The following is a 255,452-nucleotide window of genomic DNA, read 5'->3' as shown; positions in this document are numbered from 1 at the left end:
TAAACTACTATATGTCATATATGCATATGTTTATGGGTAACTAATCATGCTGCCTGTGATTACCTCTCTAGATTGGTTTATAATTAAAAAGGGCCCAGAAGACAGAGGGAGGGGGGGAGGTTGATGGCAGTGGCTGCTGCACTAACACTGATTCATAAGAAATGAAAGTGGAGATGGCTTAAGAAAGGCTCTGCACGGGAATTTACCCAGTGGAACAAAGCATTAGTTGTGAATGTTAATGAAGCTGCTATAGAGGCAAAATTAAAACAACAGTGTAGAGATCTCTGCTAATCTGATGTGTGTGTGTGTTTGTGTGTGTGTGTTTGTGTGCTGGAGATACACTAAGGAGGAAGCAGGAAGAAAGACACTAACAATGGATTTGTGCACCTATCCCCGCAGCATTGTCTATTGTGTCACATATAAGATTGCTGTAATTCCCCTGGAGGACCCTAAGGAGGACCTACCCCTATATTAGTGAGTAATGGAGGGTTAACCAATATAAGATACAATGACCAGTGACATTTTGGGGCCCCCTTAAACAGTGGCTGATTCAAAACAAAGCAAAAGATCACAGATTGGCCTCTGTGGTGTTTGATATCAGTCATGGCGTCAGCGCCGAAGACAAAGTGATGCTTGTTGTCCGCCCAGATCTCGTGCCAGCCACTGCAGCCTGTGGCCCACTAGCCTGAGGTGAAACAAGCAGAGATGAATGTGTATCGATGTCAGTCAGACATGGATCACGGCAGTCGATGGGTCAGTGGTTCTTCGCGAGGCCTGGCCTGTCATGCGCAATTGTGGCTGAGCCCTTCAATTGGAATCCAAAGGAATGGTTGATTCTCCCACTCTTTCATTTTTTTTTGTGTGTGTGTGTGTGTGTGTGTAAGGGGTGGGGGGGTGATGTGTCACCACATTTTTCTTTACTTATTTTTGTGCTGTCGCAGGACATTAGCGCTTGAGCTGTGGTAATAGAAGTGGACTGTTGTGAGATGACAATTTGCAACACCCAATTATTGGCCTCACTCTATTATTGAGCTGAAATTCGAGTTTAAACACAAACAAAGCACAACTCAAGAACAAGAAAAAATCAACAACATAACAATAGCCAGACAAAGACACCTAAGTTTGGGATTTCTAGTGTCAAATTTCAGCCTTTGTCTGAAAAGAAAACAAAACTCGTTTTTGACTGGCGTGCTTTCAGTCACAACCTATGATGCAACAGAGTGATTGAGAAACACCATCCACTATCACATGCCATGTGGGAACACTATCAAAAGCACCTAGACCTTGCACAGACAAGATCAGGAGAAGTAGAGGGGCTGGGTATCCTAACAGATAGCTGACTACAGCAAAGGTCGTAAATACATAAGATTTATGTCCTCTACACTTCACAGTGTCTCTCAGCGAGATCGCTCAGAAGATACTGAGATAGCGTGAGCCGCGCTCCTATCTGGACTATCGCAGTGAAGAGTGAGCTTCGCTACTGTACAAAGTCTACCAAATCAATTCAGGGGCGAGGGGATTCAAGTCGAAATGATGTTTTCATTTTCTTAGCAGCTCTACCGTTTTATCGATTTCATGTAAAGAACAAAATTAATAAATAAAATAAAACAAAGATCTATATCAAAACAAGCCTTTTATCTTTGTTGTTAGGTTTTATTGCATTGTAAATAACAGAGACGCTCAAAGAATGCTGAATAGCAAAACAACAGCCAATCAGCTGCCACCAGAGGAAAATTATGAGCATGTCGTGTTGTTGTGCTAACACCTGCATGTTTATGAGGTTTCATATATCTATTCGTCATCTTACTAAAGATGTTGGTAAGTGTATTTTGGGTCTTTTTTTACCTTTTAATGGCCTGCTGTGACCTTAACACAAATAAGCACGGCATTTTGATCTAGATTGAGCACATTTGCACATTTGAAGTAGCGCTTATGGGTTTGGCACACTTTTTAAGTAGTTTTAAGTGGTATAAGATGGTGTTATGTCTGCTAATATAAAAGTTATGTTTCTTTCCATTCATTTAAGTACAGATTTGGCCTTGATAACCTGAAATAACTGCCCACAGGCGTTGCCATGATGTCTTCCAGGTGCAAGACTTACTTCTAGACAGATTTTGTTCATGGCACACTAGATTAAACGAAAGTATTTTAAAACACTTTTGAAAAGAAGATATGATCCGTGCTGGATTATGTCTCACACTCTTACAGAAAAGGGTGTATCAAATGAATGGAGCCATTATAGGCTGGGAACTTTTTTTATTAATTATTTTTATTTTTCTAGATTTCTATACCTGTTAAATCCAGAATCAAATTTAAAATCCTTCTCTTCTTATACAAGGTCTTAAATAATCAGGCCATCATAGTACCTTATCATCATCAGCTCTCAGGCAGTGGGCTTACTTGTGGTTCCCGGGCTATTTAGAAGTAGAATGGGAAGCAGAGCCTTCAGCTTTCAGGCCGCTCTTCTGTGAAATCAGCTCTCTATTTGGATTCGGGAGACAGACACCCTCTCTACTTTAAATATTAGGCTTAAAACTTCCCTTTTTGATAAAGCATATAGTTAGGGATGGATCACGTGATCCTGAATCCTCCCTTAGTTAGGCTGCAAAAGGCCTAGGCTGCTTGAAGCATCCCATGAATCACTGTATATTTTTTCTTCACTCTCTATGTGTTTATGCACCACTTTAAATTGAATCATTAGTTGTTATTAACCTCCGGTTCTCTTCCACAGCCTGTCTTTGTCCTTTCTTACTCCACTCACTTCCAGTTGCTCACAGCAGGGCTGCCTCTCCCTGAGGGTTTCTTCCTGTTAAAAGGGGGTTTTTCCTTCCCACTTTTGCCTTCCCCAGTGCTCACTCATATGAAGTCGTTTTCTCTGGGTCTTTACCTTATGACATAAAGTGCTTTGAGATGACTATTGTAATATGTTAATGCACAAAAATTGTACAAAAAAACATGAAAATATCAACATGCACTATGTAAGATTTGTTATCATTTGTTATTGTTGGCTTTAGTTTGTTGTAGTCATTGTGTGATTTTCTCATGCCAGGAGCAGCCAAAACGTGAAAGTCACCCTGAAGCTGCACGGAAATGAAATGCTGACAGTTTTTTTAGTTTTATGTGGACAGAAGTGAGATCAGGTTGAATCACAAACTGACAGGCGGATCTCTCAAATCCCACCACTCTTTCAGCCATTCGCACGACCCTCTGTATCGTCAGCGTTGCATATGTATTGTTTGCATAAATTCATTTGTCTGATGCGCCCTTGGTGTGACCAGGGCTGAGTGGGGAACAAGACTAATTTCCATCTCTGAGAAGCGCCGCACTCGCTGCATCTGATACGGCACATGTGAATGGATATTATAGATAACAATGCCCTCTGTTGGCCCCAATAAGCCTCACGCCATCTTCGCTGCTCCTCTCGCTCCTCAACCCTCCTCCTCGTCTTCTTCCCCTCCTCTCAGCCCCCACCCTCCTCGCCTTCCATTAACAGTTGCCCAGCCTGGGAGTCAGATCTGTAAACACAAACACTTTTAAACTACTACAATAATATCTTAGGTTAGAAAAAAATCCCAAGAGAGCTGGTGAAATTTTTAAAATAATCAGATAGCTTCTGAATGGCTCACACCCAACGCAGCGCTCTCCTTTCAGTTTCAATACACTTCTGTTCTCGGTGCGGGTTGTATTCTTTTGTTATCCCTTTTCATCTATTTCCCTATAATATTTGAATGAATGATGAGCTTTTTGTTTACACAATTATCACTTGTGGGTGTCAGCACAAAGCAAGCTTGACATTTTGCTTGATTGCATATTAAGGGTGTATGCGAGATATGTGTGTTCTCTTTGTGATCATCACTTTGTTCTTAGTTACAGAGGGATGGAAGTTGTTGATAAAAAAAATAATTGGCATCTCATTTGTAAGAAATGTAATATTCATAGAGAATTCATTGTTCCTCAAGATGATGCCTGGGGGCTTTTAAAAAAGCACATCTTGGCAGCCCTTTACAGATCAGTACCTCTACACAAGCATTAGCGTATTTACAAAATATGCAGTGTATTCCTCCATGAATAATTATGACAAGATGGTAAACTAAAGTGGGCTGTTTTTTTTTCTCATACTTAGCACTATCACAGTCACTGACCTGACAGCTAAAACTACCTGTTGTCCTCCTGTTCCATATACAAAAAGCACCATAAATTAAACTAATAAATGAAGGGCTGTGTTTGTGTGTGGTGTGTGTTCATCCATCCACTTCACACGTGTCATGCGTCTTGCCGGAGACACGACGAAGTCCAGTACTGGGTTTGAGCTCCTTGTTTAGAGGTGTTCAGTCATGCTTCAATAACAGTCAGATGTGAAGACATTAAGTGACCCTCGAGGGCTGAGAGACTTTACAGCTGACCCCAGCCATCTCCAGCTGGTGGAGTTTTTTTTCCAAAGACGCTGCGGATCACCCTGCACGCTGGCCTGCTCTTGTATGAGACCTTTACCTGTGGCTGCCAAGCCATCCATGCAACAAACACCATAAAATTTTTGCAGAGGGCATTGTTAAGCCCTCAATACCAGAAGGAACAAGTGGATCACAGTGGCAGAAGAAAAGAACTGATCTGAGTCTCCAGCTTTAGATTGCTGGTAGCGAACACCACTGGAGTGCACACAGCTAACAACAAAACCTTTACTTATGGAGAATCAAACTTTCATAAGATCTCCACCTTAATTTCTTCCAATGCACAGCGGAGAGCGTGCCGACTCAGGACATCACTGCACTGGTATACGGCAGCTGCACTAAGCAGGACCACAGGGATTTGCAGTGTGGTACACAGCTGCCTACAGTTGAGGAAATCTACTTGTCTGGATGTCAGAGGAGGGGAGTCTAAGATTACTGGAGACCCCACTCATCCCCACTCATCCCCACTCACCACCCGCTTTGAACTGATCCCCTCTGGCAGATGTTACAGGACTTTGCACTCACACACCACAAGCACGCTGAGCAGCTTTTTCTCCCCCCAAGCTGTTAGGCTCCCGAATCAGTGACCACCCCCCGTGTATTTATGTATTTATAGTTTACAACTGTTCAAATTTTTATTGCTACTTTTAAATCGCTCTTTTTTTGCCATTTAACTTATGTCTCTTTTTATTTTGTCTGCTTTTCTTTTTTTTAAACGGAGAACCACGGGATGCCTAATTTTGTTGTCTCTGCACTGCAGTACAACGGCACTAAAGCCTTTTTGAATCTTCAATCTAGAGATAGTGACAGCATGTTCAGTGAGCTGCAGCCAACCTCCTGTTGGTGTGTGTGTGTTCACAGACTGCAGTAAAACTTATTATTGCCCAATGTGAAGTTGTTTTGTACGCTGTCTTGCCTAAATACTGTTTTTTTTAATGTATTTTTATAACTGCAGTTGTAGTGGCAAAAAAAGCAACTAATAAAAGTTGAGCTTTTCCTTAGTGTTTTTAACAATTCCTCATTCAGACAGCATTAGTTCTGCTTTACAGGCTCATGTTTGTTCATTAGCCATCACACACACACACACACACACACACACACACACACACACACACACACACACACACACACACACACACACACACTGTTATTTCCTAGAAGAGGACCTATAATAACCCATCACAGAACAGGGCAGGCATCAATAATAACAGACATGAGACAGCATGAAGGGAGGAGCTGGGGTGGGTTGCAAAGCACCTTGCAGAAGCACAGTGAATGTGAATGAATCAGCCTGTCAGCTGATGTGGATTGGCTCAGCTTGATTTGTTGTTATTAATCTCTGTCTCTCTTCCACAGCATGTCTTTCATCCTGTCTTCCTTCTCTCACCCCAACCGGTCGCAGCAGATGGCCCCGCCCCTCCCTGAGCCTGGTTCTGCAGGAGGTTTCTTCCTGTTAAAAGGGAGTTTTTCCTTCCCACTGTCACCAAAGTGCTTGCTCATAGGGGGTCATATGATTGCTGGGTTTTTCTCTGTATCTACTGTACAATATAAAGCGCCTTGAGGCGACTGCTGTTGTGATTTGGCGCTATATAAATAAAATTGAATTGAATTGAATTGATTTAACTAACACTCTCTCTTTTTTGCACTGGAAACTAGACTAGAGCCATGCCAGCAGGTCTGTGAAGCTAAGAATGGACATTGTTTAGATGTTAGCATCTTAGTATTTGCTAATTAAGAGCTCTGGGTTCTTATGTGCGCAAACTTTAATAATTTATTTAACATTAGTGAAACCTAACTGAAATTTAGACTGAAGATGATGCAGTGAAAAGCTCACCAAAGCTGCCATAGTTGATTCTGAACATCCATACCATGCCAAATGTCACAGTCAAATGTCACCATAAACATCTATAGGAATCAACCATTTAAACTGAATCTTGTCATTACATTAAAACATACATTATCTTACAGTGAGATTAGCAACCAACATCCTAACACTCCATCACTGTCGTGTTTGTATAAAAGCTTAGAACCCATGAAAGTTTAAAGTCTGTAAACTGTTTAGTGTGAATAATCATGGAGCCTGCAGCTCATTTACTTATCTGACCCCTAAGGGATGAGTCAAAAATGAGAGGAAGAAGAAATAAAAGAAGCTGCCTAAAAAAATCTGGAAAGTAGTAAAGAGAGGATGCTTCTTTCCCCTTTAAGATTGGTAAATGGTGATACCTCTACTCTGGGGGCATCACTTAAAACATCTTAAAAGCCCAGACTGTCTGTGGCTATAATAAGATGTTATTGAAAAGAGATCTCCTGACCCAGTCTACTACGCTCTGCTATCACACTTTGGTACTGACTCTCCTTGCTTGCTCTACCTTTGGGGTTATTTTTAAGTCTGTTTAGGAGTCACACAGTCAGCACTATACTTACCAGGTGTATGTCTTGTTTGGTTTGGGTGACTTCAGACTCCCGAGTCCTGTGGAGAGGAGGACAAAAATGGGTAGTGTATAAATGAGTGTTTTGAGGTTAGAGCAGGAGTGTGTGTATATGTGTGTGTGCTTGTGGGTGGATACCTGGGTCACTAGGTACAGTGATCTGGCGGCATCCAACCAGAGGCCCTCGCTGTGTCCTGCTGGCTGCTCTGTAATCCTATAATTAGAACTTGGGTGGACCAGTTTAATGAAGGCTGGCTTGGATGGATTGCTGTTGCTGTTTGGATCATTTTGGTACGAGCGTGTGTTTATTTTAGAGTGTGTGGCTCTGTTGACTGCCAGACCTCCCCAATATAGAGTTCACTGCTCGGGTCCAGATATAGTAGCGACCCTCGGCGCCCTTCCTGCTCCTTGTTAAAAACAGTCATCTGTGGGAAATTTGTTTGTTAGCTTTCGCTCTGATTGTCCGAGGTACTCCTTGACCTTAAGCTTAACCAGTGAAGTTATGCTGCATTACAAAAGAGACCAGTGTATTTTGCAGGATATGATCTCTCAGTCTGGGCAATCATGTTTCACTGCTAATGTGGCGAGTGTTAGATGAGAAGATTGTCATTGCTTTCATAAGACGCTAATTAGCTTAGCTTAGCTTAAAGACCAGGCTGCCTCCGAAGATAATGAAATTCATTTACTTCTTGTGGTTTTATGGCGATTAGAGATGAACTCTCAAGAGTCAACAAGGAGCCACTGCATCACTTTGCAGGGTTGAATTAAACACCTCTGCTTAGCATTTTCTTCATATTTATGAGAAAACAACATGCTGATAACATTTCAGCATCCAGAACTGTGATATTGATAGATGCATTGATATTATTGAAACAGACAATATCTTATTGCACCTCCTCATATATGATAAGCATTCCCTCTTTATTGGTGGTTCAGCCTCTATTCTTCCATGTTTTGCTCTCATAAATCTGGGACTTTAATCCCATTTATTTCTACTAAAGTATTACTTTATACAGTCCTGTGCAAATGTTTTAAGCATCTCCAATTTCTTTATATTTTATAACAAATTGGAAATAAGTGCAGCAATTTATTGAAACGTGCAAAGATTCACAGAATACTGTAAATATAATGAGTTTGAAATTCAATCTTTGGTATGACCACCTTTATTTTTCATCGCAGTCTGAGCTCTCTTCAGCAGCTTTCTTGCAATTTCTTAAAGTAGTCTTCAGGAATAGTTCTCCAGGCTTCTTGAAAGACATTTCAAAGCTCTTCTTTGGATTTTGGCTGCCCTTTTTTCCCCATTTTCTGTCAAGATGATAACACGCTGCTTCAATAATGATGAGGTCCGGGCTCAAGGGAGGCCAGTACATGACTGATAGTGCTCCACTGAGTGTTTTTCTATCCAGGTATGCTTTTACCGCACTAGCAGTGTGTTTGCGATCATTGTTATGCTGAAAAACGAAGCAGTCGCCAATCAAATGGGTTCCACCAGTTTCAACAAGATCAACAACAGCACAAACCATGACTGTTGCACCTCTCTCTTATCCTCCTCTGTCATTCTGACAGTTTGAACCAAACCAAAAAAAATCTAATTAGGTTCATCACTCCATAAAATCTGTTTTCATTACAGTTCTTCGTAATTTTCTCCCTGTTTCTCCTACTTTAAACTGGCTTCTTGACAGCCACCCTTCCGCAGACACCATTTCTCATTAGACTTCAGGACTGCACGGGCTAACTTCTTGTGTTAGGGCTTTCATGATTTTTTCCCTATGTGTTAAGGACATGACTTTTAGATCTGCTGTAGATACTTTTATAGGCTTGCCACGTCTTCTTTTGTCCTCCACTTGTCCAGTTTTTGTGACAGGCTAAAGATACAATCTAAAACACACTTTCTATGAGTCTGTGTGTGTTTGTACAGATATTAGTCAGATATTAGTTTTTCATATTGTTTCAAAATTTAAATAAGAATTTTCTTATTTTTACCTATTTAGAGTTTTGGACAACTTCTAACTTTAATCTAAAATTTAATTTAAAGTTTTAAACATTGCTCAGTATGACTACATTTCCTCTCTGGTACATGGCACTTTTTCCATCTGTGTTAAACTGCTTACCCTCACTCAAATGTCTGTACCTTTCATTCCGAATCTTATTTTTCCACATGCCCACATATTCAATTTCATGCAAATATTTGAATTAATCACCGTAACTACCACGAGAGTGAAAAACATTCTTATCTTATGACATGCTCTTTTTGATAAACACATTTCTTTTACACTGTGTGCTTTTACATGACCTCTTTCACAGATACCATCTCCTAAAATCAACATTTATATTAGAACATTTTCTGAGTTTAGTGCCGACCGCCTTCACAAGGAGGTGGGTGTGCTCCAAGAGCAAAATTCTCATGCTAGGACATCAAAATAATGTAAACATCCAGATGGCTTGAAAACACTGAACTCTCGCTATTAATCCAGCCGTCAGAGACATGTTTGGGTTTCTAATTGCAGCGGGAGTGAAAAAATGGTTCTGCAGTAAATCTCAACAGTTATGACAGCTGAGCGAAAATAGTGCTAAATGGAGACAGATCCTGGAGTCATTAAGTCAAAATGAGAGAGAAAGAGATATTTCAAAGATTTGACTCGCAGCCAATACCATTAGGAGGATGATATATGAACCTATTCGATCTGGGATTTTCACTCATAGTGGATGGTGTACAATATACCCACAAGCACGTGCGCATACACACTCAACTCGCTGCCGATTTCACCAGCTCCCTGCAGCCCTACCAAGAAGCTTCCACACAATCACCTATCTCCTGACTGCTGACTTTGCAACTCATCCCACCCTCTTCTTAGTTTTTCTCTAACTCTTTATTTTGTTCTTCTCGTTTTGGCACACTCCTATAGACCTGTCATACAACTCCTCTCCTCTCCTCTTTGCTCCTCTCCTCTCCTATCCTCTGACTTCTCCTCTTTGTGCTCATCTCTTCACTGCTGTCGTGGCGTATCAACAAAGTCCCATCACTGTCAGCCAGCGAAACACAAAGTGTCTGCATAAATACTCGGTTTGCAATAAGCAGCGGGCTCTACTTGGCAACCCTGCCTCTGCTTTTCAGTGTGTTGCTTGTGTGTGGGTGGGTGTGTGTGCACATGTGTACTGCTGAGACACTTGTCTTTGTTTCTCTACAGGAGGTACAATCCTGGCTTTAGACTCACACAGTCTAAAGTTTGTAGGGTTATTGAAATTGGGCTAACTGCCGTATAATGTGCTACCTAGTGGCTAGCTATAGAGCTATGGCTAGGCTAGCTATGGCTAGGATAATATAAACACATTAGCAGATCAAAGATGGAGGACAATGCTAACTTTTTTCCTCTCAATAAAAGTCAAACGTCAATCAAAAGACGGAAACGATACATCCACAACACGAGGTTAGTCATTAATATGTTGCTCGCTATTAAAAGTTCCTCATCCTAAGCTAGTAGCCACAGATATTTCATTTAGCCTAGGAGGGATTCTCTGTTCTCTGATTTTGTTTCTTGTCTTTTCTGAAACGTTCAGATATTTTGGTGTCTGGCAAACTGAGCCCATGGTCTGATGTTACATTGGAAGTTTTAAAAACTGAGCTTAAAGACAAGCTGCACATAAATAGTGCTAATAAAAAGCCAGAGAGGCTGATCACTGATTATTTTTAGGGGCTTGATTCTAATAAATAAAATAAGATGCAAAGCCTTACAACATGGTAAACAGACAACAACCTTAATGAATGCAAAGCTTGGACCCAAAAGCAGGGCTGATACGTCATCACTTAACAAGCAAAAGGAACCTTCTGCTGGCTGCCCCAAGCATCAGCACCCAGGGTAAAAAAAAGAAGTATATTCGGGAAGCACAGTGTAGAGTTAGGGCCCTCAGTGATGATGATTTAGACCTCCCAGGGTTAAGAGAAAAATATAAATGAACCAATCAAATGATCTTTGAGTGAGTTCAATTATTCCTTACTAATTACAACGTTTACACCAATCTATGTGATGGGATTTCCTATTAGTAATGAAGAGGGCTTTCATTACACTCTCATTTACCTAAGAGGCCAATTTCATGGAAGCAAGCAAAGTCCTCTCTAGATCGTATCTTGTTTGTTTGTTTGTTTTTTCATCATATATTGTCAAGCAAACATTTGGCTGACATAGTTTGGCATGGAGCAGTAATACCTTGGATGCCAGGACTTCAAGGTATTACTCTGATGTCTGTATACAGACCGAGGCATCATGTCTGTTCACCACATTATCAGGACCATAACAATGGATTTGAGACATTTTTAATTTACAGGAGAAACCATCAGCATTTGTGGGTTTTTGGGGTCTGTATACACTATGGTGTGAAAAAGTATTTGTTCCTCTCCTGATTTCTTGATATATTTTTTTTGTCACACTTACGCGTATCAGATCATCAAACTAATGTTAATATCAGACAAAGATAACCAGAGTAAATACAAAATGCAATTTTATAAACAGTATTTGTTCTTCTCATTTATTAAGGAAAAACAGTTATCCAAATTATTAAATGAATTAAATGTGATTAAACACATTTATCGGAAAGCCGAGTTAAATTTCACGAGCCACACTCGGGTTGGATTACTGTCAGAGTTGCTGAGTCAAGAAAGCACTTAAATAGGACCTGGTTGACAAAGTGAAGCAGGCTAAACGATCTCAACAAGCAACACATTGTCACAATCTAAAGAAGAAGCTGAGAAACAACGTTACTGGCAACGGGAGAGTTCCAACATGAAAACCACTGCTGTCCCAAAAGAACACAAAGGCTCATTTGCCAAAACACATGCTGATGATCTCCAAGACTTTTGGTTACATTTTTTGTGGGCTGAAGAGAGAAAAGTTGACCTTTTGAAGGTTTGAGTCCCGTTACATCTGGCGTAAAACTAACATAGCATTTCATAAAAAGATCATCATACCAAACCTCAAACATGGGGGTGGTAGTGTGACGGTCTGGGGCTGCTTTGGTGCTTCAGGATAACTTGCTGTAAATGATGGAACCATGAAATCTGGTATCTGTCAGAAAATCTTGAGGAAGATTTTCAGTTTGTGTGCTGAAGCTCAAGAGCACTCAGTTTACAGTGATCCGAAATATAGCAGCAAGTTCCCCTCTGAATGACTGAGAGAAAACAGAATGAAGTTATCATGAATGGCTGTATGCAGTTCTTGCTGCCAAAGGTGGCACAACCGGTTATTAGGTTTAGGAAACAATTACTTCTCCACACAGGGCTGTAGGTTGGATAGCTTTGCTCCCTTAATAAATGAAATGATGTTTGATGATAGGAAACACACACACACACAGATATACATATATACATAGAGAGAGAAAGAGAAAGAGAGATACTTAAATGTTAAAATTGAATATGTTACAGAGAGACACGCATACAGCAATGACACAGTGAAAGGGCACTGTAAATGTGAACGACACAGGTTATATTCCTGACATCAACAGAGTGTTAGATGCCCATCTGTATTCACAGCGATTAAAAGGTCAGAGCGTTGTCCTGACATTCTCCGCACCTCTGGAGCTCATATCCTCCCCCCGCCAGGTCGTGGAAATGTTATTGTAACTGAGATGCTAGCTGGACGGGGCCCAGTACGACACAGGAAGTGTGTATCCTAAATGGAGTTTCCATGAGATTCGGAGCGGCTTGACCTTTCAGTGATGGCCTCAATGTGAAGTACCTTCCCCTCAGGGTAAAAAGAAAAGGTGCGTCTGCTGTTTTCCTTTCCTCAATGGGAGCTTTATTGAATGGAGGAGTGGGAGAAAGAAGGGCAGCTGTTTCTCCTCCACTTTCCTTATCGAATGTCGGACTAAATTGTGATAAAGTCCCCCCGCATTTCTCAACCCTGGAAATCAAAAAGTTGTTTGTTTTGTCTTCTTTTACAAAAACAGTTCTCTCTGTGCAAATTCAATAGGAACAGAATAGGTATGAAGCCAGAGAGTAGGGGATGTATTGCAACACACTCCTTAATATTGGGATTACTGGCCATGAACCATGCCTGGCTTTATGTCTGCTCTGTCTGCATTTATTATTACATAGCTTTTTGTGATTTGCAGGATTTTGTTTTATGATATCTGTTGCAGTAAAGGCACTATAGGATATTATCAGTTGGTGTAAAATATCACAGACCTTGAAATATTACAACCTCATAAAATATGCTATACATCAAACTCTATTACTGCGAACACTGTCCAATAGATAGCACATGCAAGACCTCTGTCGCCTGTGGTTTTGTCATTTAAAGGATATATTGATTTGGCCTTACGCCAAACCATTTCTGTGTTATTTCCCTTGAGGCTGCAGTGGCTAAAGCACCCGGATTAATTTTGTAGATATTGATACTCTTAATAGAGCAACACACACAGGCACTCACCTTTCGGCGTTCTCTACGTAACAACCCATCTATGAGATGTTTTAAGTTATTGTAGGGTTCTCATATTATTCTTATATTAAACCAAAGGAAAAAGAGAGAAAAAGCCCAGATCATTTAAATGTGTGTGTGTTTGCATTGGAATGAGTTTTTTTCCTTCAGTATAAATTCAGTTGTCCATCTGAGTCCTTCTAAAAACAGAGTCTTTGTGCATCAAGACAAAAGCTTTCCCGTAAAAGGTGTTGGTTGGCAGGTGGCTGGCCTTGATTGCATTAGACTGATGACGTGCTTGAAGCGGCAAAGGAGAGGAAAAAAAGGAGAAGGTCTGTTTTCTTGCCAGAGGTATAACAAAAAAAGGCAAAAACTCTTAAGTATGTGTGATACAGCAATCTGTGAGGGAGAGGACAGAGGCAGGATTAAGGGTGCAGACTGAGTAGAGAGCGAGATATGGCCGTGATAGAAATGATGATGTGAGAGAACACGAGTGGAAGGGGAAAAAAGCACCTTCACAAAATATGAAATCAGTATCAGCATCTCCCGATCTCTTATTCCAACATCAAATAGCGGCTTTCCGACACTAATTTTCTGAACACAAAACAAACATTAAAGCCCTGGTTTTCTGTTTCCCTCAGATTATAGTGCCTTGGTGTGTCTCAATGAATTCCCCTCTATCTGATTCCCTGTTGTTTGCGCTCCCACCTGCCTGCCTGGGCTTTTTGCCTGAGCTTTGTTGGGCCCTGAGAGCAGCTTAATACCTGTGGCTGATCTTAAACCAGCAAAAGGCTTTCTCTCAGGCCTCCTGCTGCATCTCATTTCCTTCTACCGGAGGTCGTTTGCAGGCGCAGAACACTAAAAGACAGAGGATGAAAACAAGGGATTGCTGTGTGTATAGGTCAGATGGGTTTTTGTGAGCCAACAAAGGCTGTATTGTTGAAAGACTGATTTGAATCCTAAGTGATCACGCGGGGATGACTGTCGCGTCGATGTCTAAATATCACTCGTCTGACAACTGGTATAGAGCTCCTTGTTCTCAGTCAGCACAGATATGGACAGCAAGGTTCATATTTGTGTCCGCTTTTGTTTGCGTATCGCAAATTTTCAAAGAGGCTTGAATTCCGAGGAAGTGCCTACAGCGTCCAGTTGGATTCTTGGCCAGTGGATTTTGTGCCAAGACAAATATAGTAAAAAGCCAGCTGATTTGTAAGAGCATTGGCCAAAATGGATACCACTCCAAAGTCTTTGTGATAAATTCAAAGCAAGTACAGATATACTCTGTGGCCTAAAGATACAAACACAGCCTCTCTCTATCCGTCACTTAGCCCACTTTAAATTAGGGAAAGCAAAGGAAAACAGTTCCTGGTCTTTCGGTAGATCTTAGTCAAATGTAGGGGGGTATCAATGGGATTAGTGGTCTTCAATCATTCAAGCTTATTGATCCCCAGTCGGAGGAAATATCTGGAGGGCTAGTGCAGTATAGCCAAAGTGGGATTGATTGGGAAAATGGGACGGGTGATTTAGTTGATGCTTTCAATCTCTTTGAAGTTCAACAAACACACAACAGCCTCCATCACAAACACACATGGACACATGCACTACATTTAAAAGTATAGTAGCCATGCTAACAGCTCTCTCTAACAGCAGCAACCACCAGAGCTGAAAAATGAAGATACTGCACTGTGTGAAAAAATGGCAGTTCCTCTAATGGCCAGCATAGACTTGTTCCAGACACCCATGAAACAATGGCCAACTATAGTGATTAGAATTAAAACCGTTTAAGAATCCCAATCACAAAACAGCTTTTCTTTATTTCCCACTTGAACTGTATAACGGGTGAATTTCTTTTACACTGTATTTTGCTAAGACGCTAAGTTAGTGTGAGCCGACACAGGCAGCTCACACTAACAGAAACATCTAAGTGTGACAAAATCTGCAAAAATAAATAAATAAATAGAAAGAAAAATCAGAAAGGCTGCATTTAGTTTTTCACAGCACTGTAGTGCCACTCAATCCTGCCTTCAGCATGAATTACAATGCAAAGATCAATAAAACACCTGCATGCTGAACAGTACGTCGATTTGTTTGTATCACGCCGAACCTGTCTCCAGATTACAGCTCTGACAGCCTCCAAATCAGAAGGATGTCAAGATGCAAGCGAACACACCATCTGTGTGCTTGTTTTTAGCAACTGTGTAGCAGCAAGGGAGTGAAGGGATGGGGGTAAACACAGGCCTAGTGTGTTTACCACCTTAAAGGTGTTAGCACCTTAAAAACCCACCTAAAATTTGATTATAATGCATTATGAATGGTACCATTTTTCTCCCTTCACATAATTGTCAGCAGAACACAAAATAATAGTATTTAAACACCTACTATAATTATCTCATCTCACTTTAACTCAAAGGTGAGTTTTTAAGAAACGTACATTAACTCCAAATGTATCCATTCTCAATGACTTGCAACATACAACACAGAGTACATACAGTGCACAATGTGATTAAAAATATGAATAAAAAATTTGCAATATTGTTCATGCTCATTTAATTTTTAACTGGCATTAGATAATTACAGAACACAGTTTAAACACAGTGATTTTCTGTTCTGTTTACAAGTTTGTGATGGAGAAAAATACTGCTTTTCATAATACATTATAATCATCTTTTCATAGTAATTATAGAATCAGTGCCAATAATAAATATAGTGAATCCTTTTAAGATTTATTGTGGTTTGACCTCCTTCACTTCACTAACCACCCACAGAACGTATATATAGATTCGTTAGGTCGTGAAATATCAACATGCACAATATGGGCTTCATAACTCTGCCCCACTTTGCTTTTTGGCTGGAGAAGAAAAGCTTCTTAGACTTTGTGGTTGAGCAGTCACTGAGTCACTAGTATTGATCAACAGCCTCTATCGACCTCAGTTCATTTTGTTCTATGGAGCAATAAAAGTCTAACTTGTTAATCCTTTTAAGTGGAACTAAATGATTTCAGGGAGGCATCTCGCAGCAGGACAGATCTGCTTGATTTGTGTCCAAGCATTGCAACTTTAGGTGGTGGGATGAGCTGCGGCCACTGCAGCCGTCCTTCAGTCTGCCATATTACGTGTAATGAAGCCCAGATTTTCATTCTTATTTGTCTTAGTCGGACTGCAGCCAGCGAGCAAGTCAAATGTACATCACGTGTCGGTTGGTTAAGGTGAATAAAGTCTTTAGTATTCCTGGCATGAGTGGTCTCTGCCTGCACAATTATGAAAGCCTGATCCAGCGTTGAAAAGAGAAAAGGCTCAGTAACTTGTCTGATTTGACTGTCAGCATGTTTGTCCAGCAGCTGGAGGGACACAGTGAACAGAGCAACAGAACTTCAAAACGCGAATCAGGTTTTATATCATTGGTTAGTCCCTGTTTTATAATTGAATTCAATTTTAAGGCCTCTGTAGCTACCGTGTTGTTTACATCGGCTCCTCCGTCTTCTGTTCGGTTTGTTTAGGCTGGACCTTGGTGAACTCTCTCTTCATCATATAACTGAAGCGAGCCATTTAGCACACAATTGTAAGGTTAGTCAATGTTCACTTTTCTTTATTATTTAGAGGGAGAGATTATAACATTTATCTTCTAAACTTAAGAAAATAGCTTCCAAATCATTATGCTTACTTTCAGGAAAATGGAAAGTAGACACATTAAACCTGTGGCATCTGTTATTTGATAACATACATGAAATATCACCATCATTATTGGCCACCCAGCACATCTGACAGATGGCACCCATCTCAAAATGGCTGTTGTTGTCTTATCTGGGCAGTGGCAGACTGAAATGTTAATGAGGCCTTTTGATCAACAGCAGCCCCGTCTGTCAAGCTAGCCTTTAAACTGATCGGTTTGTTTGTCCAGAAGATTAAGAGAGAAAAAATAAAAATCAAACCTTCAGTCCATTGACCTCTTTGCTGAATTAAGAGATACAAATAGTTTTGTCTTTGCTGCCAGTGATTGGTTTCATGCCCCCTGCTGTATCCAGGTATTGACTTGGTCTTAAAAAGAAAGACAGAAGAACAAGAAGTACTTTGATGGGAAAAGGGATTTGTACAAGAAATCCCAAATGGAGATGAGTACTGGAGAAAACGCCAACATCAGCAAGCAGAGAGTGACGGAGATTTAAGCCTGAAAGAAAAGCAGAAAGGAGAGAGGAACTGCCAAGAAAGAAAAGGAGGAAATTGAGAAGGGAATGAATATATTCATCTGAAGTTGCGAAAGAACAAAGAACACATCTTTGATGTTTCTCATTCTCCACTGTGAAGATTATAACTTCATTATGAATCACAATAGAGATAGGGATGAACGGCTTTAGCTACGTGTCTATCATCATAACTGAAACCCCCAGAGAGAGCATCCGCTGGTCAGTGTTAATATCAGAGATGATAGCAAATCGGTCCCGTGGGACATTTTTAGAAATCCTGTTTAAGCTATTAAGTTTGTAGTCAGGTGAAAAAGAAAGCTTTCACAGGACTCTATGCAGTGCAGGGACTGAAGTCTGGATTTTGACAGCAACTTAATTTATTTTTCAGCCATTCTGTTGATTTGCTGCTGTGTTTGGGATCATTGTCCTGTTTCATGACCAAATTCGGGTCAACCTATGGTTGTTTGACTGATGGCCTCACATTTGACTCTACAATACAGAGGAGTTAATCGTTCACTTGAAGTCTTCAAGGTGTCCAGGACATGTGGCTGCAAAACAAGCCCAAATCGTCACCCCTCCACCACCGTGCTTGGCAGTTGGTATGAGGCATTTGTGCTTAAACGCTGAATTAATTTTTCTCCATGTGTTGTTGCGCATTACTGCTTTTCATCTCATCCAATGTCCAAAGCACATTGTTCCAAAAGTCACACCAAGGAAAACTAGTCACATGGATATAACAGATAACATCTCTGTGCAGCCACAAGGGTAATGGACAATATTTTGGGGTTTCCTGTCTGGTTCAAGACGTTCTGTTCAGTCCTCCAGCTATCATTTAAGAAAAGTTAATAAACTGATAATAGCAGACAATAGCTAGTGGTTGTGAGACAGCATTTTGGCAAATGCAACTCTTCTAATTCTCTCTGCATGGACTGTTTACCGGCATGCAAACAAACCCTGATCAAATGTGATGGATCTATAAAACTGGGTCTACAAGTAGGCCACGTTATAAACAAGAAAGCTTCCATACCCAAATCTTGTCCCTCACCTGTATATTCCACATACTCATATGAAAATATCTAATTATGGAAATGAGAAAAACCAAGCAAGATTAAAAGCCAATGCCAAGAAACTAGTGAAGAATTTTCAGACATCTGCATGATCTCCAGGAATCTTTAAAGACGCATTTCCAGTAAGAGAATTATAAACTTCTGTGACCAGCTTCCAATTACAACACCCAAGATGTCCTCGTAAACTGAAAACCAAGTCTGGAAATTAAATTAAGAAGAGTATTTGACAAACTTCTAATTAAATACAAAAACATAGTGGTGGATTGCCTCCAGTGGAGCCAGAAGAACAAAGCATTTTCAAAGCTTTAACAGGACCTAAACCTCAGAGAGAAAAGCAGATTTTACTGTGGGCAGAATACATTTCCAAAACAAGATTTGACATGTATCCAAGCATCCACCATGATATGCAACAACAGAACGTCACAGGGAGAAAAAGATGGTGCTACTGACTAAACCACAGGATCGACTTAACATCTTCTCTCCAGAAAAACACAAGTATGAACTCGCACTGGAGACACCGTGGAATTGGCATCGCCTTGCCATGCTATCAGAGAGCTCAGCCGGCCAAGTCGTCATTTGACAACATGCTGAAAAAGAAATTCAGTAAAACCTCTCACTTTGGGTTTAAGGTGAGTTACACGCATTTCATTTACAGCTGAAGTCACAATAAATACTCAATGCAATCTTATTTTAACCACTAGACTAGCTGTGGGTTCCTATCATCCATCCATATTATTTTATTTTACAGGCACAGGTTTGCTTCATAGAATCTGATTTGCTTCTTGCAACAGAAATATTACAACATCTTATAAAATAAAATTTAACTTGTGCTAATTTAGCATTTTTCATGGACGTTGATCCAGTGGCTGAATGAATTTGAACCTTAGGTCATATCTCTGTGAACCTCTGTGCTATCTAAATATCTCAGCTTCATCAAGCAGAGTGCATTTTTCTAATTTCATTTACAGTCCCCCTTGTATATGCATAATGCATGAGCTCATATCCTTCACTTGCATAGACCGTATACAAAGTCCATGTTCATGTTGCAGGCTTTGAGAGCCCTAGAGTAGTGATTCACATATGAAAAGATACACCTGCCTCCTTTGGAAAAAGATCTCACAATTATTCTTATACTAAATAAATATAAAAAAGGTTTTCTATCTACATAATACATACAAGGGAAGTATATTTCTAAATTCTGTATCCTTCTTTAACTATATCCTTAAGCTAATGCCTCAGTCAACAATAAAATACGAGGTTTTCTCAGGTAATTTTACTTATGTCCACGGCAAATTTTTCAACTTCATTTCAGACAAATCCTGTTTTGTCCCTGAACGTAGCTGGCTTTATAGATAAAGCCCGTCAGAGGCACGAGGCTGAGCAGCACAGATTAAAAACACTTCGCTGTTGAGTTTGTGAATAAAACACAGTGTCACGGTCGCTGGATTTCACACACAAAAAAAGCAGAATCCAGAATTTACTGAAAATACAGGTTGTCATCACTTTTTTCAGCATGGTTATGTTCAGCTTTAACCGCGCTCCCCATTCTATAATAATACTATTTTAAGCTTTCCGTGTTTACGTTTTTTGCCGGTCTGCAAAGTTCATGACAGTGAGTTTAACACATTTAAGCACATTACACATCCCTCTTAGGGTTTTATTCAGTTGTTAACATTTTGCACTAATGATTAAATCAAGAGAGCTTCGCTTTAATTAAACTGATACGAGTACTCAGATGACTGGGTAGCACTAGCTTGGCTTGCAAGGTGCATTTATAATTGCTGCAACTTTGGCAGCCGAAATTTAAAACACAATGTAATTACTGGAGATATTGATACACTGACTCTTTGGAGTACAACTGAACAGCTAAACAACACAATGTCAAGTAATATCATCTATGGAGAAATAAATGGGAATTTTATTTTATGATTAAAAGACCCCCTAAACACTTCCTTCCACTTTGCACTTGCATTGTAGCAAAGTGTAATGATGGTTCTCTTTATTACTTAGATAAGCACTTACACATGAGTATCTTTGATAGTATCTGAATAAAACCCATCGAAAGAGGTTTGTCATGTTTTATTGATTGATGTTTTCTGTACTTGATTCCTTGCTGGTAACCTGTCAGTTACTGTCACCAGTACTGGTGAAGCTCTGCCCTGGGGCTAGAAATATAGATTAGTACAGCAAGTTTGGTTAGGCTAATAGAAAATAATAGTTTTAATACAGTGTTTTAATATTTATATAGTAAATTACTATACTATACACTTTAAAGAATCTACAAAAGGGGCTAAGAGTCTCCAGACATCCTGAAAGGCTTTTACAGGTTCCAGTTATCACCAAGTGTAACTGAGGAGGGGATGGAACGGGCATATCAACCCTTATTTTACATTAAAGGTTGAGCCAAGGCCAAGTTAGGCAATTTTTATTCTTTTTCTGCAGTCATGATTTAATATTAATAAAGATTTTTTTTATGCAAGCTGTGTGTTAAGTATATCAGTTTAGTTCAGAAAGTAAGTTTTGTTATGATTTGGTGAATTAACACACGATGGTCTGCATCTCATCTCTGCCTCCTACTTCAACGAACCAGTCACATCAGGATGGGCAGTCGCTACTTTCTTTGTTAAAACAAAACAAACCACAAGTGACAGTAAATGCAAACATTAGTAAGAGCTCATTAGCCTGCCTTATTAACTAGTTACATTTTTCAAATGGAGTAACACAATACCTATACACAACACTAACACAATACTATACACAGTCATGTGAATAAGAAAGTTTTGACAAGACCTGCGAAAAACTAAGCCCAACAACTAAGTAACTAGCAGCCAGGTGTTGATCATCAAATGTACGAGATTAACTGATGATCAGCAAGTATGACACCCTCTATTAGCGTTTTGTCAGTTTGCTGGTGTGGAGCAGCAGACCAGGTATCTGCCACAGTTTTCACAGGAATCAACAGCTATTTTGCTGGTAATACCTTAAATGACCAAAGAAAATCAACAGCCTATTTATGTAAGATAATTCATTATTTTACTGGGGGGGATTATATTGGTTGGGTCTGATTATTGCGGGGGGTCATAACCCCCCTAACCCCCCTGGAAATTACACCCCTGCTCTCAGTACAAACACCTCATACTAACTATTAAGCACGGTAGTGCAGGGGTGATAATTTGGGTTCATTTTACAGTCTCAGGAGCTGGGCACCGTTCAATCACTGAACTCATCTGTACACCAAAGTAAATGGCCATAGTTAGACCCTTTAGCTAATAGCTAAAGCTTTGCCCAAACTGGGTCATGTAACAGGACAGCGATCCCACACATTGAAGCAAAACAGAGTGGCTGAAAAAGTCCAGACCAAAACCTGAGATCTGAAATAAAATTCTGTGGTGGGACCTTAAGAAAGCTGAGCATAAACAAAAGTCCACAAACATTAATGAACTAAATCGATTCTGTAAAGAATAGTGGGCCAAAATTCCTCCCTAACAGTGTGACAGACTGGTGAAGTCATATAGAAAGTGCTTAATCCGAGTTATTGCTGCTAAAGATGGTTTTACAAGCTACTGAATGATGGAGTGCAATAGAGTCCTGTGAAACCTCCCATTTCACATAACTGTATATGCTGTAAATGGACAGACATCTCAAATTTGCATTATATGAGTCAAAGTTTGAAGGCTTTACGAGGCTGTGTTAATACAGTTTCTTTTTATTTACACCAAAAAACCACTGAGAAGAGAGTCCAACAGTCCTCCAAAGTATTCCCGGCAATAAAATCAATGGTACACATGCTATTTGTGTGCTCCTGGGGTAGAAACTGGTACTGGGTGTTAGATTAAAGGGTGAGGTGGCAGTGTCACAAGGTTATCAAAACTGACACCATGATTCATTGAATTAGCCACTGATATCCCCCCCGAGGGTGCGACTGTACATTCTGCCAGCCCAGAGCTGCCACTGTCCCTGCTTATTAGACCTAGATTATACTCATCCACCACCACGGTGACACGCTGCACCTATACATAGCCTCACCATGTGTTTACGCAGTGAGCAACATGACTACCTCGTTGCTGTTGCCCATCACATTTCCTGCAAAGCTGGAGAATGCGCAGAGACATCCATAAATAGTAGCTTTTCATTACTGTGAAAAGCATCGGCCCATTTGACTGCTGTTACTAATGCTGTCGCCAGATGAGTACATTATGACTTAAAATTAAAGTGACATCCAATCTTTTTCACTGTCATTTGGTGATATTCCTGCTGCAGCTGGTGGGTGAAAAACCACGAGGCCATGAAGCTTGAGCTTTACAATTCCTTCAAACTCCACTATATAAATATCTTATGAGCAAGATAAAGAGAGAGTGGGAGAGTTATTTTTACGTCCCCGAATCGAACTTTTGAAGCCGAAAGATTTTCTTTTCTCTTGATGGTGACAATCTTTTATGTTTAATTGAAGGACTCTATATTCCCCCGAGGGTCCTGAACTTTGTTCAGCTCTTGGCTTTTGAAAACATTGATTCCCGGGATTGTTTGAAGCAGGAGCTGGTTTTCACGATAAACAGAGAAGCGAGAAGGCCACAGTACCTATCGCTCGGGTACAAAGACCTAATCAGCACTCGGGAAAGGGAAATGATAACCTCTATTATCCCCATTCAAAAAACACTTTTAGCGATACCTCTTCAGTGCTGTTGGGATGGGTGGAGAGGTCATGGGGAAAACAAATGCTTCAAGTGCCCCTCAACTGCACATCTAATGTCACTCTATCATTGTTCCAACATTAGATATACAATGTCTCATTTATCTCACTGTGCACTCCTCATTAACCATGCTAGATTCTGAGACGGTCTCTGGAGGCCTAATAGCTGCAATTAGCAAAAAGAGCTGCTCTGTAGCTTGAGTATCATGGCGCAGAACACCCAGGCCCTCCTCCACAGACACACACACACACTGAGACTGGAAACCTGTCACTGGGAATTGTAGCCCTGGTGTGTTGAGTGAGAGTAAGACGGAGCGAGAGACATATCCAGGAGGCTAAGGCAGAGTTTCTTGTGCATTTGCTAATAATGTTGGGCTGAAGGTGCCAAGCTCGATTTCATTGGCTGTCAGGATGAGGAACACCGGGCCTGGATTAGCAGTGGGTGTAGAGGGTAGAAAGAAAAAACTAATGATGAATTAAAGCCTTTTTTTTAATAAGGGCTTTTAAAATATTCACTTAAGTGGCCCCCATTAAACTGCTTTATCCGTTTATATATAATCTCAGCCCTGATGGATAAACAATTGACTTTGTGAAGGCTGCTGGCACAGATTTTCCACAATTTTAGTTTCATTAGTTAATCCTCATTTCATTAAGTGCTTCTAATTCACAATAAAGGGAAGTGACAGGTCCGGGTGAACAATATAATCCGATTATGGAAGCCATGACCTGACTTTTAAGTGATCAGCATAGTTCCAATGTTTTGGATCATTGACTTTTGATGCATTATTGGAGGTTTTTGGGGTTTTTTTAATTGTGAAGTTGTGTTTATTTGCAGATTGATCAACTGAAGAATCAACTACCAGGCATAGCTCATTTATTTTACCTTAAACTGTGCAGTGAGAAGCACACCCGTGTTAAACCCACAAACCAGTGTCTAATTAATGTGTTTCTAGCTATAGAAAATATTTACTTGTACAGCATTTGGACAGCATTAGAATTTTTCCTCTATACCACCACTGTAGTAGAATTTAAATCAGACAATGAAGATGGGATTGGAGTGCAATAAAATGCAATAGTGCAATAATTGCACTGCCTTATTGCATTTTGCTCTCTTTGAAGGGAAATATAGGGAAAGATGACATCCGCATGCTCACAATCATGATGTATCAGAAGTATACAAAGTGGCAATACAAAATGATCTTCCCATACCATCAGAGATGCAGGCTTTTGAACACTAGCGCTGATAAGAAGAGGGACCATTTCCTCCTTAGTGTGGAGGATGTGGCATCCATGCTTTCCAAAAAGAATTTGAAATTTCGATTAATCTGACAGCTCTTCTGCGGTCAGATGAATCATTTTGCCTCAGTCCATTTTAAATGAGCTTTGGCCCAGAGAAGACGGCAGCTTTTCATGTTCACATATGGCTTCTTTGCATGATCGAGCTTTAAACTGCATTTGTGGATGGCACGGTGAGCTGTGTTCACACACAGTGAGTGTTCCTGAACCCAGGACTATATAGAAAAAAGGGAAAAGCATAGTAGGTCCCCTTTAAATTTTTGATTGAAAAGTTGGGTTTTGAAAAAAAAAAAAACTTTATATGAATTCAGAACATCAGCATCCCAGAATAAATTTACGATATTCTAAGAAGCTTCTTGTGAAGTGCGATGCTAGGCCTCCTCAGTTTGAGGTCAAGTGACTGTGGAGGAAAGTTCGTAACAGTCAGCACACGTTGGTGTTCTTTAGGTCTGAAGAAATTCTTGTAAACCTTTGAGGTGGGTGAGAACTCATTATTCTGCACCACAAAGATACAAACCAAAGGGTGAAGCAAGTCTCTGAGGAATACAGTTCTGGATCTCCTTGATCTGAGTCGGGTCAATTCACCGTAGGTGTCCAACTCCAGAGTCACAAAATCTGAATATTTCCACCACTGCGGTTCACTGAGAGTTTGCTGTGATATCATTTTCTCTGGTCTTAATCCCCTTACATACACCTTTCTGTTGCTGCCATGAATTGCAAACATGGATCAGTTGATCAACCTTTTCTCTGGTAATCCACTGTAAAATCACATCATGTATAGTCTTATTTCCCCTCCTTGGAAAGTGTTTTATAAACCATGGCTCATGCTTTGAGACACTCTCATCTCTTGGTTCAAATCTTTGATTGGAATCTTGGGTTGTTGTTTTTTTTTTAATTCAGTAAAGTCTGTACCTGTGATGAAGTTGCTTTTCTAACTCTCAGAAAACAAAACCCATCTGCTGATGGTGCGCTCACGTTTGGTTTGCTTGATTGCGCTGTGGATAAAAGTGATCCAGTTTCCACAAAGTGTTTTAGAGGTCCATGCGCTGCCTCCTGAGAAGACCCTCACTTAGCCATGATTTGACACAGAGAAAGCTTTTCTTGGCTTAGAATAAAATGTTGACTTTTGATACTTTAACAGATGCAATGCCATGTTTCTCACTGTCACAATGCTACTTAGTGAGCATTGTTCTGCTGGGAACTTGAGGCACAGTCAGGTGAACAATGGTGGTTGATTTATTTGAACAAGCCTTTGATGAGTAGATCTGAACCCCATTAGTCTCAAAATGTGAACTTGTTAACAAAAAAGTTAACATTATCAGTGGCATACATATTTCTTCTTCATAATACATGTAACTTTCAGCGAATGTAAGTGTGAGTGTTTTTCTGTCTTCCAGATGATAGCTGAGCTAGGCTCCAGCTCCACAGTGTCCCTAAGCTGGATAATGATGGGTGGAAGTCCTCAACCTTTCTGATTATTCTCATCTTATACGACAGATCGTTGATGTGGTCTCAGACACCACTATATATGATACCTTGCTTAACTCTCGTAATCACTTTTGTGCTCACCGTAATATGTAAATGGACTCCACAAATTAGGGAGAATTACACAAGATTAAAATTAATCTCCTGTCTAAGTACCGTACGGGCTTAGATGCAGGCGCAAGTTAGCTTAGCATAATGCCTGGAAGCAAAGTAACGTGGCTCTTTTCAAGTGTCTTTTAGAGGTGTCTTTTTTTGGTGGTGGGTTTTTAAAAACAAGTGGCTGACTCCGGGGCTGAAAAGTGTAAGTCAGTGTATAAGTGCCAAAAACTGCAGTTCCTAGAGTGGCTCAAAGAGCAAGTCAGTGCCCAGAGACTCAGATATCAAACTGCCTGATTTAACAGCATTAAAAAAAGATGCTTACATGTTCTTAGTACATTAAATGGTTTTTGGTCTCTACAGATACTTTACCTCTGCCTGACTTCCTAACGTTATTATAACTTATCTGTTTGATTTTGCAAAGGCTTAATTTAAATTTATCATCGCTTTGATTGACAGCATTTTACTGGGCTCCATCTCTGCTAATTCCAGTCTCTGAATCTTTCAGTCAGGTTTGTGATATCAAGACGTGATATTGAGAATATCACTTAGCACAAAGTAGGTACACAGTACTGGGTCAACTACACATTACACCTGCACATGGTTTTTGCACTGATGTTAATGCTGGAGAAGGTTTGGAACGCTGCATTTATTGCGTCACCACTTACAGTTAATCGTAGAAGAAATTTCACAAACTCACTTATTACAATGGTGCCATCCTATTACAGTACATTCAAAGTGAGTGAGCTCTTTAGAACGACCTGTTCTTACAGAAATGTTTGTAAAGGCAGACAAGGCTAGGTGCTTGAGTTTATATGCCTGTGGCAATCAGACTAAAAACACTTTAATTAAAGGATTAATAGTTACTCAACACTCTTTTGTCTGTATAATCTATTTGTTTCTGCATGTTTCGCTAATCAAGATTGCTAACATTAGCACTACACCTTCTTGTTTTAAGATTATAACCACACTCCCCCAAAAAAGGTTGGAGTCTTACCAATGTGGAGTCCACAAACCCGTGGTGTTACAGCCATCTTTTTTATGCAGTCTAGGGTTAAAAGCCGACCACATATTTGCTGTTCAGTGTGTTCCACAAATACTTTTTTTTAAAAGTTATGCTTATTAAACTTTAATATATGACATAGCAGCAGTGGACATTACCAGACAAGCTAGTTCCCTCATTCTTTCTCTTCGACTATCTTCCTGCCTATGTGATATTTGACCCACGCAGCTGTGATCAGTCAGGTGATCTCAGAGTTCATCAGTATGAGTAATATCTTTCACATGTAATTAGTCATGTGACTAACTGAAAATGTAAAATTGTGCTTTTGCTTTAAGTCTTAGACACAAAGTGCATGATGGAAGTTGCCAGCATGTGTATTTGTCTCAGTCTAAGCTGCAGCTCTTTGTATGAGGACAGCAGTCAAGGTCTGGCATAAAGGAGAAGGATAGAGAGGGAGCGAAGGGAGAAAGGGATGATAAGAAAAGGCAGAAGAAAAGGAAAAAGATGAGAGACTGATGCCCAATTTCTCTCTATCGGAAACCTTTACAAGTCTGTGCACAGGTCCTGAAACTGGAAGAAGGAAAAAGGTGGAAGGGTGAGCAAAGGGAGAAATAAAAATAAAGGTGACAGAGGCAGTGGCAGGAAGGGGATTTAATTGCTTGGACAACCTTACCAGTCAGGTTTAAAGCAGGAGCTGGAAGGAGAGGAAAAACTAAAAGCTTGATGGGGACAGAACAAGGCCCAGTAATTTTCCATAGAAGCTCCTATTATCTGCCATGCTGTCTCAGAGCCAAGAGTCCAATCCCTGGGGTATAGCTTGTGCCTCCCTTTAGACACACATGTGCACACACCAGGAGAAAACTCGCAAGCGGACAGACAGATAATCAGAGAAACACATGTGCAGCCATACAGAGAGACAGGCAGGCAGGTAGAGGCGGGCAGGTGGACAGACAGACAGGAGGGCAGGCCGGCAACGCTCAGGCACCCAATGTCCCCAAGCAGCTAGAGATATTGCTGCTCCACTGAACAGCATAATGACAGTCTCTTCTACTTCACATGGGCTGGCCGATGCGAAAATCTACTCATAGTCGTTCTTTGCTTCAATTCCATCAGGAGAATAGACTGCTGCTGCTGGCCCCTGAAAGGAGCAAATATGGCAGCATATGACTGTATGGCTAAATAGAGGGGAGGGGGGTGCCTAAGTAAACTTATTTGACGGCAGGTTAGGTTGGATGGTATCTACATTGGGTTAAATGAATAGACAATTTTTGTTCCTGTGTTTGGGCAGTACTGCTGGCTGGGCAGCCAATAAAGGATGAGGGTTTGTGCGGTGCAAATGAGCTCAAGAAGCACACTGCTCTCCACGGGGAGCTCGGAAAGGAGAGAGCTGTCTGCTAGTGAGGCCCCGCCGCTACACGGCACGCACACACTCGCTAAAAAAACACAACTCATCCTCGATTAAGACTAATGGGTACTTTGTCAAAGCAGAGGTTTGAATCACAGCTCGTGATTCCTCCTGCGTTCCATCGTACGTGCACACACCCACTCACATTTATGTCAGTCACTTCCTCGTTTCGTTATCCAGATGATTCACAGGGAAATTATATCATCTGGCGCAATGATGCAGACTCCAGGGTGCGATAGCGCGTTTTATTTGGCCTGATAGGGTGGCAATTAGCCGCATAATTGATGGGCAGCCTATCATACAAGGCTAATTAAACAGGCATTCACAGTATAGAAACTGGGCTTTGAGTTCACAGAGGTACCCAAACTGGTTAGCGCTGGTGCAAGGTGGCAGCTTTCATCATTTTTTCAGTGTCGTTTTGCAGTGTTTTTACTTGTGGTGACTTACCTGAATGCAAACTAATCACAGCAGCCCTGTTTGATTTGCTCCTGCCTGCTACTGGCTCATGGTAATTTCTGTGTTTACTTGGACGTATATTTGCTTACAGTATGTTTCTCCGAAGCAAAGTGTGAACCCGCGAAATGACTGAAGAAGTGTGAAATGAATCAATTAGGCTGCGACCACAGATGGGTAAATGTTACTCTTTCTTTGCCTTGTTTGAAGAAAAAGAAATTTTATGCACACTGCCCGAAGGCCTTTATTTTTCATTTTCAAGATTGCATAGAGGCTATTGTGGTTTTTAAATTACAGGAGTTGCAGGATAGTGTGTGCGTGTTTTTTTTGTGTGTGTGTGTGTGCAGAACAGACTCAAACTTTTAATGCACTATTCATTAATGTGCTTCTTCAGCAGATAGTGCGCTGAAGATAACCTCAGTCACTCACAGCTATGCCTCCTGCTTTTGGGAGGGAACCGAAAAAGACAAGAAAGCAATTATATCTCTACCACCATACTCATTTTCAGGTACTCTCTCTCTCTCTCTCTCTCTCTTTGTTCTCCCAGGCTGATGACAAATGGAGGAAGAGGAGCAGAGCTGAAGGTGATGGTGTGTATGTGTGTGTGCTTATGTGTGTGATCGTGGGTGATGGTAAGCGGCGGTGGTGGGGATCATGCTTCATTTCAGCTCATGTTATGGTGGGGGGAGTAGTGCTGACCAAGAGCACTGACAGTTTTTAGGGCTTTTAGCTTCCTCTCTTCCCTCTTAAACTCAGACTTAATGGCTACATTTTAGAGTGATGTAATGATGTGGGGGCCATCTCTGTTTGGTGGTCAAGCTCTGCTTTCTAAGTGAGAACTTTTTCTGGTTATGCCGTGTACCTTTTGTGCCCTGCATCCCTGTAGCTGTGACTGCTTATCCCTGGAAATAAACCAATTAAAAGGAATGCTTGCCAAGAGATGTGCAGTGGATAAGAATTACACACCTACATGTGGTACTTAAGGTTACTCCACGGTTGCCAGTTCACAAGACGGCATTACTCAGGCATCGTATTGCACCTGCCAAACAAGACTGACCAGTATGAAAAAATCTGATGTGTAATCACATGATTGCACAGGGGACACAACCCTGACCTTATTATCACTCTGTTTCCTCTTTCGTTTTCAACTAGTATTAAGCACTTAAGTCAGGACAGGTCATTCAAAGACGTGAAGGCTATGCAGTCTTCACAGAGTAGTGTTAGTTATGTTGTGTACATTGTAGATCCCTCTGAGAGGATCTTGTGATCTGAGCTGCAAAACGCTGACAGGTGATACTGTGTGTGCAAAATGCTAGAAAATGTTCAATGTTGTTTTCAAGCCTGGAAAAAGTACTTCTTTTTTATTTCTACTATAAGCAGTTCCTGACACACTTTAAATAACTATTCAAATCTTTAAAGGTACAGTGTATAAAATCTCACCACTAGATGGCAGATTGCAATCAACTGATTTCTATTTTCTTTACCCCTCTCAATTCAAGAGCATAATCCTAGCTACAGTGACCGCCGTAGCACAATCAGTTGGTGTATTTTAAATAGCTTATGAAGGCTTAAAACAGCTTTTTGTTTTTTCTATAAGCCCACACAGGGTGACTCCTGTAGCTGCAAAAACTTCTCAGCTGATCTATAACCTATGAATTCTCTAGTTAAGCTTCCTGTCTCACTTAGTAAAACTTTTTGTGCATTATATAAACTATATATAGGTCAATAAATAGATAGATAGATAACATAGTTTCACTTTGTAGGGTAGGATTAACTGTGATCATCAGTGTCTAACACTTCTTCACCTGAAGCTATCAACACATTAACATGATTTTCGTTTTTTTCTGAATAAACCTGATTTACTGCAAATGTCTAAAAAAATAGTCCTGAGAATTAGTTTTCATTATTTCTTAATTTAACTGATCTAATTAGGTCATCACTGCAGGCATACACGGGCCAACTCTTGCACGAAGTAATGCAACCTTGCAAAATGGTCTAAAATTCACAAAAAGTTGATCCTGACTTCAAAGATTAATGTTACTTTTATCTGAATTTGGCCATGGATTTACACTTTTTTAATACAAAATTTACATTTTCGAAAATGTCAGCTTGAAACAAATTTTGCACCAAATCTGCGAGTTAGAAATGAAATAATAGAATTAGCACCTAGGTGCTAGCTGGTAATGTGTGCCGGTGACAGTTCTCATTTCATGCAACAAATTCCACCATTGTTCGCTAGAAATGAGAACCTTGCTGTCTTTTCAATAACATTCAATGAAAACAGAAAACACTGAAAACGCCCGTGATTGGAGCTTTTGTATACCTTTGCTTCAGAAGCTCTTAAAACCAGAGTCAACAATGTGCTTCTCCTCTTGAATAATTTTCTGGCGGCTTCGGAAACATGAAAGATGCTTGTTGAGCTGCTTTTGTACCCTGACTGAATGCGAGGCTCAGCAGAGAAGAATCAGCTTACTCCGTGCTTAAGATGCGGCACATTTATTTTCACAGATGTCGTACGCTAATGCAGCATTCACTCGACGACGATGCCGCATTGTTAGGAACATAAAGAAGATGCAAGATATCATATACTGGTACACGTAAGGGGAGCTGATGGTTTTTCATATCCGGTGTGACAGTGCAGTGATACTCTGCTCTTTGCTCAGAGAAGAGAGACTGAGAGAGAGAGAGAGAGAGATGGCTGGAAGAGAGCCTTTCATCTTGAAAAGATTTAGAGAAGCTTAGACAATGACTAAATTAAAATGATTTTTCTCTCTCTCTCTCTCTGTGTCTTCCACTCACTTCTTCTTTCTCATTTCTATCTTTCCTCCCAATCGTCTTTCAATCTATGTCTCTGTGTGTTTTCTGATTGATACACCCATTTCACAAAGATTTCATGCTTGAGGAATCCCAAATGGGTCTGGTCTCATGACAAACAGATCAATTTTTATAGACTTGAAAGTTGCTGGTCTTGAAAATTGTTTGACTATCTTCAAGACGGCCGCAGAATTTTGTCGCGCGCTCTCTCTCTGAGTCATGGGCTTCATTTATTGTTCTTGTTGTTGTGTCGTTGTCATAAACCATGTATGAAGGCGCTAATATCCGGGACTCTGCAATACCTTTTGTGCTAAAAAGAATTTGCCAAGTTGAACTACAAAATGTGTCAGAGGTTGGGGAAAAAAATTAAAGGTTTCATTTTGAGGAGTCTGAACCATTGTTAAAAATGCTGATACAAAGACCTGCATGATGTGCTTAATGGTCTGGAGGCTTGTAATGTAAACAGCAGGTGGCAGAGGCTGTGAGCATGGTGGCTGCTCGGGGGTGGAGGAAGATGTTTCGAAGCGATCCACCTGCCTCTTTGAGATACCATTGGCAGCCTGGAGTCACACTTTAACCCTGTAACTTATGCACACACACCCATGTGCACCTGCACAGTCAGTCACATACTGAATGCTTTTTAAATGTTTTTATATTTTTTTATAAAAGCACATTCATTTGCATGCATGTGTGTGCAAGCACCCGCAAACAATGTAATTAAAATGCCCCGTGTCTCCACCTGCAGTGATATTCTTCGGAGCAGATTTTCACAGTGAGCAGAGCAGTCATGTCTCTAAAAGTGCTTTGATCACAGCAGGGTTTGCAGTGGCAAGGTGAGCAGCACATTTACATCTCAGAGTACACAGCAAGGTGAGCCTCCAAGCCTCACTGCTCCTTTGTGTGTGTGTGTGTGTGTGTGTGTGTGTGTGTGTGTGTGTGTGTGTGTCCGTGGTGGCTTTTTATTCTCTTTATAATGTCTCCTTTCTTTTATTATTTGTATGTGTGTGTCAGGACCAACGATTATATTTTTATTAGGGGGATTTTTACAGTGGGATTTCAAGCATATCATCAAGTAGTTCCTGTAGAGTTGACACTCTTTTTTTCTGCTACAGTAGTCCCAAAATTTTCCAGTGCTTCAGACTGCACGCTTTTAGTTTTCCAGTCAAATAAAGGACTCGACCAGTGCAAAGAATTCTTGCATTCTTCACCCGGTGGGCACAGATCAATGAGTAACCAAAAAAACTACAAATTTTAACCTGGACTTCTCCCAAGTGCTTCAGCGACAACAATGTAACTCTTAAACAAAAGGAAACAAGAATGAATACACTGCTCAAAAACATAAAAGGAACACTTGATCATCACAGTACAGCACAAAGTGCAGCACACAAAGTCCTGAACTGTAACTTAAGTGATTCCATTGTGATTTACTGTGCAGTTTAACTGGCATTTACCCAAGAAGGTGAAGCAGGTTCACAGTGATGGTGCTGGATGACGCCTGGATATATACCTCCACACCATCCAGCATGATCAGTTTGGCATGCTGGATAGTGTGGAGGTATATTCTTGCTGAACGCAAGGATGTAAACCCATCAAGGCCACCCTCATAAAGTCTGTTTCCATAAGTAGCCTGCTGCAGGTCATTTTGTAGAGCTTTTGCATGGCTCGTCCTTCTTGCACAAAGGAGCAGATACCAGCCCTGCTGCTGGATTGATGCCCTTCTACAGCTCTGCACAGCTCTCCTTATGTAACAGCTGATCTCCTGGTATTTCCCCTACACTCTTGATACTGTGCTGGGGAGAGACAACAAACCTTCTTGAGATGGCACGTAATGGATGTGCCATCTGGGATAAGCAGGACTACCTGTGCAACCGGAATGGACTGCACATACTGCCTCATGCTTTCAGCAGTGACTAGGTCATTACCAAAAAGCTAAATTAACGAAAAATCAGGAGGAGGGATAAGGAGAGCGTTATGAACTGTAGTCACCACCCGAAAAAACATTCCAGTTTTGAGGGTTTGTTTGATGTCGCCTCTTCATTAACCAGCTGTTACTGTCTTTTATACCCAAGCAAGTGAAATGGATTCCTGACTGGAGAGACTGATTCCCCAGAGTCCTCTCTCAGCTTAATTTTTGAGCAGTATAGTTTTTTTTTTTTCAAAATATTAACAGCAATAAAACACTGAAAAAGAACTTTTTAACATGTTAATGTTTTAACTGTTTCTAATCTAAAGTCTAAAATTCGAAATCGAAACTATTGCAGTGATAAGATGAAGGAATAGAAGTTAGACAGTTAGTGGCATTTAGGAAAAAGTGTAACATCTGGACCGATCAATTCGTTTTGATTGTATTGATTCGTATTTCTGTACCTCACTGCATTTTCATTTATTCCTCGTGGGCCAAGTGGCAATTCAAATTTTACGTCAATTCCCGACAGTTCATGGAAGATTTTTGCGCCACCTACAAAGTCATGTGGACAATCGTTAAAACTTCCACGGCGACTTGCTCTGATGCTCACTGGCAAAGAGGAGCCTTTAAGGGGCATTTCTAGCACGACTAATTTCTGGTGTGCTTTTTCGTTCAGGCTCTGCTCGGAAGCGTGTTCCCAATCTTCAGCGCTGTAATTCTCCATCACTCTCACTAACAAGACTTTTCGACGCGACAAACAACAGAGGCCTTGAGTGTGTGTGCTTGTGTACCGTGGATGACAACATTTACCAGTCTACTAAATCCTGAGCGGGCAGCCACATAAGCAGCCAGAATGGTGGATTGTGCTCCTGAGAGCAATGACTCGTAACACTGATGGGGGGGCAGTAGGTGGAAGGACAAGTTGAGGTTGATTTACTACTCAGTGGAGTTGCTCTCCCTGCTGAAATGCTAGCATTCATTTACAGTGTATGCTTTCATCTTGCTTGCAATCAGGTAAGTTTTTTTTTCTTTCTTTGCTTTCATATAGTGCACCATTTGGACGCAGTGGTAAAATTTTAATGATTTTTGAAGGAAAAACAGGTTAAAGAGAGACAGAGGTACACAAATGAATCAGCTAACTTGCAAAAATAAAGGAGCAGAAAGTCCTAACGCTGGTTTATAGAGCAGAAGAAAACAGGTGCACGGTCCCATGGTGGGTATCTGCAGCCAACCAGCTCTAATCAGACCAGGTAATCATTCTCTACTTGGTTTGTCCAGTCCCAGTTGGGGCCAAAAACAGGTGAGTCTGATTAATCAGGAAGCGGCTACACATCTCTGACAAACAGCAAGCAGACACAATTCATCTATCACCGCATGATTGTTCTCAGCTGGACGGGATGGAGTTTATTCACCTACAATCACTTCCATCCCTTTTAGAGTTCGAGGATTTGTTGTGGTTGAGATTTTCTCCTTTGTTTGAAACGCTTCACCGTAGACACTCGAGGACATTTTAAATATTTTCACATCATCCAGGCGAAAATCTCATCAACTGCTTCACAAGCCACTGACATCCAATACTACCCTTCAAGGCCAGTGGCACCAGAAAATCACACAAATCTAACTTTTAAATACATTTCTTCCAAAAGAATAAGCAACGACATACGTACGTTATCAGGGAGAGGCTTTTTCATACTGAGCAGGTCTCCAAAGGCATATCAAAGGTGTAAAATATTGTAACATAATTCTCTGTATGTTCGCTTAATAGAGCCAAGGCAGTGCACAAATATGTATCTTGATATAGAGCAAACATCAATATGCTTAGTGGACATGCTTCCTGATTGATTTTCAGCTGCAGTGGATAGATGTGCACGCAGGCACGCAAGGTTATAGTCAGACAACTGAAGGAAACATCAGTCTGATGGCAACTACTTTTAATAGGAAACAAGAAGAAAAATTCTGCAGGTGCTGTTGAGGAGGAGGAGGTGTGGTTTATTTCCTGAATGTCACATGCCAAACAGAAGAAAATCCAGATGATAAAATACTGCTTTTAATTAGATGCACTTCATCATAGTAACAGCCCACGGACTAATTTTGCAATGCTCTGTCTCCTTATATAAACTACCTAAGCACATATGTCCTCCCTTATGAACCTCAATAGGAAAACAAGGTACAATTTATTTCCTTAAAGGTACCATGTGGAGTTCTTGGCCTTTACTTGTGCAGTGGATAAATCTCTTTGCAGTGGGTACCCTGCTTTGTTAATGTTATGCAAGCACATGAGGATATATGTGCAAAACACACTACCTGATGTTTTCTGTTGGCAGTGGTAATGCACAAAGAAAAGTAGCAAAGGAAAACTGAGGAGAGTCCAAGTTAACAAATACAAATATGATATCAAATTGAACTGAAGCACGGCAAAGTGTTACACAGCACATGTTATTTAACGGTAACATAATTTTCATCAGTTTCAATTAGCAAATTTTAAGAACGCATTCTGCTTGACCTTCTACGATTTCCATAAAAATTTGATGGTGCGAAGTTTGAACATATAACTGTCAGAGCTGTGAAATTTTTGCTTCATATATCAAAAAATGTTCAATTCATATTTTTAATTTACAGTTATTATTTTATGTGTCCAAACTTTACCACAAAAGTTTTATGTAAAGTGGAGCTGATTGAGCAGAATTCAATTCAATTTTATTTATATAGCGCCAAATCACAATAACAGTCACCTCAAGGTACTTTATATTGTAATCTAGACCCTACAATAATACAAAAAGAGAAAAACCCAACAATCATATGACCCCCTGAGCAAGCACTTTGGCGACAGTGGGAAGGAAAACTCCCTTTTAACAGGAAGAAACCTCCAGCAGAACCAGGCTCGGGGAGGGGCGGGGCCATCTGCTGCGACCGGTTGGGGTGAGAGAAGGAAGACAGGGCAAAAGACATGCTGTGGACGAGAGCCAGAGATTAATAACAAGTATGATTCGATGCAGAGAGGTCTATTAACACATAGTGAGTGAGAAAGGTGAGTGAAAAAGAAACACTCAATGCATCATGGGAATCCCCCAGCAGTCTACATCTATTGCAGCATAACTAAGAGAGGATTCAGGGTCACCTGGTCCAGCCCTAACTATATGCTTTAGCAAAAAGGAAAGTTTTAAGCCTAATCTTAAAAGATTAGTAGAAGGCACATGTTGATCTAAAATCAGCCTTTCTCTGGCCAACCCAGACTCTTTTCATCATTTTTTTTAAAAATGGTACGCTTTCATCAAAAAGTTTTATAAATTCAGAAAAATAAAATCTGTGCCATTTTTTGCTTCCTTTTTATATACTTTAATTTTAAGACTTCCTTTTCTGTCATTAGTCGGTCAATTTAAAGCAACAAACAGAAACCCCAAAAATAAATATAAAGAATTATTTTTCCCAAGTGGAACATGCTGGTTACCGTGGTTATACATCCCACCTTAATGATGAACCTGTTGATGGCCTGTTGGCTGCATTCACATCTACTTTACTACACGACACTACCGGAGTCCCCAGTGTGTTATAATGTGATGCCTAAGAGCACAATGAGCTACACTCGCTCCAAATTTGGAACCATGTCAGTGCCCGCTTTTCATCATCAGCAAAAGTTTCTGTTAAAGATTTGTCTCTGGCATTGAGCTGTAAATTACATACATGCACACAGCAACAATAACATAACCAGGTAGTGTCTCAAGTAGTAAATTGTCCAGATAGTATAGTATACTTCTTTGTCCCTTTAATTTCATGTGTGATATTGTCTTGTGGTGAATAGAGGATGATGAGCAGCCTGGTGTGACAAGTAACATCACCTGAACTCCCATTACTGCTGTCAATATGAAGAGCATATTCTCCTTAATGTATGTCAAGACATAGTAAACTAGAAAGACTAGATAACTTGGGGCTGTGCCACGGGTAACAACATATTTCATAGGTTGCATCATGTGTTTCAACTCTAAATATATCACAGCAGTGGTGAATTCACTGCATTGCTGCATATTATATATACATCGCTGCAAAAAAAAAGAAAAAAAAGAATTGTAGAATTGGAAATGGCTTTTTTTACATGGAATATTTTAGGTTCAAAACTTCCATTTAGTTAAGCATGAAAAAATACAGAAAGAGATGCCATGGTCAAAATCACATAAAGGTAGGATTTAAACACCAGTCATGACTAATACTGAGGCGCTCGCAGTCCTGCAGAATTTTAAGCTGTCCATAAAGGGATAGGATCATTGTGCGGATATGATCGCTCTCCATTTCCCAAAGATTTTCTGTCCAGGTTGGTGGATAACACAACTTCCATTATCTCCTGAAACTCAAGAGCACCACCATAAACGACAATTTCGCCAATCAATACAGTAATTCCATACAGGAATATACAAAGAGTTACAAAAGGGGTTGCAAAGGAGGGGGTGTGCAGGGAGCAATGTCACAATTTATTCCCAAGATGCATCGGATAAAAGCAGACATCAGTGCATCTGTCTGGCAGCGAGTATCAGTAGGAAAATGGACAGTTGGACATTTTTATCTCCTGGCTTTGATGCTGGTGAAGAGGCTGATGGAGGTTCAAGGACAACTGCTGCACCGAGGGAGGGGAGGGACTGAGAAGGGGTGGGACAGCGTTGGGGGGAGGTTAAAATATGGTTGTGTGTGAGAAGAAAAAGAGCAAGGAGTGGATGGGATAAAAGAGACACATAACAAAGAACGTGAGAAAGGAAGACACAGGTGCCTCAACACCTACTGGTCTACATTTACCTGTGCCTGCCTGTGCTGAGGGGGAGCAATGGCTGTTTGATTCCATTACACTTCTATTACAGCTGTAGTTAATGGCTGCGTCACAGTCTATTAACTGCATTCATCTTTGCCTCTGATATATAACAGGACATCAGCATTGAACAAAGACAGATGACTGTGGCTCCCTGCTACACCATTACCCTACATCCATGCACATGATGAGGTGGAGGACGTGTGCGCCCGCACACACACACACACACAGAAGATTTACTACAAACCAAGAGGAAATGCACATAGAACAAACACACATTGTAATATACTGTACACTGTTACAAATGCTGTAACACAGACATTCATCTTTCTGTCCTCTCCTCACTAATGTAGCAGTGACAGCCACGCAGTCTAGTGTGATAACAGGAAATGGAGCGAGGTACTTTGAATCTAAAAGAACTGGCACAGATACGTCTGTATCTGTGAAATCAGAAGACGCCAGTGTAAGCATATATTCAGTTTAGCAGATATGGCATAAATAAGAGAGGGGGGGAAAAAACCAGAAGGTATGCATGAGTGAGCGTGTTAGCGTGTGTGGATTTGAGTTTTCATTCACGGCTCAGTTCCAAACTGCTGCCTCTATCTGACTGATCTGAATTACGGAAATGAACGTATCTTTTCCAGGGTGTAACCTACTCCATATCACAGCATATTAAAAACATTACAATGCTGATAAGAGGTATGCAGTGAGAGAGTAAAAACACAAATTTAAGCTTTTACTGAACTGAATAACTGATATTTCCCTCTCAGTTTGCTGCTCTGTGAAATAAACTGAAAATAGATCGAGGACAGCCCAGCCTGAAAGAAATCCTGACAATAACACTGTATCTAACAGAGCTCTAACACCTCTGCGGTCTTAAAGAAGGCCCAACAGCGTCTCCACTTTCTGAGAATCCTCAGAAAAATGGACCTGAAGAAGGAGCTGCTGACCGTCTTCTACCGCTGCTCCATTGAAAGTGTGCTGACATATTGCATCGGTGTATGGTTCTCCAGCTGCACCACAGCACACAGAAAGGCACCCAGAGGGTCATCAATATGGCCCAAAAATCATTGGACATCCTCTTCCCTCCCTGAAGGACCTGTACAGCACTCGCTGTCTCAAGAGGGCACGCAGCATCCTACGAGAGACTGTACACACCCAGGACACCGGGTGTTTAAGCTGCTGCCGTCTGGCAGGAGGTTCAGGCTGCTGAGGTCCCGAACAAACAGACTCAAGGACAGCTTTTACAACAGGGCAATAGCCCTAATCAATGCAAATAGCTGACCTGATTGGCTACCTGCCTGGACTTTTTTTTTTAGGGGAGGTAACAATGTTTAAAACAATAACAATAATAATATTTATATTTATAACAAGGTGCAATAATAATTAATGTGCAATAATAACAGTGTGCAATACACATAACACTTATTCTTCTTTTTTATTTCTAAGTTAATATACTGTGTTGTGTTGTTTGTGTTGCGTTGTGATGTGTCATATCGTGTCGTGTTGTGTTATATGTAGTGCCGACGTAGGACAGTTTTTCCAATTTCATTGTACTACTGTACTATGTATGACTGTGCAATGACAATAAAGAATTATCTTATCTTATCTTATCTCTTATCTTATATGTAGGATAAAAATCAGATTTCTGATATGACATATATTACATTTTAGCTTTTGCGCTTTATTTTTCATGTACTGTGCCATGAAAAAAGTATTTGCCTCATTCCTGATTTTTTGTAGTTCATATTCGTAAAAGTTAAATGTTTCGGAATAGCAAAAAATTTTTAATATTAGACAAAAATAATCTTTTTTTTCTGCAAAACTCAGCTAAATTTCTGTAGCCACACCCAGGCCTGATTGTTGCTGAGGAAACTCAAGAACACCTGACAAACAAAATCATTAAGGGTTACAAAACCATTTCTAAGGTTTTGGGACTCCAGTGAACTACAAATGGAGAAAACTTGGAACAGTGGTGAACATTCCCAGGAGTGGCTGGCCTACCAAAATAACTCCAAGAACTTATTGATGACTCATGCAGGAAGTCACAAACAACCCAGAACAACAGCTAAAGAACTGCAGGACTCACTTCTCTAAGAAAAAGATCCGTGGGAGAGATCCAAGGAGAAAACCACTGCTGACCAAAAGGAACACAGAGGCTAATCTCAAGTTTGCCAAAACACATCTTGATGATCTCCAAGACTTATAAAATATTCTGTGTTGACGAGGCAAAAGCTGAACTCTTAAAGAGGTTTGTTACCTTTGATGTAAAACTAACACACAATTTCATTAAAAGAACATCATGCTGACGGTTAAACATGGCGGTAGATGGCTGCTTCCTGACCTGGACGACTTGCTGTAATTAATGGAACCATGAATTTTGCTCTCTATCAGAAAATACTGAAGGAGAATATCAATCAGTTCCTGAAGCTTAAGGCCATTTCAGACAGGACAATGATCTGAAACACGCCAGCAAGTCGACCTCTGAATGGCTTAAAAAACAAACAAAGTAAACATTTTAGAGTTAAAGTCTGGAGATGCTTTGGCATGACCTTAAACAGACAGAAAAAACAAAAAGCGGGCCAAAATTCCTCCACAGCGATGTGAAAGACTCATTGCCTGTTGTTGCAAATGCTTGATTGCAGGTTTTGCTGCCAGGGTGGCACAACCAGTCGTTAGGTTTAGAGGACAAACAGAGTCAGGTAGGTTTGGATGCCTTCATGAAAAGTGGGCAAACACTTGTACACGATGATGAATGAAATTATTATAGTTTAAAAACAAGTGGAGCAGTAATGAGTAGCTATCACTGTCAATGCACCTGTACAGCCTTTTGACCCAGCTTGCTAACCAAGCTAGCTTGCATTAGCTGATGACTTAGGCCTCTATTTTATCTGCTAAATTTGGAGCTTCAAAACCTAAGCCAACAAATCAATAGATTTAAAAAGCTACTGCCATCTTTTATATACAGTTTATGATTGCATGCACATTTAACTTTAATACACATTAAACTTTAATATCAACTATCTTTTTGCACTGGTGAAAATTTAAAAAAAAAAAATCCAATTAGGAGTCAAATTGAGGCTTTAATTCTTAGTTGACTTAGTAGCAGTGTTCACATTGTACATGTCTGCACTGGGGTGAGACAAAGGTAGATCAGGAGCTCCCTGCACGTTTAGTTAATTTCATAAAGGGATTATACATGGTCTCAGCAGTGCCTTAACCGAGCCACTCTGAGATGAGACTCTCATTGCTTCTCTCCTCCCTGCTGGTTCTCGCTCTCCAGCATTAACCTATTTAGGGGAGCTTTCAGACCTCTCCATCACCCCTATACTCTTTCACTATTTATGAGGCCTGATCAATACAGAGTGGAGCACCTACATGAAAAATGGTTCTGGAGAAACCGCAGAGGAGAGCACATCAAAGACAGGCCTCCCTTGTTTCCAAGAGATACCACTCTCCAAATTAATATAACCTAATACACAACGTGAAGAGCCCAGACCCCACAATAAGAAAACAGAGCCCGGAGGCTAACACCCTGATAAAGCAGTTTTATTTTACCCTTCTTCTTCCCTGTCTTCGTCTACACACCCCCTCATAAAGCTTTATCAAAAGCCAATTAAGCCAAAAACAATGAAATAACTCATAGGATGTCAGCCTCTACAGAGCTCATTGTATGAGCCTCTTGGCAATAGTACCCCACAAAAATTATATTGTCACTTACCTATTAATGAAGACAAGTTTGCATGCACTCTGTGGTCTATTTTAATTTATATTAATTCTCTGCCAGCCCTCATTATGAGCATTATTAAGCTGCACCCGGAAGCAAAACAAGGCTTTTGACCTGAGCAGGAGTTGGAATAAATCTCTCTTAATCATTTAGCAGCTCTGAGCAGGCAAAATACCTTAACAAACAACCTGACAGAAAGAGGTATGTGAGGAGAATTTAAAGGAAAGTGTTTCTATTTATTTATTTAAAAGTAGGTCCAAATGGCAGAGAATGAAGCAGAATCTAGAAGACAGCTATAGCAGGGATGATAAGTGAGCTGTGCTAATTTACCGAGAATTTCTGCACAAATTTGGCCGGAAAAAAAAGGACTCACTCAGTACATCAGTGAGTATGCCAGATCCTTTGGTTTAAAATAAAAAAATTAATTAAAAAAAAAATTGATTGCACCATCAGAAGTTATACTAGGTAGATAGGTAGCACTGCAACTTTGCAAGCTAGCAAAAGAGAGAATTTAACTGGCCACCTTTTTGTAAATGTAAGCATGACACACGTGTGGTTCAGAGTCTACAGTATTTATTAGGTCTCAAAGCAAAAAATCACAGCTTTGCTTCAGCAGTTATCACATGCTCACTGGCCTGAAATGCATTTTCCGTTATACACAATCACGGGAAGAGGAGCAGTGAAACAGCAAAGCACATTTTCTGAGACTGACAAAAACATTTTCAGTCTTTTGTTTTCATTGTCAGAACTGGGGCCATTCTGTCTGCTGGCATTTGAAATGCCACATGATTTAGGGTGTAATTCCTCTAGAATTAAATAAAATTTCTGCACATTTGATCTGAAATGATGAGGTACAGATAAGCGACTACACCCCTAAAAGTACAGCATATTTTATAAAGATGGGAGCAAGTTTGCTTGTTTTTCCACTAAATCATCTAAAAGTTAGACATTACTTAAAATTACTTCTGCTATATTTATTTCTTCTTTTCTGTAAAATTGTAATTTTAAAATACACTGAAACTCCAGGAGAATCACACCCCTAAGTTGCGGTCCGATTATTTTATTTATGTTGAAGCTCATTCATGTGTGTGTGAAGCCAAAAGGAGGTTCCTTATGTATCTCATAAGGAAGTTAAAGTGCTCTGTGAGGTGCAGAACATCACCACGCATCACTGAAAAAAACTTTTTATGCAATCCTGCAGAGTGATTTATGATTTTACAATATTGCAGTTTTACTCACCAGTCTAAACAGGACAGGCAAACTAACATTCATTTTGTCATGTTTCTAGTTAACTCAGCTCTGCTGCAGTTACATCTGGTGGTACAGCTGGCACAGCTGGGTGCAAAAACTGTAAAACATCTGTGCAAATATTGCAAATGTAACAACTTTTTGTACTAAAGACCTAGTTTTGGGGTGTTTGAATCCCCCACGAGCTAGTAGCCTTAGATCTGCTGCTTCTGTTTCTTTCTAATCTTGCTTCACTGAGGAAACCTAATATATTTTTATATGAAAGCCTGATCATTAATGTTGTTGACAGTAAGGTCACAGATAATGTCCACACCAGAAACCTTGCATCACAACACAGATTCTAAAAGAATTAATGGGCAACGATTGGCTAATGAGGCTGAAACTGCATCATTCCAGTCAATTTAACCAAACTGTTTTGCATTGTGATCACCCAAACTGCAAAATGCACCTCAAAGTGCACTCGTGATTTTCAACAGCCGATTCTTTTCCCAAAGCGAGACAAGCCTCACAGACGCTCTTTCCTCCATCTTTCACAGCAGTCAAATTAGTGAGCCTACCTCCATCCACTACAGGAAGAGGAACCTGTTGTTAAATGATCCATTCATTCTTTGTGGGTGTCTGCTGTTTCCGGTCAGTGAAGAGTGTCTATTCTGCCGTGCTTTCTGAGTCTGTAGGAATGTAACAGGGCTGACTGAATGCTGGTGCTACTCTCTGATCAGAGCGTCTGTATGTCTCTCTGACTGGCACAGATATCTGCACTGCCCACCTAACTGTTGAATTGGCTGACCACCTGTCCGGGCACCTGATTGTGTCTAGTCTGACTGCATCAATGTGGAATTTCCTAAATGTCCGTCTCTCTGTGCAAAAAATTGAATTTCTGCCTTAAGGCAGATGTCTGTGACCTGTCTGTCTGACAGCTTGACTGCTTGACTCCCAAAAATGCCTGAATATTTGACTACTCGCTTGCATGCGAACACCTGTCTCGCCTCTCGCCTGCCACTCTCAATAGCTGTTTGCCTGCGTGAGCCAGAAAGTCAATCACAACACAATCACATCAAGTGACAGGAAAATTGGGATGCAAGGAACAGCCATTATTGATGGTTTTATTTTTGCGAGTGATTAACACATTCCGCAATCACCCATCAAATGTCAGAAATAAAATATTACAAAGCGTCTGACAGCGCATATGCTATATGGCTCCGTTCAAATCGCTTCCAAACTTTTTGTCCTTCAAGCCAAAGTCATTAACTTTTTACATTACCTTTTACTGCAGATACCAGTGGACATTCAAGGTTAAAAGCTCAGTGCCACTATGATAATCAGAGCAAGGGTAACTGGCCACAGAGTGGGCTGAAATAGATCTCTTGCTGAGCAAAAAAAAAATGCATATAGTACAGTATTATTTTTTTCTATTAGGTCAAAAATGCTTTGTAAAGCATTTGCAATGAGAGACAATAGCAGGATGAATTTCTTACTGGGATAATGTGCAGCGGAGCTTCTTCCTCTGCGTGTCGTCTCTATAAATATTCAGAGCCACAGTCCCGGGGTCATGTTTGGTGCTAGGAAAGCAGTGGTTGTTCAAACAGGGTTTTGCTGGTGTGTTGCAAAAGGTTGACAGAGGTCATGTTGACTGAGTGGCCCTCTGGCCTGCCTCATTTCTTCTGTACATAATATTTAAAAGTTTTCCTGTTTCACTGTCTCTCACGCTTTACTTGGCTAAACCCTCTATCTCTTCATCTCTATGCTCATCTTACTGGCTACACTTTTTCTTTCATGTTTTCCCCTATTTAACACCCTCTCAGTGCTTATTCCTAGAATTCCACTTTGCCTTATGAGAGAATGCTTGGACAAACCAGAAGCATGTGAGTTTAGCATAAATAGTCACCTGAGATGTCCCTTTTTCCAGTTTGTTTCTCTCATTAATCTAATAATAATACGCTTCAGAGGTGCAAGTTGCCATTATTTTGCTGGACTGTACATAAAGCATGGATGTAGCCACTGTGATGTCACCCATGTGTTTGTGAAATCCTATTCTGAAGCCTCAAGCTGAGAATTTTGGTCATGGACATCCAGTTTGTTTGTTTTTTTTAAACTTGATGTGAAGAACAGGAGCATGAAGACACTGCACTCACAGAATTTCTCCGTCTCTCTAAAGCAGGGGTGGCGAACTTCAGGCCTCGAGGGCCGGTGTCCTGCAAGTTTTAGATATCACCCTGGGTCAACACACCTGAATCAAATGATAAGTTCATTAACAGGCCTCTGGAGAACTTCAAGACATGTTGAGGAGGTAATTTAGCCATTTGAATCAGCTGTGTTGGATCAAGGACACATCTAAAACCTGCAGGACACCAGCCCTCGAGGCCTGGAGTTTGACACCCCTGCTCTAAAGCATAACGTGTTCATTATCTATTTGACATGAGATCATAATTTACCAAACAAATATAAAGACGGCTTCAATAAGACTTGAAACTAGACTAAATAAGACTTTAGGACATGAACTCCTCAGAAAAAATATTTACTTATATCGTAAAGCAGCTGTAAAGTAGAGTAATTTCCCATATATTTCTATATATCCAGAGGAGTCACCCTCTGCTGGCCATTAGAAGAAGTGCAGATTTAACTCATTTTGACACTGGTCATCTACAGTGGCTTGCAAAAGTATTCGGCCCCCTTGAACTTTCCCACATTTTGTCACATTACAGCCACAAACATGAATCAATTTTATTGGAATTCCACGTGAAAGACCAATACAAAGTGGTGTACACGTGAGAAGTGGAACGAAAATCATACATGATTCCAAACATTTTTTACAAATAAATAACTGCAAAGTGGGGTGTGCGTAATTATTCAGCCCCCTGAGTCAACACTTTGTAGAACCACCTTTTGCTGCAATTACAGCTGCCAGTCTTTTAGGGTATGTCTCTACCAGCTTTGCACATCTACAGACTGAAATCCTTGCCCATTCTTCTTTGCAAAACAGCTCCAGCTCAGTCAGATTAGATGGACAGCGTTTGTGAACAGCAGTTTTCAGATCTTGCCACAGATTCTCGATTGGATTTAGATCTGGACTTTGACTGGGCCATTCTAACACATGGATATGTTTTGTTTTAAACCATTCCATTGTTGCCCTGGCTTTATGTTTAGGGTCGTTGTCCTGCTGGAAGGTGAACCTCTGCCCCAGTCTCAAGTCTTTTGCAGACTCCAAGAGGTTTTCTTCCAAGATTCCCTGTATTTGGCTCCATCCATCTTCCCATCAACTCTGACCAGCTTCCCTGTCCCTGCTGAAGAGAAGCACCCCCAGAGCATGATGCTGCCACCACCATATTTGACAGTGGGGATGGTGTGTTCAGAGTGATGTGCAGTGTTAGTTTTCCGCCACACAGAGCGCTTTTGCATTTTGGCCAAAAGTTCCATTTTGGTCTCATCTGACCAGAGCACCTTCTTCCACGTTTGCTGTGTCCCCCACATGGCTTGTGGCAAACTGCAAACAGGACTTCTTATGGTTTTCTGTTAACAATGGCTTTCTTCTTGCCACTCTTCCATAAAGGCCAACTTTGTGCAGTGCACGACTAATAGTTGTCCTATGGACAAATTCCCCCACCTGAGCTGTAGATCTCTGCAGCTCGTCCAGAGTCACCATGGGCCTCTTGGCTGCATTTCTGATCAGCGCTCTCCTTGTTCAGCCTGTGAGTTTAGGTGGACGGCCTTGTCTTGGTAGGTTTACAGTTGTGCCATACTCCTTCCATTTCTGAATGATGGCTTGAACAGTGCTCCGTGGGATGTTCAAGGCTTGGGAAATCTTTTTGTAGCCTAAGCCTGCTTTAAATTTCTCAATAACTTTATCCCTGACCTGTCTGGTGTCTAAATCCAATCGAGGATCTGTGGCAAGATCTGAAAACTGCTGTTCACAAACGGTGTCCATCTAATCTGACTGAGCTGGAGCTGTTTTGCAAAGAATAACGGGCAAGGATTTCAGTCTCTAGATGTGCAAAGCTGGTAGAGACATACCCTAAAAGACTGGCAGCTGTAATTGCAGCAAAAGGTGGTTCTACAAAGTATTGACTCAGGGGGCTGAATAATTACGCACACCCCACTTTGCAGTTATTTATTTGTAACAAATGTTTGGAATCATGTATGATTTTCGTTCCACTTCTCACGTGTACACCACTTTGTATTGGTCTTTCACCTGGAATTCCAATAAAATTGATTCATGTTTGTGGCTGTAATGTGACAAAATGTGGAAAAGTTCAAGGGAGCCGAATACTTATGCAAGCCACTGTATCTCACAAGGAAGCTTACGTTTTCTATAGGTTCAAAATGGTAGAAGGATCTAAAACATCACACATCTATGAAAAAACTTGGACTGTAAAACTGAATAAGGCAACATCTTGAAATTTATGATCAGTGCCTGTTTTAATGACCAGTGTAAACAGAACAGGCAAACTAACATTTTGTCATTTTTCTAGTTAAGTCAGCTCTTCAGCAGTTACAGCTGACAGTACAGCTGGAACAGCTGGGTGCAGATACTGTAAAAGTCTGTGCAAATGTTACAAATGTAACAACTTTCTGTAGCAATAAGCTAGTTTAAGCTAGGGTGTGGTGCAATCTTTATCTTTATTTGCTATCACAGCATCAAGTCGAGTTTTGACATCAGCCAAAACATCTGAATCCCCCACATCACAGCGGCCTCAGATCTGCTTCTATTTCCTTTTAATCTAACTTGACTAAAGAAATATCTCTGAAGTGCATATTTTCCCATGCTATTCACTATATCCAGGGAAGTCGCCCTCTGCTGGCCATTAGAAAAGGCACACTGACACACTGACTCAAATCTGGCATCTCATCAGGAAGCTAAAGTGCTCGATATGTTCAAAATTGCTCTTTAACATTGGCTTAATTTTCACTGACCAGAATTCTACGTCCATCTTTTATTTACAGCCTGTTATTAAGCTATGTGGTCCTTCTTAATATTGCTGCTGAGCTCCTGTAAAAACCTGCACTCTTTATTCCTTCATTAGTCCTCCCTCTGGCTATCCTTTGTCCCTCCGCTTCTCTTTTTTTCTTTTTTTGGTTTGTTTGTTTGGGTATTTTTTTCCAACCCTGCTATCTGCCTTCTGAAAGCCTTGGCCCATTCAATTAGCCATCTGGTAGCCTGGCTGACAGCAACAGCAGCAGTGAGACCGGCCGGTTTGATGATGCGACCTCTGGGTTCAGGACAGGTGAATGGTCCACAATCAGCCACTTTGATTACTCCCTTAACCACTGCAGAGCAACCAATTTACCACAGGGTTACCACTGAACCTATTAACCTGTTAGCCCACACAGCCACAGCGAGGAAATTGGATGCTGAAGGAGAGGATGTAATGTGGTGTTTTCTAATGGAAATCCTGTTTGATTTCCATTAGATTTGCCCTTCAGCTGTAGAAAAATAAGAACAGGAGCCGGTTTGTGTCCATGTGATACACGATTACCTGCGCTACAGTCACCAAATCTGCAGTCAGGAATCCAATAGGTTACAGTCATTCATTCAAACACCACTTTTGTCCTCACGTTAAATGATAAACACATTAAGTAACGTGGAATATCTTCAGCATGGATCAGGACACAGCCCAAGAGTTTATCTCTGTGTAAGTGTGTGTGATATTAAGGTCAGTAAGAACAGGAACCAGTTCAATTATGCTGCTATTTTTTTCCAGTGTGTTTTCACTTTTCAGTTACATGTTTGAAGGATTATTTTAGTGCTCCTAAGTACAAAATTGAAGATAACACCAATGCCCCCTAACAGCTTTACAATGATAGTTATTATTACTGCGAATGATAGACTGAGACTGGCACTAGGCTATAGCTTAAGCCTTTATAAGATGAAACATTATAGAGCAACCATTATAAAACATTCCTCAAAAGCTGCAGAGAGCCAGGAAGCACGCACATCAGGGAGCCAAACACACTGTAAAGGAGATGAAATGACCAAAAAAAGGAAAAATAAAGAAAAAGGAAATTAACTTCTGGGCTTTCGCCTGCCTGCAGTAATACTGGAAATTGTAGCTCTACTGTGAACAATTTCGGCTCTACTTTGCATTTGGAGTCAATTACACTAAGCTACACTCCAATAGGATAAATGAGCCCAGAGGGAAAAAAAGGAAAGCATGTCGGCGGAGATGTGCATGAAAGAAGGGACGGATCTGTTAGTTGTAGCAGGCGATCAGTGCTTTGTGAGGGATTTCACTGAATGCCAGATTAAGCTTTGAATGTTGGAAAACAAAATCCTGCTGTTACACCGTTCCAACGGGGTCTTTGAGTGATGCCGCAACTTCAGCGACACATTTTGGGAAATCTCGCACATAAAAGTTTCAAAGCGGCAGAAATATGATTGTTTGAAGCGACGACAGAGAGAACTTGAAAAAGTGGGTTTTTGTAATCACTGAGACAAAGAGTGGCAGCAGCACCTGCAGAAACTCTGAATTCAGGACAAATTTCAACACAAAGAAGCAATTATGTGGTATTATACTACTGGCTATTGTTTTAATGAGCGGTCATGTACCATGCATTTAAATGCCCTGTAACTTCCAAGAGCTCCACACAGAATATGATAAGGTGGAGACATGACACATGGATATCCCAATCCGTCAAAGAGTTGGTTGTCTGTTCAGTTCAGATTCAAATGTAAGCTGGTGCACATATCTACTCGTTACCATAATAAACACGCACGTACGTACCCTTACTAATTATCTGTATCCGTGATGTGATGTGGCATTTGTCACATCCTCCGGAGTGTGAGTCACAGAAACTGATATTTTTGGCACTCATAACATCAGCAAGTGGAGGTTTCTTCCTCTTAAAAGGGAGTTTTTCTTCCCCACTGTCGCCAAATGTTTGCTCATAAGGGGGTCATCTAATTGGGTTTTCGCTTTATTACTATAGGGTCCGTTCACCTTATAATATAAAATGCCTCGAGGAGACTGTTGTTGTGATTTGTTGCTATATAAATAAAGTTGAATTGAATTGAAGTTAATCTGTGGAGGTGGAAAAAGCATCTTAAATCTTCTTTTTGAGCCCAGGTTGTGAAACCTTGTTTTTTTTAACAGATGATGATCAGTGAGGATTCTTCGTGACCAGTTTAATATCCCAGTGGAAGGTAAAGTTACATTGCTGTCCCCATTCATTTAGGCTGGAGCTCAGTCTTCATAACCCCTAAAGTTTCTGCTCAGAGTCACGAGGGTGACTGCTGAACAGCCAGACGTGTTTCTAAAAGCCTTTTGATCCAGTCCTCTTTAAAAGTGTCAAATTATTGACTGGAATGCCCCCCACTAATATGTATGCAAGTGAACTTCAACACTTGCTAAATATAACTTCTATCTCCTGATCCTAACTATGTGTCTTTGATCTCTAATCAGAAATAGATATTTCAACGTCCTTAAAACACTCTCATACATATCCTATCTTGGCAAGTCGAACTTATTAACTCTAAGTGTCCTGTTTTTCATATTGGTATCAAATTTAGAACGACACTATCCACTCTGTGCATGTCATGAATCCATAAGTGTCTCTAATTTAGGACGGAGGAAAAGGAGGGCTGCAGGAAGGTGACCCCAGCTGTGTTCTTAATCATCAGCTGGTCCAGATGAGGTTAAGAATGGAAATTGGCTTGGCTCTGTAGTGAATCTATTATCATATCTCCTCACCCTCATCTACCCTTCCTTCTTTGTTTCTCATCTCTGTTAGTCGCTGTTTTACATCTTCACTCCCTCGCCCCGTCTATCTGCCTCCTCATTTTCATTCACTCGTTTTCTTTACTCTCATCATCTTTTTTTTCTCTTTGATGTTTAAAAAAATGCCTCAGCATATTGATAATGGGATTTATTTAAATAGTCTTTCCTAAAGCGAAGGACATTCTGTGACATCTGCAGTAATTACGTTGAATCATGTTGGTGATTGTCCCGCTGGCCTGTGTAATCCTAGAGACACTTACCGACCAACAGTCAGACTCTTGTGGTTTACTTTGGCTCCGAGCCGCCGCCAACTGTGGTCGGCATTATGTTGACCATGTGTTTGATACTTCTTTAGGGAATTTTGGCACCAGGAATGATAAAATCTTTAGAATCTGTAAGTTAGAAGGTCAAACTACAAGGACATTGTGAATTCATATGTTTTTAGTACATTTGCACAATACATTTGATCAATGGTCATGAAAATTTGCATGTTAATTATCAAGAGACTGACCTCACAGCCCATTGTTCGTTCAGGAGGCTAGTTTCAGTCATTGTGCAAATGTACTGTTTATAAGGTTGGAGAAACCTGCAGTCAGCTGCGACTGAAGAAGTCACTTCAGTATGAGTGATGAAATGTTTCTCCCACTGAAAACGCTACGTCCAGATGAACCGAATCAACCTTTTGGGGACTAACAAAATGATAGTGATATTTTTTATGGGTAACATATTTTTAGGGTGTAGTGCGCTCTAAGCCTAAATGCAAAACTTTTTCATTTTTCAAAAAGCCTTTTGATTCATTGTATTGTATCTCAGTTGGCCTAAAGAGTCGCTTGTTGTTGTTTTAAGGCAAAAAACAAAGAAAAGTATTTTTAAAAAATAGTAAAAGAAAAAGTTTTCTTAACCTCCTAAGACCCACACTCTGTCATGGCATGCAATTTTAATTTCTCTTTGCTATTTGGCTTTATAGTGTTCGATAGAACATTATAAAGTCACAATTGAGTAATGATACCCAGAACTATTTGGTGTCTGAACACAGCAGCATTTTACCTGAGTATAAAAACAAAATGAGAAACAACAATTGTGCTTCTTTGAGCAATATGGCTCATTTGAAAGCAATTTGAAAGAACAAAATTTTGTATTGTGGTCTAGACAACCCAAAATGTGATGTTCCCATATGTGGATACCAGATCCTAGGAGGTTAAATCACTGATGAGGTAGACGACTGAAAAACGCATGTATTAAATATAATAGTTTTGGTGTTACAGGTCTAACTATATGTGCCGCTGTAGTGAATCAATTCGAAGGCTAGATTTTAGGAACAGGGCTCTAAAGTGCAAGACCACAAGGTAGAAAATGTTCTTTTCTTCCTTTTTTTTAACAGCATAATCTTTGTCAATCTTGTTTTTCAGAAAATTCACCAAATTTTCCAGAAAGTCACGCCGCTCCCTTCCCCCGCTCAGAGGACTCAGAGGCTGTTCCCACACAGTATGAGATTTCCTTTCACTACAAACACTTGTTGGTTCATTAGGAACCTGTTGGAATGACTGACTGCAGCTTGTTAGGCTGATTAAAACATCACGTTTAATTAGCGGCTGTATCACGGCTCACTTCACGGCTGCTGTAGCATCAGAAAGATACAGGATACACTGGAAGTGTTAAAATCCCTGCGCTCTGTCTGCCATGTCGGCATGAAGCCTGACAGTCACGAGAGAAGTGAGTGACAACACAGTCTCCTCCTTGTTGTATGACTGTGCTAATAATCTATCCAGGGATTCCCAGAAGTCTGGACCTCCGGTTCTTCCTATTTAAGGCTGATTTTTCCCTAAAATGAGCAGTTACTAATCAATTACCAGTCAGATTTTCTGTAGGAACAGAACAGGTTCATGTATGAAAAGTTTGACGCTTACAAAGAGGATGAACAATCAGGCATACTCATTATGTTGTAGGTACAAATTTTATTTACTTGTTACTTTTTACAAATTCTTATTTTCCAAGAAAACGTGGCCCTGGTGGCCCTACAAGAATTACCATTGGTTACATTGTAATTAAAAAAAATATTGAAAATTGCCTTAATGCAGGAAACTGCATGTCTGAAAGTCAACTGTAAATCTCATTTAAACCCTATCTGTCTGCAGCAATGCTCCAGGATATATATTGATGATAGATTAATATTCAGCTCCTTCCCTGAAGTTCATAGCTGTAGGTCAATCCACTTTATGTAAACACTAAATGATTTTTTTTAATCAATAAAGCAATGTAATCAAGCAGTGCTACTAATTAGAGAGAGTTAGGGAAATGAGAAGCTTGCTGCAGGAAGTAAATAAAACATTTGATTTAAATAACATTTTAACCTGTGGGGCTGCGTTAATTTGTTCACACCGATTATCCCTATATGCAGCCGGCATAGATTAATGAAAACTGTGGCAGGAAGAATGTGTTGAACTGGAAGATTAGGCAGATAGCTTGTTATTGTATACTGAACACACTGAAGGTTTTCAGGAACACAAAACATATCCCTCCATTGCATTCAATATTATTAACTATGTGTTTGTATTTTCCAATACTGATAATAACACATGTTCTTGTTCTTGAGCAATAGTTCTCCAAACTTTCTGAAGGTCTTTCTTTGGACATTGGCTATTTATTCAGTCATTTTCAGTCTAGTCCTTGAACCAGACCATTTTCAGAGGAATGTGTTATCACTGACCTATGAATTATTCAAAAATGTATCTAAGTCAAGGAATGGCATTTTGTAACTAGCAGCCTGTAAGAAAAACAATTTGGTTTTTTCCCATTTTTTTCATTGAATCTATGAAAACTATTACAGATAACGCAGTTTAAGAAACATAAAATACTGTTTTTGCATTAACAAGGAAATTTACAAAGAGCAAATCTCAGTATGGTGCGCAGTGTGTCCTTAAAAATCTGAGGAAAGTGGACAAGTGAGGACAAAAGAAGACTTGACATGTGATTTTGAACAGGTGAACAGTATTTTAAAAATAGCAAGTAATATCATCTTGAAAGCCTCTGATTGACAGTGTCAATATAGTAAAAGCATCAATCAATAGAAAATCACACAATACGACACTATCAGTCATGGACTGGCCTCGTCAAAGCTCGGACCTCAACATTGTTGAAGCAGCATGAGATCATCTTGCCAGAGAACACAACAAAAAGCTGCAAACATCCAAAGAAGAGCTTTGAATATCCTTCAAGAAGCGTGAAATTACAAGAAACCTTCCTAAGAGAGTTCAGGCTGTGTTGAAGAACAAAGGTGGTCACGCCACAATATTGACTTTATGGTCATCCGAGGCACACAGCTCTGGATGAGAGCGCAGAAGCCCCACCCACTGTCACGTTCTAATGTGAGGGGCAGCCAATCAGAAGGAAGTTGAGTTAAATAGACAGGTGTTAAGCAGTGCATGAACTCTGCAATTAAACTAAAGTGTATTATAGGTTACTCTGGTATTCCAAAATGACTATAATCGATGCCATTTTCCCTTTGATTCCTAAACACATCCATTTCTTTAAAAGCTAAAGGTCAATTTAAATAAGTTTTGACAATGAGACACTGCAGCTCTGCTCATGTGAGAAAATAAAAAACACGAAAAACTTTGACATTTTTCCTTTAACATTGCTGAAACCACTAAAAGATCATTTAGAAATATTCATCTATCATTCTTCTAACTGCTAGTCCTGTGATAGCCTGTACCACCTCTTGCCCAGTGACAGGTGAACTGGATTTTAATGTGTTCCTAATTATTTATTTGAGGCAATCTTCAGCCCACAAGCAAAACCAACAATAGCAGATGTGCAGAGGATAAAAGATCCTGTTAGGACTAAAACTGCAGGTGATGAGCGAAGAATAGAAAACTGAGTTTTGTGCAGCACCAGTTTCATAGGAGAAACGGACAGCCCTGTCCAAACTAATGTTCTACTTTAAAACAGCAAAGACATTTTCTGATCTCACCTTCTTTAGAAGTGTGTTTTCCCCACAACATCACAGGAGTTTTCCCCCAACTTTGCACATGTGATACTCACCTAATCGGACATTTTGAAAGCTCTGTTTTAGTTCACATCTATTGCGCTTGAGCTGTGAGAGGTTTTGCGGTGGTTTCTGAGTAATCGTTCTGGAGTCATAGTGTCAAGTGGAGGTGAGATACAACACTGACCTTTCGTGGCCTTCGCAAACACAGTTCTGCAAGGTGAAAAGGTTGCAAAACATAACTCAAAGATTGTTGGTACGCACACGGCCAAGGTTGTTGTTTTTTTCATTTGGAGTCCTCGGGGGTTTTTGACTGTTAGTTCACCTTAAGCCTCGTTTCTGAAACCAACAGGAATCCAAAAACAGCTAAAATTGTTCACATTTCTAGTTCAGAGTACAGCTTTCGACCAGGCCCCCGCAGCATGATAGCTAGTTAATCAATATATGACCTGATGTTAATTGTTACATTATATCCATTGATTTGGTGAGAGTTTCTCAGCCTCGACCAGCATCTGATACAAGTGCAGAATTGATTCAAAAGTAAGTCAAAAGCAGCGAGTGAAACAACCTGAACAGCTTCACAGCAGAATGACACTATAAGTTCTGCACATACAAAACATCTTTGACTGTTCAGACATGTTATAATCCAGGGACGTCAAATTCATTTTACATAGTGAGCCACATACAGCTCACCTCGATCCTAAATGAGCCAGACCAGCGAACTCCCCTTTCTGTCTGCATAAAGATGTTTAATTACACATTTAGAAAAAGACAAAGAAGAGCAATTTCAGCAGTATTTCTTAGTTTTCTACATGATAAAGAAATCCTGCTGTAGTAAATGAAAGAAATGTGTCAGTGATTTAAAATGTAAGAAATAAATGTGCAAAATTACAGAAAAAGAGAACATTTCTGTTGTTTTTTAACTGTATCCACTGTAAAAAACTGAACTCAGTAGATCATAAAAACAGGAACCTTTCTGTCATTTAATTGTTTATCAATTACTTAATTACTTTGGTGTCGGTGGCCGAGGAGAAGCTACAAAAATACAATTTAAAATACAATTAAAAGTTCAAAATTTATGCCCTCCAACTTATTTTCCAAAGCTGTCCCGTGGAGTCTTTGTCTTTGTATAATGTCACTATCACTGTGAGATCTGTGTGAGTGCAAAACAGATACCCTTTTGAATGTGATTGTGCTGATGTCACATGTTTTGTTTATTACGTTGCCATATGTTTCCACTGTGAACAGCAGGATTAACCAGTGACTCAAGGTCCGTGCATTTCTTATGTGAAGATGGAAACTCATTACAGGGAACAGACTTACTGGTGAAAAATGGCGGAAGAAAAAACAAAACTTAAAAAAAAACAACTGATGAAATTTAAACTGAGCTGATAAATTTGATCTTAAAGCGGGAAGTGTTTTGATAAAGGCCTGAATGGTGGATTAAAAGACAAGTGATTTAGAAAAAGAAGATGCGATGTTTGATCAGAAGCAAATTAATCTGGAAAACATCCTTATCTGAAATCTTTTCGCCGTTCATGAGCTTTAAATGTTTTTGTTGGTATATTTATGATCATCTCAATGATCAGATACTATCACACAGAAAGCTCCTGTTAATATGAATGAGCTAGGGCCACTATAGTTAAAAGGACAAAAGAAATCTTTCCAGCCACAGTCATTTATTCTTCATGGTATGAGCTTGTAGTGGACTGCTCTGAGCTTACATGTGCAAATGTGGGAAGCTAGAGGTGTGGAGAGTGTTAGCAAACAAAACAGAGCAGGCATCAACGTACTAACCCGGCATCTTTTAGTACTGCCTTAATTCTTCATGGCACAGATTCAACAAGGTGCTGGAAGCAGTCCTCTGAGATTTTGGCCCATATTGACACGATAGCATCAATGTAAATCTCCTGTTCTATCACAACCTATAGGGGCTTTGGATTGAGATCTAGTGACTTTAGAGGCAATCGGACTAAAGTTACCTCACTGTCATGTTCCAGTCCAATTTTGAGATTGAGCTTTGTAGCATGGGGTGATATGGTTTGAAGCAGACATCAGCAGAATGGCCGATATCGAGACTCATCTGACACCCAGAACATTTTTCCAAGCGTCTGTTGTCCAATTTTGGTGAACCCGTGTAAACTGTGGGCCCTGTTTCCTGTTCTTGAGCTGCAATAATTCATATTCAGCGTTTTTTCTCAGCTCCACGGGGTGCTTTAGTGCCTTTGAGCATCTCACAGATCTCAGAAGTGTTGTTTTCCCTCACAGTGTGGCAGTTGCGTAGTACTGACGGCAGACAGGCAAAATTACCAATTAGGTGGTGAATATACTGCAGCACATTTTTTTCAGGAGCTGGTGATGGCTTAAAAATAACTTTAAAAAATTTTAACAAATGCACTGGTAACAGTTTACATTTTTCTTCTTCTTTAGCATTTAACACAACAGACCATCTGCCTCTGTCTCACCCTATCCCTAGCATCCTCCTCTGTCACACCAACCTTCTTTTTTTCACCTTCACTACATCCATGAAGCTCCTCTGAGATCTCCTCCTGGCTGACAGCTCCATATTCAGCATCCTTTGTTCAGTTTATCCACCATCCCTCCTCCACACATGTCCAAACCACCTCAGCCTTGCCGCTCTAATTTTGTCTCCAAACCGCTTAACCTGAGCTGTCCATGTATTTCTAATCCTCTCCATCCTGGTCCCTGTCAATTAAAATATTCTCACAAATTATAATTATAATAATTAATAAATGGTAAACTGATAGCTAACCGAACATTAGAGGAGAGATGAAATAAAACTGTATTAATATTGTTTGATTGTGGGATCATAACTATTTGCTGGGAATGCAAAAAAAAAGCCATTACTGGACAGTCAAAAAGAGGAGAGGGAAACATTGAGAGCAATAAAACACAAAAAATGGAGCATCACCAAAATTAAGGACCACATGTGGCAGTAATAGTGAGGCAGATCCCACTCATTTTTATCTTATAGGGAAGCCCGGCCTAATCTAACCAAGCAGAATGTGAAAGTAAACAAGTCAAAACAAAACAAAAAAAAACAGAACACAAACCAACAAACCACAGTATTTTGGTTGAACGTCTTTTAATTTCTAAAGTGGAGACTGATGCCTCCAAACCCATCTCCTTAAACAAACTCCTTCATTAGGTACACATCTTTAGCTGCTCGTTAACACAAGTATCTAATCAGCCAGTTACATGGCAGGAACTCAGTGCATTTAGGCATGTAAACATCGTCAAGATGACGCTTTGAACGTGGCATGCTTGTTGATGCCACAGGCTGGTCTTAGTATTTCAGAAACTGGTGATTTGCTGGGACTTTCACAACCAGCTCTAGAGTTTAAAAAGACTGGTCTGAGAAAAGTAAATGCCCATTGAGCGGTGGTTCTGTGGGTAGTTCTCTGCCTTGTTGATGCCAGACCGCTTCATGCTGTCAGGAAGGCAACAGCAGCTAAAGTAACCGCTCACTGCAGAAGAGCAGAACTGGATGGACAACACGTCAGGTGATGATGTGGCAGCAGAAGACCGCACTTAATAGCAGTTACATGTGCTTTCAAAACATCATTTATTACCTTAGAATTTACTACTTTACTGTTGCATCCAGATAATGTTCACAGACGCCTTACAAACCAAATACAAACAATTAAGGTACATTATTAATTATAATAATGGTGAAATAATTCATCTAAACTGGAGTTTAATCAGCTATGGCAACACTTATTATTAGAAACTGTCACTGATGCATTTACTCGATGACTTTATGTGGTCGCAATAATAGAATAGAAATGTAAACATTTTCACTTTATTATAACACACATTTTAGGTCCGTCACACACCATCCACACAAAAAAAGAGCCAATCAAATGACAGCAATCCCTCTTCTTTCTGCACTTCTTTCTTCCAAATACAATTTCCTTTTTAGGAGTGAATGAGAATGCAATTGCAGCCCATTCACAGCTTCTCATTTCACTTTAGATTCGAGCTCACAGCTAAAAAAAAGTTGAGCCAAAATTATCCTCGGAGAGCACATCACCTCCTCTGGATGATAAAAGGTAAAAATAAAAGAAGTTCTGAAAGAAATTTTTTGAAAAGCAGTCATGAATAGCATGTTTAAAAAAAAAAAATAAAATAAAAAATCTCTGGACCACATGGATGCAATCAGAGCCTCTCACACCTCCCATTACCGTGCATTACAGCAACACATTAGGGAAGAAGTGTGAATGCACAGTAAGAAATTATCACAATTAACGCATTCATGTCTAAGCCACAGTACAACAGCTTCATTAAAGTGTTTGATGCAAAGTGCTTCTTTTGCCTTTGAGGGGGATAATTTCCCATTATGCTATCTTGCTAGCATAGCAGCTAAGACACCCTGCCAAAATAGCCACGGTGAAAAAAAAAAAAAAGCATGCAGGCTGATAATACAAACAGATGCCACATGAAAGCGATCACATCCCAAACATCAGTTAGACACAATTTACTTGATTTCCTGCAACTGCCTGATTTTGTGAATAAGTCAGTGAGAATGTATCAATAGGAGGAAATAACATGATTCACTGCACTCTAATTAGAGATTCAGTGAGATGAAAAGGGAAGATTTGCTTTTTGACATGGGTCACCCACAGAGAAACACAAATACTATCTAAATGTCATCAGGCTCACTGTAGCCACAGAGCCTTCGCGTGATAATGTGCGCGGTGAATTCATTATTTTCATCTATTTTCATCTATGTGCCATTATAACTCCGTCAAAGGGAAGTGACTCACACGAGAAAGTGGAAAAGCAAAGTTAAAAGCCAGAGTCGAGGAACGTCTCTCAAACAAGATATGCTCTCCAGAATGAACGGGGTCTAATTTTAATGTCTCCTAAGACTTTTTTTTTTTTTCCAAGTGAGATCAAATGAGACAATCTCTTTACTGCATGTGACGATCTGGTAGCTTGAAAACTATCCGCTCCTAAGACTCGGTGGCTAAAGCTATCGGAGCGCAGATCAGTAATTACTGCAGGTTGTCACAGTGGCCCCATGGGGCCCCCGCACGGAGAGGCCTGGACGGTGCTGCACACGTGCACGCCGGCGTTAACGCTCGCTCGTGTAACGTGGCACAGCAGAGGCACACAAAGTCACCCGCATGCATGGAGCCTCAAAGACACACAGTTGTCAGCGTGACAGGACATTACCTTCTGTCCTTCATGATAACGCCGAGCGCCTTCAGCGTGGTTTTGTACGGCTCTTTCAAACGCTCACACTCACACACATAGCAGGAGCCATTCATTCACGCAACTGTTTATAGAGCAGGAGGGAAATTGTTTTCTATAAATATCCTTCTTTTTTTCTTCTATTAAGGTTTCATTCTGCAGGTAAACAAAGCTCTCACTTCTCTGCATTATCATAAAAACCAATTAAACAAATTGTCTTTTGTCCACTGATTTGTTTTCAACCTCGCGGGTTTATTAAGTGTAGCACGAGTTTGGCTTTTGTTCCTCAATGAGCAAATCGAGGCATTACTTAGCGTCTAGTGGCGCGTCAATTGTCAGAAACTTATCGCAAACTATATAACAATCCGTCATCAAACAGCTAAGGTCATGCTGTAAGTTTACCCCGCTCAGCATGCACACGAAAAACATGAAAATGCATGCTGACACCTGCACGCATAGCCTCCTTCACCAGACTGTTAAATGTGATTTATTAAAAGTGACAACAGCATCAGTGTTTTTAATTATTAATAGGGAAGAGTCCACGGGAGTCATCTCTCAATCCTCCCCACAAAGGTAATGGGGTTATTTGTTGTGGCGGAGGCCCGTATACTATGATTCATTTGACAACCGTCCCTTGTGTCAAGTGGAATAGCAACGGCACATAGATAAGGAGGCTATTCTCGGTGATCCAGTGACATTGACCTGCCTTACAGGAAGGCACACACACCTGCACACATCCACATTTACAAACACAAAGCCACACGCTCACACACACGCACATTTAAACTGATTTGATCTGCCAGCCAGTATTACGCGTCCTCTTACCGAGATAGAGACACTATTACACAAGCTGAAGGTTAACATGTGACCCCTTTTAAATTGCACCTCGGCCGGACGGAATAAAACCAAACACATTAAGAGGTTAAATGAAGGTTAAGTGATGTTAGTCTAACTGTAATATCCGTGTGTGAATCTGAATGCCGATGCCAACGAATTCATATTTATTCAGATTTTAAAATGTGTCCATAAATGCAATTTTGCATGGTTGCACACTGTGTTTATCATTCAAGGCATCTGTCATGCTGCACAGGGGTAGGCGCAGCGTTTCAATCTGTGCTAATTACAACCCTCCTGTGAAGGAACACTGTAGTCTGAAACCTTTTCACTGCTCTTTTTGCAGGACTGCAGGAGCCCAGAACAAATTAGTCTAATAGCCAGAAAGTGCCTCCGACGCAGCGGCAGAGGTCAACTAGTTGGGAAACGTAGCCAGCTCAGCTGGACAAGGACAAAGCAGAATGTTGCTCGTGTCACTTCATTTGGATCGGCCTCAAAGATGTTTCTGAACACCGGGCAAATGCAAATTAGAGGCGTAACATAAATATTTCATAAAATCTTTATTTAAAAGAGGAGCTAGTATGTTCATCTTCAGATCTGTATTTTAATTCTGCATTCTACTAAATAATTCAATTCAATTTTATTTATATAGCACCAAATCACAACAACAAGGTGCTTTATATTATAAGGTAAAGACCCTCCAATAAAAGGAAACTACACCCTGTGTCTATTCTAAATCTTTTACATATCAGCACATAATTTTAAAAAAAATCACCAGGCCTTAAAAATTGGTAAATACAATCTGAGATGAACTACGACACACATGCAGCGAAAGTTCATGGAAGAAATTCACAAATCGATGGGGCTGCCTTCCCTAATTACCCATGGAAAACTTTGATTTTGGCAATAGTTTGGAGAAGAGGTGTAGCTAAAAAGTCCAGTTAATAGATCCTTTTCATCTCCTACAGCTAACGTCAGTATACAAAATTAAATAAATAATTACATTACTTTCCATCAACTTCCCTCAACCATCAAAGTATAAAATTTCCCATATTTTAAGCTTTAAAATGTAATTGGGATGGTTTTACTGCATGCTACATTAACAAATCTAAAGTAACCAGGAAATCCATCAGTGCCTGTGTCTAAGATCACGCCCCTGTGTATTTGTTTATCCCTCCAAATCCATCAGCCAACCAAATTAAAACTGATATCTTGGTGTTGCAGGCTTCCCAATATTATATCCAATCAGGGACAAAATTATTCAGCAAAGGTTGTCTGTTATAGTTGGGATAGGTGAGGTTGCATTACTGGGTGGGTACAGTGAGGGCATAATCAACTATAAAATGTGTAGTTATGTAGTTATATATATATTATATTATGTATTGCACATTCATATTTATCTTAGCTGCATGCAGTCTGGACAGGAGTCGGTATTTATCTGTGGTAACCTGAAATCAACCCAAAGAATTATCAGCACTAAAATTATTCTGCAGCCAGTTTAAAGTTTAAAGTATTACAGTTATCTCTCATGGAAGCTACAATACATGCTTGGAAAGGCTCTATCTTTTAAGCAACTATACTGAAATACCAATAAAATTTTAAAAAATAGACTATGAATTAATGAAAAAAACACATGTATGTATAAATATACATATACATTTTAAAAGAGTTCAAAAATGCAGTCACAAATTTAACATAATTTCACAAACATGCAAAGACCCATTCACAGTCAGAGCAGTAGGCACAGTCGTAGACATTGCATCTGCAAGCCAAACACACCAACCTCAAGCTTAATCGCATTAGTTTGATAATTCACCACACTAACTCTACTCCAGCTTGGCACTAAATCTTTATGACCAGACATATTGCATATAGTTAACAGAAGCGACAGCTACTTACTAAACTGTCACCCCAGTCTTCCCTCTTATGATAGATGAGAATGAGCTTGGTAGCAAAGCTAATGATTGAGGCACGGTTACCTTTTTGCACAATAGTTAGCGTTCAGCACACGTGCTTCTTTGGATATGGGCAGATTTATTTATTCTGCTGTCAGATAGATTTGGGGTTATTGGGGTTATTGTTTTGTTTTTCTTCTCTGTAGAGTCATTAAATGATTCATTGGTGTCTGGGCTACACAAAAAGACGTGCATATTACCACTGTACATGTTGTATTGCATGCTGTAAGTCTTTCAAGTGTCATGTTTACCATCATCATCTACTGTGTCTCACTGTGAGACTTGGTAGCGAACCCTTTATATTTACTGTTATTATACGATTATTGTATAGTATTGGTCTTAACAGGGGTAGTTCATGTGCGGGTTAAGTTCTCCAAATGAGGTATCGGCATTCAAGTAATTACGTTTTATTTATCCAGCAGTCCACATTTAAAGCTGAGAAGACCATAAATGCATGTGGAAGTGCAAAAGGCTGTTTACCTAATAAAATGCACAGCTATTACATAGCTCACTCTTAAGTAAATATAATACAATTTAAAGCTACTTTAGAGCTACATAACCTCTTTAGACATGCACACTACTCTGGTACATCCAGACACCGCAAACGTGCTGTTTGCAAATCCCACTAATTTACTGCTTTTATTGTTAATATAGAAGATGTATGTCACAGAGCAGTCCACATTTAACTACTCATTACTGATTGTGTTTGTGTTTTGTATCCCAGATTCTTTTTCAAGGTAAAATCCAGCAAAGCATCAAAAGTGGAGAAGAAGACTTGCAGAAAGCATCTGGCCATCAGTCTTTACTGGATAACAAAAAATGTGTGAACCTGCTCTCATCTGTAAAGATAATGGGGTGCCAGTGGCAGACCAGCCACTTCCTGTATTCTCTGAGGAACGCCAATTGATCTGCATGGTGCTGGGCTGTGAGCAAAAGTCCTGCTAAAGGACACCGGACCCTCATGGAACCCTCAGGGAGTCTGTTTCTGGCAGGCCGGCCATAAATATACAGATGAGTAGCCCACTAGAGGTCATTTTGCAGTGGCAGTGGATGTTCTGTTCCTGTTTGCACAAAGGAGCTGTTACCGGTCCTGCAGCTGGGCTGCTGCCCTTCTACAGCCTCATCCTACTCTCCTCGTGTAACGACCTGTCTCCCAGTACCTCCACCACATTCTTGCTAGTTGCTAAATTTTTTCATTTCATTTTCTGCTCTCTTTATTTGGCCCCTAAAAAGCCACATTTGTATAACAAATTATACATAATTTAGAATTTTGTTACAACATCAAGAATGTTGAAAGAAGGGGAAACATTTTCTCTTGTGTTCTATTTGTTAACAGGATTAAGTGTTGAGAACAGTGATCGGTAGAGAGGTCAGTGTGTCCTATGATTGTTTGATTTTTCACTGAAAAACTAAATCTCATCATTCGGTGATTTATGTCATTGAACCACGCTGTTGGTGTCAAAGAAAATTATATGAAGTGGACTTGCACTTTTTTTTTAAAATTTTAAATTATAATATGTTTTCAGAAAAAAATACTGCTTATCAACATGCTGTAGAAATTCTAATATTATATACATTATTATTTTTTAAAGTCTTTAAATATCTATTGAATGCATGACTATGTGAAATCATATCTGAACAATCAGTTTATACTATATATGATCTGCAATTAACAGAACATTGAAAAGATAAAGATATAAAGGTTAAATTTATACTTTTTTAACATTAAAACTAGATTAAATATTCTAAATTGTTACATAAAGTAAAAAATGAAATAAACATGGCATATTGCAGTGGATACAATCAAAAATGAAAAGTACAAAAGTAGATAGAAATGTTAGATAATTTAATTGTTTTTACAAATAAATAAAAGGTATGTGGATAACTTTTATTGATTTGTAAAACTATAAAGGATCTTGTGTAAATTAAAGCTACAAAGCTATATTTTAATTACAGAAAGTTTCTGTATTTTTCAATCTTTTTATGGTATTTTTCTGGCATGCTGGCTACTGATATATTACCATTTGTTTGTTTGGTCGGTTGTTGGTTGATTGGTTGGTTTGCTGTTTTTTTTTTACGTTTACAGTTTACAGAGTTATGTGTTGTAATGTGGCTGTCATTATCTTTGAGCTTCAGAATTGCTTCTTTGAATTAAAAATTAATTGGAGTTGTGGAAAAATGTATTAATATATTCACATATTAAAGCTGTGTAGTTGGGTACATTTCCTCATTGAATTTAGAAGCCCAGCAGTATTTGATTCACACCTATGGGCAATTTAGAATCCCCAATCAGCCTGACACACATGTCTTTGGACTGTGGGACAACATGCAAATGCAAGGTGGGAGGAGGGTTTGAACCAGGAACCCTTTTGCTGTGATGTGACAGTGCTAACCACGGTACCACAGTGCCATGCAACCAAAAAAAAGCATTTTAAATATTTGAATAATCTTACACTTGACATCATGAGTTTTATGCTCTCAGCTGTAACAAGTCTCACTGTCACACTAAAACAAAGCTGCTTCACATTCATTTAGACATTTTCTAATCATTCCCTATATTTCCTCTCACACTCATCCCTCAGCATTTTCAAAGCTAAAATGTTTTTTTTCTTCTGCAAATGTCACGCTGAAGAATGTTGTCACCAGCTCCTCTTTCCTCCTACCCTGCCTCTGTCTCCATCTCCCACCGCGCTGCTTCGACAGGCAGCTGAGCCAGAATTACACAGGAGGTGAGGACTAATGAGCGGGTTTGGAGCATTTTCTCATATCTATCCAGATGAACCTGCAGGTCTCCTGCTTCTCCAAACCTTCTCTCTTATTCTGTTGTTGTCTCAGCCTTTAAAAGGGGTTTCTGGCTGTCCTTGCTCTCACTCAAACTACTTCAGATCCAAATGTCAGACTCTTAATAACATTAATAATAACATGACATATTTTGTGTGTAAAACTAAGAGGCATCCTGAATCCCGAGTCGAGCCGTGACCTTTTAATAATAGAAGCAACAGCAGCAATTGTCACAATAAGGTAAGGGGTTTGGAAGGACTGCTGCCTGATCATAGATTAATAAATAAATATCAATTTCAGGGTTCCAAGTCTGCTTCTGAACATTTTGATATTAACATTTTTTTATTCTGGCCCACTTAATAAAGACCCACAAACCCCTTTTTCCTCGTCAAATGAATCACGCTTTTCTCTTTTACCAGCACTCTTGTGGAAGAGACATCATTGACTTTCAATTACTGAATGCGGGATATAACTGGCCTAATATGGAAATCTTGTAAAACGTTTCACTGGGGATTGCAAAATAGGATTTGTGCTAGATGTGAACATTGGACTTGCAAGGTAATGGAGGATATATCCTTCCGAATATCAGGCAGACAAAGGGATTTGCTTTCACACAAAATCTTTCCGACCTTGTTCCAAACCCATTTGGAGGTGTAAATTCACCACGCTTCACTCTCACAAGTCAAATTTACCCCTACTCCCTTGATAATTTCTTCCGATCCATCACCCAGCATGCTGATGTGTTGTTAGTGTTTGTAGCTACCGTGCAGCTGTGTCTGCTGCAAAACATACAATCAACCGGAGGCAGACCTAACAGACACAGAAGAATTTATTTGGTAAACAGGGTTTTATTTGATTTCCCGTTGTGCTGCGGCATACAGTGCAGGGGAACGATATTGTGTTCATTACTTTGTGTGCATTAGCAAAGGCATCTAATGGTTTATGCATACAAGGCCAACAGCGGAGGGCTCGGATGATTTAAGATGATGCTCATTTTATGGAAATCAAAGCAAAAAATAAGAATAATTCTTGTAACGCACACACGCCTCCCCTCCTTCTAGTTTTGTGTCTTGCGGTTGTCTCTGTCAAGACAATTCTCTGCCTTCCTCACCCTCTTCCTCCCCTGATCCTTCCTCACCTTCCCTCCATCCCTTTTTCTTGTTGCTGTCAGAATGCATTAGGAGTTTGCTAACGAGTGACTTAAATTAGGATCCCCCACAGTCCTATCCAGGTGCGGGTAATGAGGTGGGAAGACAGGAGATTGGGGCTACCCCTAGTCCCCCAACCACCCTTCCACTCTTTCACTTGCTAAACAACAGAATAAGATTTTTCACTGTGTTCCAGCAACACATCAAAATATTCCCCCATGTCCCTTAACAAGGTTATATGCTGGTGATATGACAGACAAAATGAGCACGCCACAATTTTGGACATAAACTGATGAACAACACAAGCACTGACACTGGCGCATTTGTGACAGCCATTATTTGTTATGTATTGCTGTGGATTTATGGAAACTAGCACGGCAGACAGGCTTAATGATATGGAAATTGAAGTCGTAAGTTTGGGAAATGCAGTCATGAGTTCTCTTCTCAAGGCCATCAGTTAGATCTGAACTCCAGTGGCTGATTGGCCGTGATCTGTTATCGTCCCTGTGGCCTGGCCTCTCACAGACAGGCTAAATAGGTGGTCTCCCTCCACTGGAGGTGGAAATGAATCTGGCCTCAGATCCCCACTCCTTTCTGCTCCCTCTAACACCCTGCTTGTCTCCCTGTCTACCTATCTAGGCCATCTCACTTTGTTTGACGTGATGGGTCCAAACGGGGAATGTGCGTGTCTGTGTGTGTGTGTACCTGTGAGCCAAAGCTTCAACTTTCTAAAAGTACAGAATGATCGACTACAGCACAATTTTATTGAATCCAATTACCTTCAATTCTTTCTCAGGCTGATCTGATGCTCTGAAGCAGCAGTGTCAGCTAAACATTCAGGGACTCACATTTTTCCTGCTCTTCATCACTGTCCTTCAAGCCGCCGTGACTTATCAGAAGCAGCAGAGGCCTTGACAGAGTGACATAGTCGCAAATGATGGTCATGATCTGCCTTGCATGAAAGTTCTGAGAAAAACTAATCTTATTACCATCTCTCCTCGCTGCCTCAGCATGTTTCTGGTCTAGGAGCTTTTACTGTTTGAGTTACAGCAGGAGAAGAAGAGACGTGGAGCTGGACTTTCCATATACATATATATATATATATAATAAGGTTCACTTGTCTTTCTACCGGGTTGCCAAGCTGTCACTCCATATACATGGCTTTGCCTCTTAGCCTCTGCACTCCTTTATTAAACTTTTTGCAGGAGGTCTGCTGTGTGGGGATAATAATGTTAAGTCAACTTGGAAGGTATCACTCACAATAATGCAGATGTCAAAGCTGAGAGCCCTGGATCTGAAGGAAGCTGCAGAGAAGTGGCCAAAAAAAGGATTAGCCAGAGAATAGAGTACTTAGAAGCACACTTGTGCATTTACATTAAGCTAGTTCCTAGCTGTATTGTTACTGCAGGACCACTTTGTCAGTAATTAGAATTGCCATTGTTTTTGCTTTGTTAAATTAAACTAGTGGTTCAGTAACATTACTCAAGTGTTGTACCGATTGGAGGCATCAGTACTTGGATTTTTCCAATTTGTGAAACTTTATTCTTCTATTCATCAGGCGCCATGTTATCTTGGAGCTCTTTGCTCTCAGACTGCTGGCTTACTTGCGGTTCCTAGAGTATCTCAAATTAGAATGGGAGGCGGAGCTTTCAGCTTTCAGGCCCCACCCTCAGCCTAGTTCTGCCAGAGGTTTCTTCCTGTTAAAAGGGAGTTTTTCCTTCTCACTGTCGCCAAGTGCTTGCACATAGGGGATCATCTGATTGTTGGATTTTCTCCCGTTTATACCTTACAATATAATGTGGCTTTGAGATAAGTGCTGTTATTATTTGGTGCTATATTAATTGAATTTAATTCCCAATCACGCCCCTCAAGTTAGCACTGTTGTTGCCCACATGAGCGTTGAAGTCTCCCAGTAAGACAACAGTTCCCAGATGGAGCACCCTCAAACACCCCACCCAGGGACTACAATAAGGCTGGGTACTCTGAACTGTCATATGGCGCATAGGCACAGACGACAGTCAAGATGCATTCCCCAACCCGAAGGTGCAGGGAACAAACCCTCTTGTCCACCAGAAAAAACCCCAACCTCAGAAAGCTGAGGGGATACTAAGATACCCACCCAAGCCCACCGCCCCACCAGACTGAGATAGAGTCTAGCCCCTCTCCAGGAGACTTGCTCCAGAGCCCAAGCTGTGTGTTGAGGTAAGCCTGACTATATCTAGCTGGTACCTCTCAACCTCACGCCCTAGCTCAGGCTCCTTTCCCACCAGAGAGGTGATGTTCCATATCCCAAGAAAACCTGGCACACATTACACCTGACCTCTACAGAGCCTCCTGTGGGTGGTGGGCCTATATGAGAGTGGGCCCATGTCCCTTTTTTGGGCTGTATCCAGCCGGGCCCCATTGGCTAAGGCCTGGCCACCAGGTGCTCTCCTTTGGGCACCTTCTCTAGACCTGGCTCCAGGGCAGTGCCACAGTAACCCTATCCCGGGAAGGGTGAAATGTTACCTAGATTTTTCTCTCATAGGGGTCTTTTGAATCGCTCTTTGTGTGGTCCCTCACCCAGGACCAAACCGCAGGAACTATGCAGTAGTCGTCCCAGTTACAGAATACTGAGCCAACTCTTTACCTTCTTGAGGATACTCAACTCGGGAGTTTGCCCAACCAGTCAAATGCCGTAGATTTGGAGACGGCATTCGACCGTTTCCCTCTGTGTATTTTGTGGGAAGTGCTTTGGGAGTATGGGGTGTCTGGCCCATTTGAGGATTTGATCCTTATACAATCGAGGCAAGAGCTTGGTCCTCATAGCCGGCAATAAGTCAGACTCTTTCCCGGTAGGTGTTGGACTCCACCAGCCTCCTCATAAATTCAGCAGGAGAGTTTTTCCAGAGGTCATGTTAGAAAATCGTAGTTCAGTATACCTCTATGGAACCAAGGTCTTTTTGCAACCACAGGTATCACCCCTGGAGCCATTCAACAGAATGCAGGGTTAAGTCACATCTGTGTTGTCTCCACTTCTCAGAACAATGCCCATCTTTTATACTGTCTATGACCAGGACACAGCCATTTTTAAACATCCACAGGTTAGCTGCTCTGCTCTTCAGTTCCTAAATGAGGAATTTAAGCTGGGCAACATCTCCAGGTTCAGTTACATATTGAAATTAATATTACTGATATGATACGATAGCGGTAAAGAATTGCTACCATGCTTTTCCAGCTAGTTTTTATTGTTATTTTTTCTTTAATCTTTTCTGTCTTAACTATCCAGATCTGCTAGTAGGTGGCGGCTAATTACCACCTACCTCCTGCTGTATGTCATTTATCCCATATTTGGAATATTATTTAAGCTCACAGACACATGAGTGCTATTAATATCATCAATTTCCTTGTGAAGAAAAAGAAAATATGTTTCCAAACAGTGTTTTTTACTATAATCAGTCATTAGTGATATTTAAAAATCCTCATAATGGATCTGACTCAACCATGGATAAAAAAAAATCGATATCTGCCACCACAGAATGCGAAGCATTGTGGAAATCCTTAAATAAGCCCTCTTGTCCATATACTGTGATCTCTACAATGCAAAGATTTGGACCTGATCAAATAGATATGAGAAATCTGTCGCAGATAGAAGTAGATCTATCTATCTGTCAGGGTCTCATTGGAAGCTGACTGGACATACTGGACAAGCTCCAGCATGCTGTTGTGTAGAGAGTTGGTCCCCAGTAGCACCTGGTGCTTTGTCTTCACTTTGAACAGCTTCCGTCTTTGTAGCTGGCTCCCTTCCTTGACACAAATCTCCCCTGTGGAAAAGAGAGAAGTGAATTGGTGTCTGCCTTCCTCTCAGGTACATCCTTCTCCCACCTACACACTTCTCTTCTCTTCCCTCCTCCTCCACTCTCCTGCAATCCGCTGCCCACTCAAGCAGCTGTCAAGGTGAGGCTGTTTTACATGGTGAGGCTCCAATGCCCTTGTCCAATTTCACTTTAGAGTGAAGCTGGGCTGAACATGCCAATCCTGATATTACCAAACAAATTAAATCACGCGGTTGGGCGCAGAGGAGAGGGAGAGTGCTGAGGATGCTGGGATGAAAGAGGGGAGGGAAGGGAGGGAGGAGGGGGAGCAGTTGTCAACCGAGCTGAGCAGCTTTCTGCCTGCTCTGATCAGGACATCCTATGAGGAGAATCACTAATTGGCTTAGTGGAGGGAAGCACTGGAGGGAGACCATTCAGGTGCTGCTGGCCTTGTCCGTAACAAATCCATGATGGTCAGCAGTTAAAAAAGAGCAAACTATTTCAGCTTGAGGGCCATAATATGCTTTAAATACCCTTTTCTATCAAATCTTAAATGTTTACTACATCACAACCTACAAAGGTTGCACTCACATTGCATGTGCAGTGCACTCTGGGTTGATGACATGAACCGGCTGCACTCCAGAGCTATCATGACAAGTTCTCTAACAGTCGGGATTATAGAAAGTATGAAAAATGTCACCGTGCACTGCTCTTGGCTGAACTTCCAGGTTGAAGGAAACAAGTCCTCATAGCTTTCCTGTCAAGAAGACAGGAAAGAGCAGGGAAAAACTTGGGGAGGGAGATAACTTTCAGAAAAACTCTTGTCTTCAGACATCGACTAAAAAATGGCTGCAAGAACCATGAATTTGACTAGGATTATTTTTTTTTAAATGGAAGTATTAGTAGAGTCCATGCTTATTTTGGAATTAGGATGTTTTATCGAAAAAAGAGAAGTTAGATCTGTACAAAAACCTGCAACAGCTGCTGCCAGAAAGATGAGCTCTTTCTAAGAGACACCAAGGGTTTCGCGCAGCGATCAGCTCTTTGCACTAATGATGTTCTTCTTTTTCATGTGCTTTTTCCTAAGTAATGTAAAGCTTCCTCATCGGGTTAAAATTCAAAGGGCTGAACTAATGTTTTTCCTCTCTGTAGGGTCCAGAGATTCCGACCAGTGCTGATCCAACTGTGACAGATTTTATAAAATCTTGGATATACAGTTTTTGAATTAATAATTATTAAATGGGTGTACATTCATATTGAGAGCCTCGCCAGAGATAAACAGGAAGTGCAGGTAAATTAAGGATCAGGTTAGTTACACTCATTTAGGTGATGTCACTGTGCTAATGGAGGCAAAACCAGGCAATCCATCGACAGAGATGACCTGATGTTTCCATTTGGGTCATTTTAAGTCCCTACCATGGCTAAAAGGCCACTTTTAAACTTTTGCCATCAAAGCCTTTTAATCCATCCTGCAATCCATTAAGAAACAGAGTTGTCGATTTCCCCAACAGAGTCGCGTTCGACCGGTGCAGAGCTTCCTGACTTCAGTCCTGCTGCTTTTTTATTTGAAGTGTCTAAGAGGGAGTGAGTTAGAACAGGAACAGCAGGTGTGTTCTATCTCTTATTAAAGGGCTGATTCTGGGAAAACAACAGGATGCGAAGACAGGCCATCACCACGTCCGAGACTGTCTCTTGACTGGAAAACACGCTGCTTTGCCCTTACAACTTATCACCTATCATACAGAGTTTGCTGCCTCCTATAAGACACATACCAGGGTTGCTTATAGGAAAGTGGCAAATGTCTAATTTTAACTTGGAAGCAGATAAAACTGATGCACCAAAAAGTTTACTAAGACACAGAAGAACTCGTCTGATGACTCGATTGCAAGCTTGTGTATTTGGGGGTGAAATTTTCTTCAAGTAGATGTGGTCTACTTACTATTTATATATTTAAAGAGGTAAATGTATCTCATCACAGGACCATATCTCAAAGCTGATTATTATGTCTTCTATCCTTCTATTGTCTTTCTGCCATCCTCATTAACCTGCTTTCTCCTCTGATTTATCCCTAATTGGCTGATTGGCTTCAGTAAATGTATCATTGAGAGGGTCACCGGGTCACTGTATGAGGCCAGACAAGGTGATGAAAGTTTGATCCCTCTTGTTTCCTCTCACTTCTCCATCAGCTCTGGCATTATCTTTCTGCTTTTGCATTTTTTGTTTATTAGTTAAGAGTTTAATGTTCATTTCCAGCAGTGCTGCTTTCAGTTTTGGTCCTATCAGTTGAGTTAACTAACACCACAACCACTGTGTGGTTGGTTTTTCTTCTTGTTTTGTTTTCTTTCTATATGACCATATTTTCATTATTAAAGATTTGTTGAATCTTATATGATATTACATCTTATATGTTAAGTTCCTCTGAGCCATGGATTTAGGGACTGTAACACTGGAGAAAGTGTGAAGGACTTTATTGGAACATTTCTCATTGCTATAAAAATAATGGGAAGCCGCAGACTTTTCCATTAATTAAAATAATAACTGTGGTATGGAGCAAGGAAGGCGTTTGCAGAATCTGCAGCACTTGTTTGTGAGTATAAATGCGTTCATTCATAGCACTGTGGAATTTTTAAAAAATAATAATAATAACTATATAAAACAAGTCTTATGTTGCCATAAAGTGTACGTCCGCTTTTTTGCTACTGGAGCATTTCAGGGTTCACACAGTCACCAAATCCATCACCACAACTTGACTTACAGGTCTGAGAGCCTTTCTAGTGCCTTTCATGCCGCACTGCCAAGGGCAAGCACACTTCTAGCTTTGTACCTAATCAATGTGTCCAGCAGGAGCGGGACACCGATCGCTACTGCACACAAATTGATTTCGGGAGCAGTGTGATGTGCTAAATAGTGTTTGACACCAGGAATCATGTAAACGCCGGTCAGGCAGTCACTTGTGTGATTAAAACCGGCTTGGATTTAAGGAGAAAATGGGCTTTTCTATTAAATGAAACTGAAGGGACACAAGTAAAGACAAACTGAGAGTGAAACAGGATTGAGTTAGAAGAAGCATGTTTAAAGGGAAAAGGCTCAGTGAGACTCATTTTAGCACTACTACAAGTTCAGACAGTAAAAGAAATAGAAAAAGTATCAAACCAGATACAACAGATAAACCTCCACCAAGGCAGCTCTCTCTCTGGGCAGTATTTACTTTTAAGGGAACACTATTGTGTTTTGTATATATTCATTTTGGGGTTTTTTGTTCTTTTTAGACCTACTTTATGATATTTGTAGAGTATAGACTTTCGTTATTTGCACTGTTCCGACCCACTTTAACATATTTGATAGTTTTGAGTATAGTTAATTATTATTTATGTGGCTATAGCACATGTTATTTCATTATTTAGTAAAACTCATTTAAATGTTTAATAAATAAACTGTTTATGCAATGACAATAAAAAAGCCAGAAAATTAATCCACTTATAATTAATCAACTTATTATCATATTTAAAATAGCTCTACATAGAAATATACAGCGCTATTTAATGTCACCAGCAGCAGCCTGAACCATAGATGCAGTCTTCTCGGTGTGGTCTTCTGCTGCTGTGGTCCACGTGCTTCAAGGTTTGATGTGTAGCATGTTGAGAGATGCTTTTCTGCATACTGTCGTTGTAACTAGTGGCTATTTGAGTTACTGTCGCCTTCCACATCATATTCAGAGCCACTTAGGTCACCTTTCTTAATCATTTTGATGCTCAGTTTGACTTTTAGCAGGTTGCCTTTACCATGTCTACATGCATAAATGCATTGAGCTGTTGCCATGTGATAGGCATGTTAGATACGTATAGCTAACAAAGTGGCCAGGTACCCTGAATAGAATAGAATAGAATAGAATTATATACAACATATAAAAAACAACAGAAAGGCTCAGAAAGTGAGAACAAAGTGCTTGAAAGTAGTGCAAAGGAGTATAGAGTCTGTATGTGAGTGGGCAGAGGTGGGGTGTATGCTAACAGTCTGAATGTCTCAGGGGAAAAAGCTGTTTGTGAGTCTGGAGGTGTGGGACCTGATTGACCTGCAGCGCCGACCAGTCCAGTGGGTGAAACAGGTGGTGGGAGGGGTGCAAGGGGTGACCTGTGATGGTCCTGGTTTTCCTAGGACGGGAGGATTATGCGCTTCATGTCTGAAGTGTACCTTCCCTTCATGCGCACTTGTACTAACCACACTGAAGTGTGCTATTCAGGGCCAAGCATACTCCAAAATTAATCTTCTTCTACTTCACCACACCAGCCAAAAGGCTTGTCTGTACTCCCTTTTTACTTTCAACTGAATTTTAAAAGAAAGTTGATGCTGAGGATTCACAATACAGCACGCTGTAAATATAGAGCAAGATGAAACACAGCACATGAAAAATTACAGACATTTTAAATAAAAAAACAAGGAATCAAAGAAGGTTTTGGCCCTTAACCTACTTTAAAAAGCTTGAAATTCCACATACGTGCACCTAAGAGAACCTAGTTGATATTTTGTTTATTTATTTCTTTTTAATCAAAGATGATTTGAGCTTTAAAGCTAATATAAGGTTTTTTTTCTCTGAGATGAAGCCAAGTTTGTGCTGATGAAGCGAACTACCTACAGGCTCCCAGTTTCTATGCAATTTTATTGCCAAAAAAAGCAGAAAAAAATGTTGTTGTCACTTAACACGGTTCACTCCAAAGCCCTCCGCTGTCCCTCTCTGCAAAATATATCAGAGCAAGTTTCATTCACAGAAGTGAGTCGTGGACATGCCGCATCACTGTCACCCTGACAGAGAGAGTGACTTTGATTGCATACCATACTGCTGTGTGTACAGCTTGTGCAATTAAAATCATAATGGCAGATTTTCGAAACACAACTAATGAGCTCAACTCCTCTGAGTGGAAATGCCATTAGAGGTCCTAATGGGGCTCATTCTCCGAGCAACAAAACAAATCCTCAGCTGTTAGATATGAGCTGAGCTGCTTCCCTGGCTGGAGATCAGCACACAATCGTTTTTTGATTAATACTGTTTGTTTACATGAAGATACAAAGAATCGTCTCCCCCCACTGCGCTGCAAAGCCTGATACATTGTGATATATAATTGAATGCTGGCTGCGAATCCTGTTCTTGAACGATAAATTGTGCAGCGAGGCAAGGAGTGGATTAGGCTGTTTGGTGAAGTACTTTTTCACCTCTGTCTTTTTTTTCTTTTCTTTTTACGCTCAGTACAGCTTCTCCCCAGACTCAACATCTACTGTACGTTTTCATTACGCCGTATCCAAATGTGTCTCTTGTGAAATATTATAGCGGCTTAGTTGCGACTTTGCTGAAAAATTTCCCTTCTTCCACTTCTCTGTTAAGCTATTTCCCCTTCCCCTACCCTCCCTTCAGCCATCCTCCACGGGGCTGAGGATCATTGGAGAGGGGAAGATTTCATCATCTGGTCCTGCCAGGATCTATTCCTGCTTTGGCATGTCCTTTGAGAGATCTGTTCTGTTCCAGCACTGATGATGATCCAGGCTCTACACCTCCACTCCCAACGGAGCACATCAATCACCTCCACTCCTCACGGTTCTGGGGAAGGGAGGGAGGATTGTGTGGTGGCGGTGGTGCTGGTGAAGCCTTTGACTCCACTTCACTCATATGATGCACAGGAAAAAGGGAAATAAAGGTGGAGACGGAGGTGTGGGTGCCGCAGCCGTCACCTCTGCTCCTGTGATGTCTGCCTGCACTCGCAGGATGCCGAGAAAAGAGCCCCAGGAGGCATTTTATGACACATCGCAGGGGTGGTGGTGGGGGCGGAGGGTGGTGGGTTTCTGTATGTCTGTTGTGGATTTCATATGTCACGTAATCTCTTTAAAATCAGAACAGACACCTGAGGCGTGAAATAGATGCCTGTCCCTACAGAGGACACCCACAACTGCACACACACACAATTGTTCAAAGAGATTGGACCCACCCCACCCCCCGAAAAAAAAAAAAAAAAACGATTGAATGCCAGCCTGTCTCCACCTAAGTTAATCCTTTCATCATGTTTAGCATCTGAGACTTGACATAAATATCATTTTGTTTTTTGGAGAGTGGGATTTGTTTCAGGTCACTGAGTCCTGCCTGGATTCTGCCGAAACGTGAGTCTGCTGGGAAGTGACGCAGCAGCCAGTGAGATGATGCAGCCGATGTTATGAGCTCTTATATCTAGAGATATATATCTTATATTCTTATATAAAATCTTATATCTAGATATAAAATATATCTAGTTGCATATCAAATACAACTGTAATGAATATATATGCTGTGGTTTGTAGATGCACAAAAGCAAACATAGTCATTATTAGACCTGTTCAGCTCCTTTTTAATGCAAGTATCTGATCAGTCAATCACATGGCTGGAGGTCAAGCATGCACTTATGCATGTAGACATGGTCAAGATGACCTGCCAAAGTTTAAATTAAGCATCAGAATGGGAGGGAAAAGGGTGATTTAGGAGTATTTGAGTGTGGCATGGTTGTTTGTGCCAAACAAACTGGTGTGAGGATTTTCCCACACAGCCATCTCTAGGGTTTCCAGAGTCAGCAAAAATATCCAGTAATTGTCAGTTTTTTGAGTGAAAAGGTCAGAGGAGCATGACCAGACTGCTTCAAGCTGATAGAAAGGCAAACAGAAACTAAAATAACCACTTGTTACAATCAAGGTATGAAGAAGAACATCTCTGAATGCACAACATTGACAGCAGAAGAAGACCGCACCGGGTGCCCCTCCTGTCAGCTAACAACAGGAAAGTTAGGCCACATTTTTTATAGGCCAACCAAAATGGGACAATATAAGATTTGAAAAATGTTGCCTGTTCTAATAGGTCTCGATTTCTGTCGCAGTACCAACTGAGCCACGACCGATCAGAGTGTAGCCATCTTCTGATGGCTGTATATAGCAAGATAATGCACGATGTCACACAGCTCAGATCAGCTTACAGTTTTTTTTTGTTTACTCTGCTGTGCAAATAGCCTTTGTAGTCACCAGATCTCAATACAATAGGGTACCTTGTAAATGAAGATTCACATCATGGATGTTTCAAGCTGACAAATCTGGAACAACTGTGTATCATGTCAATATGAGCCGAAATCTCTGAGGAATGTTTCCTCCACTGTGTTGATTTTATGGCACAAAGAATGAAACCAGTTAATGGTAAAAGGGGGTCAAACACAGTTGTAGCAATGTTTAACTAATAAAGCGAGTCAGGCCCAAATGTCTTCTATTTGGGCCTGACTAAGATGTCCTATGGAATTACCTAAAATATTTCAGATTCATGATACCCAAAGGACAAATCCTGTGCACTTAGATGATTGTGGCATACCAGATCAGTTAGACATTCATGTTTCCATGTGATCTATACTGATACTGGCTCAGCAACTATTGAATAAAATGCTTATAAAACTTGGTACATATATCCATACTTACCAGATGATACGCCCCCATTCATCTAATCCAAATGAATTACACCAGTTTGCATTTTTCCCCTGCAAAACTAATTATGTAAGGATGCTAATTACAGCATGGCAAAGTCGGGTTTTGTAATGTCTGGGAATTTGTGCTGCTGCATCAGGAGCATCAAACATGTTACAGTTATTGTTTGAAAAGGAGAAATGAATTTTTCCTTAAACACGTCCTTTATCATGTTGTTAGCTTGACAAAAACTTAGCCATATTTGAGGGTTTGGGGGTTGAAGCATGGTTAGGATTAGGGTAGTTGCAGAGCTAGATGACTCCAAACATCTGACTCACAATGCGAGGAAACAAGACAATCTGAAATGAAGCTTCTTCAAATTTGAAAACATTTCCAAGAATGTGCTAAAGCCAAGGGAAATCCAAGAGGGGGAGGACAAAAAATCCAACATTTGTATAAACGATCACAGATGCTTTCTGTATGTACAAAAGCAAGCACCTCACAAAACACTACAGCCTCTTATCCACCGGTAAAGACGCTTACTGAAATGACAGGTACAAAGAAGGATGTTCACGGTGAATGTTGGAAACTAGCAGCTGCTGCGACTTGCACACCAAACGCTCTTTTCTTTTTCTTGTGTGGATCAGAAACCTTTGGAGGAAGTGTGTAAACACGTTGCGAGGCAGAGACTGTGTTTCTATAGAGGCAAACAGAGATATAACCTTTGTTTATGAGTGCAGGCGGGCCGGCTGACAGTGTGTATAAGTCAAGCGAGGCCAGCCCACTCGGAGATCTGCTGGCACGCATTAATCAAGCACCGGCGGTGGGACGCCTCGCCACACCTCTGCAGGACTTTCTAACCAAAGCGACCACAAGGTTATTGTACCTCCACGAGACAGAAGGCACGCTCTGATTCAACACTGCTGGGAAGAACTGCCTCCCCATAAACGTCTGCTAACTGTGAACGGCGAGGATGACGGCAATAGACTTTTTAAACATCGGAGAACGGTTCGTCTGGAGTCATTTCACAGCAAGAGTTATTACAGCAATAATATCCAAGAGTGCGTCCTTCAGGGTGATTATGGCTGTGACAGTGATGCAATAGATGTGAGGCACAGAGGCACATTACTGGCTCTTATTGCTGTTTTACAACTCGTTTAAAAAAATGGGGAGAAGACTAATTGTTAGTTCTGCTTTATGGTAATTGTGAACACAGTTAAAACTCATTTTTGAGATTCATTGGTTTCTTTACAGTGTAAAGAAAACTGCAGGAGATTACAGGCAAAAGGAGCAAACACAGCTTCTCTATTAAAAAAAGAGCATTTTATTACAATAAAATGCTTATTTACAAGGCAGAGAGAATTCTTCTGTTGGAAACGGTACAGTACCTCTAAAAAAATAAAAATAAAAATAAAGGGGTGGGGGGTGCGAATAGCATACACAGGCAGCTTGGGAATGACATATTTGCATTACAGTGGTCATATAGCTTATTACAGCGCCAGCTGAATCCAAAAAAATGTGGAGAACAGAAGCTTTTTAGACAGGAATCCTCTGACATCTTAAAACAGTTCAAGCAGTGGATGAAATAAAAATCAAAGAGCAACATCTGTTATTCACAGGACAACAATACTCCTCATTTAGAAGGTATAGCAAAGAAGCTAAAGGTTTGGGAGGACACATGACCATCTGAGAAGAAAATAAATCAGTGGAAACGTTGCAAGATCTTGATGTGTGTAAAACACATTGCAAACAACAAATAAAGTGTTTTAATTAGAAACTTCCACAAGTGTAAATGAGTGGGTACCTAAACAAATCCCTGTAATACCACTTTGTCACAGTAAAGAAAAGGGCCACTGACATTATGCAGGATCCCTGTCATTCTGATACAAAAATAAATATACAATGAAGGAGGCTTGTGTGTTTTTTATTCTTTTAAAATAAAAATAAAAACGTAACTGTTGAGAACACAGGCAAGCTCTGACAACCAGGGCTTTTGTCTCAACGTGAATTCACTTTCCAAAGAGCAACATAGATGTAACGACCCTTGTCTGTTTTAATCAAACTAAAAAAAAGTGTTTCCCCTTCATCCCGTGAACTCCACTGTGCCTTTTCTCCTCTCTCGCCTCCGATTTTTTAGAGCCAGGGGTGCCAGGCTGGATCCATGCGACACAGATTGTCGAGGCTGTTTGCTGCAGCCACCAGAGTGTTGACCTTACTCTCGCCTCCCTCGAACTGAGCCAGGTTATGGAGGCGAGTCATGATGGCCGTGACGGCCTTCTGGACCAGCGAGACCAACTGCTGGGAGTCCATGTTCTCTGGCTGCCCGGCTGGGGACAGGGGAATGGACGTGTCCTCCTGGGTCTTTTTGTGCCACGCGATGATCTCATCACGAAGGACGGCCTTCAAGATTCCGTCCACCTATGAGAGAAAGGAAATCAGGAGGTCACTTTCAGGAAACCGATTCATTTTTTAAGAAATATATGAGGCCTAGAATTTAAAACATCAACATCCTGATGATAAAACATTCGATTACTAAGGATTGACCACATCAGGATGCAAACAGACTTTCTCTTTATATATTGCAATGCAACAAATTATGTAAAACTGAAGTTTTTATACTGCAAACTACAGTCATAGAGTTTATATGAAGCTCTCAAATATATGATTATATGCCAGTCTCCTGGGCAGTGTGTTCAAACAGTCTGCCGTGGAAATGAGAGCAGTGAAACGTGACAAAAACCTCAGTTTATTTAAAGTCCCTGCTAATTTCAAACATACATATAAAACAAAGCTGTTAACTCCAATTTAGGGCATGCCAGTCATCTGCAGGGAAATCTCTGAGATGTTAACAGCTCATTACGGTGACACAGATCTGAAACGCATAACCATCAAAACCAAGACCTGGCAATCATCGGCTGACTATGTACATGCCGTTCCCTACCCTCACCTAAAGTGTTTATTCGGTTTCAGACGGCACTAGACTGTTTAAATAGTTTAAGGCTTCACTATATTTGAGTGGATGATTGTTAAGTGTTTGTGTTTTCCTGTGCTCTGTGGTAATGCCTCTCTGCTCTGGCCACAAGCAGCACTGGTTTCTGGCATTTGGTCTTAACTAGTTCACATTGTCAAGTGTTCTGTTTATTTGCATCTTAAGCGCTTCTGTGTCTGGAACATCAGTCAGACTTTAAGTATGAGCTTGACCCATACACAGACACTGCAGGCCTGTCATTACTGCCCTGCTTTACATATATTACACAACCCAATGACTGCTACTGTTTTTCACTGCTTTGTTTTTAGTTAAGCCTCAGACCTAAACCCAGAGGAAGTTCACCCAGTTTAAGTGCCAGGCAATATCCGGAGAGCGCTGCAGGAGCTTAAATTTGACAACAAACCGCAACGCTCGAGTCACCGCAACCAACAGCAATGGCAGTCGACTGACCCCGCTTCTTCTAAAAGCTTCCAAGACTCATGTGAATAAGTTACATAAATTAAACAAATGTAATTTTTCAAATATATCTGAGATTTAAACGTAAACTCAACATTTTTGACAAGCTCGTGTTACTGAATGTTTTAACAGTGATGTGCTCCTTAATCTAAACTAGCCTAAAACTAACACAATGAGAGAGGTTTACAGTTAAGTCTTTTGTGCGATGGTATGTAGAAGCCAATCATCTGTGTCGTCTTCTGTGTTATCTCATTAACAAACTGCAACTTCTAAGGCTGAAAAATGAGGCCAACATTGAAGCGACAAAAAGTGTAGTTCCTCAAACGACCACTTGAGGTTTGCTGCAGAAGTGAGTAAATCTCCTCAGGCTTGCATTTTAAAACAACTACCTTCAGGGATGAAGTTAACATGTTAGCCTCTGGAGGTCATTTTTCCCCTCATAAGAACTGATTAAGGCATAAAATTAGGGGCATGGCGGCACTAATAAACAGGCCGAGGTTGTAGCCAGAAGCAATGTGATAGACCTCACCTGTGCTGAATCACTGAACTGGATCTCACAAATATTATTCCAAGCTCTGAGGTACAGACCATCCAAAAAGCAAGTAGTCTTTTAGTAAGTGTGTCCTTGTACTGAACCCGTAGTGATTATGCGTACTGTACCGTTTTCAGCTCATAATTTAGCATTTTATTAGTTTGTCCAAGTACGGTCATCCAGTCAACCTGGTTTGGATATCCATCATAAAAAGTGAAAGTGATTCAAAAGTGTCCCTCCCACCCATCCACTAAAGTTAAACCTCCAATCATAGGCTGTAATCAATCCATTTATTACTTGTTAAAGTACAGGATTTCAAAATGCTGTAACTCCATGGCCAATCAAAACACACAGACTGTTAGAAAGAGCAGATTCATGAGTTTCATGTCGTTGGCAGGCAGTGTAACAGCAGCAGCGGCTGCAGTGACTCCAGACATGCTTGCAAAAGTATGATTATCGTATGGATGCATGCCGTGCGCCTGGAGGGGGACACAATGAGCACTAAAGTTTTTGTTTTCAAATTTACTGCAAGCTTCTATGTCTATTACCCATTACTTTAAGAAGCCTTTCCGATACACTATGTAGTGTATTTACAAAAAGAAATTTAAAAAAAGGAAGCAGACGTGGTACCTTAAAGTTTGGCTGTGCAAAGCACCGAGCCACAGCAATCATCGAGGCGGTGAGTGGGCCAGAGACGCCGATGGTGGTCAGGAACTCGGAGATGTTTGGCGTCAAGCGGAATGGAACGGGGCGATTAGCATCCAGGTCACCCGTGGCGTCATTGATGTCGAAGCGGAAGTAAGAAACGTTGAGCTTTCCTGTGTCCTGAAATCAGAGGAGGAAATAAACAACTTTTATACAATGGCAAAAAACAAAAAGTAATCAGGAAACATCATGTTCTGCAGTTTACTCCACATTCCTTTAACCACATTAGCACCAAGAAAACAACTCCTCGTCTTCAGTAAAGCTGGGAGAGCTACAAAACAAGCTCATGCCAACAAAATGGCTGCCATTATTGATCTTCATGTCCCGGAAACAGTAACATGTCAAACTATCCGCAGCACAGCATCTATAATCCTTAACTCACCTCCCCTGCCCCGTCCCCCTCCTCCTTTGCTCTCTGCTGACTTAAATATATACGGCCGAGTTTCATCTTTTAAGCCTGCATTTATGTGCGAGAAGGCCGCTACACAAGCGGCCATTCCAGGAAAGATAAGCTGCCTTATATGAAAAAGTGAGTAGCTCTGACAGCTTTATAGCAGAGCATTTCATTCTAGCTCGTGCTCGCTCTCCTCCTCCTCTGTCTCCCCCTCTCTCACCTACATTTCATTTGCTCCTCCAAGCCCCAGCAGAGGGCCTAGAGGCAGTGGGCTGAGACACCAGCAACTCCCAGAAGGCACAGATAAGCCTGCAGACTGTTGGCTGTGAAGGCAGCGCTCAGAATGCTAAAGCACCAGACTAGTGGTCAGCGATGGCTTCATTTAGAGGCCAGTGTGAAAGGAATGATGCAACATTAGTGTGCCACGTGAAGTGACTCCGGGCTGCGGGCTTGACGGTGAGAAATCTCAGATAGTGGACAAATTCCACAACAAATGCCAAAGAGTGAAGACACTTAACAATGTAAGGAAATTCAACTAATTCTCAAGACATGCTGGGATGCTTTTACTGAGCCGTTTTTTCACAGTGGTGTAAGAATAAATGTAAAGTATCATACTGGATGATTTGTGTTGCAAAATGAAGATGAATGTTAAGAAAAGGAGGAGGGTTATTGTTGATATTTTGATACAACATTTGCCTGCAAACTATAATGATGAAATAATGCCTCAAATGTCATTAAGACTGGCCCATTGTTCGGTGTTCTGCCGATTAAATGAAGATGTTGGATAAAAACGCTGCCACTGACGTCCATTTCTATCGTCACTGTATGAGCTCAATAATGGCACACGCCCACTGTGCTGCTCTGCACCATCCAGAAAATAATATAATTTCCTTGAGGAGCTCCTGTTCATTTATTGAGCTGTTGATGTCATGTGTCATTGTGACTGGTGGAGCTGTTCCAGGGTGATGATACAAGTGATCTGACTGACAAATAGCAAATTTATTAAGCACCACGCCCTCCAATTTATATTCAGTGTCAGTGAAGATGCCACACTGCCTGTGGTCTTTGTACTTGTTGTTGATGTGTAGTTAAACTTGGGCTTATAAATGAATTAAGGACCTATAAACATTGTGTAGCAGTATGCTTGGTGCTGATTCCTAATTGAGCTCTATATGAGTCAACCTTAAGTAAAATACGGTCTCTATTTAGTCAAGATGAGGCACTGCCGCGGGTTGTGATGTCCCGTCCTTGCACACACACTCTCAGTTTGTGTGTGTGTTTGTATGTGCATACACTCTTCGCACCAAAATCCTCCTGTGTCTAATGGGATCTGTGGAGTGGAACAGGCAGAAAGGGGGCTTAATACTAGTGCTTAGCTGCCCGGAGGAACGCCTGTCAGCAAAGGCCGATTAGGATCAGAGGGGAGGGGTGGCCGACTGACACAATCATCTTTAATAATGACTTTGAGAAAGCCGCCTGCAGACCCTGAGCAGCAGACAGATGTGTGGAAGCGCACACAAACATGGCCTCTTCAAATTGAAACGTCTTTGATAGCTGAGCAGTGGGACTGAATATAACGCTCTGTCAAAACATCCTTTGCATTGACAGCGGCTGGCTGACTGATAGGCCTAGCGTGAATGTCATGGGGGACAATGGTAATTCATACAGCCTGATATGGAGAGGGTAATAGAGATCTATTAATGCATCTAAGAGTCTGTATATCTATTGAATTTGCCCCTGTCAAACTGATTCCACTTTCTCCTTCACAGGAAGTCCAACACATGGCTGTTTGTGTGTGTTTGTATGCATTTCCCACCTGTGCTATCTGCAGCATCTCAGGGTTGAGTCTGTTGAGGTGGAGCATGAACTCTGCCAGACCAATGAGGGCCAGCTGGATGGTGAACATCTTTCGGAACGTCCAGTAATCAGTGGCGTTGGGGAACGTGTGGAGAGCCCACTCCTTCAGCATGCTGCGGGGAACCATGTTGCCCTGCACCTCTTTGAGAATGTCCCTCAGGACCTGGAAGTATACCATGAACAGGGATTGGAGGTTAGGTGGGCAGGTTCTTCTGTATTTGACACATCAATTGTCTTTTGCCATCATTATGAATTGCACCAGAGGTTTTGGTGGGTTCTCTTCAACAGCGTTATCTGACTATAGGAACATCTCCTGTGTGATCCCATCAGGAACCTCAGTGATACCCATGTTAGGAACCCCCCTCCCCCATATAACAGAGTGACATAGTGTGGGATGTCATTCGAAAACCACTTCTTAAATCTCAAGAACTCTGTTGGCAACTGGGCACTAAACTCAAGGTTTTGAGCCCAACACTAGGACACTAGTGCTTTGTTTCCAACATTTCAGTTCTACACTAGCTCACAGTACTGTTACTGTTAGTGCTAGTAATACTGCTAGTGCTAGTGTTAAGTGGCAATGCTTGCATCCTGAAGAGCAAAAGATTTCCCAAAGTGAAGCAGCAACACTTTGCTAATTCGGCTGCAGCTAACAACCCAAACGCAGGCTAGCTTGCCCGGCTAACCTGTCATCATTTCCCCCCTTAGCTGAGAGGGAATGGCCAGTGAGTGGTTCAACTTGTGCACAGCTCAATCAGGATCACAAACCATACTGTTGCAGTGGGTCTATGGCGATTACTTTATCATTTCTTCAGGTCCTGGCTTAAAACTCAAGGTGTATTTGGCAGCTATTTCATAAAGTTACAGTGGTTTTGAGGGGAAGACCATAGGCTAGCATTATGTGATATGGCATTTCAAGAATGCTGCATGCCTTAAATTACTCACAGAAACAACTGGCTCCATTGTGAGACCTTCCCATAGTATTAGCTGCCCTCTTCAGTTCCCCATTTGAACCCCTATAACAGGTTGATTAAAAATGCTTTCCTTGAAGACAGTCCTATTGATTACTTTAGCCTCAGCTAAGCGTGTTGGGGGGATCCATGCTCTCTCAGTGCATCAGACATGAATTCAGTTCTCCCTAGATAACACAAGGGTCAGCATGCAGCCTAACCCCACCTTTATCTTCAACGTTATAGGCGTGCTCCCCTATAGATCTGCCTGCCTTTTATCTGCCGGCAAAAGGTGGCAGATAAAAGTGCATTAAGCTCAGCAGGTGTAGGAGAGAGTGAAGTGAACCAAGAGCTAACAATCTAATATTTTTGCAATTAGATGACATAACAGCTTGCAAAATCAATTTGTTCTTTTCACTTTATTTCATCACTTTTTAGAGAAAATCCTCCCCATCCAGGGAAAACTGAAATCTCCACAATTGCAGATTTTCAAATTAACTTGGGGTTTGAGGGTTTCTTTTCAGGCTGAGAAATTAGTGCATTTGTTATGCTACATTAATCATTTAATATCAATTATTTAAAAATACCCACAGAGCTGAAAACAATTTTCCCCTTAGATGATTAAAAGTTAAGTTTAGCTCAAGTGTGATGTGAAATTTCAAATCAGACACTCTGGATGCATGTTAATGCAGAACAGTACCACAAAGCAGTTACCTGGTGGCTAGCTTGTGTGCCTCTAGCCTGCACAGTGGCCAGGCGATCGTAGTACCGGGAGATAGGGTTGTCATGTTCGATGCCCTTCTTGGCACAGCGCTGCTTGTAGATTTCTACCAGTGACAGAGATGAAGGATTGTCCTCAACCAGCCGCATCTGAGGCGACACTGCCACCACTCGGGGCACTGAAGAGATGGAAGAAGGGAGAAGGAAAAAAGGTGGAAAACAGGCAAAGGAGAGCAGAGGAAGGAAGTAAAACAGAAGGAAGCACAAGAGAGAAAAATAAGTAGGGAACACAGCCACATGAGTGACACAGAAACTGTAAATATTTGTCTCCGCTTGCTAGATAAACTCTGATTTACCATTGGAAACCACTACCTTAAACCTGCAACTAAAATACTCTGGAGTTTGGGAAAAACAACACTGAATGTGTGCCTTCAGTCAACACCAAGCAGGGTCAAAGAAGCTAAAAGGCTGTGCACAGGGCACAGTAGAAGCAGTCCAAACACTTACATACAGTGACACCTCAAATCAAATCAATACCAGCCATTCATGTTGGAAGGAACTGGGTTGGTATGGGCTGTTTAATGTTGTGTGCAGATTTCCCCTTAAAGAAACCAGCGAGCATATAAATGTATAAAACAAACATCTGCAGAGAGGCAAACCTCTTATGTAATCTCCTCACATAAAGATACACTAAGAAATTGGTTAAAAAGCAGTATTTTCCAATATTGGCCATGTTGACTGATAATGATATACCGACAAGACATAAGATTACATGTTTTTATGGCTCAGTGTTCAAAAGTATTTATATGAAGGTCATTTATTTTAAGATTGAAGATGTCTTTGTTTTCCTGGCATTAAGGAGGAAAAAAACAACTAACAGGAAAAATTACTGGGATTAGTTACCAGCCAAAATATTATTTTAAACATCAGTATCAAGCCACAATTTCACAATCAGGAAATCTCTAAAGAAAATCATCCCGATTCCCTTTCTATTCCTAAAATGCGCCCATGCCTCATTTTAGTCATACCAGTAAAGAAGAGGTGCCTCTTGGTGGTCTCCTTTCTCTTCTCAAGACAAGGGTTTAGGAGCCGGAGAAGCTGCAAGACTCTTTCCTCTCGACGTGACTCAGTCAAGCAGGCATCATTCATCACCAGGTAGGGGTAGATCTTTCCATTGTGGCCGCGGATGTAGAGACGGCGTGCCGCGGTATTGTGTTTCTGAACAATTTCCACTCTGGGCATGAATCTGTAGAGCGTTTCAGAGGAACAGAATCAGAGCATTAGAGTGTTACAGTGTGGGAGAGAGGAAGGGTAGGACAACTGTGATACAAGAATGGCACTGGAGTACATGTGGAAGCCAGAATTTAAAATGAAAGGCTTTAAGATCAGGATAAAATCCCCGGGGGGGAAGCTCCAGTAAAAGCAGGTCAATCTGACAATCGTTAGCCACTTAAATAATTTACTAAGTACTAACCATGACTACAGCAAATTCCACATGTGCTTATTAGCCCGGCTGCACTCGTGTAGAATAATGATGTACCTTGCAATCTTGATGTAGTAGTGTGTGGGTTTGGGCATTAGGAATTCGCCCGGAATCTCAACTTCAGCTGTCTGTGCAGAGAAATTGCTGAGGAAGCGACACTTCTCCTCAATGAGGAAGAACTTGGGCAGCTGTTTGGTTTTCGCCTCCAAAATCTTGATCCACTTCTTTAGCTTGGAGATGAGATTGTGAAGCTTCATGGAGCCTGGCACACTGAAGTCGAAGTCTGTAAGGATGGAGAATAGTTATTTCCTTTACCCATTCATAAAAAACAAAAACAAACAAAAAAACAGAAAAAAACTTGACTTGTAGTGAAAGCAGCTTTTAAACAACAGGTCCTTTGACAGTTTGATGTGAAGATAACTGTATAAAACCAGATGCAACCTTTGAAAGTTGTCAGATATAATCTGCATGTGTGCATGGGGAAAAAGGAGTATGTTATAGTTGTCCCTCCTAAATGAACTACCCTCAAATTGCCCTTCGGCAAGACATTAATCCCCTAAGTGTTCCAGTGGACCTGCTTTACATCACCAGCAGGACAAGACTGTAAAACTGAACAGTTTCCGTGTGTGTGACCTTTAACCACCAAGCTATATACACAAAATTTAAAATCATTTTTAAAACTAACTTCGCTAAAGCTTGAAACCTAGAGACCAATCTGCAATCGGAGGACATTCCTACTCAAAGCAAAGTAAAACATAACGAAGAATAAAAAAGGAAAATATATTTCAAAGCTTATAGATCAAATGACATTTCAGTGTGAAGTTTGCAAAGTCTCTTTGAAACCACATATTAAGATTAATTGCAGTAAGATCTGGGTGTTGTTCTAATCCAGTAACTAAAAACACCTTGTTTTTACTCTTATGGCCTACGGCATGGCAGCGGTAACACAAATTTACATCTGGGAAACGGCCTTTTTAAATATTATGTTGCACTGTTGCCCACTCCACTCCAGCAGTGCCTTGCTTAAGGGAACGTCACAGATAAGTTATTCAAGGCAGCACAAGGAGAACTGTTTGCTCTATTGACTTAAAACTCCCTGTCGGAGGCCAGGAGCTGATTAAATTAGTGCTATAAAAATGAGAGTCTTAAAGTATTAAATTCCTGTTTCAAGTCACAACTCATATTCCACATAACATATTGAGATGAGCTGCAGCAATAACAACGGAAGGAGGGGAAGTGAGCCAAGCAGGTTTTCCATTTTAGAGTAAAGCCCCTAGGACAATTCTGAAACACGAACACACACACACACACACACACACACACACACACACACACACACACACACACACACACACACAGATGTGCACTCGACTACCTCTCCTATTTCAGTACACCCTGTTGTGCCGCCTGTTATAATGAATCCATGAAACTGCAAGGCCTTGCCATTTCAAACCCGTTCAATCTCTCCCAGAGTGAGACCTCCTAATACTTTAAATAAGCCCTTTAAAACAGCCAATGTTCTTTTCGGAGTGGCCCTATTTCGCTATCCGTCTGCCTGCAATTCACCTGCCTTGATAGCAGAGGTAAAATTGAAACAGTCCTGTGAAAATTGCAGCCCGACAACAATTCAGCACCATAAAAGTGTATAATGCTTACAAATAGAAAAGGCGAGGCATGCGCCACTGTTTCAAAGCCATGAGGCAATACAGTAATATCATTCCATCTTCATCAAATATAAAACGTTCCCTCTGTTTAAAACTGGAGAACCGTCACAATTCATTTAAAAAAATAAATAAAAAAGCTTAGCGTTTAACATGTTATCATACATGAGCTATCTAATACTTTTCCTGATAGAATCAGAGATTAACAGCTCACCTTTCATCATAAAATTTAACTGCTTCAGTGTGGTAGTCATATGCATTATGTTTAGGACTCAATGTGTGAACAGAGACTATACAAACCTGGGCCACTCACAGTAACTGAAATCGACACATTGCTCATTTTGACTAAGATCCAAATTGGAAACATTTAGTGTCATTTGCAGGCCGTCATTAAAAGGCAAACAAGATACAAGTTGTACAAACTGTGGTTACGTCAATTTTAAGAGAGTGAACATATTCTCTCTTTTTCATGTATTTAAATCCTGCTCCTCAGATGTGTGCCAACAATGTAAGTAGAGTCTGTTGCTGAGAAAAAACTTCAGGATTGCTCTGTACCGGGTGCAATACTGAAAGTGAGTGGATAAGGGAATTATTTTCAGTCCCCCTGAACTTATATTTGACCCCTGCTTGGTGGGGAATAGGATGCTGAGAAAAAGAGTGCAGTGTGGAAAGTAGCCAGGCTGTTCTCTGACCTGTGTGTAGAAATCAGTGCTGCTATTCTGCCTTACCTGGCCGTGCCAGATGCTCTACACTGCTGAAGCCAGGTTATAGATTGTGGAGCTGGAGGTGGGCCACCTTTCTATACAGAACCATCATTTCTTCATGTACTGTCCTGGCCCTGGCTTGTGCCTGGTTGACTTTTCTGTACCCAGTAAACTCTGCTTTCTTATGGCAGACTGGTGAGCTAAAGTTTTAAAGGTTTCAGAGGTCGCCAACATGCAGCATGTTTACATTTAAGACTTCTGACTAAAGACTATATAAAGTTACACAGGTGCTAAGCCAAACTGTTCCATTTAATTATAACACTTCGATTTAACTCAGCAAGACAAAAGTCTAACCAAGAGGCAAAAAAATCAAAATCCAGGAAATGTGTCTGTTTTTGTTTTAAATATATTAAAAACAAAAAACCTTTTCTAACAAAGGTCTCTGGAAGAGATCCACTGCTAAAACAGTAACTCATGCAAATAGCATTCTTCGTAATTGGATTTGAATGCCTCCCTGCTGCCAAATGTTATATGTGCACACATAAACCCATATTTTCCGGCCCACAAACCCTGTGAAAGCGAGTGAGCCACTAACGTGGTGCAGGGAATGGGAGCTTGGCTGCTCTGCAGTTCCGTAAACCCTGTTTGTTCCACTCTGGAGGGCTTGTGTGGTTTCGGTCTCTGTCGGCCCTGCTCCCGCGTAGCCGTGGGGACAGCTGCCTAGTGACGGTCGGCAGGCACCCTGCGAGGCAGAAGCCCTGGTGACGCCTAGCTGCGTGAGCACAGCTGGCGCCGTAACATCTGGTAAGATTCATCATCAAAGTGCTCATTCTGAGTCTCGCTCTGTCTTGTTTGTGTTGTTCATTCAATCAGTCTGTATGCAGCTCCCCAGCTTTTACCCACCAAAGCCACCACACCTGTCTTCATGGTTTCTCACCGACTTCACATTAGCTTCCTCCTCTCTCTTCTTCCATCATGTATATTAATCTCGGTCATTTTCTATGTTCATCAGGTCTGGTTAACCTGCATTACTACTTCTTATTCTGTTTTAGTAAGGAGACATTTTCCCCCAGCTGCTTTTCATTCACTCGCTCTCCTTGTCCTCCGTCTCAGGGCCAAACACATTAGCCGCACTGGCCTGGCTCAGTACTAGTTAAACGGGAATAGCAGATGAGACTAAAGAGCAGGCAGGAGGAGTTGTTTGGAAATGCAACAAATAAAAGGAGGCGCGAGTTTACTGTGGATGCAATTCAGAAAGAAAGCAGAAGAAAACAAAAAGGTTTATGTGAACACTGAAACCTGGAGGGGACTTGCAGATGGTCCATGTTTAAACTGGGTCCAGTGAACTGTGGTTCAACTCCCTTATGTAACGCGGGAAAACAGACACGTGGCTTCTAAAAAAACAGGAGAATGATTGTTTTGAGGTAACGTCTCAGAGGGAGTCTTGGCTAAACTAAAACTGCACCTGTCTTGCTGCATTCCACAGCTTTCACATGAATCTGAACACGCAGGCCAAAAACTGACCACAGGTTTCATTTACTGCCTTATAAGCATACACAGTGCATGACAGGAATTCTTCTTTTTGTGTTAATCCAAAACTGGGAACAGATCAGAGACTTCCTCTTGTTGCAGAGTCTCATTCAAGCCATTAGTGTCCATGTCTAAGCACTGCAGAGAAAACATCAGGAAAGTAGAAAGAATTTTCCAAGGCTCCAGGATATAAAAAAGAGGGAAATTCAAAGAAATAAACTACACGCTGTCTAGAATTCAACTGTTAATGGGCCATCTCAATTATGGCATTCTATTTGACATTAATGTGCCTGACACTGGAGGTCTGCCATCAAGTAAAACAAAATACAGACAAAAAAAAACAAAAGATAAAAACAAAAAAAAGATGCAACTGGACAAATTCAGTAAATTCTTTTCATTGCCGCTGTATCTGAGGACTTCAGTGAATCCACACTGACACTAGTTGTTTATGTTAGTAATTCACAACCAAATCTATTCCTCGGTAAGTTTTCTATAATAAGAACAAAAATGCCAACCATTATAAATCAGGAAAAATATTTTATCATTATGCTACAGCAGCAGAAGAGAAAGCAGACTTTTTAATTCACCTACTTCTGCCAATACTGTATGAGCTAGATTTGGTTTTGGCACAGCAGACACCTGGTAAACAATGCTCAACAACAACAACAACAACAACAACAATACAACAACTTTCAACAACAAAGCACCTGACTACTTACGAAACATTCACATTTCAGTAAAATGCCTCGTTTAACCAACACAATTTTATGGAAAGAATTTTTACTCAACTTTTTGTGGTCTGTAAAACCTGAACTGAAAACCGGCTTCACCCTCATATAAAACCTCGCAAGAAATAAAGTTGTTCGTTACAGGGTATTTCAATAAGTTGATAGAGGGTTTTACAGACTTTTGAAAACCCCCAATGAAACCAGAGAGAGCTTGAAATGTTTTGCAGCTTCCAAAAGAGCAGGAGGAAAACAAGTCTTCTGCTTTACATCATCAAACTTTGACTAGTTGTTGATATCATCACCGCAATGCTGCACAAGCTTAGAATAGAAATGCTGCTGCCTTGTGTATAATCAAAACCGGCGTGGGCGTGTGTACACGCAGTGTAATAAAGGCACAGACAGACACACATGCAAACACCTCTTTCTGACCAGTCACCAGCCCCAATCCCTCCCTAAAATCCAATCATCTAGTTGGAAACTTTAATTACACTGTAGAGAGCCAGTGCTCCAGCTGCTCCAAGCGACAGCGGCAGCCTGCTCTAGCACAGATATGAGCTGCACGAGTGTCTGTGTAGATATAATGTGACCGGTTCAATATATTGTTACAAAGGCCAGCCGTACACCTGACTTATCATTTAAATGAGTATAGACGTACAGTCGCACAAGTGCTGCTTTTGTTTGCTGAAAGGCGGCTGGTGTCTGGTGAGGGGCTTCAGTGAGAAGAGCTAGGTGTTGTTGGTCTCACTACGTGGCCACTTGTCACACCTTGTCATACTCTCACAAAACAGCTCCCCCCCACATTTTATGTCTTTTCATATTCACTCAATGGCTCTGACGAAGCTTGAAAACTGAAACTGAATGTAAACATGGAGAAACAACCTCAAACAAAAACTTCTTCAGTGCTTTGCCTTTCTGTATAGCTCTATTTGACAGTATTTATAAAAGCCAACCAACCTGTTGTGAACTGTCCCTTCATCTTTTGGAAAACAGGATCCTGGGCTGTGGCCTGGGCCCGGCGGGCCAGAGACTCAGAGGCAGCGCTGGAGAACATGTTGGAAACATTGGAAACGTTCTCCAAGCCGACGCCAAAGGTGCTAACTAGCTTCTTGACAAAGTTGAGTGTGTGGGGTGTGATCTTGGCATCAGACACTGCACCACTCTTTTCAAAGGCCACTGAGTAACATTTCGCCAGGCCCTGCTGAAGCTGTCTTAAAACCTGTAGAGAGAAGAAGGAAGAAGAGAGAATAAAGAAATGCTGAAATGATATGGGAATTATTAGAGATATCCTTTCCTTCTTACAGACTTTGACATAAGTCATTTCCTCAGGAAAAAAAAAGATGTAGCAATGTGACCAAATTGAGGGAAAGAAGGAAGGCAATGACTATGTTTCCCCTGCTTGCCCAGTGGAATGATGCATAGAGCCTGCAGCTGCTGCCCAGTGCCCCTGATCATCACAGGTAATCACACAGATACACACACATAACATCAGACTTCCAACCCTAAATCCCTCGCCCCCATCCTACACGCTCACAGCACCCATCCATCACTTGTCTTCTCCCCTCTTACTGCATCACCGTCTGCCAGACTTCCCCCTACAGCACAGAATAGCTGCTGTGGTTGGAAGCTGCTTAGCAAGGCTAAAACTATTTAAAAGTGCATCAAGTTCAGTTTGGACAAACGCACCTCATTATATGATGCATACATGCTTAGCTTTAGAGTTTCACATGACCCTCATATACAGAAGATGTTCCAACTGTCATACATGAAAATGCTCAATGGCAGCTGTAATATTTTCTCACCTTCTGATCCTAGGCTGCACATGCTGCAGCAAAATCTGTTCTGCACCTTTTATTACTATTTTTCCTCACCTCTTCATGCCAGTTCTCTCTGAACCACACCATCTGGTCTACAATGCCCTCCAGGGAGGAAAGCAGTGTGGGGTGTAGCTCCCGCTGCATGTGCATTATACGGCTGCAGCGCCACATCGGGGCAGTGGCCCTGATTGGCCCTGGGTCTGAGGCCCCTGAGTGAGGCTGGGCCCCAACTGAACTGGGCTGCTGCTGTCCAGATGAATCTGGGAGAAAAGAGTGGAAAAGAGGAGAAAGCAGTTGAGAAATGATGGATTAGAAGAATGCAGAAAAGCAAAAAAGCGGGAAAAACACAAGATGAGGCCAATTCAACACTGTCCTGATAAATTATTAATAGATAAATGTGCAGGTAAAGTTACACCGCTAAGCATATTCCAAACATATTTTCTGCGCCTATACGTGCTTTCAAACTTCACATGTTAAAAAAAACAACCAACAAACCAGACAAACAAACAAACAAACAAAAAAAAAACACTTTTTATTGTTCAAAGTGTGCTAAATCAGGCAACACACCACACGGACTTATGTTTACTTACCACTTTTGTAGCGTTCCCTCTGCTCGATCTTGAGAGTCAGGTAAAGGGTGCGGATGGGGAAGTAGACAGCCTGGGGGTACACTCGTCCCACCTAGCAGATAAAAGAGGGTCACAGATTACATTTCAAAGACTCCCCCTAAGGACTGCAAAGGAGAGAGAGGGGTGGGGGTGTAGATAGAGGTAAAGAGGGAAGCGATAGAAAGAGAGACAGTGAGAGAGGGACAGAGAGATACTGTATATGTGTCAGGGTGAGAGAGTGAAAGAGAGAGATCATACAGATACTGCCAAAGACCTGTGCTCTTACAGAGGGGGTGTTTGAAGCTTTGAGTCAGTGGAGTTAGGGGAGTTAAAAACATGTCATGGCTGAGCTACAAAACTCAATGTGACTGATGATGAAACTGCCTTCAAGACTTCCAAGAAAAGTCACCGACACCACTGGAAGAGTTAATGGTCAAAGTTGGGACATAAGAGGTTATGAGTTTTAAATGCACAGCAAATTTACCTTTAAGTTACTGGAGTGCAAATCCTTTGATAAGTAATACACCAGGTGAATTCAATGGTCATCTTTTATGTATGATTTATGTATCTGTACTAAGCCACTGAGCCATCCATTCTACCATCAAAGTATTGTGTTTTTAAAAAACAAACAATCAGTGAACTCAAATTGTTGGTATGTGGGATAAATTCTTCTTGATGTTGTATTTTTCTTATATTCTTCCATTTATAATGAAATTATATGATTGGCTGTTTAAAGTAGCTTTACATTATTCAGAATTCAAATAACCCATTATAATCTTCTACTGGGCCTTAGGGCAGTCCTGCAGTTCATCTTCAGTCCGAAACAAGCTGTTTTAGTTCCCGTGCCTCTCCCCTTTAAGACAATTTTCTTTTAAATGGCTGCCCCTTGTAAACAGAACGTTTTAACAGCAGGTCAGTGGGACTATAATTTGGTCATCTAACATAACTGAGATGACCATATTATAGGTGCAGGCATCATAATTTGACACTGCCCATCTTTAATATGAACATCCACCATGTTATCAGGATACATTGGAGAGAGAGAATACGCATGACAGATGACAAATTATTGGGGAAAAAAAAAACAAGTCAGTGTTTGTGAAAGGTTACGATGTACCAATGTGACTGAGCTTCAGTTAGCTTTTAAAGTTGGTCACACTGATTCTCTTAAGACATTTCCCTCATTTGGTGTTTTAATAATAGTGGTAGGGAATGCTGTCCAAGAAATTTAAAAACCCCCTCCACCAAAGGTGTTAAATAGGGTGTAAGAAAACATTCAGTGACCCCTCATACCCTATGGATGGGTGACCGTACTCCCATCAGCATAGGAATATTTCATCTTAGGATAAAGGTGATCACTCAGAACAGCTCTGTATTGATTTACTTTGACAACAAGATCCAAACCATGCCAGCAAAATACAATAACAAAGCCACCAGGTGCCCTTACTGCAGGGGTAGAGTTCAGCCTTTCCTTCAGCCTTCAGTTTGCAAATACAGTTCGCATTAACTTGTGACAGAAGATTCAGGTGAGTCTTCAACTAAAGAATCTTATTTTGTCACAGTTGCCCTTTCTCAGGCAGGATGTAACACATATATTGTCCACTCGCTTGCAGTTAATGCACTGAACCTTTAACTGTACACAGGAGCCATCGGACATCGCACAGACTTTGTACTAACAAGCTGGCAGGTTGGACACTTGCGCTGTCACGTGCACCTCTGCTGGGCGATATGTGGAAAAGTTCAGGACTGCGGTGTGAATGTGCAAACAGCATCTGAAAGCTCAGATGGTGATATGAAAAGTGTTTGTTTAGATTCACACTGTTTAAACCCTAAAAGTCTTGAACATGCAGTAAAACCTCTGACCAAACATCCATCCACACATTTTCCCGTGGCGACAGTCTAAATTCAAGTCACATTTCACCAAATAACACCACAATGAATGACAACCCGTGCAAATTGCAATGTAAAGCAATCTCTCTTTGGATGAGCACCGTAAACTTGACACTGATATATGACATATATTCCCTGTCACTGCACAAAGTGAGTGCTTCAAGGCAGAACACGAGTTGTGACAAACCCCACTAAATTTTTTACAATATTAAAAACTGTAAGCCAAAGTAAAACAAGCCTGGCCACAGTTTTGCTGAACATTTCAAATATGGCCAAATTGGAGAATTGTTTTAAAAGTGCAGTGTAGCTGCCTGCAGGGCAGAAAAGGATAAATCCAAAAATCCAACAAAACTAAGCTCAATGTGGCTAACGGTGGGCCGAGGATCAGTGGTTAGAGAGAGAGGGCTACAGTAGTGAGACAGAAGACGACAGAAAAGACTGAGCATAAATGGATTTTGGAACCTCTACGCTTTCTTTAGCTTGACCCACATTCCTGTGACATCTAGCTGTCTTTAGAAAGATTCTCAGACTGTACCAAATCATGATTACATAAAACTGAGTTCAAGTTGAAAATGGATTAGCCTGTGGCTATGTAACACACACTTGTACATCTCCTTAGGTTACCAAAAGAACTGTTCCAGATCTCAGCTGGTCTGAAATTCTTCAAGAGACTCGGCTCCCAAAAGGAATATAACTCTACACTGGCCCGAAGGTGGGGAAGACAGAGAGACAGGAATAACAAGGTAGTGAAAGGCTGTGGCCGCTTTGGGTTGAAGCCTAGACATCTCAGAAGTCTCATAAAGTCAAACAAATGATTATTTAATTAGGAAAAACTCTCCACTTCCTCTACTTAATGCGATCCTTGCTTTTAAACAAACACATACATGGGAACTACATATACTATACATATCTAGCAACATTAGTGTACCCATTAATATTTACTAATTTTATATGTTGTACAAAGAGTGAATATGCTGTTTTCACATTCTTCTTTTTCAGTGTCCCTAAAACAGAGAAAAGGACTTGAAATGAAAAGTACAATATGGAGCTGACAAGTGAGATGTCAAGAGCAAGTGGAAGAGGGAGTGCTAAGTGTCAGCTAACAGCTGTATTAAAGATGAAAGAGGAAGGAAGGCAAAGAGGAAGAGGAGGAACCAGAGATCACCGCACTAATGGGAAGATAAGAAATGTCATAATTTGGCACGGCTGAGGTGAGCTAAGGGGAAGAGGGAGCACGCCAGACACGGTGCAGGCAACGAGGGAGGGAGCATGTGTGGGAAGGGGTGCTGAGATTCTCTGCTAACTTCTGATTCATCTTCCCGCCTGCCCCCAGGCGCTCTTCTCCTCACCTTCATCAATATTTCAACATACGTTTTTTTAAACATCCCGCCGCCACAGAGAAACTCTAAATAATTCAGTCAGGCGAGAGAGATAAAGAATGCCATGCATTAAAATGTGGTTTGTTCTTTACACAAAAAAGGCAGAGAAGAAACGGGTGTCAACCTTTTACACTTCAGTCATAATAGCATGAAAAGGCGGACCAAAAGGAAGAGTCTCTATGGAAGGAGAATTTGTATAGTCACAGACTGACATCCATTTTATATACGTACAGAAGTGATTCAGGTTAACTGAGAGATTAAAGCTAAGCTTTTTATCAGTCATGTGTCATGGTCTAATATATTTTAAAAAGATTTCCAAAAACCAAAACAGGAAAATGAGGGTTTAAGTACTTGGGATTTCCACCAGTTGTTCTAGAACTGAAGAAGCCAGTTGGGCCCATATTTAACTCTATAATGCCCCTTGTATCACAACTGATACATGAGTTTCTGAGACCTCTATCTCATCAACATGATCAATACTTGCCATAATTTCAAAATGTTATGGACAAAACCCTTTTTTTGTGTCTAAAATTAACATTGTTGTTAACAAGAAGTTGCCAAAAACACCCAATGTATCAAATGCGATAAAAAAAATTTAATAAATATATTATAAAAAATATATTATACACAACATGATATGGCAAAAACATTTTTGTGGATTTTGTCATAAGGGTTAATAAACATCTCAGTTCCCAAAAAAATCTGAATTTTCTGGCTATTTTTTGATGGGTTGGGTCTTACAGGGTTAACGGCTAACTTTCATAAATGCTATTTCTTAATGGGCTTAACAACCAGCCATCAGTGACATGTCTCCTTTTAATCTGCATACTAAAAAAGTAAGAAAGACTGCTAAAGTAAAGTAATCTTCGCTTCTTCACACTCACATACACACAGTACTTATGATGCTACTACACACGCGCCCAAGGGCTAGAGGGGGCCTGTCAATGTAGGCCCATTTAAATTCTAATAAAATGCTTGGATTTGGGTTTATATATATATTTTTATTATATTTTCCTTCTAACCTGTAAATATGTTTTTTTTATTCAGCTCTCCAATGTGTGACACTTTTTAACTTTATCCAAGTCACTTTAAAACCTCGCCTTTTCACTCTCGTCTTTTTATCCTCCTTCACAGTTTCCCTCATATCCTCCATACAACATTCCAGCTCTGTTGAGAGGATGGCTGTTTGTTATAGCAGACTACTCTTTGAAGATCACCCTCTTCAAATTGTGCGGAAATAATACTCCATTAAGCAAAGCAAATTAGTCCTTGGTTTAATTACTAGCTCTGTTCCTGCAGTGCGGATGCGTTCAATATTAACTTTATAATCATTTCTTGAACAAATAATTTAAAAACCAATTCACCAGGGACTAGTGGAAGCCAATAAATTGTTGTAAAAGGGGACACTAAAAGAATCTGGATGCTTAATTTGGTAAATAGAAAGCAGGAGAGAGACTACTTTGGCGTGAATGCAGTTAATTTATCTTGATTAGAAAGACGTGCATAAGGACTGACGCTTACACACTAAGCCAGATGTGCTGCCCCAAATGCATACAGAGAGCCAAGCAATACTAAGATTGATGGGTGCAGCAAACATCCAGACCCACTGAGAGCTGACCACAGAGATTTTTGACTTAAGCACAAATAGAGTTTTGCAAAAGCCTCACCTGACTTATTAGGTTAAGCAAAGGCTTTCCTTCTGATCCAACCAGGCAGGTCAGAAGCTGTGGTATCCATGCCAACCACTGGATGGGTGGGACTCCAATACAGTACTTGTCAACAGCATCGGCCAGAGTGTTCTTGTCGTCAAAGCTGAGGAGCCACAAGACCTATGGGTGGGGGAAAAAAAAACATGTTAGACGGTGGAATGGAAGTCAAAGATAGTTGGGGAGAAAGGACAGAAGCAGAAAGAAGAAACAACAAATGTGAAAAAGGTCACATAAAGGTCAATAATAACAGTCACAATTATTCACCTACTGCAAGACACCAAATCGTAAGGTGCAACATTGCTACCACTAACTAGGCGATTGCTGTGCAGAGCAATATACGAGTGCATCTTGGCAACCCTCAGTATGATCAAAGCTGAGCCATGTGGTGGTGATCTCTCCTCCCCTGGTAAGCTTGTGTGTGTGCATTATGATGAAGACATTATCCCCCCACCCCCCTTCCTGTTTCTGAGTACACAGATTGTGCATAATTACTGATAATGACTGGTCATCTCGCTTCATCCATCAGGAGTAAGCGCTGCCAACCCACTTTGGCAGTACAATACTTATGGGTGGGGTCACCAGAAAATAAACAAAACCAAACCAAAAAAAACCCCATTTAATATGAAGGTGAAGCTGGCATTAAATTATTTAAAAAGAAATCGATAGTAACATCCGATCTACACACACACCAAGGTGGCTCTGTGCTGTGGTAACTTTTCAAGAGGCTACACTGAATGAGTTAGTGTCCATTTAAGAAGGTAGGATGGTTGTTAGCAAGAGGTTCCATCTCTTTACCTCCTAGGCTCTGCCTGCAGAGTTGCTGTATGGGGGAAATCGGTCAGACTGTTAGAGAAAGGTCAATTCATGTAGAGGGTCATGAGATTGGAGTGTCAGGGGATGCCATTAGTCTGTTGACCCCAAGTGCCAGAGGATGGCCTTCACTCCACCATCGATCTACTGTGGGAACCCATCCCCGCTGCCTACCCTGCTGCTAGACTGTAATCGATCAAATTACTACTCTACTTGTAACCATGGCTAAGCCTGAGAGGTGGAAAAAAGAATGGCTTTCTTCTCATTGGCAGCAATAATGTATGGGTAGATGAGGTCAGGAAACTAGAGAATGAAAAGTGACCCCCTCTTGGAAAAATAAAAAAAAAAATCATGGCTTTAGGCAGGAAGATTGCTGGTTTCATTATCAAGCAAACAAAACATTGACAACTGAAATCAAGAGATAAACAAGCAACCACAGAAATGTTGCCATTATCAGCATTTTGCAAGGAGTTTTACCAACCATGATGATCATACAAATCCCTCCCCTGCATCCCACTTCTCTTATCACCTTTGCGAGGTACTTGCGGGACTTGCTCTCATTTTGGTGGCGGCAAGCATGGAGGTAACAGGTGATGGCAGAGACTCCCAAGTGGAGCTGACGATCTTTAACGAAAATGTTCTCCAGGTAGTCGCCCCACATGGCCCAGGCTTTCACCAGAACGTCATGCATCTGTACTGCTGCTGAAAAAGCCTTATTTGCCTCCTCTGACCTAGAACAAGAAAGAAGGGAAAGGAAAAGTGTTAGAGGGTGAAGGGTATATTACGGTTAATGAGTGTCAAGGGCAAGTGAGAAAAGGGAGGTAGCTGGGGGAAAGGAAATAAAATTGAGTGAAAGGTGAATCAGAAGGGAAAAAAGAAAAGGAAAATAGGTAGAGATGCTGAAGAGAGCAGCATGTAAGGGGAGAAATGGTGGGAGGCGATCGAACAAAAGAAAAGGAAAAAGAAGGAGTGTGCGAGAAATGTTGATCACATCTTGAATTATTAACTAAACATCAATAAACCACAGATTTTCAGCTGCTGTAATCTTCAGCGTTTTTCCTCATGGTACTGTAGAATAAAAATTCATCCCAGTATGAATTAACAGTTTTGTTTTACTATGTGGCTGCAGTATGCACAAACACACAATCGTAATATTCATCCACACTCCGCTTTCATATAAACCAGATACTGAACCAAGGTTTTACGCTCCCACATCGCTGCCACATTTAAGTTCTTTTTGCTGTCACTGAAGTTGTGAAGCAAACAATTAGTTTATTTATTTAATTTGGTATTTGGTGTTTACTCTGTATTCAAAATCATGACGCATTCAAATTTGGTTTATATTGACTTGAATTTCCCCGATGGCTCCTTAAGCAAAATAGGGCGCTAAGAGAGGTTTAAATGCAGACGCCGGCCAAATGGACAGAACCATCTGCTGTATTCACATGAGGAAGAATTGGTCTCTTCATTTATAAATAAGATAGTTTGGTGGAGTTGTTTGTCATTTGACTTGGTCAGGTTATTGGGTATGGTTTTGTTAACTGTTATTTTTCAGTATAGTTCTGTTTAGGTGACCTCTTTTATGGGGCCACTTCTTAAAATAGCTTATTTTCTTGATGATGGACTCTTGATATCATCTTCGGGGCTTTGTTTGTGTGGGTATAATAAAATCCACATTTTTTGATAATTATATCTGTGTCTGCACTTATATGAACTATTTGGTCTCATGGTATTATGTAATATATTTTAAACCTAACTGTACAGATATAACTTCAAATCTATCCATCCATCACTCCATCTTAATGAATTCTTGACAACTTCTATTGTGGTATTGCGGTCCAGCAATCACACACTTAAGATTCAATACACAAACTATTAAATAGCAGGCTATGAAACAGACAAGTAGACCCAAGTTTTGACTGCAACATTTATGCTGACAGGGAAATATATTCTGAATCATCAGCTATTTTCACCATGCCAAGAAGCTTCTAACCGTTGGCACGCAGTCTGAATAATTTTTACACACCTTTCAGCCTCTGATTAATAAATAAGATGCAAGCGGCACCCCGAGACGCACTACCCTGCAGTCAAAACAAGGAGACAGGCCTGTCAATGAAAAAGTCTTACTGAGCTGAAGTTGGTGAATGGACCTCCATTTTAGGAGTGCTTCCAAAACAGCTCTGCCACTTACTTGCAGTGAAATGTCTCCCAAGCCAATCAATTAAAATGTGTTATTATAAAAGGCATTTGGCATGTGATTAAAAAACGGGAGCTTGATTGCTATGGGAGTCAGAGCCGAAGACCCTCCAGTAATACTTAATGGGGTTTCCTCAGTCGCTTTGCGAGTGTTAAAGTACATTAACGCTTTCTGCTAGCCGGCTCAACAGGAGCACAGTCACCCAACAGACTGTCAAATATTTGACACCCGTTTAATTGACTGATCCCAAAATCCTTAGCACATGTGGTTGCACATGCACACGCACACACATAAGAATCTCTGAACCCCTCACCCCCACTCAGCTGTTAATTCTCCCCTGGTGCAGGGGAAACTTAATGATTGCAATAAACCCTGCTGAGGTGGAGGCAAGTTTTGCTGATCCCAGAGATTCCTGTAAATTGCCTAGAGTTAATTATTGAGCTGCATATACATTTAATAAGCCTTCCTCAATTTGTCTTTCACCCCTCAGGACGCCATGTCATGACAAAATGACGGGCAAAAAAAAGAAAAAGAAAAAAAAAAGCTGGTGCTGAAGAGGAAGGAATGTTAAAGAGTGTGGCTGTGGGTGTGCAAGGCCCAGCTACACATGGAGAGAGCAGTTGTACACTCCACAGGCAAACCCTGCGGCGAGAAACAAATTACTGACACCTGATGACAAAGATCTCATCTAAGCCATGTCACATGGGTTACCTGCTAACAGAGCTTTAGAGGTGGATTACTCTGAGGCAAGAATTGCCAAGTAAACATAACTGCTATGTACTGGCAGGATGAAACACCCACACAGTGTCAAGGGACCACTGACACAGTTTCAGGGCAATGTGATGATGAATAAAGGGAAGGCAGCGGCAGAAATATAAACTTGGATGTTGACAAAAAAAAAGCACAATGCATGAAAGGCCATCAAAGATGAAACATCTGGTTAACATACTTGTTGATTTGAGCCAAGAACATCCCCTTTAGAGCGTAGAACTCGGCCGTCATCTCCTTGGTGAAGTACTTCAGGTTGGTTGACTCTATCACTTCTAAACCCTGACAGACAGACGCCAGAACAACAAAAGTTTAACTTCAAACAAAACTGCAGCAGGTAAACTTTCATCTACGTTAGGCGGAAGATTTCTCAAGAAGTACCACAATGTTGTGTTTTAGACAGAGCCATAATCACAGGTGAAGAACAAACAAACTGCTCACTGTTCATTAAGAAGTAAGAGTAGAGGTGTTAAGGGAACTAAACTTCCATTACGGTGAGCCTCTGATTAGGTGTCCCCTATGTACTGCTGTGACAAACGATGTGTAGCAGGAGAAAGAGACAGAGAGAACCACAGATGAGATAGAAGAGAGAAAGGGAGAGAGGGAGAGAAGAGTGTCTACTGGCACTTTTAATGACTTGTGGTGTGTTGAACTACTTCTATTAATCAGAGCACTCCATGGGCTTAAGAGCAAGCTCCTGAGTTACACACTCTCTTATAAGTCTCACTGCTATAACTTGTCACCTAGAGCCACCCCAAACACTTATTGCTCTTTCTATAGCTCCCACTCAAAGTACCCCTAACTATGCCTCGAGCTACTGCTGACAGATATCAGCCCAAATACTTAAATTACTAACGCGTCAAATGCTTCCATGAAAGGTGAAAATGATATATGCAGAAGGTAGCAGTCGCTTCAATTTGATATAGAAGCAGAAAGCAGAACACATGGAGCTTTGTATCTCACCTGCATGCACTCATTCTTGCCCATAACACCTGCCAACTGCAGATAGCACTTGACCTGCTGCCTGATCTTCTGGAAACAGTCAACAATGGGCACTGTGGGGATGGTATGGATACGACTCAGAATGTCCAGAGCCACATTCACCAAACCCTGTGGGAAAAAAGTGCGATAGGTTACAATTTTTTTTTTTTTTTTTACAGATGGATGCTAAACGTGGCATTGGTCTGATCAGATTGCATTTATTCATTTTAATAGAAGTCAGTTTGTCGGCTTGAACCAGTACCTGTTTGCGAGCTATCTTGCCGTACTGAATGATAGCAGAAGCTGAGGCATGAACTCCCAACATGGCGTTGTTGTTGTTGGGATCGTGTTGTGTGTTTGTCTCATATGCTGTCACAATGGCTGTGGACGGACAAAAAGACAAAGAAGCATTTTTTTCCCTGCACAATTGATAAAGTTGATAAAGAAAGCTAAAAGAGGGGCGCTTAGGGCAGTCTGAAGGGTGGGGAACTTCTAGCACTCTAAAGGCTCTGCTGTCATAACGCAGGGGAGGGCACTGGGGACACTAAACGTATTGAACAGTAAATGAGCCATGGCGATGAATTTCATCAAGAAAATTCCATTTCACTTTAAGTTTGAAGGCTGTCATGTATAAATGAAGTGGATTTTATTGGCATGGTGCTGCAGAACCACCGCTATCATTATTTCAGTGCCTCTCAGTAAGAGTTGAAGCTCAAGTTGCTTGAGACATCACATTTTGCAGTGGCTGCCTTTCTGAATGGTTTCAAAGTCACTGCGGGAGAGAGCTGAGCACTGAGCAAGGTAAACATGTGTGTGTCTGAGTGTGTGTGTGTGTGTTGTGTCCTGCAGTGAAAGAGAGAGTGCTTTAGTGGGCTGACATTTGGCAAGGTACTGAGACCCTGAGGGGGTTCTGCACGTCATGGCCTTTTAAAGAAGAGCCCTTCCTGGAACTAGTGGACACCAAAGCAGCAATGTGAAAGTGTGTCTGCATGAGTGTGGCATCCTGTAACACATGTACAATGGCTACATTTATGTTTCAGTATATCATGGTCTTGCATTTAGATGCAGTTGTGTTAGAGCACGTGTCATACCTTGGTAGTGATGTTGGCGCCACATGAATATGCTGCTCCAGTGCGACAGGTCGTCAGAAACAATAGGCAGTCGGTTCCTCCATGTTTTCACCACAGTCTTCATGTCGTGGAGGCTGGTGTTGCGGCCGAGGTTAGCCGTTTGAAGCCCTGCATTAATTTGGGCGGCTTCTTGCAGCTCAATGATCTGCTGTGCAGCCTGGAGAGAAATGATAATTAAAACTCTTTTGTATTTTTTATTCAATATTCATGATAAACTTAAACATGCCATTCTGATTCTTCGACTATTTCTGCTGAAAGTTTTATAACTAAGAAGCTTTCAATAGGAACTCTTATCTTATGATAAAATAAATGCTGACTGCACGAGAAAGTAAAGTTAAAAGTAGTTGAAAGCAATACTTATTTATTTAGCAAGGACAATGACATCAGGGTAAGTAACCCTCGCTTATTGTTAAGACAAAAAAAAGCCAAAAATCACATATTCTGATACCATGGGGAGCTAGGGTTACCTCAGAGGGTTCAAATAGAATGAGAAGAGGTTTGAGTAAGGGAGGACTGATTGAGCTGTACATTGCCACTTTAAATTGAACATGTAGAATTTTATTTGAGAATCTGAAGTAGCAGAAACATATCAAATGGTTGTCTTGCTTGCAATAACTTTTTCTTTGATGTCGAGTTAAAATTTTGTGTTGCCAGGTCTGCTCCTACAGTCGGCGTTAGAGATTTGGTCCAGAACGTACACCAGCTGATCTTAATCTTGTTAATATTTTGTCTACACACCTAAACAAATGTAAACATCCATCCAGACTTCCTTGCTTAGTTTGCTCTGCGAGATATACACATTGTCCATCTGCCATCAATAACCGTCTTGTCAAGAGAATGTTTTTGGGGGTTTTTTTTCTCGTCTTTTCCTACTTTTTTAAAATTTCACTTATTAGCTGTTATAAATGTCATGGTGATGGATCATTAAGTTGGAAATATCAACCCACCGATATATTGACATTTAGAATTTTGTTAACAGAAAGATACGAGTAGAAGCCATAGCTCGAACAAGAAGGGTGATGGCAAGAAAGATGGTGTGACTGCTGTGTTAACAGAAAGGAGACGTTCATGTAAAAGCATGGAGATCATCCTATTATGAACTTTTACACTATTTATTCGTACATAATGCTTTCACGCCAATATGCCTCAATTATTATTGGTCAAAGAAACCTTGTGATGCTGCAGATTGTTAAAATGTCACAGGAACAAGAACAAAAACATACTTTGCAATGGAAATACAATGCAGCAGTAACTTTTTTTTGTGGCAACAAAATTATTTTGCATGCAAAATCATTATGCCTTCCTACATTATTCAATAGCTAATCTGCTTGGATGTGGCCAAAAAAAAAAAAGAAGACACGGAGATGGGGAAAATGTGAAAATGATAAGCGAGGGCTTCTATCTCATTCTGTGAAAAGAGGCCTCATTGATTGGCCCAAAGCAGCATTGTGAACATATAATCAATCATTCCATTATAACTACTCATCAATCAATATTAATGCCAGCCCTCGTAATCAATAGCGTGGATGATAATCCATTGATCGTCAGCCACTGCTGAGAGCTGGGATTTGATGATAACTTGATTCAAATAGTAGTTGAACCCTACTGTATTTGCAGAGTCTGGGCTTCTTGGTCTGTAAGGCTCATGGAGTCGTGAATTTGAGATATAGAGTTTGGAATGGAGATTTACAACAGGCCGCTTGGCTGGGCAGAGGAATAAATAGCTTGTTTTCCCTTGGCTAGGCTAAATAATTGGACTCCACATATCCGAGCACATGCACATGCACATGCACATGCACATGCACGTGCATGAACACACACACACACTAACGAGGAACATAGTTGCACAATTCAAATACCCATTTTGAAAAGATAAATGTAGTAAATCAGAGCAGCGCTGAAGACTTAACCCCCCATTCCGGAATGAAATCTCCCAAAACAAAATAAATTAGGCCGTACAATATTTTTCACAATTATCTGTTAATATCAGCTGATGGCCCATTTCTAACCTTCATTCAGACTATCCCATTCATCATGTAAATGTAATTCTGCTGCAGGTATTTAATCAAATAGTATCTGATGGCAGGGAAGTAATTACAGCCGTTCTAAACTAACTCTTTATTCTTCACTCTTTCTCCCCGTGTTCCTCCATTCTGTTCACTCTCCACCTTTTTCAATTTTCAGTGCCTCAGTCTGCCGTCTTTTTTTCGACTCTCCTTTTTCATCTTTGCCTTGTCTATTGTAATCTCTTGTGGTGGAATCAGAGAGGCTTAAAGGGTTTTTGATTTTTTTTTTTTAATCATCCGTCTCAATTTTACAAGAATGGAGTGAGAACTTGGGGAGGGGGCTTATCAGCATTTCTCAACAGCACAATGTCTTAGGGCCACAGACGATCGCTTGACATGCATCTATTCAAGTGCTTATCACAATAAACTTATTTTCCTCGGTACCATTCTTGGTCATTTGACTATGTTTTTGGTCTAAATCCAAACTCTTCATGTGTTGGGTATACTGACCTGAAGCAATGGCGTGTGCACATGGGAAACAATGTGAGGCAATCTCCTCCACTCACGAATGGCCAGACTGGAGGCCATCTCCACCAGCCGTTCTATGAAGTTGAGCTGCTGCTCCTCTGGGTTGCAGATTGCCAGGTAGCCACGGTGCATGTTCACCTTCCAAGCCATCTCCTTAGGGCAGCTCAGCTCCACCTGGAAATTCATACAGCAATAAAATGAAATAATTAAACAAAAGTTAACAATAGCAACTTAATAGACGCTTCACAATTTTGATTCAAATTAGCATACTTTTAACGATGACAGGTAAAAGATGAGATCAGTCTCGTACAGCAATGGACTTGTGTTTTACTATCATATACCTGCCACAATAATTTACAAGAACACTGCTGTTGTTGAAAATCTATACATTTCCTTTGTTCATCAGCATAAATGTGTGGTTTGAATCCATCTTATCGTCGTTCTATAATCTACTATCTCTGGAAAAAGACAATGAGAAACATCCTTCTCTTGCATTTTTTTAATGTTGAAAATAAATCTACTTTTCTTTCCCCCAAAAAAAAATCATGGAGGGAGAAACACTGGATAAAAAAAATCTTGTGAAAAGTGAGTGTCAATTTCATTTTAATGTCATTTTCTTACAAGAGGTAAAACACAGGCTATGTGAATAACAAGTGCACAACGTTGTGCTTCAAATATAAATATACATATACAATATAAATAGTTAAAAGAATTTCACACATGAACTTTTGACAATTTTGTGTGTTAGGTTGGGAGGTTTAGAAAACATTTACATTCTCACATGTACTGCTTTTAGGTAAATCCCAGAGGAGTTCATATTGAATTGCTTGTTTGTTTTCCTATGTGTATTTGTCGCCATAATGTCAAGTAAAACAGCGCACACTCTTCACAGTGCTGTAGCAGTTTTAATTACATGAAAACATCTAAGGGGAAAGGGCCTATGACATTTTCCTTGTGCAATTTAGTACTTAGACAAATGTACAACAATATTGGTTGCGATTTATTTTGTGAATGGGTTCAGCGGAACTTTTGTACTAATGACTAATAAATTTGACACGCCTGACACAGAGGCGAAGAAGCAGAAAGGGCCTTGCTATTGATTAATAAGCTCACCGCATTAGCATCAAACAAATAACACCCGCAGGGAGCCTCCTGCGTCACACCTGTGGTCTGCTGTTGTGCGTTTATAAGTGAGCAAGAGACACAGAATGACAGAAGGCCAAAAGAGTGAAAAGAGCAAGAGAGTGAGGAGGTATAGGTGCGCGCATTTGCGAAAGCTCTTCCGATGCTGGAGAAAATTACAGTGATCGGTCAAAGCGCACTTATCGGGGGTGACGCTTGATGAATATCCTGGAGACAGGGCCGCCCTTATCAAGAGCCAGCTTTAATTGAAAGCAGGGACATTTGGACTTCGCCTCTGAGCTGGTGAGGAGTGGGCATGCAGGCAACTGAAAGCCTTGCTCCTCTCCTCCACCATAAAACAAATCGCCCTGCAGCAGATGCTGGGGTAATTATTCACACACACAGCTGTCGTAAATATTAGCTGTTGTAGCCAGAGCTATGGAGCGAGGGATGAAGAGATGGGGGTGAAAGTAAAAGTAGGGTGGGCAGTAATAGTAGAAAGAAGACCAAGTAAAGAAGAGAGGTTGGGGAGGCATGAGACAAAAGAAAGAGGAATGAGTAAACAGAGGAGGCAAAAGAATGAAACAAGAAGGAGGGGATATAGTGAAGCTGGTGTTGGCATCCAGACAATTTAATTAGATGTCACCTTTGGACAGAGCTGCTCAATGGATTGGTTCCAAGTCTCCTTGAAAGAGCAAAGTAGGAGTATTTGTTATGTGTCAAGTACTATCACACGCCCGCCACCCATCTATACTTTGTTTTAGGAAAACATGAGGCCAATAAATTCATGGACTAAACAGCTTAACTGCATTTCCACAGCTTTATGGCCGCCACTCTTATTCTTCCAGGGTGTGTGAGGTTACAGAGAGGTCAGACAGCACCAATATCAAGTTTCTCTACCTCACGCTAACATGAGGCCTGGGTTTAATATCCAGGACTGCACTAGAAACAGGAGTAAAATGAAAAAAAGAAAAGTTTAGTGGAGCTGTCTGGTTCACCGGGTTCATGCCTACAGGCTCCACTGTGTCTGTGACTTTGTTAGTGACAACTTGCGGTTACTGTTTCTATTTCCCGTGAAACTGTTATTGGTACCTTTTGAGGACAGTGAGAGAAGAAATCTATGTGAATGTGTATAGAAAGAAATACACACATATATATAAATACTTATATATTGGAACTGTGCACCCCTCACCTGCACCAGAGCCTCCTTCATAGCAGTCCAGTTGGAAACCCTCCAAGCACACTCGAGCACCAGATAAGGGTTTGAATGGCCTTTAGACTGGCCGTATTCAGTCAGTGGTTCCCACTGGTTCAGTTCCTTAGAACAGCTAAAGACAAAGGAGATGAGAAGTTTAGCCAAGATTACATTTTCTATACTTGACGATAACATTTCGTCACATTTTTTATTTGCTCAATCTACATTGCTATGTCATTTTTAGGCCATGTTTTTAGCATCAACAGGCTGCTTTGCAACTCACATCCTCGACAGCTCCGCTTTTTCTTCCTGTCTCTCACTTAATCATCATGTCTGCTTTGTTTTCTACAAGTCTTTTAAAAAGTCACAATGTATCATTTAAAACCCTAAACATACTTTCTAAGCGTTATACATTTCTGTGTCCTTTTCATTTTAGGAATGATCTTCATTGTAAAATGCAGCAAACACCACGTAAATTCACTATATTCACAGCACATTTTTTAAACAAGCACACATAAAAACACAAGAGAAAGCTGGATTTGCAGGGAAGCATGAGGGTCATTTCTTGTCATGACTCTATCTTGTATGGACTTAAGAAACATAAATCTTACCGTATCCAGTGGTCCTCCCACAGCTGGTACTCGGGGAATACTGCCGGGGAAACATTGCTCCTCTCGTGCTCTTTTCTAGCCTTCTCCATTGCTTTCTCGTAGCTTTCCTGAGCCTGAATGGATGTGTTTTGGGTTAACAAAATATACATTACAGTATAACAGCACCACAAATTACTACCTCAGTGAGTCTACTTTAAGCTTCCTCTCACCTGTTCAAAGAAGCCATGCTGCTCATAGGCAATGGCTGTTGCCGTCTCAGGAAACTTGCACCTCTTTTGCCACAGGCCTGCCCACATATCCTCCTCTTGGAGTAGAGAGTAGAGCTCTGCCAGAGAGTCCAAAATCTCCTATATGGAAGAAGAACACAATGTGGATAGAAGCAGAACAAATTGGATCATCTGCAGTGATCAAACTGTAAATTTAATGAGAGCAGATTTGCTAATGAGTCTAGTTCAGACAGGATAAGAGGGAGATTTTCCAGCTTCAAAGACGAGGCTGCAGTGACGTTACAAATATATGTTTAAACCCTCCACTGTGGAAAAGAACCACTAATGAAAGGAACAGCAGCAATAAGCATGAAAGATTTTCTTTAGTTTGTTGGCCAAGGGAGCTAAGTTCATTTTATTTTGTTTAACGCCTGACTCATATCAGTCCACCGACTGTTAGCCTATGAGAGATATCTCTGCATATCTGTGATCCTATATAATTATAGACCATAATGGAAAAAAGATGCTTGGGTTAGAAATATACTTTATAGCACAATTTATCCAGCAGAGCAAATATCTTTAGCACATGTAGTAGAGCCTGCACAGCTGAGAAAATGGCAATGACTTCAGGGTTAAGTTGATCGTGTATCGCAATATCGGAGTTTATTTACTCAGTGGAATTCCTGATTTTATTGGACTTTTCTTTGTCTTACAGAGTCCTGATTTTTTTAAAAGCCTTAAAAAGTCAACACACAGTCTAAATGAAAACCCATTACCTGCTGAGGTGGCGTGATGCTCTCCTGTTCGTAGAACTCTGTGCTCTGCTTGGGTTTACTGTGCAGACTAAGACCTTTTTCAAAGGCCTGCTGCTCCAGCATGAGAGTGGAGCGTAGCCAGAGGTTGTGAGTCTTGCCCAAGTACTTCAGGACACAGGGACGAATGGGGATAGGAGGTACACACTGGGACATGGCTTCCACAAAGCAGTTTAGGGCACTCGGCTGGCAGTCCCTCTGGGCCTGGTGGCTGCCACTACAAAGGAAAGGACTCATTTCTCCGGACAAAGCCTGGAGAGGAGAAAAGGCGAGATCATCAACTACCCAGTATTACTTTAGCAGCAGTGCACTGATACGACATATTGACAAAGGCATTGAATTGCATGTACGGGATGCAACATGATGCCATTTTCCAGTAAGAGAGTGCTGTTCAGAAACAGGAAAAAAGAGGCAGACAATAACACATAGGAGGAATGGGAACTGTATGCTGCTTTTCTGTATCACACCACATCATGATCAACAAGTTAGTCAAGACCAATCAGTGAACCATGTTGCGCTTTTACATACATATCTACGGTATTTTCTGCAATACTGCAAAAACATGGTTACTGCATTAGTATTACAGCATTTAACCACTTTGTCCAGCTCTTTTTAGAAGCTGTCCTTTTTTTAAAGTAATACAACTTTGTAGGAGTTGTATATTTATTCAATACAACGTGAAAATCAGTGAAAAATGCATAATATGCTAGCTTGAATTGCACGCTGCCACTCTTTGCAATCAGAGACTCGCACATTTGGACAGAATAGACCTTGAGTATGATCATGGGGTTAGTGCTCTGAAAATCATGACTGACACACTCTGATGTATTGGTAATGAATGCAATTTTCACTGCCCGATGACAGCATGGAGTAATTTATGCCTTAATGGTCACTTTAATTAGACTGGTGGTGAACGCCAACGTGTCATCAAAATCCTTCCGATGGAAAATATACTTTTCTGTCATTCCCTTGTAAGAGTCAACCCAGGGATAGAAAGCCTCAATTGCAGTAATCTTTCCATTTTTACCATAAGTTGGCATAATCACTACATAAAATGCAGAGACAGGCATCAAAATAAATAACTTAAGTATTTGTGGCTTGAGGTCTGGCATAGGAATAAATTATTCAGAATCTGACCAGTGACTGCATCTCGTTTAAAAGTTCGATCATTTTAAATTATTTTGAGACAGAAATAAGACGCTGCCTGTTTGCACAAGTTATTGAAATGGTACAGAAAGGCACGTGTTTGTACATGATGACCACAAAAAGAAAATGTACACGTTAACTAGAAATAACATCTCTTGGTTTTAAGCCTCTACCTGCTAGTCGAGCTGCAGTTTAAATCTACTGACATTTAATAATAATGTGAACACTTCGAAGGAATTTCATAGCGGACACAACAAGCCTAAGGAAGCATTTAAATAATATTTCTTTATGTCTTTGGATGAACATATTGCTATTGCTGAAGCTAAAACGAAATCATCATGCAAATTACAATGCAGCATGCATGTCTTTCTCTTGAATATTCACAGAATATCGGATGGTTTGGTCATGCACGTCACACACTGTTTTTGTCCATTCTTGCTCTGGGAGCAAAAAAAAAGAAGGAAAAAAAAAAGAAAGATGCTAATAAATTATACTCACATGCTGCTGTCTGTCAGACAGGATCTTCCAGAGGCGAGGGAAAAGCTGGACCCAGGTCCTTTCAGCCAGCGGTGTGGAGATGTGACAGAGCTGAACCAAGGCGTTTAAAAGTGCCCCCGTCTAACACAGAAAAGAGACAAATGAAAGCTTCTGGCTGCTGATTCTGCAAGGCACTGACTCTTAATTCATGCTTTTAGGGCTCAAGAATATTGCTGACATATCATCCTTCTTGGGGGTTAATGAATAATGTCACTAGAACATGAAAATGTTTTGAAACTATAATTAATTTAATACATAAAACATTGTTTTTGAACTGCAAGTAGTCAACCTTGGATGATCTCTGTAATTTTGCCTGCACTCTATCAAAGTTCAATTCAGTTCATCAGCTGGTCAAAACTGAAGGAATGCCTTACCTTGACTTCCCGTAATGAGTCAAGAAACTTGTCATGGCGGTTGGTGAGCATGTGCAGCTGGTTGCCTGTGTCTCTCTCTGCTTGCTCCTTAGTCTTGGGAATGGCTGTCTGGTCACCTGGTGCTAATTCTATGTCAATTTCTACATCCTACCAGGGGGTAAATGAGGAGAGGAAAAACATGTATTGTTGTTCAAGCTTTGACATTTAGTCTTCGTGTTGGGCTGTTTTTGAAAGAACATTTTATCAACAGCTTCTTGATAATGGACGAATGACGACAACAGAGACAATTTTTAAGACGAGCAAAGAGGCACAGCATTAGTCTTTTCTTAGACCCACAGTATGTAAAAACTCCTAATGGGATAATGTGGCAATTTATGTGAGACACGTTGCGAGGCGTTGTGCGCCTGTCTGTGTATCTCACCTCCTCCTTGGTCTCGGTGTTTTCCCTTTCGCGAGGCTCCTGCTTGACGTGCGTTGCCATGGCAAAGGCGGCGCGGTCGTGGCTGTCAGCCAGGTTGATGACGTTTGTGATAGATGGCAGCATGGATCCCTGGCAGCTGGTGCCAATGATGGTGTTTCTTTCGCAAACTGCCAGTAACAACTATCAAACACACACACAGGTGCAAAATACATAAAAGAAGATTGGTGACGGTTGGTGGCAGATAACCAGCACGTAGATGCCCGCAGGATAAAAACCTTACAAAGCCGGCAGAAAGACCCGAGACCCACCGCTTACCTCTATGCACTGTTTGATCCAGAAGTGGCTGCCCATGGCCTCCCAGTTCTGAGAACAGCAGATGTACAGTAGTCTCTCATAGACGCGCCGCTTCATAGAGGCATCAAACACCTCAAAAAACTTGGCTCTGATCATTGGCTGAGTGCAGCGAAGCCCTGAAAGGAAGGCTGGCTCCAACTTTGATGTGATGTCGCTTCCTGAAAGGCTCTCATCCCTAAAGGGGCAAAAGATGCCTGTTATCAAAAATGTTATAAAAAAAATGGGGGATGTGGGGGTGGGGCGATTAGCGCCTGACTTAGAAAATGTCACCATTAACTTGTAATACAGAGAACAGCACACACAAATAACACTCGGTGGCCCGTGCAGCTGAGAGCTGTTGGCAAAACATGCATATGCCACTGAAACAATGCAGGAATTTGCAACTTGGAAAATACTCTTTGTTTTTACAACTTTTTGAACTATTTCTTACGTTTGGTGTGGTTAAAACTGAATATTGGGCAAAAGTCTGCGTCTTTGATAATAAGCCTGCTGTAACATTACCTACCTAACTACTGAAACAACAAATGCGATCGTTTCCACGTCATTCTACAGCACCGAATGTGCTCCGAAGCAATGATTCATAAAACAGAAGGAGTGAGAGAGTAGGTGGGATGAAAAGAATAACACGGTGCCACAGCTGCATGTTGCTCGTATTTACACCGTCCTCCTAATCACACTTTGTGCTGGCACAGCTGCTTTATCCTTCCATTATCATTACTTGCTGTCCATCATGGCTTTACTGCTCATTTTAAATCTTTTGGCATCAGGATGCGGATACACTGGGCTGATTAAATGTGTATGTGTAGAAGATGGAAAGGTGATGAGGGCCACAGTTTGATGAATAGCCGGCAGAGGCGGTCTCTCGCCTTTGACCACCACCTGCTGGGTGTCCTGTCATGAGCTAGCTGAATACTGATAGTACTGTAACCCTATTATCAATCTTCATCAGTCGATCTTTCATGGCCATCTTAAATTTTCCAGCTTTTAATTGTTTTGTTTTGTTTTTTTTACAGCTACAATAATTCTAAATTAGTTCATCCAGTTCCTGAGTTTAACAATCTTATTATAATTATTACCATCTTTAATAATTGATCTTTTAGTTATATAAAAAGGAAAGGTACACTTCTGGTACTTCAAGCTCTTCCTCTTCATCTTTATTTTCCTATTTTCCCCCTGACCCAACCTTCTGTGTCTTTTCCCCGCCTCAACCGCCCCCGACCTTCACTTCTCACGTTAAGATGGATGCAAGGGCGGTGTGGCGTCAGTGGCGTGGCCATTTAGCCATGTGATGAATGACGGTAATTACCTGTAGACGTAATTAACGAGGTCCAGGAACTGGGCGTTTAACTCAAGTTCATCAGGGAAACGCTTCTCTATGTAGGTCATCATCTTCACCAGCAAGATGGATTTCTCACGCAGGTTTGGCATCTGAAAGGGAAAGAAGAATTGGGTAGAAAGTAAGATAAAGGAAAAAAAATATTATGAACAATAAACAGACAAATAGAAAGAGGCGAGGAAATAAAAAAAGAAAAATAATCTATTCTCTATTCAGTTGTTTTTCGCAGCTGCACCTGTCTAGGTCAGCTGTGTACTGCTTGCTCTTCTTCAGCTTAAAAGAAAATGAAGACCAGAGACTCCTCTGTAGGTATTATGCTAATGCTAACCTTACTAGATTTAGAAAATGTGCTTCGCTTGTTGTTTGTCCAAAGGTTTCACACCTTTCAAAACTTTGCTGATTCAGTTCTTAATTTACACCTGTTTTTATGAGAGGAATTATGCCAGGATCTCTTGAATCCCGCATTTGTTTTTGTTTTTTTCCTGACTTAATACTGTTTTACTGCCTCACACCTGAACAGTCCTCCTCCTTACCTGGTTGGCAGCCATGGGAGAATTGTTTTTCACCCACTCTTCCACGATCTTGACAACAGCACGGAGGATTTTGGGGTCAGCAGACTTCTCAATCAGGGAAGTGAGGATGACCTGGATAAAGTTCTTCCTCATTTCCATGCTCATGACGGACAATCGTGTCTTCACCAGGTCAAGACTGAGCATTATCAGCTCGCTGGTCACTATCAGAACAAACACATGAAAATATTCAAAGGCAGGGCCAAGACAAACTACAGAACAGATGCATTTATCTGTGCATTTATCCATTTTCTTTCTATTGCAAAATTTCTGGCCTTCAATAAATTGAAATTACTTATCTATTTTTAAATGGTGGCAGCAGTCAGAACTTCACATTTTCAATACAATCAGGATGGAACTACTACAGTTAAGCTTATTAGATTACTGAAACGTGAATAATCTTTAGAGGAAAAAGCCTAATGGTCAGCAGGCCTTTGGTCTTAGTGACTAACTGTTCATGGTGGACAGTTAATGTCTGTGTTTCCCAATACAGTCATTAGGGACCCATTTAAAGCACTGATAGCATCTTACAGTCATTACCTCCTGACTGAAGAGTAGCAACAGGAATTATGCACTGCCAGACTTCCATAAACTTGAAGTTTAGAAAAGTAAATGAACAGGAAACCTAAACAAGTGCTTTTTTCCCTTTCACCCCCTCACGGATTAATATAAAGGGCAAGTTGTCAAGAGGTTCTGAGTCAAACTGTGACTACCCTTCCAAACCCCACAGCAAAAGAGCACAAGGTGACCATCTGTTGATACAAAAAGAGCAGAAGACAATACAGACTGGGAACCAGAGCTGAGGAACATTCCCCGAGAAAGCATACTATCTGCACAATGGATCTCTGCTGACCACAAGAACTATTGAGAACACAGCTGGGGCCATTGATATACAACTTTTGATACCGTCTTTCTACGGAAACAGGCACTGGTGGGACACCTGGGATATATGAGCTGTAACAATCTGAGAAAGGCTGTGATGTGAGCGTACATTCATGTCTGTGTTGTGTCCACCTCACACACAGTTAGCTCCTTGTTGGACGTGGGCTGGGGGAAAGTACGAGCAAAAACTTCCCCGATAATGTCAGCCAAATGTAACCGCAGCCAAGTAGAATAAGTTCAGCTGAAATAGTAGTGGTTATCTGGTGCCAAGTTTGGAGAATAATGGTGACTAATGGTGACTCAGATGTTGTGAACTCAAAATCTGAGTTAAATATTAAGCAACACTTAAGAGACTGTAGGCAAGGAATAAAAAGGGATAAAAAGCAAACCTTGCGAATTTGTGAAACCGCATGAATTTGCACAAGAGAGCATGTAACTGTTGCTCATATAAAATCTACTGAATATACATGGCATACTGCACATCTTTCCTATGTAATTACGTTTTAAATTACATTTGCCACTGGCTTCCTCACATCTTTCCACTGTATTTATGTACCTGTGTTGGTTTCAGTGACCCCTGGGTTAGCCTGCTGGGGGCTCAGGTGTTCCCGCACCATCTTCTGTAGTGAGCGCATGAACACCGAGATGAGGCGGTCAATGTAGCTGGCATTGTAACTGCAGGCTGACTTCAGGATCATCAGTGTCCCTGTAAGACAAATGAAGGCAGAGGGATAAGAAGTATGGGAAATGGAACAGTTTGACAAGAAGCTTCACTTCTCTGGGGAGAGGTAACAGACACAGACACCTGCAGTCATCTTGTGTTCATTCACGCAGCTTGATATATATATTTTTCCCCCCCTCAAGAGTGTAACAGAGGCAGAAATAAGAATGAGTAATGTTCTTCTTTGTTGCTGTTCCCTGGAGAGGAGACAAATGTTAAAATGTCACCCCCTGGCCAGACGGATGCATCACATCACTGTGACTTTACTGCAACAGCAGGATACAGAATGCTTTTTTTTTTATTATTTTATTGACCACCAGTGTAATTTTAGGAAACTGCATAAAGCAGCATTACCTTTGGACTGCTCTCAAATAGCCATTTATCACCTTGAATGGCCTATATTTTGAAACCTACTATACATTTCCTCTAAAAGAAAAAAAAGTCTCCTTGAAATAAGCTTTAATGAAAGCTTTTTCTATAAATACTCTGACATCTGGGTGGATAACAGTAATGTTTGTACAGGAAGAGGGGCTGAAAGCAGCAATCCTTCCCAAGACAATCTTTCCCAAACCGCTGGACTGTGGCCCCCATTTAAATAGACCAGATGTTAGCCCGAGCAGCAGAGCCCATCGGCTTGCATTTTAACGACCCACTCAATGGCTTAACTGGTAAAAGTAACCGAGGGGCCGCTTGGTGCTGTAGTGAGAGTAGGAGATTGACTTTTTTTCCCTTCTAAGTATATATACGCAACAACAGAAGAGTAACCGAAAGCAAAAAAGGAGGAAGAAAAAATAAACGCGAGAGCTGGTCTTACCAAAGAGCTGCGTGGGGTTAGTGTTGGTTGTTGCTTTTTCATAGTTGGTAAGCCCCTCGTAGATGACCTTGCCCACAGCAGCATATAGACACTCGAGTTCCTCATACTTAGATGCCACATTTGATGTGCCTAGAAAAATAAAGCAATGTTTGTTTGAAACAAAGAACAACTGAAAATCGAAATCACTGCCGTGCAAAGTGACGCAGTTATATTGCTGCAAGGAATCAGCATCATAATGTATTGATCACACTATGTTTCAAGCCCCTTTAGGCCTTTGTCGAAAGTGCTTTAAAACAATTCATACAATGATCTAAAACAGATGATGCTCTATTCATTTTGTATGGAAAGATGCGGGACAGTTATTCTCCCGTAAGCATCTCTACATATTTCAAAATGACACACAATTAATCACATTAAATTGCACATATATGTTAAAGAAAAAAACACAACCAATTATAACGCTACAACAAAACATTAATTTAAACAATTACTTACAGAAATGGCATGTCTAATGAATAAAAACACAGGACTTGCAGCTTTTATAAGTCATATTTTTTTTGTAATTATGCAAACAATTTTTGTTGGCTGTATCATAATTAGGTTTATAAAATCCCCAAATCCCATGCCAATGAGTCTCATCACTTAATCCTTTTGCAGAAGAAAGTTTGTAAATTATATCGCCAGTATAATTCACTTGTATTTATAATTTCATCAGAGTGTGGCATGACGATTTCTCAGAAAGGAATCAGATATATAGCGCTTTCCTGTGTGCAGCTGGTCTGGCTTCCAGTGAGAATTTAGAGATAAATCATTGCCAGCTTACTAGGCTCAGTTGGGAAGATGCTCATGAGACGAGAAAGGAGGGAGTGGACAGCACGCAGCACTTTGGTATTGCCGCAGGTCATGCACGCAGCGATGCCCCGCTGGAGCGGCTTGAAGTGAGCCAGGACGGCTGGGGGCTGCAGCACTGTCAACAGGAAGCAGAGAATCTCCAGTCCTGTGCAGATGTTGGAGATGTTCGCCTGGGCTGGCTGCTCCTGAGAGGTCAAAAAGGAGTAGACACTATAAGTGGAAGGTCAATGAAACACATTTTTTTTGTATTGCGCTTAAAACAGATAGAAATCTTAGGCACCTTTTAGACTTTTTAATAAAAGCCTCATATCTAAAAAAAATATATTGATATTTATCTTTTTAGCCAAGTGCCCAATGCTAAAACAAAGCAATATAGACAATAGTGCAATTTCATCTGCAGACAGATGAAACAACCGAGTCTTTTTATTCCACTCAACTCAGAAATCAATACTGCTCACAAACACACACAAAAACAAGGTATTGTGATGGCTGTTAAACCAAAGATCAATGGGCAGCATCGGGTCCTAATTTTGTCTAAATTGCAAACAAGGTTTACAATGGCAGGGCCAAGAGGGTAATCTGGGACAGATCCATGGCACTAATCTTGCCTAATGAACAAGGTGACTCTGGTGATAAGGCTCCTGCTAGATATTAGGCTAGTATTGACTTGACAGTGCATTAACAGAAAAGGAACTTGTCGCTGCAGGAACCATGCAGATGCAGGCGTGCCTGTGAGACTGTACATGTTTTGTGTGTGTCTCATGTTACACTCCAAATACGACCTCCTCATGCCACTCCCCCAGACTCTTAATCACTGCTGCGCCGAGACAATGAGATGATAAAAGGTAATCCGATTTACAGCATTGTTCATTAGTCTGAGTAAGGCGGCTAGGCAGGTAGAGCGAGGTCCAAGGGGGTGGGGCCTGAGTACATCTGCATAAAACCTACAGAAGGCCCTGTTTGTTAGACGATCCCCAAAGGGATATGGAGAGGCCGATTGAGTTTGTGTGAATGTGTGTGTGTAGGGAGAGAAAAGGGTGCGGCCGATGAAGTGATCCCCAAAAGAGAACAAGGGCAGTACGTGACAACTGGCAACGCGTAGTGATAACCTTGTCTGAACAGTGACGCCAAATCAGACCAGAGAGATGAGGAGGAAAGGAGACATGGATAAAAAGAAAGAAAGAGAATAAAGGCTGTGATAAGAGGCTGGATGGAAAAGAGATGAGAGGAGGAAGCGGTTAGACACAGAGGGAAAGGCGAGGACAGACGAACAGAGTCACAGTGGGGCAATACAGAAAGCAAGGATGAGGGCTTTAGGATGTAGAGGGGTTTTGGGGGGTTTGAATGAGAAGGCACAGGCCAACCCGGATAGAGTGCTGTTATCTCACCACTGTCATTATTTTGTCATTATGGTGGTTGGCGCCTCACTTCATGCATTACTGATAACAGACAAAGGACTCTGAGGTGTTAGAGCAAACACTAAGACGGAGCTTAAGCGGGGACAGGGAAAACTTCTCTGGGAAGCTATTAGTTATCCTCAGCTGTTTGCTGCTTATTGCTTGGAGCTTGAACAACAACACAAAGATTGAATATTTTGATTTTATTCAGACTAGTTTGACTGAAGTACTTTGAAAGATTCTTTTACTAGTAAGTCCAAATAACAAACTAACATGAATACTCTACACTCCCACCCCCTTTTTCTTTTTTAAACATACCCCAAACAGTAATATTCACCATGGTTAAATAGTAGAGACTTTCAGACCAATTATTACTTAGACGGGTCTGAACACAGTCAATGACAACTGATTACTCAGGAAATGCAGTGCAGAATAACAGCAGTACTGACAGGTTTCGCACCTAAAATATCACCTTGTATGGATCTGGCAATATGAACCATGCATGAAGTCTAATGTAACAATCATCCTCAAAGTATGTGCCATCTTACCACTGTCATTAGCAGCTTGTCAAACCATTGTAGCTTCAGCTCAGCACGAGGCCACATGTCAGGCCTCAAGGCTGTCTTCATCAGGCTGACACAACGGCGAGACAACAATTCCCCTGGAGATCCAGCCACATTGGTGCTATCGTTCACCTAGAAAGGAGAGGAACATATTTGTCTAGGCACTTAATTCATGCAGCTGGAGTTCAAAAGAGGCACAACCAGGATGGAGACCATCTTTCAATCAACATTCCTCGTGCAAACCTTTATAGTGATAAGCATCCACTTTAGAGAGGTATCCTTGAAAAACACATTGAATCCCTATCAGCGCTAGGTGTGGTGTCCTTTGGCTGATCACAATCCCTCGGCCCAGCGAGGACATAATTTTTCTACTGGGATCAATTCAGTATCACAATACGCTGTTATCAAGAGGAATACAAAGAAAAGATTATGTTGCTATAGAGTGTTCTGTGAGCACCGAGTGATCCCCAGCGGTTATAGGGAAGGTTATATTCAACAGAGATGCTTGGCTGAACAGTGAGAATGAAACTTGGCCCAAAAAATAAAGTAGGAAAAGTCAAGGTGAGTGAAATCTCAGCAGTCTATTTCAGGCCTAGTAACCAAGGTCGTCAATGACTCTAGAGTGACTCCATGTCTGTGTGTGTTTGTGTGTGCGTTATCCTCATCCAAACGAGTGGTGAGAATAATTGTGCCTACTTGGAAGGACTATTGGATGGCAGAACACATGTATTGGGTGCATGGGTGGGTGTGTGTACATCTGTCGTGGCTGAGGTCTTACCTGGCATGCAATCCTGATGAGGAAGTTGACCACAGTGTCTGTATGTTGTTTCTCAACAGGTTTGTTGTGCATGCTCTCTGTGCCTGGCATGGACTGGCTGCGGCCAAATACCTACAAACACCAACATTATAATCTGTCAAATATATATAAACGTTTTTCTTTTTTGACAAAAGAATGATTACAGAAAGTAGTCAAAAGGCAGAAATGCTGCACAAAGGGTTTTTAGGTCTACAAAAAGGAGGCTCCAGCCACAATAAGTCCGATAACTTTTCTGACAACTTTCTGGGCAATTAATGTTTCCTTAGCTTAAGCAGAAACAAATTCTGACAAGTTAAAAAGATGCATTTTTATCTTGACATCACAAGAAGAGGCACAAAAAACAGAAATTATAACAAGAGAACAAATATATATTAAAATAACCTTTAAGTATTTGTTTTATTTTTTTAAGTGTCATTCATCCTTCCATCCTCTTAAAAGTTTTTCCAGTTAAAGGATGTAGCTGGGCTGGAGCCTATTCTAGTTGTCACTGAGCGAGAGACAGGTTTTCACTCTGTTGCAGGGCTAATAAATCTGTAATCTGTAAATCGACATACTTTAAAGGATATTTACATTTTGGAATTCATTATGAACACTTTAATACATAAAACAAGCTTTATTCAAAACGTGTAGTTACTGCCCAATTATGCCCTCTAATCTACGACATGCAGACATTAAGCTGATTGTGGCAGAACTCCAGATGCAACATCATGAGGCAATTTCAGAGTCTTTAATCTAAGTATAAACTGCCTTTTGAAAGATTGGCATTAGCGCAAATTAACAAATTTGATTAAAATTTTGAACAGGCGCTTTTTACAACAAAGGTATCCCAAAAGACCTCAAAACAAAAGACCACAGAGGGATATGATGAAGTATATGTGGCGCTGCCATACTGCTGTAAGACAAGCTGGATAACAGCAACAACTCTGCTGTCAATCCTGTTAGCAATTTTTCCCCCTCAGACTCATTCAATAAATGACTGTGGAGACAAAAAAGTAAAACTGGCTGTCTTATTAGTACCTTTCAAGCTGCACAACAAACACCCTTAGAGAAGCAAGTAACACAGGGATATCAAGTGAGAACTCTGAAGGTAAGATATTCTGTCTGGGGCACGAGGGCCCATCAGTCACAGCCACATTCATCTGGCATCTGACTAATTACTAACTGAGCTCACCGTGGAAGCAGCTCCAGTTGCTGTACGGAATCTCTTGACGTCCTGTCCAGCCCCGGCGGATTCTAGAGACAGGCCTCTTTTCACAGCAGCCCCACTGGTCCCTTCACCACCAGGACCTACTTCAGCCTCAGATTCTGGCTGTTGTGCCAAAGAAAGGTACACACAAGAAAGGAGGAGACAAATCCAATTGTTAACACAATATAACCACAGTATGTCTCTTTCTGTACAATGCAATAATGCTGAAGTTTGTCACTAGCTCATATAGCAACATAAGTAATGAGCATTTATGGTACACGGTTCAGGAAACGCTTTAACTGCTATGATGAATAAGGTTTATTTTGTGACTTAATGAGCATCTTCAGTCTGCAGTAAAAAGATTTTTGTGAGAAGTGAGAAACATAATTTGGTGAGTCTATATGTCAACATCCTAGATGACCATCCGAGACTGGTACTCCTGACATCAACAGAAGTCAGTAAAAACAATGTGGTTTACCAGCTGGTCTTTGATCCTCTGCAACTCCCACTTGATGACCACCTCAGCCAGGTCCACAGCCAGCTTCCTTTGCTCTATAGTCACACTTGGAGTGAAGCCCAAACGCTGCATTGCACTGATCATGTGCTGCACCAGGTGGTGTCGGACAGGGTAATACACCTTGAGGGGGGAAAAGCACCAGGTATAACTTTGAAAAAGCATCAAAATGCTGAAGTACTATAAACAAGCAATATTTTCATATCCCTTGTTCTGCTAATAGTCTATTGACATCATCCACTTTGACATCAGAGGACTGCAGATTACTCAAAACACAGGTTCTTTTTCACTTTTATTGTGTTTGTATTGGTTTTGTTTTTTTGGTGTATGTGGGGTTTTTTTTGTTTTTTTTAATTCCAATTATTTTGTAACTGTTAGAAAACAATTACTGAAGTTCTCCTTAAGTCCAAAAGCCTCATAAGCCATTGTTTCACCACAATACATTTGAAATCCGGCAATTACCATGTGATTGAAGTGGTGACTTAATGCAGTGCATCTGTTAAATCCCTTCAACAGTTTAGAAATTGCAGACAATTTTATAAACAGTCACTCCAATTTTAGAGTTTTTAAAGAGCTAAACTTGTGCTACTGTTGAATAACCTATGGACCTAACTGTATGATTAATAGATAGAGTGTCACAAAAGCTTATGTTTAATATTCTATACAGAAGCTGTCAGGAGGGACTGGCACATTTTTTTTTCACAAAGCACTACAGACAGATAGCACCAATGGTAGAGTTTAAAAGAGGCAGAAAAAGTGACTACAATAGCCCCTAAGGCTAACCAGACGAATTTAAACGTCAGTATAAATAGCACTGTGGCTTGGGGCGTGCGTTCCTTTCATCTGTATATCTCACAACTTGAACCTTTACTCTGTAAAAACCAGATGCAGTCTGGAAGAGTGGAAAACTAGTGTGGATGACAAGATTACGGGTTTTTAAAAAAACAAGCTTGTTTTGCATGAAGTGGAACCACTTAAACTCTGTGAGGCCAAAAAAAACCCCATTACTCATACAAAAACAGTTCTCTGTTGTACCTGCAGCCCAAAAATGTGGATTCAAAGACACGTTCCTCAATAAATTCAGAAGATCTTGTCATATTGTGTTATGTTTGACACTTTGCTTAGATTTAATTAAAAATGGGAACAATCATCCCTTGAGTTAGGTGCCTTTTGTATGCTTGAATATTCATAGGTCAGTGTTAAGAGGCTTTAACTTAAAAACAAAAAAAGAAGAGAACAGAAAAAAGGCAGCCAATGTTGAAAGAAAAAAACCTTCAGAAAGCCTGGAGAACTAATGTTAAAACCCACTTAAAAAAGAAACAGGAAAATCCGGCTCCTTGGAAGCAAAAAAATAGAAGCAACGACAAATGCCTCAAGACTTCTGCACAGTATTGTACAAGACCTTCTTCCACTGCATTAGCAACAGAAGAAGCAACCAAATAATGGCCTACATATGTCATTTGCTGCAGCATCTTGTTCCTATGCTTCTACTAGAATAACACAACGATTCCCAGGTAGCTTATACTTGTGCCAGCTCCATCTGCTGCAACACATTTGTTGTATACCAGGGTGTCAAACTCCTTTTACATGCCGGGTCACATACAGCCCACTTTGATGTTAAAAACGGGCTGGACCAGTGAAGCTCCCTTTTCTGTCCGTGTAAAGAAGTTACATATTTAACTGTTTTTCTATATGATGAAGAAAAGCTGCTGCGACAAAGAAAGAAATCTGTCAGCACTACTCTTTGAAGTTAAATTGTAAGAAATAAAATGACAGAGAAAGTCCTGGTAGCTCGTTGCCCAGACTGTACAGATTTGTTTTTTGTTTTTTTCCCTTTCTTTTTTTTTGTTTTGCCGAATGTGGACAGCATACGTTTGACACCCCTGGTCTATGCACAATGCACTAATATATGGGAGGCGGACAAAAATAAAGGCAAGTCCACACATGTGCAGGAAAAGTTTGTTTTTGTGTACTCCAGACCCACCAGTTTAGATTTTAGGGTGATAACACATGCAAAGTTAAATGGGGTGCTCAATCACTTTGAGACTTTTAGTCAGAATAGGCAAACTCTGACATCAAATTCTTACTTAGTCTCAAGGACATGATGACACACACTCAGCCCCACTCAAGTGTCACGCTCAAGAGTCACTTAGCTTCCGAAAACTGAACTGGGACTCTCAAACACACATGCAGACAAAGGAGCTAGAGATGAGATGTCTATCTGAGGGCTTTTGTCAGTGTCAAAGAATATTAAAGCTTCTCACTTTGAGGGTAATTATAGTCGATAGAGCAGGACTTCACAGCCCCTTAATGACAGAGTGGCTAAGCCCTGTCCATCACGTGTGCACACAGACAAACACGCACACAATCTCTCCATTTCTTTATCAAACGCACACGCACAAAGTCTCTCATCTGTCTGTCATTATCTCCTCCCCAGTGTAATTATGCTGATGTGATTACATTAGATTAGTCATCTGGCCCAGTGAGAGGAGCCTGTCAGTGAGATAGAGAGGGAAGCTGAGGGAAATGTCAGTCTTCTGCTAAAAGACTGTCGCTCTCTGACTGGTGAGGCGGTGAACATCAGCTGAAGAAGCGAGAGGGCACAAGTGTCTTTCAAGTTTATGGAGGAAAGCGAAAAGCAAGCTCGATGATCATTTGCTTTTGTTGATGACGAGTCCACATGAAATGCTCTTTGACTCTACTGATCACTACTGTGAAGAGTGTGTTTAATGCTGTATCTGCATTAAGTCAACTGTGGACAGCAGGCGGTTGACATAATTAGACACGAGAGTCCAGCTTTTGACTTGATAACAGAGCAAAGTACAAATGATCTGGCTACAACCAATATAAAACTGAAATTAACAAAAAATCATAAACATTTTTAATTGGTCTGCATAAGATCATCTACATTTTAATGAGTATGCTCCTTTCCCATTAGGACTTATTAAGATGTGTCATGTAATTCAGGGCACTTAGATAATCAGTAAAATTAGCGCCTCAACAGTCTCCCCCCACGTGGTTCCCTGCAGTGAGCATGCTGAGAGGAGAGCCGGCAGAGACACTAAATGGATGTCTATGTGTGCACTTGAGTGGCACTTAACCTCTCAGTACGTGTGGTGGCAGCTTACCTCGAAACACGAGAAATCGTAAAACAGAAAACGCTGATATTTTACTGTCATCCTCAGAAGCATATTACTTTTGCTATTATTAAGTGGTCTAACAAATCTGTCATGGGTAATTTAAATGACAAAAGGCAGTGCTCCATCCATCCCAGGAGGATATCATGGGTCCTCAATACTTTTGGTAGTGGTGGTCTGACATATGGAAGTCTGCTGCTGCCTAAGTTGCATTTATGTGTGTGCTTTTTTTTTCTTTTCGTTTCTTAAAATCTACTCACCCTGAAGTGTTGCACAATGAGATGCAGTATGTGAACCAGCTGTGGTACAGTATGCCCCTCCTCCACAATGATTTTGCGAGTCCAGTGCGTCAACATCTGGTGGCCGTCCTCCATGCGTGCAGGCACTGCCGGAGTCAGGATGGCCATGGCCTGGCGGACTATGGCCCGGGCCTCCATTGTGTGGGCTTTCAACAAGCTGTGGAAGACCTGTACAGAGCAGAGATCGCATGTCTAATTTAGTAACATACCAAATACTTGGCTAAAATTTTACTGCCCCTTAAAAGCGCCGTTTTCCTGCCTACACATTCAGAGAACATAGAAAAAGCACACAAACCCCTTTCTCTCTCACACACACACACTTTCAACTTCCTTACAGAGTTGGAAAAGAAATGAAAGAAGCTGGTGACAGGCATAAATTCAAATGCTTCATCACTTGAGTTGTTAAGTTGGCTCCACAACTGCTGAACCCATCAACACCAGATACAAAATTTAAAAGTGGAGTAATCTAAGCAGTGATTTTTTTTCTTGCTGCAAAGGCAACTTAAGAGATGTAATTTCATTCTACCTTTGACTATTTCAAAAACTCAACATAAAACAAGACACACAACTTATGAATAATAATATGGACTTCTAATCAAATAGGGATTTATCCAGCATTCACGCTCATCTGTGAGATGCATGAGAGCAGGCAATACATTAAGTAACATAACGCTGGATATCTAACTCGAAAAACAAAGGAAGATCAGGCCATGCAGATGGCACTCACAGCACTCAAGAGTGCCATCTGCATGGCCTGTTCCCGCACTTCTTACTCCCTTGCCTCTTTGCTAACCCAGTCCTTTATATTCCCTCCACTTCTAGACGAAGACAGCCTTTGATTAAAATCTCTGTCCATGTCAGCCACAAGCCTGCACAGGATCTCAGAAGTCTGCCGATGAATGGATTTCTTTCTTAGTTCTTTCTTACATCAGTACATCATAATCTTCTGCAGGCTTGCTCTTTAATGTGACTGCATGCAGTTCAAGCTCCTGCAGCACTGAAAGTGATATGTAAATATTACTAAATCTGACGTAGTAAGACCGTCGTCTGAAACTTTTACAGAAAAAACATCGAGGTGCTCATTCGGCCATGAAGCTGACACACTCAGAGGCCGACAGATTAATGGAAGTGCATGGCTGAAAGGGGCTTTAGTGAACCAGGGGCACCCAAAATAGTTCCTCTGACTTCACAACTACACAGCATCATTTTCTTCATAAGTGTGACTCAGAAAGCAAGTGTACCTTTTATAAGTATACGCCGTTTTCTACTATGAATTCATCTCCTGTCTTCCATTTTCAAATCCATCTTTTGTCATTTTTCTGTCGTGTCCTTTCAGCATCGAAACATTTCCTAATCTAATTAACCATTTACATATTTGCTGTTCAAATTTCCCACATTTAATATTTGTTTTCTGTACTGTTTAAATTCCCGCCTCACCGAGTTCCTCTTTTCTCTTTTATTAGCTCTCACCTGCAGGACAATCTTCTTGTGAATGGCAAACTTTGCGATGATGTGGGCCAGCAGTAAGTGACCACTGTATTTACAGGCAGGATCAACGCAGGCTTTGGGCAGCAGGCACGGCCAGGCAAAAGTCATAAGACGACGCAGCTTGCTGTTGCGTGACTTGTTGTTGTCGTGAATATGGTGGGGAGCGTGCTCCACTAGCAGGGTGGAGAACTGCAGCAGGCAGATTCGCAGAGAGTCCAGCAGGTCAGCCTGCTTCTCCGGGTCCAGAACCTTGGAGAGGGATAGGAAAGAAGTGGCATTAAAAATTGCTGGGCAATACAGAAAAATTATACTGTGTTTGCAATCTATAGCAGAATTGGCACAGAACATTTTCAGGAACTTGACTTGGTGGGATGTTGTATTAACACTACTAAAAACTTTATCACAAAAAAATACTTTAGCCCTGTTATGCTAATTCTTAACAACTCCAGTTGGAGATCAATAAGTCTCCCCATATGTACATAAACAATAAGCCGAAACTCATTCTATTGAATAATCTGTACTTAAATTTCTAGAGTGTAACACAGTTCATTGATTCTGAATGACACTTTACAACAACACAATCTAATTTTACATATACTGAAAACCTTGCATCACTCAAATCACCCAAATACCAATTCCCCAAAGAGAATGTACAGAAGACAGCACGGTACATAGGGAGACAGAGAGGTGAGGTAGGAAATCAGTTTTATCCAGACTGTAGAGGAGCTATTAGCAGCCATTAGGATTGGTGTTAGTCAGTGATGAGATCTGCCACAGTACAAACAAACATGCCGACCTTTAGCATGGTCACAATGTGACATTTACACCAGAAATTATAGTCTGATGAATCAAACGTGATAACAAAATAGAGAGGAGCTTCTGGGAGGAAGAAAGAAAAATCAAAGACATGTAGGGGAAAAACGGAAGAAGAAAGAGATGAAATGACAGTAATTAAAGTGTAAGGCCATGAGAGAAGAAGATGACTAAATAGGATGTAGCTGATGATGACTCAGTAAGGAAAGATGTTGGGCTGATAGGACATTATGAGAGGAAATGCAGCAGGTAATGAAATCAGAAACAGGAACACAAAGAGACACGAAGTCATGGAATAAACAGGCAGCAAGGGTTGTCTGCTGACTGTGAGAAGAAAATGGTAAGAAGAAAATAAATCCAAATTTTTATCTATCTATCTATCTATCTAGAATGTGTACCTTGGTGATGAAGACACTGGTAATGCTTTCAGGGTTGTCTCCTTCAGGGTTGGGCGGTCCAAGCAGCTGCTCACCTTCTCCCTTCTCAAAGCTATACAGGAAGGCTGGATTCAAGATGTGCTGCAGCACCTATTAAAGAAGAAAAGTGGAGTTTACAGCTTTGACCCTTTCGAGAGAGATTACAATGGATGATTCCACTGATAGCACACTTTCAAGAAAAGAGAAACTAATCAGTGAAATCACCTAGTGTACCCTTTTCAAACCTACATTAAAGAAAACCCTGCACACAATCAGCCCTCAGTGGCAAATAAATAAGTGATGACACAGGGAAAGGGGTAGAAACAAGAAGAGAACACTTTTCAGACTGATAATAACAGCAATAAATAAATAAATAAATAAAAACAACTGGATTGTAGAGAGAAAAAAAAGACAAATTTGACCACAGCAATGTCAAATGTGGCACCAAATGATTGCAATAAATAATGTAAAGAGCAAAAAGAAAACAATTTCCTCTCTGAGGCAAAACTAAAGAAACAATGTATTTCCTTAATTAATCTACAAGCATTTAAAGCAAAAACAAAAGTCAATAAGATTTAGAGTATCTTAACAGGGAATGTGAATGAGGGCTTGATTAGTTTGTAAAATCCGACTAACCCAACCACTATGCAGCTAACGACTGCATTTATTAAAGAAGCTGCTATCTATTAATGAACACCCCTATTCAATCCATCACTGGGAGGACAGGGCATCGCTCAGTGGAGAATGAGCTGTGGTAGCATATGTTCCATCTCCTCCATTAGCACAATATTCACTCTCTTTCTCACACGCTGAACACACACTGAGCATTACTCTGTTTTTCAGTGTCATCTGTTCCTATTAATTCTAAGCTTCTCTGATATCAATCATTGTACGATAACAGCATCATTTTGTAATGCCACTGATGATGTGCTCCTGCAGGAATTCTGGGCGAGTAGCCTAGATCACATTTTGCAGGTGTCTTAATTATCTTAAATTTCATTTTCAATTCACATATAACAAGTGTGTGTGTGTGTGTGTGTGTGTGTGTGTGTGTGTGTGTGTGTGTGTGTGTGTGTGTGTGTGTGTGTGTGTGTGTGTGATAGATTTCCTCTCTGAGCTCAATTAAGGGGAGCTGTGATAACTGGGGTGGTGAGTGGTGGGTAGTTGAAGGGGGGGTCTTTTAATGCCTTTATATAAACCAGAAAAAAATGAATGGCTCGAAGCCACAATGAATGTGTAATGACAACAATCACTACTAGATGTAAACAGTACATTCATTTTACACATGACTAGATAAAGAGATGCAGTCTCCCTTTGAGTGCACATAACCAAGGAGAGTAGATGATTTTAAAAACTTGGCTTCAATAACGTGATTCTCTTAAAATGGTTTCATTATCTGTTTGAAGAGTAATTATGTTAACTAAAAGACAATATATGCTAGTAATAGAGTTGCTCAAGAACAATATTTTGAATATGAAACATCAAATTAATTTTAAACAATCGTCTTCCTTCATATAATTGATGTAACTGTCTAGATCCATAATCTTCCTCATCGCTGTTTAGATTACTGTGCCAGACAGGGTACAGGTATTAAAAACTTGCACACGTGCTTACTGTTTAATGTCTCTACTCGGGGAGGGGATTAGTCGTACATACTGTAGGAAAATGTTCTGGAAAATCCTACTACACTCTTTCTCATGTTGGAACAAAGAAGCAGCAGAATGCGAAACAGATGCACAGCACATCATAAATTTCATATATTTGTTTGTTTGCTCGTCGACTGGAGATGGATTCCGCAAATAATGAAACGCCTTTGAATAGAAGAGCATCGCAAAAATGGTTTTCTGTAAGAAGTGTTTGGATAAAACAAAAAGAAGGAACACAGCAGCAGTACCAGCAGCTCGGGGTCAGTCTGCACTACCGTAGATGATTCATTGCTGCTGTCCCATTCTGCTGTCTCTCTCCTTCTCTCTCTCTAGACACTCCTCTGTTTGAAATACTCTCCTAGACCTTTCTGATGTTCTATACGAACCTGAATTTCTAACTCCCAGATTTCCTGAGAAACTGCAAGCACACAGACTCACACACTTTCCTATGATAAATGGTACAGGCAATTATTTAAATGTCAATGGAGGCAACACCCACGCTCATTCTCATGCTCACTACTCGTACACCAATCAACACAAACATATTCGCACAGAAACACATCACGCCTGTCAGTCTGGGTCTCTGCCTCATCTGCACAGCCAGCATCTGCTGCACACCAGCGGAGGACAATTAAGGGGGAAAAACAACAATAGGAGCAAAATTTTGCTGAGGGGGTGGGCTGAGCGTGGTGGGGTGCTGCAGCTCTGCTAGCTAAGAGAGTAAACCTTGCTGAAAATTCTAATGCAGCATTTCCATCCAAAAAGAAAAATACAGAGAAATGAGTTGGCTGAACTCTCTCTCCTCTGCCTTTATTCTGCCTCTCATTTTCAGAGCCCGTATGCGGCTCAAGGAATGCAAACCGAATACAAGCAAAAGGGACAGGTGCAGTGAGCAGCATCAGAAACACAACTGTTTGTCCTTGGATTTTAGTGGTATGTGTGCACATGGCAGCCTCTGGTTTGTGTGCCTGTGAGTCTACAGTTGTGTGTGCCTACCACACAGCCATTTGGATATGTGCTATTGTGTGCCAGGACAGGCCTTCCCCACTGACCCGTTTGTACTTAACAGCAGTGCTGTTGCTTCTCTGTGCCAGGTTATGTGCCATTACAGCTGTTCGAAATATGTGTTTGTGGGTGTGTGTGTGTGTGCGTGTTTGTGCCGATGCCTGCATGCGGGAGAGGGAGCTTAATTAAAAAGCAGCCTGAATGACTTTAATGCTTGCAGCAGCAGGTCAGGTAGAGAGTACAGAAGCATTCATCTGTGAGCCTCTGAGGTCCTAGAACCAGACAAAATGACCTTCCCCACTCTATCAAAGAACTTCAGGTACAAAACACTAACCATAAAAGTCACACAGATCAGGTCCCTAAATGCTGCATGTCCAACAGTTGAGAAGGAAAGTAATCGAGCCGTGGAGATGGGGAGCTTATGATGAATCTGATATTATTAAATCTATCTTTCTACAATGAAAAAAAAGACCAGAACATAAATCTAGTGTTATTTTCAACGGGGTTTTTTAATTAGCATATTTATCAAATGTGTTTTGCTTTATTTTTTTAAAAGGCTGCTTTATAGTATTAAAATTGCTGCATCAATGACAACAAAATGTCCTTAGAGTCCCGTTTTAAACAGAAACGTCTTGTTTTTCACAAGCTTTTGTGGACATGCCAACCCAAAGAACTCCGCTACATAAAACAGAATAAAGTCCATGATTGCCTGTGCAGACACTGCATCATGAAGCAATAAAACCAAAACATGACACATAACATGCTGCAAAATATTTGCATTATGGCTCGATATCTTTTATTCTGTATGCGTGCCCACACATAATCAGTGTGTGCTATCCAGCCGTGGTCAGTATGGGCCACAGATGTTAAAGCATCTGACAGGAATGGTATTACATATCTACCATCATAATAATCCCTCCACAGACACCGCCAAAGCACCTTCTATCCATCATTCGAGTGCCTATTCTACACCAGGCCAAAGGGGAGCTGCAGCCTGTTTCACTTCAGCACGGGGTGGGTACATCTGGATGGGTCAGTCTTTCACAGGGTTAGCATGATGTTTGGTCAACAAATGTATTTAAAATGTGCAATAAAATCAAAATAGTATGAGATCTCTGGTCAGAGGTGGAGGGATGACTGTTTAAAATAGTCTTAATTGAATCAAACTACACCATTCAAAAAAATATCCAATGAATGAATACATAAAATTCCAAAATGAGCTTATATTTTTTTAAAAAACAAAGTACCAGTTTTAAAATCAGATATGCTGTCTTTGCATGATTTTCAGGTAAAATAGAGGAATGGACGTATTTGCAAAATATTTAACTTTTTGTTTTTTTTGTTTTCTTTAATGGGTTGTAAGCATTTATCCTCATGAGGCACAATATGTTGTCAGGAAGCGTAGGCAGAGGTTGGGATAGTGTGCATCGTGCTGATTATAGAGACAGAAGTGCTGACCTGAAAGGATATTTAAGTGCACCATCATCGCTAATGTGAGTTACTACATCTGGCCTTGTGGATGTTGCTCTTGTCGTCATAAAAGAGTAGACAACCAGTCAGATACTTTAACTACAAACCAGTATACCAACAGTATAGTGCTTGTTGTTTTGATGTTATTTTATACATTTATTGATCGCACTACATGATCATTTTAGGCTGCACTGCTTCTTCAGCATGTCATAAGCAAAACTGTATTCTACCTCCAGGCATTGCTTCAATGTCAATTTCAAAAGAGGGTAAGAAGAAAAGTACAAGTCAAAGGGAATTTCTAAATATCTGCAGCCTGTACTTATAAACTAACTTTTTTCCTCTGATTAGACGTGTACATACCTTTGCTTTAAGCTCATCATTGAAGTGGGGATCATTAAACTCAACGAAACGGAAGAACAGGGCACGTTTCTGAGGAATGGAGTAGTTCCTGGGAATTTCCTCCTCCATATACTCCTTCAGGAAGGTCATGTTGCACAGGAAGCGACCCGTAAAGGCCCTCAGCAGCTGGAACAGCAGCTCAATCTCCGAGTAGTTACGCCTATTGAGAAGAGAGAGAGTGGATAAGTTCAGTGCACAGACACAAAGAGATGTGGCTAATGTTAACAACGGGGACATTATAAAACACAACTTTCAAATAACCTTAGAAACCAACACACTGTTAATTAGCCAGTTTTATATTTTTTTTCTAAGCAGAACTTTGTTTGTCAAAGGAAGGTTGACTGAACTCACTACACTAAGCTAAAATTACTGGCTGAAGTGTTTGGGGGTTAATTGCAAGGTCTGAAATAAACATCTGCTAAATGCCTAGTGCACCGAGTGTGTTAGCACTTTCTCAGTGCTCACACCGAAAGGAAAGGGTCAGAAGGTCATTTGTGATTGGAATGTCACTTGAGTAAAGTTAGAAAATGCAGTAACTTTAAAAATGTGCATTATTAACCTGTAGTGCTCACACTACTGAATCTATCAACTAACACTCTAAAGGGTCACTAAGTCTTCAACAAAGCTCATTAGCACTGCCTGGTTGCTGTTTTGGGGGTTTCACATCAGTCCACCGACAACATTTCATATCAACAGCCAAATTCAGTGTGCAACATCTATGAAAACTGCAACATTTCGTTTTCATTACAATTTCAGCAAATCTACTTACTTGCAATAGCTTAGCAAGCAATAGGCCAGCAGCTTTGGCTCCTTCCAGTTAGTGGCTGCCATGTTGTCTTTGCGATGTCTTTCCTGGAAGGCCTCACTGACCCAGACTCGCCTCAGCTGGCTGACCAGGGAGTGCTGCCCTGCAAGCCAGCCCTCATCATTCTTCACTATGATGCTAATAATCTGAACAGATGTGAAGATGAACAGGGTTAAATTAGTTAAGGATAAATAACAGAAATACAAGTTAGGCTGTATATAGATTTGGATCAAAAACTGCCAAGACATCCCTGAGTATAACAACTGTGTGAATGTGTCCACCTTAAAGAACAGACTGAATTCTGCATACCTTAATAGCTTGAAACTGCAGGTCTAGTCTGGCTGTGGCAGTAGAGGGAGATCCAGGCCGAACAGTTGCTGCAGTGCCAGCAGAAACAAGCAGGGGGACGAAGCGGTTGGGATTAGAGGCCAATACGTCTCGTAACGGCTTGGCATCCTTGTGTTTCAGAAAACTCTGTATGTGAACAAAAACACATACTGTAACTATAACACAAAAGAAAATATATACTATAACAATAGGCTACAAGGTCCACCCCATTCAATCACCAACAGTGCATAGCAGATATACAGACTTGTGATACTGAACGATGAAGAAAATTAGGAAATTTTACTGGAGTGATCCATCTCAATTCTGTGTTAATAGGACCACTGAGGCTCGAAACACTCAATACAGTTCCGAATATAGCCCATTGCAAATGCAACAAAGAAGCAAAATACATTTTTAATGGCAAATGTGTCAATGAAAAGACTGAGGGGACAGCTACTAGAGCTCCTATTGTCTGACCATGAACATGCGGCTCCACTGGGGGTCATTGAGCGTAGCCTCCATCATGAAAAGCTCCACTGTCTGAGATGGGTGACGCGTCAGGAACTTGATCAAAGGCTCCCTGAACGGGCTGCCAGCCTGGTGAGAGACAAAATAATGAGGAAACTGAAGGAACATAAGCAAAGGAAACAGCCTGAAGAAGGGATGAGAATTACTTCACAGTAAATATGGACTCCATCACTTCCTTGTGAAAATTTAGATTATACAGAATAAGGAATCTTAGCCCTGGTGAAAAAAGGGAGTGTAATCAAGGGTTTCATTTAATACTGCATCCTTTACATCACATATAAAGCATTTCTTTCCCTCTTTTATTGTAATTATTAACTAAGACCCACCACTTATTTTCTGGCCCGATTCACCCTCCTACACATAACCGGAATAACTAGAAAAGCATGTATAATTTCTGACAAGTCTAAATCCTTAATGACAGATAATTTGTTAATGGAAGAAACAACTAAAGCCTCCTTCTTTTTGAACTGTTTGGGAAGTATCTAGTTGCAAATCATTCAACTGCTTTCACTGCCTGCCCGATGCAGTTTTCACTGTTAGACAATCCCTACAAGTCCATCTACATAATGCAGTTGGTTTCCTACCTCAATGAGCATGGCCCTCTCAGTTTTCATGACCACCTCTAGTAGAGGTTTGACTAGAGTCTGCGGTGCAGCTGGGATCAGGTGGAAAAGGTTAATGATGGCTGAACAGATCTTCATCTCCTACAGGAAGATTCAAAGACATACAACAAAGGGAACAAAGGAATGGATGAAATTCTTGGACGGATGAGCTGCACACAAACATCATTCCTGACAGACAGTCTTGATGAACAGCCACTGTGGAAAGACGAGGATGAACCTCAGTCAAACGACTGAAAGTGCAATTCGCAATTAATAGGGTGTTAACTTCCCACAGGAAAGGTGCAGAGTACCACACACACCAGCTTTTGGATTAGACTCTGGATTAGACAGAGTAAAAACAAATAAAAGGAGCAGCACGGTTATTTTTTTAAATCCTATGACTTTTGCGCTTCCAAGATGCCAGAGGGGAATAAAAGAGCAGAATTCAACATTTCTAGACATTCAAAATTAGAGTTAGAGTGAAGCTGAGATGATGGTAACAATTCTCGAGATGACAACAGACACATGGACACATGAATACAGGGCAACTCCACCACTACCATGACATTGGCTCAATTCACCAGCACGACACTGGATCAGACCAAATTTCAATCACTGACAAAGAGTTACCAACAGAGGGCGCAACACCGGGTCGCATCTCACCTCAACACCCTCCAACGCAGGCTGTGCCAGAATGGGAGACAATGATCAGAGTCAGCAGAACAGCATGTGAGCTTTTTTTGTGTGGCTATCTGTTGTCTGTCTTTGTTCCATATGGAAGGTGAGCTGATAAGATAGGGTGATAATGGAGGGGCAGATTATCGCAACCTTTACAAGTGACCGCAGGAACAACTTTTCTCAGCCTCCGGTGAATAAAAAGGCAAGGGCCACATTGGAAATAGCGGTCAGCTAACATACTGACTGACTGATTTTTTGGCTTATCGAAGACATACAGATATCATATATGTTGTCTGATATACATGGACAAGACCATCATTTTTCAATTCCAAGATAACTTTAATATACTGTGTGTATATATTTTTTTAATTTTAGTTGGGTAACACAGAATCAATGGAATATGAAGGAAAAATACTTAAGTGGAACAAAGTCAAGAGAGTGAGGGGGAGAAAAAGTTATTTCATGCATGCACTCTATTTTTTTTTTTTTTTTTTAAATCCGTCACAAAAACTCCTCCTCGTTACTACACCCTGTCAAAACCCTCTTATGCCCACACATCTTCACACCATCCTCTTCATCCCTGCTCCTCCTTCCACACTTTTCTTTTTCCTTTATCATAATTGACTCCCTGACCCTGGTTCTGCTTTCACTTCCAGGTCTGCTGTCAACGGGCACAAAGACCAATATTTGGAGGGCATGAAAGACAAAAGGCCAATTTGCATCTAATTAAAACAGAACATTTTCAGATGGGTTAGGATGAAGTCACATAGAGTAGGGGGCAAAGAAAAAAAAAGAAGGTGTTTTGCCCAATCTTTCTGTCACCTCTTCTCGCTGCCTTTTACAAGGTTATCTGCGGGGAGATAATGAGGAGACGGAGTACGAGGCCAACCACAGCCTGCCTGGTGCCTAATTAATCATTGATTGTAATATGGACACTCACAACTCATCTGGGAGGAGGCCACACAGAGAAAGTGCACTACATGTGACTACAGCTTTCTGAGAACAAGGGGCAATTTCTCATTCCCTTTTGGTAATGGTATTTGCTTTGGACATAACAGATGATTTGAACAAATATGGCGCCAGCAGACGACTGTATCGACATGGTCCTAGTGGCCATGAATGCATCTGTATTGCACTGAAGCAGGATTTTAAAATAAGACATACAAAAGAAAAGAAGACAAATACATGTCAAGACTGCAGAAAGATTCCCATCTGTGGTATCTTTGCAGTCTTACGCGTGGGCAGATCTGAAATGAGTTTACTTACGCTGCCATCGCTCCGCTGGCCTCCTTTGTGTGTTATTACAACTACCTCCATCCACTTCCGCAGGTGTTGCTGAGAAAGAAAAAGGAATAAGATTGAGCCTGTGTTTAAGTAAGGTTTTGATAGCTGACTAAAACTAAACTAAAAGCTAAGTGCCAAAATTTTTTAGTTAATTAAAATAAAATCAAAAACTAGTCTTTGACAATAAATAAAAGCTGATGCCTTAGTATTAACCTGCCAGTTTTAACGAAGATTTTGATTGAAAGAAAGGAAAAAAGAAGAAGAAAGCGACAACAGGCTGAAGAGGCTTAAGTTTCTCACCATCATCTGGTCACAGAATTTGTCATTGAAGGAGTTGGGGAAAAGTCGTGTGACAGAGGTCAGGCGGTTCACCACATTGAGAGTCAGGCTGCGGTAATCACCCAGCATCATCAGTAATGGGCGCATGTGAGTGTGGATCTGATCGACCTCAATCGTGGCACCTTCCAAGAACTACAAGAGGAGAATGTACAAAGTAGAAATGTTCAACAAGTGACAAGTAGTTTGTTTTCTTTGATTAATAACATAACACGTATACAACACTCAAATATTATTCAGATTTGTGTGGTGATGTTTACTAAAGTTTTGGACACAGTGATTTTAATTTCACCTCTTTATTTTCCCCCTAATCATGAGACTTTTCAGGTTTTTTAGCCCCGTGAACTGGTCACTACCCCTTGTGTCTCCATTAAAGAAATAAGGCCACTCAAATGACAGCATGGTGAGCTGTAAACGAGCACACGTGCCAGCCAAACACTGATGACGCACACCCACACACCCTCACACACACGGGAGGGAATGATGCATGGCAGCCACATTCATTTTCCTCTCAGCGCTGAGAACAAACACTCCATCCTGTATCGATCTGGCCATGGCAACGCTCATTAGTGCTAGCAGGGCAGAGATGAAAGAAGGGAGGGAACAGAAAATGGCAAGGAAAAAAAAAAAAATCACAGGATAGTGAAAAGGAGTGATGGTGGCAGAAAAAATAAAAAAATAAGGACACATAAATTGATAGGAGAGGGGACAAAGAGCTTGGAGTAAATAGATAGAGGCTAAGATGGTATGGATACTTTAATGAAGTATCCAGAGCTGGTTCAGGGAGAGTGTGATAAAGCTGAGGGAGGTCCACATGAAGATGGAAGTGGGTGGGGAAATGATATGAGGAGAGAATTAACAAAGACCTTACAAATAAAAGACTATGTATAAAGCAAGAATGGGAAGAATGGAAAACAAGATAATATACAAACAGAAAAATAAAATGGTGAAAGAGAAAAAGTGACACAGTAGAAGGCCATTTCAAAGGTGCAGAAAACCTGATTCTGAAATCAAATAAACGATTGTGACTACATTTAATTATCGGTTCGTGGGTAGATCACGTCATAGCTTAGCCACACAGATTAATGCATATTTTAAAAGGTTACGGCTTCAAGTCTAAGCTCTGTTGTGGCTCCAAGGGAGCTGCAGTTAAATTAGGTGCTGTAACACAGATACAAGCTTTCTAAGTAATCGATAAAGTCTTGAAATTAATTCCAAACAATTCAAAAACAAAGCAGTCGCCAGGATAAAAAGCTTTAAATAGAGGAAGTTAAATAAAGACGGTCTCACAAGCAGAAAAACACAACTACAAAGTAGGAGACATTATGCCTCGCTGAAAATTTCCACCACATTGTGATACTGTAAGTTAACAACAACAACATGAACCTGTATATTTATCTTTGAGGCATCATGATTTCTAACAGCAATATTGAGAAAATAAAAAGTTATTCATCTCTTAGAAAAGCATTTTTATAACTAAAACTACTACAAAAAAGGAAATTCAATTGAAGTGAAAAAATGAACATGACACAATGTAACACTGACCTTCCTCATGCATCCCTCACCCGCCTCCTGTAGCTCATTGTTGGTGGAGTTGAGGGCTTTGAACAAGGCAGCAATGATCTTCTCTCTGGACTGTGGCAGGTAGTTACAGGCTGCCAGGGCATCTAATGAGGATAAAGAATATTAATGACACTCTATACTTGCATGAATAGACTATAATAATAGTCTTAAGATGTGGTCTACAGTAATGATTCAGACAGGGATTTTAAGAAGGTTTAAATCTGACACGCACACTCACACATGCACACAAACTCAAACTCAAAAGAAGAGTAAGCATCTCTGGTACACTAACAAACAATGCAGAATGGGGCCTACTTACTGAGGGCTGCTATACGGAGGGGAACCAAAGAGGGAAGGCTCTTGTAACAGGGCAGCTTCATCAAAGCAGCATCCTCCGCCTCACATAGGTTCAACAGCTGGATAGTGGAAAAAGCATAAATATGACATAAAGAGCAGAGGTGAACAGGTCAGTGATCCATTAAATTAGATCAAGCTTATATGCACCATGTAACAGGATAAATACTTAAAACAGATGAGCCAAAGCCAAGCAGCAAGTTTGAACCCACAATATTGTTTCTTTCAAGGTCAAAGTCCTAACAGTTGCATTACTGTGCAGTTCACAATTAGGGAAGTCAAAGTGCTCTATGTTAATGACTCACCTCTGTGTAGAAGACCTTGTGTTCCATGACATTAAGGTCCATTGTAAAGAGGCGGGGCTGCAGAGTAGTGCAGAAAGTGTTACCCTCCATCAGCCCGATTTGGGCATTGGCAGGCTGGTGACGCAGCAGGTGTTTCTTGGGAGGAACCATATCTTGCAAAACCTAAAGAAAAGACAAACCCATGAAAAAGGCCCTTGTGTTGTCATTACATTTATATTTTAGCACTCGTCTTTAGATAGAGATAAAAATTGGCAATGGGTACACCTACTGCTGACAGAAAGTAATACTGTAGCTTTTTACTGGAGGTCCTGCAGTGCATTTAACAAGCAACAGCAGCAAAGTATTAATCCAAATTTAAGGTTTAGAGAAAACTGTTAAGACTTTTACCTCTTTGTGTGGTTCCATGATCACAGTAACACTCTTGCCAGTGACCTGGGCTAGCACCTGCAGGGAGTGCATTGCCTGCTTTCTAACAGTCGAGTTGGGGGAGGTGACCTCTCGGACCAGGTCATGGGTGACCATGTGAAAAGACTTGTCCTGTGCAGCTAGCAACTCCTCTGTCTTTTCTTCATCTTTCAATGGAGTGGCACAGCGCACCAGCAACTGCTCCAGGGTGGTCTTCGCCATGGCTACTGCTCCATTTGACACCTGTGGATAAAAACGAGGGGGAAAAAAGAAAAATCAATAACTTAATAAATACAAATGCCTGAACAGGAAGAAGAATGACATGACAAGTTATACAGCATATGCTGAAAGCAGGTGACAAAAAGCCAAACCAGGTAAATCTTTGCAACCACAGTTATTTAATAAATAAAAATGTGGCAAAACTTTAGTTATACTCCTTTTAAATGCATAACAAGTAGTAGATTACACAATCAATTGCTCTCACCTCTCCTGTAAGGTCCATCATGACAAACAGCAGTGCTTTGAGAAAGGTGAGCTGGTTTTGTAGCACCCAAATCAGAGGCAGTCTCTCCATAAGGAACTTGATTGACACAACACCACCAAGCTTGGCATACCAGGCTTGTTCATAGCAGCAGGCACACAGACGCTCAACTATGTAGGAGAAGAGGGGCAGCTGGCATGCCTGGGGATGTAGAAGCCAGGATAATTAAGGGTGATTCCCATTTAAAAACTATACACATAACACAGAGTCATTATTGCAAGATGCTGAAAAATGAATTGAATTTCATCAGAGGCCAGTTGGATATTGAGTTCAAATTTCAATATGAAAATGAGAGTAATCAATTTGAGTATTCATTTTTACGAGGATGACAGAATGAAGTCTTAGCTGGGTTAGTTTACCACAAATTTCAGAAAAACAATTCATGAACCATATAATGCCCTCCTCTTAGTAACGTACCCTCTCCTTAGACCCAAGGATGATGCTGGCCACGTCAAAGATTACGGCCAGGGCCACTTCCCCGATCTTACACAGCTCCTTCTCCTCGTAGGCCATGCAGATAGCTATGGCATCAATCAGAACAAGCGGATCCATGCCCTGTGAGCCATTCTCCTCGCTGTGGAACATTGCTGTGCTTGGCTGGCTGCCCAGCTGGTAGCACGGCAGCAGGAAAGGGCCTGGGTTGAAAGAGTAGGACAAGAGGAAAGGAATCATGTTTAATGTCAAACATAAGAATGCTACAACTTTACAATAAAGTATATGTAGATTTTAAACTTCAATTACAATCATATGTATTACAGGAAATTGGAAAGGAACTAATTTATTTGAACAGTTGAGAATAAAATACTGATCAAAGGGCAAAAGTGAACACTGTTAAATATTATATCTATATTATCTACTATTAGATCTATAGTACAAAGAATACCAGTCCCTTACCACACTGCTGAGCCACAGCAACCATAGTATAATGGCGAATCAGGCTGGCTACGAAGGGCAGCGCACTGGGCCTCAGGTCTTTTATCACAGCAGACATGAATGCTCCAGTCAGGGCCTGTTCAAAAGTTCGGCGGGCAGGTGTGTCTTGTGCCTTATAGCGGTGAGAAATGATGACACTGGGGATCCACTTCTCAGTAAAGCTAATGAGGGAGAAAACCACACGACGAATGAGATGTCTACATATTAAAAGGGATGACATATTGCGGCAGTGGCATGCAAAATTTCTCAAAAAGCCCAAAAGTAATGTAATATGCATTCACGCAACATTTAAATGTATATATCAATATCTATTGCCTGTCTGCAGTCAGTCTCTTTGTTCCTAAATTTAAGTCTCCTTTCTGTTCCTTCTGCATTCTTTTTGTCCCCTGTTGGTATTTTTGTTATTTAATGCAGCTGAAGGCAACTGGGCCATGATGTGATTGAGCAGCTGCTTTCTCCATGCTTGAGCTTGTGTTTTATAATGCCACACGCCAGGGGCAGACCTGATGGATCGTCTCATTTTATTATTGCCATTTTAAAAAAAATGCTCTTTGGAGAACGAGGGAGAAGGAGCGTATGATGCTGTGGGAGGGAGGAGGGGTGAGAAAATGGCGGGGGGCATGGTCTACAGAATGTCAGATCAATTGCCCTTCACTCATTCTGGGGCATGCCACAGTATCACTGCTTCGTTCTTCCAATTTGGCATTTCATGAATTGCAGTGGGGGGGTTTTCCCCCCCTTCTTCTAAATTTAGATTGAACAAACACTGAGGCAAAGAGAGATGTTTGAATGATGATGAAGGGAGGGGAAGAAAAAGAGAGACAAAATCTTTCAAGTGAGAGAAAAGACAATGCAAATCGAGACGACTGAAGAGGCGGCGGGCACAGCCCCCGTGATCGTAACTGACACACTTCATTACCCCCATGTGCGCAAAGACGTATTTGTGGGCATATGTGTGTTAGTGCATAATGACAGGAGAGTGTAAGGGGCATGGTGTAGAATAAACAGACAGGGGAAAGTCAATTAGCCCCTGCCCGGGGATCAATGATGGTAATGTGACTAACCCACCCGACAACAACCTTCTTTCCTGTTCGTCTGTTCATATATGGGTTTCCGCCTTGCAGCAGAGCCTGCCAGAGGGTGTGTCTGCAAATGTGTAATTAGCAATGCCTGCCCTTGAGAGGGAATTGATGAAGCAGTGTGGGGTGAAGACATCAAGGAGGAAAGAAAGCGGGACATGTCAGCAGGTAGCAAGACAGTTTGAGGTGGTGGAGGTAATGTACATAAAGACCTCATGTGAGTGGGAGAGAGGGCAGACAGGAAAGGTGAAGTAGATGGCAAGGTCAACTTGTGCCAAGTGAAGGCAGAAAAAGGTAGGTGATTAATCAGAGAGTCTGGCTGTGCATGTACTCGAAGGTGCAATTTTATCACTTAAGTGGAAAACCAGTGTAGCAGATACAGCACCGTTTGTCAACTCATTGCAGCGACATTTATCCTAGATAAAACTAAGTGAATGTAAACACTACCTAAGGTAGTGTCAATGATTTTTCCTTGGTATAAATTCTAACACATCTATAATAGATTAAATAATGTATCACATCAGGAATGGTACCCAGGTGTCATGGTAGCAACAATATTGAAGCGTATGCTCCAGTCAAATCAAAGCAAGAATGTTTACTCACTTGGGATGAGACAGAAGCTGGTAGAGCGAGTGCTTGTTGTCATCCAGACTTGTCATGGCCACCAGGAAACACTTAATGACCTCCCAAGCCTGTCGTCTGTAGTATGGCTCAGTGTTGGCACTCTTCAGGCAATCTAGGGCTGTCTCAATCGCCTTAGAGGAAATGCAGCAAATGTTACTTCAAAATCTTCACCATTTTCATTCAGAAACTGCATATTTCTCCGACCCACAATTCCAATATCCTTAAAATTATTAATATGGGAATTAAATTGCATATGCTACATATGTGATTAATTGGGAGAAGTAACACAGAGCACCATCTGGTTGAGCAAAGGTCATTATCATTTCTACATTATGGGCTGTCAAGCCACGGCAGCCAGGCACTTAAAGGGAGAAAATGAACTAATTAATGCCACTCAGAACAGGGAAGAGAACATGAGGAGGAATACAACAATTGAGAGAGCATGAGAGGAAATGAGGGCACAAGCAAAACTGAACTGTCGACCTGTCAGTGGATTACTATAACCGGATGTGTTAGTCAGGACTGGGCCTCTAACAAATCCTTTAGTGATTAGATATAACTTTTAACAGTATAATGTGTTAGAGAAGATTTCTCAGCTGATATGGTAAAAGACAGTTGGACAAGAGCTAAAGAAGACAAATAAAAGCTAGAAAATTAAAATATATTAAATTAAGTTCCACTGTGCCATTTCTACCTGTTGTACCACACCAAGTTATGCATATTTCTGTTTTTTTATCTCAGCCTATATAACAGCACCTTCAGTGCTGCATCTCAAGCCTGCCACAGATTCATGCCTTTAGCCATAACATGTGGCTGTGCAGCATGTGACAGTCTGTGTGGGTTTCTGTGGGCTGCCTGCGCCCATGATGATGATGGCAAACACGCAGACTGATAGCCAAAAAGAAGGAGCAGCCATTAGTGAGAGTAAATAATGCCGTCATGGTGGCCCACACTAGATTGATGATTACTGACTGGGGATGAGGAGGAGAAACAAGAGATGAATTTAATTACCTGGAGGACACACACATCTCCTCACTCACTTTCTCTTTCACACACACAAAACTGTGACAAAGACATATTGCTCCCAGTGGAGAACAATAATGAGGAATATCAAACTCTTTCACGTTTAATTCTTTCCTTCTAAAAGTAAAACAAAAAAGAAAAAAAGGGGAAGAAAGAGTCCAACTGGTATAAGAAAGTGCTATAAAGCGAAATACTCCCAAATCTTTTCTCTTTAGCAAAAAGCTAAACGACATTGAAGATAGCATAAGGCCTTTTCCTTGCTCAAAATCGACCTGTGTGGGGTAATTACGCACATAAAATGCATATGACATCTTTTAATTCAAAATCTTTGCATTTTCTTCACATTATAGTTATTGGGGTTGATGTTTTCTGCTGTTTTTTTCTGACTAAAGTCTCTTTAGAAATATCTACAAAGAAGAAAAGAAAAGGGCACAAAAAGACCTGATCATATTTTACCTTCTCCATGGGTAGCTGTATGGATGCTTTGCAGTCAGTGAATTCAGCTTTGATGCTGGGCCCCTGGACCTCAGTCACTACATAATGTAGTCTCTGAGACTCTTTGAGCATCTTCCTGTTGCTGCCTCCAAACTTTCCCAACACCCGATACGCTACGTGGGAGATGCTTTCTGCTGGATTACGGAGAGTACGCCACAAAGCCTGGAGCAAAGAGTAGGAAGGGAATAAACTATAAGTTTAAGAGAAAACACCAGGTACACTGAGGGGGAACGTGGCTATATGGAAGCTGCTGAGTTATCCTTGTGTATCATCAATAAAACATTTTCTTTCTCTTCTGTGAGGAGAGAAAAACTGTAGCTGCCTGCTTGTAAATGAATCGGTATCACAAAAACAACGCCCCACCTGCATGAGTTCAGCCCTGACAGGTTGGATGTGATCGTAAAGGAAGTCAGGTTGTAGGTTGTCCACACACAGCTCCAGGGTACGAAGGCCTTGGCTGACCAAAGTCTGAGAGCCGTTGAGTGCAGATACTAGTGGATCCATTAGCATGGGTAAGTATGGCAACAAGGAGCTCAGACGCACTGGCACTGTCAAACAGAGCTCCACAAACAGGTCCTTCATGTGCTGCTTGTGAAGGCCACTCTGCAGCATGTTCAGTCCTAATAGAAATGGAAATAGGTGCTTACAATATTTCATACATGAGTTGTCTGTAATTCAGAGTAATGCTGTGTGTGGTTTGCTACCTTGTAGCAGGTTAGGCAGAAGGGGTAGAAACTCTTGGTAGAGAAGGTCGTGGCTGCCTCCACCAATGGAACGGAAGAGAGCACGGAGAAGCAGGAAGTAGTTGTAGGGCTCCTTAGCTGATTGAGCCAGTTCCATGGAGCTGTTTACTATCTTGTGGAGGTGCGGCTGATGAAAAGGTAAAGTCTTATTAGTAAAACATGGCAATGGTACAGTGAAATAGTCTGCCACTACCCCCCCCCCAAAAAAACTAAGAAATATCTATTTACCTTGAGCATCTGCTCATTCTCAGCGGCAAACAGTGATACTGAGCCAAAAACAAGTTTAAAGAGCTTGAGGTAGAGGTTTGAGAGCTCAACATTGGAGCCCATCTCTGGCAGTCTTTCAAGAAGATACTCTACTAGGATCGTGGCAAACAGAGCAGACGTTGAGATGTTGGCCAGGAACGAATTTGCCACGATCTAGAAAACAACAGAGAACAAGAAATGGAATTTGAGCAAGTGATTAATCAAGATCGAAGACCTTATCCCATGTTATTTTCTCTTGATAGGTGAGACAACACATACCTGCAGTGCGTAGTTCTTCGAGATCCTCTCCACCATGTAGGGAACTGTGGTCTGAAAAATCTCTTTAAATGTAAGAGGGTTCATCATGGTGAAGACCCCAGCAAAGTGCTCCAAAACTTCCTTCTCCTCCTTCATGCGCACAGTCTGGCAGTTAGCCACCCTGATGTATGTCTGCTGATTATTTGCCACCTGCACCTGGTCATGATACACATGAATTATTATACTTCATATCATTCTTTTTTAGAGCCTTCAAAAACTACAGTTCATTAAAAAAAAATTAGAGGGATTTCTTTAATGCCACTATTTCATGATTTTCATTTATGAGACACCGTCACTCCTGCAGTACAGTCAGTTTTTATTAGGTTGTACCTGGTAGATGTCCAAGGCCTGCATGGCATATTTGACCAGCTTAATGTAGATCTGAGTCTCCTTAGGCTGGAGCTGCTTGTTAGGAATGAATTGAGCCTCTGTTAAGGGAAAAAAATTACACATTTTGAGATGATAAAATCTTGAATTTCCTTATGAAATTACTGTTACATGTCCATTTATACATTTTTCTAGATGCTTTTTAATCAGGCAAAAATAGTCGAGCATGTGGGATTTTATTAGATATAAATAGGTTTGCAATAAGTGCCACTTGTGCACAAAGTTACTTCTATTCCCCAATTTTGTTTTGTGTCCCCACTCACCTCCAGGTGCCTTGCAAGAGGTGATACCCCAAGTAATTGTCTTCACTCCACACACTAAGGTCTTGACCAAACTGCGGCAATCCGACACCTGAAAGGTCTGCTTGTCTTCCTTCTCACCACCTCGGTCAAAGGGCGTTGCAGGTGGTTGAGGTGTCACAGCAACAGGAGTTGGAGGAGCAGGTGGTGGAATGGCAGGGGTGGTGGATGGAGTGGGTGTGGCTGGCACCCCAGGTATCGCCCCCGGATCAACAACACCCATCTCTGACTGAGGTTTGCATTTCTTGAAGATGGACACAAGCTGGTAGCGTGCAATGGTGTGAAATTTAAGTACAAACACCTGTTGATAAAGATAAGGAAAGAGGGAACATTTTCAATATTTCTCTAGCCATATGTCTATTGAAATAAATAAGACTTTTCAATTGATCTTTGTGCAACCCACCTCCAGCATCCTCATCAGGATGTCTCGCCCATTTCCGTTCTCCTGCTCTGATTTTGAGCGGATACAATCCACCAGGTTGAGCAGCAGCTTGCAGGACATGGTCTGAATGTTACTGGGAAGTGACTCGTCATCAATGTTTTTAGCAAAGAGCTGCACAGCTAGAGATAAATCTGTCAAGGTCAAGTTCTGACGCACATGATGCACCAGGTCTGCTAGTGTGCTGTAGGCCAAGGGTCTAGAAAATAAGACAGACATGTAACTGTGACATTTGGAGGTGAGTCATAATCATATTTCATTACTAAATAGTGGCACAAACTGAACAGACTGGCCTAGTGAGGAAGCCGTATTTTCTAAAAGGCAGAGAAAAGCAATCAAAGAGGCTGAAAGAAGAAAAGGATATGGAAAGTAGCTTTGGGATGAAGAGAGAAAGGGAGGGAGAAGACAAGCTAATGACTGACAATGATAATCCTGCCAGATCTCATCCAGCTGCCGTGCTTCCTATGTATTACTAATGTGAAATGACAGGCATTTTGTTGATGAGGTGAGCTAGTTTGGCAACTGAGGCGGGTCAAGGAGGTTTTGCAATCGAACTAAAGGAGGATGTGCAGGCAGCCTGCACTCTGGAGATGAGGGTGTACATGACAACTTGACAGTGCCTTCTGTGCTGCAGTGTTTTCAGTCAGCTTCCTTGAGAATTTTGCAGTACTGAGAACTACCTGATTAATATGCTAGGACACTTAACATGCACCTGGCTGAGAAATCATCCATGAGAAAGAGGCTGTTCTGACACAGAGGAGTTCGAATGATCGTGACTACACATACAAAGAACTTACCTAAGCGTCTCCCGAGCGGTGTAGCCTGAACCGATGAGGATGGACTCATCAAAAAGTTTGTCCATACATGGGATAAACTCTGAAACACAATGAAGTAGATATTGTGAATTCAGAGCTGATAGATGCACCTAAAACAGCAGCTGGTGGGTGACAGAATGAAATAAAAGCAGTAAAAAAATATGAAAAGGGTGTTACTGGAAATGCTTTTATTTGTGATTAATACAAGAAAAAAAAAATCTACATGCCATTTGGTTTGTTTAATATTATAAATTATAAAAAAATCAGCAGGAGGTTAACAGCAAACACCTAACAGTGTTGGTAAATCTGTCACAGAAAATGAGCCAAAATCAGTAAAAATGGTTTGACCCGCAGCAGAAGAAGTAACTTGCAGTAAAATGCAGAAAATCATCCGAAATGTGTCGTGCTGTGTCAAGGCTTCACTGATGGATGGTTGTGCTTTCATTCCATTTCATCTACAGTCTCACTTTTAACCTCTCAGTCACCAATTTAAAATGAGATTTTACAGCTACATTTTGACAGCTAATAAAAATGTTATTTTGGAAAGGGTGAAATGTGTAAGCTCAAGTATGCCTTGGAAAGGATCCAGCCTGCTGGTGTTTTGACTAGAACAAACACATTAAGCTACACTTAGCATTAACGTTTTAGAACAAGGCAAAACATGTCTAGTGCCAAAAATGAAAAAAATGAAAAAAGAAGAAAAAAGACTTTAAGACTGTAAAAAATATTTTCAAGACTTCAAATCATTCTTTGTTAGGATGGATTATATGGACTGTGTTTGCGTCAATATACGTACGGCTACGCAGGTCAGTTGTGAGGATGTGCTTGGCTGCAATGAGCAGTTCTTTGCGGAGATGAGCAGTCTCAGAGGGGCAATTGGTCAGCAACTGCAGCATACCCTTTACCATCTGTTGAGAGTACTTCGCTACCAGGTCCTAATATGGTAGACAAACACATACAGTATGATTAATGATTAGGATTATTTTAAAATTGATTATTCTGAGGGCAGTCACACCCCCCCCCCAAAAAAACAACCATATAGAAGGCAGTAATAATACAAGGCAAATCTTTAGACTAGCACTCAAGGTCTATCGTTGCGATGTGGACAGCCACACACATGCGCACACACACAGTAAAAAGCTTACTAATATAATTCCTCTAGGTGAGTTCTAATTTCTGCCAGTATTTTTTAAATCAGTCCAAGTTGTCTCAGATTTTATTGTCTTTAACATCCCTTCTGGTAATGTTTACACACAGTGAATAAAGCTGGTGGTAAATTCAGAGAAGTTATTTGTACTATTATTATTATTAGTATTATTATTATTTTGGTTCAAGAAACTAAAGCAAGTGTAACTCAGTTTTAGCTTCGTTTTTCCATCGTCTTCCAATTACTGAACAGATTATAGTACACCTGCCAATCACAACAGCTATGTGCAGAAACAATATCCAAACACGTGCAAATGATTCACTACATCATGACACATACAAAGATGCATCTGAAATTACATTTATGTTACTTCACTCAGCAGGATCAAATGACACGGTTTTGCAGTGTCATTAACCATCAGTAAGAAGTACTACCTGGTAGATTCGAATGATGTAGGCAAGGAATGACAGTGTCTTGATCTGGGCAGCAATGAAGTCTGCATACAGCTCCTTGTTATAAAGCTTGTGTTGCCTAAAAAAAGAAACAAAAAAGTCATTTGGTCCCATCAAAACACTGATGACAGTGTTAATGATGATGTATGCCTGCAGTAATTACAGAGGTTAAAATCGTGGGAGTCAATTCTACAAGGGTGACTTATTTGCTTGCGTCACAGCTATTACTGAATGAAGCAGAAACTGTTTCTCTGCACCTGCTAGAGACTGCTGAGGTATTTTGTTTTAAATTAATTCTGCTCCATTTGCCTTCTATTCAGAATGCTAGACAAAACCTTCTTCCCACCAAAAAGGTCTCGCCTCTTACTAAAACAATTTTAACAATTTTAACTTCCCTAAATAGGTTTCAATTCTGGTTTTAGCAAGCAAAGAGCCAAGCAACACTGTCAGCTAACTTGGCATTAGCAAAAAAAAAAACCCCCCAAAAAACCCAAAAAACAAAAAAGGAGGAAAATGAAATCAGTTGCTCAAACCCATTTCAAAGGCTGTAAATTGGAAATAATTATTCAATTGGACATATTACTCAAACTGGTATCTGAGATACACTCCCACAGCTCACACAGATGCTTTTAGCCGGATATACTTTACCTGGCCTGGGGAGACACTTGAAGCATGATGGTGTTCATGATGAGAGGCACAAATTCTGACACTACATTGTGAATGTTTAGTTTGTACAGCTGAGGAGACAGAGCAAACATACAACCTGAGTTACTACACCAAAAACCCCAACATTTTGATATATACATTATAATAGGTGCAAGGTAATATTAATATTCGCTGTTGTTTTGTGTTTCCTTTGCATTTAGATTACAGGTTTTAAACATAGTATATTATAAAATGTTTTAAAAGCAAGGAAACATCCCATTTTGTAGCAACCTTCATTCTTTTTTTCCTCATTCTAGAACAACGTCACCATATGTTCCTGTGTGAACAGATGTGTATACTACAAAAGTTCAAGAGTATTACACTCACTTGATACATCAGCACCACTATGATAGGCAGCTCTGCTAGCACCTTGAGAGACAAGGACCCCCGCGGGATGATGGTGTGCTTGAGGCAGAAAGAAAAGGACAAATGTAAGTCCTGAGTGACACACAAGCTGGACATAAAAACTGTTTCCAGGAAATGCAATACTGCTGCATAAAGAGGAGGTAAATAGCTCAGTGGAGTAATAACAACTACCGGTGCTTTCACATTTTCTGGATTTTTCTTGCAAAGTTATGCTTCCACTATAGTTTTGTCCAGTGAAGACCAGAACTCATTTTAAGGAAAAGAGTTTATGAAATTTACATTTAATAATGGGCAAAGTTTCCCAGCGAGACAAAAATTATATGCAGCATCAGATTAAACTGACAAAACTGTATGGCTTATAAATGTTCAGTTTACCCTGAGCAGAGAATTCATTACTATAATAATGCTGAATCCTTGTGTGTCTAAAATGTAAAACAGGTCACAGCTTTAAAAATTAGAGCACAATGTATTATTTAATACATTTTATATTATGGTATTGTTGCAGTTGCTCTTATTGTATCAAAACAGTGCACTACTACCCTCCACTGGCTGCAGGCAGTACTGTAAAAAGTAGACAGTATTAAATAGAAACAACAGAGTGGAGATATAAATGGCTACAAAGGGGCGGTTATCTTACTGTTCGTGTTTCGCTATCTTCCCTCTCAGGTGCAGTCTTAACCAGCACTGATGTGATCATCCCCACCATTTCTGGTGAGGGAACTGTGTTCTCTGCTATCACCTGTGGATTCTCAAAATACCTCGCCTAGAAGAAAGTAGAAATAGAAGGAAATTACGACTTGATAAAGATACAGGTGGCAAGGAAGACGAGCAGTGAGAGAAAACAATGGTAACTTAAAAGTTCTTTCACTGAAAACGGAGTCAAATCGGAACCAACACTTTTACTATCACTATACCCAAAACCACCTGCTGAAAAGCCTGTACTTACAACAACTTTAGGAAGGTCTTTGTAAATCTGCTTCACAAAGTCCAAAAAGTGGTGAATCTGGGAAGAAAAGAATATGGTAAACATGTTGATCTAATACTCACAAACTGCTTAAATGTTCTATTTTTCATGAAAAGTTACACAAGTACTTCTGCCCCCTGCCGTCTCTCATTCAGCTTTTGTTGTCCTAAACACGTTTAGTTTGATAGTCATATTTGTATTGATCACTGTGTGTTTTAAGAGATAAAGTATTTACTGTATTTATTAATTATGACTTGGTGTTCATCACATCTAATGACCATTTATAAAAAAAGTGTCCTTTAAGAGATCATCATATTTCTTCATTAAGGACAGCATTTATGACCAGTGATCAGGGTTTTTTTAACTGGTTAATAGTTAACTAAGAATTCAGACTGAAGACACACATAATATCAGCATCATCACTTTCTCAAATGTCAGTACAATGGCCAACAAACTTTAAACACAGAACACAGAGATGCTCACCTCCTGAGAGATTGGAGGCCGGAACTGTTTGTGTAGCTCAATAATGATGCGAAGGCATATCAGCACATTTTCCTCACTTTCAATCTAGAAAAACAAAAAACAAACAAACAAAAAAAAAACAAAGGGGGAAATATAAACATAAAAAGCAGCCACCTGACTTCACATGTGCAATGCATAATTACATATATGATAAATTACTAATTCCTACTATTCACAGTGAGTGGTAAAAATCAAACATCAAGATGTAAAATATTTACAGTAAGAATATTGACAATATAATTTTAAAGCACTTGAAAGGTACAAAACCATAAAAACAAGATGTTGTTCAGATGTTGTTCATACCTCCAGGAAGCGGAACATCACAGAGAGGATGTTCTTGGTGTGTGGACGAAGGTGCTCATTTGTTGGAATGCGATGGATGATTTCCAGCACTAGCTTTCGCAATTGCTTAAAAAATTTAAATAAAATGAAATAAATAACAGGTAATCACGTTTAAGTTAACAATTCAAACTTGCATACACTCATATCATTTCAATTCAATTCAGTTAAATTTTATTTATATAGCGCCAAATCACAACAGTTGCCTCAAGGTGCTTTATATTGTAAGGTAAATACCCCACAATAATACAACTTTGATTAAATCAAACAGTCACTAAATTCATGAGATGTGTTATAATGAATTTCATTGACTAATATACCACAAACATTTAACAGCTCTGTAAGGGGGGGAAATCCATGCTTAAACAGTAACTTTGGGTAACTCAATCAATCAATTCATGCAGCTCTCTCTGGTTCTGCAGTCCTGTTCATCCATCTACACTGTTGTGCTGTCAGGTGATAAGCTTTGTTGATATTAGCTGTAGATTTTTCTGCACACTACTGAATATAATGGAAATAAGTTAAAGTAACTCAATCAATCAATTTATGCATTTTCCTCTGGCCTGCAGTTCATCCATGTAGATTGTTTTGGTGTGAGTTGATTAGCTTTGGAACCAATAAGTTGTAGAGATGTCTGCATTTAAAAAAACACTTTCCTTGTGGTGCTCTAAGCAAAACCTTATGACTCAATTACTGAAAAGAAAGGCACAAGTCATCATCTTCAGGGTCACTGAAGAAGCAACTTTTTCTAATGTTTACGTACAACAACCAAAAGATGCAGCAAGATAACAGTACAGCTCAGAGACCGCTATCTAATTGATGGGTCTAGTTCAGTTATTCATTAATTAACATTTCAGTAACCATGTCCTGTTGATTTAATCAAGTGGTGCTTTATGTAGCAAAAAGATGTTCTATTAGTTCTATTATAACAAAGAGAAATCAGACACCTTTACAACAGGTATGTTAAAAACTCACACCAATCTAGATAGATAACACATCTTTTTAAAGTTACCTGTGTTGGTTTTTCTTGAAGAAACTGCACCTCTCCATCCTGAAGAAATGTAAGGAAGCGAGGGATGATATGTTCTAAGAAGGTGGAGTACTGAGGTGAAGAGGTCACATTCTGAAATAGTCAAGTACAAAAAAAGGGCAACTTTGTTACAAGCATTTTCATGTTTCTGCATGCTTACATTAGAAGTTCTCATCTGATAACCTAACATCTCATGGTAATGACCAATAGTGCTTCTGGTGTAGCCTGTGCATACCAAGCAAATAGACAATATTACCTATACCAATACTTTACTTTATACTCCATCTGTGGGTCTTTGTTTACAGTACAAATATGAAGGCAAGTCAATTTTAAAGAGCAAAATTGTGCTAGGCTATAGCCAGTTATTTAGAGATTTCCTTTCTCAAGGTTTGTTTACCTACATGCATCCAAAACCCACTCAGATATAATTTCTCATGACTAATGGTGCCACAAATAGATTACAAGTAAAAATCCAAAAGTTTCCTGTATTAAAGCATTTTCATCTTTGCAAATATTCTCGACATTTATAATACAAATATTTTTTAAGGTTAGGATTCCAGTTACCACTCAAAATCTCACACAATTACATTTTAGTAAGATCCATAAAATCTACCAAAAATCCACCATAATCTATCTTTAGAGACAAAGAAAATGAATCTACTCCATCACAGAGTGGAAACATTCATCAAACTCACCTCAAAGTTCTCGCTGACCTCCTGCATCATCTTCAGTTTAGTTTCATCAGCTGGAAGTTGAAGGACAAGAGTGTCGCCATTAATCAAACTTGCTAATGATACAGTTCCAGGTGTCATTGTTATCTCCATGTGCTCAGCAGGGGCTCTCAGATCTTATCAGTTTTACTTTCAGCGTCCAGGCTAATCAAAAGGTACATCAAGAATCACACAGACACACACGCACACACTCACAAGCACTCTCCCACACATGCGTACCTTTGACTGGACTAAAGCATATCGCTCTCATCACATCGCTCATGCTAAGCACAGGGACCTCATCTGAGCAATTTTGGACACACCAAACAGGAGTAACGAGCTGCATCTAATAACTAATGTGCTTCTTATCATTTCTCACATTAACTATTCCCTTGCCCATCAACAAATGTGTACATTTATTCTTTCATATACTAATTGTAAAATTCTGGGTGGACCCTGAAGTTTAAAGTAACAATTTCGCCAACAACCACTGCTACTGATATTACACAAGGAATCAAAGAAATCTGCACTGTATAACATAACTGAATCTTTTAAAGTCGCTCAACTCCTCGTCACATTACCTTTGAACATTTAGCTTGTACAAAATTGATTACTGTTAACTACTGTCATTGGCAAATGTCACTCTCTTTTTGATTAATGGCAAATATCAGTGAACAAGGCCAAAATCAACTGACACATCCACAACACTTTTATTAAATACTAATCCACACACATTTTCCTCCTAATAACCATTAAATATGTATGCCAAGTAACTAAGCTCAAATTGGATAATGCCTCTAAATCCCAGCAACATATCTGTAACTGCTGGATTACTGTTGGATAAAAACTTTTAAACCCATAAGGGCATTTATGTGTTTAGAGGCTTAAACATACATTTGCAGCTATTCAAACAATAAATCTGTATTTGAAACAGTAAACTTCACAAAATCAAATTGACATTTTCCAAAACGAAATAATTTTTTCCAGATTTTTCAAACATCTGACACCAAAAATTACACAGCAAGGTTTATGAACTTACGTGTGTTCGCATCTGTGAGAGCTGCCACAAACTGCAGGTACTTCTTCATAAGTGTGGTCTGGTCCACCACAGTGGGACTGGGCGCGGGTACAAAAGCCATGGTGGCAGCACGGACAGACTGGGATGCAGTCTGCACAAGTCGACGCGATCACTTTGAGCTCATGTACAGTACCTGCAAGAGGAGATAAATTACTTTCCTTATCTTTGCATGCAAAAAAATATAAGATGTATCTGATGAGCATTCAGGTAAAATTAGTTTTTAACAGGAAACCTGCTGGGTCCCACCAACAAACCGGTAACGTCCATAATAAATAACATGCCAAAAACGGGCGCAGAGTGATGACATCATTACGCATCAGCTAGCACAATTTCTGTTCACTCTAATAGCGTTTGAAAATTTAAATGAAAAAACTTGGGGTTTCGGCATGAAACGGGAACCAATGTTTTGTTAAGATGCATTACAATCTTAATGATTTACTCAATGAAACACAAATTTATACACATTTATTTTAGAGAACCAGCTGTCGAACGGCAATGCTAAGCTAGTTTCGTTAAAGAAAGAAAGCGCTCGCGCATCCCAGAACATTAAACTCCTTTAAAGAGACTATAAACAAGAGCCACAAAAAAACAAAGCACATTTGCTTCAACTAAAAACTACCCCAAAACACCAGTATGTAAGACTCCAAAAAACTGCTCATATTTATCCAAAGTTTGTAAGAGAGAGCGAATCTTTCACTTACCAAACGCCACAGACAGGAAACTGTCCCTCGCCTGTATCCGCCGTGCTCGCGCTCCCGTTTGCGCCCAACGATGTGTGATATCTCTCCGCGTAATGCATATTATAGCTTCTTTTTTAACAATAACATATGGTATTATTATATCTGTTTAGCATTTATATGTGCATAATAGTGACAAATTCGTTATTCAGCTCTACAATAATACATTATTAAAATGAAAAGCTGTTATCCTAGTACCCGCGGAAGAATATATAGTGTAAAACAGTAGCTATAAGACCATCATTTTCGATGGTCTTCTGGGTCTCAGGCTTCTACAGCAGAGGAAGTAGTGGGCAAAGTAACATGGTTCCTGGAGGTAATAGGCTTCCCAGTGGGGTAGACGTTTCACCTTGAATAAATATAATATCAGTGGTCTTTGTGCAAACAATATATATTCAAATATAAGCAATCATTAATAGAGGACTTAAAATAGAAGTTTGTACTGATGGCTTCGTTTTAAAAATAGGCAATTTGAAGCCCTTTTTTTTAGTTATATGGATACCTGGTTGCCATGCTATTTCACAATACTGCTGGGACAATACAATACAATAAATAACTACTATAATTAATAACAGGTCGTGAGTTTGCATTTTGGAAAACCAACACACATGTAGATGCCTTTCAAATGTTAGCAAAATAATGTTTTAAGGGATGTGTTTACACGGTGTTGAACAGATTTTGCATCAGTAGCACTGCTGGAGGACAGTAAACATTGTCCAGGGGGATATTGCTCTACATAGCAAAAGATCAATAGATATTATTAATAACTAATCACTAGTGTATGCAGAATTGTATTTAATTGGCCATGGGATGGAGTGATATTTAATATGAATTAAGTTTATTGACTAATTTGTTCCATGTCTTCGTGTTGCTTTTATTAGTTATTGTGAGCTGTTTTAACCACAAGATGGCAGCCTACTGAAGCTGTTTCTGGAGTCTATCCATGTTCTGAAATTACCAGTGCTCAAAGTAAAGTGAATGTGATGCCATCCTTTGTTAATAATGAAAAGTTTTGCAAACATGACACATTACTCTCACCTGATGCCAGGTTATGTGATTTTTACGGAGAGCAAAATTGGAATCTTATGCTTCAAGTTGTTTCTTTGTTGTTCTTCTTTTTTTTAATTAATTGAGACTGTCACATGACTGGGACAATACCAAAGGAAATATGTGCAACAGTGAGTTATGATTCAACAATATTCTAGGAAAACAGGCAAACAGTTTGATAACGTTATTTTTAAAAATGACTCAATTCTGGGTTGATGAATTACGTTGTTATGGATTTGCTTTATTGTGTTTTGTATTGGTTTGCACTAAGTCCTAAGGTAAGAAAACAATTGAAAAATACAGTATTGTGCAAAAATCTTGAGCCACCCCTAATTTGCTCCCATGTGTTTAGTTGAATGTGCGATAAATGCCAAAAATACCACAGTATGACAGGCATGAAATTGTGTTTTTGCACCAACAAGGTGATTCCCAAAGAGCTATTAGCAGGAGACTTGGCATAGCTCAACATGATGTGCAGTGTGTCCTTAAAAATTTAAAGGAAACCAGACAAGAGGAGGACGAAAGAAGTGCAAAGCCTAAAAAAAGAAAACTATCTACAGCAGATGAACGGCTGATAGTCATGTCCTTAAGAAACGTGGGGGGAAAATCCAGCAATGACCTGACACTGACATGAGAAATCAATCTGGCCCTTCAGTTGAACTCTCACCTGTTCACTGAAGCCTCAATAGAAATGCTCTCAATGGAAGACATTCAAGCTCATTCGAATAGTGCAAACTCTGTTTTTGCCTGAATTCCCTTCGCCTATTTCCCATTTTCCCAGCAAAATATATTTAAAAAACTAAAGATGCCCCCATACTTTGGCACCTTACTGTATTAATAACTAAAGTTATACATTTTGCAATGAATATAACAATGTTCATTGATCCTCTTGACTCTGTGAAGTGAGTCACAAGCTAAACAGTTATTCTATGAGATCAGAGCATGTAACCCTTTCATGATCATTTTTAAAACAGCCCCCGACTTTCATTTTGACCACATTAAGTTGCTGTCATGCACGCTTTTGTGGTTCACAAATGACAGTGTACGGATAAGGCTTGAGATTTCTTTTTTTTTTCTTCATAATGCTTGTTTTAATAGCTCTGGAAATAATGAAGTCTGGTTGAAAGATGATCATTATTTATCTTGCATAATCTATCAAGCCTGTGTCCTACCCACAAGCTTTGCTAATGGCTTTTAATTCCCTCCTTCACAGCCCTCCTCCTCCTCCTCCTCCTTCCATAGACTGGAGCCACTGGCACAAAGACTGCAGAATGAGATATCCCTCTCACTGAATGCCCCATATGATGTAAGAGTTAATCTGACATATAATGTGACTTTCTCATTCTCCTTTGCACTCTATGTTCCCTAAGTAATAATGATCTGCTAAAAGATGTTTGTCTCAGGCTTATTGCGCTGTCCTGTTTGTTTCATCAGTGTTTTTTTTTCTTTCTCTCCCTGATGGGGGCTTTATCCTGAGAGGGAAGAGTGGATGACACACTGGTTTCCAAAACCACTCATCTGTCCATTAGATATGTGTTTTTCTCAGTGCTCTGCAGCGACTGGCGATGCCCTTATGATGAAGCCGCATCGCCCCTGCATTATTTCTTCCATAGAAAGAAGTGCACTTTCCTTGAGACTGGGTCTGAATCATCAACAATACCCAAAAATCTATTCATGCATCTGAAGCGCCCGTGGACATTCACTCATTTTTTTTTTTTTTTAATATCACTCCTGAGGTCTGTATGAATAAGAGGACATGTTCTCTGTGACACAGGCAAACACTCACAGCAGAATCTCCTCCACGGTGAATATGCTTGTTAATGAAAATCATAATTTTGTAACGGCACTGACGTCCCCAGTTTGTTGGCCGTTGCCAGTAGGTAGGTTATGTCTTTGTCCTATAGTAAACAAAAAGTAGATAGTGAGAGTCAGCGTTAAAACGTTTGTGTTTAATCAAGACGTGTGCACGAGCACAAGCAACTGAACCCCCTGGGCAAACTAACAGCGTTGATGGTCAGTCCCTGCTGCCCATTAATGCTTAAATCATCAAGCAGATTTGCAGTAATGTTCTCTGAAGGTTTTTGGGCCATCGTCTTGCTGAGCTTTGCACTGACATGAACTAAAACTACGAAAGGTGCCAAGTATCAAACTTTAATTGCTTTATTATGAGTTCTAACTTTTATGGTCTATGAACCCTTATAAAAAGAATCTGTGTCTGGACTGGTTGAAACCTCCGTGACACAGTCCAAATGTCTGAGGTGTTAGATGTTTTATTTAAAAAAAAAAGAAGAAGAAGAGGAGCAAGCCCAGTGATTTCAAAAATGTTCTAGACAAAAAATAGAACAATCCAGGTACCACACTTATTTTTTCTCCACGGTTTTCACTTCCATGTTGATTTTTTGAACGTTAAGTTGCCTCTTGGTTGGAAACCTGAGTATATCTAACCGTACTTATGTACTGTATTTTGTAACTTTACCCCTAACTTTACTAAAGCTTGCATGGCAATTAAAAATTGTTCCAACTAAAGTTCCAAGAGTGACAATAATTGTTCCTCTTAATGACAATTTTCACAAATCTGGCTGGATGACAGCCACCAGTTCTCTGATTCATGTGCTTCCTAATGAGAGAGCGTGATGAGTCAGACGTGACAGCTTGAAGATGCGATGCCTTCATTTTATTTAACATGAAAATAATTGTAAAATGTTTAGTCTTTTACCAACTCTGCGTGCAATTATCTAAACCTTTGATCATATCTTTGGAGAAAATCAAAATCTCCACGAGCTTCATTTCTGCTGTTTTAAATCCCAGAATTGAACAGTTTTTGCTCAGCACTCGACTGCTTTCCATTTTATCATCCCCGAGTGTAAAACAGCTCTGATTGACTTTGTGGTTTGGATCATGGTTGGATGCCATCTTCAAAGCACAGTGGTAGGCCTTCCAGTCAGCACAACAGGCTTTATTGACCTTTTGCAACTAGGCAGGCAACTGTTGCTAATTGTTTACCACCACATCCTGTTTCTCCACCGTTGGCTTTATTGAAGAGACTCACCTGCATTGGGAATCATTTGTTATGTTTTTTCACAGCTGCAATTCCGTCTCTAAATTGCCTTGAGGCCACGTGTGTTGGTGCAATGTTTGAAAAATTGATGCATCCAATCGATTTTTCTTTTTTTTTCATTGCAGGACTTCCATAAATGTGCTCTGAAGTTATTCTATTGTTTATTATCCATACATACCTCAAATTCTACCACATACAGCGCACACTCGCACATATGTCTGGGGATGGGAACCGGGTAAAAAATAAAGCATGATAACGTGTTGGATCATAAGGCATGCGTATGAAAATAACCACGCCTTCTAATCGACCACACCTTTCAATCCTATCAATTTCCGACAACGACTTAGAGTCTTAGAGTCTTAATCAGCTTAACAAATCATCATTTAAGCAAACAGTTCACCTAGACTCGGTGACGTCAGCCTACTACAACACATCCAGGACTTTTCACAGACACCTTTTTTTGGTAATCCTCTTTATCGAGAGGAGCTGTCTGATCAGCACCACACTGTGCGCTCCGTTCGTGCCAGGAATAGTTCCGTTATCACAAGCCACATTAACGGGCTTACACTCCCCTGATCGGATTTTCCACTCCTGATTTTGCCGGTCGGACATCATGTCGCTACTTTGTAGAGATAGTTATACATGATGGTTTTTGCGCAGAGCCGTTTGGAGTACACTTTTACGCACTGAACTCAGCATCGGGCTCGCCTTAGAGTGCTGACAATTTAACTGTGAGGTTTTCACCTCTTTCTTGACTTCTCTGAGCGACACAAGCCGCCGGTATGTTTTCACTCTTGTCTGGGTTGTTATGTTTTTGTGCTCTGGGATGTGGTCAGCTAACAAACAGGGAGGTGGACGATGGAAAGCGCTACATCTGCCGGGCAATACCCCTCACGGGCGATGCCAGTTGCCCTGTGACTTTGCTACCCGAGTTAAATGCCGGGGGTCAAGAAGAAGAGCTCAGAAACACGGTCATGCAGCTAAGGGAGACGATTTTACAACAGAAAGAAACGATTTCCAAACAGATTGGCACCATCAACGAGCTTACCACCAAGCTGTCTCTGTGCGCGTCAGCCACCGCGGATAGAAAGTACGACAAAGGGGGAACATGGGGCAAAGACAAACAAAACACGATGGGGGACGTTCCCGGGGATCCAAATGAAACTATCGACACTCTTGGAAAAACCATGCAGGGGCTCAAGGACCGGCTGGAAAACCTTGAGGTAAGCATCATTGCGCAAAGCATTGTGCCAAAGCCCGAACCTAAAAACCTAGTTTGCTTACGGATTACGGATTTAAGGGGATTAAAACAAACTGTCGATTCGCACAAAAGCAGAGCGTGACTTCTAAGAATTGTTACTGAATTTATCGTGGAGAATCAAAACAGTATGTGGGAAGAGATTATACAGCTAATTGGTTAATTTCCTGTGATGCAGGACCTCGTGTGACCTGCCTTCACTTTGCTTGTGCTTTCAATAAATTGAAGAGTCTTTTGTTCATAGTCTTACCATGACTACCACACAGTATGAAAATACTCTGTTTCAAGCCCAGTATGTGCCTCCCACATTAAAATAAATGAGTGGATTATCCTGACAGGAGAGGAAAACTGACTGAAAAACTTTTATTTAAACTCAATCTGTAAACCTGCCAATCAGTCACACAGAAGCTCACAGCTCTCAGGGGGGCTTAGTGCACATCCTGCTTATGATAACTGGTGATGTTGATCCTTCCTTAGCAACAGCAAATGAGGGCCAACATATCTGGAGCCTCGTTCCCCAGTGAGCTCCGTGACCTGCTGCAGCAACGTCTTGGAGAACTGGAGAAACAGCTCCTGAAAAAAGTCAGCACCTTGGAGGCGGAAAAGAGCATGCTGTCCAATGCCACAGCTGCCTACAGGCTGAAAACAGAGAGCACTCTAAACGCATTGGTGGAGAGGATCAATGAGTTGGAGAAAGGTACAGCCAAGCACAAACTCACATATTTACATTACAATAGCTGTAGAGAACAAATCAAGCGGAAATGTTATTTTGAGATATAAATAGGTTTCAGTGACATACAGCGCATTCAACAGATTGGATGACTACACAGAGAATAGTGCCACACAAAAGGAAAATTACGAGAGTGGAGAAAGGCTGCTGCCCTCTGAAGTTTACTGTGAAACAGAGGGCAGGACTCAGAATAGTCAAGATGATCTTATGAATCACCAAAGGTGAAATAAAGGTGAGAAGATTTAGCCTCATGGGTCATCGCTCCCTCCTTACACCACGGGTCTTTTCTGCCGATCTTATTACAGGCGGAGGAGACTTCATATCCCCAGAGCAGTTTAAGCTGTCCCTGCCCCAGCGTACCAACTACTTGTATGGCCGTATCGCCAAGAGCTTGCCAGAGATGTATGCTTTCACTCTCTGCATGTGGATCAAGTCCAGCGCCAGCCCTGGCATAGGCACGCCTTTTTCTTACGGTGTACCAGGGCAAGCAAATGAGATTGTGCTGATTGAATGGGGCAACAACCCAATTGAGCTTCTCATTAATGACAAGGCAAGTAATTAAATTGTATTGAAATAGTGATTTAGTAAAAATCATATTTGTACCAAAACACAAATATGATTTTTGTGTTTTGGTACAAAACACAAAATCATAATTTTTTTTGACCCCAGGTTGCTCAGCTTCCCCTGGAGGTACGCGACGGCAGGTGGCACCACATCTGCATCTCTTGGACCACGCGAGACGGTCAGTGGGAGGCTTACCAAGATGGGGAGAAGCTGGGAGCTGGTGACAACCTGGCGGCCTGGCATCCCATCAAGCCTGGAGGAGTGATCATCCTGGGGCAGGAGCAGGTAATATGATACAGTAAAATCTTTGATGAATGTCTATTTTTAAATTCATCGTCAAAAAAAGAAAGTGTTGCAGCTATGTGCTCTCAACTCAACACGCTCACATTACTGCAAGAAGAAAAAAACTTGAAAACGCTGTACCAAGCGCTTCGACTAATAAGACGCGCTATTTATGAGGTGTCTCTGCAAATTGCAGATGGAAAGAAGAAAATTACCCAGATTTAAAGCGGCACAAATTAGATCCAGGCTGATTATCAGAACAAAACAATTAACAGAAACAACAGTGAATCTATCACTGCCCACAGATGCTGAGGTCTGTCGCTAAATGAATCAATGTATTATTACCTCTGCCAAGCAGGTAATAATGCATGTTTTTATTGACGTTTGTTTGTGTCTCTTTTAATGGCTTTACACAAAACCTGCCCAGTCTATTTTCGTGACACTTCGTGTTGAGGGAAGAAGCCATTAAATATTTGGTTTGCATCCAGATCCCTCTTTAAAAGGCATGAATGGCCGTGGTCTTTGAGTGCTGTTATTGTTAAAAAAAATCATATTACTGTTTAGTTCTGTAGGGAATATTTGGTATCCAAATCACTGCTAGTCAAAGTTTACAAAGCAGCATGCAGAATATTTATGTGATTGAAGGGAACCTATTTTCCCTTCCATATTTATATTCTTGGTTTCTGTTAGAGTAGCTTTGCATGATTCACAGTACAAAATAACTCCTACTTATTTCATGCTGGGTTTTGATACATCCCCTCAGTTTCTCCTCTACCTGAGACGAGCCATTTCACCCCTTTTCCTATATAACCAGCCTCCTTTTAAGCCAGCTTTCTTCTGATTGGCTGCCCCTCGCACTCTGTACAGTAGATTGGGCGGGACTGCTATTCTCACAGCGAGAGTTGTATGTCTGAAATGACCATATTTAGGATATCCACTGTCTTTGACATCATACAGATCCAAGACTAGAAAAAACAGTGTAACTCTGAGCATTTGGAGCCCTCTGAAGCAGGGATTACTGGCACAAATGCTGTATATATGTTGTATATATGCATCAAGATTGAACCTATAATTTTCGGCCTGTTAGTTGATAAGTCAGTTTGCTACCTTGAGCAATACTGAAATATCTGAGCCACTAGATGGGCGCTTGAAGAGTACATGCATCACCAAAGCCAATGTCAGTTCTCTATCTTGCACTCTATCTTCCTTATATGCCTATGCATCTTGACATCTCCACTAGGATTCATAAAATTTGGCTTGGTAGTTTTATCATACTCTTGATTGCAAACACATAAAACCACTGGACTTTATAGACTACGCCTAACAGGGATTGCAACTGCAGCGCAGACAGATGATTGTGTCCGATGATTGCTTCAGGTCTTCAGGTCAAGCTTCTTAATATTGTGTGAAGATGGCGTGAAAAGGTGCTTCAGCTGTAACAGGATCCAGCCTGAAGTACCAAGGTCAGAAGAACTGTTTGTCTAAGGACTTTGCACTCTTATCTGTCTACCACAAATTTTTCTACCAGACATGACAAATAAATATTAAGTATTTTTCATATTTTCATTTTGAAATCAGCAGTATTAAAATCCATTTCCTAAGTTTTGTTTCTCAAGCAGTTTATCTGTCAGGGGAGAGAGATTGAGTGAGAATCTGAATGTGAGGCAGAGGCTGGCTTAAATAACTGAAGGCAAGCCTTTTATTCCAAAACCACAGGAGATCACAGCAGGTGGCACACAGGGAAGCATGATAGATGCTTTGCCAAAGTGACATAGGAAAAACAGGACTGTATAAACAAAGAGGGCCGAACAAGGGAACACAGTGGGAACTAAAAGAATAAAAATAAAGGCACGACCCAAAAAACACGCAACTGTAAAACTGAAAATTAAAATAGAAGAAAAGAGTCAATAATATCACAAGAAACAAAACTCACCTTCTGTTCGAATAATAAATTAATCAAATCAGGAATTCAACAATTCAGTGAACACGTAATCAAGATTACAAATGCTAGAAGAACAATGAAAGCCAAACAAAAACCAAATATATTAACCATGAATCTAAAATTCAAATCAACATGAATACCCATGATGCTCTCACATGATTGCTTATATTTGTTAGTGTTATTAAATTATGAAACATAAAGTCTTTACAAAATGACAAATTTCTCAGAAAACAGATGAAGGACTTGACCTCATGTCCTCAGGGGTCACGTGGCGCTGACACTAGAAGACAAAGCAAGAGCACTTTAAAAGACAGTACAAAAGTTTAATGAGCAGTTCATTCCCACTGACTGGCTCTTCCTCCGCGCTGGAACAGGTAATTACGTTTGATGATGTTGTTGTCGATGCGGTTTAAATTCACATCCTGCTGTTTATGGCTCTTCTAGGACGTGGTGGGCGGGCGCTTTGATGCCGGACAGGCTTTCGTGGGCGAGCTGAGTCAGGTAAACATTTGGGACCGCGTTCTGAAGCCCGTCGAGATCCAGTCTATGGCCAACTGCACTTCATACGTTCCCGGGAATATCGTCTCCTGGCTGGCGAGCAACGTCGAAGTTTTCGGGAGGGGAGCGTTCAAACGGCCCTTGGAGATATGCCAGGAGAGGTTGCCCAATGCTTAAAAAACCTCTCAGCCTGTCATTTGATTAGTTAATGTTTCCATCCATCCAACTGTTTTTTATTTTAAGTAGTCTGTTCTTACTGTGAGGCAGCTTGTTCATTTTATTTTTTTATAGATGGATGCTTTTCGTAGTCTGGTTTACATGTACAGCTTTGGGATTACTGAACCGATTCTGAAAAAGGACAAAAAAAGACCCCACTGAGATTACAGCTGTAACATTTTGACCATTTGGTGTGATCCAGCGTTCAGGGCCACACATCTAAGTGTGTATTGTTTCGGCCAGGCTGGTCACAATCACCTCTGCTCGCTGTTTCCAGTGGCAATTAGAGCGCTCCTTAGTGACAGCAGTTTCTTCATCACGATTAGGATACTTGACTTCAACAGCTGTAGTAACGTAGTCCCCGCAGGTATTGGTGCTAAGACGTAAAACGACCCCCCCTCCCACACACTCACACACTCACTCCGAAGCTCTGAAGTAATGAAAATCCATTCTAATGCAGCACGCTTGTAGTAAGACAAGCACATTCAGGTCCAGACCGATGTTGCCATTAACATGTGAGCGAGTGTTGCGTGCTGTGTAGGAGGAAAGATTAAAAGGGTGGCTAATGTTATGCCACCTCTTTAACCAGGCAATAGCACTGAGCCAACAGCAATCTGATCCTCACATGTTTGGCTCTTTTAAAGGGATAATACTAAAAAAAAAAAAACAGAAAAACCCAAAGAGCATATTTCATGTGGCACTGATGGATGAAGCACATCTGCGATAGAACTAAATCTGTGTAACACATGCTGCTGATTTCATTTTATAGCTTACGTAGTGAAAAACAAAAGTGGGATGCATATCTCAATGCGTATCTCTCACCAGTGCTGCTGCTTATCACTGTTCTCTCTTCCTGGCTTTTTCCATCATAGGAAACGGTGATTCATATTGAAAACATACACACAGCTTCTGTGTTGTGAAGAAGAAGAGTAAAAAAATCAATTAAAACCTTATAACATGTGCTTGAATGTAAATTTGAATGTAACTTTCCATTATGTAGTGTCTCTGTCCAGAAAAAAAAATGTATTTTTTTAATGTGGTCTGTTTTTAGCACATTTGTAAGGCTTTCTCCACCTTGTCCTGTGGCCTTTTCATATAAGTGCCATTAAATGTTTTCTAAGTGTTTCCAAATGTTTACCATGTACAGAAAATGTGGAAAATAAAGATAATTACTCTGCAAAATGAATTTAATCTCTGTGAGACTTAAAAAAAATCATATGAATCTTATATGCCAGTTTTAAAACCTTGTTTGTGACAACGGTTAGGGACACACGAGTAAGACAGACTTACTGTCTTACGGCTGTTCAGACTCTGATGGCTTCAGTCAAACAGCAACAGATGTCCCAGGTGGATTTAGCAACTCTTAACAGATGAGAAAGGTCGGGGTGACATCACGGACACTCTCTATTAGACAAGGCAAGTCTGCCACAGCCCTGAAACTACATGACACACATTCATTATTTGTAGTTATTTAAGTTTAAGCTTCACTAAAACCCAGAATGATGGAATCATATAGAATACCGTCTTTTTATATGTTAGCTTAGCTGCCCAGCTTGAGCAAAACAAAGCAATCAGTTAAGTTTTACAGGTGAAAAATATTTTTTGCATTTCTCAAAATCAAGAATTGTCAAAACCTGTTATACTCTAAGGGTCTTTGAAGATGGGAATATTAACTGTGCTCTAGTGGATTCGTAGCAAAGAATAATTTATATAATTCACACAGGTTGTTTTCAGGAGAGGTAAGCATTTAAGAAGCTTAGGCTGGTCAAAAGAAAGCAAACCCTTAAAGGTTCAGGACATAATAAAAATAAGCTGGTTCTTAGCAGGTCTTAAAAATGTAATTGACACACAGAAGCAGTGTGTAAAAACTAAGTACACCCTTCCTGCTTCCACAGGAATTAAGAGGGTAAGTATCAGCCAGATGCTGCTAATCAAATCCACTTGGTTAACTGATCATCAGAAAGTGCGACCTTTTCTATGAAAGCAGAAGCTTTTGCAGTTCGCTGCTCTGGAGCATTCAGGTATTTGGTAACACAACGCCAAGGAGGAAAAACATCAGCAAGGATCCTAGTAGAAACAACTGTTGCTGCCCATCAGTCAGGGAGGGGTTATAAGGCCAACAGATTGAAGTTCATTATCTGCCAATCTTCTCAGGATTGTGCAGTGCTGAGTACATCAGGAAGATGGCCACAACTCACTGTGTGCTTAGTAAATACCTCAGGCAGCAGAAACCCAAGAAAGAAGAGGAGCAAGCGGAGGAACCATCGTGGAAGGACAGGCCCCTGCATGATATGTACGACTGGCAGATAGAGGAAGTAGCAGACATCCAGAAATCCTACCAGTGGCTAGACAAAGCTGAAAGACACCAAAGAGGCAAAAATCATGGCAGCACAGGAACAACCAAGTACAAGATCCATAGAGGCTGGGGTCTACCACACCAGGCAAGACCCCAGGTGCAGGCTGTGTAAAGATGCCCCTGAGAAAATCCAGCACATAACAGAAGGATGCAAGATGCTAGCAGGCAGAGTATACATGGAACGCCATAACCAAGTGGCCAGCATAGTATACAGGAACATCTATGCAGAATACGGCCTGGAAGTTCCGAAGTCAAAATGGGAGACGCCCCAATGGTGGTCAAGAATGACTGAGGTAAGATCCTGTGGGACTTCCAGATACAGACAGACAAACTGGTGATGGCTAACAAACCGGACATACCGGACATAGTAGTGGTAGATAAGCAGAGGAAGACAGCCGTAGAGATAGGGCAATTTTATTTTATTTTATTTTATTTTTTGTTGCTTTCTGTTGGTTTCTTTGTATTTTACCATGCTTGCATCTGTGCATGCATCCATATCAGTTATGGCACCTTGCCAATCAAGCTTGGTCGTGTTAGTTTATAACTGAGCAATTCACTCTTTGGTCACTTTTGTGTCTCGCAGCTAAAACGCAGACCTTGAAGTTTCAAAAGATGGACTCCAAAAGCAATTGGTGATGAAAAAAGAATCAAAGTTTGAAATTTGAAAAGAGAAAAAAAGAAGCAAAAACAAACAAAAAACAAGTCCCACATGTCTAATGACCTTCCTTTATTTAAGTAATTTAATTTTTTACATATCAGAGATATGATGAGACGGCCTATAGAGAGGAGGTGATGGCACTGTACGAGTGGTGCCTGGAAAATAACCTGACTCTCAACATCAGCAAAACTAGAGAAATGATAGTGGACTACCGGAAACGACCAGTCAGGGAACACCAGCCCATCCACATCAACGGTGTCAAGGTCGAAAGGGTCAGCAGCTTCAAGTTCCTTGGAGTCAACATCACTGAGGACTTCTCCTGGACCCTTCACACAGACACTGCTATCAGGAAAGCTCGCCAGCGGCTTTACTTCCTGAGGAGGCTGAGGAGGTTTGGCATGAACGCCAGCATCATCTCAAATTTCTACAGGTGTGCAATTGAGAGCTTGCTGACGAGCTGCATCACAGTTTGGTACGGAAGCTGCTCTGCCAGCAGCCGTAAATCACTACAGAGGGTGGTGAAGGCAGCAGAGCACATCACTGGCACGAGGCTTCCTGCCATTCAGGACATTTATCTCCAGCGATGCCTCCGTAAAGCACACAGCATCATCAAGGACCACAGCCACCCAGCACATCAGCTGTTCTCCTTGTTACCATCTGGCAGACGTTACAGGAGTCTGTCTGCTCGGACTACAAGACTTAAAAACAGTTTCTACCATCAAGCCATACGACACCTCAACCACAACACTTAAACACACACAACACAGGACTCAGAAGCTACCCTGCAGCTTCACAAGTACTCTGATTAATCTGCACTGGTCACTTCACTTTATTGTTATTGTAATTTATATTTAAAAAGTGCAATACTGTAAATTTCTGCTGCTCATTCCTGTGCAATATCCCATCTGCCCTCCCGTCATATTTCTTTTCAAGATTTTCTTATTTAATCACTAGTGTACATATATTTATATTTATAGATACATATATATTTAGTCATCTTTTCTCTTTTACCATGTCTCTCTAATATTTTGTTCTTTACTATTTTTCTATTTGTTATTTTATTTTATTATATTATATTTTATTATATTTTTTCCTACTGTATCATGCTGCTGAGAGACCGCTGCTCGTCAAACACATTTCATTGCGATGTTGACCCTGTGCTAACTTGCATATGACAAATAAAACTGAAACTGAAACTGAACTGATGATCCATACTGTATGTATATTACATATATGTTCATATGTTTACATTGCCACATCCAAACCTCAAACGTTGGTTTCAGTAGATATGAGTGAATATAACAGAGCTGAAATTTAATGACAGATTTTTCTCTTAAAATATGCAAACAGCTGCAGACTTTAGCTTTTTTTTAGCTCAAGGTCATCCTGATATTCATCTTAGCATCTGCATCTCCCCGCAGTGTCTTTGACAACCAGCATTCATCAAAACACTCACAATTAATAATGCTGACGTCTCTAACAGAGAACACACTATCATTAAACACCATCAAGGTAAAAAACTGAATAAAAATAACGTGACTGACGCCAGAGGAGTTAGAAAAGATTCAAAGAGTTTATGTAAGGTCAACTTTTACAACTCTTCCTGTTTTTCTACTGAATTTGAATCAATCCTTTCTTTCATCTCAGCCTGATGCTTCATTTTGCAGTAATTAGAAACAATATTGCTTTATATTTTTTGTGTTTCTATCACAAAGTTGAATTTAAATAATTTTGATTTGTTTTGGTTATGATAAAGTCTTATTAACAGAAGCTAAGATGGCTCTGTGGAGGACTGGTCAGTCATTAGCCCAGTAACTGCTGATGACACCACATTCATATTTGTGGTATTGATTTCTCAACATCAACTGGGTAATGGCTTAATCAGTAATAAAGAGAAAACAAACAAACCTGCATTCTGGTTTTACACAGGACTCAAACCCTGCTTTTCCAGGTGAAGGTCTTTTGTTGCCTAACCATGCCGTATCACTACTTTGCTTTTTAAACAAGTTTTTGCTATGTTCATTAGATCTGGCCTGAAAGACTTGTGATTGTCTCAAGCCTTGTGAGCTAAGAGGGGCGATCGTGGCTCAAGAGTTGGGAGTTCGCCTTGTAATCGGAAGGTTGCCGGTTCGAGCCCTGGCTTGGACAGTCTCGGTCGTTGTGTCCTTGGGCAAGACACTTCACCCGTTGCCTACTGGTGTTGGTCAGAGGGCCCAGTGGCGCCAGTGTTTGGCAGCCTCGCCTCTGTCAGTGCGCCCCAGGGTGGCTGTGGCTACAATGTAGCTTACCATCACCTGTGTGTGGATGACTGGATATGTAAAGCGCTTTGGGGTCCTTAGGGACCAGTAAAGCGCTATATAAATACAGGCCATTTACCATTTAAAATATTGCATGTTAGGAGTCACTCAAAAATAATCTCTGTCAGGGTTTCGGTCCGTGACCCAGTGTCTTGAGTTTATTTTTGATTTTCTTACATTATTGTAATAATGCAAAGTTCTTTTGCTATATTTTAGTCTTCTCCTCTTTTTTTAACGCTTAGTTATGCCCATGCTTGCGTCTCCCTTATATCTGCCTGTGTTTCATGTCTCCCCAGTCTGTCATGTTTCTTGTCTGTGTGTTTAATGTTGTCAAGCTTGTGTTATTACGTCTACTTCTCTCCATGCTTCCTGTTTTATTTTGAAAGGCCTGGAGTTTCCATGTTTAGTGTGTTAGGTTTTACTTTTCCCTGTGGCGTCATGATCATTTGTGTCAGCTGTGTCTCCCCAGGTGTTTCCACTTTCCTCATTACCCTTCTGTCCTCTGTCGTCCTCTGTTCAGCGTTGGGTCGTCTGTCTGTCTTGCTACGTGTTTCTGTGAGTCTCGGCTTTTCATGTCTCAGGTTTTCTCTCAAGTTCCTGTTCACGTTCATGTCCTGATTATCTCACATTAGAGTTTTTCATGTTCATGTCACAGTTTACATGTTTTAGTTTTTCTCAGTTTAGGTTCCAGGTTAGTTTTTCTCCAGTTAGCCTTGCCTTGTTTTGACATCATGGCAATAAAACGGCTCGCTTTTTGTTACACTTCATTTTTCTCCCTTGTCTGCATTTTGGTCCACACTTCAAACACATCGGCCTGCCCCGCTGTGACAAATCTGGTCCTTATCAGGTTCTACAACTACTTAAAGACAGATGAATAAGCTGTGACATATTATATTAGGTTTTTAATAAAATAGCACTCTGTGCATGTTAAACTAAGTACACCTCACCGCATGATTTACTGGTACAAGCTAATGAAGTAATGGTTTTCTCTATGACTTTATCAGTATCTCATATTGTTGTGAAGTTTGGCCCACTTTTCTTTGCAGCAGCTCTTCACTTGTCCAGTTTTCTCATTTAAAAAAAAAATCTAAGTAAAGCAAAAGACAAAAGAAGTAGCAGCAACTATCTAAAGCAGAAGAACATGATCTAAATGTCATGTCCTTAAAAATATGACAAAAATTGAGCAAAGACCTAAAAGAGGACCTAGAGATACATTTGGAAGGCTGTAAAGAAGTCATTCATACAGAAAGGAAACCGAGCTGTACAACTGTGAGTGTCTACAACCATCTGTAAAACGGGTTGGAAGCGCAGAGTCCAGAGCCCGGACCTGAACATTATTGAAGCAGCGTGCAATCATCTTGACAGAGAACTGAACAAAAGGCAGCCATAAGCTTAAGAAGGGCTTTGAATGTCCTTCAAGAAACCTAGAGAATGATTCTTGAAGACCACCTCAAGAGTAGGAGAACTTGTATCAAAAAATGTGTTTTTGTGTGCAGTTAGCATGTTCTCCCCGTGTTTACTTTCTCCCACAGTACAAAGACACATATGGCATTAGGTTAATTGGTGAGTCTAAATTGACCACAGGTGTGAACGTGAGTGATGTGTTACGTGTTAGCACTACAGCAGCTGACAGGTTAGCAACCTGTCCAGGGTGTTGCCTGCCTATTGCCCTAAGACAGCTGTGATAGACACTCTTGAATTGGTCGGATGAACAGATGGATTTCGTGTCCAGTGACACCAAAAACATGTTACCTACCACAACCTTATTGAAATTTGGTTCATGTTCATGACATGAATATAAACCGAATTTCAATGTAACATTCATTCATAGTACATTGAATCGTATCAAAATGAACAGATACAAAACACAAGGTTTGTAAAAGATAAACAGCTTCACATGTACTTTCTGTTAAGTTCTAAGTAGAAGATGTTCGGATAAATAGGCTCATCTGAATTGTGAACCTGAGCATCAGGCATGACAGGACAGAGTCAAGTATTAGCTCTCTGCAAAAAAAAAAACATAAATCTTTTGCAGCTGTGCCTCAGCGTTAAGGACTGCAGGATGAACATCAAAACAAATATTTAATTGTTTTTCTGGAAAGCAACACCGAAGCAAGGCCTAGATTCATACATCAATTAAAAAATGGAACAAATGAGTGGTCCAATCCATTCACAGCATGATTATTAACACTCATTGTTTAAACATGACCTGCGCTTGAGCTGTAAATTTTTTATGAGTTTATTTGAATGTCAGCCTGAGTTCTGTGACTCATTAATTGATCGCCATCATTATTTTATGACAAATACAGTGTTTGACCTATTAGCCTACTGAACATTGGCGGTGAAACCACCAATTAACCCAGCTTAGAGGATAGTTCTAAATACATACAAGCAATTTATTTCTTCTTTTTTTTTTTTTCAAAATACCATATCAAGCTACCTGATCATGCACATATTAGCAATATATATCTATAATCACACATGCAAGATACGCAGGGTCACAGTTATTAGTAGTTTTAGATTTTCCTTTGCCAAATACATGTGGATACAGCCACAATAACAGGGCAGAAAGTGAAGCAGTGTCCTGGTTAAGAGCTGCCTTGAGTCCCATATTGCAACAGGAGTGGCTCTTTCTCTGCTTTCTCGATGTTGGAGAGCTTTAAAAGAATTAAGCTTTGACCATCAGAGTCTTGGTTCTTCAGAAATACACCATTACTGGAAGCAGCAATCTGCAAAATGACATTTACCAGAAAAATGTCAGCCAGCTTCAAAGTTGCTTTTAGATAAAAATGCAGTATCACAGTTAAGTAGGTTCAAATGTCTGAGCTTATGTGGTTCATAGTTTGTTGTTGTTCAAGTGTGATTTATTTCTGGAAATAGGTAGCCTCCTTGTGGTCATACACAGCATTTAACTGCAATCACTGGCACTCATTGAGCTATTGAAAACTAGGATAATGGGCTATTTGCTTAAACTCTAACCACTGGGATATACAGTATTAATGAAGTACACAATTTTATAGTCATTTACTGATATGGCCTTTAAATGTTTTTGTGCCTTTATCTTGTTAATACGTGGTTAATGAACCACAAACATGTGTACCTTAAGTTTGTTGTGATAATGAGGGTGACAGGCGATGACTGCGATGAAGGAGAACGTTGCCATAAGAATGGCAGCACATGACAGGATGAAGAAAATTTGAGCACCATCTGTAATTAAGGTAGAAAGAAGCAGACAGAGTGTGGGTCTGTTGTTAAAGATGCAATAAAAAACAATTATAAGCAATTGATACAATAATATCTCATATATTTATGCTATGTGTCTCTACTCTCCATGCTATACACTGTAGCTAGAATGCTGTGTTGGCTCTTTACTGCAAATGAATATGGTGGTTTTAGCAAGTGTACAACTTAGTGGCTTTATGACCCTGTTCGGTATAATGATAGAAGAAAGTGAGGCACTCTGTTGTGTGTTAAGTAGCACATTACAGAGGCCACACTCTAAAACTGAGTCTAAAGTTTCAAATTTGTCCCAGAAAATCTGTGTTTCTGAGCAAGTAGGCTCAATAGCTAATTGAGCTAATTTTGGCTCAATAGAAACTTAGTAAAATCACAACAACGAATCGATTGAGCACAGCAGACATGTTCGGACCAGTCAGTTCAGCCTACTCTGATATGCTTGGATTCCTCCATTTTCACTCTTTCATCTGTGTCTGTGGAACTAACACAGCTAAACAGCACATGAAACACCTCATGACACAGCACAGCTGTTTCAAAATATTTTGCTGTATTGATTTTGACTTATTGTGATTGAGTCAAACTTTATTAAAGCAGAAGGTACACAATGACTAAACAAATATAGTTAATATTTAGAGCCAAGAGAACTTTGCAAATGGCCTTAAACTTGCTCATTTATTTTACAACTCCAGTTTCAAAAAAGCTGCTGGACTAGTTTTGTTTCATTGTGTTCAGTAGCATGTGTATGCTTCCACATGCAATAATGCTTGGAACTTACTGGGTGTATAAGTTCTGATGCTGACGACCAATAAGCAGCATTAACATTTCAAATGGTTTTGCATGTGGTGTCTGCAGGCAGTTCACTTTAAGCTTCTAAAAGATCTTTCTAATAGAACTTTCAAGACCAAGACTGCATTGAAAAAAACCATTAAAAGGGAAAATAATTGACGTGAACATCAGTTCAAAATTCACAGTAAGGTAAAGCATATGAAAGTATTCATCTGAAATTTATGAACATTGTCCAAATATGCTTATCAATGTGTTTACAACCTGAAACGTTTCTCTGCAATTTCTATGAGCTAAAGGAGCAATCGTTAAAAATAAATAAAGCAAAAATACCTTTTTAAGGATTTTTATTAATGCAATGCTGGATAAAATGTGAATAAAAATAGAATGCAGTGATTTGAAACTCTAATAAATCCACATATTATTCATAATAAAACAGAAAACATATCGAAAGTTTGAACTGAGATATTTTACTGTTTCATTAAAAGTACTGCCTTATTTTGAATTTGATCGCAGAATGGAAAAGTAAGTGGTAATAAAAGAAACCGCTGGAAGAACATTTTGCAACTAATTGGTTTAATAGCGGTTCACCAGTAAGCAAAGACTGCATCAAGAAATTGTGGAACGTTCCTCAATGTAAAATTGTGAACATTTTGAATCATCAATATCTTTAAAGCAGGGGTGGGCAATTCCAGGCCTCGAGGGCCGGTGTCCTGCAGGTTTTAGATCTCACCTTGGGTCAACACACCTGAATCACATGATTAGTTCGTTACCAGGCCTCTGGAGAACTTCAGGACATGTTGAGGAGCTAATTTAGCCATTTAAATCAGCTGTGTTGGTTCAAGGACACATCTAAAACCTGCAGGGACACCGGCCCTCGAGGCCTGGAGTTGCCCACCCCTGCTTTAAAGGATAGTGAGAATCTGGAGAAATCTATGCGCAATGCGAATCTTGTCTTTAGGCCGGCACTGCATTAAAAACAGGCAGGATCTTTGAACAGGCTCAGGAAGCTCCATGATGCATGAAGACGATGTATGTACAAATTAAGTCAAATCAAGAAATGCTGCCATCTTCTCTGAGCCATTTAAGATGAACTGAAGCAAAGTGAAAAAGTGTTTCGTTATCAGACAAATCCATCCATTTTCTTTCACTTCTCTGATTCAGGGTTGTCGGGAGCTGGAGCCAATCCCAGCTGTCATGGGGCAGAAGGCAGGGTACATCCCAAGACAGGTCTTCTGTCACAGACTAATTGGCTAACAAAGAGAAGCAAATATCCATTCACACTCACATTCATGCCTATGATTAGTTTAAAATCATCAGTAAGCCTAAACTCAAGCATAACTTTGTATTCTGGGGGGAAGCTGGAATACCTGGACAGAACCCAGACAAACACAGGGAGAACATGCGTACTCCACACACAAAAGGTCCCAAACTGCATCAGTGAGGCAACAGTGTGTCGCCAATCACACGAATCAAAGTCGGCAGCTGTTTTTGTAAAGCATGGATTTCACGTTCTCTGGGCTGAAAAAGAAAGAGGCCTTCTGGCCTGTTATCAGCACTCAGGCCTGCATCTCTGATGAAGCTGCATTAGTGCCTATGGAATTGTTAGCTGCACATCTGGAAAGGCACCATCAGTGCTGAAAGGTATGTAACATATGATCCATCCAGAAGGTGTACTTTTTGGGGAAGGCGTTTCTTATTCAACAACACAGTGCTAAACCCTTACTGCATCTCTTACAGTAGCATGGCTTTGTAGTAGATGAGCACAGGTGCTGAATGGGCCTGTCTGCAGTCAAGACTTTTCACCGGTTGAAAACATTTGGCACATAATGAAATGAAGAATGCAACAGAGTAGAGGACTGTTGAGCAGCTAGAATCCAATGCAAGAATGGGGCAATGTTCCTCTCACAAAGCTCCAGCAGCTGCTCTCATCAATTCCCAGATGTTTACAGACTGTTGTTAAAAGAAGAGGGAATGCTACACAGTGTTGAACGTGGCCAACGTTAAATATCACCTCATATCTTTCTTAACATTGAGCATTTTCTCAGTTTAAACATCCGCATGTTATAGTGTGAATGGAATATGTGATTTAAAAATCTTTGCATTATGTTTTTATTTACATTTCACACAGCGTCCCAACTTTTTTTTTATTGATGTATAAAAAGTAAAAAAGCAAAAAGTAGATTGAGTAAATTTACAAATTTAGGGGGCACAAGGGATATGATATTTGGCATTTCTGACAGTTCATTCAGAAAAGAAAATAGACAAGATATCAAATATTTGCTGTGTTTTTGTTTCATTTATGTCTCCCTTCAGTTATCCAGTAACCTTTTTAATGAACTCTGAGTTAATAAGTGAAAATGAAACCTCTTACTACAGGCTGCCACAAAGAGAGAAAAATGCAGCTTTTGCATTTTGTGTTCCACGTTATATTTTTTGAACAGTAAAAATATGGTTTTCTACACAGAGTGAAGTGATTTGTCATGCAGCATAAACAGCTTGTAAATGTTATGGGAGTAATTAAGGAGTCTTATGGTTTGATCATATGTGAAACTTCAACCTGCCTCCCTTGTTTTAGATTAGTAAAGCTGGCCTGAACACCTTGGATGTCCCCTTTTTTTCCAGGTTGGGCCTTCAGGTTTACCTATAGCAGCAGTCAGTTGGCTTCCTGTTAGGTGCATTTAGAAGTCATTAAGCAGAATCCATTCTCAGCACTCAAAGCTGAATATGCTGCTGAATCGTGAGCTCCTCTGTGTCATTTATGATCAAGTAGCTTGGTTCCGCTAACTTTCCCAATAAATTCATCTCCCGACTCCTCAGTACTCTGTAGTACTAATGAAGCTATTAGGAAGATGCAGTCTTTTGTTGATGAATGGGGCCAATCTAGCTTTCCAAAGTTTTCTGGCTTTCTCAACTTTTTAACTTTTATTTCTGTTCTTTCTTTATTTTGTATTTTAAAATCTTTCAGCTTTGCTTTGGTTAGGCTTTGATTAGGTTTTGGTTTTGGTTAGGGTGTGAAAAGTTTACTGCTTGAGTTAAAAAACAATGATCAAATCCAGCAGAGCAAGTCTGGCAGGGAGCACTGAACATAAACTTTTCCCGTGTGAGTTTCAGCTGTGATATCATGACAGTGTATTTTTTGACGTTATCCAACACATTTTGTAACAAGGTTTCCTCTAAACGATCCTTTGCCCTAAAACCATTTCGCTGCCACGTCAGTTTATGCCTTTTCTTTCTCTTCTTCCCTATGTCCTCTGCTTTAATGTCACAGAAAGCAACATGTTAGCCTGCAGGTATTTCTGCTGGTGGGTGGGTGGATACTCACTGTTTCTCCTGACGTAGAGGCTGAAGGAGGTCTGCAGCTTACTGATTTCGTTACGGACACTGATGTCCAGACAGTGGTAGCCGGCAGAGGTGAAGGTGTGGTTCAGTTTCAACATGTTGTCATACAACATGGTCAGCGTGCAGCCCTCCGTCACGTCCGGCATGCAGTTGGGGAGAAAACGCCAGCAAACCCATATGGGAGGACTAAAGTCACACACACACACACACACACATAGGGGTGAGGAGCTTTTCTTTATAATACAATGACAAAATTAATATTAAATAAAAAGCTGAATGGAAAAGAAAGGGCACTATTCAGGCTCACACTATTTTAAACTTGCATTGATCTAATATATAGCAATGTAAATGCAGCTCACCTTCCATCAACGTGAAAAATCAGACTGGCGTCCTGTGACACTTCATATTCTGATGGCCCCTTCAGCTCGATGTTCTTGATGGCATCTACAAATAAGTTTTAGCTATTAGTCATTTTGTTCTTTAGTGGGAAAACTTTACAGACATTTTCTGGTTTCCCCACTCAAAGGCCACAAAGATCAAGATGATAGTATTTTGGAAATTTTTCCCGACATAAATCACATTAATTCAACTTCATTTCACTCCATCCACGCCCCTTGTGCACCATGAACTCCCTCCCTCAAGTTTAAGATGTACTACTTTGTAACCACCTTAACTTAGAATTGCTACAAAATCTGCTTTCTTATGAATCCTGATAGTTATATCAGGTCATCAGGTCACAGTTCAAATTAAATTTTCCAGGAATGTTCAGCCTACAGCAGACTGCTTCTTCCTATTGAAAATGACTGAAAATAAGTTATACTGGAATATATTAATGCATATATGAATTCAAAGCCACAAACCAAGCACTTGAACATCTGTGGAGTAGACTTCGGTGACCGGAGGTGAATATTTGGTCACATTCGCTCCCACTTTCAACCACATTGTGTAGTTTCCTGATTCTGGGTAATAATAGCGGACAACCGGCTCAGTGCCGTTAATCACTTGTCTGTATCAAAGATCAAACAAGAATATGAGACAAAACAAATCATCTCTGACATTTTTTTTAAATCTATATTTAAAAGTGTAAGAAATCATACCCGTTCCCTAGGTCCCAAGTATAGGTGAACTTTGCTGAGCTGAAATTCTTTTGGGGATCAAAGAGTTCAAACATTGTCTCTGTGGGAACATCTGACGCCAGTTCACCTCTGTCTCTCACATAGGTGGCATTTCCCTCCATTTGATAGAAAACAAGCTTCCCTTCAATATTTTCTAGTCAAAAGAGAAGCTGTATTTAGTTGTGGAGTCAAGAAGAATGAACAGTAAAAGAGAGACAGATAGATAATGGATGACATACTCAAATCTATCAAAGACTCTGTAGCCTCTGTTCCGCCCAGGAGAACCAGTATGGGAAGCATCAAGATCCACACGATGTGTTTTCTGGAAGCACGAGTATGAAAGTTTGAAAATGTGTCAGTTAATGATGTTAATGTGGTGGATGTTCGACTTACCCGTCCATATCTGCTCGTCCTCTCACAGTATGAAGTTAGTTCTGAAAACAGGAGTCGAGTGACATTGGGGAGAAAGGATGGAAGGCTGTTACTTCTGGTCAGTGAGATTCAGAGATAAGAGCCGTAAAGGCTTGAAATCATAACCATGCGTTTCAATCACATGGATGATGAGCAACAATCGGCTTTTGAGTAGGTGGCTCCGGCCTGGGTCACATTACTGTTAGTTACATGGGACAACTTCTTAAATGTGGTGGTTTTATCTCTGTGTTTATCGGATCTGGAAATTATCATCAGCTCAACAAAAATTACACAACTGCTGACTTGTTACTGGGACAGTACTTAAATTGAGTTAACCCAAAAGAAGGCTGAAGCATGAAATAATTGCCAGAAAATTTTCATTTTTATTTTTTTAAACTGTAGTGTTCATCAAACATTCTGACATTTTTTTAAAAGAAAGAAATTAATTTGTATCACTTTTGCTTCATTTGGCCCTTTTTTTGCAATTTATTGCTCAAGTCAAGTCAAGTTTATTTATAAAGCACATTTAAAAACAACCGAGGCTGACCAAAGTGCTGTACAATAAAATACAAATATAAAATACTATGAAACACAGGTACATAAAATGCCTCACAAATAAAACAATAAATTAAAAACAATAGGTTAAACCTTGCTAAAAGCCAGTGAAAATAGGTGAGTTTTAAGAGCAGATTTAAAAGTTCCTAGGCTTGTGGAGAATCTGATGTGAGGGGGTAGACTGTTCCACAGTCTGGGTGCAGCCACAGCAAAAGCCCTCTCTCCCCTAGTCTTTAATCTGTACCTGGGAACATCTAAAAGCATCAAGTCTGCTGACCTCAAAGATCTCCTGGGGCAGTAAATGCTAAGAAGCTCTGCCAGGTAAGGAGGTGCAGTGCTCATAGTTTGTCTGAAACACGCAAAAACATGTAAGAGGGTTACGGTTACAAAAACAAATCACAAAGACGCACTAGATTATTGTTCTTTTTTTTCTAATCTCTCCTACATGCAATGTAGGATGCAATGTAAAACATGACATCTGGTCAAATGACATGCTCGGTTATTTTCCTAAATGATTAAATATTCAAATACATAAACCTTTCGTTTGACTTTTTTATGAGTGCAAAACATCAGTTCTTTGGCATAAAATTGAACTAACCTATAGATAAAATGCTAAATGCTAAAGGTCTTGCTTCACTTTTTCCTTCTTTATTTTGCACATTTTGTCACCAGTAGCAGTTGGCCTGTTAAGGTTGCAATAAAATGTAAAAAATGTATAGAAAATAACTGAACTTTTCACTTGTCCATTTTTTTCAAACACTTGTGTTTTAAATTTGCGGTTACATAAAAAAAAAATCACTAATGTGTAGCAAGATGACATGCTGCTGAGGCCTGTTGTTCTGGAAACTACTACAAAGGTGGGTTTGAGTTCATCTGCAGGTGTAGTCCTGCATGTCTCTGGACACATTTTACCATGACAAAAGATACAGTTACGCAACTTTACAAGTCCATTGCTGATATCTAAATGAAGGCTAGTTTCAATGATGGGTGTGGTTTGCAACTCACTGGCACTGAGATTGCTGTGATTACCTCACAGAAGGTTCAGATAGTTTTAAAGCTTGTTAGTGTGGGAGATCGAACTTAACTCGATTCAACTTAACTGCACATGAAGTGAATACTCAGCTGGAGTGTGACAGTTGCATTCACCTTTTAGTATTCATGTTTATAACTTCCATGCATCCATCCTCTTCCACTAATTCAATTCAGGGTCATGGGGGAGTAAATATATCAACAGCACATACATGCACTTAAACAGAGCATGCTGGTTTATGAAATATACACATATTGTGTATAAATAAAAATATATTATGCAAGAGAGTGGTGCAAATTGCATTGTTAAATAATATGCACATTACCTGAAGGTTTACAAGCTGATCCTGAACATTGATATAGTATAATATGGCAGTGTATTTTTAACTGTAAATCAGTCTGGATTTACTACTACTAGGCTTGTGATTCATTATATTTTTCAGAGTCTAATAAAGTCCTAGTGTTTTGTACCACTGCTTTGAATGGATGGGTCCTCCTAATTACTCATTAAAATCCCCAAACTTATAGCCAGTCGTTTAAGAACTCATGGGTTGATGGGATATTGATGATGAATCACAAATATGTAGCCCACATAACATAAGAAATATAGCCACTGACCTTTCATGTACAAAGATAATATTCTAATGCATTTCACCTGTTGAGAGCTACTGATGGTGTATTCAGCATTAGAGGTTAAAAATTGCGACTAAATAAAGTTTAAAGAGAAGACTAGTTTGAGTTGAGAAATAATACGAGTTCTCGTTAGAGTACAGATTTCCAGTAAACCCTCTACCACTTATACATGTTCCAAAACGTCCTTCGTCACTGTGACAGTACTAATTATTGTACAGCAGCGCCCTCTCCAGGCCAAAAGCAATATTATATCTAAAACCCACTGGCAAAATACGTCACATTTCCATGGTGTTTTTCGCTAACAGTCATGAGAATCACCAGCCCACAGCTTTTTAACTCACCAGCTGAGAACTTTGACCTGTGTAACACCCCGCGTGACGTCACCCTCCTCCACCACCACCACCACCCTTCCGCGCTCCCCCGCCCTCTTCGCCCCTAAAGGCACGGGGAAGTCTCTCGGTGTCCCAGTCAGTTCGTCCGCCGCCGGCTGCACGAGCGTTTCAGCCTGCTCGCGTGCACAGTGTACAGACACGGAGCAGGAGTCACTGTGGGATTTATTACTCGGACCGAGACAACTCCTGGATTATCAAGTTTCGTTTTTGTTCTCCGCTTTGTTGTTATTATTTTTTTAATATTATTTATATTTATATTGTGTATATATATATTTTAAATTCTGAGCTTGAGAAACAACCTGCCGTGATGGCTCGAGATCCGGAACATGTGAGCAAGCTCACTGAAAGTACCTTTAAGGTGAGTGATGCATTCAGCATTTAAGGAAATACCTGTTTTGTTTTATATTTATTTTTATTTTTTGGGAGGGGTCGCTTTTTTAATATAGTTCACTTCAGGGGTAATCAGAAATTTATAGTTCGGCGAGTCTGCTTTGTTGCTTTTCAACAATGGCTGTAAACCACAGGTAAAGTACCATAAAATAATTGAAGTGCTTTTGTTTTATTGGGACTAAATATGCTTTACAGGCTGTTTCCCTTACCTTTTGTTACCTCCTGTTTCAAGGACCTATTTTGTGAGGGGGGGGGGAAGAGAAACTGATCGAGCAACTGAAACTTTCTGTTTACCAGGGGAAAAGAAAATTCAACAATGCCACTGCCACAGCAGGGACACTCCCTGTTATTAAATAATTTCGTAAATCACAGTGAACCACAGCCCTGTTAAAGCTTCTCACAGCTCAATCAATCTGCTGTGGCTTTATCAGAACATCTGAAATCACTGGAGCAATAATTTGAGTGTACTCTTGATTGGTCGTTCCTGGCTAATCTAATCAACATTATACTTCTACCTCTCGATGGTGATAAGCAGGGAGCCTTCACTGTCTCTGACAGGAAGTAGAAATAAACTTTTACTCTAAACTGTTGTCTAAGTATGACAGTTGGGTTGGATTTTGGTGCATTTTGAAGTGACCTCTCTGGTTTGAGGAGCAGGGAAAAAGAGACTGAACTAGTCCTACCTGTAGTTTACTGTTTTTCCTCTCAGCTGCCCCCCACTCATGTAAAGCCATACCTGCCCCCCTTCATTGTTCTATTGAGGGTGTGCCAGGGGAATAGAGGCAGGGGTGTGCTTGATTATTGGGAGATTTCAATAGAGAGAGGGGGGGGGGAGATGGGTGGTTTGGTGAGAGTGATGAAGTTGGTGCTGCAAATAGCTGGGACTTTGTGTGGGACTTCGCTCTTTCGAGGGAGTTGCATGGCATACGTGAGGGGTCAAGTTAAAGATTGAAAGTTTTATTGTTCTCACATGGCGATATTTATAGAGCAACAGCACAAACACTTGCTCTTGTTTTCATGGATTTCTCTTCTCCACCCACTCCCACAAAAATAGCCCTATGAGGGTATTATTGTTCATGACGAGACCTCCCTATTTTAAAAAGAGAAAAACAAGTCTTAAAGTTAAAGTTGTTTGTTTGCTTTTTCTTGCTTTTATCCACATTAATAAGACTCTGGTCTTTACCCCAGAATGTAATGGACCAGTTCAACCCAGGCCTGAGGAACCTGGTCAACCTTGGAAAGAGCTATGAGAAATCAGTCACAGGTAAACACAGTTTTCACCCTCATGTGGAACAAAAGGGCATAAGCCTGTAATGGTCCGTAACCGCTACAATGAACTTTGGTGTACCTCAGCTGTTTTTACACTGGCAGCACTTTTACATGGTCAAAGCAGAGCTATAAATGATCCTGGAAATCGTCTGGAGCTTAACAGTGTCTTGTCTGTCTCCCCGCACAGCAATGGCTCTTGCTGGAAAGGCTTATTTCGATGCAGTGTCAAAGATCGGAGAAACTGCTATCGTGTCTCCAGTCTCCAGAGAGCTCGGTGAGTATTATGCAAGTCTACTTTAAATCTACCTGCAATGTGGGAGCTCTCAAGAGGGTCTGTCTGATATCCATGCTAGAAATGTCTCTGCTGTGATATTGAAGCTTTAAAAAGAATGTGACTTCAAACTTCCTCTTCTGTTTAAATACAATTAAAGGAAAAGTTGGACATTGTGGAATAATTCTTTTATTAAAATTTATTTAAAGTTAATGTCTCTGAAGCCTGAAGCCATTAGCTTATTGTAGACCTTGAAAACTAAACTAAACCAACAAAATCCACTTTGCTACCCCAAAGAACAATTCACAATTATTCTGTTACTAATGTGCAAAAACACCAATTTGTATCTTTACAGCAGGGTTATGTGCCTCACTGTTGTCAACAATTAGTTTGTGAAAGACCGTTTTGAAGCCTCGGTTTGAGTATTTTTACAGTCATCATGAAAGACCTTGAAACTGTGTACTCATACAGTAGAAACTAGCCTGAAAATATCTGTTTAACAGATTATAATACCTGTACCCTGAATCATACCTTGTTCAGTTGTCAGAGTATTCATCTAAGTCGGGGAAGTCGAACGCATTTTACATTTACAGTGTTCTGGTAGTTTAACTGCACATTTAATCCCAGAATTGACTTAATATATGCTAAAGAAGTGCGTGTCTCAGTTTTTCTACATGATAAATACTATATAGGAGTAAATTGTATGAAATAAATGTGTAAAATTACATAAAATTTTCTGGTAGCTCGTTGCCCAGATTGTGCTGTAATTGATAAAAAATACTGTTAATGTGTTAATTCACAGAAATGTCCTTTTTTATTTACGTATTTTACTGTAAACACATTGTAAAACATAAGGCCCAGGGCTGATTCTGGCCTCTGCTCTAAATTATAATTTTTCAAAATAAGCATTGTGCTCTATTAAATAAGACTTAAAATTAGTAACTGAGAACTTAAACCCATTAGTAAAGAGCATAGTCATTTCATAAATCAAGTGAGAAGTAACTTCATTTTCTCATAAATCTATATACAAGCCAGCTCTTTTTAGCAACCAGACAAGTCACCCCTTGGTGGCTAGAATGTAGGTTTAAAGTACTGCAGCAATGAATTGACTTTGCAGACTTGAAGTTTAACACTAGTGCTTTGATTAATATCAGTGTGACAGATTTAGTTTGTTAGCTTGGGAAAGGGCAAGCTAACAAATGTAGGTTTCCTGTTTTCCTCTTGATTACTCTGTTTGTATTAGCTATGCAAAAAAACAAAAACAAACCCTACACTTGTACAAGTTGACAACATTTGATAAGAATCCAGTTTGTTCCCAAACATTTTACACATATTTTCCACATAGTCTAAGTTTCTAATGAAATGATGCTGAACTCTCTCACATCCAGACAGTGTAATGTGAGCTGGACACGTATCAAAATGCTCTTTCCTGCAGTTTCAACGTAATAGTGACACGTTCCGCTTGCATCACCCAATATGCGAGTTAATTATACAAGCATCTGAAAATAACAACGCTTCAACCCTGGGGGTGAGGTACTTAGCAGGAATTCATTATTATGTCCTGTCTATCTCTCATTCCAACTGAAGCACTTTCTCTTTTCAGCCTCCTCTCTGAGGCTGCCATCAAGCACGTACAGGTTGTTTTTCATCCATCCTGTGAGTCATCTCCAATTATTCTATTAGTGCTGAAATTTGGAGCCGACCTGCTTTGTTCGGGGGTGGGGGGTGGTGGGGGTCATAATTCCCCGCTATTGCAATTCATTAAGTTGCTTTTTGTATTCTGCTGCATCAGAGTGATGTGACAGGAAATCAGAGCAGGATAGTTAGAAGATGATGCCCTGTCAGTGTCTCCTGTGTTTTGACTTCTTTGCTGTTATTTCTGATAAGATTTTAGGCTAAAAATCCAATAATTTTTAGAAGAAAATGAAAATTTCAGTGCAGGACAAAAGGAGTCATGGTAAAACACAGAGATGAAAAATGCTTTTTAATGCTAAAGTAGACAACCAGACAGGGTTCTCCGTCTTTTCTTGCTCAGTTTCTTTTTCTGAAATTTGAGGGGAAAACTCATAAAATGAGCAAACAGGTTAGACTGAATGATATTTAAAAAAAATAAAGGCTTTTTCCTTACCCAATGTGGTTTCTTACAGCATAGACTAAAAAAATAGTGCAGCCCGTCTAGCTACAAAGTGGCAACGTACACAATGGAAATTTGTATTTTGACAATCTGACAAGAGCTGAAATGTTTTAATGTAATCGGAGACGTCTCGTACTGCGCTGTTATGAAATGCTGCCCGTGTTTGTTAAGGCGCTCTTGTCAGCGAACAATAGCAGTTTTCATTTCTTCATTTAATAATATGTTGGTGTTACGTAGCATTGTCTGTGCATACCAAAACCGCTGAAGTGAAACTGCTTTACGAACACTAAATTCTACTTTCTTTCTTTCTTTTTTTTTTTTTTTTTTTTTTTTTTTCTCTTTCCTGTTGTGGAAAGTCACAGATGGGAGGTGTGACTCTGAGCTTTCAATTGGTAGCCAAATCTAGCCTTATTGAAACAGACCCCTTCTGGTTAACAAATGCTCAAGCTCGAGTTTGTGCTACATAGTTTGTGTATTCTTCCTTTAGGTGCGTTCATCTGTATCTACTCCCATCACGTTATGTGACTTCAGTCATAAAAAAATCAATTCGACTTTGAATAAGAATGAATACAGAAATGGCAGGTGAAGTGTTGAACTCCAGGCTCCGTGGCCGTTCCTTCACCGCCTGGCGTAGACAACATGATGGTGTGAATTCTCTCACCCGCTGCAGCACGTAGAGTTGCAAACGTGCTGAACAGACAGGCAGATAGACAGAGGAAACTGTCTACCCACTGCTGATCCTCATCCTCATCCCCCTATCCCTCCATCTGCCTCTCCAAACGGTCTGAAAAAGAGGATGCCTTGACTTTTGCAGGATTTCTACTTGTTTATCGCGGCTCAGAGCGAGTGTTTAATCTTTATTTACTCTAAGCAGCACGACTCTTCTGAATGAGGCGCCCGATAGATTACTCTGCACTTCTCTGCTGCAGACACCTGTAAAGATTTTTTTCTCTGTAGTCATAGATTGTTATGTTTTTTTTTTTCTCTTCCTCCCTCAGTGAATGGCACACAGCTTGTGCGTCACAGAGGTTAGCAGGTATTTGCTGAAAGCTACCCGAGGCTTTTACTTGGGTGCTGCTCAATTTCTCAGATTCTTGCTGTGATGGATGTGAAAGCTTATTAGTAGTAAGAAAAGATTTTTTTTTTCTTTTTGAAGAAACACTAAGTGCTCAGATGAGTGAAAGCCTTTAACCTGTGTCACTCTTCTTGCACTCTTTTAATCTCATTTAGTGGCTTCATAAAAGGCAGCACTGTAGGGAATTCACTTTATCAGTAAGTTCCTTGGATAATGAGCTTTTCAGCCATGCACTCTTTTTGTCCTACATCTCCTTCCATTTAATGCACTGCTACTACTAACTACTGCTGTCTGTCTCTGCATAGCTGGTTGCAGACTTTTATAGCTGTCGCCTGCTTTTTGGTACTCCTAAATTACATTTCAGCGGGTCATTACAAAAAGTTTTCTTTTGATTGATGAATGTCATATCCAGTGGGTTTACATTTCCAAATTGCCTATGCATGAGCAAATGGCTGGACTCCACAGGGAGCTATTCCACTCTGAAAAGCAGCAGGTATCGAAAGGCTGAAAATGTTACAGGCAAATGAATAGCACCAACCGCACCCCTTCCACCTTTTCTCTGCACTGTTTGTCAAGCCTTAGTTCTTTAAAAAAAAAAAAAAAAAAAAATTATATTGACGTAAACTGTCTGCAAGAGAAAAATGGTTATGTCAGCCAGAATGGTTTTCTTTCACTTTAGAGAGTGAGGATTCTGAGCTGGGAGTCTGCTGAGTGTGTCCTGCTGATAGCTTTTGTAACAAGTTTCTGCTTTTGAGAGGCACAATTTCTTCTGGAGGCTGGTTAATGTTATGGTGAATAAGGCTTTCCGGCACTTCAAATATCTTTTTTGTAGCTGTTTCAGAGGATGGCTTTAATCTTTAGGCATGACACTCGGTAAAGCCTATGTAATCAGCGTGTGATTAAGCGGTTTATATTTACTAACAGGCAGAAATGATTCAGAGAAGTCAAATGTACCTTGTTTCATTATATTTTGTTTCTAAGAAATCCTGCCCCCCAAAAAGGAGAAGAAAAAAATCACATTGCAAACTTGAAACTGCAATGTTCTGCTTTAATGAGTAAAAATGTGTTTCTCCTTATCGAATAATGTATTTTTATGACACACGTTTCAGCTGGAGGTGATGGTTGAGCTTCTGTAAGTGTCTCAGAAAGGTATGCTGGTGAGTTAGCGTGCACTTTACCATGACCCTGGAACCTGATCAGCTTAAAAGAAGCAGTCATTTTTAAGTGATTAGTAATACCAGTGTCTTTCCTGTGGTGACATACCAACATTTTTTTCCTGTGGAGAATCATTCGTGATGGCTTTTCTTTTGTAGCCTGGCTTTTCCAGGTCAGCGGTGTTTTAAAGGTGTAGTTCTCAAAATAGTGGTGCTGTGATGCATTATTTATGCCCATTTTAAAAATCAAAATCATCGCCATCATGATTGTGAAGTAATAATAGAAAATTATAGCAGTCAAGGCAAAACAAATGTTTAGTATTTCTTGGGAAAATATGTTTGTTTCGTTCTGGGAGTTGACGTCCTCTTTTAACTCATTTGCTATAACTGGGAAAAAATGGTTGGAGATGGCATAACTAAATTTATAGTGACCACGTGCAATGAACTTGCAATCTCATTGCATTTGGCTGATGAGTTGTGATAATCGGCATAGACTGACTGAGACTGGAGCGTGCTGGCTAACTGTCCGTGTTTCTAAATTTGACAGCACTTATTTGCAAATCTTTGCCAGTCTGTGAGAACGACTGCAGACAGTCCAAGTCAGACTGCAATTGTTTGGCGACGGGTTGCTTCACCCCAGGAAACCTGTGGAATCACCTTGCCTTCAAAAGCAGTCCCCCAGAGGCAGAGGCTGTTGCACTCTGGCAATTTAGTTGATACATGTACCTGCAATTTGTCCCCAAGTGTAGAAATTTCCAGTGCAATCAGTGGATAACTAGTGATTTTATTTTATTTTTTCCAATTTTTTTTCTTCTTCCCTGGAGACAAGGAGAATGCAGTCCTATTTTTATTCTAGTGTGACTGAACCATTAATTTACAATGCAGCAGCAGGAGATCGTTAACTTAGTTTAGTTTAAACACTGTAAATGAGAACATTGCTAACACTGTCAAGAGGTTAAAAAAATCTACCAGCCTACACCTCAAAACCACATTTGGACTACTTTTACATAACATCTTATTTGTGTTATCTTTCTTACTCTCATACAGAGATTGGCTAAGCTGAGATATTGAGGCTCCAAGTTTTTACATTTATTTGCAGGCATGATATATATCCTACTGTCTAACCACGGGTATGATTGTAATAATGAGTCATCCAAATTAAAGTTTTAAAACCTAATACCGCAGCTTATGAGAAACTAAACAGTTGACATTGTGCTCGATATAAAACGTCACATGTATATACAGTATATACGGACACAACTTTAGATTTTTTTTTTTTTCACAGAAAAGCCAGTAAAACACTGATTATTGTTTTTATGTAACAACCTCAACTAACCTCATCTAACCTTTAGAAGTCCTTTGAAGCTGGTGTTTAATTTAATCTATTAAGAAAATTGAGACTCATTGTGCTCAGGGTATTATTGGCTCTGGTATTAATAAATTATATTCTGTACTCTATGTGACGGCAAGTCATTGCTCTTTGTCAAGCCAGCTTACACTGGTATTGATTGACCACAGACCCAGTAGATATTTATTCACTGTAAATACTCCAACCATTAAACAACCTTCAACCAAAAAATGTTACTGTGGATTATTGTTATTGAATATAAACTTACAGTCAACACCCAAAATTGCCTTATGTAAATGATGACGAAGACAGAAAGATTCAATCCATAATGCAATAAGCAGATAAGCACCTTCATACGTGTGAACTTTGAAGAATTTTAGCGGAATCAGACTAGGATATGCTTTAAGTACACAGCAGGAATGAGTCAAACTCAGAACTGCTCCTGCTACTTGAAATCTCAGTGTGTGCTAAAGGAAGGGAAGATGTCTGGTCAGAAAGTCCATGTGTGAAAATCAGTTCTACTATGCATGTGTGTGTAAACTGAGTGTAATCCTCTAAAAATCAAGCTTCCATTAAAGAAATCTCTCACATGTCGGCTGGAGAATGCTTGTTTGATTTTATGCAAAAGGTGGGGTTTTTTTTGTGTTTTAGTTTAGTTTTGGGTTTTTTTGACAAAACTGCCTCACTTTAAGTGCCAAATTTTTAGTAATTCTGAAGTTTTTGATCTCTTTAAAAAAAAAAAAAGTATATTATAGTATATTATATGTTTCGTATCTGTATTTTCCTGTCTGTGTTAGTTGTAATGCAACTATTTGCTTTCTATTCATTACTTACTACTTTAAAAATTGTCTTCATTGTTTTTGGCAAACCTTCAGCTGGCAGTGCCGTAACAGTCTACCTTGGCGGATTATGCCAACACCCAGCCGGCAGTGTGAAGGGAAATCACGTGAAACATTAGACATACTCCATTTAATGTAGTCTACAGTTGCACATTGTTCATGAAGTCATCTGGATGGATGAACTGCATATTGCGGTTCTCATTAACAGATAAAAGAGAACGATCCAAGATTTCAGTCAATTTTTATAAGTAATCTCTGTCATAAGGAAGTCCAGTGGGAGATCGGCCATAGATATCATTGATTACAGTGACATCATTATGTTGATATTAAGGGAGTAGCTCCTCCATGGCAACCCCCAAACACAATCCTTGTCCCACCTTCATTGTGATGTTTATAACTTGGATCCTGATTCACACAGGAGGCGGCCACGATTCACTGCAGACACTGCATGCTTGCTGGAACAAGCCCAGTGATGCGTCTCAGTGATCAAACCGCGTTGCGATGACTGGGGACACTTCCTGAGCTAGCTGATTGCTGTGTACACTCGCTGAATAGGTGAAACATCGGTTTGATCAAGCTTTCAAACAAAGAAGTCATTGCCGCTGTTTGCCATGCCAACATCACCTCATGTTGGACAGCTTCCTTATCTAACGCCACATAGGCGGGATTTTTTTTGGGGGGGGGGTTTGTTGGCACAGGGCATATCCGTCTCATAAAAAGAGTCACCTATTGACCGTGTCTAAGGCGTTGTCTACTCTGCGATTTATCAACAGTTATTCAAAAGTGCCAAATGTGGAGACATGGTGCTGTTTGAAGTTTAACATAATCTAAAAGAAATGTCTCTTTAGGGGTTCATTTCAGCCTTTCCTTTGTTCTACAGTACAGTTGGGTTATGTTTTTTCTTGCTTTGTTTAAGCTTCAGATCCTCCAAACAACATGTGTTTGATTAAAATCCAAAGGTCATTTAATGGAGTCGTAAGACACCTTATCTGTAATGTACAGGCTAGAGTAAATTTTACATGGACTCGGCGGGTGTTGAATGAGGGGTTCGGCATTAATAATAATGAATCACAGGTGTGAATCATGTGTGCTTTTTCCACAAGGATCTTTTATCAAACTTGTATTAACCTGCAAAAAAAAAATGTGAACGTGGAGTTGTTCATTTGAAAAATTTGAGGGGAAGTTGCACTGTCTACTTACAGCCCTCAAATACAAGCAACAGACACATATAGTTCAGATGAAGTGAAAAGCGCCCTGTTTTCTGTTAGAAGTTAAAATTATGTAGCCAGTTACAGCTTTTTCAATTTTTAGCACTCGAGCTAGTAAGACTTTTTGTTTCTTTACTTGCAACGTAAAAAAATTAAAAAAATCACAGAAGTCATACATTGTGCTGTTTTTCTTTACTCGGATTCAGCCGTCAGTTGTTCATGTGACAGGCTCATGCACCCTGTGATGACTTTCTGTAGCATTTATCCTCACTGAGGCAGGCTTTCACACCTTGTTCACCCCAAAGGTGAAACTGGCAGGTATACAATGGCCTCTTTGAACCCCGCCGCCTCCCCCTCCTGGCCTTTCTCAGCCTCCCCCTTCCACCCCATGTGGTCTGTTGTTGAGGCTGTGCAAACAGCTCAACATCCAGTGGCCACCCCCCCACCAACCCCCGGGTCGAAACACAAAGGCAGCATTTACCAGTACGTTCTGGTGACCTTCAGAGGGCAATGTTGTTGTAGCTGGATGCTGCCTGCTGGATCACAGACGTACACTTCTGTATCGTTACGTTTGTTTGCTCTGAGCTGGCGGGGGGGTCATATGAAGAGGAATGTCAGGTGTTTGATCAAATGTATATGAGTAGGTGTTCAAAGGTGGAGTGTGCTGACCAGGGTGACTTATAGAGATTTTTTTGTTTTCACCCAAAAATTCAAAGTGAAACTGATGCTTGTGCTTTTCTACGCTTTCTTCACAAGGTGTTGAAATCCATGTAGGTCATTCACTTTTGCTCTTTTCCCTCATATTGACTATCACATGTTCAGAAATGAGGTAGAGGGTGGGGGGTGGGGTGTGCTGTGCATGTTTTGCTGGTTTCACCAGAGCATTTTTGCCCTATAGTAAACCTCGACTCTAGATTTCACCCAATTGTGATAGAGGTAGCAGTATAAACTGCTTAGCTATGATTGTCCCCTTCTGTTTATAGTATTGAGTCACTCCCATTGTTTCATGTCATATGCTGCTCGGTCTGTGCTGTAGCCTGTCTGTGAATGGAGACTGTTCTGTATCCGACTGCACAATACCAGAATGTTTCATAGGAGATTACTTATTGACAGCTGTTCAAATATTGAAAAAGGGAGAAGTCATCTGTAAAATATGGACTGTAACAAATGTATGACAGGCTCGAAGGATTTATACACAAAGTTTCTGAAAAAGTATAAGTGTTGATACTATGTTTTTGGATCTGTGCCTGCTGGTTTCCAATGCTGTCTCCTACCCCTCATAAAGAAACGTGTTAAGATTCATGGTAATATAATCTTCGAGGATTTCCTGCACAAATTTTAATTAAATGATGGGCTACCTTCTTGTGTCCCTATAGTAAAAAAATAAAAATAAGGTACCTTTTTGTGGGTGTAGAGCAAAATAATCCTGTCAAAGAGTGTTCTAACAATAAATCTCTGCCAGCAAATTTAAAGCTCAGTAAACCTTTTGTCAGTAAATCATTTATAAAAATATGTACAAACCTTGTTTGTTACCAGCTGAACAAAATGGGACCAAGGATTGCACCTTGCGGAACCCCACATGATACACAAATGAATGATTAGATGTAATTATTGAAATACTAAATCTTCTCCTTAATTTTTCCTCAGGTGTGGTTCTGATGGAGATTGCAGAAGCCCAGAAGAAGGTCCATAGTGACCTGGAAGATAATGTAAGTACCTTTTTAAAGAAGAAGTCATATTTTTATAATTCTTGTCAAGTCTCTCACATAGCATTTTTAAAACATGCGTATAAAAGATAGAGTCACAAAGTAAGGAAGTATTGCAGGACAAAAGCACAACATGTGCTGGCCTTATCCTAGATAGATATTAATTACATTAATTACTGGCTTGAAGTATTTATGGCCACAAATGCTTATCTCTAAATGTTTGTGAACAAATGCTGAACTTTTTTTTTTTTTTTTTTTTTTTCCTCTGTACTCTCGCTATCACAAGCCTCTACAAACTTTTGAGTTTAATATCGTTGTAAGCAAAAGTGACAGTACTGCCGACAAAAGAAAGAAAAGCCACATGATTATTTTCAGGACCTGATGCCTTGGGGTAAAATGCTTCAGATACCTTGTGACAATATATAAACGGAAGACAAGTGTTCCCAAATGAAATATGCCAACAACTGAAGCACAAAAGTCTAAAAATGATGTGACAAAATCAATGTATGTGCATTAAAAAAATCTTTTCTCTTAACTGCCTAATTTGCCTGGGAGGGGCCAACATTGGGAATTTTTAACCTTAATAAGCTGATAAACTATGTGCTGTGGGTGAAATCTCGTCCACTCAGAAACCCATTATCAAATATTCCAGAAGATCACTTCACGCTTACTATACACAACGAGTGATGTGACTGAACTGTAACTGTGATGTATGTTGCAACAAATTTGTGATGTTTTTTCTCTGCAGTTCAAGAGATTTCACAGAGATGTTATTATCGAGCTGGAGAAGAAGACAGAGATGGACGTCAAATACATGAACGTAAGTGTCTCCATATAAAATACAGCATATTTCCATCTCTGATCCAAACACAGTCACAGTATGAAAGATGGGCATGGCGACCCTGACATCAACAAGTTGTTTTAGATATCACATTTTGAACCCTTAATTTTAACATTTTGATCATAACCAGTAGTTTGGAACACAGGGTAGCCTGCTATGTTATCAGAAATGTGTACCAGAGGTTAAGCTTGGATGGTCTATTAGTACAAATAATCACAGTGCAAGGCATATTTGTGTATAATAACTGCATTACAAATCTTCCAAAATCACAAACGCAGGTCGAGAGTTCAGTGGTTCTAATGATCTGAGGAGAAGCCCAGCAGGAAGCTACTAGCGACAAGCACTTGTCAAGAGGTCTACATGTACTTCATGTGGCCACGCTTTAATAGTGCACAACATCACGCTTTTATTACAAATAAAGCTTTGGTTGGAAGTTAAAATCCACGGCTGGTATAAAAAGAATTTTATACCAGCCTTTTCATACCACATGTTGAGTTCTGTTGGAAGGATCACTTTTGGAGCTAGCTAAAGTGATTATTTCAACAAATGCAGTTTTAGGCATTTCTACTTCAGTTTTCCAGAAGTTTCCTCTTGCATACAACAACTATCTTCTTTATGCAAATACATTTCATGGAAGCTTGGCGTCCCCAGGGGAAGCATTGATGATGGTTTCGTTCTTCTTGTTTGTGTAGTGAAATGGCTGTTTCTCATATCCTCTCATGTCCTCTTGTTAAATGACTCCTGCAGGCCACCTTCAAGCGCTATCAGTCAGAGCACAAGGTGAAACAGGAATCCCTAGACCGTTCTCAGACAGACCTGAAGAAGCTCAGGAGGAAAAGTCAGGGAAAGCACTCATCCAAATATGAGCTCAGAGAGAACGAGGTGAGCCTGACACAAAACCAGCTCCAATCTTTCCTGAACATTAAAAGAGGACTGTGTGCTAATATTTTGGATGTTTGTTTTTTTTTAAGTATGTGGGGTTTGAATGCTCACACTTGGCTGGCTGTGAAGACTGGATGACGAGTATAACGTTTATTTGACAGGGTAATGAAATGTGGCCAAGGCTTCTCATGATAGGGATTAGTTTGCCTGTAATATTAGGGCAACTCATTGGAATGAAATTCCACGTTTGCTTTCCAGTTGTTGTTTTTTTTTAAGTGTTACATAATAGCGCCACTGATGACAGGCGTTTGAGAAAGGACACCCTTAGTGTCTTCAAATCTTTTGACTTATGTGGGATAAAAGGTCATTTTAAAAACCTTTCATGTAGTAATAAAACTATCAAAGAAGTCACCGTGGTCAAAGCTGCGTGCAGTTCACCTGTTTTTACATGGTGCACAATAGAACAATCATATGGCTTAAATGACTGTTTTCATAGAAGGTACACACACCCATTTTTGTACAAAGGAAAGCATGCATGCAGGCACAGATTCAAACCCTGTTGAGATACAGGTTGTATTGGATGCAGCACATCAGATTGGTCTATAAATAAGTTTCATTCGTGTAAACCACAAATATAAGCAGTGATTAAATAAATACATTTCCATTTAGAAAAACCTACAAAAACAGTCAAAATACAGTTGTTTTAAATATCCAGTTATTACTAAGTGATGGACTAGAAGGAAAGCTGTTTTAATTGTGTTCATGTTTCTTTTAATTTGATAAACTTTCAATGCATTCAGGTGTGTGTGGATGGGTGCCGTGTTGGTATATAAATACTACCCCTCTATCATTCTTATCATTGATTTGCATTCTGCTCAGAAAGTTTCCATCATGTAATTACCTTCTGTTTTGTTGTTATAAGAAAATTTATGTCTGTGGCACTTTAACCTTCAGTCCACTCTGGAAAAAGTGGACTGATATGCTTATTGTGAAACGTAATATGATGCATTTATCTAAGTATGGAAACTTAAAGTGGAGTCCACAGTAGTGTCTACAGGTATAAGCTATTTAAATTTAAGTATTTGAAGATCTTTTTAATAAAATGTTCACAACCAACACCAAAAGTGAAAATTATTAAAATGAATGTCAGTTCAAAGTCCACAGTAATGTAAGGCATTAGAAAGTGTGTGTTTGAATTTATGATCGTTATTCAAATATGCTCACTGAGGCGTTTATTATTATCGTTAGCATAATGCTTCATAGTTGGTACTGTACAGTGTTGTTCATCTGCATTGTATAAAGACAATGCTAATGCTAAACTGGATCTATAACGACAGCATGGCTTCATAGTAGAGGAGTCTGGGAGCTAAACTTACATGCCTGCAGTCCAGATCTTTCACAAGTTGAAAACATTTTAATCATCATAAAATGAAAAACATGACAAAGCAGACCCAGGACTGTTGAGCAGCTATATCAGACAGCACAGAGCCTAATCAGTAACTCCTGTCTGTTTATTCTGACTTTACTGAGTTCATGGCCTTGCTTCTATGATGGATAGTGTCTAAAACTTGTGTATTATGAGATTCTTTAAGGAGTAAAAACAAAGAGCAAAAGAGATCTAAGTGTTCTAGGTTTGCCTCTACAAATGTTGTGTTTTCTTGCTGCTAAACTCTGTATCAGTCCTCTGTTTATCTTTGCATTTGAATGGCACCTTTTAAAAGACACCCATACAATAAGCCATGTTGTCTGGGTGGAGCTTGATAGCCTGATCCTGTTTCTCAAGCCGGGTTGAAACTGGGGCCTTTCTTTCCTCAGAATTGACTTTTTCATTATCTGATAAAAATGACACCAGTGAGCTACATGCGAGACGAGTCTAACTGCCCAGCTTTCTAATAATGTGTAGGGCTTGAGTAAGGGGCCGGTAATGAGCTCAGCCCTGTCTGCCTGCTCTTCCACCTCACGTCTGGGCAATTTTAGTGGTGAAAATGGGAAATGAAGAGCTTTGATTCCGTGTCTGAGAGAGAGACACACATAGAGGGAATGAGACCAGACAGTAGGGGAGGGTCTTTGACAGAGCCCTTAGAGATAGGCTGCTTTACCATCACCATGACAACCTGGGGAAAATGAAAAAGATTGGGGGAGTAGGCGTAGAATAAAAAAGGGATGGAGTGAAGGTTGAGAAGTTTATTTTAAAGGGTTCGATGTGCCTTGTGTCAGGGTCCAGTTGCCCGTGTGTGCGGCGTGACACGTAGACTCAGTCTCAGGCTCTCTGTGGGGAAGGGGAAGACTGATTTGGTCTCCCGCTGAGCTAAGATTGATCCAGGAGCAGCAGGAGACTCAAATAAACTTGTCCCTAAGTGCAGGGACTTTGACTACAAAGCTCATTAGGAGCATGATTTGTGCATCTAACCTGAGCACCCAAACAGCTTTTGCTCACAGGGAGCCATCAAGAGTCAGTTTTCCCAGTCTTGGGTGTTAAAGCAACAAAAGCCCCGTGATCAGAGGCGTTGGCACCTGGTAGCAAAGAAATAAAAAATAAATAAATAACTAAATAAACAGCAAGTGTTTTCAATAGTCGCCTTACTCCATTTAAAAAAAGGATTTATTTATGTCGCAATTATGGCCTGATACAGATGTGACTGAAAAAATATTTATTTATAAATCTTTAAAAAAAAAAAAAAAGGGGGAAAAATACATTTTAAAAAATTGCAAAAATACTTACATAATTAAATGGACCTATATTAACACTACATTAAATAAACTACAAATAAACTGACGTCAATAATAATGATGATAATTAAGTTAATAGCTCCACCCACATGTGGTTAAACCCTGTTTGTCATAGCCTTTCTTCAGACATTTTTTGAACTGAGATAAATAAAGATTATTTTGAACTGTGAATCATGCAAAGCTACTCTAACACAGTTAAACAACAAAACTATGGAAGTGAAAATTGGCACAATAGATCCTCTTAACTATAAGCTCATCGATGCATTTAATGAACCCACTGAAGCACAGATTAAATCACTGTATGGTTTGGCTTTGGTTCACTTTCTGTTGAGAAATCTTCCTTCTACATATAATGCAATCTTTCTGTTACTGTTGTTATTCACCCTATTCTGTAACCTCTTGTCCTGTGACCACCTTCTGCAGTACTTGCAGACTATCTCATCACGCCAGATGGACATGCAGAAGTTCATTGCTGACGGCTGCAGAGAGGCCTTGCTGGAAGAAAAGCGACGCTTCTGTTTCCTGGCGGACAAACACTGCATGTTCTCCTGTCAAATTAGCAACTTCTACGAGAACGTAAGCAAGGACGGAGATGAACAACCGGCACAGTCGCATCACACCTTCTATAATGGATCATTTAACTTGCTCTCATTCTCTGGTGCTTCCAGGCCAAAGAAATACTGTCGGTGAAGATCCCCACCTGGCAGGAAAAGTGCAGCGACATCACCAAGGTGCCAGACTCGGTGGTGAGCATGATAGAAGGGCTGTCCGTCGTTCCACAACAATCACCGCTGGTTGATCACTATAACAGGGTGAGTTTGATTTTATTATTTGATTTGTAAGTGTGAAATTTGTAGATGTTAAGCATTCTTCTGTCATGTATTACCTTGTTCGATCACATATTTTTATCGTACTGTGGGGGTAGTTTAGATTAAAACTGAGATAGAGCATGCTGTAGTGCATAACGAGAACAAAGCATTTGTAAAAGACTGGCCCTGTGGGTTTTTTCTCTTCTCAAGTTGTTGTGTTGTAGTTTATCTTGTTAAAGTGATGAAATCTGTTGTATCAGATGAAAGCTGTTGTGTAAAGTAGTAGGACATGGGTGATTGTTATCAGCAGGAAATCTCAGATGTGTTGTTGCTGTTGTGTGGTGTTAAGGTCCAGTGAGGCAACAGCTGTTTAGTGCTGCGTACGGAGGAAGAAAAGAAACTTCATTTACAGTGTGGCTGTTTGATTATAGCACTAAGGACCTGCTATGATCTGAATAATGCCAACTCACTTTGTCATATTGGTGCATCCGCTAATTAGTCTTTGTGATCTCTTCAGGTCAATGTGGACTCTGGCCCTCCTCCAGCACCACCCCTCAAAGCTCAGTTCAGCCCACTTGCCAACATGTTTAATCAAGAGCCCACATTTCCGTTTAACTCCTCTTCAGACCACAACTCGGGTAATTTTGGCTTATGTGAACTGCATAAATAAATATATAAGCTTTATTGGTGAAGATTAAATCAACTTTGTTATCTACATGATGTGTGATTTTTCTGTCTAAAATAGCCAGGCTCTCTCATATTTCCTGTATAAGTGTAAAGGAAATATTCTCATGCCAGATCTGTCCGTTTTGTCCGTTAAATACAAAAACAGCTAGACGTTCCCCAAAATAAAAAACTGCTCTTCTTTTGCAACGGTTCAACAGAAATCAAGTCTCATTTCTAATCTCTTCTGCCTCCAGATCAGGGCAGTATTGGAGATGGCAGTCTGTCGAGATCTACATCCCAGTCGTCTGGTCTGAACGTGAGCAAGAAGTTCCGGGTTAGAACCATTTTCCCTCACACAGCAGGCAACAACAACACACTCCTCAGCTTCGATGAAGGCGACATCGTCACTCTGCTCATCCAGGAAGAGAAGGACGGCTGGTTGTACGGAGAGCTGGAGAAGACTCAGCAGTGAGTCTTCATCTGCTTTTGTATTCAGGGCTGTGTTGACGGCTAAGAAAACCCGAGCTTAGTCTCCACAGTCTCATTTACAGTTACATTTTGTAATCTGGGTGTTGTTCATTTTATTCACTCAATAGATTTGTTGTCTACAAATCCCAAATACCTCTAGTTGAATATTATTTTAATTTATTCTTAATTTTTAGGCAATATCAAAACATTAAAGGTACAGTTTGTAAAATCTCACCACTAGATGTCAGTGAATTGCAGATTGCAGTCAACTGAATTCTGTTTTCTTGTCCCTCCCGGTCCCTTTCAAGTGCATGACCTTAGCTACGGTGGGCGCTTTAGTGTTTTAAAAAAATTTTAACTTGTTGGCACACCTAAGACAGGAAAGACACTTCTGTTACAAGAAAGACGTAGCAGTCGTGGCACACGGGTATTTTTTTCCCCACATAACTCAGCTGGCAGTACAAGTTTCTCTTTTGTGCTTTTGCTGCTTTGACGTGCTAGTACCACATGCCTCAAAACACAGAGTATGTCAGGTATGGTCAACATGACAGTCGTAAAGCCTGATCTGGCTCGCTCACGTACACATGCAGAAATACGGGTGCAAACGCACACAAAAAACCCCAAAACAAACCGGGGGGTCTTCTCATGTAGATTTTACTCAACAACATTTTCCTTCCCCAAACACGAGGGAGGAAAATATGTTAGCTGGAACTTTTAAAAATTCCAGTGAAGTCACATCTTTTTAGCAGCTGTGATTACGTGTCACCTCCAGAGAAGGAGGAAAAATGTTCACAGGTGCTAAATGAAATATCTCCCTGCTTTTTATTCCCCTAGACAAACATAGCACCTGTTAGCTTTGCATCCGCTTGTACAAATGATCAGGCTTGTTTATGTACACCAGGCTGTGTTTGCATATGTGGCTGCAGCAGCATTACCCTCCTTCTGTGTATAATTACGTTCATATTCATCCTTGCCAGATCACTTAGGGCTCATCATGCAGGATTATGGAGTGCTTTCAGTTTGCGTTTGTCCCACTTTGAAAGAATTTACACGAGCCTCATCTGCTTGTTGTGCCTGTCATTAAGCGGCCTTTTTAATTTCAAGTGATTTTAATGCAGTCAGTGGCTTTTTTTTCCTTTTCTTTTTTCCCCCAAGAAGAGGCCATGTTGGGAGAAATCAGTGCTTTCTGTTTCTTAGCAACAAATCCACTGCACTGGTCTGATAAGCCATCGTTTTCTCCAGACGTGACTTGGAGACAACTTTGGAGTCTTAGTGAACAAAATCTTCTATTCTGTGTCTGATGTTAGAATTTCATTCAAGTGTTTTGTCTGCTGCGGTGATTCTCTATCGTGATGGATTCCAGATGACGGCTAAGAAATTGCATGACTCGTTATGTAATGTTATTTTGACGTTTTTTTTAAAGATGAAACGATGTGCTTCTGTTCGCAGGCGGGGCTGGTTTCCCTCATCCTATTGTCGAACTTACACTGAGTCAGTGGTATCAAATAGGTAAGAGGTGTCAGAGCATGCCAAGCACTGAATCAATAACTTTTTTTTAAATTTCACAGCTGCTGTTGGATAACTGAAGCTTTATGTAACGTGTCTCAGTAGTAATCTAGGCACGCCGGTGCATCGTCTTAGTACGATTAGCCTGCCAGAGACTGAGGAGGAGGACGACGAAACAGTGTTGCTGCCACCACCAGACTACAGCGACGACGCCCCCTCCAGCCCGGTCGTCCTCTCAATGCCTTCGCCAGTAAACACGGTCAGTATCAGCACTCGACTGAGTAAACCACCTGTCATCAGCTGTATCAGGAGCATTTACAGAGCATGACCTGGTATCTTTTTTCCTCATGTTTTGATAATTTGGGTTGATATGACATATCTTTAGGTGGAAATGCTTTGAAGTAGAGCTGCAGTTAAGTGATTTCAGTTTTGTAGGTATTACCAAGAACATGTGCTCTAGAAGAAAACAGGTAAACAACATGCTTTACACTGGATGTTTTGCTGTAACACAACAAGCATGTATGGAATTTTTGCAATTTCACAAATGATTGATTTATAAGGATGATCAGGGGTTGTCATTTAGGGAAGCTGTTCAGTGAGTGTGTTACTCAGCATTTTTATGAATCTGCTCTGTAGTTTTCCATTACATTGTAAAACAAGGAGTATAATTTTTCAGACTGCTTCTAACAATCTTTCACATTATCATTTCTGCTTTTGGCTTTGTATGGCTGCAGCTATCCTTGATACGGTCGTCTAATTCGCACATCTTTTGGTGTGAGCACAGAAGCTGCTGTTGAAACCTTTTGTTTGTGAGAGGTAGCCAATTGCAGGAAAGCTAGCCAAGAGAAGCTAAAACAGCTTTATTGAAAAATGAGCATAATGTGTCTCCTTTAAGCGCTAATATTGTTATGCTGTCATGCTGGGCATTTAAAAATATTTCATTTAAATTTTATTTTGAAAAAAGACCTATACAAATAAGCAAATACCACACAGGGGCAAAAAACAGCCCCTTGAGATCATGATCTATCCAGCAAATTCAGGAATCATTTCCAGGTGCCTTGAAAGCTGGTGCAAGACCTGCCTTTGCTATTCAAGTCCATTCAAGCAGCATCTCACTGAGCCACCTTTTAAAAACAGGGAGGTAATGTCGATTTCCAGGCCAATAAAAGTAGTCTGTTTGCACCAATCATGCCTTCCCTCAGGGCTTTTCTTTGATGGGCCTTGTTCCATCAGATACTAACAAGCTGTTAAGTTTAATATTAGGCACCAAAACAAAGAACAGCTAAGAGTGACGGTTAAAAGCTTGGAGCGAAAAGAGTAGCTGCTCGTCATCTTCGGCCCTCTTTGCTATTAGAAATAGGTCTGAGCTAACTGCAGCCCCATATCTCACACATGCCCTCCCCTCCCTCTGTTGAGTTTTGACACCCAGTCTGTGAACAGAAAGGAGTTAGTCTGCTGAAAAATCCAAAATGCAGTACTTGTCAAAGGATTGTCAAATACGACATGGTATGCTGTTCAGAACAGCTGTGCCTCAAGCACAAGCAAGTTTTTAGTTACTGATTTCAGTCAGATTTCTTTTTTTTTTCCTGTCTTTTTTTAGTCGGCTGTGGTTGTCTTTTTCACTTTGGACTACTTTGAACCACATGTCAAACTCTAGGCTACTTGGAGGGTCTACCAGAGTCATTGTGATTCACAAAAATGAATTTCTGTAAAGTTTGCATGGGAGTCTTGATATATTTAAGTCCTCAGCAAACATTGCACTTTGTAGAGACATTATAAAAGCTAATATCCTGCAGCTGCTCCATAATGTGAAATACATTTTTCTCCGGCTGCTGCTCGTTGGCGAAGTTTAATGGCTGAAGTTTGTGGAGTTAGTCATCATTTTCACACAAGGTTATTTCTTCCTGATGGGACATGTGCCCTGGCTGAGTCGTCACTCCACACCTGCACCATAAATGCCATCACGCAGGCAGAACTTTTAAGTCGAACTGATCGCGTCTTATCAACATCTCCTTAGTGCGCAGTCACCGGCTCCACGCCCTTGAAACGGCACAGCTAGAAGCACACCTGTGTTCTATAAACAAGGTTCAAGGAAATGCGCTATATTTATCAAGACTATAGTTTCCCCGAAGTATGTTTAATCTTCAGAGGAGTCACATTCAGTAGGGGCCTGTTTGTAATTTTGACAGATACAGGTATGAACACTTATCTAGAAGAAAAGTGTAAAACAAATCGGAGAGGAGAAAAAGGTGGTAAAATACTCCCAGGCAGGTTTTGACTGGAGAAGAGTTACAGAGGGAAGCATAAACGATGAGAGAGTACAGTCTCAATTTAGTTTTGTGACTGTGCTGTGCTGCCTGACTGAAAATGAACTATCTGTTGAGCCAGCAGGCAAGCCCAGGCACACTCCTTTCTCATCACCTTCCTTTCTGTTCTGGACTGTCTGTACTGTCCTCTGAGTTTGCTGCGTCAGGGTTTCACTATGAAATATACAACAGCGGGGAAAATACCAACCCAGCGTACCCCAAATTTTTACATCCTGTTTGAGAAAGTAGGAGCTACAAATCTACCACCAAAAAAGTGTTTATGTTCAGATCAGCCCCATCAGCTAGCTATCAGTTACAATATTAGAACCCCATGGGTGTCCTGTGAATTGTGGGAGGTGGGACCTCTTCCAGCACATCCCAAAAACGATCAGTTCATTTGGGATCCGGGGCTTTTCGAGGTGGGGTTTATTTGTGTTCCACTACAAAAGCAACTCAGGAGTGTCTCAAGGAACACATTGTCCTTCCTTCTGGCCAGATCCACTGCAAGGACGTGCTGTTGCCATGGGGGTGTGTACATTGCCTGGTATGTGACAAAGGAAAATCTGTGCATTATTCTAACAGTGCACAGTCACAATGATCAGGGGTCACTTTACATCGTGGTTGATCAGTGTGTTGGACACAATTATATTCTGTGCTGCCTGAGGGGAAAAATTGCAGGACACACCTTTAAGCAGGGTTAGGGAAGTTTTTTTTGACATAGTCAGTTGAGCTGGAGAAGAAATTCTGTTTTTGTTTTTTGTTTTTTTAACACAATTTTGATTGAGGTTTTCTCTTTGTGAAGCAAATCTGTGCTTATTTATTTGTGATTAAAGTAAAAGTTTGCTGAGAACTACAAAAAAGCCAGGATGTGTCAAACGAATGAATGATGAATGTAATGCCTTAAAAGCCCGTCTGTGGCTTTAAGAACTGTCACATTTTTGGTGACATCTGGGTGTTGCCTGCTCTCTAGGGGAAAAGATGGGTAATGTCTGTTTCCTACAAAAAACGACAACAAAAAAAGGCCTTCTCGTACACATAATAAAATTATCTGCATGAGTTGATGTGATCTACCATGAAAAAAATAAACCCGCAAACAGAAACCACTGTGGCAATGATGGTTCATTTTAAAACATTTTGTCACGGGACATATTGTGTGACTACGGCAGCCCTCGGGGCATTTCTGCTCCTGAACTTCGTTGTTTTCCATGCTCACCTTTCGCTCTGCAGGCAGTAAGATTATCACCACCCTAAGGTGAGAGGGGGTAAAAAAAAAAAAAAAAAGTGTTTCAGTTGCCAGCCTTTCTAGATTGTTTAGATTCCAGGTTCAGTGAGTTCTGAGTTTTGTGGTGGTGGGGGGTGGGGGCAACTGTTGATGGGAAGTCTGATCAAACCAGTCTGACAACTAGTGCTTTCTTAATAGCTGAAGGCAGTTTTTGGAGATTGCACTGATGCCTGTTGAACTTTGTGTTGTTTCCATTTTGGTGACTTGAAGTTAAAGACTGATTTCTTCTGCTTTTTCTTCAATAACAGGTTTCTTTAGTTAATGGGACTCCAAAGGCTCCTTTTCTTGCGTGAGTGACACAGCTGGCAGATTTTCACATATCTATATGACTAATTAAAACTCTATTTGACAATAACCTCATACATCTTTGTTAATTTTCTTCCTGCAGAGGAGGGAACCCCTTTGCCATGGTCAAGCTGAAGCCGACTGTCACAAATGACAGATCTGCGCCACTCATCTAACTCAAAGCTTATTAGGGTGGGGGGGTTCTTCACCGCTGTTATGCCTTCAGGGGACTCTTGTACTGGAATCACAGAACCCCCTCTGCGACACACTGACTATCTCCCCAACCCAACATCTCACCAGCCTGCATGCTAGTTTTGTTTTCCTCAGTACCAGCGCGTGTTTTATCATCAGCCACCACACGATAACCCACATTTGGAGACGCGGGAATTGTGAAAAACTGTGGACAAAGAAAATGTTTGGTGTGTTCTTCTGGTTTGAGTTCGTGTAACAAGTAAACATTCACAACAAAATGAACATTTAGACTTCACTCTGATCCCTGTCGTTTTAGTAAAAGTAGCATTTAAATTGGCGAACGTGTTGCATTTCCTGTGGCTGCTTTGCAGTGAAAGCCGCCATGTGATCTGCAGTGCCATTAGAAAGTATTTGCTTTACGTTGTTTACCAGGAACTTAATATGACTCCTGATACTGAGCGGAGAGAGAAAACTGTAAACAGTGAGGCTGTTATCAAAGTAATCAAATTGCACTGAATTGCAGTCATGCGTCTTTAAAACAGTCCAGAGAAATCCAGCAGAAGATTTTTCCTCTGTCATTACCAGGGAAAAGTGCACATACACAGCTACACCAAGTAAACGGGTTGAACGACCACTGCTTTTTACTCCTCAGTCGTAAAAGGCTGATGGGGTATTGTTGTCACCCTGCTGGGCGGACAGGGAATGGACACCCAAGTTTGAAATTCGTCCCATAGGCGCAGCTACTATAAAAATCTCTGAGAAGTTCTCTAGGTGAAGACGGGGGTAATGTCTACTAGGAGGCTGAGGGGTGGCACAGGCAGCCACCAGAATTTTGGAGCTTTTTCTGCACTTTATCTTTGCTTCTCTGGAGAGGATCAAAGGGATCAATGCTTTCTTTTTCAATCTGACAGAAGAACTAAGAGACCAGGTATCCTTTATATTCTAGTTTGGCCACACTCCTTTAACAGTCTTCCACCTACTCCCAGCGTTTTGGGTACTAACAATTGTAAAACATTAGGAGCTCTACTTGCCTAATTTTCCTCTATGTATTTGAATATATAAATTGCCTTTTGTTCTTCTTATAAGGCCTAGATAAAATTATTGGGGATTTCCATTTATTAACCAAAACATTACTGATATGCTGTAGGGTAGATGAAGTCTTTGTTTTCATTTTGGAATGAACTAGTCTCTTTATTGCTTTGTAAGACACTCTGTCAGGCTTGTTTCAATGAAAAATGATGAGATCCAGATGTAAACGTTTGCTACCTGATACTGATGAAACAGACAAGCATACAGGTTGTCTACCTGACTTGCCAAAATATCTTTATCTTTAGTTCTTTCTTTTTTTACTAGTTATTTCTGTTTGTTTTTTTTTTTTTTGTCAAGGTATTTAGTTGTGAGAATGAAGGGAGAGTGATATTGGGAAAGAAGGGGTTTGTCATTGGATTAAAGGCAAAAACACTAAGTCATAGTTTTGAATGACAAAGGTATTTATATATAAAATAAGTTTGTATGAAATATTTAATAAACCTGTAAACAAAAGTCAGACACAGCAGTCACCACGCTCAGTCCGAGCCATGGATGCCACTTTTTTTTTTTTTTTTTTTTTAGGCCTGACTGCTGCTTTTGCATATTAAATGGATAAGATGACCTTTTGATGAAGGGAATTATTTCACTCCTCATTGTTTGTTTCGTAGTTGTTATATGTAGCTTCTGTGCACAACACAGTTTATGGAAAATGAGAATGTACTTAAACGGCAATCATTTGAAATGTACATAAGTGAAATGACTCATTGTTTGAAATCTTCAAAGTGTTATTTTGTGAGGAAAATGACTTTTTTCCCCCATGAATTTGCTTTTCTGAGTTCAGCTGTATGATGAGCAAGTGATTCATAAGACAGTTTTTTTGAATCGTATTAACCCACTGATGTAAGTGAAACCATCACACTGCCATAATGAAACATGCTTTTCTTCCGAGTACCTTGCCACTGTGTTGACCGATAGTCTTTTTTTTTTTTCAATAAAACATCATAAAGCCTGAATGTTCATTTTCTGTTTTCTTTTCACTAATTGAACTGTCTGTTAGCTGAAATGAAAGAAAGTGATTATAATCATAACTTAAGGACTGAAGTGAAAACAAGTGAAAAAGCAGCCAATGTCCAAAGAAAGACTGGGGAACTATTGCTCAATGAAGTCTGGCTCCTTAGAAGCAAAATATACAGAAAAGAGAGCTCGGGACATTTGCACAGTACTACTCCTGAACAGCCTGAACATGAATTATAGCTTTGCAGCGCCCTCTGCTGCTTGTCTGCTAAACAGCACCTCTACAATCACCGGCTGCCACGGAAACTGCCAGTGGGAATAGAAGAAACAGCACTTCCTGTTTCAAACAATCATTTCTGCTGTGAGTGTGAGCAGCTACAGAATGATTTGGACGGCTTACCATCCATCTCCACTGGTTGAATGAACAGCTGTGACTTCTCACCACCGCCGACAGCAGCTTTATGAGAGGAGGCTCAAGGTTGGCTGCTTGAACTCTTTCAGTTTGCTATTTCTATCGGGCTAAGCCCGTAAGCCTGTACCAAAACAAGCTGAGCATTTTCGTTAAATCATAGAGCTGGCTTTACTGTACACGTTCGTTGTTCGTTTCATTTCACATTTCCCTCTCCTGTCAGTCGCCTCTACAGTAAATAGTCCAATATTTCAGGCTAATCTTACACCCTTGCTAATAGGCAGCTACGTACTTTATTACTTGGTAGTAAGCCCCACGGGTGAACAAGCGCAGTGGCTCCAAACATGTGTGCGTGTGACATCTTTATGTATTTTATTGTTACCATCAACCCGATGTGTGCTGCATGTACAGCTGTGACTGACAGGATACGCCTTGTAGCAGCAGCAGCGTCCCTACTTGTTACGAGATGCTGTGAAACAGTTGACTGCCACTTAGCTAGCCCAGAGCTCACTCTGTGATCTGTGTGCATTTCACATACAGGCTTACAAATGCCACACGTATAGTGTGTTAAATGTGGGTCAGCAAATTGTGCTGAGAAGACATGGAGCAACGCAGTGCAAGGGTCATCGCCACTACAGCGCATGATCCAAACAACTAATGTTTACAGATAGGTAAACAACTGTTCTCTAAGGATACCAGTTGGCCCTTATCTCCCTATTTTCCACACACACTTTGTTCATATTTGTGTGTAATTGTGGCCTGCTTTTTACTTCTGTACTCTTGGTGGGTTATGTCTTTAGGCTCCTGCTCATTTTAAATTGTGTAGTATGCTTTGCTTGATATGCAGTGGTCATGAAAAATATATTTATACCAATCAAGCATAACGTTCTGACCACTGACAGGTGAAGTGAATAACTCTGATTATCTCTTCATTGTGGCACCTGTTAGTGGGTGGGTGTGCTAGGGAGCAAGTGAACATTCTGTCCTTATAGTTGACATGTTAGAAGCAATAAAAATGGGGAAGCAAACAATTTGAGTCAGTTTCATAAGGGTCATATTGTGATGGCTAGATGACTGGGTCAGAGCATCTCCTAAACTGCAGCTCTTGTGGGGTGTTTCTGGTCTGCAGTGCTCAGTATCTATTAAACATTGTCCAAGGAAGGAACAATGGTGAACTAGCCAAGGATCACAAATGCACTTGGGGTACAAAGGCCTGTGTGGTCTGATCCTGCTGAAGAACTACTGTTGCTGCTTGTAGAATAATGTAATCCTGGTTTGGTTCTGGAAAAAAACAAACAAGCAAACAAAAAACTGAGTCCATCACAGTTTGTTGCATATGGGGCTCCATAGCTGCAGACCAGTCAGGGTGCCCATGCTGACCCCTGTCTACCCCTGAAAGCACCACCAGTGAGCATGTGAGCCATGAAAGAAGATGTGCCTAATCTGATGAATCATGTTTATTTGATATCATGTGGACAGCCAGGTGCATGTGGGTGCTTTGCTGGGGAACACCTGATACGAGGATGGACTATGGGAAGAAGGCAAGGCAGTGTGATGCTTTGAGAAATGTTCTACTGGGCAACCTTGGGTCCATGTGGATGTTACTTTGAGACATGCCGCATATCTAAGCATTGTTATAGACCATGTACATGCTTTCATAGAAACAGTATTCCCTGATGGCTGTGGTCTCTTTCAGCAGGATAATGCGAGAGGCCTGAGGACAGAAAACATTCCAAAACTGAGACAGCTAAATAATAAAAGACATGATCACATATTAAGAAAAAGATATGCAAAAGTAGTTGCAGATAGACAGATGCAACCATTTAAAATGTTCCACTGAAATGAGAGTACAGCTGCATTTTTAATTTTTTTTTGTAGCTCTTTCCATTTATCAGCAGTGAAGTATTTCAATCCAGGTTTTCTAAGTTCAGACTGATCAGGAGGTACAGCTAATGTTAAAATGTCCCATGACCTGACATTGTAAGTACTGGTTTAAATTCAATCAAGGAGCAGGGGTAAGCTAAGGGAATCTTGGGAGCAGAGCCTTGTAAACAAACACCATACAATGCTGCTCTCTGCGATTTGCTAGGGAACACCATTCCACTTTTTCATATAAAATATAGTGTTGAGTAAGAAAAGAATCACTTGTGATAAAATCATAATGCACTGCGATACAGTGAGGGGAGATTGTCGGGGGAGACAGATGGACTGGTATATTTTCTGCAGTATTGTAGAATCACTGTATCCATTTGTTGTGATAAAGACACAGTTTACTGTGAAAGCAAAACTGTCAGTTTTACTGGCTGATCTATGTTCCTGCTTTTATATATAGTCACGTGTGGTTTGGAGTGACTAAAAAAATGAGAGAAGCAGCTGAAACGTGTTTCCTCCAAAGTGTCTCTGGGCTCAGCTTTAGAGAAAGTGTCAGGAACTCATTCATTTACAAGGGGATTTAAGGTGTTTTAACCATCTGACTAGGATGATGTTTCACACATGTCTAAAAGGGAGGGACAAATCCCATGCTGGCATGGGAACACCATGGTGTCCCCCAAGAGAGCTAGAGGAGGCGGCCAGGAAGTGGGAGTTCTAGACTGCTGGCTCCACGTATAAGTCCACGCATGGACCCACTGTGAAGGATTCAAATTGAGTTTTTTACTGATCTGCTTAAATATAGTGTCCAACCCTATCTCTGAGCCAATTTCAATTATTTTTGCCATGTCCAAAACATTTTTATGAGGTCCAGTATATTTAAACACACACTTGAGCATCTTTACACAGCAGCTGATGCCAAATGATTAGGTACACATCCCAGTATTATAGCCTTTCATTGTGGGAAAATGTACAATGTAATTTCAAAGCCACATTATCAGCATGAACCCTTTTCTTCGCCAGGTTCCAGGTGCAGCCATGCCCGTCTCCCTGCTGTGGGCTGTGGACGTCTACGGGCGGGTCTACGGCCTGTCCACGGTGGGGCAGCAGTGGGATCAGTGCCGCGATGCCCAGATGGAGTTCAAGCGGGTCACGGCGGCACAGGAGTGCTGCTGGGGCATCGCCTGTGACAACAACATCTACCTGAACGTTCACGCTTCCGACCTGTCCATCCGCTACCAAGAGGAGACCTATGAAAATCAAGTGGGTCTCTGTGACTAATTGGGGGGTGTCATTCTTTAATGAGTTTATTTACATTAAAATAAGTTCTTGTAAAAGCCGAGAAATATGTAATAAGGAACCCACATTATTCGTCTGTCTTTAAGCAAGTTTATAATACCTTTTCTTTTTTTTATTATTGCACAAGTAAAATTGAAAGTTAAAGTTCCCCATTATATGTTCAGCATCCTCATATGGCAGAGTCCTACTTCTCTGTTGCTAAGTCCACAAGCCATTAGGCTACGTGCCTTAACAAGTGAACCTTAGAAGCACGCTAAACCAGTTTTTAATGGGAAAAAATTCTCACAGTGCAAGATCACAAGACCTTTTATAACACTGCTCTGTCATACTATCCCCATTAGGTCGACACTCAGTCATTTTCATTCTTGTGGCTACATCTCCATGGGATATCTCACTAAAAGTGCTGTTGTTTTCCCTTAATATGAAATAAAAGGCAACACCACCGGCTTTAACACAGTTCACTCTCTCTGCCCGACTTTCTGTCAGCGTTGGAATCCCGTTGACGGTTTCTCTGAACGTTTGCTGCCAAGCGACCGCTGGCAGTGGAGCGACGTCACAGGTCTGCAGCACCAACCTCTGGACAGCTTCCAGCTGCCCTCCAGCAGCTGGGAGTGGGAGGGTGACTGGTATGTGGATGAAAACTTTGAGGGAGAGCCCACAGAGAAAGGGGTGAGTTTAAAAAACGTGTGTCTGCTTCAATTACTGCTCTTTTTTCCGCTTCTCGTGTGACCTGTTCAGATGTTTGTATTTCCAGGGATGGACCTACGCCATCGATTTCCCTGCCACCTATACTAAAGACAAGAAGTGGAACTCCTGTGTCCGTCGCAGGCGATGGCTCCGCTACAGGAGGTACAAAGCAATGGACACCTGGGCTAAGGTGGGTGTTACTGCATAACATATGCATGTAATGAGTGCTGATGGGTGAATGCATGTTTTAAGTTCCTGTTTTTCCTTGTGTGCATGGCAGATCCCCTCACAGCACACAACTCTACCAGATCCCTTCAGCGACATCAGCTGTGGAGGTTGGGAGATTAGTGAGGAACCCAGGGGCCGGCTGTCTCTGTGGGCTGTGTCCCTGCAGGGCAAGGTATAGATTATATATAGAGGGCAGCACCTACCTTGTTTTAGGTATCAGAGGCTCAGATTGAGAATTTCTTGATTGTGAAAATAATGTGTGTTTATTAACTGTGTATGCTTCAAATCATTTGCTATTAAAAGAGGAGTTAGACGTTAGCAGCATGCTAACTAACTACTTTAAAATGATATGGTCTCACATATACAATCGTGTCACACCAAAATTGCTTGAAACCAGCTCTTAATTTCCAGAGTCTGTCTTTGTGTCTGTTCAGGTGTGGTTTAGAGAGGGAATCTATCACCAAAATCCTGAAGGCGCTTCATGGGAGGAGGTGCTTCTACCTGGAGAGGTGGTCCAGATCAGCTGTGGCCCAGCAGACCTGGTCTGGGCTGTGCTCTGGGAGGGGCAGCTCATTGTCAGGGAGGGCATAAGCAGAGACTGCCCTAAAGGTACAGATAGGCTCACTGGTGGTAGGGTGACGTGGTGTTTCTGACTGAATGTGTTGAGAATAATATTTCCTGCAATCCAGGTGCCTCTTGGGCAATAGTGGAGTCTCCCAGCTCCGATGTGGGAGCGACACACGTAGCCGTGGGAAACAACGTCGTCTGGGTTGTGACAAAGGACAATAAAGTAAGAAAGTGCTGCAAGCACGTAAAAAAAACAAACAACTCTTACCAAGTTTGCTTTTAATCAGCGGAAGTACTTCCAATACATTAAATATCTTTGCCTGTTGGCAAATAAGATTTTGCATTTTCCTGTGTCAGTGGCTAATTCTGTTTGCCAGTTTGCACTAGCTGAATGTGCAAAGATGGCGGTGTGACCAAGCTAAAAGCTTTCAAATGTTTCACTTATTTATTTATAATGAAGATTTATTTTGTTTCCTCAGCTCAGTAAGTGGAGCATAAGACCAACAAATGCAAAGTAAAAGAACAGAAACAAATATTAGGAGCTGCTCTGCCAATCTTGTTACTTTCTGTGTTGGCACGTCACAGTTCACTCCTAATTTCAACACTGTGACTGACACAACATGAAAAATGTCTAAACATAGTTAAACAGGCTTGTAACAGCTTGTTGTTAAAACTGCAGGGATTAAACCTGCGTCTTCAGAATACCTCTCACTCTACACTCCTGCTTTACCAGGTGTGGTTCAGGCGTGGCGTGAATTCTCACAACCCGTGTGGCTCTGGCTGGATCAGCATGGTTGGAGAAATGATCATGATCAACGTAGGACAGAACGACCAGGTGATTCAGTGTGTCCTCAGTGTAACTGCTGGGAATCTTATAAGGATTACTACATGGCTTTATTACTGCATGTTTGCAAGTGATGTAGTCATGCTGAGGTTTTCTGAAAGTTGCTGGTGTTCATAGGTCTGGGCTATCAGCTCTGAGGACCGAGCTGTGTACTTCAGACAAGGCGTGACCTCAAGTGAGCTGAGTGGGAAAACTTGGAAGGCTATCACCGTTCCCCGAGACAGAGACCGATCCCAGTCCAGCGCCAGCGCAAACAGCCTGCAGAGGTGGATGCGCCTCAGAGGACACACACTCTAGTTAGCTTTTTAAAAATGTTATAATAAAGTTAATTCTCTCTCTGTCTGTGTTTCTCAGTGCCGGATGTTTTTTCTGTGGTGAGGTGCGTGCTCCGTCAGTAGCAAGTGATGCAGAATCAGACCTAGAGAAAGGCTCTGCAGATGGGCCCGGCTGCCTCGTCACCTCCACCTCCCCGGATACCTTTGTCGACGCCCCATCTGACCCGCCCGCTGACACTCCCAAACCTCGTATCCCCAAGGTCACCAGCGACAGCTTCATCTCTGAACTCGTCTCTGATCGAGAATCGGGGAAGACCTCGAGAGATGTTGGAAAAGCCACTCCCACTGTCCTAGAGGAGGACACCATCTCACATGAAGGAGATGCCAAAGCCCCCTGCGCTGGTGTTGCTCTCTCTCCTAGCCAGTCTGGCGGCCCTCTTGATACCCAGTGGAGTAATGTGGATCTGGAGGAGGCACAGAGCCAGCAGGCTCAAACTGGAGCAGTGCTGGACTCAGCTGACACCTGCAGCTTGTCCTCAGTAGCCACCTACACCCTTGCCATGGAGGATCCTTATGGTGGAGACGAGCACCCTCTGTGGGCCTGGGTCAGTGGAGGAGGCTGCTCTGTGGACAGTCACTCCCAGCTCAGCTGGTTTAACTCTGTGAACACTGCATGTGAGTTCAGTGAGCTAACTCACCGGTGACTGATTGAACGTTTAGATTTTTATGTAACTTTAAGTAACATGTAACTTGTATAAAAGAATGTAAAGTCAGTGCTTATGCTCAGTTTCAGGGAAACTGCGCTGACGTCATTATTTTTGTCCTTTTCTTCATCCAGCCTTAGTCCAGTCAGTCCAGTCCATGAGTTTGTCAGTCAGTCCAGCCCAGACGGCAGCTTGGCGAAAACAAATCTTTGAACAACTCAGCGAGCGGACCAGGAGAGAGATTGATAATTTCAAACATTATGAACAAGCCATAGAACAGGTACCTTCTCAACCATGCACTTTACCACCCATTTCATTCATTAGCATGTCATTTTAATTGTTCACTTGATCCAATCCTGTTGCAGTCTGTGTGGGTGAAAAAGGGAAGCATGCAGTGGTGGAGAGACTGGAAGCCACATAAGTGGATAGATGTTCATTTTGCCTTGGAGCAGTTCTCAGGACCGGAGGGCAACAAGGACGGCATCCTGTTCATCTATTACAACTATTATGAGGAAAAGAAGGTTAGAAGGAAGTGTGCGTTTGTTTAGTAAAAAAGTGTCTTCCTTAAGTTTCATATATTAAATTTTCTTTAATAATCATTTACCGCTGGCTGCGACATAACACCAAAGCAGACTGGCTTACTAAAGGCTTACTGTATATTTCAACTTCTCTTTGCTAACACTTTTTTCAGTACCTGCATGCCTTTATCAATGAAGTTACCATCCTGGTTCCTGTGCTAAATGACTCCAAACACACTTTTGCCATCTATACTCCTGAGCGGACCAAACAGAGGTGGCCTATTAGATTGGCGGCTGCCACAGAGCTGGAAATGCATGATTGGGTGGGTATAGAAAGAAAAAATAGCACAGTGGAAAGTAATAATGTAATACTATGCATGTATTTATTCATGTATATCATCTAAAAATGTGTAGTCTTCTTTCTGCTCTCTCTAATGATTCCTCATTTGTTTCTCCATCTTTGGCTCCCTCCGTCTGCTCTCTCCTGCTCTTCAGCTGGCATTGTTGAGCGTGTCATGCTGTGACTCAAGGGGGATCCAGGGTCCTCCCTCCAAACAGGCCATCTGGTCCATTACCTGTAAAGGGGACATCTTTGTCAGTGAGCCCTCACCTGGCCTAGAGGCCGTGCCTTACCCGACACCCTGCGACCAGATGTAAGAACGAGCAGCACGTCACTAGACTGATTGCTTTAACCTTCTGATATATGACTTTCTATTCTAATGACTTAGCTATATTTCTTTCCTCTCTGCAGGTTCTGGCGGCAGGTTGGAGGCCATCTGCGTATAGTGGAGTGTAACAGTGTTGGGATAGTGTGGGGGATCGGCTTTGACCAAACAGCCTGGATCTACACCGGGGGCTACGGAGGAGGGTTATTCCAGGGACTGGCAAGCAGCACAGATAATATTTACACCCAGACGGACGTTAAGAGCGTTTACATTTATGAGAATCAGCGGTGGAACCCCGTTACTGGCTACACCAACAGGTACTGTGCAAGAGTGGAGCTTCTGTCGCTTTGGAAAGTGTTGTCAGAATATATGCGATAATTTGTTTTTTAGAGTAATTCTGCTATGTCAAGGACACAGAAATATCCAGTCTAATACCTAGCTGTACAATATGTCCACTGTGTAACACAAAGTCAGTTAAACTCCAGGGATACCAATCTGTCCTTTTAGAAAGCATAAGAATTAATTTAATCTAAACCGGTTCAAGTACAGGAGCAGGTGCACTGGAGAAGCGACAATTCAATTCAAACCTCCAGCAGAATCAGGTTCATGGAGAGGCGGCCGTCTCCCATAACAGTTTGGGGGGTGAGCGGAGGGAGACAGGACAAAAGAATTTAATGATTACTAATGGTTTAAATGCAACGTCGAATATAAACACAAAGAGGTGAGTGAGGAAGAAATACTCATCCACTACAGCTTATTGCAACTAAGTTATGGTTCAGGCTTAACTATAAGCTTTACCTAAAAGGAACGTTTTAAGCCTGATCTTGAAAGTAGAGCGTGTGTCTGTCTCCCGAATCCAAACTGGCAGCTGGTTCCACAGAAGAGGGGCCTGAAAGCTTACTTGAAAACTCAAGTAAGCCAGCAGTCTCAGAGTGATGTGCTTTGTTAGGATACTGAGATACTGTGAAGTCTTTGAGATCGGAATTTTAGAAAAGGATTTTAACAGGGAGTAAATGAAGAGAAGCCAGTACAAGAGAAATATGCTGTCTCTCAAAGTGCTTCCTGTCAGTGCTCTTGCTGCAGTGTTCAACTGAAGGCTTTCCAGGGAGCTTTCAGAGCAACATGATAATAATGAATTGCGATAGTCCAGCCTAGAAGAAATAAATGCATGAAATAATTTTTCAGCATCACTCGAAACAGGATGTTTGTAATTTTAGTGATTGCACAAATGTATGAAGGCAGTTCTACATATTTGTTTTGTGTGATCACTCCTGACTGAATTTACTCTAGTTTAGATTTTTGGCATTTACATTACACTGGTAGTACAGCTTGTCTAACATAGTACACACATAAGTAAAATTGCAAGAATGTTTTAAGAGTGTGAAGGAGACATCAGGAGACAGGACCGGTATTTGCTCCTCTGTGCTAGGAGAAAAAGGAACCTTACAAAAGTACTTGTAATAGTCATGTTCATGTGTCTGAGCAAAACTGTCAAAAACAGACTCAGTGACAGTTTCATCCTTTAGTGGCACCTGTTCTCATGCTTGTCCTGCTCCTGTGTTGATGCTCTTTTAGGGCCCATCTCCTGTTATCTCCTCTGCACTCAGACAAATATAACTGTAAAGAGGGGAAATTTTCACATGTAATAAATGCAATAGATCTCATACATTTGTTAAAGCTGCAGTAGACGCAGTAGAGATATAGAAAAGGGGGAAAAATAGGTGTCATTTTTTACATAAGCCTCTCCCTGCCAACACCAGCAGGTGCAGGTGTTTCACTAAAAATAAGTTAATCCAGAATTTCTGATCCCATTCTCCTCCACTTTAACTGTTACAGCAGGGGATTTTAGGTTTTTTAATACTACTTACATTAATATATGTGTGATTTTTATTTTATTTTTTTATTTTTCTGGGAGACGGAGCCCAGAAAAGAAACAGGATCCTACTTTCCACAATGACCATCTAATTAACAGTGTACTGAAAGGTTGCCTAGCTACACCAAAAACCAACATCTCATCAAGTCCATTTGAGATTTCTATATTTTATTTTATTATTATTATTATTTTTACATAAACTGAGCAATTGTAGAAACATTTAAAACTTTGCCATTGCACTCTGGTGTGACAAACAGCCATTTCAGCTGAATCACATGTTGTTTTGATTTGTGTGTTTTCTGTCATTGAACGTTGCTATTCTTTCTTTTAGAGGCTTACCAACAGACCGCTACATGTGGAGTGATGCTTCAGGACTACACGAGTGCACAAGAGCAAATACAAAACCTCCCTCCCCTCAGTGGACATGGGTAGGCAGACACACCCAAAGTGGGAGATTCCCCGTGTTGATCTGTAACCGTCTCTGTGATAATAACATTAGCTGCTATTCTTGCCTTCTAACCATTAGTTTGAAAAATACTATTATCTGTTCTTAAATATATCACAGATAAGGGGTGTGGCCAGACCTGCAGGTGCGTTGAGTGTTTCACTTCCCCTGTTTGCTGTTTTCAGGTGTCAGAATGGGCTATCGACTACAGCGTGTCTGGCGGGACGGACAGAGAAGGCTGGCAATATGCAGCTGATTTTCCAGCGTAGGTTTCATATGCCGTTCCTGAAACCCCACCTGCTGCTTCACTTGCTTCAAACTATGATCTTGATTTCTTTATCTTTCCTGTAATTCATTCTTTCGCTTCCCCGTGTGTCTGTGCAGGTCATATCATGGCTATAAAACGATGAAGGACTTTGTGCGTCGTAGGCGATGGGCAAGGTACTATAAAAAGCATCACTGGCTTATTGGTCTGTGCACTATTTATTCAGGAGGTACACAGCACTCTGAAAGTTGCCATGCCATCAAATCAGCAATCAGCCAAATATATTATGGTGCTAATCATATAAAGTTTGTTACTGTAGAATTTTAAATTCTGGAGAAAATCTGAAATAATGTGCAGGAGGGTATTTAACAGAAGAGATTTGTTGTCAAGGACACCTTTGAGTGTTTATTTGTCCTTCATGCGCAGGAAGTGTAAACTGACCACTACAGGACCTTGGCAAGAAGTTCCCCCTATCGCACTAAGTGATGTAACCATCCTGCCATGTGCAGCTCAGAGCACCGTGGACATGGTTCCTGTGTGGGCGATCAGTAACAAGGGCGACGTGCTTTGCCGACTGGGAGTCACCGCCCTGACGCCTGCTGTGAGTCATTAATAATATGCAAGCGGACACCAAATGAACTGGTTTAACATCTTTGGAGAGCCACCATTAAAGCTTATTGTCATTTTTCCGCTTGCATAACAAATGCACACAAAGTACAGAGAGGTGCATTAGCACGTTGTCATTTATTTTTACAGTGGAGGTTCTTTTAGTTCTAATGTGGGCTTCTAGTGTGGAGAGTTTGAGAGATATTTGCATTTATTTCAAATACAACCACTTCAGTCAAAAGAAGATTGTAATTTCTATCAGCAGGGCCGGCATTAATGACAAGAAATATGATATGATGATAATGATGACTGACTAAGTCAGACGTTCCATGAATAGGAGCTGTTTGTGGGTTGAAAGGTGGCTTGCAGCATGCAGATTTGCCAGAGTTAGGGTAGCTATATTTGGCTTAATTTCTCATTTGGAGAAAGAGAATTATTGTATTATTTTATGCTAAATTTATTAGTGCTTCTAAAGACAAGATTAAAAAAAAAAGAAAAGGAAAAATCGAAATGATGTTTATCAACGGACCAAAAACGTCCAAAGTTTCTTTTATTTCTGTTTCTGTCTATGAACATCTGAATATGGAGAAGCAGGTTTTTGAGAGGTAGTCCTTTCTCCGTCTGCTCTCTCTCAGGGATCTTCATGGCTCCACGTGGGAACAGACCAGCCTTTCAAGTCCATCTCCATTGGGGCTGCCAGCCAGGTGTGGGCCATTGCCAGGGACGGATCTGCCTTCTACAGGGGATCTGTGTCACCACAGAACCCAGCAGGTCAGTGGGGAAAAAATGAAAACTGAAAGTGAAGGCTGAAAGTTTTAATTACATTTGTCATGTCTGCATATTGAAATAAAATAAAACTCAAGCAGATGCATTTTACCTGTGTTTTATGTGTGCGGGTGTCTCCCTCTGCAGGAGATTGTTGGTACCACATCCCGTCTCCAGCCAAACAGAAGCTGAAGCAGGTATCTGTGGGAAGAACGTCGGTCTTCACTGTAGATGAGAATGGTAAAGCGCAAAACGCAGCCCAGATTTTTATTTACAACTTAGGTTTATAAGTTACTTTTATAGATGAATGGCGTAGTGTGTTCTGTTTATAGTTCCTGGTATGTATTTTTTACGAGATGTCTGATGTGGGTGTTTTTCTATCAAGGTAACCTGTGGTACCGACAGGGTGTGACCCCCAGCTACCCTCAGGGCTCCTCCTGGGAACACGTATCTAACAATGTCCGCAAAGTCTCTGTAGGTCCTCTGGACCAGGTAGGACATTATGGCACCACCTTCATCCATTTCATCTTTAAAAGCTGAATGCAGTTAACAGATTTTATCTCACATATTTACAGGCATGGAAGTTCAGACTTCTTGTCTGTACGTACCAAATCACATGTTTATTTGTGGGTGATTTTGTTGCTTTTGTTTTGGGGCTGCAGGTATGGATCATAGCAGACAAGGTGCAGGGCAGCCACAGTCTAAGCTGCGGGACGGTGTGCCATCGACTCGCAGTGCAACCCATGCAGCCCAAAGGACAGTCCTGGGACTATGGCATTGGGGTAAAGAAACCGAACAGTATGGCTGTACAGTGGTGGAAAATAACAGTTTCTGAACAGTTTCTGACTTCTGTGCTAGTTTCATTTTAGTGGAGAGAAAGAATATCAACCAAAAAACACATGATTTTGATTTATTTATAAATCAATATGTTTTGGGTCATTGTCATGCTGGACGACCCATCTACAGCAGTCTGGCTGAGGGAAGGAGATTCTCATCCAAGATTTTACAGTTCAGCTCCTCAGTGTGCTGAAGTTGTCCTGTACCCATTGCACAAAAACAGCTCCAATATGAAAGCGATTCAGTTTCCATCCAGGTGATCAGGAGTATTTTGCGATTGACTGGACTGATTGTAAACTGTAATCTTAGTTCAGTCAGTGATTTGCAAATCAATTTATAACTTTTTATATAACATGTTTTTTCTGGATTTTTGGTTGATATATATCTCTTTCCAGTAAAGTAAAACTACCATAATAAATTAGAAACTACTTGTTTCTTTGTGAGTGAGCAAACTTACTCAACATGAGGTCCAATAATTTCCCCTACTGTATATGTGTCATGAGTGAAATTGTCACCATTTTTTTGTACTGATCCTGTCCTTCCCAAAATGCAATGGGCCAACTAAATAAAGGCATATTGTTATCACAGTAGTGCTGCAGTTTATTGGTAGTTGTTGATATTTTGAGCACGGCAGTCTCCAACAGATATATTTATACATCACATTTTCCCACAGACTTAGATTTTTTTTTAATCTTCTGAAGTTTGTCTTTTAATGCTAAAAAGCATCATCAAGCATCCTGTGCAGCTTGTTCAAGTAAAGTAAACGCTGTACATAATCTGGGGTGTGTTCAACATGCTAATTGTAATATTATTTTCTTTTGGCTTGTTTATTTTTTTATTAAAAAAAGAGGGGTCAAATTTTATATATGCAGTTTTTTACAGGGGAAATTTTTTTAATGAGTTGGATGGAACTACAATTACCAACACAATGTATATCAAGCTTATTGCTGTTTGAAAAAACAACATCAGTAGCGTAAATATTAGTTGCTGGAACACTTCAGTCTTCATGTGCAAACTGCAGTAGAACAACAACAGAAAGGTGTGGCTCCCAGTTTTCATGGCTTTGTTTAGTGCTTGAGATGGTAAACAAGCTTATCCTCAGCAATAATAATTATAACCCCTGTGTCATTGTTTTTAGGGTGGATGGGACCATATCACAGTGAGAGGGAACTCTGTAGAACCGCCCCACATCCGTCTTCCCTCTCTAGCAGACATGTCCACCTTATCCCCTCGGAGCCTGCTGGAAGTCAGGAACACGGAGGTCGACAGCGGTACTTCAGGATGTTAGACAAACACAAATTTGTGCACACAAACTGTATAAAAAGAAACAAACTCAGATTACCTTTGTAGTATTTTTTTAAAGCACAGCTTATTTTAACACTGGAATAGCAAGGTGATCCTTAAATCCTTAGGTTAGAGTTCTCACACCTTATGAGCCGGTGAAACAGAGCAATGGATTTCAGACAATCAGAGCCATCTCTGATGACAAACATACTGATCTGATCTGTCCCTGTGTTGTTTTTCATTTGTACTAGGCATTCATGTGATGGTAAGGGCGTTTCTGTGTATGTTTCTGTAAGTGTGGTTATTCTTTTGCCATTGAACTTAGTGGTCTTAATTCATTTTTGTCCTTATTTATTAATCGGGATGTGATGCTCATGATATGTGTGGTTTCTGTGTATAGATTACCACAACAAGTTAAGGTTAAGATGGTAGGGGGGTTTTTATGAAAGATGTATATTTTTTAAAATGTGCTTGAATTGTAGTTGAATAGTTGCTGGACCACCAGCTTCAGAGTGAGTGCTGTTTTGCATTTTATCCCGTGAGCAACAAGTTAATCTGATGCAAGTTTTATCTTTGTTTACTTGTCTGCTGACCTGACACACCGTTGGCACTACTAATACTTTTATGTGCATCTATGTGTCATCTTTTGGATTCTGAAGACAAGAATCGGGGTGATTATTGCATGTAAAAAGTCAGCTTGTGAGGTAAACTGAACCCACTGTTAGCTGAATGACACTGGCTGAGAGAATTGTAAAAATACACTCCGAAACACGCTCTGTAATTAGCATTAGTCACTTCTAATCAGTCAAGTATTGTTTCTAGACAGATCGTAGAGGTTTACCCATTGACTGCTTTTTGGAGCCAGTATGTAGCAGCTGTTAGAACACCTACACTGGTTTAAACTTGCACATGGCTTGTGCAAAGACTTCTGATGTTATTACCTAAAAAAGAAAATCTATCATTATCATGAAGCGTGTACACTGGTGAATATTGTAAAAAAGGGGAAAATTACTGTAGTCTTATAGCTGAAACGCTCAAACTGAACCTTCCTCTTTCTCAGGAGTGTCTGCATTTGCATGCTGTTTACTTCCTTTGACATAATGGTTGTAGAATGACTGGGCAGTAAGGAAAAAAAAAAACACTATCTTTTGTTGCAAAATTGCAAAATACTAGTATCTACTCAGTTTCGTGGCAGTTGTAATATTACACAGACTACTAAACATCATGCACGGGCATCAGTTTATGTCGATAGCTGCTTAAATGCACCTTCGCTGTCTAAATCTGCTAACTATTTGTAAATGTTGCAAGTGTACAGAGATCTCTATTATCTGTGAATACTGAACATTGTGTGTGGTCCATTTGTGCATGGTCAAAAAAAGCAACAGTCTGTGTCAATAATAAATAAATGTATTTATTAATAACAACTTCTCAAATGTTTTTTTTCCCCATTATGATGTTTCACACAAAGTTTGCAGCTTAAACACACATGGAAACACAGCAAGGAGGGGGGATAAGCAAGTAACATACACGTTAAATAGACTCTGTGCCTTTAAGAACTCTTCTGTGTGCAGAAGAAGAGAAATGAGTTACGCGTTCAGATCAAGGGTGGATTATCATTGTGAGCGCTTTCTTGCAACAACACCTCAAAATTTAAGCCTTCTGCTTGGTTGTCTTGCTTTCGTGGATGCAACAGTTATGGCTCAAGGTTACACGGAGCAGGTTTCTCAAGAGTCGATACAAGAAGATGGCAAGATAACACAAAAGAGAACAATCCCCTTCCCCAGTTTAAACCACAACACGCAAGAAGAAGAAGAAAAAAAAATAAGAGTGGAAAATTAGCAGCCCTTCTTTCCTGGGCACATAACATTACACAACTATGGTCCATTTGGTTTCACTTTCCAGTCTGCAGTCTTCATGTCTGCTGTATAAAATCCTTCCATATTTTGCATGGAGTTCTGCACAGCCCACCTCTTCCTAGCATTTATTAGAGGTCTATGATCTGGGGGGGGGGAAAGAGCCCACTTCCTACAGGAAACACAGCTGAACGTCTCTAAGAGCAGTGTGACTGTAGGAAGTGGGTAATGTTTGATTTGTCCAGCCCTCCTCTTGGTGGATCCCCTTGCTTTAATCTTACTGTTAGCTTTGCTGGCTGAAGCTATGCATGCTGGTGAGGTATTGGGTGAGACCTTCCTCCCCCTCCTCCTCCAGGTGCTGCTGGTAGCACTGGAGGAGCTTGGCAGCGCTGGCCTCTGAAGGGACCCCGCCAGCAGGCAGGCAGCCCCCTGACATATCCAGGATGATGGTGGTCAAAGCTTTGATGTAATTCTTAGCCAGGGTCAGCGTTTCGATCTTGGACAGCTTCTTCTCGGTTTTCACATGCGGGATGGCCTCACGCAGCGCTTGGAAGGCATTGTTGAGTTTGTGCATGCGCTGGCGTTCCCTTTCGTTGCTTTCCAGTCGACGGATGCTCCGCTCTTTGGTGCTGGAGCCGTGCTTGCGTCGCCGGCCTCCTCCCTGCCTCTTGCCATCGCCGCTCCTCAGAGAGCCCCTCCAGGAGCCACGGATCCGGACCGAGGCCTCTGAGCCTTCCTGCTCGCTGGAGCCCGGCTCTGTGTCTGGCTCGAATTCTGGCTCCGGGTCGGACCAGGTCCTTCTGGATGGCTTCACAGCCTTCCCTTTGGATTTCATCTTGCTACTCCTCTTATCTCTGACAGAACAGATCTCAGCTTCAACAAACCTGGAAGACAAGATAGGAGTGTTAAGGAAAAGAAAAAAAGGATATAAAGTGGCCCGCTTCATAGTTTTCCTTCAGTCAGCTCCAGTTCAAACAACGTGGCATCCTGTTGTATCTAATCAGACTCTTGCAGTGTGAAAACTCCATGATGTTGGTCTGTTACTCCACACCTCTTACCCCACAGTTCAGAGATAATGCCCATGTCAAGGTTACACTCACAAAAACAGACCTGGCAGCTCTCAGCAACAGCAAAGCTCTTTAACTTCACTTTAACTCACTGCATAGTTTGGCTTCACATATTAAGACTAAACCATCAGGTCCTAAACTTATTTAAGAAGAGGTTCTATTACTATTATATATTTTAGATGTAAATTTACAAACAGTGACAGTTTAAACTATACTATCACACGCTGTCAGATAGAGCTGTTTTACATAGATAAGTACGCACAATAAAAAAAACTACGGGTATTTCTCCATCATCGTCATTATTTCCCTAACCTCAGCTTAATCACACCAACGGCAGTGCTGTAACCGATATGAAGATGAGCAGACACAAGTGAAAGTCACTCACAACACAAATGGAAGGGAACTAAAAGCCTTACCTGGGAAATTACACTAATATTCTCCCTCCTGTTTCTTTTTACAGAAAAAGCGTCAGCATGCAGCCGGCCATGATCAGCGCCATAAAGTCAATTAAAGGAGCAGTGGGAAGGAGGGAGCGCGAGAGCAGCACATCAGCGCGAGGCTCACAGATAACTGTCACATGTGAACGGCTACCTGTTGCTAACAGATGTACACGTCGCGCTGTGCAGCCAATCAGAGAGATAGCCCTTTCCCCCGCTAGCTCCGCCCTCAACCCCAAACCTCCCAACAACCTGCTGCTGTTGCTGCACAAAGTCACAGATGTGCAAGATTTACACTGAACTTACATTTATAGTAGGATGTTTTTTATTTTTATTTTTGGGGGATTCAGATTAACTTTGGCTCCCACTAATGTTTTCAAACGATACTTAGTAGTTGGTGGAAGCAGCATTCAAATCCAGGGATCATCTTATATAAACATGGCTGGGGAGACAGATCTAAGTGTCCTGCAGGCTTGTGCGCTGTAATATCTGTGCAACTGTTCATTTGAGAAAAAGCACAAGTAGCAGTCAGAACATGACTATTCAGTTCAGAAAGTGAAATACGTGGCGTACTTTTATAAAATATTAACTAAACAATTAGTTGAATATGCATACTTACCATTCACAAGTTCCAGCTGATAGCTGATATTTGCATAGATTCTGAGAACAGGAAAAATTTGTGTGCCATAGTTCAGTGATGAAAGAAATATTTAATAAAATAAAATAAAATATTTAATTGAAACCCTTTCATTGTTAGTTTGGCCAGTTTACCTGCTGAATTAGGAATATTTTGATGTGATATTTTTGCGTTTCCTGCTTCCCATTTCTACAAAGTGTAGCCGTTTTGCAGTTGACAAGTAAAATGTTAAGGATTTACTGGCTAACTAATGTAACTGAGCAGTTTTACTTTACTGTATTTCATTTAAAAAAAAAAAACAATTAAGGCAAAATAATGAGATTGCAGTGGTGGAATTGAATGGTATGGTACCCTTACAAAAACTGCTCTTTTTTCCATACTGATATGCCGTTAACACGCTCAGCAGCAGCATTTCCAACTGTGAAATGCTTTTTATTCATTCAGATGAATGTAAGTGAACCTTCTTCTTTTGCTGCTAAGCTGCTGAGGTGCTCTTACCTTTAAGACAACTGTAGTAAAGTTAGTTCGTCTGAACAGTTAACATATTTTCCATTGTGACTTATCACCTTCTGCTGCTTCATTTGAATACAGTCCTCCAGGCTACAGCTGAATGTAGGCCTCATTTAAACTTTGCTCCAATATTTGCTTTTCAACAGACAAACTTTTTGAGTTTTTTGCATTACATTACTTCTGATGGACAGCCTCAGGCCACTAGAAAACTATAAAAACACAAAAAAACACACACACATTACAAAAAAACATGCCATAAAAGAACAGCAGAACAACTGCAATTATTAACACGCTCCTTCTTCACATGGAAATGTGATCTGCAGTAATCCAACTGTTTAACTTGGCAGCCTAATGCAGCTGTTGGCAGTTAGGATTACTTTATGTTGTGGTAGCAAGACTACAAAGACAGGGAGGAGTCACTGCGGTGACGTGTACTGTCTGTTCATCAGTGACTGCATTTGCTGTGTCTGCAAACATCTGGAAGATTAGGGACAAACACTGATGGTCTTCAATTCCACACTTTGCTTCAGTGACACATATACACAGGCAGAGAGACTCACAAGGTTAAATGATTGCAGTTATGCTATTGCAGTGCATAGATATTGGATGTTTATATATGGACGTGATGATTCCTCATTTGGGTAGGTACGAATACATAAAAATTTAAAAAAATGTTGGGGAAGGGCTTAAAGTAGGGGGGCAATGGGCTTGTCGCTTCAAGCTACCTGCTTTTGACATTTGAGTTTTGGTGTTTTGAAATTCAATGTGGCGAATGAGAGGTGACTCTGACTGTGAATCTGAGACACAATGCACGCTCTTGGGATAGCAGTTTGTCAGACATAAGACTGACCTGCTGTATCCTCCCTTTTGACTCTAAAGGCACCCAGAATTTCCAGAATTAACATCACGTTTGATTTGGGGAGGGTTGAAACTAGTGATGGAGAACATAATCTGATTAGAAAGGTGTTTACTGAGGTCAAAGGTCAGGAGTGCCCATGGGCTGTTTTCTCATAGTATTCTACAGTATCTATCTTTTAGAAACCACAGGAGTTGCCCCTGACTGGCAAGAAGATTAGAAAAAAACAAAAACCAGGTTTAAGACTCATCCACATTGGCCTCACTTTTCAGATCTGGACGCTATGAACAGGTTATGTGTCGGCGGCACACATACAGCTTTGTGTGCTTATTCTGCTTATGGCACTGACAAAATCTGTCCACAATCAGAAAAAACATGAAAACCTCTGCTGGGGCTCTCAAAATTGCCTCAGTTGTGGTTCTAACTATACGACCTACACACTCACAAGGCCTAAACATTGGTGTTGCTGTTTGTGACGAAACAAAACTCTAGAAAACATACAAAACTTCATGTTTTTGACTTTTAAGATTAGAAAGTTCAGCTTCATGGCAGTTGGTCAATACATTTTTTCTATTTCAACAAGTTTATGGCTAATGGGTTTCTTATTATTTTAGTTACTCCCTTTAGGGGTCACGACAGTGGATTATCAGCCTCTATCTCATTTCTATCATCCACCTCAGTCACTTCAACCCACTGCTTGTCTTCCTTTGCTCCATCCATGAATCTTCTCTGAGGTCTTCCTCCTTTCCTCCTGCTTGAGAGCTTCATCTTCAACATCTTTGGTCCAATCTTTCCTCTGCACATGCCTAAACCATCTCAGCCTCACCTCTCTAACTTTTTCTCCAAACCTCTTAATCTGAGCATTAGCAACATTAGCACAGTGTTGGGATGTCACAGACACAGCAACGTTACAGGTGTGAAGCTCCCAGCTTTTAGAAGCAAACACTTCCAGCGTTTGATGCCCTTGAGCAGCTTGTGTGTGTTTGTGTGTGTGTGTGTGTGTGTGTGTGTACTTCTATTACTCGTGTTGTGGGAACATAAACCTATTTACACAGTCACACAGTGGGGACTCGCCTCCCATATAAGGACAAAAGCCCCCAAAGTCCACATAATGTCAATCATTAGAGGATATTTAGGAGGACGCTTGGCTTAAGGTTACTATAAGTCTCTAATAAATTAGTGTGATTTATTTTGATGACTTCTAAAGAGATGTGTGTGTGTGTGTGTGTGTGTGTGTGTGTGTGTGTGTGTGTGTGTGTGTGTGTGTGTGTGTGTGTGTGTGTGTGTGTGTGTGTGTGTGTGTGTGTGTGTGAACAGTAAGACAGGTCTTGCCAGGTTTCCTTCCCTCCTCAGGTACATTGTATCTAATCAACCAAACCTTGCTGAAGTTGCCTCTGTGGAAATATTATCTTTGCGCTTTAGTGTGCACAGTTTCTGCTTCCATTGGCCCTAAGGCTTACACTGTTTATTTTACCACAGCTGCTGATATATTCTGAGCTCAATACACTTCAGTAATGAGGCAAGCAAACAGGGCCCCCACAAGCATGCTCTGTTTGAGCAAAACGAACCGTATAAACGACGTATTTTCTTCAACACCAAGATTAGCCTGAAAATTACAAGAATTTAAAGATAAAGTGCGACTGCAGAAGCAGACAGGAGTTTGTTAAACTCACGTAAGTTTGAGCAGCCGTGTTTCTGTTTCCTACATCAGGTCCAAGGACGCAACCTGGCATAAAGAGTAGCTTCCAAAGCAGTTTGCAGCTGGAAAGGCACCAGCACTCTTATGCAACTCTTATTTGCCGTTATTTGACATCATGGGCAGCAATCTTGTCATACCAACAACTGTGAAAACTGAATGCGCTGTCAGAGAGTCCTGCTCGGCTGTGATGTCATGAATGGCAAATGCGCTGAATCTATTTGGAGCAAAGACGTAGTGAAAAAAAAAAAAGCTATTAAAATCCCTGAGTCATCATAAAAGGGGGAGGGCGGGTAGGAGATGAGTTAGGGTGAAGAGGAGAGATCTGGACGATTAGTCAGTTTTTCCATTAGGCCAAGGCTGGCTCTCTGAAAGAAAAACAAGTGTGGATGTCACATTAGGCCATGGCGACAGTGAGATGGCCTTAGGCTGAAGGCAGACATTCTGATAGAAAGGCTGTCTTTACTTTACCACGTGTCATAAAAATCACCACATGCAGCTCAGTATGTGTGTGCATTTGCGTGTCACTCACCCTTATCTCACTCCAGGTCTGACTCAGTGACATAGGTGAGGAAAAGGCAGGTTTGGGGTAGACAGCCATTCTCTGGTCTGGACTGGGCGGTCCGGTTATGTGTCTGCAGTAGGCTGTAGGGATGAGAGTGCCTGTCATACTGAAAATGGCAGCTCTTCTCCAAAGCCGAGAAGTCATCCTCCCATTCGAAGGCTGCACGCAAAACCAACCACATGCATAATTAGCGACACTGACAACCGTGTGATATCCTGCAGTGCATGGTGCAACCCTTGATCTTGTTACATTGTCATAAGCCTTTTGTTTGATACAGATAAAAAGATAAAACTGTTAATAACACTTTCAAATATTATTTAGAATTGTACTGCTGCTGCTGATGGTGATAACATCACCATCATATTTTATGAGCTCATTGTTCCGTCTCTCTGTAAATAAAAAGGAAAAAGTAACTAAAAAACACAGTAACTTAAGTGTAGCATTACTTCGGTCAAACTGATGACATAGCTGATACCCTTATCTCCGTCAAATTGATAACTGTCATGAACGCCAGCCTTTCTACAGCTTCATCTGCAAGCCACTTTGCAACCCACCTCGAGCCCAGCTCCTTCTTTTCATGCCAAACCCAATTTTGTTGCTATGGATACCTGAAATAGCGAGGTATTGCTGCTGCTCTCCCTGCCTCAGCCTTTACATGATGATACTACTAAATGTAAATTACTGCATGAATGAATGTGTTACGTAAAAGTGTAATATTTTTCACTGGTACAGGTGTGTGTTTTGCTCTTTTTCTAAATAATGGCATACAATTTACAAAATCACTTGTGTAATTCTTGAAGACATTACCATTATCTTCTAATGTGACACCTGGCAGGTTGCAGGAATAGCTGCTCATCAGAGACGTGTAAGGCTCGAAGTGCATCTCCAGAGTTGGACTCTCCTAAGAATAAACAGGAAGTATTCAGTCAAGAATAAGTCGTAAGTGAGGAAGTAACATGGTTGAAATAGTCCTGTTAAAAACATTTAATAAACACATTACTGGCTACAAAAAGATAAAAGGCCTCAAAATGCATTAAAATAAAGGTTAAAGCAGAACAGGAAATCAGTACCTGATCAAACAGGTAGACAATGACATCATCATCAAAAGACACACTCTTCCTTATTTTCACTTTCCTGTCCCGTCCGCATGATTCTCCTGGATGATTGTAGTTTTGAGAGGATGCTGGAAGTCTTCTGTGGTTGGCAGTATTTAAATTGTCTCCGTCAACATTTTCCCTCTGGTCATTCTCAGAGTTAGTGTTCGGACAGAAGGGCCATTGGGCAGTGGAGCTTTTCATAGCTGTCGTATTGTTGTTGTCACTGGTAAGACAATCACTATTCTCAAGAAAAGTATTGCAATTCTGCAAGGAGTAAATGTCACTAAAAACTTGTGCTGGCATACAGTCATCGCTGAAACTGATAAACTGGTGATCTTGGCGGGCGGCCATGTTTAAATTCTTTGTGTTCAAACTGTGTCCCACACATTTAAACTAAGTCTTGTCCAAGTGGGGAATCTGTATCAAAAAGATCAAGCAAAACAAACGCTGGTTGCTTGATCTATCGGCGCTGGCGACAGAGGGAGAAGGATGATGATGCTGTTACCAAGCTTGATCTGGAGTCAGTGCGCCTCCACGCTTTACAGGTTGAGCTGCATCTTTGAAAACAGAAGCAGGTAGTCCCTCCTCGTCATCCTGTATCATCTGACCTGAGGACATCCACAAATAAAGCTCGTCATCCCTGTATGAATGATTCACAATGACTCAAACAGCTTCACCTCAAACTAATTAATGCACTAACCTACTGTCTGACCACCTACATGTGTTTCTTGCCTTGCTGTTGTCATGGTGATGTTTGTGCTATCAGCATACTCACAAATGGGCAAATACTTCAATGAATACAGAGATAATACAAGTTATAATAAAATAAAATTCATTATGTAGGCCAATACACTCACTATGTTATAGTTATAATTAAAAAACCCAATCTATATTGAATATAATTTTACTGTTTGCTCATTTTGTAAAGTCTTGTAGCCAAACTGATTTTACCAGCTGCAGAGTGCCAATGTTTGTTCCGTTTATTCCAATATTTACAGGTTTATTTACCTCTGAAACAAATCTTTGCTAGTGAGAATCTTAAAATGCATATAGTGAAATGGTAGCTGGGATTGGAACAGTTTATTATATTTTGTATATTTAGCATACACTATTAAAAATGCAGACATGTGACTAATAAAACAAAATCTTGAACTTGTAACTCCCTAAGTGAGGGAGTTGAGCCACTTTGTTGTGTTCTGAGGGGATGTTTGAGTTCTACTTGCAGTATTAGAGGGAGGGGCCACTGCAAATCATCATAAAGTGATTTACCTTTATCCTATGATGAAATATTTCTATCCTATTAGAAGACTTTACACTCCTACATAGCACCTACTTGGGGTGGTGCATTGATTTAAATACTGAATTTACACCCTTGCAAATATTTTTGAAAGGAAGCACCCCCCAATTCATGCAGCATGACCAAAGATTGGATTTCAAATAAGTTCTTCTGCAGTCATGCCAGCATAAAGACGGCAAGAAAAGTAGTGTGAGGACCAAGCTACAACATGCATGCCTTTATTTACACCTCCAAATAAGCCCATGTAACAACACTGGACTGTCACTGCAGTCCAGTAGGGTTGGAGAGGCATGTAACAAAGGATGAGTCTAAAAAATTATGTAAATCACATGTTTGAAGTCATCAGATCTCAGTGTTTTTAGCCAGTTTTCTACCACAACCATCACTGAAACACCAACTGGTGACTTTCTTTTCTTTTTTTTTAAAGAATGGCGCTCCGTCATTTCTGAATAGTTCCAGAAACAAAGAAAATCAATTGCAAGGAAGAATGAGGCTGTTTTGGGGGTCATGCTGGCACACTTAACATTGGTTTTTCCTTTAATATGTCACCAATCTCCGCAGTTTCATCACCTACCAGCTAACGGTGTCGATGGCACATTCCACTTAAAATTAAGCTGTCAGTGCTCAGGCTCAAATTGCCTTTTAAAAATTATGCCCCAGTAGCTTAAATATTAAAATGGACTTTTTATCGCCTGGCCAGAAACACTTGGATGTTGATGGTGTGAGGATGGAACCTGTCGTAATTTTAAAAATATGACCAAAAAATGACATGCATGCTTTTTCTAAATAGGATTCCCTTTTGTGTGTCCTCTAAATACAATTCCTTGGCAGTGTCAGCTTATTAAGGGTTCAGTTGCGGTGCCCAGACATCCATTCAGTGTCTCTCAATAACAGGATGTGCTGAAACTGATTTGTCAGCCTTTGCCCGGTGGCTGAAGCAGCGACCGCAGATGCACGCATGCACACAAACACGTACATTATTTGACCACTCACTCCTGAGCCTGAATAAATATCGAAGCCCATCCGTCCACGGAGACAAAGACGCAATAGGAAACTTTCACCGCTCTGCAGTAACCAAGCAACCACTGGATGAGTGACTCAGGAAAGGAAGAGAGGAGCTGACTCACAGCAGCTGTGACGTAAACGATGTGAAAAGACACACACACACTCTCATGGTCGCACACGCACACGCACACACACGTATGCAGCAGGCCGTAAAGCCTGTAATCTGCCCTGTTTCGGGTAAATTAACACCTCACTGTGTAACAGGTGGACAGACTCGGGATAAGATTATAAAACTTCCAACCAGCCAAACCATGAACAGATACCTCAAAGGTCTACAAGTAAGAAAAGGAAAACACTGCACATTACACCCTTAGTGTCTCCAAATACTACACAGACTCCAAGGCATAATTAAAAAGCAAATGATACCTTTTCCTTATTCCTTTTTTAGTGCATTTCCTCTTAGAAAGCAAGTTCAAACTATCCAATGAAATCACCAGTGCGGCTCCGCCCCCGAAACGTTTTAACTCTGTAAAAATAAAGAGAAGAACCTGCTTATCGATTCATATGCGTTGCTGCATCATGACACTGCATAATGTGTTGCACCATAATCTCTGAGCAACGGCAGCAGGCATGCACAGCAGCAGCACATTTCTTTTCTTACCTTGCATTCAGTCGGCCCAAGTAAGTCCCCTGATTTTAATGCATTGCAGGAACCTTATCGAGGAAAACAAAAGAGATAAGCTAAGCATACGGAGAAGAGAGAGAGAGAGAGGAGAAGGAGAGATGCACAGAAAAGCAGTTGGTGGGGGTTGGATGTACAGTACACTCATCCGGGAGAATTCCCGGCAGCAGAGTGCAGGACAGGGATCAATAACTTATCCCGTCTAATGTAACACATCTGTCCTTGCTGGTGGAGAATAGCATCAGCGTGAATGTCACAGTGACATGTAGACTTATATAAAATCTGTGACACTGAGTGGCTGTTACATTAATCTCAAAGATGTTACAGTATAAAATACGTTAAGACATGTGTGTTGGCAGCATTTCTTTACACTTTAAAATGAAATGATAAAGCATTTGTTTATGTTTTCCTAGGGAAATGGAAAATAGGTGCAATGATTTGTTGAATTATGTGCAAACATACATGGAGATACAGTACATAAAGAGAAAACGATTTTAACAAGTTTGAAAGTCAACATTTGGTTATGACCACCTTTATTCTTCAGCACAGTCTGAACGCTCTTGGGGAGCTTTCCTGTAATTTCTTTAAGTAGTCTTCAGGAATAGCTCTGCAGGCTTCTTCTTGAAGAACTTCTTTGGATCTTGGCTGCCTTTTGTTCTGTCCTCTGTCGAGATGATCCCACACTGCTTGAATAATGTTGATGTCCAGGCTCTGAGGATGCCAATTCAATTTTTTATCCAGGTGTGCTTTTAATGCACTGGCAGGGTTTTTGCGACCACTGTCATGTTGAAAAATGAAACTATGAAACTGTTTTCAGTCAAACTCTTCTAAGATGTATTAAAGTATTGAATAGTGGATCAAAACCTGATGGTACTTTTATGTGTTCACAGTTACACCAGTTTTAACAAGACCCTCAACATCACTGGTAAAAAGCAAAAATGCAACTCCAAACCATTACAGTGTTTTTACATGGCTGTACCTCTCACTTTCCTCTCTCCTGAAAAGAGCAGTGCAGCATTTTCCAAGATTTTTAGTACATGAGAAGTAATTTTCTGACACACTACACTGTTGACATGCACACAAAATAGGACAGTCAAATCTCAGAAGTAGAACCAAACATTTACAGCTTAACCTTAATATTTGCATATTTGCCAACAAAAGTGTTTCCCTTGAAAAAGGAGTTTCAAATAAAAACACATGACCAAAAATAACTTCATGCATTAGAGCAAAGTGTCCAGTTTGTGTCTGACCTGCTGAAGATAAAAAACTGTCTCCTTAGCAGTGAGTTGGTGTCCTAAGAGTATATATTCCACGCATTTGTAAGGCCAAATACTTGGAAAGACGCCGACAGTCTCATGAGTATTGTTTCAACAATGAATAGCGCTCCCTCTAGAGGCTGGAAGCAGAATAGCAGGCAGTTTTAGGCGCAGACCTGGCATAAAAAATAAATACATTCAAACCCTGATATAATAATATGAAATACACGTCCTACTTTATACATCTTAGACTACTAATGTTGCTGTAGGCTATAATATGTTTCACCTACAGATGGAAATAATATTAAAGCTGCTTCTGCTGGATCATTGCAGCTATAAATAATACGTTTACCACAGCTGTTGACACTGCTTCTGCACATTGTTCCCCTTTTTTTCTGGTTTTACTTTTTATTATCACCATACAGCTTTTCTGTTGACTTAGTCCTCCCCCTGGCAACAAAATCACTGATGCTGGAGTTCTGCTTTACACACCCAGACAGCATCAGGATGTTGTTCCCAGGAGGAAACAGCATTCACCATTCAGTCCATCTCTGCTTTTCAACAGGGAAAAAAAAGACGTGAACGAAGCCAAAGAGACGGACAGATGGTGTTTCCATACAGAATCCTTCCTTTTTGCTTATTGCCAAACTCCTCCTTCCTCTCATTTCACCAGTGTAGAGTCGTCTTCCCGGGCATCATGTCTCATGGCAACCTTCACCCATATCAGGTCAGCCAGGGCACCCTGAATGCTTACAGTACAGTGTTTCAGTACAGTCGACGTTTTATTTTACTGGACTTAGCAGTACATATGAGGATGTGATACAGTGGCAGAGCTGAAAGCCTTCTCACTGGCACAAAATGCGAGCTTGTTCCGGTCTATTTCACGTTCTATTTTCACATTGGAGCAATGATGAATGTGTCCTGTCTGAGTTTCCCATAATCGGATATGTCGACAGCTTCTGCATCCAAATATCAGATGTATGATGCAGCTTTGGTTTCGGGCCTTCTGACCAAACAGAAGGAAGCCCGGTAGCTGTATTTTATTATCTACTGTAGTTTATTATATTCTCTAAATTACTGGAGAAGTGATGATAGTCAAGCTGGCTTATTTTGGGCCAACTCATCATGGCACAACCCCTGACATCGTTTGGAGCAGGCATCAAGAAGTGAAGGAAATAAAAGACAAGAATTAGAACTGTGTTAAGCTCAAGAGGGGGAACACAAGTACAACACTGACTTGACATGTGTGGCTTGAACAGCTTTTGAAATTCATAATTGGCTAGTTTGGACTGGCTTCGGGTCACCGCTCCAATTGAGTTGTAAGGAGCACAGTGCATGCCAAGAGAACTGTGCGACTATCCTTTTACACTGTAGGCGCAGAATCATCATATCCAGCCGGCAGACGGCAAGTGACACCAAACAATCCGTGAGAGGAGGGTAATTGGAGATCATTGGGCTTATTCTGAGCGTGCCAAGTACACGGTGCTCAAGGCCCCGGAGAGAAACATATGGAGCTCCGGTCTCTAAAGCCACTGTCTTGGCAGCCGTGGAATGAGGCACAGCAAAGCACTGTGGGTAACGTACAGCAGCATCCAGTAAGAGTGCCGCTGGTGCTCTTCGCAGCCTTTATTTGGACACGGCTCGGTCTCATGGGCACAGATGAGAGAAGCTGAGAGGGAGTGAAAGGCTACACTAAAAAAACACCATAAAGCGTAATAAATATGTCACCCTGTTGGTTCAAGGTGTGCAGTCTGAGCAGTAATAAAACAGTAACACCCTCTTTTTTTTGGAAAACTGTTTGAAGGAAAAGCCGGTGTGCCAGCTCTGCATCTGTGAAATGAATGACTGAGCTGCTTCACATCAGCTGTACAGCGCACAGCTCCCTTTGCAGAGAGAAAATATTTTAATAGTGGCTTTTATATGAACACATGAGTGTGTAATCTGTCTTAGATCATGGGCAGTCTGTTGACAGCAGCACACCTGCTCTTCTCCAGTCCAGATCTCTGAGAACACTGCCAGTCTGTCTGAACTAGCCAGTGCCAGGGGGCATACCGTATTGGGGAAAGCGTGACTGTGTGTTTGAATAAAAAAGAAGCGGACAGACAGATATAGGATCAGACAGGAGTGTATGAGAAGCTCGGGTCTTTGTCGGCTGGGTAGGGATGAGGTTGAATCATTTTAATATATCCATACTTTAATTATATATAATTTTAAGCCACAAGCCCATTATTATTCTACTTTGGGCAGGTCAAACATTTGGCCTGGAGGCCTCCAATCTGGCTCTAGCTTTTTCTGTAATTTTACACATTTGTTTATGCCTTTTTAAGCTCAAATAGTTGGGCTGAGATATTTCTTTTGTTTACTACGGAAGCATTTCTTTGTCATGTGGAAAAACTGATGTATACTGTTGAAACTGAACTGCTTTATCTCATATTGAGATCTCTGATGGATTAAATGTGTGATTAAACTTCTTTACACTGAAAGCAGGGGTGTTTCACCGATCTGGCCCACTTAAGGTCAAATGTGGCCCGTGGTGCAGAATTGCTTTGACATCCCTGTTCTACTTCCTTGGGATTACTAATTAGACCTGGCCTCTGAATTTGACTCCATAACCACTAAATAAAAGAAGAAGTGAAAAATATGAAGTGAAACATAGTTGAATGACCTTATTTAAGGAAAATGACATAAAAACACAAGTTTGCTGATGCAAAGGAGCTGACCTTTATTTCAATAAACTTTACCTTTAACCTTTTTTTTGTTATTGATTAAAGAAAATCACAGATTTAGGCTTAAAACTTTTTTCACCTTATGAAATGTTTTTTTAATGCTGGTACAGATCATAAGAAACATCGAAAACAGGAGAATAAAAGAAAGAAAAACTATACTGAAGTATAGTGCTGACATGACATGTTGGGTTTGTCCAGCCTCCTACCACTTGGTGGCAGTAGAGTGTAAAAGTTAGCCTCAAGTGGCGTATTAAAAATTGCTGAGTACTGTATTTCACACATTAACACACAAACTGTAAAGCATCCTAGCAGGGAAAATTGGTGATGCTACATGTGCAATATTTGATTTTGCAGACATTCAGAGCAAGGAGGAGAGTAGCTTTTATCACTTAAACCACTACATCAGCCGGTTGGTGCAACCAATGAACCAAGTGGTGAAAGGCCTGCGCTTGTCTGTCACTTGGTGGCTGTCGCACTTATCGTGTAAACGCTTACCTCATCCAGTGCTGTAATCAAAGCGCTGCTAAGGGGGCAACTCAGCAGAGCAAAGTGATACTTCAGCATTAAAACAAGGTGAACATGCAGAGTTCATACATGTGACAGGGAATTTCCTTAAACTGTCAGGACCGCTGGCGGGCCAAAGACAGAGAGAAAAAGTGTTGAAAGGCGTGACTGTGACCTCTGACCTCTACATACACACTCACATACTTGAACACAGCTGTGGTGCTCCTCGACTGGTTTGAAGTGTTTTTGAAGGACCTGAGTTTAAGCACTTGTTGACAGAGCTCTTATTTACACACACACACACGCACGCACACACACACACACAGCCCTGATCAGATAAGAGCAGATCTGTTTCAGCGGCTAATCTTAAATGTGATGAGATTTACAGGGGCTTGTGGCATTGGAATATACATAACTATCTTTATTTGGGAATCAAGCTCTGCCCAGCGCTATATCCTCTATCTCACACTATAGGAACAGGAAACAGGACACTATGCTTTCATGATGAATCCTTTTATATAGTGGCTTGTTTTGGCTTGTAGTTCTCGGCAGTTGTTGGTTGGACCCTGTAGCAAACAATAAAAACCTCGTCAGTATATTATCTTTCATTCTATATCCCCCGTCTTTGCTGCAGATACCCTCACATTTCTTCTTCTTCTCCCCTTTTAGACGCTTAAAGAAAGTCTTGCTCTTTAAGTAAAAAGCAGCCATGATTCTGTAATGGAAATCACTGCATGGGTTCAGGAACACTTACATAAATCACTGTCTGTGAATACAGTTCACCGTGCCATCCACGAATGCAGGTTAAAGCTCTGTAATGCAATGAAGCTATGTGTTGGCTGATTCAGAGACAAACCTCACTTAAAATGGACTGAGGCAAAGTGGAAATAGTGAAATGCCTCAGTTTAAATATTTGAGATGTTTTCTAAAATATGGGTTTTTGCAAATCACTGCATTCTGTTTCTAATTACATTTTGCACAACGTCTCTACTTTTTTTTAATTCTGTTTGTATATAATTATATTACCATAGACTATAAAGCATTGTTCAATCCACTTGACACACTGTTACATTGAAAGGCTATAGTGTTAACCAGTTACCACCTCCAAGCAATTTTTAGGTTGCTACTTTGCACTAAAACGAACACCACGCGACACAAACTGCCAACATGTAACTGAAAGTCAAGGGCTGTGCTTTGGCCAAAATTATATGTAAAACGGCTCCTCAGACAAAAAGACAGACGCAAAAGAGTGTCTCATGTCTGCTCCCACATGACCTGGGCTGTTCCCACTGGCTGCCACTCGCTGTCACTGAGACATTTCCTAACAGGGCGTGGGCAGCTCATGAGCAGTAAAACAGCTGATTTGAAACGGGGTTAAAACCAGGGACATTGTAGAGACAGCATAACAGACAATTTATAAAGGATTTCCACCTGAAGATATGTAATTTATGTCATTTCCTTATTTAAAAAAATGTCCCCTTTAAAATGTAATTATTTACGTGTCACACAATAGGAATGTTATGTAGTGCTGTGCATCCATACATAGACCTACTTTAATCAGGAGGCAAATCAAGTTCAGGTTGCTCTGGTCTGTGTTCACCTGAAGCCTGAGAAAGGCAACACTCTTATATAATATCCACACTGGAGTTGGTTGTGGTTGCTAGGTGTACTAACATGGGCTAGAGTAAGCTCATACTGCTTAGACCAGGGTGACACCCCAATACGTACATTATAAATGTCAATAAGTCTTTGAAGCGTTATCACAGTTTACTTACTGATGACCCTACACCTTTCTTGTTCTTGATATCAGTCTTGTTCTTCATTATAAACACATTACATGTATGTGTGAGTTTTATAGCTTTAAGCAACTTAAAGACAGCAACATGAATACACACACACTCAAGCGATATGCTTTGGGTTCATTCAAAATTGCACACACTGTCGCATTGTACTGCATACGCACACTAACCAGTTGCACAAGAGTGCATCAAAACAGTGCATGGATGAAACAGAAAGGCATGCACACATGCATATGCACACTGAATGCCACAGACAATCACACATTTAGTGCTGAAAGACAGGTGCCAAAACAGAAGCACAAGACTAAACTGTTCCAAAGACAGAGGGTGGTGAGCAGTCCTGGAGGGTGGAGTTTAAGAGTGCTTTTGGAGGGCTGGTTTTGGCTGAATTTCAGAGTGTCTCTGACATGCACACACCGCAGCTGGTCAGATAGAAATAGTCGAAGGTGTAACTGAGCCCAAAAAGAGGAGGAGCGACCACTTTCCCTGGACGGAAGGACGAACAGGGGGCCTCTCTCGCTCTCTTACTGTCTGCCTGCCTGTCTTTCTCTATGTCTGAGAGGCCGAGCATTGCAGGCATTAGTGAGGGACTTAAAGATTTAGTTTAGCATGCAGTGGGACATCAAGTCTAACCTGATGAGCCATCATAAATAAATAAAGCAGATAAATGATATCAGGATGTGATATCAAGACTGTAAAGTGCATAATAAAATATATAAACATGATTAATAGTACATTTACTGGGTGATTCAACTGATCAGTCCAGATTTGATTAATCCTCTGACTCTTCAAACCTTTTGGTAACATTCAAGAATTATACTACAACTAACTACAACTGAAAATTAGGCTTCACAACAAAGTAAAATGACATCAAGAAAAAATGTGTCCAGGGCCAAAAGAAAAAGGAAACTAGCCAAAGGTCCTGCGGGATGTGCAGGAAGCCGTAGAAGAGCAGGGAGCGCATTGTTCCACCTGCACTGTGGAGAGCCTTCCTGCAAAGTCATCATAAAAATCCATCATCTGATGCATCCACCTGGATAAGCCAGGACCATGATGGAAATAAGTCTGTTGTTGGGAAAGAAAAACTGTGGAAATAGTCTGCTTTGGGTAAGCTTGTGCACTCTTCGGTGGTGCAGAAAGTGCAAACGTCTGCAGATGTCAAAATGACTGCTTATTGTCACGGATTTGCAAACTTTACATAAAGCTGTTTGTAGTATGTCATCATGAGACACTAAAAATGGGGGGTGGGAAAAAATGTTCTTGCTCTATAACAAAAAATTGTAAAGAAAAACAGCTGCAGTACATTTTATTACACTACAATTTTCAAGGTGATGGCACATGTTTAATATAAAGGATCTTTACATATTCAAGTGTATGGTAGACAGCTTATGGCTAAAGCTGTAAATAAACAGCTGGTGTTGGTCCTGAGTCTTAGTGGCAGGGTTCGCCTGCTAAATGCAATTAGCTGACTATTGCAGATTTGTTCAGGAAAAGCATTGTATGTTATATGGACTCCACTTTCACAGCCAGTGGCATCAGAGGCTCCCATAAACCACCCATCTTCAGTTAAGCTTTTTACTCAGGGATACTTGTGCATGAATGTCGAAGGAGCCCAGGTTTGAACCACCTGCCCTACAAATCAATCAAAAGCCCACTCATCCACCCATGCTGCAGTCATTAAATCACTCATACTGATACTTTATGAGCAAGATTCACAGAAAAAGCCAATGATGAGATGAAACTGAGAGTCAGGGATGCTGGTAAATTGAAAGTGAGAAGAAAATATTGAGAGAGACAAAGAGAAAAAACAGAAAATCATGAGCATTACATGTCAGCTGACTGCACCCAAGGATGCAACTTTCCAAATGCCCATTTAAAAAGTTTCATATTTGTATAGTTTTAGGTTTTCATTTAAATCATAATGCCAAATCTCCGTAGCTGTTTATGCTAATAAATTAGATGCAGATACAGAGAGAGAAAATGCAGTTTTTCTGCCTATCAAAGGTGAAGTGCAACCTACCTTCTGCTAATGTGAGCTTTACCTCTTCTTGTTTCCAGTCCTTTTGCTGGTGTCCCATTATTCAGTGTTTCTCATTTTTGAAGGGAGAAAAGGGGAAAAGGCAAATATTGCTTTTTAGATTTGTGAGTGCACAATGTTCAAATCCAAGTCCAAAAAACTAACTTGTTAGTACCCGTGAGAACTGCTTGCCTTGAATAAATCCTTGTAGCTCATCAGACCACTCCCTGCTAAGTTGCCTTACATGAGATAAGACTTTTTGCAGGTGCAGTAGACAAAAGGTAAAAGCATGAAACGTAGCAAAAGATCTACATCGTAATTTTTTCTTCTCTTGTTGCTCGGACTCCCTTACAGCTGCCCGTCTGTCAGGAAAAGAAAAAAGAAAAAAGAAACAAAATGCCCCAAATCATGATGTGTTTTGGACTGATGCCTCATCCCTATCTATCTCGCTCTGTGTCTGTCTTTTCCTGTCTATCCCATCCCCCTCTTCCTCCTCTCATCCATTGCTCCATCACGCAGGAAGTCTGGTCTTCCTGAAAACAAGTCTCTGAGCATGGAAAGGGACAAGGACAAGGGGGGCAGGTACGTGTGGGGGCGCAGAGGATGTTTTTGTCATTCCACTGCCCCTCTGGTTACTGCAAGCCTCAATGTAGTCCATCCTGAGGAAGCCGAGCCCGCGTCACTCTGGCCAGGCCTTGGGCCCACACGTGCTCCCTCGTAGGGCCGGTGTGACGCAGTAACTGTAGCGAACAAATGCTGTTTCTTAAAAATCATAAAAGCTTGAACAAGCAGGAAAAAGTCAGCAGCAATCACAGTAGACGATCAAATGTAGCACAGAGCAACGCTGTGTGGTGAGGCTCAGTGTTTTGCCAGAACAAAAGTCGAAGACTTTGCCATCTATCCAGCCTCCATTTCCTGTATGTAATCACTGCAATCTGCCAAGCCACCTGCAAGTGTGGGAATTTATCTGCACATGGTTTTCCACAGAGTCCCACTGACTGATTTACAGTGTAACAAAAAAGATGGACACATTGTCCAAAATGGGAAGTTTTAGTAATAATCTTCAGCGATCAAAAGTAAAAATTCAGAGTCAGGCAACATTTACTAATGTAGCTATGCTTTTACAGTTTGAGTGAAAAAACTGAATAGGTTTCATGCTTTGTAAAACGCTGCATAATAAGGCTGCAGAGAAGTCAGGCTGCTTTAAATGCAACAATTCAAATCATTTGAGCGACATATTAAAGTGATAAAGGGAAAAAGAAAACGCTTAGCTGGAAATAATTAGGGTCGTTAAAGAAATCCTAGAGTGGGCACAGAAACACCTCCGTCAGTGAGTCTGCTTCATCTCTGCATCCACAAATGTAAGTGAAATCTGCAGCCTGCAAAGAAAAAGAAGACATATTTAGAAGCACAAACGTACCGCATTACTGCAGTTATTACCTCTGGGAAGGAGGTTATGTTTTTGGTAATGTTTACGACCCTGTGTGTGTGTGTCATTCTGTCTGTAACACATAGTAACAGCTTAACAGTCAAATAACATTTGCCTTACATCCACCAAAGTCTTCGAGGTCAAATTATGGTATGTCAAATTGACAGAAAGCCTTATAACTTAGAAATTATGATTCTTGTAAGTGTAGTGTGCATTGTCAGCATATAGAAAGTATCATATAAAGATTTAAAATATTATGACACATTTGACCTGTGACCTCTCATTCAATGTCAATAGATTGAGCTGAGAGTCAAAGTGATAATGATGCCATATAGAGTGTTTAAAAGTAAAATTATAGCCATTGTTTATGCTGACAACATATAGACATATAGAAAATAATATTATGGGATTCTAAATATCACATTACTTTGGACCTCTGACCTCTTCAAGATCGAATAAGGTCAAACTTTTTAAAAAGCATTTTATTTTGAAAACTATGCTTAAAATTCTACTTCCTTTGTTTGTATAAAAATCACGTTATAAATTGCATCCAAATATCATGTCACAATTTACATCTGACCTTACGTTACGATTTCACATCTGCCTTAAAGAAACTATTTGTAAAGAAGTTTAAAGTACAGTGTAATTCATTTCAAGTAGAGTGTAATTTAGCAGAGGAACAATGATCTTACATTGTAAGTACACTGTACTTTTCAGGTTGTATTATGGAGCAACCTTGCTTTTTTATATCTTAATTTTTTACACTGGTATTTAGTATTTATTATGTAGATGTGCACGATGAATAGTGTATTATTTAATTGATCTTTTCTTTACTTAAAATTACTTAAAATACTTATAAACATTGCATATACATAAATAAGTTACATATCATTTATTTCTTCTTTCCTGTATAATACCCAGAAGTTAGGCAAGGTTAAGACACACCGCATGCAGAGAAAAGTAAGATGGGAAAATATTGCTTTTACCAATTACTAGGAAATTAAATAAAATTGTTTACAGTATAATTAGAATAGAATAGAATAGAATAGAATAGAATAGAATAGAATAGCCTTTATTGTCATTGTACAGGGTACAACGAAATTGGAGTGCCACTCCCTTGGTGCAAAATACAATAATAAATATAAATGTAAAATATAAAAGGTACAATAAAACAATTGTAAGTACTCAAACAATAGTAAGTACGATATATATACAGGATAGCAGCATTAATATAATGACAGTATGAATAGCAGCATAATATAATGACAGTGACAGTATGATATAGCTAAGCAGGTTCAATTGTTTTTGTACTTATTTACTACGGTGATAGCTCTGGGAAAGAAGCTATCCCTGAATCTGTTTGTCCTGGTTTTATGTGACCTGTACCGTCGGCCTGACAGTAATAGTTCAAGCAGTTGATTGCTGGGGTGAGAGTAGTCCTTGATGATATTGCCAGCTCTGCTGAGGTACCGAGAGTTTGCAATGACCTCCAGGCTGGGCAGAGAGCAGCCAGTGATCCTCTGGGCTGTGTTGATGACCCTCTGCAGTACTTTCCTGTCTGCAGCTGAGCACCCTGCATGCCATGTTGTTATGCCGTACGTTAGGATGCTCTCTATGGTGGCTCTGTAGAATGTCACCAGCAGCCTCTCCTCCAGGTTGTTCCTCCTGAGCACTCTCAGAAAGTGGAGACGCTGCTGGGCCTTTTTTACCACCGCCGTGGTATTTGCAGTGCAGGAGACATAATTATTTTTTATGTCTTTGTAAAAATCTAATGTACCTACTTTTAAGTATTTGTAACAGCTATAACTATGTTGTAATCTGCAAATTAATACATTGTAATTTCATGTCATTACAGGGAATTACACCTTTAATGCATCGTAGTGTTATCTAAAAAATAATAGTACTCAAAATTTTCTCAAGTATATTGAGGTATATTAACTTTTTTTTTAACAGGGCAAATAACAAAACCCTGAACTTTGCTCTTATATTAACTACACTGCAAATTTCTTATAGTCAGTTTAAAACAAATAAAGAAAACAAAATTATTATGCATACAAAATACATTACTATTCCCTTAAAAGCAATTACTGCAGAGAGTGTGAGCTGCCTTGGCAAATGTTTGCAGTTTGCAGTGTTTTACCGGAGTAATACTGTGTGAGTATAATGGAGGGGAAAAATCTCACTTTAAGATCTGTGCTTCTCTGTATTCCCTGAACACAGTAAGAAAACGTTCATGCGACGTGTCAGTATATATGCTAGTATTTCTGAAACACATACCATACTTCTCCAATGTATGCTCAATCATCCAAATATGCCCAACTTTTTGGGGCATACTTCTCCAAGCTTGTGAGAAAAGGCACGGCGATCCATACAAAACTACATGCAATTATATTAACTGTAAGTCTAGTATGAATGTCTATTGTATGTTCCTCATTTTCTAAATGCTAAATGTAGTATTGCTGGAAACAGTGTGGCTGTGAGCGGAGACAGCTCCATGGAGCAGAGCCTGAAAGTGACAGACTCCATAATAACAGGATGTTTACAGCATGCGGAAGCCCTGCCAGGGACAACCACAAGCAGGCAGCAACTGTGGCTGTGGCTGGAAACACGAGTGAAGAGGAAATGCAGGCCGGCCAGATTCCCTCCAGATGCACCGAATATAACCTCACTGACTGCTGTTTTGTTTACACAGACGCTCTACCTGCTGAGGGTCTGTTTAAGTCTTTTTTTTTCCACAGTGACCCCTGGAGAAAGAAAACACAGCTGTATGATGGAAAAAAATCTCCCTTTCACACGCACACAGTGATGGTGTCAGTGATGGGGTCAGCTGCAGGTGACAGTGGACAGACAGAAATTGGTGGTTTCTGACATTTAGGGTGGGTTGAAGCTTGTTCACTGTCACCAGCTGTTTCTTTTCGACCATCAGTGTTCAAATTTTGCACCAGACATCACTTCTCCAATGAGCACTTGTGAACTTGAGTAAATAGTAGAGATGGCACGATACCACTTTTTTATGTCCGATACCGATACCGATATCATAAATTTGGATATCTGCCGATACCGATATTAATCCGATATAGTGTGTTTTTAATCAATAAAACTGTTTTTTTTAATATCTTGCTGCATTTTGTATAAGTTCATACTCAAGTTTAAATAAACAACAACACTAAAGCTATTCTGTTATACCTGTATGTAAAAATACACTGCACCCAAAATATTTCATAGTTCAGCAATACTGATCAATCTAATAAACTTAAACCTACTCCATCCTTCCTATTCTGGTATTTTAAATAGTACTTAGCAGAAATATTAAGCAACCTAACTGATAGGGTTGCAAACTCCCAACAAAAAAAAAAAGGGAACCACCTCCACCTCATGATGCTTAATCAACGTAATCAACTTTAATTTGATGCAGTGTGAAAAAAAAAATGCACAGAAATAAATTATTTTTCAAGAATAATTAAATAGATTCAACATCTTTCTTCTACAGAATTGCAGACTGCACAAATGGTATCTTCCCAAAGGAAAAAGTACTATAGCTTACTAGGGTATATTAGACTTAACAGTTACTATATACAGTAATGGACTTCTATACATTTTACATCAGATTAAAACTTTGGGTGTAAGATTCAGATAATTATTTATTAAAAGCTAGACATTTTAAATGAGAATAAGAAAGAAAAGTATGTCTTTGTGCCCCCCTTTTCCCTGTTAATGCCCTGTCGGCCCCCCTGGCTAAACTTTGCTAGATCCGCCCCTGCGCAGTTACCAGCCGTCAGCTACGTAGAAAAGGATCCTGGTCTAGAAAGTAATATTAAATAAATTCTAACGACAGCTTATCAAGGTTAAACGTGCTGCTGTTGTTTCAGCCGCTGGTTTCCTCTTTCTGGTGCAAAGCCAAAAACAAAGAAGAGAGACGGACTCGCGACAGAAAAGCCGATCAGCTGATCATTAAGCAGTTTCATGAAGTAGCGGCAGGAGAGGGAGGGAGAGAGAAGAGGCAGTTGCTCCATATATCGGTTGTTAAGCTTAACGTAGGTACGCTTTACAAACATTCAGAGATGAACTTACACACTTGCTTTACTTCTCTCTGGGATCACTTCCTCGGAGATGAAATGCTGGTTTGCTAGCGAGGCTACAAATACACACAGCCGCTCAATGTGAGCACACTGCTCCGACGTGCTACAGTTATGAGCCGAGTTACGCGGTGTCGCAAGTTTTGTGAGGTGCTTTTTTGATATTTAATGGATCGGATTACATTTTTTATTTCTCACCGATATCCGATCCAGCAATTTACGTCAGTATCGGACCGATACCGATACGTAATATCGGATCGGTCCATCTCTAGTAAATAGTAGTGTAAGTAGGGTGTGAATACTTCCTGTTTGCCATAGGACAAAAGGCCTGCTGTCACCCAGTGGGTATCATCATTTCATCTGAGTTGATCTGATCAAATTCCTTTGGTGTAAAGAATTTGATCAAAACAGTGAGTTTATCCAAAAAGAGAGAGATCGATTGTGTCTTTAAGGTTTTTTGGAGCAGGACAAAAGTGGCTACATAGAACAGGATGAGTTACAGTTGAGTAACATCCACGGAAAACATTCTGATCTGATATGTAAAATCACCTTTTGCCAGGACACTTTTAATGTGTTGTTCGTTTTGGCTCTTGTTTCTGTGTTTGATGTTCACTTGTCACTGCACTGCTCTCAGTCAGGCTCTTCTTGGAGAACTTCTGTGAAGGAGCAAGACCTCTGACCCCAGCCGACACCAGAGCTTTCCTCCTGGAGGGAGACTTGGATGGTGACGGTGAGATCGGCTGGGAAGGTCAGTGTGTCTGAGCACAACAAACCGAAGATTAAGAGTTCGCATTTTTATTTTTGTGCTTTTTCAGGCATGTGTATTTGATTTGATGCCTTAGTCACACATCTGTCTGCTTCGCAGGTGTTGCTGCCTATTCTAAGCTTGACATCACTTCCACTTTCCCACGGAGTAAAGCTGATTGTGACATCACTAGTCTCGTCCAATCAGCTTTTTGCCAGCCTTCTTCAGGACAATCAGCTGTGATTCTGTGTACTTTATCTCACTGCACATTAGTCTATCTATTAGACTTGCAGATGCCTTCATGCAACCCACCTCCTCCCCATCATCGCCTCTCGCTCATCATTCAGGCTCCATTTAAGCTTTCATCTTCATCTAGACTCCAGGGGGTCCTACCATAATCCCTATCACTGCTGGGATTTCGTTCTGTGACGGGCCATCAGACTCTCACCACCAAATACCTCAAACTGAATTCTGTATATTAATAAATCATGTTCAGTTCCATCATAAATGATCCCTCCTTATTGAAATGAAGACAAGCACTCCCATAGAAAACAGTAGGAACAGCTTTAAAAATAGGTCCTTAGTTATCACATGTTTATTATATAATTCAATTCTAATTTATATTATACCATTATATTTATTCGCCAGCCTTGTGGTCAGGTCTTATTCTGAAAAAACAAAAATCATTTCAAATGTTTGGTTTTTTGGGGGGGGTTTTGTGGTTTCTTTGTTTATGAAAATAATAAAGTTCACTCATCATTACAAACAATGAGCAGTGATTGCAAAGAAAAATCATTTCCTGATTATGTCTGTTGTCCTTTTAAATCCCAGATAAATACCAAATCAAATGGAAATGGTCTAAAAGCTACTATGTGGTGCACTGCTCAGAGAAAGCAATATTAATCATAACTAACAGTGATTTTACTGTCACTAAACCAGCTGGTGCTGGTATCAGTGGCAATCATCAGCTATAACATGGTCTCTTGTCAGCGCTCTGTCATCCTTACACTGTCTTTTACTTTGCAAAGCTAAAATGTAGCTGGTGTCTTCATCTAATATTTTTATTTTTCAGAGTTCTGTTCAAGTCTGCACAAGATCTGAATGATTTACTGCGTGGGGATGATCCTGGGGTAATTTTTTCTTATTTTTTTAAAGTATGTTTTACTTTTAAATGAAAGCAATAAAAGCATTACAGTAAACCCCAAGTTAGATCTCGCCTCTCTGCTATGTGTCCCTGCTAGAATATACGTTTCTTCATGGTGTGACTTTTACTGCCCAGTGAGAGACACAGATGAGTAGTTATACACCTCCTGTTTTGATGTTATATTGAGCACTGGGTCACATCCAGGCTAGCCAAGGGGGGTTGGGGGGGATGGCGGTGCACAGGAGACTTTTGACTCTCCACTTAACGGCATGTGCAGTTTTCCAGTCTGCAAATGAAGTCACCCCAGTTTAACACTCCATGCGCAGTAACTGGTATGAATATGTTTACATTTAGATTCCGTGTGTTTAGTTTTTATCCCGTGTTCCTTGAAATCATTTTAAAGAGGTGATTGATTGATTTGCTATTTACTGAGATAGATGCAAAAAAATTCATCAAGACTACAGATGAGCCATTAGAAGGAATGGTTTCTTCTGCCTTTACAGTTTACAGTCTTGTACAGCTAATGCAGCACAAGGCTCTGGATTAATATAACTCCTTCTCATTTTAACAGACCGACTGCATGCATTCATTCCTACACTGGGTCTTTAGTATCTGTGGAGAATATTAACAATTAAGGAGGGGATCGTGCAGTTTAATTTTCACTTAAAGTTTAACTTTAACATTACAAGAAAAGATATTCATCCAGCATGCAACCAGCTTCAGTTAGAAAACAGTTTCCAAAGCATATCACATCTATTTGGTTCTTTTTCTTATTGTCTTTATAGATGAATGCTGGACAAAAAAGCTAACTACATTATCACCAAAAGGAATTCAGATTGTTAAGAGTATAAATAGTAGTGTAAAATGGTGCATTACCACTAAAAGTCCTGCATTTATTTGTAAGTAACAGCAAAATGTTCATCAGCTGTTAGTAAATTACTCATTAATCGTGGATAATGGAAGTAAGATATACCAGTGTTTTGTGGATGCTTTAATATATAAGCACCAGCATGCTGGGGCTGACTGGAGTGACTGTTTCATGATAGTGCTGTTTAATAAGTGTAATCACAGACACATGACTACAGAAAATAAAATAATTAAAAAATAAATAAAATTGCACTTTTAAAAAGTTAGAGATAGAAAATTTCACTACACTTTTGTTCATAGTGAAGATTTTTTTGCATTACATTTCCACCAAGCTGTTTCACTGCAGTAGTAAGACACCAGGGCTAGATAGGCTGGATCAATACCAGTCCAACTTTCTTTCTTCTTCTTCTTTTTTTTTTTTTTTTTGTATCTTACTTCTAAACACTACAGACTAAAAATGCTTATTGGTGCAAATTGCACCAGGGGTGCACAAGCAGGGCACAGTTGGCTCATGCAACTGATCTCTGGCAAACAGGAAAGTGGCTCTGTGCTTCAGGGGACTGGGTGTCTGGCAGAGCTTCGGAGTACCTGCGGTGACCCAGCAGAGAAACTCTGCGACGGGATTAAATTTCTGATCCGACGCATTTACAGGAGTTCTGTCAATGATGCACATTTATTTGCAACTTTCTCCCAGATGGCGAGTCACTCACGTGCCTGGCAGAGGACAGAGCGACAGGAAACAAGGGTCACTTCTATTTCTGCTGCAGCACCAAAGAGCAACCTTCTACTCTCAGGTGGAGATATTGATTCAATACGTGCACTCTTCTGCACACAGAAGGCAAAATATCTGCTGCGCCCTAAACCCGTTTCACATGATTTTCTGAAATGTACATTTCAGAAGACATCCCAGGATCATCCGTTGCTGCTTCAGATTACAGGCGTTCATGGCCTTGCTTGATGGGTTTCATTCCTGCTGTGAGATATTTGTAATTTAACCCTGATATTGAAGAAGGGCAGAAATAGTTACAGTATCTATGGCTGAGTCGTTTGAGGTGAGAGACCTCATTTGACCACAGCAGATGTTAAACGCCAAAGACTAGTTTTACAGAGCTTTTAAGAAGATTTAAAGTAAAGAAAAAGCCCAGTGAAACACATTTTAAGTACAATTTGTGGCTTCTGGGACAACATATGCCTGAAACCATTTCTGTGAAAGACTTGTGGAGAACTGTAGCAGCAGCTAAACTAACAACTTATTACGTGTCCAGAGCTTGAAATTAAATATATTTAATATAGATTCTGTTATGATTTGTACACACAATTCAATTCTGCTGGTATTTCAATAAAACTCCTCACCATCTCAATACTGCCACCTGATGTAGAATAAGGGCATAACACCTGGCTACCCTAAAAAAAAGCAAACATGATAAGGAAAGTCCCCCGGACTATCCCCGTTTAATTGTCATTTGTTTTGATAGTGCGTGAGAACTCGGTGTCATTATGCAACCACCCGGTGCCAAACTGGATTAGTTAAAAGGATGATGATGATGATAATGGGTCCGATGATACCGTGGGTATCAGCTTTCAGCGTGTCCCCAAATAGCACCACAAATAGTTTCATCGCCATATGGAGAAATGGTTTGAATGGATGTAAGAGGTCCAGAAATAAGTTCTGGCATGAGAGCCGGTGGCTGTATGTAGGTACATGATGATAGTGGTGATGTACTATTAAATTAAAGCGTTTCAATTAATCCCTGGAGCTCCCCACTTCATATAAACGTCTTCCTAGTCCTAAGACTATAACTCACAGTTTGACGTGGGAAATTATCATAATATTGTTTCAGTAAAGTATTGCTATTATATACAAGTCCCCTCTACGCATTCACAGCAATAAAAATGGATAAAACTTCAAAAATGGGGCACAATGTGCATAAACATACATACGAATTAGGAAGATAGAAATCATAAAGACTCATAGAAACCGTAGTCCATAAGTTTGATGTAGATTTATATATTTTTAATAAGTCGTATAATAATCATACACACATAATTGTTTTTTTTTTATCAAGGGAATAGATAAGTAGGACAATGTTTTTCTCCATAATATAG

At 40.6% G+C, this 255,452-nt stretch overlaps 7 protein-coding genes across 12 annotated transcripts; 3 read left to right on the top strand and 4 right to left on the bottom strand.

Annotated features, from left to right (window-relative positions):
* Window positions 1-79,628: 79,628 nt before the first annotated feature.
* LOC116320112 (transformation/transcription domain-associated protein) lies at window positions 79,629-159,140 on the bottom strand. Its single transcript, XM_031739628.2, has 72 exons — window positions 159,099-159,140; window positions 158,359-158,530; window positions 157,305-157,354; window positions 156,592-156,702; window positions 155,544-155,648; window positions 155,202-155,285; window positions 154,701-154,757; window positions 154,392-154,517; window positions 153,716-153,793; window positions 153,332-153,420; window positions 152,666-152,762; window positions 151,881-152,019; window positions 151,067-151,145; window positions 150,234-150,468; window positions 149,795-150,131; window positions 149,475-149,572; window positions 149,106-149,300; window positions 148,809-149,000; window positions 148,542-148,707; window positions 148,201-148,457; window positions 147,799-147,999; window positions 146,299-146,450; window positions 144,578-144,777; window positions 144,101-144,318; window positions 143,627-143,824; window positions 143,125-143,385; window positions 142,738-142,899; window positions 142,398-142,494; window positions 142,061-142,182; window positions 140,480-140,650; window positions 140,162-140,230; window positions 138,200-138,319; window positions 137,565-137,684; window positions 137,070-137,234; window positions 136,725-136,906; window positions 135,917-136,115; window positions 131,418-131,546; window positions 130,189-130,455; window positions 128,680-128,886; window positions 125,247-125,405; window positions 124,754-124,891; window positions 123,544-123,654; window positions 122,751-122,897; window positions 120,777-120,990; window positions 119,954-120,082; window positions 118,975-119,124; window positions 117,501-117,700; window positions 116,938-117,059; window positions 115,593-115,806; window positions 115,278-115,457; window positions 114,857-115,003; window positions 114,444-114,563; window positions 112,764-113,051; window positions 111,991-112,128; window positions 111,782-111,894; window positions 111,168-111,303; window positions 108,836-109,027; window positions 106,281-106,476; window positions 105,452-105,570; window positions 105,172-105,318; window positions 104,390-104,490; window positions 101,773-101,974; window positions 100,392-100,553; window positions 95,438-95,528; window positions 94,902-95,107; window positions 93,988-94,249; window positions 88,468-88,693; window positions 87,956-88,173; window positions 86,922-87,106; window positions 85,220-85,423; window positions 82,935-83,129; window positions 79,629-80,745 (listed from the first exon to the last, which is right to left on the bottom strand). Exons 2-72 carry the CDS (start codon window positions 158,456-158,458, stop codon window positions 80,461-80,463), a joined length of 11,532 nt encoding a protein of 3,843 aa, XP_031595488.1. The 5' UTR covers window positions 158,459-158,530; window positions 159,099-159,140; the 3' UTR covers window positions 79,629-80,460.
* A 4,881-nt stretch (window positions 159,141-164,021) lies between these two features.
* Window positions 164,022-168,906, top strand: nptx2b (neuronal pentraxin IIb). Its single transcript, XM_031739619.2, has 5 exons — window positions 164,022-164,462; window positions 164,975-165,194; window positions 165,533-165,777; window positions 165,897-166,076; window positions 168,460-168,906. The coding sequence occupies exons 1-5, from the start codon at window positions 164,022-164,024 to the stop codon at window positions 168,688-168,690; spliced, it is 1,317 nt and encodes a 438-aa protein (XP_031595479.1). The 3' UTR covers window positions 168,691-168,906.
* A 6,486-nt stretch (window positions 168,907-175,392) lies between these two features.
* On the bottom strand, window positions 175,393-185,617 carry tmem130 (transmembrane protein 130). 2 transcript variants are annotated; one of them, XM_031739660.2, is made up of 9 exons: window positions 185,487-185,617; window positions 182,911-182,951; window positions 182,757-182,839; window positions 182,500-182,671; window positions 182,263-182,408; window positions 181,762-181,846; window positions 181,386-181,588; window positions 177,141-177,247; window positions 175,393-176,769 (listed from the first exon to the last, which is right to left on the bottom strand). In XM_031739660.2, exons 2-9 carry the CDS (start codon window positions 182,916-182,918, stop codon window positions 176,629-176,631), a joined length of 945 nt encoding a protein of 314 aa, XP_031595520.1. In that variant the 5' UTR covers window positions 182,919-182,951; window positions 185,487-185,617; the 3' UTR covers window positions 175,393-176,628. The 2 variants fall into 2 exon arrangements, with proteins under 2 accessions (XP_031595520.1, XP_039472514.1); XM_039616580.1 differs by lacking the exon at window positions 185,487-185,617 and adding an exon at window positions 184,839-184,856.
* Window positions 185,618-185,631: 14 nt separating this feature from the next.
* On the top strand, window positions 185,632-210,940 carry baiap2l1a (BAR/IMD domain containing adaptor protein 2 like 1a). Of its 2 annotated transcripts, none has more exons than XM_031739678.2 (14): window positions 185,632-185,895; window positions 187,116-187,191; window positions 187,384-187,470; window positions 196,873-196,934; window positions 197,680-197,751; window positions 198,520-198,654; window positions 201,808-201,960; window positions 202,053-202,196; window positions 202,711-202,831; window positions 203,114-203,327; window positions 204,777-204,836; window positions 204,939-205,092; window positions 208,670-208,710; window positions 208,810-210,940. In XM_031739678.2, exons 1-14 carry the CDS (start codon window positions 185,845-185,847, stop codon window positions 208,880-208,882), a joined length of 1,443 nt encoding a protein of 480 aa, XP_031595538.1. In that variant the 5' UTR covers window positions 185,632-185,844; the 3' UTR covers window positions 208,883-210,940. The 2 variants fall into 2 exon arrangements, with proteins under 2 accessions (XP_031595538.1, XP_031595537.1); XM_031739677.2 differs by having other exon boundaries at window positions 204,936-205,092.
* Window positions 210,941-211,239: 299 nt separating this feature from the next.
* tecpr1a (tectonin beta-propeller repeat containing 1a) lies at window positions 211,240-226,220 on the top strand. The gene is made up of 24 exons (XM_031739629.2): window positions 211,240-211,419; window positions 214,243-214,482; window positions 215,005-215,187; window positions 215,273-215,395; window positions 215,486-215,605; window positions 215,868-216,042; window positions 216,123-216,223; window positions 216,734-216,835; window positions 216,962-217,110; window positions 217,199-217,794; window positions 217,958-218,103; window positions 218,189-218,344; window positions 218,515-218,664; window positions 218,837-218,994; window positions 219,093-219,323; window positions 221,211-221,307; window positions 221,510-221,589; window positions 221,709-221,765; window positions 222,016-222,190; window positions 222,831-222,966; window positions 223,108-223,200; window positions 223,346-223,452; window positions 223,623-223,742; window positions 224,936-226,220. Exons 2-24 carry the CDS (start codon window positions 214,258-214,260, stop codon window positions 225,083-225,085), a joined length of 3,630 nt encoding a protein of 1,209 aa, XP_031595489.1. The 5' UTR covers window positions 211,240-211,419; window positions 214,243-214,257; the 3' UTR covers window positions 225,086-226,220.
* A 256-nt stretch (window positions 226,221-226,476) lies between these two features.
* Window positions 226,477-228,608, bottom strand: bhlha15 (basic helix-loop-helix family, member a15). The gene is made up of 2 exons (XM_031739630.2): window positions 228,418-228,608; window positions 226,477-227,818 (listed from the first exon to the last, which is right to left on the bottom strand). Exon 2 carries the CDS (start codon window positions 227,767-227,769, stop codon window positions 227,218-227,220), a length of 552 nt encoding a protein of 183 aa, XP_031595490.1. The 5' UTR covers window positions 227,770-227,818; window positions 228,418-228,608; the 3' UTR covers window positions 226,477-227,217.
* Window positions 228,609-231,925: 3,317 nt separating this feature from the next.
* Window positions 231,926-236,903, bottom strand: LOC120441532. 4 transcript variants are annotated; one of them, XM_039616848.1, is made up of 6 exons: window positions 236,763-236,903; window positions 236,596-236,627; window positions 233,773-234,407; window positions 233,510-233,603; window positions 232,670-232,861; window positions 231,926-232,505 (listed from the first exon to the last, which is right to left on the bottom strand). In XM_039616848.1, the coding sequence occupies exons 3-5, from the start codon at window positions 234,148-234,150 to the stop codon at window positions 232,677-232,679; spliced, it is 657 nt and encodes a 218-aa protein (XP_039472782.1). In that variant the 5' UTR covers window positions 234,151-234,407; window positions 236,596-236,627; window positions 236,763-236,903; the 3' UTR covers window positions 231,926-232,505; window positions 232,670-232,676. The 4 variants fall into 4 exon arrangements, with proteins under 4 accessions (XP_039472782.1, XP_039472783.1, XP_039472780.1 ...); XM_039616849.1 differs by lacking the exon at window positions 236,596-236,627 and having other exon boundaries at window positions 236,763-236,787; XM_039616846.1 differs by lacking the exons at window positions 236,596-236,627; window positions 236,763-236,903 and adding an exon at window positions 234,519-234,543.
* Window positions 236,904-255,452: the final 18,549 nt, after the last annotated feature.

This window comes from Oreochromis aureus, linkage group 8 (assembly GCF_013358895.1).
Source record: "Oreochromis aureus strain Israel breed Guangdong linkage group 8, ZZ_aureus, whole genome shotgun sequence".
Classification (NCBI taxonomy): Eukaryota; Metazoa; Chordata; class Actinopteri; order Cichliformes; family Cichlidae; genus Oreochromis; species Oreochromis aureus.
The sequence above is the reverse complement of the archived record's forward strand: the minus strand, read 5'-3'. Positions and strand labels throughout refer to the sequence as shown.

Bases quoted from the DNA above. Each gene is read 5' to 3' on its own strand.
- bhlha15 (XM_031739630.2), bottom strand. From the start codon at position 227,769: ATGAAATCCAAAGGGAAGGCTGTGAAGCCATCCAGAAGGACCTGGTCC.
- LOC116320112 (XM_031739628.2), bottom strand. From the start codon at position 158,458: ATGGCTTTTGTACCCGCGCCCAGTCCCACTGTGGTGGACCAGACCACA. The intron at 155,649-156,591 runs GTAACTTTAAAA...AAATTTTTTAAG, and splicing joins TTCAAGAAAAACCAACACAG to CAATTGCGAAAGCTAGTGCT. The intron at 87,107-87,955 runs GTATGACTAAAA...CCATCTCTTCAG, and splicing joins GAGGCACCTCTTCTTTACTG to TGCCCCGAGTGGTGGCAGTG.
- tecpr1a (XM_031739629.2), top strand. From the start codon at position 214,258: ATGCCCGTCTCCCTGCTGTGGGCTGTGGACGTCTACGGGCGGGTCTAC. The intron at 215,396-215,485 runs GTGGGTGTTACT...TGTGCATGGCAG, and splicing joins CAATGGACACCTGGGCTAAG to ATCCCCTCACAGCACACAAC. The intron at 223,453-223,622 runs GTAGGACATTAT...TTGGGGCTGCAG, and splicing joins CTGTAGGTCCTCTGGACCAG to GTATGGATCATAGCAGACAA.
- nptx2b (XM_031739619.2), top strand. From the start codon at position 164,022: ATGTTTTCACTCTTGTCTGGGTTGTTATGTTTTTGTGCTCTGGGATGT. The intron at 164,463-164,974 runs GTAAGCATCATT...ATCCTTCCTTAG, and splicing joins ACCGGCTGGAAAACCTTGAG to CAACAGCAAATGAGGGCCAA. The intron at 166,077-168,459 runs GTAATATGATAC...TGGCTCTTCTAG, and splicing joins TCATCCTGGGGCAGGAGCAG to GACGTGGTGGGCGGGCGCTT.
- baiap2l1a (XM_031739677.2), top strand. From the start codon at position 185,845: ATGGCTCGAGATCCGGAACATGTGAGCAAGCTCACTGAAAGTACCTTT. The intron at 185,896-187,115 runs GTGAGTGATGCA...TCTTTACCCCAG, and splicing joins TCACTGAAAGTACCTTTAAG to AATGTAATGGACCAGTTCAA. The intron at 202,832-203,113 runs GTAATTTTGGCT...TTCTGCCTCCAG, and splicing joins CTCTTCAGACCACAACTCGG to ATCAGGGCAGTATTGGAGAT.
- LOC120441532 (XM_039616848.1), bottom strand. From the start codon at position 234,150: ATGGCCGCCCGCCAAGATCACCAGTTTATCAGTTTCAGCGATGACTGT. The intron at 233,604-233,772 runs GTACTGATTTCC...GTTTATTCTTAG, and splicing joins TTGTCTACCTGTTTGATCAG to GAGAGTCCAACTCTGGAGAT. The intron at 232,862-233,509 runs GTAATGTCTTCA...TTTTGCGTGCAG, and splicing joins TGTCACATTAGAAGATAATG to CCTTCGAATGGGAGGATGAC.
- tmem130 (XM_031739660.2), bottom strand. The intron at 181,589-181,761 runs GTGAGCTGCATT...GTGTGACTTTAG, and splicing joins ATTTTTCACGTTGATGGAAG to TCCTCCCATATGGGTTTGCT. The intron at 176,770-177,140 runs GTACACATGTTT...GTCATTTTGCAG, and splicing joins ATTATCACAACAAACTTAAG to ATTGCTGCTTCCAGTAATGG.